The sequence below is a fragment of the Ceratocystis lukuohia genome (genome assembly GCF_044167205.1).
Source record: "Ceratocystis lukuohia strain C4212 chromosome Unknown Supercontig7_pilon, whole genome shotgun sequence".
Lineage (NCBI taxonomy): Eukaryota > Fungi > Ascomycota > Sordariomycetes > Microascales > Ceratocystidaceae > Ceratocystis > Ceratocystis lukuohia.
The window spans coordinates 882,070-1,092,131 of record NW_027263526.1 but is presented as its reverse complement, the minus strand read 5'-3'; the positions used below and the strand labels follow the sequence as shown (position 1 = coordinate 1,092,131).

Genomic DNA, 210,062 nt, shown 5'->3' with positions numbered 1-210,062 from the left:
CCATCTGAAACCCAAATATCAAGTTGTTGTACATATGTCTGCTCATCTGTCTGTCTATCTAGCTGGTCTAATCTCCAGCCTAGCACTACGCAATCCAATCTTCAAATGCCGCTGCCAAGACAAAGGGGGTCGCAGCAAGAACACCGGCGCGGCTCCATTCTATCCAGCACCAGGATGGAATAGAGAATCATCAGCCAGCAGAACAGCCACCAACACAGGTAAGTCAAGTCAAGTGACCTGGAATCAGCCCGACGAAAAGAGGCTCGCAAAGCCGAGAGAACGTCCGAAACACAAACGACAGGAGAACAAAAAGGACGCCAAAGCGTGAGACTTCTGTCATTTACTTTCAATGCCCATGTCCCTAGATCTTCAAGGTCACGTCACGGACAGGCGCTGGCTGTATGCACCGTACCATCCATTCACCTGAGCAACGCAAGGAGAGCGGAGCGACTATTTATTGCCGTATCATTTGCTCACAGTGATTTTCTGTTCCTGGTGTGCTAGGCATTGTCGTACTTTATCGCTTTTGCTTGTGACCCAGAAAGATCAAAAGCCATTCATTTGTGGTGGTGGTAGTGGTGGTGTTTTTTTTTTCTCTTTTTTTTTCCCCCTCTTTCTTGCCAGCCATAGCAGCTTGCCTCTCATTGGGCGCTAGGTAGCACCACCACTGCAATACCATACCTGAAGAGGCACATGTATACAACTGCTTGATTTGCAATACTATATCAGTGGCGTCCTATTGTACGCAGCTTCATGTCTGGAAGTGTGTCTCCTGTGCCTGTTGTGTCGCGTTATGATGTATGGATGCAATGTGCAACACAATGTGCTGGGGAGAGACGGATGGATAAAGAAACGAAACAGACCAGTAAATGGCACGCGCTATCTTCACAATGCCCAAACCAAACACTCGCTAACTGTCATTCTGCTGTTTATTGCCCTGCAGGTTTTCACCTGTCACTGGCTTTGCTGACCGCTGCTTATCTACCACCAAATCAACCAAACAAGAACACTAGGAAACTGAGAAACAAGACTGCATGTGCGAGTGTCGCATGCCACACGTAGGATAGAAAGAAAGGACATGTATGCACGCACACACGCACACACGCACACACACACACACATACACACACTACTGCCACTTCATGCCTATTAACATACTTATGCCCGCCTGCTCAGTATCGTCCAGCAGCCATATCCCATAGACCAATTGGCGGCTGGCCGGAAGCTGGTCCGCTCGGCATAAGGAAATGTGCATTTACAACATGCAGCACAGCACAGCACAGCACAGCACAGCACAGCACGGCACAAACCCACTTGACTCTAGCATACACATCAGCCGTATCGCAAGACACGAAGAGAAACAACCCGCCCTGCTGCATGTATAGTCTCCATCCTGGATTCTGTCAATACGCTATAATGCAAACCATGATATCAGCGTCCGTGCCTCGCAGTTGCGGTGGTAATAATATCAGCAAACAAGCACTAGTAATTAACTTATATGCACCCATCCCTATCTAACAGCTGCATACTTGCCTCACCCCCTATGCATGTGCACTTGCGCATGTACTATCACCGTGGGTGTTGCAGTGCCGCCAATCCACATATCCATCGTTCCCTATTCTCGCACCGACTGGCCTCTGCCGATACGTCGACCCCAACCAAGTGCTATCCCCCTTCCCTCCACAAGACACGAAAACCGCCCATCCTATGAAAAGCACAAATCAAATCCCTCTGCTCGTCCTAGTCCCATTAGCAGTCTCTCTGGTCGGTCCTCCATCCATTTCTGCATCCGTCCGCCTGCCTGTGAGACACAACAAGAAACGAGCATGGGCCAAGTCGCAAGAGCTCCAGTGACAGGGATATATTAGGCCATGTGCTAAGTAGGAGGCAGGAGGGGAAGAAAGCAGTAGCACTTGAAGAGAGGAGTGAGGAGAGAGGGAGGACGAGAGGCTTACAACTAGCATGGGAGATGAAAGACAAAGAGGAAATTTGCCCTGTGTCAAATCGCCGAAAGTCCGAAGGGCGAATGGCGCAATAGCCCATTTGGCTACCGCAAAGGCTGCACCCAATTTTCCTTAATCTGGATGACTTTCACACAGGTGACCTGACCTGAGAGGGCAACTAACACGGAGGCAAAAGAAGCAATAACCCCAGGCAAGAAAAAATGGAAGGAAATTAAAGAAAAAGGGAAAAAGAAAAAATGGATTCGTAGGAGGAAACAGAGTACGTTGCTTCGAACAGGAGCTTGTTCTTCCCCCCGACAGAAAAGCCAAACTCACGCTGAGCTCGTAAGCAAGACCATCCATCTGTTTCTGTTTTCTGTTTGCCAGCTTGTCTAAAAAGGGCAAATGACTTTCTCAGTTGGGCTTAATTGCTTCCAAGAATGTAAATCTGGCGATTCTTCTTCGCAACCAGCTTTTTCGGTAGTTTCCAGGGAAAAAATAATGCAAACAACCTAGCCCAACGCCAGCTCTCAGTAGTTGCTGCTTCTACAAATCCAGGTCAGGCCATTAACTCGCTGACTTGTCGCTCCGATAAAGACAGAGTGTCATTTTGCACAGTTCTTTCCTTCTTTATCCCACACTGGCCACCCACTGCCAACAGCAAGTTGATCTCGCATGGACTGGTCTAGAAGCGCGCAGCCCATTTCTGACCGAATCCCTTCTTGACCTGTCTAGCCCACGACTTCTTAGTCTGTCTTGATCAGTCTATCTGCTTTTCTGCTTTTCTGCTTTTCTCCTTTTCTCCTTTCTCTCTCTTTCTCTACTTCTTCTCAACTTTTCTCTCTTTCTTGTTTCGAATGCATGCGTCTTTTTTATTGGCCAATGCGTCTCAAGCCAGGAGGGGGAGACACATCGCAAAGGGTTTTTTTTTTGGGGGGGGGGGGGTTCTCGCACTTTTTTGCTTTCTGCACGTCTAGTGCATTCAACGCTGTGAGCTTGCGCACAAGCTTCGCATTCAGCGGGCTGCACCAAGGCCGCGATGTTGTTCTTGTCCACAAGAGGGTGGGATGGGATTTCCATGAGCCCTGGATCTAACCATGAACAGAAGAAGGAACCGCGTCAACACCAGATGGCCATGGATAGCACCAAGCTCTTCCCTCCCTAGCCTCGCCATCAATGGAGGGGGAGGAGGGGAGAGAAACTAGCAATGACCCGCTCTTATCCCATATCCCATCTCTTGTTTCCCCTACTCTCGCCTGTTCTTTCTCCTTCCCCTCGCTTCGACAAACTGATTGGCGTAACTAAGGGAGGGGCTGGACAGCCATGAAGGAGCAAAGGAAGGCAAACAAACACGAGTAAATGGAGGAAATGGGAAAGAGCACAGCGGCCATGCAAAGCAGGGCAAAGGTGGGTTCAGCTACGCATATGGACACAAGCCGCACTTGCCACTCGCTCACTTGCAAGCAAAAATTGAAGGACACTCATGGCCATGGTTAAGACGATGCAATTGCCAAGTTGACAGGTTTGTCCCTTGACAAAAGAAAAGAAAAAAAAGGTGCTACTATTACTGGCCGCTCGATCTTCACCACCCCCCAAAAAAAAAACTCTCACAGGCATTAATTGGTGGAAAAAAAGAACAATAATCAGCCTTAGATGGAAAGGAAAAAATGATATGCGCCCAACATCTCAACAAGGGTGGCCGCAACATGAAGAATCATCCATACGGATTTTTATTAGGGACGTGAGCTGTCTGTTTGGGACTGTTACTTCATCGCGTTTCCTTCTGCATCCTGGATCGTGGAGAAGGGAGCTTGCAACTGAAGGAACTGGCACACTTACTTGTTTATCCAAGTTAAACGTCTTCTTTCAGAGTGTTCCTCTTCTTTTCTCAATTAAGTAAATAACACCACGACACGATAGGCAAAAAGAGAAACAACCATGAAGAAAAAAGAGAAGTAAAAAGGAAAATCCCCGACTGACCCGTGCCATCAAGTCAAAAGGGAAAGAAAGAGCTGGAAGGGATTGAACGAGTCAGCGGTGCCATGCTAACTCCGTCCACCCACCCATCAGATCAAGAAAGGCAGGAGGACTGCTTCTTTGGGTAAATGTGCTGCCAGATTCTGGCTTCTCACTGGCTGGCTCAAGCCCATTGCGCAACGACACAACAAGATAAACGGATGTGTAGAGGGAAGGAGGCAGCTGCACAGGCAGAATCATAACCAGAAGAAGAGGCTGGACACCAAACAGACCTGATCCATTTAGTCATTTAGTAGCTAGGCAGAATGAGCAAGAGGGAAAGAGCCCGCAGCAAATAAAAAAAAAAAAAGAACCTAGGGACGGGGTACGAAGAAAGTTTGACAGCTTGTGGCTCCCCAGAACTGGCGGCCAACAAGTCAGTCATCAATCAATCAATCAATCAAAGCGTGTCTGTTCTGTTCTCTCCCATTAGGTCGCCACCCGACTCAGAACTGCGAGATTTTTTTCGCTCTTGCTCCCATCCAGCCCAACTCCAACCACTTCGGAGCCGAGTTTTCTTGCTTTCCTGCTCTCTGGCCATGCCTATGTTATCATGTCTTCCCCTTTTTTTTGCAGACTTGCGCTTGCAGTCCAAATGTCTCGCCCGTAGCAATTCCTTGCCTTCCTGGACATCTTATTGGCTGCCTTCAGTCAAAGCTGACTTGTCTTACTGGTCGCTCTTCCCTCTCCCCGTCGTTTTACGGGTTGATTCAATACCAAGACAAAACTAAACCCTTGCTGATCACCGGGTTATGGGGAGGCAGCAGGTTGCTCATCGCTTTGTCAGTGGACAAAAGAGGCCTGACGCAAAGACGAGGTGAGCGAATGTATGTTATAACACGGCCTCTTGCATATGTAGTGTGGTCCAGCCCACCCTGAGCTGCATGTCTCCCTGCCTGTATCAACAAACGGCAGGGGAGGGGGGGCCTGGAGCTGGGCATTTTGTTATCATTTCAGTTTCCTCACTCAGTTAGGGAAGGAAGTCGACAGCATGCGGTCTTCAACAATGCAAGTGTCTTAGAGGTCTTATCTAGCATGAAGAGCGTTTGGTTTTCGAGGTGGGCTGGAAACCCGGTATGGGTTGGCAAGAAGGAAAGGAAATATAAAAAGAAAACCCCCAAAAAATCGATAATTGCCCTCCATTCCTCCATGTCCCACCCCGCTTTTCCCCTCTCCTTCTCCTTCCCATATACCTGTTCCTTTGGTTCTCCTGATCCTTGAGAGTTTGACACAGGGTACATGGGGAATAAATGGGGCGAACTTCAGCAAACGAGTTCTGCGCTGCAATTGGTCTGCTGGCCTTCCTGCCCCAAGTTTGCAGGAAGAATGAACTTAACATAGGCAAGGGTGATTTCGGGAAGAAAAATAAGAAAAATACCCACTTTCTATTTGCTTTCGCCTCCATGCTCCACTAAAGATTTGGAGAGAAGAAAGGTCCAGCCAAGGTTGCTGGACAATGGGCGAGTTAAGCCACACAGCTCAGTAGCCAAGTGGCAATACCCTTGTCTGGGTTGTTTTACTCTCCTAAGAATTAAAGAGAAGGCAAAAGAAGGCTCCAACTCACTGACGACTTGGCCGTTGGAGAAACCTCTTCTCTACCTTATCGGGGACTTTTTGATTCGAAAAAAAAAAAATGTCCAGCTGATCAGGTCTGAAGCTGGTAAATTCGACATGATAAGCTTGTTTCAAGGCACTTGCGTTATTTCTTTTGCAACGGCCACTGCTGCCTGTCCCCAGGCGATGAGGTGTCGTTGATAAAGCCTTTGGCATCTTTCCTATTTAGGTTGCAACACAAGAGGCACAAGATTTAAAAGGGCAGCGCGGGTTTACCTTCCAAACGGAACCCCCAGGCTTGATTAGGAAAAGAAGGGATCACCAACTTTAACTGCTAGGGCTAGGAACTTGGAGGGGGTTTGTTTGTGGAAATTACTGGAACGGGAAGCAAAGCCATTTTGTTTGGGGCTGAGACGAATGTAGGTTCTGGTATTCTGATTACGTCCATGACTTGTGCGGTTTTCTTTAATAGGGCTGCGTCGAGGATGACATCTTCCAAGTATTTTTTTTCAAGACACGAGCGAACTGAGGATCTCGAAGGAGAGAAACTCGCGAAGGCGGCACGGAGGCTGATTATTGATGTGTGGGAGTTTCCACCAAGGGCGGTGATGGCTCGTCACAAGTGTATGTAGGCAGGCTAGCATCATTTTTGAACTTCGTATTCCACTCTACGTCATATACACATTGGTATTCGTCGAACTAGTCCTCGCTCTTGGAAGACAGCCACTGACTCATCCTGTAGTTACAGTTTCTCAAACTACCTCCTCGGTCGGAAAACTTCTCTTTGAGCCGTCTGCTGTGTAACCATCATTGCTGGCCAGAAGATATCAGAGATATTGGGCTGCAGTGCGGTATGAGACTATCTGCATAAGACATCTATCTATTTGCCGATATCGTGGTAGAGCAGCCTACAGTGGTCCTAGCCCTGGGGTGAATGCTCAGGCTCAAAAGTGGCGCACTTGGTGTATGCAGGAGGTTCCATAGTCTAGACTCATAAAACGATTCTTCGTCAAGGTGCATCGGGCTGTAAATACTGAGCTAGGCGGGACTGCGCTGGAACTAGCAAGCTAGGCTGCAGACGTGCATGGGCATGATGGGTGTACTGGCTTGTAGCCATGGCAGACGGGCTCCGAAGGATATCTATATGGTGCTGATGTCTGGATAGCGTTGATGGCAGGGAGAATAGAAGTAAAGTATCGCAGGTTAGGATACGAAACAACGAAAATTGTGTTACCAGAGCTGTTATCGCGGCAACATGCCTACCACGAATTGGATACTCGGACACCAAAAGCCTCGCTCTCAACTATCCAGAAGCTTGGGCGTAGTCAAAGACATGGATGGAGAGCAGCATATCAGATAGCCGTAGAAGATTAGACGCAAGCGGCTCATTGGCTGCGGTATACAACATGACCGTGTCATCGTGTCGTACACATATGGTGTTGGCTTGAGCACTTGGTCGTATCGCCTTGAGTTGCCTCTGAACTAGATCTGATCAAGAAAGCAATAAAAGGGATAGTAGCTGCTACAATGGTGAAATCAACCAATGGGCAGAACTATAGGGGATAATAAAAAAGTACGGGCCACGCATCTCTCTTATCATGGAGAATGCATGGGACCAGGACGGAGCCGGGCGATATTGTTGCGTAATCTGGGAATCGAACCCAGGGCTAATCGAAATCATTGCTTTGATGGCAACGATTAATGTTACCACTACACCAATTACGCGTCTTTCTTTGCTCGATGACGTTTTTTGTTTTAATAGAATATAATTAGAATAGTCAGTGGCGGCTTTGTGTAACCTGAGATTTGGTCCATGTCTGCGAGGTGGGAGGCGATAGAAAACATTATATGGCCGAAATTACCGACTAGGAATATGTGCAAGACTTCTAGTCACTGGGTTGGGGGAAATTGGTTAGTAGACCAACTTCCAGAAGCTGACTATGAAGGCGACAAGTCTCTGGGCCAGGGAGAGCTGCTGGACGGTATTAGCACGGCGCAGAAAGAAGAGTACGCTTAAACTAGATATGTAAAGCAGAATAGAAGCTTCCATCAGGGAATCAAGATATCCAGATAGAATATAATCTCATTAGATCTAATGGGGCATAGTTGTTCAAGGCTTGGTAGTCTGTCTGGAGCACCGCGACTCTGAGAAATATCATGAGGCTCTAAGCACGATAGCGTAGCAGTTCATTAGTAGCTACCAAGCTGCGGTCGCCTTAAGGAATGCCGCCATCCTTAGAGGCGCAAAGACAATGGCGTGATGCAGCCTGAGCCATTTATATGGAAAAGCCCTTTGAAGGCTACATGTGGCGAATGCTTCGCGGGTGGACTGGACGCTAGATGGAGGCCGTCCCGGGCTGTGACAAAAAGTGATGGTCATAGCTGTGCTGATAGTATTACTAGGCCTTAGCTCTCTCTATTTTCCATCTCCCTCTCCCCTCTTCCATTCTTCGTCCTTCGTCCATGAGGGACTACGGAACGGAGATGCATAGCAGGCTTGTGTGTTTCGCAGAGGTTTTAATCCTATCCGGCATTAAACCCGACGTCATTTGAGGCCATTCTATCAAGCGTTGTGTATAGGAGTGAAATAAGACTTTATACAAATGGATAAAGCTGGCTTTGTTCCCATCAAATATTAATCAATCTGCAAGATAAGAAAAGAAATTGCCTGGATTTCTCAAGAGAGGAAAAGTAAACGGATAGACCCCCGGATCAGACTATTTGACAGGGCTTAGACACCTGTCGGCAGGGAATGTGAGAGTATAAAATTGCAACTCCTAGCGGAATAAAGTTACACGATATAGCCTGTTCAGGTAAAGAGACCCAGGCGGCCCGAGCAAGGCGTACGTAAGTATGTAATTGCGCATTTATCGAGGGCCAAGCTCCGTGAAGCTGTCAGTACAAGCAACGTAAGCGCGTGGGAGTTGCAAAAAATAAATCCGCTGAAGGAGCAACAAAAGGGAAGGGGACCAAAGGAGAGAGTTTTTTTTTCTTCCCCTCCCCTTCTTCCTTCACTCCTAGGTGGTTGAATCTGAAACACGCTTTGCTCCAGGTGATGAACGGGGTTCAAACTACGGAAACGGGGATTTTTGTAGCGCATACGTTCATTCTCAGTCTAGAATTCCAACGAGGTCTTTTGGTTGCTGTGGTTAAAGTATATTGCCACGCTGCATGGGGGCATGAAAGGGGGATAAGACAGCCGTCTCGGCATGTGAATACCATATCACGGTGTGTATAAGGCGTGTGCCATGCATTCTGACAAATAACGCGCGACTAGGGGCTCTAAGGAAAGAAGACTCTATACGGTGTTTCGTCCGATATCCAGGACAAGGAACAGGCCTAAAAAAGAAGGAGAGAGCAAGGCAAAATATTGTCTTGGCAGCGCCCCCAAAAAAGAGGAGCGAACGGGGACGACGGACGTGAAGGCGAGCCTTGGGTAAAGAAAAAGTGACGACGGACTGCAATACCCCCAAAAAAAAATCGTTCTTCCCCCTATATCCCCCTTAGCTGTGCTTACTATACTTCCTTCCCGCCGAGGGACTAGAGACACATGGCCGGCTAGCCCTAGGGTCACACACTCTAGAAAATCAAGCGCCTTCTTTTTTTGGGCTAGTAAACCCTGCAACACAGACCGTGATTGGCTCCCAGGTCTGTATCATTCTATGCAGTAAAAAAGCTTTTATAGACTTGTAACAGGTTGCAGGTAGGTGCAAACAAGCGACCAGGAGGAGGGAAAGAGGGAAGAGGGATACTGCTTGTTCATACAAAGGAACTACTATGTTCTATTTGCTGGCCCCTGGTAGCTTTGGCAGTTGCTAAATCCTATCCTTGCGTCAGAGACCGGACGAAGTGGAAACCGCCGCATAACAGAAAAGAAAAACGAATGGTTCGGTTTTGTAGATATAATGTCGTCTCAGCCTGTTTTCTAGGCTTGGGGCTCTTGGCTTCTCTCGCTTGCTATTGCCTTGCTCTCTGAGGGACTTTGAGGTGCTCTGTTGCTACCTATGTAGGCCTACCTTCTCTTCGTTTCTTTCGTGCTTGTTATCTTCTTCTTTTCTGGTATATTCTTTTCTTTCCAAATCGTCGGCTTGGATCCGCGACTTCTCTTTTCTGCCCGCACTCTCCTACACCAACCGGAGTCCAACTTGTACAGACGCTGGCCGTCTTCCCGATCTATACACTACGACGACAGTCTTCGAATCTTACTACGACTTACTTCGTTAACATCCATTGTGAACTAAAGACAGCTACCTCTTGATCTCTCCAACTTTGGAAATCTTCGTGCTTGTTATTCGACACCGATTCGACAATATCTTCTTGCTACTACTCACTTGTTCTTTTCGTCACCCCCCCCCCCCCCCTTTCTCTTTCACAATGCCATCAGGCGTGCTTTTAACAACCATGGCGTTGGACTTTCTTTTTGCTGCTACGGGAGGTCTCATGGTTGGCTTCTCAGTTGTCGTTAAGGGCAACCTGAAAAAAACAGAGACCACAGGCGAGGAGCTTGCAAGGCATTTGATGTACCAGCGATGGCCATTTGATGGTAAGTTTGTGTCTTGTCTTGCCGTGTGGGAGTGTTCACGGAGATAGAACAAGGAAAGCTAACCCTTGCTTTACAGCTGCCATTGTCAACGGCGTGCTTATTCTGTTGACCTTTCTGCTCACGATCCCCGGCCTTTTAATACCAACTCGCATCTGGATCAAGCTGGGCGGCTTCTTTGTCATTATTAGCGGCCTATTCACGCTGTGCATTGGTGTGTTTTTATGGGTGATGACCCTAACAACCAAGGCGGATACATTCAAGATTTGGTCTGAACAGCCGGCCGAAGTTCAATCTGCAATGGAGATTTCCGTGAGTCCCTTCCCTCGTCCCTATTTCAACAGCTTGCGCTAACGCAAACCAGTTCAAATGCTGTGGCTACTTCAACTCGACTACCCCCGCCTTCGTCACCAACTCCATGTGCACATCGCCCGCTGCCGCCTCTCTACAAGTGGGTTGTGCCACTGCCGTGACATCGTTCATCAATATGTTCACTGATACCGTCTTCACTGGAGTGTTTGGCATGGTCGGACTCGATGCTGTGCTGATTGTGGCGTTTGCCTGTCTGCTTAAGGAGCGCCGTGAAAATGAGCGCTATCGCCACATTGACCAGAAGGCCGGCTATTCTGGTTTCTAATGCAAAACGTTCGCCAACACAGATTTGATGGGAACCTGAAACGCTGATGGGTTCAAGCTATGTTCCTAGTCTTTTTGAGACAAAGAATCACTACCGCCCCCCCTACCCCTTGTCGTGATCATCAGCAAGGGTTTGAACGCCTTGACACAGATCACGTGGCTCTACAGCAAAACCCCGCAGGTTAGGGTTATTAGAGCAGCATGACCTTGGCCAAACTCTTGCTCCCTTTTTATGAACCACAGGGCAACAAGATTCTCACGACGATGACTTCTCTTCTCTGTACTTTATTCTGTCAACTTACTCCTTTTTATTATAGCTATAATTGAAAAAAAGTCTTCCAGGTGAAGCAAACGGATATATTAGACGGCGAGCCTCAAGGAAAAAAAAAAACAAAAAGACAATGTGTGACGCACTGTGAAACACAAAGGTTGGCCATGATAGTAGGTTAAAACATCACATGGCGATCACAAGACTGTCGTAACAGACTGTGAAACGGTGGAAAAGTGAAAATTCCAGGTGGAGGACAGGGTAAAACAACATTTGGGGATGACCAAACCAAGCATAAGAGTAAAGCTTCAAAGCAGGATGTATTGAACGATAAGCTACTTGAAGACATGGAAGAATAAAAGGCACTACAGGATATATGATACAGTGCGACTGATACTGGATATGAGGTGAAGGAAGCAGAAGATAACAACATATGTGGATATATATCGAAAAAAAACTCAATGCAAAGACAAAAGAAACAATAGCAAACCCGTTAGACTGGCGGATGTGCTCCGCTGCCATAGGTTCCCGGTGGTGGTGGTGGTGGTGGTGGTGGGGGCGATGATGGTGATGGTGATGGTGAAGGCGCTGCATCTGGCAGTACTGGCCATGGAGCATTGGACTGCGATTCTCCATCATGCGGCCGTGTCTTAGAGTGCTCATTGGCCTCGCTCTTGGCTTTGTCCTTGCGTGAGAACCAGCGCATTTTGAACAGCCCACCAACGGCGTCTTGCAGCGGTTTTGGAGTGGGTCCTGAGCCGGCCACACCCGAGGCGCTGATATTGCTGCTCTTGCGCCTGGAGGCATGCGAATGGGAATGTGCATAGACCTGGTAATTGCCATACTGGGTCCCAGAGCCTGCTATGGACCTACGCTGCTTGCGGTTCTTTGCATGGCTGTTAGAAAGAAGGGATGTGCCTTCGTCAGCAATGGAGCTAAGAGAGCGGCGGTTAGGCGCCGAAGCGGTGATGGGCGATGTTGGATGTGAGTGCTGGTCATGAAGTTCGTCCCAAATCTCAGCATAGGATTCGACGCGGGGAGAAAATGTTTGATATGTAGCTAATTGGGGGGCACCCGGCCCAATGCCAGTCGAGGTGGGCGAGGCAAGGGGGCTTGGTATGAGTGAAGGAGACTCAGACTCAAGAAGCGACTCCTCTTCGGTATCTTCAACGAAGCCGATGGTGCTGGGGGACCGAGGCTGGGCGCCTTGGGCTTGTGCGCAGTCGTCAGACAGGCGCCATGAAAGAGCAAGCACTCCGCTAAGGAGAATAGCTGTGCCCAGCGCAATTAGGGAGGCATCAAGCGTAGAGATGCAGTCAGTCTGTTCAAAGTAAATAAGGCCATCAAGGATGGCAATGATGTTGTAGACACAGAAAACGAGCGGGTAAAACACCGATGTGGAAACCAGTTTCAGGCCACGATGCATGTATGAGAGCTGGATAATGGCCAAGGAAACAAGCGCAATGACGGCCATCCAGCTTTGCCAGTGCACGAACTGGTTATCCCCATCGATGACGGTCTTGATGATGAGTTCTACAGCGCTCTTGGCTACGAGCAGGAGATGCGCCGAGAGAACGCCGGAAATACAGCCATAGGCAAGGCCGCGGGCCAGTCGAAAACGTGGATTATGCTCAAAGCGACGCCTGCGCACGGCCCAGGCTGTGAAGACGTCTGTAGTAATGGCTACAATGATGACGATAGCAAGAGTGGTCGTCATCCAGGCAACAAACGGGCGGCGACGCATGAGGTCTAGTAGTTCAGGCAGATCATGGGTCGGGGCGGGAATAGCGCCAAAGACAGCAATGAGCAGCGCACCGAGACAGACAAGCACAGTGCCGATTAGAGAGAGACGTGTAAAGGGCTCGGCGAGGATGAGGGTAGCACAAAGGCCGTTGAAAACGAGGCCCGAGGCCTGGAGGGTGGACAGCACGGGCAGCGGGAGGGTGGATATTTGAACGGAGCTTCCAAGTAGGTTTGCTGTGATAAACATAGCCATTCCAATCTGCCAACGACGGCGCAGGTGGGGAGCTCGACGGGCGAGTGGAGACTTGATATCTTCGAGAATGTGGGACTTTCGCTGGAGGGTGAGGCCGATGCTCTGGATGGAGGTGGAGAGAATACCGACGAAGATTCCGATCTGGAGGGGAGAAGCAAGTTAGAGGATGCGGGAGGCCTGAGAACTGAGGGCAAGAGCGTAGAGGACTTACGACAATGGTGCTGCCAAGGAAGGCATCATCGCCATCGCCGTCCTGTGTCATGGTTGGTTGGGTTTGGGGTGATAGAGATGCGCCACGGCCGCGACGAGCGATGAGATATGAGGGAGACAGAGACGAAGAGAAAGGGAGTATGGATGGCGATTGTTTGGCGGGCACGCTTAGCGCATGACAAAGAGTAGCGGCTCAGAGCGATAATCCGAATGTGAGGCGAGACGGTTCGATCGATTGTCGAGAAGAACAAGTTCACAAGGGATTTGCGACTGGGTTGGATCAGTGCGGGCTAGGTAGGGCCAAGTGAAGTCAGGTCGGACCGGGCGATCAGATAGATGGACGCTTTGGCTGTTGGTGGTGTTGGAATGGCCAAGGGAGACAAAGATGGAATATTGAAGACTTAGTTGATGCTGGAGACGAGGAAGGGGAGGAATGGAGAAGAGGGAGGGAGAGAGAAACTAGGCGTTGAAGAGCCTTGTTTTTTTATCTCGTTCTTGGTCGGTAGAGGGTTTTGGTCCAGTGCGTCGTTGATGTTTATGTTTCAGCATGTGAATAGGCAGAAGCAAATCAGAAGCTCTCATACGGCAGAGATAACAGATTCGAAGCTTCACGAAAGAAAAGTATGCTGAAGAAAAGCGATATAGTGCAAAAAAGAGGTGTAGGCTAGAGAGACGACGGCAAGCTTCCGCGGTTAACGCTGTCGCTATGCAACCAGCTAGCCAGGCAGCGGGTTCTGTCGTTCAAAATAAGGCGTGGAAGCTTGGTATAGAAATAACAAAGCAGAGTAGAGCAGAGTAGAGCAGAGCAGGGCAAGGCGAAAAGGCAAAGAGAGGCGCAAAACGAAACCGGACGGAAAATAGCTGACTAGCAAGGCAAAGCAGGGCAAGGCGTGTCATGCGTTGTGGGTTCTCTCTTGGCTCGTATTCAACGCGGCAGTTCAAAGCCTAGACAAAAGATACAAAGAAACAAGAAAGACAGACAGACAGTCATAACAAGCCCATCGCTTGTTTCACTAACGAAAGACGAAGACTTTTGGATTAGTTTCGACTGTGAGGATAAGAAGGGGGGCTCTTTTGGATAGCTTTAGACCTTCTCTGTCTGAAGCAAGGATGGCCTTGTTGTTTCAGTAGCCGCATGCCTGGCTGCTTGTGACAGGTGCTGCCAGGTGCGCTCAAACAGCGTGGTTATGCAGACGCACGTCATCTGCCGGCTGGTAGCAGCTGTGGCCGAGCTGGCCGGGCAGTGCGCCTGCCTATACTTGGCCTTGTCCCCGCCGTATTCCCCTGTAAGCCACAATGCCCTTGAAGTTCCACTCGCTGTAGCCCCTGTACAGTACGCGCCTCTTAGGTCTTGCCCACTGTATAGCACTTCTAGTACAGTGCACAGCTTGCTCTAGTTTCTGCTTGAGTCCCCACAAAAAGCGGGCCTAATGATATCAGCCTTCCTCCCCTGTTAGTCCAAGCTTATCCAAGCCTCCTCGATCAAGAGCCCTGGCCTTTTTGAGCTGTTTAAACCGCAGCACTGCGTCTTCTTTGCAAGAGATAAATAAGAACAAGAGACACATTCTAATTCATTACTGGAAAACCATCGCCGCCTCATCCTCTTCTTTCATCCTCCGCCTGCCGACAGCCCCCAATTGCAACCAACAGCTCCCCTCCCCCAATAGTCACACCGCCCATCATGTCTGCTATTCACGGCCTCTCCGACGACCAGGTCGGCCAAGAGCTGCGCAAAATGACGGCCTTCATCAAGCAGGAAGCCGAGGAAAAAGCTCGCGAAATCACCATCAAGGCTGACGAGGAATTCAACATCGAGAAGGCCAAGCTTGTGCGCTCCGAGACCGATGCCATCGATACCGCCTACGAGAAGAAGTACAAGCAGGCCACCATGGCCCAGCAAATCACCCGCTCTACTGTTGCTAACAAGGCCCGCCTGACCGTGCTGTCGGCCCGCGAGACCCTGCTCGACGAAATCTTCGACGAGGCCGAGGCTGCCCTCAAGAAGAGTGTCATTGATGATAAGTCTCGCTATGAGGCTGCCCTGACCAAGCTGGTGCTTGAGGGCGCCTATGCCCTCGACGAGCCCGAGATGCTCGTGAGACTGCGCCCTTCCGACAAGAGCATTGCCGATGCGACGCTGAAGAGCGCCGCTGATGAGTTCAAGAAAGCAACTGGCCGTGAGGTGAAGTTGACGGTGGACGCCGAGAACCCGCTGGCTGAAGACAGGTATGTTGTGTTTGTTGTGTCTTTGTTTCTCTGCCCCTCCCTTAATAACATCTTCCTCACCCTTCTAGTGCTGGCGGTGCCATCGTGGTCGGTGGCAAAGGCAAGATCACCATTGACAACACTCTTGAGGCCCGTCTATCCATTCTGCGCGAGAATGCTCTGCCTGCGGTGCGCCAGTCGCTGTTTGGCTCCAACCCCAACCGCAAGTTCTACGACTAAATTACAGAAGGGAGCGAGCAAGCAGAAACACCTACGCTTGCCTCCCTCGCACACAATTGCCTGCTCTTCCCTCTTCTTTTCGCTCTCCTCTCCCTTTCGGCGTATTTCTCTTCATTTATATTCCCTTTTTCTATAAATCTCCAAGGAGGCTGGCCATGCACGCGCACACCTACGCGCACGCCCGTATGCTTGGGTAACAAAATAGCTAGCTTGGAGGCTGGGAGCCTGGTCGTGATAGGTTGATGATGTCTGGTGATAAGTCTGGCCAGAGGCGTTCCACCCTTCTTTTTTTTTTCTTTTTTTTTCTTTTTCCTCTTGGTTGTCCGTGCGTGTATACAGAGCGATGGAGACAGGACTGGGAGGATATCATCGAGTAGACCCGAAATTAACTCCCAAAACCCGAATTTTTGCTTTACTGTTGTTGTAGTCATTTCTCTTGTTTCTGTATCTGCGTTGCTTGTTCATCTTGCACAAATCCAGCGTGTTATATGACATGGTCTATCATCAAAAGTCTATCCTTGGGTATCTCAAATATAGCCTCCCCTGGTCTATGGCTAATATAAATCTCTGCCTTGTCAATTTTCATGTCTATTCCACGCTCCCCCCGCACTCTCCTGTCGAGCCCCTTAATGGACAGGCTGTTTCTCCACGGCTACTCTCAGCGGACCGTCCCGGGCTTTACTGGCCGACGCAAGAATGCGCACGCTTCGCCGCGGTGTTTGCTCCGCATTACGGACCGGGCTGCTTCCTAGCGCTGTGCTCTGGGACCGGGTTCGCCGCGATGTTGTTGGTGTTTGGGGCACAGCCGATCTTCTTCGCTGGCTCGCCTTTTTGCGCGGTGTAGACGGTACGTGATCCTGGGCATTGTTTTCTGTGATAGAAGCTAGGTTTTGCTCGCCAAAGACTGAATCCGGCTCCCGTGACTCAACTGAATCATGTATTGGTGACACGGGGCTGGGTTTGGCCACTGTCTTTGTAAATGCCGTGATGGCTGTCTGTCCCCTTTCCTTTGCCTGGCCACTCTTTACTAGCTTGCTCCACTGCTGTGGCTTTTTGCTGGCATCATCTAGAATCTTGTCGTAAATGCTCACTCGCAAGGCGCCACCGTATCGCACCGTATACCGCAGTCGGTTAATTAATATGTTGATGTGGTCCTTGGCATCCGTTGAGTGTATAGAGCCTAATCTAACATCGTTGATACTGCGCGCCAGGGCTTCAAGCTTGCCAACAACGGCATCAATATCAGAATTAAAGTCTTGGAGGAGCCCTTTGCCCGAGGTCTCATCATATTGTAGACTACCTGGAATTGGCGGGATACAGCCATCGTCAATGGCAATATCAAGCAAGGCAATGGTATTACAGAGGCGCAGATAGTCAGTGTCCTTATGGATTAGTAGGCTTGGGCTGTCGAGAAGCTTGCCCGCTTCTTCTAGACCAAAGAATGTATATGGAATACGCCCTGCAAAGGTCGCATCATCATGTAAAAATGCAATGGCCAATCGACGCCGGAGCTCCGCAAGATTCAAGTGCACATTAGGGATAGCACGCAGGATCCCATGACGGATAGAGATACTTTGAAAGTTCTTGATCAGTGTTGTAGCGATAGAGACAGCCTGGAAATGGGTGGGACATGGCAGGTTAGTATTGAAATATAAACACGACTTTATCACGTGCGACTCACAAACAAGTTTAGTTGTGTCTCATCAAGGTTCTCAAACACCGCCTTGATGGTAGCCATGTACGCCATCTGGACAGCCGTTGACGCCATCAAATCTGCATCAGCTGCCAACTTTAGCAGTATTGTGGCTGCACAGAGCCGGCATTCAGGGGTCATGTGGAGTGCCATCGCCGCTATTGAGTGTAGAATATGCACAAGCCGTCCCCAATTCAAGCCCTGATAATATGGTTTACTAGATCGTGCCTGGCCCTTAAGCTGCAATGGGCTGTCATCTGCAAAGGCCTCTTCCCTTGCTCCAAGAAGGCGCATGCAGTCACGAAGGGTGTCGGGCGTAAGCTTGGATACGATACAGGAAGAAAGGGTTAAGCATCTAAAAATCCGAGAAAACTCAACAGCTGACGATGTTAAGCAGGTGGTCTTTAACAGCCATTCAAGGATGGGATATGAAGAAATTGCCGGTTTAGCACACATTCCAATGAAGAGATGGTCGATGTTAAATGCGGTGCCTGGCTCATCTCGACCCGCCTCGTTGAAGCCTCGCAACGTATTTTCTACATCACGCGTGGGAAAAGATGGGGGCTCGAGGGTAGCTGACGCCTGCTGACATAGATGAGCATCGAAAAAGTGCCATACATGGAGGTTAGCTGATGAGTTGGCATTATGCACAGCCCTTACAACTTTATCTACATCCGGGGCGTCGTTCTCATTGTCTTGGGCAACGGTTCGAAGGGTCTCCTTTAGGTTTGAATTCCAGTCTCCGTTGCTGCATTCAGGATAATCAAGGCCGCCTCCCTCGCCAGAAGCCTCGGATAGTTGTGATTCTTCTCGCATTTTTTGCTGTCGTTCCTTCTTGGCGTAGTTTAGTGCAGACTCTCTAAGAAGAGCCCCGGTCGCGATGTCCTGGGCCGCATCAGCAAGCAGGGCCTCTACGGAAAACTCGGCGTTTTTTTGGGCACTCATCTGCGCTCTGGCAAACATAGCCTTAGTCAATTGTCTTTTTGCGCATGGTGCAGTATATGGGGTCTGTTTTGTGGGCACAGATGTCTTGGGCTGTGCTGGGGTCATGGCCGTCGTGCCTTTGTTGAGCAGTTCCGTCAAGGGCATAAAGCCGTCTGAATCATTTGAGCTGTCATCGCCCAAGTCTGAGTCCGAGTCCTGTATCTCGAGATCATGTCGGAACGGCTTGCGGACAGGAGAAGCCTCGGCAGAAGAGGCAAACGGATCCGGGCCTATATCTCGAGCCACGGCACAGACTGATGCCAAAGGCGGGGTTGCTGATGTAGACTCCTGAGCAGCTTGACTCAAGGTGGAGGATATTGGCGGGGTCGCAGAGCGCATACGAATATCGGGGTCAGTTGACAACAGGCTTGAGGACATGGCCGAGGCGCGCTTCCACAGTTTTGGACGGGAGACTTCCACCCCTCCAAAATCGGGACAACCCATGGGTTTTGAGCGCTGAACCTTTGGGCTAAGTATTATAGGGAGTGAGACACGCAAAGAAGCAACAGGGGAAGCAGAGAGCGACGATGCGCTATCGGTACGCCTGAGCGGTTGTCGTGAAGAATTTCGGGAAGGTGTTGATATAGACGAGATATTTGTAGAGTCGGGAGTCGCTGCTCTAGCCGTGGGAGGACATGTGGGCGCTGAGGTAGGTGCAGGCGCTGAGGTTGGAGTCGGAGCCTTTGAAGAAGCAGTGGGCCCGAAGTAGCTAGAGATAGTACCTGTGCCCTTTTTCGCAGAAGACGAGGTACTATTAGAGCCGCTAAAGCCCACTGGCTTTTTTCTCTGCTTGCCGCCTTGCGCCGTCGCGCTCCTAAGCTTTCCCATGCCGCAATATAGCGACCAAGACAAGCAAGTAATATCAGGGGGGCAAGAAAGCGATATAATGAGACCGAGGCACGCGGGGCGAAGTCGAGGGGTAGATCGGGTGGATAGTAGCCCGGATTGTGTACAGGCTCGTCTGTCCCTTGTCAAATCCAAGCCGGTATTGCAGACGCCAGTGTTACGGGCTGTTTGCGGAAAATAACGCAGAAAATAATGCTCGGTCCTTATACACAGGAAGTAGATAGTAAACGTTTATTCGAGTTCTCCCGTCTCGATGGCCAGTCCGTCGGTAAGGTGCAACAAGGGAAGAGAAAAAAGGATTCGGTGAGAATTGACGACCCCACAACGAGAAAACAAAACAAACAAAGTGAGCGAGTGGGTGAGACAAACAGAAAAATTGAATTACAAAGCAGATAGTTGTATATAAAAGGAGAAAAATGGCTATGCTCTGAATAGTGGTCAGTAATTCAAAAAAGGAAAAAAATCTTTTTCTTCCACGATATGGCCCAGTTCTTGCCTGACCAGAAATTCAGCCTTGCTTGCATGCAGCCTCGTTGTGCCTTCCAAACTTCTTGAAAAGCACTTAGAGTAAGAACGCGGCCTGTCGCCCAGCTTAACGCGCCACTTACTATGTAACTGCCAAAAGGGGATATATTGAGTGGGGCTGCTCTATAAGCAGCAAAGCACAGTGTTAGTTTAGTTCCCTTGGACAGTGGGAAGATACCAAGGAGGAGGAGAGTCTTAGCTACTAAATTGTATTACTCTTGCAGATATTGGCTGCTTTTCTTGCGGCAGCGAGGGATATGTGGCTAATGTGAAATCACCGCAGGTATTGTTGGGGAATTTGGATGTGGTGAGCTTATGCACAGCACAGGATAGAGACTGTGTAGTCACGTGACCATGATGTTACACGTAATATATACAAGAGGTAGAGGTCAATACATAACTTGATTGCATAGCTTCAGTCTCTGATTGCCACCAAAGTTTCCTATCCCTCAAACTCTGGGCCTTGTGGCTCTCATTGAAAATCTAATTTCGCAAGATGGACACCACGGAACTTTTAGCTATCAAGATGACAAGGGCGGCATATATCGTTCCTGACAAGTGGGTGGCATACGCTACAGTGCAAACAAACAGGGCCAACCCCCAACACCAATAGGAAAGCAATGCAGCAAGGTGGTGCTAACACGTCTGTTTATATTAACACGTACACGTACAGCCTCTGTACGCACTACTTCCAACCCATTCAAGCCATATAGGCCAAATTAGCCTCTGCGTCCAATGACAAACTTGCTACAGCAAAATCTGCCACATTTGCCCACAATCTGGACTGCCCTGGGAAGCGACTGCATAGAGATCGAGCTTCACCTAACTACTCTCTGTGCGGAAGATATTGCCAGTTAGGCCCAGGAGCGTAAACTCAATCTTATTCATGTTGAGACTTCAGAAGACAACTGTCTTAGCGGCCCAGCAGGGACTACATCGTGGACCTTGTTATAGGAGCATACCCATCTACTTCGCAGATCGTACTCCCCCAAAAAGCACTATCTACTAGAGGCCCAATCGGCAGCAGTCTACCAGCTCACCCCTAACACCAATAGAAAGTAGACAGCGAACCCTGGTCTCCCAATTGCAAAATCAACCCAGAGCAATATCCATATCACAATATCAGCCAACCCCTCCCCCCTTCTAAAGCCAAGACACAAGTCTGCTTGTATACACTCCAACATCGCCCAAGTCAACACTTAATTTAGATAGTTCTATCTTGCTTACGTCAACGACTTGTAGAAGTGCTGAAGAAAATATTCAAAAATGGAAGCACCCACCTGGCCCTAGATAGCCGCGAAGGCTCTAGCTGCCTCGACATGGATATCTTTGGCCTCTTTTATGCCTATATTTCGACAAGCCAGTCTACTATTTTGCTTTATGTCAGCTATAGAATGTCCCCATTGGGTTTATTTCTGCAAATATCGGAAAGAGATCGAGGGTCTCCCGTCTTTCCGCAAGAGATCTCCGCTGGTTCAAGATAGTAATATTGCCTGCAAAAGCCCTTAATAGGCCTCACCAGCAGAGGCCACCCCGATAAACCACCTCCATATATTGGCCCTAGCCGCTACAACACTACGCCCAACCTTTTTCTGTCAATGCCATTTCCGGACTCGGCCCGCTCTATTGTTGACTCCTACTTTAAAGCTCAACGCGATAGGTCTAACTCACCAAGTATTCTCATCAAACGCATTGCTTATCTCTTTCATCAGACGTTCGTTAGCAAGGGGGGCGAGTTGGTAGTGTGTGCGGCAATACGGCATCCCAGCTCTAAGCACTAGGAGTTTCTCCCGGTCAAATCCACGAGAATATGACATACACTGGCAAAAGCAATTATTCATGATGCCGATTGTATTTCGCCCGGGTCATATTATCCATTCTTCTTCTAGCTTCACATCTGTAAATAAAGGGGCAGTCATACCAAAATACCAATGCATAAATTCGTACGATGGTGATAGATCTGCAAAACTAGCACACTCACTGAGAAACTCGGTTTTAAGCACGCGGTAGAGACGAGGATCCTTTTCACCGAGAAGAGAGGATCTTAGCAGCCAAGAAGGCATGGATACGACGAAATATTTCCTGCTAGGCTAGTCAAGCACCAAGCCTAGCATGGAGAGTTCTCTTTTGTCCTTGTTTCCATCATATTGCCGGGGACTTCGTATTTCTTCTTTAGCTAAAAAGATGTGAGTCTATCTTTCCGGAAAGGCCAATCAGATGTGGACTAAACTATGCATTTGGCCTAGCTTGAGAAAGAAGGTCAAACTGTCTTCACAAGGTTCAATTTAGCAGTTTTGGACGTCTCTTTTAGCGGCATTAGGAGCAGAGAAGGATCGTCGTGTCACACCTTGCCCCCCCCCCAACGAATTAAATGCACATGTACTTGTAGTTTGGCTCTAGGGGGTCGCTTTAGGCATCCAGAGTCTTGTCTCTTCAGCAAGACAAGCCAGCCCGAAATGTCACCGAGACCTCGACATGTAACAACACATACTACTCGCTGTTGAAATACACGCATTTTTAGCGCAGCCAGGTACACTCCTAGCGGATGAGTTAGCCAAAGCAAAACGCGAACAAGGTCAAAAAGGACACAGGAAAAAGGAACAAGCCTATTTTTAGTAGAGCTCCTAGCTCATAGCTTTTCAGAGCCAAACTGCATCCTGTTTGTACCACCTCCCTCTCTTGTACCTCAGCTATCCTTTTTGCGGTGCCCAATAGGGTAATTACCTGGTGCAAACTAGTTTGTACGACGTTCAATTTGTGTAACGTAGGAGAGCCTCAATGAACCGTACATCGTGTAGTTCAAAGACAACCACAAAACAGCAACCACAGATCTGAACATGGACAAAGAGACATAAAATTGAGCAAAAGAAAAGGAATCATGAGTTTAATATAACATGAGTAATCAAGACAAGAAAGAAAAGGATGGGTGGAGAGAGAAAGGGAAGTACAAAGAATAGACAGGCGCGACTAATCATCTAAGAAAGGGCCAGAAGAGAAACATGACGAGCCAAAGGGGCGCACGAGTACATTTGCAAATGCTCCAAGCCAAAGAAACACACATACACACACACGCACAAACACACCCCGCATGTTCCTGTGTTACTTCGCCCCTTCTCAACCACCACGTCACCGGCTGAGTACTATTTGTTTGTGCTTTTGTTCTTTCGGTTTTCCTTTCTAGTTCTCTTGATGCATCTTGACCTGGACAGCCCTCGGGTAAAACAAGATGGATAGAAAAAGGAAGACAAAAAAGGATCATGGAGAGAAAGGCAGAGAAATACAAAGCAAATGAAATATGTCGGACGAAAAAAAAACAAGTAGAAAAATAGAAAGAAAGGAAACCTAAATCAAAAAAGGGAAACGCTTCACACAAAAAAAGATAGTTTCAAGAAAGGAGGAAGAAAACAAAAACAAAAAACACCCCGAGTCACGTCTATGACTGCCCCTTGTTCGACATCTCTCTCATCTCCTTCTGCTCAGCCATGGCCGCTGCCATGCGGACTCGCGCCGATTGCGTGCTCTCAATCCGAGTCAGACGTGCGGCCGTAGTCATGTCGTTGCTCGCCTCGAACGATGGCCTTACGCGATCCAATGACGCACGCATGCGATCGAAGGATGGCCGCGTGCGATCAATCGACGGCCGGCTGGTGTGATGCCCAACAGACGCAGAGTTAAAGTTCTGGTGGGCAGGCGGAGGACCTCCTCCACCTCCGCTGCCAACCTGGACATTGACAACCTGCTGGTGCAGAGGACTGGGGGTCGGGACCGCATCAGCCTCGGAAACAAGGCCAAAGTCGAGACTCTGGCGTTGGTGCTGGTGGCCTGTATAATTTGTGCCGTCAGAGCCAGTTTGTGAAGGATGGGCATGGTGCGTAGTAGTCTTGGTCATGACAGACGGCGGATAAATAGGCCGCTGGTCTTCGTCGACGCTACCATAGGGCACGTGCTTACCCTTGCGTGAGCTATCGCTCGATCCAAACGAATACGTGGGGTCCTGGACGGGAAGACCGCCCGCATTCTTCTTAGGATGTTCCAGATAGTCAAAGTGGCCCATGCGTGCCTGCTCGCGGATAATGTCGACGTCGTAGGGAAAGTATACCTTCTGGATCGCCTTGGACACAAAGCGCGGGAACAGGCAGATGATGGGCACAATGACAAAGACGGCCCAGAATGAAGGCTGGCCGTAGACTTGCTGGGCGGCCTCAAAGAAGACGCCCGAGGCGGTGAACTGCGTGTAGACGCCGGTCCAGAAAAAGACAAAGAGCGAACTGATAGCCACCACTAGGACGATAATCCAGTCCCAGCGATAAGTGTTGATGAGGATGTACATGTTGATAGTCAGCACAGCGGGAGCCGCAATGTAGGCTCCTATTCTGGTGCGGTCCTCAATGTTTTGACCGCTCTCCGAGGCAAAATGCGTGTACTTGAAGTATAGGAAGGGGATGAAAAAGACAACAGCAGATTGATACACACCGTCAACCATATGAATCCAGAACTTTGTCTGTGTCCACTCGAGTCTCTCAATGCCGCGGCGATAGAGCTGCGGCACAGCCAGAGACACCTTGTCCGACACATCCTGGTCAAAGACACCCATAAGACCAACAGGCAGCGAAGTGAAGAACAGGTTAAACATGATGATGTAGGAGAACTCGAAAATGTAAGTGATGTCGAAGTCGCAGAATATTTGGTACCAGAAGATAGAGAACGTCCACACCATGTTCTTGTAGAAGAAGTTGGAGATAGACTCAGCCAGACGACGGTACGACCAACGGCCGTGAACCAGAACCAGGCGCTGCAGGAAGCGGAACTGCGCAATGGCATAATCCGACGACATTACAGCCTGGCGACCTTCGACGCCAGCAATACCAACACCAACGTCAGCCTCCTGGATCATGGCCACGTCGTTGGCGCCGTCTCCAATAGAAAGCGTCATGACATCCAAGCCGTTCTTGACCATCGAGACAACAGCAGCCTTTTGGGCTGGCGAGACACGGCAGCACAGCACAGACTTGCACTGCTTGCATAGAAGCAGAAACTTTTGCTTGAGCTGTTCGTGGAGGACAAAACGCAGCGTGAATCCGTCAATGATAATGCCGTGAGTAGCTGAGGGCGCCTCGTGATTGAGCCGGGCCGCATCCAAGTCTTCTTGACTGCCTGTAAGACCGAACAACTTCAAGTGCTTGGTAAGTTCGGCATCCAAGTTGTTAATCATGGTCTCGTCCGACGTTCTGCCAGTGGGGTCCTCATCAACCTTGAGGTTGATCAGCTCCATGTCGTTGTTCAGCAGGTTGCAAGAGAAGCCAATGTTGATAGCCGTTTCAACCTTGTCACCAGTCAGGACCCAGAGTTTGATTCCAGCCTCACCAAGGAGCGCAATTGTGTCTGGTACACCATCCTGGAGGCGATCCTCAATTGCTGTGCCACCAAGAAGCGTCAGGTCCTGTTCGATGAGTTCGGCAACGGCTTCAAGCTTTTCCTCACGGTTATCAATCGATGCAGCAGCTTCGTCATGTTCACGTTTCCAGTTCATGTACTCGGACTCGGTTAGCTCGCGCTGGGCGATACACAAAGTCCGAAGACCTTCACGGGCAAACATTTCCAGGTGCTCAGCAGTGATTTGGCGAAGCTCCTGCTGCTCACCCTTCTTGAGGCGACCGTAAATGACGCTGTCGGCTCCTTTGCAGATAAGTATAATGCGACCATTGGGCATGCGGACAATAGAGCTCATCCGCTTACGCGTAGAGTTGAATTCGATAGTATTTAGAATCGGGTAGTGACGCTCCTCGCCCATCACGTTGAGAATGGTACCTTCTGTGTTTGAGCCCAGAACAGTGAAGCCCATATCACGAGCAGTAGCAACGAGCGCAGCCTCATCAGGACTCTGGGCCTTGAACACCATCTTGGGCGGGTTGCCGGGAACCTTTTCAGCAATGACAGTGTGGCACAAGGCAAGGCAGAGCATGAAGTGCTCAGTAGCGGCCTGTTGCTCGGCAGTAGACTCTCCGGCAAGATCAGCAACAAAGTCGGGCGCAATGAAAGTCAGGTCCTCGTCGTGGAGATACTGATTGTTGTCAATGCGGCGAAGACCCTCCAGAGCATGAACCTTGGCCTCGGCAATTTCAGCCCGCACGCGTTCGCCCTCGGCAACAACATCGATACCAAGACGCTTCTGCATGCCGGCCTGAGCCTCGGTGTAGGCTTCGCCGTATGGCTGGCCATTTATGGTCGCCTTCTTGAACTCCATGACGTTTTGAGTGAGCGTTCCAGTCTTGTCCGAGAAAATGTACTCGATCTGGCCGACGTCATCAGAAATGTTCCACGACTTGGGGATACACGGCTGATCAATGGGCTCGTAGTACATTTCTATATCGCTGTAAATGAAGATGGCCTGCAGCAAGCGCACAATTTCTAGAGTGATGTACAGCGAGATAGGCACCAAGTTCTGGAACAAGATCAGGGCTGCCCAAAAAGTGATGAAGCCGCTGAGCTCGGGAGTATCACCAATCATTCCAAAGTCAAAAAAGTGAGCCGAAGAGTCGGTTTTGGCCCAGAAAACGCCACTAGCAATGGCACAAATGAGGCACATGAACAGCAGGATCAAGAAGTTGCAGGCAACATTGAAGTTGAGCTCACGGGCGATACGGGGGCGCTTACTGGGCGTAATACCAGCGTTCATCATAATCTTGGTATCGTGGCCGGTGTAAACGACAACTCCCATAACCCATTCAGTGTTTCTGAGCGTGCAGCCACGCAACAGCATATTGTCAATGGTGATGGACTCAGTCATGAGCTCAGGCTCGCCAGTATCGTCGCCAGGGACATCCTGATACCATTTGAGGGCACCGTTAAACTTGTACAAGTTGGCATGCGGCTCCTCGCTCTGGATCCAGAACTGAGCACGCTCGCAGTCACGGGCATGGCGCATGTCGCGGCCGCAGTGCAGCGCCTGGCGGAACTTGAGGTTGGTCTCGCCGTCCAGATTTTTGGTTTCCACATAGCAAGCCCCGTCCTTTTCCGACGTAGACAGAATGATCACATCAGCAGGCAGCTCATCGTTGTTGTAAATACGAACGAAGTCACCGACACGGATGCTCTTCCACGTATCCTTGTGGAAGCGCGCACGGCCGGAAGCCTCCGCGTTGTGGTTCACAATATCGGTCTTCATGGTGCGGACGATCTGGGCACGCTGGCGAGCACGTTCCTCGGCATCAGCAGTAGGGGCGATGGGGGATGCAACAGGAGTCAGCGGGATTCCGCCCTGTGAAGCACGGTGGTGGGAGTCCATAGACTGGCGGAAATCAACCGACTTGCGAGCTTCTTCAATGGCAGCCTCCTTAAGAGCCTTACGCTCTGTGCGGGCCTTCTTGCTCCAAATCGACTTGATGAATCTCCACGCACCAATGCTGATGCGGGAAGTAGCCTTCTTGATACGGCGCCATAGAGAGACATTATCCTCCTCAACATTGACGTTCTCCCAGTGCCGAAGGCGATGGACAGGGGCGTTGTTCAGCTCAGAGTCAAGGCTAGTGCGGCGGGAGTCTTCGACGGCATCCTTGATGGCAGTAACGGCGACAATGAAGATCAGGGGGGCAGCGTTGAGACCGGGGTTTTCACCACCAAAAATGGGGAAAAACTAGACAAGGGGAGCAAACAGGGCAGAAAAGTCAGCGAGTGAAGGTGAAGACGGGAAGAGAGGGAGAGAGGGGATAATGAAGAGACAGGAGATGAGGGATAATATGACCATGAAAAAAACGGTACACATGAAGACTTACGACAAGGATGACCATGAAAAGGAAGAATATGTTGGCCACATTGTGGAACTGGAAGTACAAATTCTTGGGAATGAAGCTCAGCGGCGTATACTTTGCCGTCCGGACCTTGTTTCGAGGAAACTGTTGCGCAGGATGGCCCTCCTCGTCTTTGAGATCGTCAGGCAGAGGAAGGTTAAAGTACAGCCTACGACCAGAAGCCACTTCTTCTTCTTCGACCGACTCGTCGTCATCATGGTCGTGATCATGCTCATCACTTTCAGCAACACTCATGCGCTTCTTCTCGCCAATGAGCGACTTGCGATTAGCCAGCCGCCCGATGATGGAGGCGCGTTTGTTATTGCTGCTCTTGACTGTCATTTTGCGCGTGGCCCAGCGGGCCCGGTGGGTCTCGGAGGGCGACATTAGGTGGCCCTTAGAACGGGGAGCGTTCCGAGACCGGCCTTCGGGGGGGAATCGTGGCGTGGTTGGAGAGGTGGCATTTGGGTCGTCAGTGGTAATGGCCTGGCCTGGAACGGACATTTCCACGGTTGGGGTAATAGAGGGTGTGAAAGAGGCGTGACGCGGGTCTTGGAACTGCAGGCGCGGTGACACGGGAATGGCGGCATCGGTCGAGAGGCCGTGAGAATGGGAGGTATGGTTGGGGTCGTAGTAGTCGACCTGGGTTGTGCGGATGTTGTTTTCGTCTTCGATTTCTATTTGAGGCGGTGGTAGTTGATGCTGTTGGGATTGAGGATAGAGGACGGGGTCTCCTGGCGAGTCTATTGGGTATGGCGGTTGTTGTTGCTGTGAGGGCGGGTGTTGTGGTTGTGGTGAATGTTGTTCTTGCGGCCGTTGCTCTTGGCCGTGCCGGCTGTGTGGTTGTGATTGGTACTGGTGGGTTTGGCCAGGATTATTAGAGTCGTAGAGGCCGTAATCGTCAAGGCCGCTGGGCTGGGCGTACGCTACGTCTGCATGCCGCTGGGCTGTGGATGGCTGTTGTGAGTTTATTTGCGGGTGACGAGCATGAGAAGAGTCCTCGTCCACAGCATCCGCCTGGCCTTGAGACTGGTTAAACGACGACATTGTGGAAAAAAGAAATGCTTAAGCGGGCGATAGCCCGGATAGCCCCGGAATGGAGCGCCAGAACGGGAGGATTGTAGAAGGGAGAGCTGCGAGTAATGAGAGCAGCAAACGTCGAGCAAGTGAACCGGGCGACGAAGTGATTGGGGGCGTCGGACAGGCCTGGTTTGTTGGTTGGTTGTATTTGTTGTTGTTATGGCTCAGTATGGCTCTAGGGAGAGAACAGTGGAGGGAGGGCGAAAAGAGAGGGAGGACCAGAGAAAGGAAGAGGAGCAGAGACAGTGACACTCGCAGAGTCGACGACGGCCAATATGATATCGCTCTTTGGATAGTAATTCTCTTCTAGAGGACGGGCGATTACTTAGCAGACGGCCTAGAACAAGCCAGCCTAACAGCTTTGAAGTGTGTTTGTGTTAACGAGTGACGAAGGCTGTGAGAGAGCGTCGTGAAGATTGGCAATGCGAGAAGCAAAAAACACAAACAAAAGAAAGCAAAACGTGTTATAAGATTATTATTGGGAAGAAAGAAGAAAAACACAAGCAAAACGACGGCGACGAGGGAGACAAGAAAGAAGAAGAAGGGTAAAAAAAGAAGAAACACGCGGTACGAAGATTTCGGGTGGATAAAAGAAAAAAAAAAAGAATAAAAAAAGTAATAAAAAAGGACAGAAAAATATTGTGACGAATTGGACTCTCGGAGGTTTTCTTTTCGTGTCTCGCAGCTAAAAAAGCAGCACAAAAAAGGCAAAACGAAGCAGCAGAAAAGAAGATAACATAGAGCCCAGTCCAATAACAAACATTAACAGAATATATGCCCCCTCGCCCCGGGCCTCTAAGCCCAGCTTGGCTGAGGGCTTACTCGCCTTACTTACAGTGGAGACCCACCCCTTCCAAGTGCTGACAGGCCTGCAGTCTAGGCCCTGTTTCAGTGCATGCTACCCTATAGCTATTTGCAACTGACGGTGGGTCCGCTATCGCCCAGCTCTATTTAGCCCGTTTAGTAGCGCTGCCCTTCTATGCCTCAGTGGTACATGTCCGCCGGTGCCCCATAATGCAACAAACGATGGCTCTATAGCTGCGAGGAATGTGCTAACGTGCTTTCGCAGGTCAACTAGTCCACCCAAGTCCATACAAAACGACGGGCTTGTCTTCAATCCCGCGAGCGCCGCTGCCCGTCCAACTCGACGCTATCCTCCTCTTCCATCTCTCTCTTTCATTCAGGACTCAAAACGCCAGCCCCAAAAGAGCATCAATGCAATGCGCCAGCAATTCAAGCTTCATGCAGGAGACGTCTGCTCCATTCTCTTTGCCTCTGCCCTCTACCCTCTTTCTCTGCTTCTCGCCCCCCCCCCCCCCAGTTCAACTGAAAAACAATAAAAACGAGGCTCAGTATTTAGAACAACGGCAATCCAGACAGACCCAAGGCAGAAAAGCCCAAAAAAGAGATATCAAGCTCATCAGTAAATTCATCCAAATTTATCCATTCTGGGACCCAGACAACAGAGAACTGCGCTCTCTTGGCAACTTCTCTCTTTTTTTCTCTTTTTATCTCTTTCCTCTTTCTATCGCTGCCTTCCTTTCTCTTGTTCCCTTTCTTTCCCCCTTTCGTGCCTTTCTTGCGTTTGCCTTCTTGCTCCTCCCCCTTCCTCCTCCTTCCTTCCCCTCCTTCTTCGCTTCCTGCTTCTAAACTCGTAACTTCATGACTTGGGCGCGGCGGACTCATGTCATCAATAAGCAACATCATCGTAGAGCGGCCAGCGGATTCGTCGGCTCAACAGAGCAACAGCAGCAGCAGCAGCAGCCGTCCATCATCTCCTCCGCATCGTGGCTTTCAACATTCACGAGCCTACTGCCCCTTCCCCTTCCCCTCGTCTACCGCCTACCCTCCCCTGCTACTTGCCTTCCTTCCTTCTTTTCGTGTTGCTGCACATACCAATAACGCTCCCTAACCTATAAGACATACCCTAACCCTACTACATTCACAAAACTTCACCACCACCACATCAATTTTGCCGCTCGCGATGGCACCAGTGCTAAGACGGAGAAGCGTTTCTTCTTCTTCCGTCCCACTTCCTCTTTTCTGATTCATTTCTTCAGTGAGCAGGGGCCGGCAGCTACGGGCTACGGTCAATAAAATGAGCGCGCAAAACAAACCCCACGAGCCTGCCTGTCCCTGTCTTTTATCATCTCATCCCTTGCCTCGCCTCTCCTTCCCACCTCTCGCTGCCTACGACTCGCCCGCCTTCAAACAATTTTGTTAGTTGCTTCAGTTCCGAGAGGATAGCTTCTGGTGGCTCTGGCATCGCCCCCCTCTGCTTTAGTCGTTCTGACAGCGAACCTAAGAGCCCGCCCCGCCTCCTTCCCCCCACCCCCTCTCCCGCCTCGCATTCAAACAAGAGTGCGAGCTCTTCCCGGAAGACCCGGGTTTTATCTTGGAGCAGCGCTAGCCTGCCACACAAACAAGGTATTTTCTCTGTCATTCTGTATCCTGCTACTTAGTAATACGTACATTTCAAATCACAACCACCAAACACAAGTGCCCCCAAGCTTACATATGCGGCTAAAAAGACAACCTAGTCTGGATAATACCTTGCACCCGACCTACCAACTCAAACAAACAACAGGCCGGGGAGAAAAAGAAGAAACACTAACCAGGGGACTTCTTTGCGTTTCTCTTGATCCTCAGTATCGCCTCTTGTATAGCCCTAACACTATGACAGGAACACATGTAACCCACCAGATTGGCAGAATCAATAAAGCTTTGATAGCCGTTTTGTTATTGCTTGCCATAGCTGAGCTGTCCACCGCGTCTGTTAATAATGCAATGTAGCAGGTTAGCGCATATGTAATACATAGGCGTATTTGTCAGTTCCCCGCCCATTCCGCTCCTGCGATCCCGAACGAAAAAAGTCTCCTTGCTCTATTTTCCTCTTTTTGTTTTTTTCCTCTTTTGCTTCGCTCCAATCCATCTGCCTAGGCGTATGCTAGTTTCATATACTGGTCCTACATGTATTAGCCTTCTCAGTTAGCCACAACTCGATATCTAGCTTGTAATGAACTCTGGCAGGCCCCAGGCCCCAGGCCCCGTAGCATTCCACGCAGATGCCTCCTTGTGTAGGTGTAGGGAGGGGCCTAGCACATCCTCTATTGTCTACACATTGTGCAGCTAGCCATGCGTGCCATCCCCCATTGCATACCAGACGAAATGCCTATATGATGCGTTGTATGGATGCGCTGTTGAAACGGTATTTCGCTCCAACCCTAAGTACAGCATTCCCCGACTCTGACGTCAGGAGCAACAGTAGTATGCAAATGTACTAGCCTGGGAAACACAACACAACCATGAACGTCGCCTACCCTACGTACGAATGCGCGTTTTGGAAAAGGGGCTGAAGCTTGACAGCTGCTTCGGCTCAATGCTGAGACCAATGAAGAAAGTCTTGGAGGCGACTTTGCGCAGCTAAGTGTACTGATCTGATGTTTACGCCCATTCATGGGTATGGCAATACCATTGGGCAAAGATTCTGCGATGGTGAGCTCCCTTGTATTATTGTATTGCCTACAGCCAAAAGCGAGGCCTGCACATTGCAGATATTTGCAGCGCCATACATCCTCCGCTCCAAGTGCTTCACTTTTGTCTTGGATCCTCCTATAAGCAAGCTTGCTGTTGTCTCTCAGTACGGCGCGGCCCAGCATCCATCACCAGCACGAAACACTGCGCTCGCTGCCGTCTGCAGATCACAAGGCTTGAAAGACAGACTATGCTTATTCCTCCGCCCGAGGCAATTCGAGTCAATCCCGACTAAGCAAGCAGCGAGCGAGATGACAAAAGCTGCCGCCCGAAGGGGCCCATCCTGCTGGCTGTCTCAATATCGAGGCTGTGCAACTTCCATGCGGAGCGATGCAGAGCGAGACTGCACCACATCGGACGTTAAATAATAACGGCCAAAAAAGCAGCCCGACTAGAATAACACATGACACGGGGGATGCTGGCCAAGCCATTCACATTGGTTGCCTGTCCATCCCAACTTGTCACAATCGCCGTCAGCCAGAGGCAGCGGCCAAGAACTTCCAGGACACCCAAGGCCCGCCCATGTATGCCCGGCCACACGTACACACATATCCTTGGCTATTTTGGATAATAGTCTAGAAGCCTTCCAGATGAACGAAACAAGATGTGTGACAAAAAAGAGCCGATTAAAGCTACCGGCCACGATAAATACACCGGGTCAGAGCCTGTAGGTCTAAGCTTTCTAAAGTCCGGAGAGCCATGGGAGCTTGGCTGTTTTAGCGGCCATTGTTGGGGCTTATAGGATGTGGTAGCCTAGAGCTCTATTTCTTGGCTTTCCAATCCCCCTGTACTGCGCTATAGTTTCAGCGATCTTTAGTGGCAGGAAGCTGTCAGGCTTAATTTACGACATGGCCCCTGTAACACATTCAATCTAGCTTGCTGAAGCACCACCTACACCTACCAGACTCGAAAGGACCTTGTTTGTATTTCTGCCTGCTTTCCCCTGCGTCGGTAATATTGCTTTCGTTTCCTTCTCCCCTTCTCCCCTTCTTACATTACCTATGTTTCCTCCTCTATTCTCACATTTGTGCTTTGCTTGGCCTCTAATTTCAACAGACGTTCTGTCCCACCTATAATGTTAGCTGCATGATGTAAGTCAGGGGCGACGACGCCCGTTGTGGGAAATCACAAGTCTCGCTAAGACGTCACAAAAAGTAAGCCTAGAGTGAAGTGTGCAGTCGTGCCTGGAGGAACAAAGTCCCTTCGTGGATTAATCAGCTTGTTTGGAGCCTCCCGGGCTGCGGAAAAACTAGACATGCTCTCTCCTCAGCACCATGCAGCAAAGCAGATGCATAACGGGTAGATGGCTCAAGTTTTGGCATGTTGGCTGCTTGGCATACTTTTCCACCTCCTTTTCAGGGGAGAGCAGGGGGAAGGGGGAGGGGGAGGGGGAGGGGAGGTGAGGCAGGCAGAAGAACAACCACAAAATGCTGTCGCTGCATTAGCGATGACAAGACCGGACTTAGCTTAACCTAGAAATACACCATCGCCATCAGCTGGAGGACATTGCTTCGTGTCCCTTTATCCCGCCTTGATCCCTTTGGCATCCCGTATTTCTGGGGGAGGGAGCGTTGTTTTACGGCTCTACCTTGGCGCGTGAGCCTGCACGAAGCACCCTACGAACCCATGATCGAGACACACAATATCGTGGAGGCCTTGGTGTGTGGTCTTGTGCTCTGAGAGGCCGGTCGCGTATGGTTACAGCGGCCAAGCCAACAAGCTCAGCCCCTGTATGAACCTGTACCTGGCGCTACAGCCAGATGAAAAGTAGCACAGGCTGCGGTGCATATTGCCTGAGTTTATTTTCCAAGCCTTCATTTTCCCATGCATAACGTGTACATAAATGAGTGCCAATATCATCAACATCACATCATGTCCCCCCCCAACTCATCACCGTTTTGCCGGCCCGCATGCACATGCCCTCCCTTGCAACTAAACCACCCCCTGTTTTCTGCTGACAACTTCTCCTTTTTAGCTCACCGTCTGGCTGTCCTGACTGCTGAACTAAAACGTGGCTGAGTTACGAATCGTAAGAAACGCGGCGGCAAAGGCTTGCGTGTATTTAGGGTTGGTAACCCACATATAGCGCTATCCACAATGCGGGTTTTATTTAAATTTCTTGCCGAGCGGCTCGGTAGCTTAGATCTCTCCGTAAAGATACTTGTCCGGAGTCCGCGCTTTTTTAGTTTTCTCTTTTTTTAGAACGAGAGTAAGAAAGAAGGGACAAAGCTCAGCGGACGTGGCATGGGTTTTGGTGTGGTTGGGCGGCCCTCTCGGTTCCAGAAATAGGCTAAGCTTGGAGAGAAATACAACAGAAAAGCCCTCCCCCCCCCTTCCCTGAGCAGAAACTTGGCACGTCCAGTTTGATCCAACACCACCAAACTTGCTAGGCAAGTCTTAGATTCGTGGCCTGGAGATCGCCGCTAAGTCATCTCAGGCAACCTGATACCTGAAACGTCTTGAATCTGGACTGAAAAAAAAAAAAAAAGAAGACAAGAAGAACACAATGTAATGGCTGTCACTATAGCCTGTGTAGAAAATCGTTGCCTGACCTGTCCATCCCATGTCCCAAGCTTCCAACTTCGTCTGATGTCCTTTTTCTTTTTTTTTATGATTTTTTTCTTCTAGTCTGTTTAATGGCTTCTCACAACGTGGCCGCCTCAGTTTGCATTGACTAGAGTACTTTCATAAGGCCCAAGTTTGTAGGAGCTCTGATGAAGATAGTAATGTCCATCCCAGCACTCAGAAATGAAGCTTGCAGATCGTCGCAGACCATCTGGCAGCAGCTGTCAGCGGCTCATGACGGGCGCCACATTTCGCGCCACACCTAAGTAAGCAACTTGGCGTCGAAAACACGCGATACTAACTAAACAAGCTTCCTCCTCTTAAGCTAACAAGCACCGCTAGCACGTACTTGCCATTGTAGCTTATAACAACAACACCAGGGCCAATGCTTAAGCCCGTCTTTGTAGCATTTCAATTCAAGCTAGGTAGCTGCGCTCTATTTTCTTCCTTTTTTGCAAGATAGACATAACACCCAACTACGAGCTATGGACGCCGTCCCAGGCCCCGTCCTTGCGAACCCGGCGCGGGATTTCATCTTCGCCCTAGGCGAGGCTGTCCGGAATTGGCTTGAAACAAACTTTCCCGGAATTCGGTGAGTCTTCCTATGGCGAGGCCTTCCCAGGCTTCATAATAATCATTGGAATGATGCCATTACTTACATGTGGCTGCCCTTAGTTTCGAGCTCTTCTCCGCCATCACCGGCACCTTGTTCGCTCTAGTATGCATGTACTTGCTTGTATCTGGCGAAGAGGACCCGATTCGCTACCGGGTCCCGCCCCCCAAAATGCCGTCACAGGACCGCACAGTAGACGAAACAACTATTGTGGTATGTAGCCTGCTGCTAACATGATCCATGAACCACACATCTAGCTAATGCACTATCTGAAACAGGCACCTGGAAGCACTGCTATCCAATGCTATGCACCTGCTACCGCACAGTTTCTTGGTTTTATCAACCCCTCTACCTCTGCTTCCATTGATCGGGCTATCGAGTCTGCCACCAGTGCCCAAAAAGTCTGGGCTAAGACTACCTTTAGGCAGCGCCGCGCAGTCATGCGCACTCTTTTGCAGCACGTGCTTGACAATCAGGAGCAGATCTGCCGCATTGCCTGTCTTGACAGTGGCAAGACTATGCTGGACGCTCAGCTGGGCGAGATCATGGTGACAGCCGAGAAGCTTTCGTGGACGCTGAAGCACGGCGAAGCTGCTTTGACGTCGTCGAGACGCCCAACAAACCTGCTCCTTATGTATAAGCGCAATGAGGTGCGGTACGAGCCGCTAGGCGTCGTCTCGGCCTTGGTCTCCTGGAACTACCCGTTCCATAACTTCATTGGCCCTGTCATCTCCGCCCTGTTCGCTGGTAACTCCATTGTTGTCAAGGTCTCTGAGCAGACTGCCTGGAGCTCCATGTACTTCACCAACATTGTCCGTGGCGCGCTTGTCGCTCATGGCCACGATCCCGCTCTTGTGCAAACCGTTGCTTGCTGGCCTGCAGCCGCAGGGCACCTGACCTCGCACCCAGGCATCGCTCACCTGACCTTCATCGGCTCCAAGCCCGTGTGTCACCAAGTCGCTGCAGCAGCAGCCAAGTCATTGACGCCCCTCGTTGCTGAGCTTGGCGGCAAGGACCCCTTCATCGTCACGGCCTCGGCAAAGCGTGACCTTGACCGCATCGTTGAGATTGCCCTGCGAGGCACATTTCAGAGTGCTGGCCAGAACTGCATTGGCATTGAGCGCATTATTGTCGTGCCAGAGCTCATGGAAGCCTTTGTATCCAAGGTTACGCCTCGTGTTAAAGCCCTGCGTCTTGGCCCAGAGGCTGATATTGGCGCTATGATATCGGACGCATCGTTTACACGTTTGGAGGGCCTTGTGGCTGATGCTGTTCTTAAGGGTGCTACGTTGGTGACTGGTGGAAAACGACATGTCCACCCCGATTACCCCAAGGGCCACTACTTCCAGCCTACTCTCCTCGTCAATGTTACCCCGGACATGAAGATTGCAAATGAGGAATGCTTTGGTCCCATAATGACTGTTATGTCTACTCACGACTCCTCGGCCGAGTCCATTCTAGCCGTTGCCAATGCCCCGGCCTTTGGTCTCGGTGCTTCTGTCTTTGGAAAAGAATCTGATCCTGTGGTCCAGGCGGTAGTTGATGGCGTGCGATCTGGAAATGTTGCTGTCAACGACTTTGCTACGTTTTATGCCGTGCAGCTTCCCTTTGGTGGTGTTGGTGGCTCCGGGTACGGGCGGTTCGCTGGTGAGGAGGGACTACGTGGTCTTTGCAACGCCAAAAGCGTGTGCGTTGACCGTATGGCTTGGATGGGCGTTCGGACTAGTATTCCGCCCAAGGTGCAGTATCCCGTCGCTAATCAAGACAAGAGTTGGGCTTTTGTGAAGGGGATTGTTGAGATGGGATACAGCTTGACTGTAGGGCGGATGATGGGTGGTTTGGCTACTATTATTAAGAACATGTGAACATGCAGAATAGTTTAAAAAATAGGGCATGTTATTTATCTTCGTCTTATGTAATACTCTGGTCGTGGTGCCTTGTCTAACTGATCCTACCAAGTATCATCGCTGATATTGTTAGAATCGAACTCCAGCATCGGCGGATCCTGGAACTCGGGATTCCATAAGTTTTCCTTGGTCATGCCGTCAGGTAAATAGGTCATTAGAAAGTCTGGCACTTCTTGGTCTGTTTCCAAAAGTAGACGGGCTAGTTTGGGGGCAATATCAGTATCACGATCAGTGAACAGCGACGAGGCCACGCCGCGATGACCAATGCGTCCAGTACGTCCTGGAGATGGTGTTAGCAAAGGTCCTAGTATTCTGTATCTTTTTTTGGGGGGGGGGGGGGGGGTCTGGGAAGAAAGAGTTTGAGACTTGCCAATCCGATGAACATATTCCTCAATGCCTCCCTCAGTACCACGGGGGAGATCATAGTTGATAACGTGCATGACGTTCTTCACATCTAGACCACGGCCAGTTAGTGCAGTCGCGATCAAGACTGGCAAGCGGCCGCTGCGGAAACACCGAATTGCATGCTCTCGCTCCACCTGTGTGCGGTTCGCATGAATCGTAACGCACGGGACACCCAGTGAGAACAAGATGCCATCCAACTTGTTAGCTTCAGCCTTCGAGTTGACGAATATGATGGTTCGCACGGCGGGCATGCTCCGCAAAAGGTCAATCAGGGCCTGGTTCTTTTTGTGGCGCTCAGCTTGTATGACGACTTGACGAATATTCTGCACAGTGCTGCCTGTTCGGCCAACGCGAAAACGAATATGATCCATGGAAAGATGCCTGAGAGCAATATCCTCGATTTGAGGGGGAAACGTAGCTGAAAACATCAAATAGCTCACGTTGCCAGCATCCTGCTCTGTTGGCTATTGTTAGGGTTGGTCTTGATCTTGAGAAACAGTACGACACTTACCTCCACATACCATGACCTGACGTAGCTGGTCCTCCCAGCTTTCAAGTAGCATATCATCAGCTTCGTCAATGACCATGTACCTCACACGGGAAAATTTCAGTACATCACGCCGGTGCATGAAGTCAACCACGCGGCCGGGAGTTCCGACGAGAAGTTCACACCCACGGCCGAGGGAGTTGAGCTGTGACAGAACAGGAGCTCCACCATATACAGCAGCGGGGCGTATCCTAGTGCGGTAGCAGAATTTGCGAGCTTCATTGAAAATTTGAACGACCAACTCGCGGGTAGGAGCGAGGATGACAACTAGAGGCTCGGCTGTGACGTTCGTAGGGTCGTTGATAGCAGGGCGTGGGGCGGCCCAGCGACTGACTTTTCCCATCAACTTGTTGATGATGGGAATCAGAAAAGCAGCGGTCTTTCCGGAGCCTAGAGCCAAGTTAGGTAAAGTACATACATTAATGTGATGCATTCGAGCTAGGCAAATATGTAACTTACCAGTCTGAGCAATGCCCATGACGTCCCTATTAAGATGAACAGCAGGTAGAACAAACTTTTGAATGGGAGTAGGTATGGTGTAACCCATCATCTTGATGTTTTCAAGCATAGCAGGGTGAAGTCCTGCGTCCTCGAACTTTTCAATTGGTCTAATTGGGTTCTCACAGTCTTGGGAGACCTTGATATTGTTCAACCTACAAGAGCATACTTTTAGCTACATGATTTCCTCCCGCAAAGATCGGTTCTCGGAAGAGACTTACCAGTCAAAGTCATCACCCTGGGGGGCAACACGCTCCTCTGGGGCACCAAACAACTCTACCTCAATCTCTGGAAAAGCGGGTGCCAGGTCACCCACCTCTCCATCCCATTCGTAGACAGTTCCAGCATGACCCCATGTGCAGTCTTCATCATTCTGGGGTTCTTCTGTCTCCCAAGAGCTTCGTAGCTCCGGGTCATCTTTTATGTCAAGGCCCTTGAATACAAAATGGGAGAGTAAGCAAAAGCCTAGCAAGTTTTCAAGGTTCAAGGGTATATCTTTGAGGACTCACACTCAGATCAGGAGTCTCAGACCATCGGTTTTCCACATTAGGATCATCGACTCCCATATTAGCGACTTTAGAGATGAGATGTGATGGGGAATAAGTAAAAGGAAGTGGAAAATGGACAGTAGTCACAAATGCTAAATCTAGCTGTGAAATTGGGAGGGAAAAGAAGAAAGAGATTTCTCAAGAAAAGGGAGGGAGAGGGGAAAATGAAGAAGATGGGAGGTTTGAGGGTGGGGGTGTTCTTAACTAGCAATTGCCTACTTTACATGAGAGTGTACGTATTTGCTTTCCTGTAACTAATAGGCAACCTTCCTATTCTGGCTTTTCTATCTTAAGTCAATTGGGGGGTGACCAAAGTTTGTGTTTGTCGTTACCTTTATTGTAGTGCTTGTTGTGTTTGTGTAACGAATATAGTCTCAACTTCACTAGCTCGCCACTCTATCAACTGGGCCTGGGCCATCCGTACATAATACTTAGTACTTGACCTTTTAGCCACATTCAAATTCCAAAGCAACGCTGATATTCACAGTTTCCCATTAACGCCTACCACAGACTATCAAGATCTAAGCCCTCGCTACCGCCAGACATGTCAAAGCCCTTCATGCCATCCTCGATAGCCTTGTCCAGTTCTACAGCTGCCCTGCCCGGAGAACCGCCCTCCTTTAATGCCATGGAATTCCCAACCCCTATTAGCCCAAAAAACCTTCTCTTGTAAACCCGTTGCCTTGCCTCCCGGTCGGTATACATTTCACCGTCTTCATCTGTACGCTTGCCAAACATATTGAGGTAGGCAAATGGTTCTGGATCGCGGGGCACACTGTATAGTGTATCCCAGTAGCAGTTCTTTTCCTTTTCCTTTTGGGGCTTCTGGCCTAAGCCAACTTGCACAAACCTAGCCAGTGCTAAAATTTGCTTGGAGTATGACAGGTTATCTTTGGCTCTCATGGAAGATCGGCCTTGGGTCCAGCCACTATTGCCCGCAGTTGACCAGCCCATGATGGCACAGAAGCTGTTGAGCGTTTTGACCCAGCCGCCAGGGCAGCATACTACTTCGTCGGCAGCGACTTCAAGTAACCATGCTAAGATCTCGAGTGCGTCGTTGCTTACCTTGGCCGAGACGTGCGTCATGCCAGCGCGAACAAACATGATGGTCTTCTCTGCGTGATTGCGCACGTCAGATGCCGGAAGACAGCGCAATAGCTTGATCAGCTGGGTGCGCACGCCACTTGAAAGATCGCAAATGAGCGGAAGAATCTTGATTAATAGGGCGTAGGTGCCGATAGGGTTGTTCGGCGGCGTAGCAGATAATTGTGTAGTGAGATAAGACAGACACTCTTTTCGCTGTTTGTCAGATTTGGATGTTGTCGCTAGAGACAGTTGGTGCTTAAACTGTTTTACGGCGTCTGGGGCGGCTTCAGATATGGACTGGTGGCCCATTACAATAGCTAGGCGAAGTAGAACATGTTAGTGGTTTGGGCTTGGAACGCACTCATGACACAGTCTTGGTACTTACATTTGGACTTGAAGCCAGTGTTTGTGAAGTTGGCGGCCTTGGCTTTCTCCTTGCCGACCTTCAGCTTGGTTTTCTGTAAGATAGTTAGCAATCGAGTTAGATGCATCACAAGCACCAGAGAACCAACAAGCCCACCTGAAAGTCCTTCGCCTTTTCTCTCTTTTTCTTTGCGCTAGAGCCCATTTTTGCGGTAGTTCGATGAAGACTTAGATTTACGAATTGCAATCAATTAATATAGAGCAGCAAAACCCAAGTATGACACAGACCTGCTCTTTATTATAATCTAGACTGTCGCAAGCGCTGCCACAGGTTGGAGTCGTTGAGCTTTGCAGAAAAAAAAGGCGGTCTGAAGAGGCAGAATTCGGACCGCCACACTTTGCAAGGGTTGCGCCACAACCTTGGCCTGGCCTTGCGTCAACTGAGACTTTGATGGCACTGAAGTCAAGCCAATCCCACCTTGGTTAGACTTGGTACTGGCTTGTTTCTATATAACTTAGGCCTTTTTAACAACTGGCCAGCTATGGCGGAACCGATGCAGGTACGGAAATCACAGCTTATACCACACCCACTAGATTGATCGCAAGCCTAAGGCTAACTTTATTTACGATGCAGCAATCTTCTAGTAACGGCCATGACACTCTTGATGAGGCTCTGGCACGCCTTTCTAAGAAGCCTGGCGTCAAGGCCACCATTGCGCTAGATCGCGTGAGTGGGGCTATCTTGAAAACCAGCGGCAACACCGCCTCGCTGCGTCCGGCCTCGTTGCGTAGCCGGCCGCCCACCGATGGCTCTGAAGCATTACCGACAACACCGACGACAGAATCCGCAGCTAACGGCGCGTTTTCGATCCCGAGTGCACATGATATGGAGATGCGAGGCGTTGAGCACTATTCTGCGTTAGTATGGGCGTTTGTGAACACGGCAGGTGCCTTGGTGAATGACCTAGAAGCTGAGGTGAGTTGGGGTTTGTATTATTTCACGTGAATATGGTACCATCTTGAGTTCTTGATATTGACTGGACATGACTACGATATAGGATGAACTGAAGCTACTTCGATTGCGCACGAAAAAACAAGAGCTGGTCATTGTGCTACATCCAAAGTACCTCTTAATTCTTGTTCATGATACCCCCTAGGCCTAAGGTTTCCTCACTAGTGCTCGGTTAGATGGCTACAACTTTTTTTTCTCGTTAAAAACTCTATATCGCTACTTGGCTGCCAGACATCTACCACAATATTGATCAATGCGATGGAAATTATGAATATTTGCTACTATTCCAGCCACCATGGAATTGCCATACTGATACTGGTAGGTATGTATAAACCCTAAATATACGGCTAGTAAGGGTTATAATAGATCAGTTGAATGTCCAAGTAGAGATGAACGTTAAGGCATTTGAACTCGTGCCTAGATTTTCTTTCTTTCTTCTATTATCCTGCTACATTGTCAGTCGACTAAGAATGCTCAGACAAAGAAGAAAAGAATGAAATATGAAGGGGAAAGAGGAGCCCTACACAAGGAGGTTATTGGGCTTGTCTTTGTTGTCTTGGAGGAGCTTGGACCTTAATAACTGCCGCTATGATCATGTCAGAGACGAGCAGAGAAGGCATCATATAATGTAAATTACATAAGCGGCGGGCTTATGCAATTTCAATCAAACATATGACGCCAAAAAGTCTTCATTTGCTTGAGACGACTAGATCGATTTGCCAAAGGTAGATCATGTGGCAACGTGCAGGCGATAACCGAAAGATTGTGATAATATGAAGTGTCACAGCGAGACAACGCGTATTTGGTACAACTTGGCTGACCTCAACGAGCTTCCAATTTATTCTAAGTATGATGACCTCTAAATGAAAGTGAGATTGTCCCATCTTGTTCATATCACGACAAACCACACGACGGCTCGAGCTTCACTCGTGTTTTCCAGTGGCCTAGCCACAAGCATCGTAATAGAAAGGGAAATGGGCTTTATTTTACATGCACGTGCCGACGAAGCCCCCGAAAGGCTGTTTCACGGCGGATTGGGTTTGGCTCTATGCTTTTATGCTTCTGTGATTGCGATCAGCGCCGAGCCGTTTCCTTTTTTTTTTATCTATCACGCCTTGTCGGGCATAGAGGGGGAGACTGACTGACTAACTGGCTGATTTGAAGGGGCGGTCAGTACAATACGATACAATGGCCCCCAGTGAAGAGGCGAAAACTCTAGGTCGGTGCACTTGTTAGAGGGCTTGGGATCGCGACTGTTGGAGTATGTATCATCTCAGCTCATGTGTTGCCTTTTTGTTTTCTGTGATAGTAAATGACCTCACCTACTTGAGAATTTTAATGCAAACTGAGCATGTGCTGCTAGCCTGGGGGATAGACATCTTCTACTTCTTGAAACAATCGACGTCGTGTGGATGGATGCTTTAGGAGCACCAGAGGAAACAGCACCTAGGGGCGTTTCAGTGGCTAGTATAGTCACTTGACTTTAGGGCATCATTATACGCAAAAGAGGAAAGAGAGAAGATGAAAAGAAGAAGTTACCTTGCTAGTCAGAGTGGTTAGGGTTTTGTTTGTCTTGCACAAGAATTGCGAGATAACTAGCTAGGCATCAGTTTTGGTAGCTAGTTACATTGACCTTGTACATAAGAGGACTGGCAAAAAATGTCCTTTTTTTTCTTTTTTTTTTTTCCTCGAGAGGAGAGTAGCCAAATCCCCAAGACCACATGTGCGTATGTCTACACCCATAAAAGCCTTTTAGCCCTAGCTTGCGCATCTGTTCTGTAGGCTGTTTTTCTTCATGGTGCGTTGTTTTACGTTTTGACGTTATTAGCTTGTCGGCTTTTATTTCGCTTTATGCCTTCTGGAAAACTCCGTCGGCACATTTTGGACCCTGGCCTGCCCTGGTTTGGTTCTCTTGTCTGGGCCCTTCCTCTTTGCATAATTTCAGCCAAGATTTGCTGTAAATCAGACAAGCCGGCGAACGTTTCCTATCCTCTCAACTACATACACCCGCTCGGCTCGAGATTCGCCTCCTGGTACATTTCGCAAGCCCCTGCTTGCTGCGGCGAGCGATGCGGTGCCGTCATCTGTACTTTGTACTTGTGCTATAGTTGAGGGCTTATGCATTGGCAGTTAGGTTTATGCAGAGCTTTGCCTCTCTTTGATGAGTAGTTCAGGTCGTCCATAAATGAACGGACAAACCGCTCATTGCATGCATCCATACGCACACATACATGCAGCGCTATATGCGCCTGGGTGCGTAGCGTTTGGACCAATGGTCAAGCTAGGGTGCGTTGTAGGATTACGGCTGCATAGGACGGTTTACGAGCCGACGTAGCTTTCGAACGGACGAATGACACTCTATAGAGTCATTATGCGATTTTCGCAATCTTAATGTGCCGAATTTAGCACCCGCTGTGTAAAGAAATGCGCAGCCATTTGGCAATGCAACTCGCTCATTTTTGGTGTTTGTCCTCAGTGCACAAATGCTCGCTTCCTTCGAATTAGAAGCTTCCAAAGCTCGCCACTTAACTCGACCCTGCATTAGCTCAATGCTAGTTGTTCCTCCATAAATAGATTTATAACTTGAGCTGACTTCAGCAGATGCGAGTTAGTCCTAAATGCATTTGCGAGCAGACCTCTATAAACCTACCTGTGATTTTTTTTTTGGTGTCGGCGAGGAGTCACGCCTGCCTAATCACCGCGGCAGAGCCTATTGATTCCCATTCACGAAAACAGTTGCTGGCTCCAAGTTTCAAGTTTATCCAACGCCCGAGTCTTACTCTAGTTGTAGATCCTTGGCGTGCTGATCTTTTCATCGTGATTTGCGCGCGCAGAGGGCGAAAAGATCTTGTGTGTTGTCTATCTGCACCTGATCGCAGAAGTAGCTTGACCCTCTCTATAAACTGTCCTAGGATTGCAAAACACAAAACTGTCATCTTCCCCCGGCTTGGTGCTGTTTTGAAGAAACAGGCGTCTTGGGCTCAAATAAGAGTTCTTCAAATCACTAACGCGCTTATTGATAGGGTTTGCAGCCCTAAAACTTGAGGTAGCGTTTTAAAGAATACCAACAACACACAGACACTAAGGGACGAAAGAACCAAAATCAAGATCTGCTGGGATGAGGCAGCAGTATCAGATCTGGTTGTTGCGATTCTTGGCTATCAGGCTTGTAGGTAGACAACAAACATGTCGTGCCCAATCGTGCCCAAACTTAGGGTTCTGAATTCTAGCTGATCCTATTCCACACAGAGCAGCATAGAACAAACAGATTTCTTCGCATGTATAGCCTCGTCTTCTGGTCCAAGCAGAGCTCGGTCTTCTCATTTCACCAGAACTTATCCCCCTCTTCCTTCCCTGGGCCGTATCCACTTCTGGGCTGATAACAAAATTCTCTCTGTTTGTACATTTCAGTATTCTCTGGAGGAGGAGGAGGAGGAGGAGGAAGAGGGGGCTGGATGCCTGTTTGTGTTCGTTTGCATTCTGTTCCTGCCTCTCCCACATTTTGTGGTCTAATATAGCTTCTGGATGTAATGCGTTTGGAGTTTCAAGTTTCTTCCAAGTTTCTTCCAAGTTTCTCCTCCGTGTTCCTGTTTTCGCCCCTCCATACAAGCTTTTCCTAGGGCTTTTGTCTATTTTCTCTTTCTTTTTTCCCCTTTTGTCGAATTTTCCTTTTCTAATTTGTCTTCCTAGCTAACAACTAACAGCTTACAGGTCAGCAAAGCTGGCTGGGGTGCTCTGAGCACAGCAGGATATCTATGCACATTGACTTCGCTTAGTGCGACCACGGATCACCTTGGGATAGCTTCTCTCTTTCTTCCTTGCCATCTGCACGCACGTTCGATCTGGGTTTAAGTTTTCCTTTGGATTTTACCCTGAACCTTGCCTACTTGGCTTACCTTGTGTCTCACTTGGCTTATAATATTCTGAGTGCCGCCGTCCCTGGATATCTAGTTGATGATCTCTTGTCCATGAATCCTACCTTTCGCCTGCTTGAGTTCTATTCGAGATTCGCTTATTCGTTTTCTTTCTCTTGCTAGCCGTCTCGTATTATATCCTTGTGTTGCTTTTTTCTCTTTCTTTTTCTCTCTTTCCCCGAGTATACTTCAGAGGTACTATCTCGCCTTTCGACCTATTTTTCCTCTAAACAGGCTGTGCCTTTTCTCCTTTGCTTCATCGCTACACCATAGTCGTTCGTTGTATTCATCTTATTTGTCCGCCCCAATCGGATATCTTGCCACTATGGGATTCACACGAATGCCGCTTGACCAGTACCGGAAAAACTCCGATGTCGAAGACTGGATCAACAATAATACCATGACCTCTGCACAAGCTCGCCATGAGCTCAACTCTGAGCAGCACTATCGGCAAAGGCCAAGGCAAATGGAAAGTTGGGGAGCTCCGGGGCCCCCAAGCCCTCAAATTCGTCAGATGATGTCTGGAAGCGCCAATTCTAGCAGTGTCGGCCCCATGAACTACGTTAGCCCTTCAAGCTTCAGAGCCATTGCTCCGCCGCCCATAACAACTACAAACTTGATTTCTTCTCCTGCCTTGCAACAACAGGACGAACCCATTTCAAGTGCCTCGCCTTGGGGGGCCTTCACTTTTAATCATCGACGACAGTATGCAGGTTCTGACGAAAACCTCCGTGGCACTGCAAACTACTACAACAATGTTTCGACACCCTCAATAACCAGTCCTCTTTCTCAAATACGAACTAATGAGGAGAGAAGCCCATTTTCAGAGATAAGAGAAAACGACTACACCACTGAAATGAGCTATAGTCAGGAGAGCGGCTCGGCAAAAAGAAAAAGTGGCAGTAAGCGAACTGATTCTTTCTCTGCAACTCGGGGCCGTGAAATATTGTCCAGCATGTTTAGTAGCAAGCCTTCAGTATCATCGTTGTCATCGGCAGCGTCACGGGATAGGCAGAGTCAGTCAAGGCACCGTGGCCAGGCGGAAGACCAAGTTGACACCAATAATACAAAGACAGATATTGAAATCAACACCGCTGTGCCGAGCCCCAGGAATCCAGAGCACCGGAACACGATACCCACCATGTCTCAGCCCCAACAGTCTCACAGTGCGCCTCGTCCTGAGGCTATTGGTACCGCAGCACCTTCGCGGTCATCAATGCCTCATGGAATGCCAGGCTCCATCCTAACATCAAGGCACTCTGCTTCGTCAATGGCAGCGACGTTGGGCTCTCGCTCCAAAATTACCTCTGCGCCTGCTGCTATTCACCCACAGACAATACGAAGCTCTAGAACACCGATATCCCGGTGCCACACACCAACAGAGTACACAAGCAATCCGGGAATATCGCGCAAGACGTCTTTCCCAACCATGATGCCCCACATGTCGTCAAGGCCCATGCCTAGTCCTACTTCCATGCCGCCCATGGCTATGCCGGGATTTCAACACCCCAATGCACCAATAATGTCGCCTATGGCGGTTTCTACGCCCTTGACGCCTGGAATACCTTCACATATGGCTGCACGTCCGGATACGGCAACTTCGCAAGGGCCAACTATGTGGCTGGCATCACCCGACGCCCAGACACCTGGCGGAATTGGTCTGGTACCACTGAACCCGACATCAATGACAATGTGTACTGGGTCAGGGGTCCGCGACTACTTTTCACGGCCTGAGAGCACGGCGATTCCTCTGCAGACAGCATATACGCAAATGGTGAGTTAAGATACTGTTCCGCTGACCCTAGCTTTCCAAAAAAAATTCCCTAGAGTTTATTCGTAACTTGCATGGAGTTGAAATCGAGATTTAGGCCAAGTCCATTTTAGCTTGGCACCAAGTGGTGTCTTGTAAACAACACGATTGTTTCGTTAGTTCGATCTTTTAAGATCTGGAGTGTATGCTAGGCAGGCTAGGGCCACGCTTAAAAAGCTGCACAAGAAACGGTCTAGCCAATCCTTGGCGGCCTTGTGCATTCTTTCCCGATTCCGTCTGCGCTTATGGTTTTACTTACATGTGTGTGAATGGAATTCACAGCCCAAGTTTTGCAATGTACCCCAACCAAGCCCCAAACAGGTGCAAACAAGTGTAAAGCCAGGCCTTCCCTCCTCTCTCCCCCCATCATCTCCTCAATCAGCGATGCAAAAGGAAATTCAAGAAACCCTGGAACTCGCTTCTTTGTCTAACCCTCCCTCTATATGTTGTGCGCGTTGGGGCATTTGGAGGTGGCCGGTTTCTGGCTTCCCCTCATGCAATAAACGACCAACGGGCAGCAACTACCTTGTTTGTTTTTTTTTTTACTCCTGCCTTCCTTTCCGGCTTTGTGCCTGACAATAATCATGTGATCTTTTTTTTCCTCCTGTGACTGTCATGGCCTTATTTCCCCACGTCTTCTTTTTTTCTCTCCTCCCTAGTGCCCATTCATCCCTTGCCTTTTTGTTTCTTATTCCCAATTCCAACCCTTTTCTATCTTTTCTTGCTTCTCCCACGTAGCTCTATATTGCCTAGCGTTTGGGCTTGTCTTCTAGTTTCCTTTATTCATCCATTACCCTTGTAACTGTGCGAGCTAACACTAACTAACCTGTTCGGTTTCGTCATCAAGACTCCTTCTCCAAGCTCGTATTACGATTCTCCAGCTCCAGAATCTCCATCTTCACCCTTTCCCGGTGCTTCATCTAAAAGAAAACCACTTTTCGATTTTAATAAGCCTTTGCCGACTCCTCCGCGTTCCAATAGCGTTCGGAGCCAAGACGCCCGGCGGCTCAACATCCAACGAATCATGACGACTCTTGGCGAAGATGACGTCGAGAAGCTCTTTTCAGGTGCTCCGCAATTCTTTGCACGCAGTGAAGGCCACAATACCGGAGCCCCACACCCATCTGCGGCTTATCCATGGGACGAAGAGCTTGCTATCCGTGATATGAGCGATCATATGCGCATTGGTGATCCTGCCTGGAGCTGCATGACAGCATGGCCGCACATTCCTGTGCGTATTCGCTCTGAGCCCTCTAATGGGGGCCTAGGCATAGACTACAGGCTTGAGCGGACGCTCAGCAATGGCTCAGGAAACCGAGAAAGTGGCAGTGATTTTGCCAGCTTGGGCTCGCCTATCGATGACTACTCGCATCCTCTTTCTCGTACTTCGACATCTTCCTCTTCCATCAACCCGCTCTCGCCAGTGGTTTCCCATGCCCCGCCCCCCGAAAAGAAGCGCGGCCACTATTTCCCTCGATGTCGGGAGAAGCCAAGCATGCTGAACATGCAAGGTCTTGAAAAGGGCACCATGGGCTACCAGGGCGCTCTGGAGTTTGGTGTTGCTGATGCTCTGAGCCAGGATCAGGCTGGCTTTGATATCCATCGTCTACCTCGAGGCCCCGAAGTTCTTAATGCTCGTAAGCGACTTCTTGCCGCTCGCGATGGCCTACGCGCCCTCGATGAGCACGTGATTCTCAATCAGCTCTCCGTTGATTGCCAGCGCTACCGTAATCCTAAGTTTTGGGGCAGCAAACGCGGGCCATCTCCCACAGACAGCCAGCTTCCTAACAACAAAGTACTATACAACGAGCTTTACACCACCATCTTGAATCCTCCACTAAAATACGCTGATACGGCAGACAAGGGATCGCTCGCGCCGCAAATCCGGTCTCTAGTGCAGACGCTTGCCCTACCAAATGTATGGATCGACTTCTCGCGCGTAGAGTGGCGTCTGCAGATTGGACAAATTCTCTGGGGCCTGCATCGTGAAGATGCGGTTGACGAGGCCTCTGGATCAGATCCAGAAAGCACCTTCAATGCGCAACAGCCTATTCACGCCGAGGAAAGGACCTGGCTACTGGCGCAAATTCTCCTGGCATGCGAGCTACTCATCCGTCTAGATAGCATCACTGAAGACGAGGAACTAGGTCTGGAAAACATTCCAATTAACTCCGTGCGCCGTTTTGAGAAAGAAGCTACAACACCAGTCAAGTGGTCGCTCATGCTAGCGCGATCTTTCATGGAGAACGTTGACATTTCCATTGAGGAGCCTGCTGTTAATGGCCCAGCTACACCCAACAGCAATCATCACCATGAAGCTGAGCTGCACCTGACCGTCACTGATGGTACATCGACAAACGAGCGCAGCCTGGGTGGTTGGCTAGCAGGTCTCACTAAAAAAATGTCACTGCACCACCGCCATGACAGCTACTGTAAGGGGCCAGTGTATTCAATCAAGGGCCGCTTCGCAGACCGCCAGGTCTACGGACTGTTGCACTTTGCTAAAATCTTGCGCTGGCCTGGCATGGACGAGTACGAGAGGCGTATTATGGAAAACTGCTTTGCTGCTGACGACAACATTCCTGGTATCAGTTCTCACAGGAGCTCAACGGCCTCCGATGCTGTCACGGCTGTGCCTAAGCAACCAGTTGTTTCTGTTTCCCAGCCATCAACAGTAAAAAAGACCAACATACCATCCCGCCGGCGCCATGTATCGGCCACTTTGCATGAAGCTGGTTGGCTGTCTAAGATTTACATGTCGGGAATTATTCTTCCTGGTGAGAGTTTGGGCTACATTATCATGGCTACTCTTCTTGAAAACGATCCGAAGGCCCTAAGACAGATTGGCAACCGTGCTAATTTGTCTGGTGGCTTTGTGTGGAAAAATAAAAGTTTCTGGAATACCGCCAATGTTGTAGGCCGTGTGCTCGCAGCAGGAAAAGGCTCAGCACAATGCTTGAGCTGGATTTCTAGTGATGTTGTGCCAGTGGGCCACACAGCTGGCTGGATTGATGTGGTCAGCCACGAAGTTAAGGGTGAGTCAAATCTGAAACATAAAAATGAAAATTCAATGCATATGCATGCAAATGCAACGCCTACATGCATCATGACGACATTGCGGGGAACGACGTGGTGTGCCTGTAGCTAACTGAGCCATATAATAGACGATCTTGACAAGACCGGCAAAAAGGCCCGCTTGTGGCAGAAGCACGATATCGAGAAGGCATCCAATGTTATTGGCAATGCCGACGAGAAATCGGTGCTCCCTGGTGATTTTATTATCCCCTACGAGGATGTTTACATGCTGCCACCTGACCATGTCAACACAACACTACATTCTATTGAGGCGCCTCAAATCAGGCCCCATTTCAATGGAGACAACTTCCAAGATAGCCACTTGGCCCCAGATCACGTGCAGCTATCATCCGGAGTCACAACCTCCTCGCCATCGCCGTCTGAATCAAAGCAGGAGATTATAAGCATGCCTGCTTGTATGCGCTTTGCTGTCAACCTTGGCAATGACGTGCAAAGAGAGGTCAAGGTGACTCTAGAATATGACATTAACTTTGTTACAGCCCACCCTTGCGCGCCATCACAGAATGTACGCTTTGTAAGGTCGTCAACAAACACATCGATTCAGCAGATTGATGTTTCGGGCTTTGGCATCCCAGGCAAAGTGACGACACCAGCAGTGGTTGCTGGTCATCCACTACACCGTTCGTTCACTTACACCATCATGCATATTTCTGATCTTCTACGCCGGCCACGTGACAACAATTTAGACGACCTGTTGCTTGCCGCAAGCACGTCCCAAAACCGCAAGCCATCTCAGATGCCTCCAAGTAGCCAGGACGGAACAGCACCACGGGTCCTCATCATCGACTGCATCACAAACCAAAATCGTAACCAGCATCTATTCTCCTCATCAGCATCTCAAAACTCAGCAGACTTCGCCCCTTCATCGCCCACGTCGCCAGTTATGAGTCGCAAGGGCGAGTTGCCAATGATGCATGCAGAGTCACGTGGACGTCAGTTTGGCAGCGACCTTGAGGTTCTGGCACGAGCTATTTGTGCGCAGAAGGGATGGAATGCACTGGTGAGCCGCAAGCGCAGAGGTTGCCTTTCGTGTGCTATTCGAGAGGCCGAGGCTTTGGCGTGGAAGGTGGTTATTCGAGTGGATTAGGATACGAAATGAAGGTCTGAAGAGGAGAAAGGCAAGTTGTCCAGGGATATGGAATAAAAGCCCAGGAATGCTATTTGGGACTTAGAATAATGTGTAGTATTGATGTATGTAGGTGTACGGCGTTTTGAACAAAGGTTGAAGCGCCGTATTGCGTGTGCGTGTTTTATTTTCGGCTTTATTTTTTCTTGCTTTCTGTTTTACGTTAATTTAAGACTTTTGCACTCAACTTTATAACGTCCTTATATTCTTATACACATCAATATTCCGCATAATTCATTTCTTCAACACCAACTTACTCTCAGTCTAGGGATGTCCTAAAGTCTCCTTTCACGATCCTTTCCGGTGAAGCAATGAGAAAGGAAAGAAAGCCCCAAACCATACATAGCCGTCTTCAGCCGAGGACAAAGCTGAGTACGATTGCGGTAATCTGGCTAGTATATTGAAAGTAGATCAGCCATTAGAGATTCAAGATGGCCTTTACCGGAATGAAAGGGCTATAATAACAAGCCAACTCATCTTATGCACTGCCAGCAACCAACGAACTCGGCCTTAGTGGGATTTGGGGCTTAGGGAACAAGGGTAACTATGAGCCAAGGGACTCAAGCAGTAAGCCATCAGGTTAGTCAAGCTCCGCCTAGATGTCGTCATTGGATCGTAAAGGTAGAGCTTCAGTTAGAACAAATATAGCATGAGGAATCCAGCTCGAGATACTGCTTGATAGGATTTTCTGCAATAGGCTTGCTGTTGTGGAGCCCTGCCTGGTGCCTGTACCAGTACCTGCCACTAGCCGCATTAGCACGACTCATTTAGCGGCACGATAAGCTCTTACAAAGTATCTATACTACTAACAGCAGTGACTTGCCCATAATGGATTTCCCCTGCAGCTGCCTTGAGATAAAAAGGCCAGTGCCTTGCCATTAACTTGGCTCTTGCTCTGCTCATGTCCCGCTATGGGTTCTAGCCCTCTTTAAACAGTGTGTTTTTATGTTACCTCATTTTTGGCCTCTGTAGATTAAGAAAAATACCAAAAGTTGGAAGGCAAATAATAGAAAGAACTCGCCTCAATCTTGTCGTCACTGCCTAACCTGTATGTTTTCCCAATCACTCATCTGCCAGAACAGCTTCCACTTTAGGCTGATCAAACAAATCTTCAGGCAAGATCAAGCGCAGATTCAATAACCAACCCTTCCCTGTTCCGGCTTCAGTTACTGCCTAGTTATTTTTTTTCTCCCGGTTCAAAGATAGAGCAAGAGCTTTGTCTAAATAGGTTATTTCCAATCTCTCTTGCTCTTTCCTACTTGGCTTCTTGACAACATTTTTCCTTGTTGTTTTTCTTTCCCACTTTATTTCCATTATTTTTTCCCTCCTCCTCTTCTTCTTCGTTTCAAACTATCTCCAGTTCTCCATCAAGGCTTCATTTTTCTTTCATTATCCCGCTGTATTTTTTCCCCACCCCCCATTATTCTCTCATCATTGGCTTCAGCATTGCAACTAGCAGCTGCACATTTTTCATATATATGTATTTTTTTTCTTTAATGCTTGCGCATCCTTTTTTTTCTGCGCCCTTGCTGTTTGCTTTGCCATCCTACAAAATCAATACTATCCCAAGTATCATCAAATATTAGCACGACTCCATAGTCGTGCTTCTAATCTATATCATCGTCATTACGTATAGGTGCAACCTTTCAACTTGACTAGGGTTTGTATCTTGCCATCGTCATCCCTCTCATTCATCTTGTAAGGTAGGGAGCTTGCTTTCTGGCATTTGTTGCTCGATATTTGCACCCTTGCCTTCTTGCTCATCCTTTTTCTTCTTTTCTTGTCTTCACTTTTCTCTTTTATTCTCATTCCTTTTTTTCTATCAAACAGCCCTGCATTCCTTTCCCCAGTTATATCGCTTTTTTCTTTTTCTTTTTTTCTTTGTTGCCTCCTGGCTCTAGCCGTCCAATCAATTCTTCTTCAGCTCTGTGCTGTTCAAGGAAGTCCCAGTAAGCAGAAGCCTTACCGATGCTGTGTGTGCGTGCCACAGCCCCCCAAGACTCGACTTTGCATTGAGCTCCTGAGACTGACATGATTTCTAGTAGCCCGCTATTTGTCAAATAGGATATTCACAAATTCGTGGCCACCCCCTCATAGGCTATGACCCTTGCCCTGGGATCAATTCGTACCCGTATACCAAACAATGTTGAGCCGTACCAAGTCCAGGACCCTCCGGGCCGCTCCCCCTCGTCAACCTCAAAACCAGCAGAGGCCCCAGTCCTCCGACCATCAAATTACCGCCAATGCCAACGTTGCTGCCGTCAACGCATTTAATAGCCATCAGAAGAACGCTGCAACTTCGCCCATAAGCCTCTCAGCAGCCGCTGCCACTGCTGCCTTGCGCGCTAACCCGACTCCCAAAACGAACGTTGCCCAAGTCCAGACTAAGCGAAACCTGCGTCGCCGTAGCTCTTCTCTGTCATCCACCTCCAGTACAAAACGCGCGTTTGGTCGCCTATCTCCACCTTCTATCATCGCAAATCAGGGTAGTCCGGCTTCCGCCCGTCGTTCGCCATCTGTTTCCTCAATGACCGAACGAACCTTTCGAGCACAGTCACCCGCAATGCTGCAGCGAGAAACCTCTACCCCCAGTGGGTCAGGGCCTCTCCATTCCGCTTCATCTCGCAATACGACTCGGCCATTGTTAACTTCCAATGGTCGTGACCACCAAAGATCATCTAGCGCAAGTGACCGCAACATTGGAAGTCATAAGCGTTCTTCTAGCGAGAACGCACCTAGAGGTTTTGCCTCTTCACAAAACAATGATTCTCGACTAGCTACTGCTGTCAAGACTAGCCAACCTGTGCGCCCACGAGCCCAATCCTTCAATGCAAGGCCAACTAGCCCGAACTTGTCCATCAACTTCTCTTACCCTCGGCCAACTAAGAGCACTAGCTCGGATGCAATCACTGAAGAGCCCGAAGAGACAATGGTCTATGACGCGAACTCTCGCAGACTTGTACCCAAATCACAGCTAGATGCGCTTAATCGAGACCTGCAGATGGCAGGGGCCCTCCCTTCTGGCCAAGTAGCAAAAAGCGCCATCAAGCGTTCTTCTACCAATGGAATCAACAGCTCGCTTAGTCAATCTGGCAAAACTTCTCGCTCTTTAAAAAATGCTTCATCGGGTAGTCGGAGCGGCCCAAGCACACGGGCTCGTCCAAAATCCAGTTCATCTCTCCTAAGTACTCCTGCAGACTTGATCACAACTCCTTCTGGCCCTATGTCTTCAGCTCATCGTGGTGCTGTGACAGCGCAGAATCAAAGTTTGCCGCATACGTTGCCAGCAAAAAAGGAAGCGATGCAACCAACACAGCCTAACAGCCTGCATAATCCTTCTCGACAAAAGGCACCAAGTACTGTGCCTCGCCAATCTTCACACAGTGGACTACAATCTCAGTTGATGGATTCAGCTTCACACGTTTCACAGTCTTCGTTGCATTTTAATGTTGTCAAGTCGTCAACTGTGCGTCCTGTTAGCACCGGCTCTGCTGTGGCCTTGGGCGCAGTTGGTAGCTCACAGGGGCTCAAAGCCTCTTCTACTCACTCATCTACTTTAGAAGAAAAGTCTGTCGTTATTGACGCTTGGCATGCCGATTCTGTTCGCTTTATGCACACCGCTCCATCTCATACGACTCCCTTGCCTTCAAGACCTGCTTCTTCGCATTTCCCCACTGCCTCTCAATCAACAGCCACAATATCTTCCGAGCAGCTGCCTGTTTTTTCTTCCTCGTCTTCAGACAGCCAAAACTCTGAAATGCAAGCCCGCCATATTCCCCCGTCACGATCTCTATCGCCACGCAAATCTGCACTAAAGGCTTCTCGCCCACAATCTGCATCCAACATAATGTCTAGCAAGCCTAGATCTATGTCTGAGGATGTAAACTTTGAAAGTGCTGGCAAGAAGGTTAGTTTCGATCAAGCCACTGTGATGCACCCCGACGATTTTTTTTATGCTAGTGACGGCGGCGGTGCACCACAGAAAAAAGGGCTTCGGTGGCTAAGCAGCCTCGGGAGGTCCCGGAGAAAGGAAAAAACAACGACTACCGGGTCCGAGTTCGATATACAAAATGAGAATACCAGCTCTACTAGTCACTCTAACCCCACGGATTCTACCCCAGCCTTGCAAGAATTGACTGCTGAAGATTCCCATGACTTCACGAGCATGGGCCTTCTTCCTCCGCTTCCTTCTTTCAAGAGCATCCGAGGAAAACAGCCTGATGTATTTACTCAGGATAGCAGCCGTCTTTCTGGCCCCCAGTCAACATTGCCACCTGATACCACGCTCTACGAACCCCGTCAGCTTCCAACTATCCGGAGCGGGACTGAACTCAACACAGACTATATGGAAGCTGATTCACATTATGGACTTGATCAGATTTTGTCTGACGAAAACACAAAAGCTATCAAGGATCAAGACAATACGTCTCGCTTCTGTGAACCCCTTCCTCCCATTGTTACCTCAGTTGACGGAACAGGATATGGTGGTACTCCCAGTCCTATTAGTGACGATAGTGAAGATGCTTTTGGCTCTGTATCGGGCCTAGGCTCTGTTGATGATTACCATCATCCGGTGTCACCTATTGATGAGGAGGTGCCTCCTGTTGCACCCGATCCTCCGTGTTCCCAAGTTGCTACCCCGCAGTCCAGCCAATATTTCGCCCAATCGACTTCAGACTTTCTTCATTCCCCTCACGATGTGGTAAATGCTTATGATCAAAGTATCTCTGGTAGTGATGGAGAAATGTTCCCTGGGGATTTCCCTCATGCGCTGGATGGAACTGGTAGCCAAGCCGATGTAGACGAGATGTCTTATGTTAAACCTCGACAGCAGCTAGCGGCTGCATCTAGTCGGCTAGTTAGATTCGCTGAAGATCTTCCTACACGCCCTGCCGAGGAGCAATCAAACTCGGATTCGGACTCAGAAGGTTCTAGTGTTTATACTGATGCCTATGAAGATTTTGACGGCGATGGTTTTCAGTCCTTGAACGCTATCATAACGACAAACCTCATTACACAAAGCTCACCCTCGGAACTATCATCTTCTACCACTGGCGTACAGGGCTCTAAGCTGTCTACCGTCTCCGAAACCCTCTTGGAGGGGACTGGAAGTACCTTGGGTATGGAGCAGTCCACTCCCACTCTCTCATCTGTGGCCTCCCCCAACTCTAATGACGAGACTCCTTCTCAGTCTCCTATGTCCAAAAGCACGGTCTCTCCCCAAACCTCTATCATATACAATTCCGCTGTATCGCGCAATATTATGGCGCAAGACAACAATGAGATGGATTGGGAGAAAGCAAAGGCTTATTGGAAGAGCCTTAGCCCGGAGAAGCGCCGTCAATTAGAATTTGAGGCTCAGGATAACCACACCAGTACTACTCAACAAACATCATCACAAGCACCCATGTCTCCGCAAAGTCTCTTTAGTTTCCAAGGGTCAACAAACGACGAGCTTGGCCATATTTATGAAGCCAATGCACAAGCTCAGATAGTTTCTACGATTAGTGCTCAAGCACATATTGTTTCTACTTTTGGTGCCCAGACTCAACGCAATTCCCAAGTTGTATCTGATGGAGATGTTTTGGTGCTAAAAACCAATGAGCCCATGGCTCAAGCCGATAGCCCTGGGCAGGAGGCCGTTCGAAAAGAGCGCAAAATTAAGAAATCCCTTCGTGGTCATGATTCGGAGAATGATAATGATTCGGTTGTTGGCTCAGTAAGACGATCTAATCTTCAGAAGAAACTGCGTCCTTTCAGCTACTCCGCTTCTTCTACTCAACCCACACTGGCTGCTTCTCATGATACCCAGCGGCATGCATCTCTTGACATCCCTCCTGTGATCAGCCAGGATTCTAGCTCCTCAGGGCATACTCTTCAGCGCCAAGATTCCGAATCTAGCTTCCGCCGTAGCAAAAGCAAAGCTGATGGTGTTTTTGGTTCCTTCCGCAATAGCACGATGCGTGACTCCCCTATGGCGAGCACTGAGCGTATTGAGCCTGCGAAGCATGGAAAGTTCAGACTCAGATCATTTTCTCCAGCTGGTTTCCGTCGTGGCTCATCTCCACCTGCTCTAGGGCCATCTACTTCGGAAAGCACCCTCCGCAAGAGTATGCGTGATCCTATTTCTAGCGGCAGAAAGAGTATCTTCTCCAAGACCATCAAGGCCCCCGGCTCAAGGGGAAGTGCTAGGCTAAGCAGTCGATTTGATCAATCAAGTGACGAGGAGAGTGGTTTTGGTGTTTCCGCTTTCCAGAGTCGGTATGCGGACTCTAGTGACGACGAAACTCCTTCTCGGCCTGTGACTGGAGATCTAACAGGTTCACATTCTGAGTCATTCCCACCCATTAATCAGAGCTTGCTTGAGCTAGCTCGCAAGTCTTTGGCTGCGTCTAATCAAATTCAAACCAACAACCCGAACGATTCATTACACACGCTGAATGCTGTGCCCGGCAACGAATCTGCAAGCAAATTTCAAAGCAGTATGACTGACAGCGATCTCAAGGCTGCAATTGCCCCTAAGTCGAAAAAGTCGCGCGATGGAAAGGGTATCATGGGGGCTTTGCGCCGTCGCAAGGATACATCCAAGAAGATCCAACGTGCCCCTCCTTCAGAAAGCGCAGCACGTCGTGATACTCCCCTTGAGCGTAGTGCTAGTGAGATCTCCGCTTTGCGCACGGATCGTACTGCCCCAAAGGGAACGTATGCCACTGAATTAGGCGAAGACATTGAGCCAACCCCTTCTTCGGCAACATTTCCCTCTTCTGGCCCACGGCGTGCTGACAAGGCCGCAGCTCCATGGCCTCTTGCACAAGACACCGAAGAACTCCATGAACTAGAGCGCGTCTCATCGATGCACTCTGTCTCAAAAGCCGCTCTAGGTACCAGTAGCGTCAACCGTGCTTGTGCCAGCGACCTTGGTGGGTACAAAGGCTTGGGTGTCTCAGCTTTAGCAACAAAGTCGAGCTCGAATACGGCACTTCCGTCATTTACATCGGCGTCAATCATGGGCTGTCGTCAGCCAGAAGTTGGCATGGGCATAAGCCACGAGAGTCACGGTACAGAAGAAAGGCTTCCTGGGGCTGGACCAGCAGGTAAACGAAAGTTTGGAAAGCTGCGAAAAATTTTGCGCATTGCAGACTAATTTGAGCGGGATATAGAATCAATTCCTGACTCGTCCTCCTTCTTTTTTTACAAGAGAGAGGACTGCAAAGCAAGCTGTTTTGGCCAAGTTTCATGTAGAGGTTTCGCCTCCATTTGTACTTGGCTATTCCTATTTCCTTTGTTATATTCTTTTTTGTTTTTACGATTCACACACCCATTATTCCCCTGTTTATTTCTTGGTTTTTCTTCGTCTTATATCATTAGTCAAGCGTTTTCATCATTATATTTACTTGGGGGTCGCTTCAAGCACACAGTCGAAACATTAGAAAGAGGGAAAATACTGCCATGAACATGGCTTACTTGGTCCTTTGTGTATTGTTTTTTTGGCCTAGTGTTATATTACAGCAATTTGTATAGAATAAAGAAGATTCGAGCTGCGCCTGCTTAGCTTGTCATCACTTTACATCCTGCCTCAACCACGGTATATATCCTGTCACTGATTTCATTGACATGGCATGCGAATGCTTATCAGAACTTAGTCCGCTGCCCTAGAAGAAATATCGCAGTTACTACATGTGGTTATACCGCTTGGAGACGTGGCTTCGAGCCAAAACAACAAATCATTCTGGGGAATGGGGAAGGTACATGGGACGATCCTTCTTCTAGGTAGTTGCTACTTGGAGGAGTAAGCTGACGTTGTGTTGTGATTTTCACGAGACTTTAGGCTATGGCCACAGTATGGTAGCTAGATTAAAATACAAGGAGGCAGCGTAAGTATATGTGTATAAGTAGAGGGGGACTACCCGTTATATAGTTCTCTTGTTTGTTGATGTTTGGCTTTGCGACCAACACGGTTTACTCCAAATTTATTAGAGAACTAACTGCTTGCGTACTGCCGGTCCCTTCTTTTCGTGGCTTCATTCTTCCCTACCCTTAGGGTTATACAAGTCTTGCTGTATTGTTTCTTTTTGTTTTCTCCTTACCTTCTTCCTTGCCTCGCGACCGTCCCCCCCCCCTCGCTTCTCTTAAAATGGACTCTATTAGTGAAGCTCCTCCAACACTATCAAGCTTCACGCTAGCCAATCGTGCCGTCATTGTGACGGGAGGTGCAAGCGGCCTAGGTGCTGTGATGGCTCGTGCTATTGTAGCTTCAGGTAGCTCTCTCGCCATTGCAGATCTCAACATCACTGCTGCCGAAACTGTTGCCAGCTCTATCCGGGCCGATTTTCCTACAGCTAAAATATCAACACACCATGTCGATGTATCTAGCAAAGAATCCACCAGCAAGTGCGTGGCCGACGTGGTTGCACATCACGGCAAGGTCGACGGACTGGTCACTAGTGCGGGCTTTGTAGAGAATTTTCCAGCCGAGGAGTATCCTGTCAATCGCATGCGCAAGCTGTGGGATGTTAACGTCGATGGCACGTATCTATTTGCCACTGAGGTTGCCCGCTGGATGATCGGGGCGGGTGTCAAGGGCAGCATGGTATTTATTGGGAGCATGTCAGGGGCCATTGTTAATGTGCCACAGCCGCAGACGCAAGTGTTGTTCATTTTATTGCATAAAACCCTCTTTTTATTTGATGTGTGTGAGTGAGCTAACATAAAAGTTCTGGGCTAGTCCATACAACGTTTCCAAAGCGGCCGTACGTCATATGGCAGCATCCCTAGCAGTAGAATGGTCATCCAAAGGCATCCGTGTGAACTGCATTTCCCCTGGATATATGCGCACGGCTCTCACGGAAAAGATTATCCAGGAAAGCCCAGAGCTGACGAAACCATGGGTTGAAATGACCCCCATGAAGCGGATGGGAGACCCGGCTGACTTAGAAGGCCCTGTGACCTTTCTGTTGTCGGATGCGGCACGGTATATCACGGGCTCAGACTTGCGTGTTGATGGCGGGTACACTTTGCTGTAAGGTCAGGCAAGGGCTGGCTGGCATGAGCCTTATCTGTGGCTGGTGTCGTGATGAAGAGGAAGAAGGATGTGTTATTAAGGGGGGGGGGGGGATGTTGGTGTTTCCGGAAGGTCTGGATTGCTCTTGTGCGACCTCGACGTAGGTCTATTCAATTTTACTTGGATATGATCTTGCACGGGATCCTACCGCCACTGGGAAGAAGGAAACAGCGGGTATGTATGTGTGTATGTACGTATGTGTTTGCACACAGGTCTGTACACATGTATACATACACCTACATGCATGTTTGTATGCGCGTTTATATGCCAGTACACGTTAACTCATAGCACTACTATTTGTTTACACAAGCGAAACTGCCCTATCTCTCCGCGCAACTCAGAACCCCCCTCCCACTCTCCCTATTCGTATTGTGATAGTGACATGGGAGACCAAGAAGAGGGCGGTAGAAGGGCGTTGAAGGACACGAGGAGGGAACAGAAACTTACGAATTTTGCTCTCAGGACTTTTGCGTTACGGTTACACAGATGGAAGACCAAGCTTGGCAGCGCATATGCCATCTATCCGTCCACTCATCCACTTTACGACGGGCATGAAGGGGGGGGAGGGGGGGAGGGGTGAACAAGAACGAACTTCGCATGGATGATTACGTGATCAATGCAAATGGAGAGAAAAAAAGGTGAGTTTGAGCTTTGGTTGCTGGCTGGGCTGGGGCTGAAAGTTTGATGGTCTGCCACCGGGGTAGACCCTGCTGTTTTTCTTTTGCAAGTGGAAGTGAGCCAGCCCAGCCAGGCCTGTTCCCCTATTTCGTGGGCCTCATTTTGGGTGATTAATGTGAGTTCCTTTTTTGCAGTGGGCTTTCGTTGTTGAAGTCAAAGCCAAGAAGGAAGTAAAACCCGAGCGCTTGGGAGGAGTAGGGGGAGATGGTATGTTATAGGTGAAGTAAGGCCGTGACATTCGGAACAAGCCAAGGACAGCAGGACAAATAAATAAATAAACAACGACGACGACGACAACAGTAACAAAAACAACGACGACAACAACAACAACAACAACAACAATATCGCTACGGCTCGGCGGCCATGGCGAGGGCTGGGCGAGCCAGATAAAGGGAAGGCCAGTCAGTAATTAGTTGGGGAAGGGTGTCAGTCGGCGGTCAGCTATGATGAGTCAGGGGAGGAGAGCAAGCCAAGCGAGGATAAGAGCAGCCATGAAGAAAAAAGAAAGGGTTCAGTAAAAAAGGAAAAAAAAAATAAGAAGGAGGAAGAATGGGGAAGTCTAACAAGAAGATGTGCGCGGAAGGAAGACAGACGGCCTGACCGCGATCGACTCTGGGGGAGAGGGGCTTTGGCTCATGGGGCCTGGACCAGGTTTATTTTTTCCACGTTCTTTTTTATATTGGTCCCTTTTTAGTCTGTAGCACAAGCACAAGCACAAACACAAGCACAAGTTTGTGACTCGGGGCTTTTGGACAACAAGGCTGCATTTACCACGTATTGGCTCTATTGGACCGGATGCCTGGTATGTAGGAGGCCTTTCTTGGTAGCATAGCCGCCGGATAGTATAGGCATTAATAGATAAGGCAGGGGGCTCTATAGCGAGGAGAGTCGCCGGCTATGAGTTGATCTGCAAGGAAGAGCAGAAAAAAGAAAGTCGAAGAAAAACCAAGTATACCAACATGTGATCAATCCTGGCGAGACAAGACAAATGAAAGTTGTGCCCAACGAGCGAGGGGCAGAGAAACAGAGGAAGGGGGGGGGGGGGGGGAGAGGAGAGGAAGAGAAGAAGACAAACGCTGTGCTGTGGGTGCGTGAGGTAAAAGACGAGGTCGGCGTAGGTAGAACGTAAAATAACGTCTGCGCTCCAATATCAACCCTTACCAGGTGGTGCTGGTGGTCTGGCCATGGCATGGCTGCTGGTGCATGACCCTGGGGATCTCCTCAGCCGATCCTACAACGTCACTTGAGTGGGTTGAGTTTTTGGTCTCTCTGGCTGGCGCATGAGAAGATACGATGCGATACGCCCGTGATGTGATGGTGGCTTTAGCCCATCCCTTTTCATTGCTCTGTGTTATTGCTGTGGTGGTTAGTTATGTGGCGTAGTGTTTTGCATGTTTTCTGCTAAACCTCACTTGGTGTTAGTGCTGGTCACTATAGAGATTAGGAGAACTATAGCACGAGCACGTTCCTTTATTGTTGAAGTCTATTGTAAGTCGGGTCTTGTTTGTTTTATGTTTTTTGTATGTTTTTGTATGTTTTTGTATGTTTTTGTATGTTTTTGTATGTTTTTTTATGTTTTTATTTTTTATTTTTTATTATTTTTCTACTGCTCTATTCTATGTCCGTCTCCTTAGCTAGAGGGATTGCATTGATATTTGTATTCCTTATTCTATTTTTCATCTCTGCCGTGTCTCCTGACCTTGATGAACTATAATGGGCCCCTCTGCTCCTCTAGAGCAGCTCAACCTCCACCTCAGGGTTTTCTTTTTTTTTTTTTAATTTTTTTTTTTTTTCGTGTGCGTCATGGTGAGAGTGGGCTACCAGAAGTGGATGTCTTGTACATGAAAAACCAGCACACAAGTATGCACACCCAATAATTTCTGGTGAGATCCTCGCTCTTCTTGGGCTTCCTACCCTACCCTCTTCACCAGCCTCCTTCGTTCTCACCGATTTTTGCTGGAGAAGATAGCCCCCCCCCCCCCCCGGACGCTCAATGGGCGAGGTAACAAGCGGGAGCATGGGAAAAGAAGAGAAAAAAAAAGGCCTTCGGGCCATCCTTGCCTAGAGGCTTTCGAGAAAGCGTCCGCCAAGTCTATCTAGCTCATTGTGTCGTTCTAGTTTTTTGTTGGTCCCTTCTTCTGCTGGGGAGGGGGCTTCTGGCTTTTCTTCCCGCGTCCAATAAAGGAGGCACTCCATCTTTGAGTTTTGTCTAGTCTACTTTCTCGTCTTCTTGTGTGTCTCCTCCTCTCTCCTTCGTCAGCGTGCATGCTTTTTTGACCGCCTTTGTTTTCCGAGGGCTATTTGCTTTGCTTTGCTTTACTTTGCTTTGCTTTGCTTCCGCCGCCTTTTCACCTTCGCTCTCGTTCACTCTCTCTGTCTGTCTTATTTTAACAAGTCATCAAATCCAACCAATAACCAGCCTGGTCTCAGCTACATTTCCGTGTGGCATAGAACAAGGCCAAGCCTAATGAGAGGCAACGCAAAGTCGTGCTGTGCTTGTGCTGTGCTTGTCTTCATGCTTGGTGCCAATTCCTGTTGCTGTTAAGCTGAGGTCCTCTCACGTCTTGGGCAACTGCCCTCTCTATCCTGCAGCTCTTGCAGCCTGACATCACCGCTTCTGGCGGCTCACGGCAGGCAGATCTCGAGCTCTTTCTAAATGGGGTATTACCCACTATCCATATAACATCTTGTCCCTGTCTTCTTTTGCTCCTGCCTCCTTTTCTCTTCTACTGGCCGGCTCGATATCCGCTCCGCTCCTGTGATTGATTGGCTGATTGCCTGGTTGTTTGCTTGTGTGTCTACAAGCGATTGCCTTTTCATTCCCCTTCCCCCATTCTTCTGCACACACAAGAGAAAGAAAAGGAAAAAAAAAAAAAATATATATCTCGTGTGGGACTTGCTTTAGTTTAGCTAAGAGCCCGTCCATCCCATCCCATCCCATCCCATCCTATCCCATCCATCCAATTCAACAACACCCTAAAACGGCAAGTTCAAAACTAGGCGGAAAGGAAAGGAAAGGAAAGATCCTGGAATCAGAAGCAACTACCGGCCTACACATGGCTTGCTCTTGCATCAAGTCGCCTCAGCTTTGTACGCAGCTTCCCTTTCCTTCTTTTGCTCTTGCTTAGTTTTCGGCGGTGAAAATTCTTCACTGTTCTTGCTTGTTCTGTTTGCACCTTCCTCCCAGGCGTCTTTTTCTGTTTCCTCCCGTCCAATTTTCCCACGATATTTTTCGCTTTGGCCTTCTTTGTCTTGTTCTTTTCTGTCCACCTGCTTGTCTCGCTGCCAGCTCTTCTGTGTTGGGCTTTCCTTTCTTGCCCTTGCCCTTGGCTATTTGTATTCTTTTGGATGCTTTCGGCGCTTGCTTTTCTCGTTGTGCCTGTCTGCATTCTTCTCCCTTTGCTCCCTTCAGGAACTCCCAAGTCGTCATGCCCCAGACACCCTTTGTCATTTCAATGGCTGCCTTCGCTTCTACTTCCTTCAGCTTCTTTCGTAATTGACGAAAACAACCGCTCTCCTCCAGTACGCGAGAGAAAAGCACCATTAACACCGCAGCGTCATAATCTGGAACCTGTGCTTCCAAACAAGCCCGCCTGCGTGAGATACGATACTCCTGGTGCCTTGTTTCGGCTCTATTCTCTTGCAACCTAGTCTGATTCGCTCGTCTGTTGAAATCGCCCACACCAGCTTCCAACTTCAACGTCTGTCTCATCATCTTTCCAGTCAGCTGGCCTGCATCTTACAGCTTTGTCCAACCAACCCCCTCCCTCCCCCCCAAAAGTCTCCCGCATCTTTGTCCTCCGCCAAACCTTCTGCTGTGTTCTCTCTAGTATTTTCCTCTTTCTTCTCTGCTTCCTGCCTGCCCTGCTCCTTGTCAACTCAGCAGCGCCGTGCCGAACATCAATAACAGTCCAATCCGCCGGCTTCATAGCGCACTGCATTCCTCAATCCATCCTCATTGTTTCCATAACCCCCCTTCTCGCTTTTCTGCGTCCTATTTGGCCCGGGGCCGGAACCCCTCCCCCGGAGCCGCTCATCACCCCCCCCCTTGAATCTGCAATGGACGGTCTTCTGCTTCTTCCACCAGGCATCGTAGTAAACCAGCCCGGTGTGTACCAAGAAGTTGCCAAGTTCGATACGCTTCCTGATGATAAGATACGCGCCTGTTGGCATGGTGAGTGCAAAATTTCTCGGCTAGAGGTCCTTTTGAACTAATATAAGAACGGACTTTCCCCCCCACATTTTCTTCCACTTCTCCCTTTATATACTAACTTCTCCGGAACCTAGCTTATACTGTCACCAATAAGAAACTTGGCGATCCCACTGCGCGCCGTCTTGAAAACTTCTGGTGGCATGTTTGGGGCAGTGATCGCCGATATCTTAGTGGCCGTGTACTAGCTAAGCTCTATAAAGACATTTCTACTGGACCAACGGCTGTTCCTATCCGCGGCCTATCCCAGAACTGGATGTCCCCTATAACAGTACGTGCAAAGAAGAAGAATAAGGAGAAGAAGCTCGTCGGGCGAAGGAAGGGAGGAGGGGAGTGAGGACTTGCCTACTGTTCTTTCTCTTCCTCTGTCCCCGTTTTCGGCTATCCTTGCTAACCCCCATCTGTTATTTTGCTAACTATTTACTGCAATCTAGCTCGCGCATGGCATTCAGCATTCCGACAAAAACGCGTTGCCGCAGCTTGATGTTCCTTTGATTTCCAACCAGTCTAATCCCTCCCCGGAGCCTGCTTCCAGCATTCCAACAACCGAGTTTGCGTCTCATGCCGCTTCTGTTGTTTCTCCTGTCCCTTCCACAGCTATTACAACCTGTCACCCTTTCCCACCCACCAATACGGATAGCCCAGCCAGCTCATATGACTCGCATTTCCTCTCAAATTCGACGACGTGTCTCGCATTGACTACCAAACCAGAGTCAAGTGCTGCTTTTGCCCAATCCCCACCACTTGCTATAATTGGGCCTGCGTCTACTTCTACCTCTGTCTTGCCTCAACAAGCACACGCTCCAACTTCAACACTCATTGCCACCGATTTTGCAGAGCCTGCGCACCTCCAACAACCACAACCACAGCCACAATCACTTGCACTTTCTGCCAAGCCGTCTTCGGGTATTCCAAACCCGGGCGACCCCGACTGGCCTAGTGACTCTACCCAAGCCGATACTCGTTCTTCTTCTGTATTAAGGCAGGAAACATCAGCACTGCCTGCTGTACCACCGCCGCCACCGCCATCTCCACCAACATCCACTTCAGTCTCGCCTTCAGCATCTGCTACAATGTCATCTGCTGTCGCTTTTCTTCCACAAGTGAGCGCTATGTCGGTATCGCCCGCTGCTCTGCTCCAATCGTCTCTTAATCACAACAAGGGCCCTATGTCTCTAGCACCTATACTTGTTGCTGCGAAAGATGAAAGTAGTAGCTACATTAGTGAGGAGGGCGGTAGCTTTTACGTACCGATTAAGCTCCCCCCGCCCTCCTCTAGACGGCCAGCTCCCAGGCAGTCAATCCTCAAGAAGGATAAAAGCTCGACTGCTCCGGGTACTACCCGTCCCACTGCTCGGTTTGCTTCTCCTGATGATTCAGAGAAGCGACGTACTAGTACCCCAAGCATCGTCCAGACCCAATCATCCCAGCCGACTCCTACCACACGAGGTAGCACTGAAGGCTCAAAAAACGCCGGTACTAGCGGACTAGCTCCTTCTCGCATGTCAAAGAAGAAACCTGCTTCTACCGGAAAACAGACGAAAAAGTTTGTTGCCTCCACCGCTGTCAAGAGACGACCGGGACTTGGTAGACGGTCAAACTCTAACGTCACTACTGTCTACTATGACTCACAAGAGACTTCGTCTCGCCTTCCTTTGCCTACAAATAGCGAAGCCCCGCAGCTAAAAATGTCGCAAAGGCCGTCGAACCGACCACCACCAACACCGGTAGTAGTACATAACACACGTCCTAGTCTAGTTTCGAGCCTGTCCTCCCAGAAAATGACAGCGGCCTCGCCTCCGTTTCCTTCCCCTGCTCCTTTAGCCCCTACTCCAGAGGAAGAAGAAGAAGATAATGATGGATTTATTCTGCGTGAACGGGGGTTAAAAGAAAAGCCCCTAGTTAATCTGTCCTCTACTGCTACAGTTTATGGCTTCAGACCCGAGGCCACCAACGAGACCTCGTCTTTTAGCAAAAAAATGGCTGGAAAGCAACCTGAGCTCCGGCCTGCGCCGCTAATCCACAGGGCCTCCAGCGGATCCTATTTTGACCCTGGCAAGCTGTACAAAACACCGTCTGAGCAGACTACGCCTATGTTTGCCTTGAATGTGCCTGGTACAGTTACTAGAAGACCAAGCCAGATATCACCCGTCCGGCCACGGCCTACAAGAGCTCAGAGTCAGATTGATCTCCCTACCGCCTCTGTACAGGCAACTAAGCGTCGCCTGGAGCGCAGCTACGCAGCCAACTCATCCAATATGTCAGCCCCCAGAGTACTAGCTCCGAGTAATGGCTTTCCTCCTCGGCGCCGCGACTCCGCCAGCACGGAGCATAACGTTCCGCCCCCGGGTTCTGTTGAGGATACAAAGCATCTTCCGCCCCTCCGGCGTAGTCATAGCACGCAGTCAAGAGCACATGTAGGTATGTATGGGCTCGGGACGCAGGCGCAACCGCCGTTGCTTGATAATAATCATATGGCGTATGTTTCTCGTCCGTTATGTGAAGAGCATGTTGATCCTAAGGAGCCTACAACACCCGACAATAAGGATCGCAGCAAGAGTAGATCATCTAGAGCCTATTCGACCCCCCGCAACCAGCGCCTCTTTGCGTCGCCCATCAAACGCAATGAGCGTCGTGGTCTAGTCAGCCCCCCCTCTGTGTCTACTTATGTCGATGAAATTAGGGGAACTGTCTATGATTTTGGGAATGTGGACGTTCAGCTTACCATGTCGCATAGCCGAGTCGAGCCGCTCATGGAAACCGACTACGGAATTGCTCCGTTTGAGCCTGTTCGTGGACCACTAGATCCTATGTTCAAGCCATCCAAGCCTAGCACAGTACCGCCTGTTCATCTGGGCCGTACCCGCAGCCAGCTTGCCCTTATTATGGATCGCGATGCGGCTGCACGAGGGGGCATGCAAGCTGAAGGCCGCACATTCTTTTCGGGCATTTTGCCCTGGTTGAAGGAAAGATGCGGACCTGGCGAATGAAGTCTTAGAGGGATCACCACTTACATTGGTCTTTTGTCTTTTCATCTCTTTCTTTCTCTGCATTTCATCCTTTTTTTTTTTACCCTGTTCCTTCGCTTTTGTCTTTCCTTTGTTATTTGCATTTCTTTGCCTAAAGTCTCATTGAGACATGTACTTTTACATTTCCGAACTGCGTTTGGTGTCGTTGGAGTTGTTCTATAAGCGTTGGGAATTTCTTTTTCTTCTTTTTGAATCTGCGAGTGGTTTTTCTATATTTGCCTTGTTTTGCTCCCTATCTATCGATACGGCCCATTTGTTTTATCGCTTTGTTTCCTTTGTCTTTGCTTAGGGTAGTCTTCGGTTCTCGGGCTGAGGCCGGGGCAAGGGAAACTTGATATCTGGCGTTTACTATTTAGCTTTGTTGTTTTTTTTTTTTTTGTCATTGCGGGCTATCGCACCGAAGCTTGGCATTACACTGGATATTGTTTTTTCCGACAGTCTATTTTGTCCTCCATTGTTGGTCGGCTTAGACGTTTGTCTTGTTATACTTTTTTATACATACATATATCCTAATTAAATCGTCACATGATTTGGGACTACGGTAGCGTTCGATTTAGCCCAAACACGAAAACTTGGATGTGGCTATACAACAACAGTTCGAAGGGAAAAGTTGACCTCAGCATTACACTTGCTTAATGCATCGTTTGATCTCATCGATTCCCGAAAACCAGTAGATATGTTCGAGTCTAAGCACTTGCCTGATAATCTCGACTCCCCCCCGCTCTTATTCCTGGTCAGTCAGTCACTTCCTTACTTCTTCCTTTCGGATAAAAAAAAACCCCTCTCCGGTGGGTGGGTGGGCGGGGCTGTAAAGTGTGGGGCTCATCCAACAACTGCCCCCCCCAAGCAAGTACGGGAATGGACAAAGAGTAGCGAAGGCCAAAGAAGGCCCAGCGCCAGCGGCAAGCACAGCACTACGGTACACTTACAGTACAGGGTACAAGCTCAGTAGTCCAGCGGCAGGAGGAAGCAAATCTGAGCTGGTATGTACGAGCTAATTGGTTATCTAGTTAGCTAGCTAGCTATCTAGCTGTCTAGTCTAGCTGCCCCTCTATTTTGAAGCTAGCGTCTTGAAAGGTTTCCTTTGTCTTGGACCTGTCGCCATATTTCCTTTTCTTCTGCTACCAAAACGCAAGCAAGTACCCTTTTTTTTTTATCTATTTATTTACTGCTCTGCTCTGCTCTTCTTTTCTTTTATGTAGCTCATCCTTCGACCTTCTCGCATCTTGATTCCTCAACTTTTTCCTCATTTTCCTTTCTTCTTCTTTCGCCTTTACAAGCCCAAACCCGGATCTTCATTGGCTCTTTTCCGTCGATTTTTTTTTCTTCTCCTCGCTTCGGACTCTCGATTTTCCTTGGTCTATACAAATCTTTGGCACCCGCCATCTCGAAGCTAAAAAAACGCCCTAGCTATGAGTGCTATGCCTGCTACCCACGGCCACAGTGCCGCCTGTTGCAATATCCCTCCCGTTGTCGAGACGGGATACAAGGAGATTGGCAGCTACGAGCAGCTGGGTGGTTTCAATACTTGTACGTGATGGCCCTTTCTTTCAAATGAGAACGCTCTCTAGGGCTTTGACTTGCCTTCAGTTCCTCCTTGCCCTACACCAACTCATCCACTACAGGTTAGCTAACTCTACTCCCTCTTTCTATTTCCACAGACACAACTGGTTCCTCTAACGCTACCAAGGGCCTCCTTTTCATTTTCGACATCTTCGGCTTCTACCCTCAAACCTTACAGGGCGCTGATATCTTGGGTCAAAAGTACCGTGTGCTAATGCCCGACTGGTTCGAGGGCAAGCCGGCCGACATTTCTGTCTTCCCGCCTGACACACCGGAGAAGAAGGAAACCTTGACGGCCTTCCTGAGCAAGAACCACCCAGCTATCGTCGGCCCCAAGGTCAAGGCCTACGTCGCTGCCGCTAGCGCCAAATACCCCGCTGTGACTAGCTGGGCCATTGTTGGCTTCTGCTGGGGTGGCAAAGTCGTGAGCAATGTGACTAGCACTGATGATACACCCTTCAAGGTTGGTGCTGAAGTGCATCCTGCCATGGTTGATGCCGAGGATGCTAAGGGGATCAAAGTGCCTCTTATCCTTTTGGCTAGCAAGGATGAGGACGCCGAAGAGGTCAAGAAATTCGAGGCGAATCTAAAAGGCCCCAAGTACGTAGAGACCTATGGCGACCAGATCCACGGATGGATGGCAGCTCGCTCAAACCTCTCAGACCCCCGAAACAAGGAAGAGTACGCTCGTGGCTACAAGAAGCTGCTAGAATTCTTTGGCGAGCATCTGTAAACAAGGAAAGGGGGGATGAATGCGAAGGAAATAGCGCAGAGTAATAAGAATAAAATTAATCATCTTCAAAAGTACTTGTATTGACACACTAGCATATATGGCATGCATGATGTCGTCAGTTGCTTCTTCCTCGCTTACACTTACATACGGAATACTCCGAACTTGGTCTCATTGGCCTTTATCGTGTTGCGGCCACTCACCGCTATACTGAGAGCCATGCCGAGATAGTGACGAGTGTGTTCAGGCATGATAATGCCGTCGTCCCACAGTCTGGCCGATGAGTAGACTGCCTCACTCTCATTGTCAATGCGCTTTTTCAGGTTAGGGTCAACGGCCTTGCCAACAGTTTCCATGACTGATGTCAACTGCTCGCTGCCCATCACTCCGATACGAGCGTTGGGCCACATCCATAAAAAGCGAGGGGAGTATGCGCGGCCGCACATACCGTAGTTTCCAGCGCCATAGCTTCCACCAATCACGACAGTGAATTTAGGCACCTCGGAGCAGGCGACAGCAGCCACAAGCTTAGCCCCGTGCTTAGCAATGCCCTCACGCTCAGCATCTACACCGACCATGAAGCCCGAAATATTCTGCAAAAAGACAAGAGGTATGCCACGTTGTGAGCAGAGCTCGACGAAATGGGCGCCTTTTACCGCAGAAGAGGCAAACAGAATACCGTTGTTCGCGACAATTCCCACACGGTGGCCTTCAATACGAGCAAAGCCGGTGACGAGAGACGTACCAAAGTCGCTCTTGAACTCACTGAAGCGAGACCCATCGACGATACGGGCAATAACCTCATGGACGGGAAGAGGAGTGCGCAGGTTTGTACTGGCGATGCCACGGAGGTCTTCGGCTTGGTAAATTGGCTTTTCGGGTGTTTGGGAAGGCTGGATGGAGGCATCAGTGTAAGCTGGCCAGTTCAGATTAGAAATACAGCGTCTGATCAAAACTAGAGCATGGGCGTCGTTTAAAGCTAGATAATCTGAGACGCCAGAGACTGAAGTGTGCATTGCGCCGCCGCCTAGCTCTTCTGGGGTAACCTCTTCGCCGGTGGCAGCCTTGACTAAGGGCGGGCCAGCAAGAAAGATGTGGCCCTGGTTTTGTACAATGATGTTTTCATCAGACATGGCGGGGACGTAGGCGCCTCCAGCAGTGCACGGACCCATGACAGCGGAGATCTGAGGGATGCCGGCGGCCGAAAGACGAGCCTGGTTGTAGAAGATGCGGCCAAAGTGATTGCGGTCGGGGAAAACATCAGCTTGATGGGGTAGATTGGCTCCGCCAGAGTCAACAAGATAAATACAACTAAAATTGACAGAGGCTGGGAGGTTAGAATGAGGATATAAGCGAGCGTTTTTAGAGGGCGGGTGGGCTGATGAACAGGAAGGAAGAGAACGAGGCGGAACGGGGCTGATCAGTTTAGCAATGACGGTGGCCACTACAGTAGCGATACTACTCACGGCAACTTATTTTCCAGTGCAATTTCCTGCGCACGAAGGTGCTTTTTGACGGTAATAGGAAAGTATGTGCCGCCCTTGACTGTGCTGTCGTTGGCCACAATCATGCAACGCACGCCCTCGACAATACCAATGCCTGTGATGATGCCGCCGGACGGCACTTCGGCTTCCGGGTAAAGCTCGTGGCCAGCGAGAGGTGACAGCTCCATGAAGGTAGTATTGGGATCGAGGATTCCGGTGATTCTGTCGCGGGGCAGAATCTTACGTCGACTCTCGTGCTTCTGGCGTGCAGTGGCGGGGCCGCCCTGTTGTGCCTTGAGTGTGAGTGAACCAACCTTGTGGATGACATCGGCCATGTCTTTGTAGTTTTGCCGGAACTGTTTTGATGATTCGTCAACGTCGCTCTTGATTATAGACACCTTTGCAGCTTGAGATGGATGGGTATATATAGCTGCAGTGCGGGATTGGGTGTGATTCCAAAGGACCGGTAGCAAAGCGAGCGGGAGATGGCGCGTCTTGGACGGGCGGATGCCATTTAAGCCAGCTTGAGGGCGAAGCAGCAGCATTTTTGGGCTATCGACGGCGAATGGTGGGCTGTAAGTGGATAAGCGAGGCAAACGGCACGCACGAAGTGAAACGGCAGGCAGCGATCAATAGATAGCAGATGGTGGAATTAGAGACGCAGATAGGTGAATTAATAAAGACAAAGGTAACTGAGTTTGAGATGAGATGGTATGAATGGGACGACGGGTGGGGTGACAAGCGTGGGCGGCTTTGGAACAGAATATGTACAAGAGGGAAGGGGAAAATCCTAGGGCTACGATTCTTTTCTTCTCCAGCCAACAGGGTGGCCAGGATTTTGTTGGCCTTGTTGCTCTTTCCCTTTTAAATGCCTGTGTTTGAATAGCTGGAAAATTTGTATTTCGCTCTGCATGTATGCGCATGTGCCTGCCGCTGTTGGTTCTGCTGCTGCTGCTTTGCTGCTCTTTTCTGCTACTCCTGCCTATTTGGCTTCCTAGCCGATTTCCCTGTGAGCTCCTGTGAGCTGTTTCCCTAGCCGGGGATGCGCAGTTGCCTTGTCCTGCCAGTGTCGCGCAAGCCGCAGAACCAATCAGCCGAGGGCACACATAGCAATGGTAACGACAATACTTGGCATTGATTGCGTATCCCCCAGCTCAGCAACAGATACAGGGCAGTTGCCATTATCCCATCCCTTCTTTCTTCTCCAACAAACCTGCGCTTCAAGTGCATCAGGTGCGCAGTCTAGCAAAGCGTTTGCCCAGACGCATCCCCCTCCGAGACAAGCATCAGTCAAGGCCTGTGCCTCGTGACGTAGTATGCACAGCTGCAATACCGCTAAAAGCCGTCGTCAGCCGGGCAGTCAGTGCCTGTTCGTGTTAGACTAAGACGCTGGTTAGCTGTGGGGCCCCCTGATTATTGACCTGTTCTAGCCTAAGAAAGCCTATCTAAGTCTTTTCCATTCCTCTCTAAGTTACCCCAAATAGACAGAATCTCCAAGCGAATAAAAATAACCGCGCAAAAATACTGCTCATTGACATTAAGTCAAGTATCAGATTGAGGTCACAAGATTGGGGTCATGGATCACGCAGATGCAAACGTTTAGCCTTAACAACTCAGCGGCATTACGGCTTAACGGCTCAGCGCTTTACACAAACGGCATAGCAGGAATGCCGGCCCAAAAAAGAGGGAGGAAACAGGTCTACAGAAAAGGCAGGCTGGCTGGGCTGTCACATGCGGGAGGGTGAAGAGGCTGACAATGTGGCTTTGTCAGCCATGTTTCTTTGGCTTTCATTTCAGTCTTGCCTGGCCCGCCAGGTGGCTGCTCAGCTAGCAACACCAGACAAGATAGTATTTGTATTCATCGGCTTTCCGCATACAAGCTTCGTCGCTTTTTGCCATATTGCCACTGCTGCTCTTTTTACTTTTGTTCCCATTTGGCTCCTCCCTGTCATCCGCATCCACCATGTCTCTCCGCACGCTACGGCCTACCCACATGGCCTTCCTCTCCCACATACGGACAAGGACAGCCTCCAGGCTACCGTCGCTCTCCGCCTCTATCCGACACCATTCGTCCAAGCACCCCGAAGGCTTCACGCCTCCCACGGCTGCCGATCTCTCTGAGCTTCGTGACCGTGTGCAGGACTTCACCCGCCGCGAAATCCCTCCCAGTCTTGCCGCCTCCACTGACCAAACCAATGCTTTTCCCTCTGACCTATGGCAAAAGCTTGGCAGCGCTGGCCTGCTGGGAATCACGGCCCCCGAATCTCTGGGCGGCCTATCCATGGGGTACCAGGCTCACTGTATCGTAATGGAAGAGCTCTCGCGAGCCAGCGGGTCTATTGCGCTCAGCTATGCTGCTCATTCACAGCTGTGCATCAACCAGATCGCTCTAAACGGCACTGCCGCCCAACAAGAAAAGTTCCTTCCGGGGCTCATTGAAGGCACGCACGTCGGGGCCCTGGCCATGAGCGAATCTGGTGCTGGCAGCGACGTGGTCAGCATGCGCATGACTGCGCAGGCAGTAGACGGTGGCTTCTTGTTAAACGGCACCAAGATGTGGATCACCAACGGGCCTGACGCCGATGTGATAGTAGTATATGCCAAAACAGACCCGTCTGCTGGCCCCAAGGGAATCACCGCCTTTCTAGTCGATACTGCCCAAGCATCTGGCTTCAACTGTCTCCGTAAACTCGACAAAATGGGTATGCGCGGAAGCAACACTGGCGAGCTGGCCTTCGACGATGTCTTTGTCCCCACAGAGAACATCCTGGGTGCTGTCAATGGTGGCGTCCGGGTTCTCATGGAGGGCTTGGATCTTGAAAGGCTTGTTCTGTCTGCAGGCCCACTAGGCCTGATGCAGGCTGCCATGGACGTCGTGCTACCATTCACCCACCAAAGAACGCAGTTTGGCCAGCCGATCGCCAAAAATCAGCTGGTACAAGGCAAGCTGGCTGATATGTACACGAAGATGCAAGCGGCCAAGGCATATACTTATGCCACAGCCAAGACCGTGGATCAGGAGGGGCTCATCAGAACCCAAGACTGTGCTGGCGCGATTTTGTATGCTGCTGAAAGAGCTACAGAATGTGCATTGGACTGCATTCAGCTTCTTGGCGGCATGGGCTATACCGAGGAAATGCCTGCGTCGAGGATACTTCGAGAGTGAGTCTTGCTTTTATCTACCTCTAGGACCCGAGCCTTTCTTGTAGCAACATAAGCCGCGTATCTCGAGTATAAAGCGCCAAATATCTGCTAACCTAGCTTCGCTATAGTGCAAAACTCTACGAAATTGGTGCCGGGACATCCGAAGTTCGTCGTATGGTCATTGGCCGCGCCTTCAACAAGGAATACATCCATTTTTCACAGTGAGCAGGCAACATGTGAACAAACACCCCTCCCACCATTGATCATGGTCAAGGCTTGTTCTTTTCAATCGTACAACAGAAATACACATAAGCATACATTTCAATAAACAGACGTCAGCAATTGGTAGATACTCTAGATATCTCATCTCTCCCTCCCCAACAGTGGCAAAAATGCTGTAGATCCAGACAGCTAGAATTCTGCCCCCCCCCCCCCTTCCTCATAATAAACAGACATATTCCAAGCAGCAAGCAAGCAGAAACAAGGACAGTGAAGGTCCATACTAATCGAATATTGCCAAATAACCAGAGCCACCTATACAAAGGGAAAAAGAAAAAAACAACAAAATGAGCGAATCAAGAAGCTCAAACAAAAACAAGGCGTTGTGCTGAAGCAAGCACCCGCGAGAGACCACCCGAATTGGACTAACAAGTCAAAATCAGCCCAGTTGATTCGAAGAACACTAGATGGGACAACCCCCTGGCCCAAGGATAAAATGTTATAAAGTAAGACAGGAACACATCAGGGGAGAATAAAGGCTCCCTGCAAAACACTGGCTTTTAGAAAACAAAAAAATAATGAAAAAAAAAGAAGCGAGAAAAAGCCCTCCCAGCCTTTTTGAACTGGAAGGTCGCAGACGGGCACATTCTTGTGATGTCATGTCGCTAGAACAAGTTCGCTGGTGGGATAGCTAACAGGATTCCAGCAATAGCCCCTGATACTAGCATCGCCATGCCTGCGGACTGGAGCACAATCGTGTCGTAAACACGAATCAGCCCCTTCTCTTGGATTGGTACACTCTTATCAAATATCTTCTGCCATAGGTTGCGCGACTTGCTCCGCTCGACCCATACCTCGTCGTCGAAAGCGTTGGCCGGCCCAAAGTGCGTAGTCGAAAGCTTATTCTTGGTCTGTGCCATTTCTTCGTCAAGAAACTGCTCCCATGGCCGCACATGACGTAGTCGTGCAACATACAAGAAGACGCATACATCGCGGAAAGCACACAAAATGATCATGGAGCCAAGGAAAAGGCCTGGGACCGCCAGCAGCCGCCACTCGCGATGTACATGGCTTAAAGTCAAAAGCAGTGCGATAGCGATAGACGATAGCATGACCAAAACTGCCATTATCTTGAGTGCATGTAATCGTATGGGATCGCAGTTGGGCCTAGACCAGCGCACAAATGCAGGATAGGAGTTTTTCCTCAATGCCTGGTCGGCATTAATGAAGGTGCTTTTGAAAATATCGGGGTGTGCCGAATCATCAGTGATAATACTCTTTCGGTCTTGTGAGGAAATGTCCAGCTGTCTCCGACTGTCAGCGATGATGTATGTCGCCACGGCACGAGATTTCTCTTCGCTAAAGGGACGAAGATCTTTTTTTTTTTCAGTTAGTGATTGCTAGTCCAGCGTGTTATGAGGCAATGCCACGTACCGTCATGTTCTGGATCTGACAGTGTTTGTGCCTCGGCCGGGGTAAGAGACCTCAAACTAGTTTTGGGTATGATTTGGTGGTATGGTATTGAGGGCGGATTCTTGGTAGCATCAAATTCTTTGATGCCCGGTGTGCAGGGCGGAGTAGCAAACGGATCCGAGGAATTAGATACCACCGAGACAATGGCCTTTCTAGTATCTTGTACTCGGAGTTCCATGCCGTCTTCACTTGTGTGGCCTGAGCAGCCGTCGTCAGACACAAGCTCCGGAGTGTTGGAGATGCTTGTAGTACCGCTATACACGGAGTTGAGGCCAAGATGCAGCTGACTGTACGCGACATTAAACCTGGCTTCGTAGTCGCTAAACCATGTCCAGAACTGAAAGTTTTCGGCTGAGCCTTCTATGTAGATGAGGTAGTCTAGAAACTCGCGCTTCGTGAATGGCTGTCATTGCAACGGATTAGCTTTTTCAACAATTGTACAAAGGAGGAAACACCGCGCAGTCAAAGCGAGCAAAGGCTTACTTACATATTGCAACTCGCCATTCACCATGCGGTCGAAGCTAAGCGATTCTTGGCATGGGCTGGACATGCTAGCAATGTCTGGGTATTTTCTTTCGCCGCGCTCTCCCAGCTTCCGGAGAGACTCTTGCTGCATCTTCGTCGCTCGAATTAAAGGGTTGGAAGAACCGAGTGGATCTGGCATTGGAAATACTATTGGTATATTTCGTTCTGGACTGAAGAAGTCGGTGGTGTGTTGTCCGAGCTGAGATTGGATTCGACGATGGGCTGATGGATGCAGGATTTCTTAGTGTAAGTCGGGACAGAGCAGAAAAGCTTGTAGTTGGCACCGCACACAAATAATTAGCTGGGCAGATCGAGCAAAGTCTGTCACCAGGGACTAAAAAGTCAAAGAGGGATGTTGGAAGGGTGTTGAACAGAGGCAAGATTTTTCTCGAAGCAAAAGAGAGGGTTGACTAGTTTGTCATTAATTGGGCGGAGCGCAGGTCGATATATGGGATTCTGAGGGAGCAACCAAACAGCCAGATCAAACAGAATGGACCCTTCTTTGGAATGTAGAATTTGGGCAGCCAAGGTAAACAAAAACAAGATTGGGACAAGCAAGAAGGGAGAAAACAAACAATAAACGAACGAACGAAACAACAAACAAGAACAGAGAGGGCCGAGGGGGAAGAGAAATAAGAGCAGTAGAGGGCGGGGAGAAGAATAAATGAAGCCTCTGGCCATCACAGCCCGGGAAGAAATCACAGGGATGGCGCTGTGCTGCAAGGAGGTAGCCGCAGATTTAGAACAATGAGCCAAGTCTATTCAGGGCCTAGGCTTAGTGCTGGAGTTTTGGACTCATCGCAAAACGTGATGCAAGGCAAACGAAGTGGAGTATCTAGAGGCCTAGAGGCCTGTCTCCGTGTATGTGTAGCGTATACCTCTGTCTCATCATCTCTGATCCTGTTTCTTGCTTTCTTTTTCCCGCTCCCCTCTTGCTTTGCTGCCTCCATTGCCCCATTGCTTTGCTTCCCTTGCTCCGCCCACTTGTTTGCGTGTGTATGTGTGTCTCTCTAGACTGGATTGGATTGCAAGGGCACTATCAGCAAGCCACCAAAAAGCCATGGTGCTATTCTTTGGACAGCTTTCTCCCCGTGTGTCTTGCTGATCCAATTGAAGATGCAGGTTCTAAGCCTGATGGAAGCAGGACTACGCAACGCAATGCAGCATTTTGGCCAACCCGAAATTCCCGTATAGGCCAGATCCTCTAGCTTGTGATTCAGTGATGGCCGGCCACAGAGCCTGGGCTAGGAATGGGGAGGATATGAGACCTTTCCACAGGGGCTTGACGATGGGTGATTAGACTCTGGAGGGATAGCTGCAGCTGGAGAAACCCAGGCATCCTCCAAGACAGGCTCTAGATGATAGCAAGTGCAGAGATTAGCACCGACAGCGGCAACAAAGTCAACAAGCCTGCTTGCTTGAAGAGGAACATCCAGCGTAAGAGGTAAGAGGAAAGATACAGTGTTTCCTTTCCTCTTTGTCTTGCGCATGCGTTCATAGGCCTGCGGGTCAAACTTAGCCGTGGATAAGACAAAACCTCGAGAAATAAGCGGCTTCTGTCGATCAGTCAGGGACATTGTTGCGCTGTCGCTGTCGCTGTCTGTGCGTTCCGCAAGTCGGCATGGCATGGCTCTGCTTTGCTATTGTTTTTTTCAGCGTCATCTCAACAGACATGGAATGAGGAACTTTGCAACGGTTCTCATTGATTCTTGGTGCAAAACCCAATATCCAACTTCTGCGATCAATCATGGATTTCAGGCTATTAGGCGCGAAAATCCAGCGCTGACATCATTAGCTTGATGAGACAGAGACTTTTGTGTTTTGCTTTTCAGTGGCAGAGGTTTCGATAGATTCCGGTTGTAGCCCCGGAAATGCAAAATATGAAGAAGAGCCTGCTCATGATCCACAAAAAGAGAAAACTTGGAGTTGAACTGTGAGCCATAGCAGCAGCACACTGCCAACCCTAATTGGGAATGAAGACACCGCTAAGCAGCAGCGAAGCTGACTGCTAGCATTATCACAGGCACTTTCCCTATCCCCCTATCGCTCTAACTACTTCAAACGGCAGGTGCACGTACGCTCTCCTCGCTCTTGCACTCGCCTTTGCAAAAAAAAAGAAAAAAAGGAAAAGGAAAAAAAAAAACAGGCAGGCAGGAGTCCTAGCATAGTGGTGATCATACATGTCAGCACCTGCCAAGCTCAGGCTTGCCATGCATCTGGCATGAGCAGTTGAGGGAGCAAACAGAACTACAAACAGAGAACCCCCTAAAATTTATGCTCATTGGTCATCGCCCGCTTCTGCGGTGGTATTGCGTGCCGAAATACATGGTCGTCTCCCAAGCCGAGTAGTTGCCTACTTTCTTCTTGCTCAGCTACTCTTTCTTTTTTCCACGATTATGACCAGTCACACATGCGACGAAGAAAAAAAAGAAAAAAAAAAGGCCTGCGCTCTGTTCCCTGGAGAGATTAGGCCTCTGTTCCTCATCCCTATTTTGCTAGAAGCCAACTTTCTATGTGCAAGCAGCTGGCTGCGCACAGCCGCTAACGGCAACATTTCTCGTTGTTTGTGTGCATTTCCTTGGTATGTATCCTGATAACCCAGCGTGCATCCCATCCCGCCCTGGGTCTACTTAGCCCTGTTCTCAATGCAAGGGACTTGAAGTGCAGGGGCTTGGCTCGCTCAAACAAGACAAAACACAGCAACATAGACGAAAAAAAACTGGATTTTCTCTACCTCCCTTTTTTGAGAAGAATAAACCCCCTCACACATGCAGGAACGAAAACGCCTCAGGTAAAGCACAGAAAAAACAAGAAAAGGCAGTGAGACGAGACAACAGGATAAATGAGAGGGGTCAAGTAGTCCCTATGAAACGCTACGGTGGGAGAATCAAGCCACAGAAATATCATTGGTCATCAAGCAAGTTGAGGGACTCCTGCTTAGCTATGGAAAGACACGATGATGAACTAAGACAATGTAGCCCGAAAACTCCCATGAGGAGCCGTTCCTGCTTTTCTTGCTTACCTCCTTTTTCCTCATCGTCATCCTCGTTTCATAAATGTGTCACAGAACACTATGCTTAGCTTGTTGCCAACATCACATGTAAGTCGTAGCCTAGTAGTCGGCCTGGCAACCCTAATCTCACATTGGATATGGACCCTATCTTTGTCTAACCCTAGTGATGGCGTTCGTCTCGCTCGAATGAGGCTTGGGCATATGCAACACGCTCCCGATCATAATCACTCAAAGCGGTAGCAATGAGGACTTGAATGACAAAACTTAATGCCACCCATAGCTTCGCGGAATCTGTGATTGTGATTAGGATGCTGTATCTCCGGTCGTAACAGCGGTTAGAGGCTCGGAGAACAACGTCACATGGGCTGATTGATAACTAGAATTAGTATGGGGAATCACTGCTCGGATTTGAGCTAAGGTTATTTTTACTTGTTTTTCTTGAGTAGCGTGCCGAGAACCGACAGGTACGTGTGGTGTGTGGGTGTGGGGTCTTGATAAGGTACGAGTGTAAATTGGAATAGATATTCTACATTTATTAGCGTGTCTTATCAGATCTAGACGGCAGCTCACATGCATGTCTGTATGTACAGTATCGGATCTCATCACCCATTCTAGTCATCTCACCTAAGCTTCAGCTCCAAAAAGAGTATTTGCCAAATATTACGAACGACAAACCTCGCAGTAGTTGAGGCATTGGTAAGCCGGAAATTGGAGCACTATGTAAAATTTTAATTCAAAGCTCCTAAGCTTTAGCGCCGTGCATAAATATATGTGCCGCTGAGAGTAGAGCGGTCACGGCAACATCCCAACATGAAGCAACTTTACCTGATACGCAAAGAATGTGGGTGGTATCAACTGGCTATTTTTCTTACGCAACGCAGCACCTTGCCTGCGGTGACAAATCGGATAGCTTCCAGCGCAATTTCCATACGGTTTCAAGACCTGCAAACAAAACATTCCGTAGATCGGAACTTGGGTCACTCGGCTCTCTAAGCTCTCTAGTCTTAGCCAAAGTGCTGGGGCAATTGAAGTGGGGTGGACTGAGTTCGGACTACAATTCGGCTTTGCTCCTTGCGTCTAGCAGCGTCGTAGTGCCAGTAATTTTACCTGTATGGTAGTAGATATTTGGAATTGAGCACAATATGGCAATACAACCATGACATTGCTACTAGGAAGGAGGGAGTTATGGAATAGCAGAACCTCAGGCACCATTTTCTTTTTACTCTCAGGGAACCACGCCCTAGACTTCAGGCTTGGGAGGGCTCGGAATCTTTGGTAGAGCTTTCTAGGGTGAATAGACTGATTGCGTCGTCTTGCGCTTTGTTTTTCAATGTTCGCTCTGGTCTCTAATTTATGCAAGGCCGATTAATGGAGCCTCCATTGACACATGAACAAGGTGGCTTTTCCAATTTGTGGTCAGACGCGCGCGAGGCAAGCAGCAGGCTAGTAAGTGCTAATGCTTAAGATGTGTGTGATGTGCAGTCTAGTCCACAGGAATCTTTTTTCTCGGCTCTACTTCCGACAAGAGATTCCTGAATGTGGGTATTTGCTGGCTGTGCCTTGGTTGACTTGACAAATTACCTAATCCGTTTTCTTGTTTCTAGAGCCAGGCTATGGTGAAGACGAGGGGGTTCCCCTCATTTGAACTGGACTATTTATGCATCCTATCCTTATCTTTGTTATCGAAGCTACCTGTCAGGAATAACGGTGAGGCGTAGCGTAGCGTAGTAGCAAAAGAAAGCATGGCAGTAAAAGAAAGCTGTCCCCTTTTGCGATAATACCAAATGCCTCTTGGCTCTTGTCCCCATGAGTCTAGAAAGTGTCTAGCCATTCTCTCGGCGAAGTTTGCAATTACGTCCGAGGCTGTTGCTGATTGTGGAGGATCCATCCCATATTGCATATTTCCGGTAGCTTCCTTCAGATGATCAAGAGGGGGACAGACAAAAACAGCCCAGGAGAGCCAGGAGGGTTCCGGGCGTGCCTTCCCATGCTGTATAAAGGTACATGTGTACTTCCTGGTATGTGATCCAAGAACCCCACTTATCTATCAGTAGCTCAGATCAACAGATACAAAGCTCCGCGTCCCTCCAGCATCAACTCCTTTTTCCTGGTTCCTCTCTTCTCCTTCTTTCTGTTCTTCTTTTCCTACTCGCGTCTTTATTCTGCACTTCTCAGCTATACCTTCCGTTTTTCTTCAACTCAACCACCCATCCCCTTCTTTACATCAATTCACAATGTCTGAGCTTCAGGTTGGCCAGGACTTCCCCGAAGGCGTTGTCTTCGGCTGGATTCCTCCTGCTGAGGAGTCCTCCTCCATCCGTGTCTGCGGCTTCCCCATCAAGTACGATCTGTCAAAGGGTAAGTATCACCTCTTTCAAGCCATGGACTAGGCATTGTCATGGCATTGTCTCTGCAGCTCTTGGTACTAACGTTTCTGCCTTCCATAGACTGCAAGGACAAGAAGATTGTCATCGTTGCCATTCCCGGTGCCTTTACTCCTACCTGCTCCGCTAACCACCTCCCCTCTTACATCGAAAAGATCAAGGAGATCAAGGCCAAGGGTGTCGATAAGGTCATCTTCATCGCCTACAACGACGAGTTTGTGATGTCTGGCTGGGGCAAGGCCAACGGTATCACTGACGACTCTATCGTATGTTCACCACTCCCCCCCTCCCTGCATGCTCCCCGCTCGGACCCCCCATGCTAACTCATGACCTCGACATAGCTTTTCATGTCCGACCTGGACGCCAAGTGGAGCCAAACCATTGGCTGGGCTTCTCCTCCCCGTACCGGCCGTTTTGCCGTCATCATTGACAATGGAAAGGTTGCCTACGCTGCCCAGGACCTTGGCAAGACCTCAATTGCCAACTCCGGCGCCGATGGTGTTCTGGCCCAGCTGTAAGCTAGCTATTGATCTTACTAGAAGCCCAGAAAAATCAAGATATAGCATAGCAACAGTGATATGAATTAATGATGAAATACCTTGGGGATGTGTTTACCCCGTTGCGACTGATCATAAGAACCACAGTGCACAATTAAGCCTGGATTTTAACGTAGGGTTTCTTTGAGTGTGTTGTGACCTACAAAGTCACCAATAAATAACTCAGAGGTAGCTTGACGATATAATGGTAGAATTCGAGGAAACAAAAACCCCTCGGTGCTTAAAAAGCTCCGAGATTATGAGAATGGCCATGGCCCTAAACAAACATAAAAACATACAAGCATGTATCAAAAAGGGGAAGTCAGACATGAACCAAAACAGTAGTGAGAATAAATCTCGTAAGCAGGGTGCAAAGGCTATCAGTTGACATCTAGACTGGGTCTAGTTACCATGCCTTCCTCCAACTAAGACTCTCTTCTCTCTCCATGAACCATATGTTGCAGTAGTTATAAGTGAATGCTTAGGTAAGACGGGAATATAAAGAGAAAAAGACGTGAGAACTTCTTAGTTCATTCTAATTTTTTTTTCATTCAATTCCAAGTGCGCTGTGTGTTGGTCCCCCAGAATTAACTTAGTAACGAGCCTTGGCGGCGCCCTTGGCGGGAGCGCCCTTGGCACCCTGCTTGCTCTGAATGCGGCCAGCGGAGTTCTTGGCCTTCTCAGCCTTCTTGGCGGCAGAGGCGGCGTTCTTCTTGTCCTTGGACTCCTTAATGGCAGCAGCACGAGCGGCCTGGCGGGCCTCGGGGCGCATGGAGCGGCGCTCCTTGATCACATCAAGGGAAGCACCAACGATAGCACGCTGGGCCTTGACAGTGCGGCGCGAGCGCTTCTTGGCGACCTCCTGTAGAATTGGTCAGTATTGACGTCGGGTAAATTGGCTGTACGCCCACTTTCGGCTGCTTTCGCTGCGATGGAGATACAAATCCGACATGTGATCATTGTGCATGGAAACTTCGTGTTGCAACTTATATTGGCGATGAGGTGCATTCGATTATTGAGTCGAAGACTAGGCAAGGCCGAGGTACCAAAAGATCGATGATCGAATTCATTATGAAAAGCATGCCGGAGATATTCTGTCGCAGCGAGAGGTGCAGCAAATCAATATGGAGGGAGAGCATGGTTAACGTACCTCAGAGATACCCTTGCGGTGATGTCTCCGGTACAGGACAGTCCACGAGATGCGGCGGGGGTTCTTGCGCTGCAGGAACAGAGACTCGGACTTGCTGTTCTGGAAACGGAAGATCTTGGAGTCACCACGGACGTAGAGCTTACCCTACACATAAAGTCTTATTAGTTATATGGCCATACTGAACAGGCCAGTTATTCATCAAGATGTCTCGGTATCCTCAGCTTGTCTCCGTCTTGCTAAGCCATGGGGCTAAACCCAAAAAGCCGCAGGGTCAACATTTATCTTCAGATGGACAGCCCTTTGGTGTGAAATTGAGAAAATAGCCCCACGGTTTCATAGCAATATAGCCCCCTTCAACCAAGGTTCAAATGCAGTATTCATAAGACGGTCCGCGAGATATTCCGGTGTAAACGGTTGAAGAGGGTGGCGACAAGACTGAGGTAGACGATGATTCTTGGTAACTCGTAACTGAAGGAAGGAATATGAGCGAACCTTGCCGGGGTAAATTCTCTGGCCGGAGAAAGCGTCGTCGTAGGTCCGCATTTTGGCGATGTTTTGATATGAACCCGGAATCTATTCAATAGGTTTGGCGATAGTATCAAAGGAGGAGGACTGGGAATGTGATGTAGTGATTCAATAGCCCATTTCCCACAAGTGGTTCTTGCATGAATTCTGTGCGTAGGATTACTCAGCAGCCATGAAAATTTTAGGGCCTGCAGGATCCAACTCCCACATTTCTTGCGTCTTAAAACAAGTAGTCACGTGATTTTGATCATGGCCCAGCAAGGACCCACAGATATTTCACTTTACTGGCCAAGGGCCAGAAGATGTCTTGTGTGACCCAAAAGTGTAGTTAACTACGGCTCTTCCTAGCGGATAGGTCATTTAAGTTGTTTAACGACGCCTTTAGCTGAATCTATTATCCCCATGGTTGCAACTTGGTACTCATGGTCACATTTGCTAATCAAAACTGGCGCTTAAAATGGAAGCTTCACTTGGTGACAGGATTGCTGAGTGTGTGTTAAACCAATTCCAAAAATTACCAACATCCCGCAAGCCCATTCTCAAGTCTAACGGAATTCACGAATGGGTGCCATGCAGTGGCGTTGTTGCTGAGATTCGTGGGGAATTTAAATGCATTTGCCTAGGGTTTGGCTTTACTATTTATCTAATATCTTAATACGAGAGCCTTGGCTGACGGCTTCGTAGAACGGGCATGAAATGCCTCCCAGCTTCCAAGCTGCCAAAAGCTAGTGGAAATGCACTTCATGACTGGCATGCCGAAATAGTCACTATAAGAGCACTCAACTTGCACCTCCTCTCGGAATGCCAACGGCTGCAGCAGGGGGTAGCTGAATCTGAGGTCATTGAACGCTCCAATAATGAAACCTACCCCTTCCAAATCAAGTCCGGTGTGACCTTTCACATGTATTGTTCGGAAGCTCCGTGTTGGTAGCCCTCCTCCTGATCATTAATCCAGTTACTAACTTTGTCAATCAGGCGGAGACGCAAGTATGGAACTGGTTATGGCGGCTCAAGACGATTCTACGCCATGGAATGAGCATTCAAGTTCTACAGACTTGTCCAACTCAACAAACCTTTCTGGTCGAAGAGGGTTCGCAAATTTGGGGGTTGTGAGAAGAAAGCCAGCCCGCAGTGATGCTCCAATCTCGCTATCAAAGTCCTGTTCTGATAAGATTGCTCTTCGACAATGTACTTCTTTTCTGTCGTGGGCTACGTCTCTTTTCATATTGCCTGAAAGAGCGTATTTCAAAAGCCTTGTCCTACCGCAAGCACAGTTCTCTGAATCCGGGTTGAATAGGTGCTTCTCACCTACAGGCCGGCTGTCTCCTCTGCGTGATGTAAACTGGCCGGAAGGCTACGCGTTTCATGAGCTACAATTTCACGCAACGTCGCTCGAGTTCCCTTACTCTCGCAGGACGCTAGAAGCAAAATCATACAAGATCTCGCCATGCAACTTAAGCGTAGCCTGGACTGTATCGGGCTTCGAGGAGCGAACACTAGGAGGTTTTGTACTTGGCAAAAAGCCCTTTGATATCAAAGCAGCTTCAGCTCTTTCACGACGAAGAATTTGGGAAAGGGCAATAAATCTGCTTAATGCAGCAACCCCCAACCATCAGGATATAGGTGCATTGCTTTCAGCCAAGACATATCTCGAGGCCAAATCTAATGAGTTATTGAGCTCAAGAAAGGCTGTCCAAACGCTAGTCAAAGATCATTGTCTACGAGGATGGATTCGCAATGAAGGAGATGACAAGTTCAGTTCCCAATAAGTCGGGAACGAAAAATTCAAAATCCAAACTAAAGGAAAGAATCGCTTGTACCCGTCCTTTTACCTTTCTAATTCACACATACTATACAACTGTAAACAGTACTGTATGTAGATATTCAAAGATGCTGTAATAATGTACACGGTTTTTTTCGCTTATGCTTTTTTGTATACAGACAAACAGGCAAAGACGGCAAGGAACAGGGGACAGAATTTTGAGTATGCCTTTTATATTTTTTTCATGTTTATCCAGTCAACTGGACGGCTTACTCGACCTTAGACTCGAAGTTTTCACCCTCGACCAGCTCAGGGATCTTATCGTCCTCCTCATCCTCACCCTCGGCCTCACCCTCACCCTTGGCACGCTGCATCTGCTGGTAGCTCTCGGCGAGCTTGCGCAGAGAAGCCAGGGAATCGGGGCCTAGCTGGTTCAGGATACCGGGAACCAGGTCAGTGAGCTCCTTCTCCTGGCCGGCACCGTAGATGGCGAAGGTGTTGGAGGGGACAGCGGCGTGAACTAAAATGAATTATTTGTCAGTACCAAAGCCCCAAGTAGAAATAAGAGCATATAGACAGAAGACCCAAGAGCTTAATTTTCTACCAGTAGAAATAGCAAGGGTCGAAAATTATGAAGCGGGGCAAGACGCTTCGTTTGCCTCGTCAAGGCTAACAGCCTAATGAAAATAGGATATCACATACCGCGGGCCTGGTTGAAGTGAATGACGTTGCCATCAGACTTGAACATGTTAACCTCCTCAATGTTGGCGATGGGCTGAGTGTTAAGCTTCTTCAGGGTGGCCTGGAGCTTGTGGTCATCAGCGCTGGAGCGCTGAGGAGTACGCTTCGCCTTTCTCCGGGGAGTTCCCTTGCCACTACACAAGAACAATTAATGTCAGAACAGATCCAAAAATAAAAGTCCCGACACAATAACCCAGTGGCATATTGAGTCGGAATTGGGGTATTTCAAAATAATGCCACTAAACAAAATGTTTGGTAACGGCCACTCCATTGATGGTTCACACAGTTGAATGCGAGAGGGGAGAAAAGGTTCAAAACGAGGTCGTCGTCAGTCGACTAAGGCAAGGTGAAGGGCGTTGCAGGACGAGTAACATACCCTACAGGAAGCGATAGTTAATACAAAGGCATATACATATACATATTGCAACAGCTTTAATGGATAGCAAAAGTGTCATGAAAACGACATCTCCATGGTTCTGGAGAACGACGATAGAGGGGGAGTAGAGACTTACCCAGACGGGCGGTGGCACCGAGCTTCTTGAGACGCTCCTGAACGTCGGCCATGATGGGCAGTATGTGATATTGCGAGGGAAAGGGAGGAAAAGAAAAAGGCTACAAGTTCCAAGAGGAAGAAAATCGACGTCAGTATACACAGGACCGAAGAAATCAGAAACCGCAAAGTGAAAAGAAATGGAGCACACCAGCACGAAAAAGAGACGCACCAAAAAAGATGGATAAACGAGGGGTATAGAGTAAGCAAGGGGAAGGAAAGGCTGGATGGGAAGAAAAAACTTACCAAGGCTGCTTCTGGCGAGAGACGGGGCGAGAGTTAAGCGGAGAAAGAATCAAACTAGTCGTATAGCAGCAACGGGCTTCGACTCAGAGCTCAAACGACGATGGAGCAAAATTGGCGGGGTGACTTTCTAAGCAAACCTTGGTTCCCTCTAGGTTAAACATTTGTGCGCAACAAGCAAAACTTTTGGTAGGCCAAAGTGCTATTCGGGCTGTAAATGGCCATAAGTCTACATACAGTCCTATCAATTGTCACGTGTTTATTTTACCGACAATAATCCGTTAAACCACCATGATAACCCTCAAGGCTACAGACCCTTAAACAGTGCAACACTTGGTAATAAGTGAGTAGTATGACAAGTAGCAATGTGAATCATCATCACTATTATACATCCATAGATAGGTACTCGTATTTGATTAATACCCCAAGAGAGAAACAGAAAAACCCTAAACTCCGGAGCGTGGCAGATTAGTCCAGCGCCCATATCTCCCAAAAAAGTGCTACTTAATCATACAATGTGGCTGTATAAATCCCGAACCACTCCCGCGTGTACAGCTAACTTGACCTGACCTACTACTTTGAAAGACCTGATTCTTTCCGCATTGCATCCTTTTGGGCCTGGGCTCGGGCCTCAGCTTCCTTTGCGTTCTTTAGGATGTTTGCCTTCCGAATCTTCTCTTCCTCGTCCATGACAGCCCAGACTATACAGTACGTTAGCACTTAATCACTGCATTTGGTATCTAGCACGATGTAGCTACGGTTGTAGGAGCTCATACTGGGCTTATCTGATTTTGAATACGCCTTGAGACGCATCACGAAGTCGTCAAACTCTTGTTCCCGAGTGTGGCGTTCGGCCAAACTTCGTTTTTGGAGGTCGGGGTTGTAGCGTTTGAAAATTTCTTCTTCGCTGGGAGTCAAGTACATTGTAAGCATCGGACCTCCAATGCTGATAGTAGCGCCGCTATTGCAAAACTCTAGTCAGTATTGTGCCTGTGTAATTGTACATGTCTAGAGCAACGAGGCCTAGGCGGCTGAGTAGAATTTCTTACGCAGTCAGGACCTTGCCCCAAAGCATCCAGTTGACCGATTTCTTGGCCATGTTTGAGATATATCAGGCTTCTCGGAATGAATTGGGCGCAAAAAAAGACAAAGTGTCAGTGTTAATAACCCTTGAAAAGTAAGGAATCTGATCTTGTGAAGTTTATTGCCAAAGCGATCTAAAGTTTGCTTGACGTCTTTCCAATCCAGCAAACATGATTTGCGACGCTAGAAATAGAAGGCGGTGAGTATTCTGCCAGCTGCATACCCCAAAAACCTTTGTGAAACACCAGTTGAGTTTTGATTGGCCATTCACGTTTATTGTTGAGCATAAGAGGCACTTGCTGCTTGAGAACGCGTGAAATCATTAGCTATGAGAAGCGCAATTTCTAGAGAGCCCGACTAAGCAGCTAGTAACACATCCACATCCGAATAAAGGGACAGGCTGGCCCTTGCTGTGAACTAATGAGGAAACTGAAAACCAAATACTAGCTTGAAGATAAATAAGACGGTGTGGTATACAAGGGAAAATGCAGGTGGTGCGTTATGTATCATGAATTCACCATAAGATGGGACGAAACGTCGACGTCTAGCAAGTACTATAGGTAGGATATGTAGAATTGATTTTTTTTTGGTAACGCTATTTAACTCGTACGGATGTATGTACACATGGATATACCTTAGAGTTAAACACCGAGATGCGGACCAAGAATTCAATTGGACGACTTTGTGTCGCTCAGAGCTAAGCCAATAAGATCTAAGAAAGGACCACACACAAGCAATAAGATCAAAGCGCTTGGCTGCCTAAAAATGCGCAGAACATGATGTGAAACAAAGTGACAATGTTAGTGAAATGGGCCCCTGGCGGCATTTTGGCTTCATGTTGGTACAATTAATGTAAGGTCAGAACTTTGTTGGGAGGGAGCCCGGCTTCACTAGATGTAACAAGGGGGTGGGTAGGTGGTTATTGGGTGGCAGTCGTAGTGCTGTAAGGTTACGAGACAACTAAAAATCTTGGTTATGATGATAATGAGAGCCTTGCTAGGGCATATAGCTGGCCAAAGAGCCGGCAGGTTGGCGGCAATTTCATTGCGTAAGATGGGCATATTACGTACAGTGAATTGTCACCTATAGCTGCTTTACCTGTCTTGCACTTATCGACTGGGTAAAAACAGGAAAGAAAGATTGGAGCTGGCAAGGGAAATTGTACCCTGGAACTTTCCGTTCTGGATACCGAAGCAAGAAGCTAGGAGACAAAATGCAAAAAGTAATTTTCCATTACCGTTACTCTTTTGATGGCTATTTCCCGTATGGAATTCCTTCCTTTGCTTCCTTCTTCTACTAAAGAACTTCTCCCCCAGATAATCAATCCATCTATTCGTCATTTTTTGCTCCTGCTCCATTTTCCCAAGCCAAGCAACAAGTTGCAACTACTCTGTCTGTCTTTTGAGTCTAGGGCTGCTCTGTGGTTGTCTCCCCTAAGGAGCCCTGCGTGTCCCTTCTTTTTGCGCCTTTGAGAAACAGCAACAGCTTCATTTGCGTTGGAGCCTGTTTTTGTTTGATCTATGCAGATTACGACACTTCTTTCCTCTATTGCTTCCATCTCCTGCCTTACTTTGCTTTGTATCAAGTGGGACCTTTGTTCCGAACTTTTCCCCGCTAGCTTCTGCTTCTAGCTTTCTCTTCTTTCTTGTTCCTAATTTTCCTGACTCTTTTCTGCTTTCCTTTGTCTTTCGTTTCTTTTTTATTGCTGATCACAAGCCGGGCTTTAGCGTTTATTCTTTTATTTTATTTAGTCCCCCGTGGCACTTGCCCATCAGAGGCTTTTTCTTTTTTCTTTTCTCCCTCTCTCTTTTGTCGTCAACCCTTTTTGGTCTTGTTCATATGCCGCTTTGAACCGATTTTGTTGGACCAAATCTCGTGCCATTTATCCGATCACATACTATCTGCTAAGCTCTCGACATCTCTTCTTTTTTGCTATCGTACCTCAAATCTTCTCGAGTTATCCTATTCGTCTTGGCGAAATAGAGCCAGCGTCATCCCACTCAAGGCGACGATACCTTCTTTAGCGTCCCACCGCCAAGTCAATCCGGATTTTGGCGTGAATTTGTTTTATTTTTATTCCTTGCCAGCAACTCAAACTGTGCCGCATTGTGATTCTCTTTTTCAGTCATCGTCCTTGGGATACCTCGATTGTCGCTCTGTTATCTTTTTTAATCTTGTCATCGTCTCCAAAAAAACTCCGCACGTACCATCTGCCTGTTTAGGGAAAAGGAGCTTCCCTCGAAAGGTCGTCTGTACCTAGCAACGCACCAATCCCTTCCCCATAAGAACCACAGTTGTCCGGCACGACAGACAGCGATACTCTCTTCCTCTATCAGCTTCTCCCTTTTGACTGAGCGGCCGAGATCGAATTATTGATTGGCCAGTTTTCGCGCCCTAGATAGATATTATAGGCCCAGTAATTACTTGTCCTGCAATATCTTCAAAAAAACAAGAGAAAAAACACTACCGTCTAGTCGTTATCTCACACACAAAGTCTTGGATCCTTGTTCGGGCTCGCGAGGCTCACATGGCATACAACGGTGGTTATCCTGGTGCTCCGGGCCCTACCCCTGGCCCCCCGGATATTGTCCCTACGGGCATAATGCGAGCAAACACCATGCAACAGGGAATGCCCCCTCAAGCACAATACTATAACAATAATCCGAATGCTGGCAGTTATGGCCAGGGCTCATACCCCCAACAAGGTGGCCGTGGTGGTCCTCCTGGGCCTGGAGGAATGATGCAACGTCCTAGTCCCCCTAATGCTCAATACGGGGCCGGAAGGGGTAGTCCCGGTGGCTACGGCGGTCCAGACGATGCCCCACGGCCACTTCAAAGATCCGCTACCGCAGGTCCCTACAGTAAGTTGGTTCATATTTCTCCAGGATGATAAGACCAGATACTAAAACCTGTTTGATTTCGCTTAGTTCAAGATTCTAGTAATAGCCCGCCTCTCAATGGTGGCTTTGGTGGTGCCTTTCCGACTCTTCCTGGCCAATCTCGACGAACCGATATGGACACTGAAACTCAAATTCTCGCTCAAATGACCAACATGGCTTTAGGTGACAATAACAGTCGCCAAAAGAAGGCTGGCGGCTTCGGCCGTGGTCCTCACCAATCTGGAGGTGGACGGGACAGCTCTGGATTCATGGACGATGGTATCGATATTAATGATGGTCTAGGCCTTTCAAGCGAGCTTGGGAAGGGGCCATATGACTTCAACGGGCCTACAAGGACTATGACAATGCCTATAAATGATGGAATCCAACAACAAAGGCTACCACCTCAACGGGGCATGCCCCCTCCCCAGCAACGAATGAACGGCATGGGAAGGGGTGATGGCGGTGTTGGCCGGATGGGCTCTATGGGAGGAGGGCCCATGAACGGTCCTATGAATGGTCCTATGAATGGCCCTATGAACGGTCCTATGAATGGTCCTATGAATGGTCCTATGAATGGTCCTATGAATGGTTCTATGAATGGTCCTATGGGCCACATGGGGCCTCCAAGGCCTTCTACAGCACAAGGCCATAGACCGCCTCCACAACGAATGTATCCTGGGCAAGGGCCGCCTCAGGGCCTACCAAACGGGGGCTATGAACACCAGAGCGCAGGCTATGGCCAATTTGATGATGCTATTGATAGCTATTATGGCTCTGTCCGTATGAGCAACCCAGAATTCGGCACTCAGATGAATAATATGGGACATAATGACGGAAGAAGCATGACCATGGGTGGGATGGGCCCGGGTCCAATACAAGGCAGACCGGCTCCTGGAGGCCATATGAACAGACCACCACAAGGGCCTTATGGAAGCGGCCCGCCTCTCAATGGATACGGAAACGGCCCCACTCCCCTAATGCAAGCTCCGCAGAATCTCAACCGTACAAAGTCTCAGCCAAACCTACGAAATCCTGCTGAAATGCCTGGTGAAGTACCGCCAATGCCTCAAAACTTTCAAAGCTTCACACACTCCCCTGGCCCACCCCCTCCTGGTCCTTCAGGGCAGTCTCAAAATGGCCCTAGTGGCTATCCTGCAAACACCATGCCGAACCGACAGTCGGGAGGTGCGGTGCAGAACTCCCATCCTGTCCCCATGCGCCCTGGTCTTATGAATGGGTCCATGGTCAATGTGGATAGCAAACCGGTCCCGGTAAGGAATTATGGCGGCGGCCCGATACCTGGAGTTGTACAACCAGCTCCTCAAACCAATCTCCAACAGCACATGCAAAAGCAGTTAACCCCTGCTCCTCCTTCCACTTCGGGAGTTCCTGTAAAAGAGCCTGTTGTTCCTGTAACGGCTGAGGAACTTGAGAGACTACGAGCAACGGTAAAGGCGGACCCAAATGACCAAGCAACCGCCCTCAAGTTTGCGAGGCGTCTTGTAGAAGCATCTGACGTGCTAGTTGCTCCAATTCCTGACATCAAAGCCAAAGCGCGAACACGCGACCGCTTTCTCACAGATGCACACAAGGTACTTAAAAAGCTGGCTAATAGTGGTCAAAACGCGGAAGCCATGTTCTTCCTAGCAGACTGCCATGGCCGCGGGCTTTGGGGCGGTGAACCAGATAACAAAGAAGCCTTTACTCTATATCAGTCTGCTGCTAAGCTTGGGCACGGTGCAGCTGCATATCGTACTGCTGTGTGCTGCGAAATTGGTCATGAAGATGGTGGAGGTACCCGCAAAGACCCTCTCAAAGCTATTCAATGGTATAAGAGAGCTGCCACTCTTGGTGATACTCCTGCCATGTACAAGGTTGGTATGATCATGCTCAAAGGTCTACTAGGCCAAACCAAAGACCCACGAGAGGCTGTCAATTGGCTCAAGCGTGCGGCTGAGCGTGCGGATGCCGAAAACCCCCATGCTCTTCATGAACTAGGCTTGCTTTACGAGAATCCGGGGCCTAATGACTCTATTATTCGTGATGAGGCATATGCTGCTACCCTTTTCAAACAAGCAGCCAACCTGGGCTACAAATTTTCGCAGTTCCGCTTAGGCTGTGCGTATGAGTATGGCTTTTTAAATTGCCCTATTGATCCGCGCCAAAGTATCATGTGGTATTCCAAAGCTGCACAACAGGAAGAACACCAGTCTGAGTTAGCCCTTAGTGGTTGGTATTTAACTGGCTCTGATGGTGTTCTTGGCCAGAGCGACACTGAAGCATATCTATGGGCACGCAAGGCAGCAATGGCAGGTCTTGCGAAAGCAGAATATGCCATGGGTTATTTTACTGAAGTTGGCATTGGTGTCCCAGCCAACATGGAAGATGCCAAGCGATGGTACTGGCGTGCAGCAGGTAAACTTTCTCACGTGCTGTTTAGAGTGTTTCTGAGTCGTACTTTTTTTCTCATGAGTTATATGATTTGCTAACGACTGTCTATTTCCGCTATCAGCCCAGGACTTCCCGAAGGCCCGCGAACGCCTTGAAGACCTTAAGCGCGCTGGCAAATCAGGTCCCCGCCAGCGCGAGCGTATTTCTCGGTCAAATATGGGCAACCAGCAAGCAACCGAAGGCGAGTGTAGTCTCATGTAGAACGTGAACAACAGCACCACTTCGCTTAAACAAACGCTATCCAAAACTTTTTCGCTCTCCATCGCGCGTAGTCGTCTAAAGCTTGCCCCTTCTTCATCTTCACTTCGCAGCATTTCTTTCGCTACTATCGCAAGCACAACTAGTTCTGAAGAGACCTCACCATTGAGTTCACCCTTTCACTGCTCTCTTAGTTCAAGCAAGAAAAGCCCTCGCAGCAGTCCCGGTAGCAAATTGATCAAAAGCATAGGCAGCAGCCTGGGTGGCAGTATCAGCATAGGGAACCTTTCATCAACAATCTCACAGCGAAGATCTAGTTTAGGTAGGCTCAACATTCTCAACCGAGTTGGATCCAAGGGCCCTGGTGACCGCCACAATCTGCGCATGGAGATTGTCCGCAAACGCGAGATGACACAAGGTATGGAGCTAGAGCTCGATCTAGAGCGCAAGCTAGCCGCTGAAAGCGCAGCACAGCAGCATCAGCATCAGCAAGAGGAAGACTGGGAGCAACACGGCCGTGCTCTGGCTGATATAGATGCATTTGCACCTGTGGTTGAATTGGCAGATGATGAAGGTGACGATGATACGGTTCTATCTTTTATTGAACTAGGGGACGGCGGTATGGAGGGGGGCATGATTGCAGATAAAGCAGCACAACGAGACGAAATTAGCCGGTGTCTATGGAGGCGAGGGACGCTGTGTAGGGGATCTCTGACACCATCATTGTTGCGCAAACAGGGGATAGATGACACCCAAGTATGAAGTCAATCCGGCCGTTGATAAGGAAGGGAACGTGAAGAACTAGATGCTATGTATAGATACCACAAAGGACAATAAATAAAGGCTACATGACGGTTTTATTGAGTGCTACGTTTCTCTATATTCTATAAGAACGGGGGAATCCCCATCTCTATGCACCTCACGAGATATTATCTACAGAAACAAAGGCACGCTAGGAGGAGAAGAATGAATTCACATTTACAGACATTGCAAGCAGAACTAGTTCAATAAAATACTTGAAACAGAAAAGCAAGACAAAAGGGGAAGAAAGTAAAAAAAAAGGTCGTTGGCAAGAGTCGTCAGAACAGTGCAGGAAAGAGGTTAAGGGGTCATTTGGTGTCGTAGGTCGTTGATTTGGGACAAAAGCGAATGAACGATAAAAAAGGGGAAAACGGGCGAAAAAAAAAAAAGCAAAACGAGGGAGGGAGGGAGGGAGGTATCTGAGTCGAGGTAGGAGATAACGGGAAAGGAAGCAATAACACAGAGGAGCAGCAGTAGCAGTATCAGTAGTAGCAAGTTTATCTTGCCCTGCTTTACTTGGAGACGACAACAGACACAACAATAATGGCAATCAGAATCGCGATTCCGACACCAATCCATATGCGCATCTTCATGTTCTTCCACCACATCTGCTTGCGAACTCTGTTGGCACCACGACGGAAGCTGTGTGTGGAGTGTGCCAGATTGTCGGTCTTATCCTGCAAGGAGTCCATGCGCTCACCACGCTGGGTGGCCAGGTGAATGTTCTGCTTCATGACATTGACGGTGTCGTCGATTTGCTAGCAAAAGACATGTATGTTAGCAGGCATCCAAATAGGAGCATTTGCGGGGCAAGGCAAGGTCGGGTTTGAGTTGAGCAGAGGACAGAAGGACAGGGAAAAAGTAGAGGGGCTACAGCAACGAGCAAAAGCTGAGACAAAAGGAGCACAACTCAATACAAACAGAGAGAGACAAACAGAGACGCTGGTCGAGTCAAGTTGGTGACAAGTATTGCGGAACGAGCGGAATATAAGCTACACCAACCAATCTGTTGCCCCGCACATATAAATGAGCGCGAGCAAGCATGAGCCAAGAAATGGTTACAAGAGCAGAAGCAACTAGTAATACCGACGCAAATTCGCTCGACTTGGCTTGTTTATTACCTGGCCGCAAGAATTACCGTTGACGTTACCAGACGATGGTCTTGGTTGCTGTTCATCGCCAGCAGTCGGCATTTGCCCCGTTTGTTCCAGGACATTAATCAACCAAATGAGGCGTTTTTATTGTCTGTCTCTCTTCGCATCATCGGTTGGGGGAGGGGACAAACAAAATGGGGTGATCGAGAAGGCTCCGTGTTCTTTGTATCAAGGGGAGGACTGTAGGACTTACGGCTTGAAGGGCTTGCGTGCGAGGGTCGCCGTTGTTGGCATTCTGAGTGTTGGACCCCGCGGCCGCCTTTCCACCACTGGGAATGTAAGGGTCGTAGGGCGCATCCTGATGCTCAGGCATGATGGGCGGGTTTGGGCTGTGAAGAGATGGAGGGATGGTTTTGTTGTTTGGAGATAGTGTGGCTAGCTCCCGAAGACTGAGGCTCAGGCTGTGAGGAGCGGAGAAGAGGAGAGAAGAGAAGCCGTTTGGTGGTTAGACGCAAAGTTTGGTTTTAGCTTTGTCCTCGAAAGAAAGAAAAAGCACAAGGTTAAAGAAGTTAGGGCCTAGGAATAGCTCTAGAGCATAGGCGAGTGCAAGTCGTCGGCTAAGAGAAACAAAACAAAGGCGGGCGATAAATGATGTGTGTAGGGCTTTTAATCGAACGTTGAGGGCGTCTTTGGGATGACCGGGGGACTCTGGAGCCAAAGAGGAAAAGAAAGAAAAAGACTGGCGATGATTTTGATGAAAAATAAAAGCGAAAAAAAATAAAGAAGAAAGATGAATAGAGGAAGAAGAAGAAAAGAAACGTCAAGCTACGAAATTTCGGGGGGAAGACTTCAAGTTTGTCTTAAGTCCTAAAGGCAAGGTAAGCGTTTTGCTTCGCCCCCTCGTAGAGGTGCTTTGTGGTTATGGGACGCCTGTAGGGCTGCTAAGGCATTAGCAGGTTCCACTATGAACCCCCGCAAAAACCGTAAACACCACTATAAACGTAAACACCAACAAGGGAGCAGCGAGCCAAGAATGGAAGGCTGGGAACAAAAAAAAAAAAGCCAGGGTACACTGTGTGCATTACGACAGATCAGCGAGGCCTTGCACTGTTACAGTACTATGCTTTTCACATATCTTCACAGTGCCAGAGCAGCAAGGTCTGTGGCAAAGCTCGAGACAGGCATCCACAATCACGTGCCGGGACGGCGCAGGCTCTAATACGGCTTTGTCTCTTTTCTAAGTTTGTATTTTTGTACCCATTTGTATTCTTGCTGGACTTTCTTTTTTTGTTTGGTTTTTTATTCTGGTGTGGCGATCTGCTTTCACTGCATTTTTATTTATCTTCGTTCCCTGCTGTTCCGTATCAATTACATCGACTGAGTGATGCGTGCCTCTCACGCCATAAGCCCTATGGTGCATTTTTTCCCCAACTCCCAGCAGTGTTTTACTCGGGAAAAGAAGGGGAAAAAGACAGGCTCTGGATGTTTCTTTCAACTAAACAAGCCTGTAGAACTGGCTGATAACCACTTCTATGATGCTGAAACACTTATTGGCGTCTAGAACACCAAACAAGTCTGATGCTCATCTGAGGCACGACCTCAAACAACAGTGTTCGGTGATGTGAAGACTTGTGCATGGTTATCAATAACTGAACTGAATTAGCCCCAGGAAACCAGGAAGCCTGCGCAATCAACTGGCCAAGGCAGCGATATTATCAGCAATCACATAAGCAAGACCACACTGCCCCGCCACAAATGCGTGTAGAACACGAGGCCAGAGGGGCTGAGTCCTTCTAGCCCGCGAGGTTCCTGATCTTTACCCTAGTCCCTTAAGTGAACACTTCACGTTCACGCCTAGTAAAAGCTTCTGCAGAGAATTTTCAGCATCGAACCCATAACGCCGAGGCGTAGGGGAAAAGAACAAAAAAAATAAAAATAAAAAAATAAAAATAAAACTCCGTCGTCTTGGCTGTTGTTAGGGTTAAATATATACTCGGGTTCTTTTGATAACCCTGCTTCTCGCCCAACCGCTCAGTTCATCCAATCGCCAACGCCGCTCTTTGTCCAGTCAATCAGCTTAATTCTCCCAGAAGTAAAAGAAGATGAAATGCTGATGGCCATGATAGCTCTTCTCTCTTCATTTCCTCGCCCATCTAGACCCGTTTTTTTTCTTTCGCGACTGTGCCATGGGCATGAAGCTGCGTTCGCGCTTAAATCGTTTATCGGAAACGACGACAGCATGCTTTGCCATGTCCCGTCATGTCCTGTGGCGCCTAGTCAATGCGAGCCTTCAGTGCCTGGATATGCATGTCTGTATTTTTAAATGAATCCTTAAAACATCTGTCAGACGCCTCTTGGTTGTTTGTTTCTTCACCCTAAAAACACTAAAAAGGCGTATTTGGAGCCTTGCTATAGTCCCAAGCTCTTAAAACGAAAAGCAACAAAAATACGTGACGTGACATACATTAATTATGCTGTGGATAGGACATGAACGGGACGCAAGCAAGGCTCGAGGGAGGCGGCTCTGCTTGTTTTGTCTTGCCAAGCCCTTGATGACTGGGGCTAAAGCAACCAAACCGAGAGCGGCCGATAAGTTTCTTTCGACGTCAGGGAGAGAGAGAGAGAGAGAAACCACAACTACTGGTGATGCTTTTATTTGTTGAGTAGACAGGTGCAAGCGTGTCTATCGGCTGGTCGAAATCTACGGTGACGTAAGCGCGCATGTGCTTGCTTGCTGCATATATTGTATCCAGGCCTCGTACACACACAGCACTTGCAACCTGAACAGTGCATCGAAAGCACATGGACATTATGCAAGTCCTATGGGAGCCCCATTGGGTATACCTGGCTTCATGCACTTCACGCTTGTTCTCCTTCCGGACAGGCCTGTCTATAGTCTTGGCTCTTCACTTTTATTGGCATGGCTCATACTGGTGTCTGTTCATACAGGCTTGCCCTGAAGGACGGACGTAGAATAGCCAACGCGAGAAGCTGACTTGCTTGCATTCCAGCTCAGTCATGCCAAGGTATTGTATCGCAATCTCCCTGCAGGGGGATTCGACTGTGATATCATTGTATCGGCAAAATAGCGAGCTGGGACTTCCTAGGAACGACGGGAAACGACGAAACAAAGTGCTGCAGCACCGCACCGGCCTCTGATCTGCACATGCTGGACCCACAAAGCTGCGGGCCTTTTTTGCTGATTTTAAACCGGCCCACGTACATCAGAGACGGACAATGGTAATGACATCATGAATGATGGTTTGGCCAGCCAAGGCGGTAAATAACAGAGACATTGCCTTGTATTCTACTTTATAGCCTTACAGGCCTCCACTGCCAGATTTTGGCCACCTCCTGCCTATTCAAGTTTTCTTGCCCTTGCCATGTTTGCTTACTTGTGATGTTGGGGCTCCTACCTCCCTTTGAGCCGTGCTCTTGCCTTCCTTGGTCCTGCTGGGCTCTCAAGGTTCTCGGCTCTCCCACCCACCCAGCAGCATAGCATCGACCCAGCTTTTTAGCCTCGCTCCACACCTTTCCCTTCCCTACCCAGAACAGAACAGAATCGGCGCCCGGAAGCGGGCCATGCCATAGATAAAAAAGGCAACTGCGAGATTATGGAGATCGTTACCTGTGAATAAAAACATCCCGTTAGATGCATTTGCTTCTTTTTTCCTTCTTCGTATTTTTTTTCAGTTCGTGCATCTCATTCTTCCCTCCCTCTTTCTCCTCTTCTTGTTGTTAGCCTTTTTGTGCTAGAATTCATCCGCTATCCATCTAAATTTGCGGCTGAAGCTGGCTGTCGGTCCACTCACTCACCCGCTCGCCTTTTCCTTTTTTTCCCTTCATCTTCTTCATTTTTTATGCAGTTTTATTTCCTAGTATTACTATCTTCATTATCCTTTATTAATTTGTGCACCTTTGCCATCTCAAATTCGTTTCTTAGTTTGGTCGTGTTCTCCGCGACCTGAAGCCTTCCTGACTCTTGATATTTGGAGTTTTGCACCCCAGTGCCACATCTGAATCCCGTTGCAAACTATAACTGTGGTCTTTCTTTAGTCCTTATTCCTTCGTCATCGGCTGCTATATCCCGATACACCCATTTCTGCACTGATTGGGATCGCCCAACATTCCCGAACGAACCTACGAGAGCACGCCTTTAATTACCAGTTCTCCAAGTCATGTCCAGCGGCAAATACATATAGACTCCGTTGACCCTACCGTTACTTCCCCCTTCTTTCTATCTCAATAGCGTCTTTCACGCTGTTTAATTCCACCTCCTCGCCCTCCCACGACCTTGCCCTCTTCCGCAACGTCGCCAGCGCCAAAAAAAAAGACTGGAAAAGAAAGTCGCCATCGGCGCTACAAGATACCTTTGCCCCGCTGTCTCACTCTTATGCTGTCGTATTCATAATAAGACCTTGCTGAATAGCTGATGGCGTAGACAGACTTTTAGAAATCACGCATCGGTCCTTGGATCTTTGGTACTATCTTTTGCCTTTTTTTTTATTCTCTACAGCATATTTAATTCTTTTCTTCTTTTTTTTTTTCTTCCTACCCTCTATTCATTCTTTTCCTTTGTGCACACATCCAATCTCCAAATTTACTACCTACTGCTTCTTCTCTCTAGCCCTAGGCTCCTTCTCGGTTCTACTTTGCCGTTTAAGGCCTCCACCCCAGATTTCTACCAACAAAATCACAATGCTATCATCACAACGTCGGCCGGGACTATTCCAGTCAATACTTGCTTTTTTTGCTGCTTCTTCCATATTAGGCATTAACGCCAGCTACGATCTCCAACCAGATGACTCCTGTAAGCTGTTCCCGAACCCCAACCTTGCCTATATGCATGCTCATGCCATGTCATGTCATGCTCAATGTTTCTATTGTTTTGCCGGAAACATCCTTGTCTGAGCAGTTTGGGGAAACCTAGCAGCCCCCCTGTAACATTGCAACACAACGTCTTAGGCTAGCCGTTTTCTAACACACAACAGCAAACGTCAAGAGTATAGCCAAAGACATGGCGGCCGACATGATGCAATTCTATGCTGAAGTCATGAACCCTGGTGTTCCAGGTGATTTAAAACCGCCATACTACTGTAAGCAAAATCACGACTCTTTCAATCTCGTTAGTAAAACCTTAATTAACAACGCCACTGTCATTGCTACATTTTAGGGTGGGAAGCTGGTGCCCTCATGGGTATTTTGATTGACTACTGGAAGTTGACAGGCGACGAAACATACAACCAGAATGCCACCGACGGCCTAGTGCACCAAACCGGAAAATACAACGATTACATGCCCGACAACCAAACTCTCACTGAGGGAAATGACGACCAAGGCTTCTGGGGCATGTCTGTCCTATCAGCAGCGGAGCTCGAGTTTGCACCTGCCCCAAACAAGCCTGGCTGGCTGGCTCTTGCCCAGGCAATTTTCAACACCCAAGCTGCCCGGTGGGACACCGAACACTGCAATGGCGGTCTAAGGTGGCAGATTTTCACATGGAATAATGGCTATGACTACAAAAACACCATCTCACAAGGCACTTTTTTCAACATGGCCGCTCGGTTAGCTCTTTACACAGGGAACACCTCGTACTCTGACTGGGCAGAAAAAACCTACGAGTGGGTGGTTGAGAAAAACTACATCGACAACGACTACAACGTTTACGATGGTGCGTATATCAGCGATGGATGTACAGCCCTTACCCCATATCAATGGACCTACAACAACGGGGTTTTCATGCACGGTGCTGCAGCCATGTACAACCTTACTGGATCTGATGTGTGGAAGTCGCGACTAGACGGCCTGATTAAAGGCGCTGAGGTTTTCTTCCGCGGCGATGACAACAACATCATGACTGAAGTTGCCTGTGAAACTGTGGACCGCTGCAACTACGACCAACAGTCTTTCAAGGCATATCTTACTCGCTGGATGGCATCAGTCACCAAATGGGCTCCATATACCGCCAGCACCATCAAGCCCTATCTTCGTGCCACCTCTCTTGCAGCAGCAAAGCAGTGTCTTGGCGGTTCTAGTGGGCGTCTTTGTGGTCTCAAATGGTACACTGGAGCCTATGACAACACATCCGGCCTAGGAATGCAGATGGCTGCATTGGAGGCAGTTATGACAAACTTGATTGATGAACAGCCTGATTTCCTTACCGCAAAGACGGGAGGAACTAGTCAGGGGGATGCCAGTGCTGGTGGTGAAGACATCAACAGCGATGGCAAAACCCATAAGAAAGCTTCCTTGGGTTCAAAGGTTGGGGCCGGCGTCTTAACAGCCTTTGTCTTGGGCTGTCTTTTAGCTGGTATTGTGTGGATGCTCAAGGAAGAATCTACCAACTTAATGGATGTCATAACGGGCTCGGCAATTGGCAATGCGGCTGGTGGTGCTAGCCTTGGGTCCCTTTTCAAGAAGGGTGACAGCAAAACTGCTATGCAAGAGGTTTACACGATGGAAACCAAAGTGCCAAGTCCCCAGCCGTCCATGAATCCAGTGATAACAGCGCAACAACCGCTGAGACCAGAGGCCACTGCCATACCGGCCCATAGGACCGCGCACCCATCAGGACAGGAGAGCGTTTAGTGGCGTAATCATCCCGGTAATGTTGAGACACATGGTGTCGCCTCCAGCTCTCAAGGTCCCAAATATTATGGATAGTTAATGGGCTTGTTGATGAATCAGGCCACCATTCCAAAGTAAGACGCAGCGCAATACTACGCCAAAAGGAGAGGAAATGCAAGGCGGCAAATATCATTCCTTGTTCAACAGCCGCAACCTATTATTTTCGCACTCGCTGCTGTGCGTGTTCATTTTCACTTGTCCGTCTGTTCCCGCAACTATTAATCTCTTTTTTTTTTTTTTGGTTATTTTTCCTTTTTTTTACTTTCCGCGGTAGTGGAGTTTATTTGTTTTTTTGGATGTTATACGCTTTACTTCGGAATGAACAGCGGAAGCAATAGGCGTCGAAAATCCATAGAGCGCTGGTGCCCCTTATTGGACATTTTATCTATAGCATGACAGGACGACAGGACTCCCCTTTTTTTTTTGGGTCCGAGTCACCCCGTGTCACACAATCGGAAAAGAACAGTACGTATGTGGCATTTACACCCAGGTTTTCAGGACTGAATAGCATAGCATGGCTATGTCTTGATTTTTGGTTAGGGGAAACAATAAAATAAAATATTAATTGGCGATGCAACCCAAAATCCAAGTGAGGTGAGTGTGACATTAAGCAAAGGCATGTACTACTAGACACTAGGCAAGTGACTTGTCGATCAAATTCCACACCGACGGCTCTGTCTGCTCTAGCTTTCTTTTCTCGAAGATAACCCGAGAAGTAAGGCTCGGCTGCGGCCACTCACACTCTAAAAGCTGAAGTCGAGGAACGGAACTTGCTAGCACAAACCATGACAACGGCTATTGGCGGCCCCACTCCGGAGTGGATATTTGGTGGAGTGAATATGCCAAGGACGGCTATATTTCCGTCTGGCCGGTGCAAAGCTAGTGGTGGGTAAGGATAAAAAATTCAAAGGAAATATAGACCGTAGCGTCCTCCGCTCTGTTGCGGCTCAGAACTTCCCTGTCTGTCCATGGCAACTTTATGATGTCAAGTTCATAATTCCTTTAACAAGAGTTTCTTTTCGTAAACCGAGGCTCCTCACTATGCCAAACGAGAGAAGGAAGTGGTTGAATCAAATGTGGGGCAGACGGCATTTTATTCCTCCGTGCCGTGAGGCCTGGGAGTCGCAATTTTATATTGAGCCAACCAAGTCAAAGCCCTTTAGCCCACACGATTCCCACAATGCCTTTCGGCTCTTATCAGTAGGTTTAGTGGGCTGAGGTAGTTTCCGCCATGGTCACCAGGAAGAAGAGAGTGAAGGCGAAAGGGGGGGGGGGGGGGGACGCGGCTAAAGAAAGAGAAGTTACCCTACCTGGGTTTTTCTTAGCTTCCTTCCTTCCTTCCTATGCCTTGTCATTCCGCACTTTCCTTGCTCACTTTGGCCTCATTTTCGTAATAACATGATGCGTTGTATGTGTACATGAACAAGGCAAGGTCATGCAAAGCCCTGCGACGCAAAAAAAGCAGGGCGCTGGATGCTTATACGGCGCCCTTTTTTTTTCTGTCTCCATGTTCCTCCCGCCTTTCTTACATTTCTCTCTGTTTAACATCTATATAAGGCAGTGTTCCTTGCCTCTGCTCTCTTCTTCTTACCTACTTGAGCCTTAACCGCCTTAGTGTCATACCTTACCATGCCTACATTTACCTCCATTCCTTCTCCAAATAACGCCATGACTATCTCTCCATTAAGCAACGATATCCTTCTCTTGCTTATACCAGCATCCCTCCCAGCGGGGTGGGTTGAAAACCTACAGGCTAAATATCCCGGCTTCGAGGTTCGCTTTGAGTGTACCCAGAATGCCGACTTAACACTCCGGCCAATGAGCGATGTCCCTATTCACAAGTGGGATGGTGTGACCATGCTAGTAACCTACACACCACCGCCGCCTGAGCTTGTCCCCAACGTTCGCTATGTGCAGTTGCTTTGTGTCGGGTCAGATGAATGGAGGGGCCACCCGCTCTATGAAAACAAGAACGTGCTGTTTTGCAACGCTAGCGGCGTGCAGCCGGCACAGATCGCGGAGTGGGTTATTGGCTCGTTGCTCTCGGCACAACGCCGGTTCCCGCGCTACCAGGCGTATATGAAAGATGGCTACTGGGAGCGCAACTTTGATATTGACGTTGATGACTGCTACGGGTACAGAATGTAAGTTCACAGAAGGGAGAAGGGAGCCTTGGAGCAAGTCAAGGTGGGCCGCAAGCTAACTTCTTCTCCTTTACTTTTACATAGTGGTATCCTCGGCTATGGTGCCATCGGTCGACAAGTTGCCCGCCTCTCTCAGGCCCTTGGCATGGAAGTCTACGCCTTTACGCATCGCGAACGCACGACACCGGAGTCACGCAAAGATGCCACCTGGTCACAGCCTGGCCAGGGCGACCCAGCCGGGCTCATACCCACCCGCTGGTTCCATGGCTCCACCAAGGACGCCATCAACAACTTTCTTAGGCAGGATCTTGACGTGTTAGTAGTCAGCCTACCACTAACAGACAAGACTCGGAAGTTACTGAGCCACGAACAGTTTGACATCCTGGCCCGCAGACATGCATTTGTCTCCAATGTCTCTCGTGGTGGCATCGTAGACCAGGACGCGCTGATCGAGGCTCTGGAGACAAATAAGATTCGTGGTGCGGCTTTGGATGTCACAGAGCCAGAGCCGCTACCGAAGAATCACCCTCTTTGGACGACGAAGAATATATTTATTTCTCCACATGTTTCGTGGAAGTCAAGGAAGTACTGGAGTCGTGTATTAGAGTTGACGGTTATGAATTTAGATGCACACGCAAAGGGGAAGAAGTTGTTTAACCAGGTATCTCGCTAAGAGGAATGCAGAGATGAGCCGCCGAAGTTACAACAAAAAAAGACCGAATTCTTTTTCTGCTTACTGTTATTTGAAGTTATAATGGGAGCTATTTGCACATTACTAGCCTTTGTCTATTATCTCTTATTCGTGTTTGTGCAACAATGTTGTTGTTATAAGACAGTAAAAAATAGTAATCTGGCGTTGAATCGAACCCATGCCTTGCACACAGGTAGTATAGTATAACTACTAAGCCATTATCCACAAAAACAAAGCATTGTCGAGGACGGCAACAATGACGGCGACGATTCCGAGGCCGAGGCGGAATCCCGAGCGGTAGAACGAAGCACGCTCTTAATATACCTTGTGACCGTGATGCGAGTATGCAGAGCAAAAAAAGGGAAAAAAAAATCCAGTCATAAAGAGAAGTCTGGGAAACCCAGAGCACAAAGGATCCTTCAAGGAACGTACCGCTACTTCTCTGAAAAACTGTTATTGTAAATGGTTTATAAAGGAAAGATCAAAGCCCGCTTTTGTGGGTCTGTTGTGGCTTTGTGGCGTACCCCGGATGGTGCCTCGAAAATAATTGTGGGGAGAATCTGCACAGGGATCTAGGGGTAAAAAAAACAAAGCTTCACAGTTGCAATACTAGGTACAGCTAACCAGGCCAGGTCGCAGAACAACAGCACCAAATCCATCGAGTTACAGTTAGGCGGCTTGATTGTTTCGTTTCAATAACAGGGAACGAAAACGAAAAAAAAGTGGCGATTGCAGAACGAGTCCGTGTTTTATCTCCGAGGGCTGCCTATAGGCGAGTTTTTTTACTAGTCTTCTTATAAGCCACCCACTGTTAGAGGCCATGCACGCCACTGGTGTTTGTGAGGAGGCGAGGAAGGCGAGGACGACGAGGAATTCAGGTGGGAAAAGTTGCAAAATCGGCTGCGTTTGCTTGTATCATTGTGCATTAAGACCCCGTAGAAGGGCAAGAGGCTATGCTTGGCAAGTTTGCAGTTATGCTGCATAGGGTGGTCGAACTTAATTGGCCTGGTAGACAATAGGATGATGATGATGTCATAATCTTTTTCTATGGCCTTCTCACCTCTACTCTGCTGCTTCTAGATAGATACTGTCCTCTCCCGTTGTATTCTTTTTCTTTCTCCCGAGTCTAGCTTTTATAGATGATAGATAAAGGTAGAAAGACACTATATATGGTAGACTTAGCGAAACACTAATGTTTCCGCTTAGCTCAGGGGGAATGGCTGGAGTAGCATTAGGGTCTACGGGAATCTAGTAGGGTCAACGCATTGTAGACTCTGATGATATTATCACGTTTATCAGTCTTCTTAGGATTGTGTGCTAGACTAGGTGTTATGCATGGGTTGATTTTTTTCTTTTTTTTTTTTCCCATTTAATAAAAATTTACAATTGTCTGTATGACAGGCGCATCAAATGAAGCCCAAAGGGGGCCGGTGTTGCATGGTATACTCATACTTTATAGCACGCAGGCTTGCACATGCATATATGCATATGCAGGCACCAAATTACACATATGCGAGCGAATCCGACCCTTTTTCTTCAAGTTTGTTGGGCGTAAATATTCTCCGTTGCGTTCTTCATTCATTATCGTTTGCGGTGAACATGGCACCTCCACAACAATGTAGCATTGGTCGGATATTGCGATGCAGAGTCGGGGGCTATCCAGCTTCTGTCACTTTTCAACTGGTGTATAATTTGTGAACACAAATAAGCAGCTTTGTTCACCTGAGAACTCATCTCCTCTTTCCTCTTCCCGACCCTTGAAGCTGTCGCCTGTCTATCAATCTGCTGACAAGGGAAGCCCCATAAGAAGAGGAGAGCCCTGTAGAAAATCCACTTCAGCCCACCCACACAGGCAACTCACTTGAAGAAGATGAAGGCATGAAGAAGTCAGGTCGGAGTCTTCTCCCATAACGAGTAACCAGCTGTCAATCAAGCAGGGAATACATTTCTAGGCTAAAAGGAGACGAGGTAGGGAAAATAAGAACGAAAAAAAAAAAAAGACAGCATAGACGGGGTGGTCCTGGGAGCTGGATCCAATAGTGCAGCTGTGGCGCACACTAACTAACTATGGGGAGGCGAGAACAAGATCCACGATGTGAATGAACCAATATGCCTTTATTTATTCCTATGTAGTGTGCGCAGCTAGCGGGCTGGGGCGAGATGAATTGGGAGGGTTGAGGCGCAACAAGAAGGGTTTTCGGCTTGTTGTGGGCTTTGCTCTTTTTCTTTTCTTTTGATTATTGTTGTCCGTTATTTTAGCTGCCATTATTCTCTTGCGTGTTTGTTTTACAGTCTTTGACCACATCTTCCATCTTATTTGCGCTGTAAGTGGTGCGGTCCATTTGTTGCAAGCTTAGACTCCTCCAGGCTCCCATCACCAAACGAAAAGAGAGCACGTCCATTTTCAACAAACATACTTCTCGCCATAGCTCCCAAGGGAACAACTACATCAACGATAACAACGTCAACAACGGGCGGATAATACAGGTCTACCAATATCCTTTGCAATAACACTCTCCTTTAGCGTGCATATCGTCACAACATCACCAACTCTCAGCGCCCATATTAGCCTCGCTACCAAACTTTTGCGCAGGTTTGATTCCCAGGTATATTCAACCTGGTTTTATTGCTTTGTCACCTGTCAACTAACAAGATCATATTCACACACACAAAGTACTGCTCACGACGGAAACCCCTCTTTGTCCCTCTTCATCTCCGCGAGTGTCGAGCCGCCCGTCCTTTCGCATGCGACACTGCGTCTCAATTCCCAGCGGCTCCTCTCTTCCGTCGCATCTACTGCTTCTTTTATGAGAAGTAGTCTGACGAATCTTGGCCAGTTCGTCCTGAAACAAAGGCGTGGCTCTCTGATCTTGCGACCAAACTTGCGGGTTTTGCGTCTCAGAATACAAGGGCAAAGTCTCAAGATTGGCAGAATATTTCGCTGTGGAGACAAGCCACAGTAGAGAACACAGGACAGAGGGAATAGCACCAATCATCGAGAGACGCAGCGAACAAGTGGCTAGACGAGGGATAAGAAGACGACAGAAAGACAGAAGACAGTAGACAGCAGACAGTAGGCAGCAGACACACAGCCGACAAGACACAAGCTGGCAGAACTGCTGTTGGATAGGTAACGGTCTGAAGTTAGGGTTTATCGCGGAGCTTATTTATGGTAAGTCGCACACGGTCCCCCTCATGTTGCATGTCCCCAGAAACTAGTGACGGACTCGGGGCTGGGTTCTTTCCTATCCTGCTTTAGCCTGACTCTTGGGGTTCCTTCCTCTTGCCATTTTCTGATAAACGATCTTGGCTCATTGTTGGCTAAGAGGGTCTGAGTCTGGCGCTGGCTCATGGCTATGACACTGAACTCGGTCTTTTCCAGTCTAGAAGTTGGGAGAAGCTCTCGCCTTCTTCGTTTTTCAGTGTTTGCCATGGCTTTGACCCAACCTGGGCCAGCGTAGTGCTTCCTCTACCTGCTGGCTCAGCCCCTCGTTTCGCACTTCTTTCTCTGCTTTTTTATCTCTTTTTTTTTCTGTGCTTGTCACATCCCAGACCAGACGAAACACGAAACACCAGGAGAATCAGCAGAAGAGGTAAAAGAAAGAAGAAAAAAAAAAGGGTGGCCAGTCGTGGCTATTTTTTATTTTTGCCTCTTGCCTCCCTTGTTTCTTCTTTCCTTTTTCACACCTGCGGAAAAGCTTCAGCAACTGCTCTGTTTGCATCCCCCCCCCCCCATGGTGCTACCTGCCACGCCCCACAAGAGCAGCAAGAAGGGCCCCCTTGACCCCTTGAAGTGCAAGGGTTTTTTCTGGGCGCTCGCTGCACCATATTGAACAAGAAAAGAAAACATAAAAGTTTTGAGTCGAGCGGCCACCCTGATCTTTCCTTTTTGGGTGCTTCTTGGCTAGTATCAGAAGCTGCGATTGGCGCAGCCGTCTTGGTCATTTTAGCTCCGTTTTATCGATGTATCCATGTGACTGACCAATTGTGCCTTGGCGAGTAGAAGCCACAAGAAATAACAAGCGAACCAAGTTGAAGCAACTGCTCTTCATCGCCGTTTGAGGATCTTTCTATATCTCGCAACTGCCTCTGTTCATCGATGTCCGCTTTCCTTTTTTGCTGAGCCTTTTCTGGATAGCTGCTTTGCTCTCGCCCAGTGGAAAATTATCCGTCCTTCTCATACTTCTTTTTATATTTTCCCACGATCTTTTTCCCAGCTTCACTTGGTCATCTCCCTTTCAGCATTTTTAATTCTTTTTTTTCAATTCTTTTTTTCTGCTGTGTTCAAGCCGGCGGCCTTTCGCTTTTGTAAATTGCGCCGGCTGCCTAAATCCCGCCCATACTACACTACCACTTTATCACGACTTTTCTTTTTCTTGCCCTAGGCTTCCACTTTGTACGTTCCATGTTTCTCAATGGTGTATAGGCTTCGTTTTCGATTCTTTGCCGGCGAAATTACGACATTATAATCCCTTTTATCAAGCTTGCAAAATAAACTAAAGCAACCTGAACGCCTATTTTGCTGCTCATCTCAGCTTGCTGTCCCTCGCATGTTGCCCTGCAGAAGACTGTCTTAGACACCAATTTGGACCTGACCTGTGACGCCACACCACCGTCCAAGTTTAGTCGCAAACTCTCTCCATCTCCGAGTCGCCTTATATCCTCCTCTGCTGTCGATTTCATGAACAATCACCAATATGGGTCACTCGCCATGGACCAACAACCCCAGAAATCAAAGCCCGGATCGGCACTTACAACTGATGGCCATGCCTTTGTTCCCATGGCAGGCAGACCTACTGACATGTCTCGTATCCCGAGACCAGCTCCTGCTTCACAATCAAAATTACACCAACAACCAGTAGCACAAAGCCCGAACGCCTATGTTGCACAGCAGCCGCCAGTGCGCCCGCGTATTGATCCAGCAAGTGCTATAGGAGTAGCAATCTCCCGCCCTGTTCTTTTGCAAAAACCTATCCAGCAGCAACAATGGCCACTGCCACAGGCCTCTGCTGCCACCTCTTATCAACCCCCTCCCGGAAAATCACAGCCTCCACCACGGCCTCCGCGTACTAGCAAGATCATTTCCATGGTGGACAATAACCAGCCGCAACTACAAGTACCGCCTTCGGCATATGCTTCATCACCAAAACAACTTCAACCACAGGACGCCGCCACACTTCAGGAGCTCGACGATATCAACGCTGTTTATACCCCCTCCTCAAGGCCCTCTATCTCCTCAGTAGGGTCCATCCCGGAGTTCCCAGTCCCAGCACCACAAACACCATCAGATCCTCAGCCGATTTTCTCTAAGCGTGCTACTCTTGGCCCTCCCCCATCGTCAAGAAGAGGCGCCTCTTCGTTTTACTCCACACTCTCCTACGTAGAACCTATCCCTGAAGAGACTTCCCAACAGACTTTACGGTCCCGCTCTTCGTTCGCCTCAAGTGCTGCCATTCCCGACGATTTCGACTCGGATGCAATGCAGAGCTCAGGTTTCATGACTGACGATGGTGACTGTTCTCCATTCGACCAGCAGGTTTTCGATGACAGACCTAGCTTTATGCGTACTCGGCCAAACACGGGAAACTCCAACGACGATTATCCTGGTATACTGCGGCCGCCACCCATGGCAAACGCTTTCAAAGGGATCGAAATCTCTCCAAAGCCAACTCCAATTTCAAACCCCTTCCTTGGAATTGACGAGTTTGAGGGTGATCTTACAGAATCGGTATCGCCTCGAAGACCAATAGCCCACTCCCCTGGCCCTTCCCCAAGCAGCGGGACTTGGAGCCAACGGAGCGTCCAGCCAGTGACTCCTGACCGTATCCGTCGCTCCGTCAAGGCTGCTACTAGCATAAATTCAAGTTCCCCGAGAAGTGACCGTCATTACACGAGGCTCTCTGCTATCCGACGTCCGCCTAATCTCAATATCGATGCTGCAAATAGCAGAACTAGCACAACAAGTCTTCCTGAGATGATTCGTCGGGCTACGCGCCTGGCATATATGATTGATAGAGGCAAGAGACCCGCTAGCAAGGTTGAAGGGGCCGAGTTTGACTTTGGCCAAGACGGGCTGATGAAGTCTAACAACAATGGCCGTCAGTCTGGTCTTTCTGATATGCTAGCCGCTTTTCCACCACCTGCACATCCTGGATCTACGCCTACTTCAGCCCGGTCTGGAAGAATGCGAAGCTTTCTGCGTTCCCCAAACTCTTGGCCGTTTCCTCCGGGCCGTTCACCAGGGATGCAACGGATTCAGTCTCCTCTTGCTACTGGCATGTCTGAGAAATCTTACTCTAATGCAAGGGCTCGCCGTTTCTGTGGTCTTCCCTTGTGGGGTTTCATATTGATGATACTTGTCATTTTAGCTGCGTCTGCTGCTGCTATTGTGATCCCATTGCAGCTTCTTGTGCTCAATGATAAAACAAAAACCTCAACGCCTGCGTCCGAGTCTAACAGCGAACAATGCTCGACTCGTCTCCCTTGCCTAAACGGGGGCACAAGCGTGATTCTTAATGGCCAATGCTCGTGCATTTGCGTCAACGGCTTCACTGGTGACAACTGTGGCGTTGACGGAGCCACTGGCTGTACGACTACGGACCTGGTAGGCACCGACAGAATCAACAATGTTACACTTGGTCTTGCTATCCCGCGCTTGATCGCCAATGCTCAAGACAACTACTCTGTCTCCCTTTCAGGCTCCGAGATATTGACTCGCTTCAACTCTGCCAATCTCTCTTGTGTTGCTCAGAACTCGCTCGTGACATTTGACGGCTCAGCTACACGTTTGAGCGATGCTTCTACCAATAGAGTTACCGAAAATGCCGTTGAGAACTCTAGCAGCGGAACTACGACAACTGCAGCCCCTTCCAGGAGCACGACTCCCAGTACGACCACCGTATTCATCACATCTACAGTCACTGTTGACCCCCCTACTTCTACAGCCACCTATGACGCTAGCGAGGATGCAATCGATTTTGCAAGAGTCGCTGTGCTGTTTGTTCTGCAAGAAACCAACCTCGACCAGGCCTCTGAGGCCCAATCAGCATTGAATAGTTTCTTTACGCGTGAAACAAAACAGACTGAAGAACAAGCCAAGAATCTCGATCTTGGAAACTCAAACTTTATTGATCTCGTCAACTTCCGCGTCCAGGCGGGCAGCTCTATCGCGGGCAATAGTGAAACCAAGGCAGCGGCCAATAGCGGTTCTAGTAAACGCGACTTCGGCCGCAAGTACCATATACAGAGAGAGGCAGAGCCTCTTGCGAAAAGGGCATTGCGCCGAGAAGTGCATCTACGAAGCCACAATGCACGATTTTGAGATCTTGGGAGACATGCATGTGCTCGATACCCACACTCTACAACCTCACCACCCACACGCGCATAACCCCGACAGTCCCTTTTCTCCCATGTTCTCTTCCACCCATCACCATTTGTTTCTACTACATACATGTTCTTGATTTATTTTCCTCTCATTTACTATGAAAGCACGGCGTTGTTTGGACTTCTGGAAGCCTTCTTGTTTCTCTTGTTGTTTTCCTTCTATTTCCCTCCCTTTCTTTTCACATTGTCTGCCATTTATACATGTACGTTTACGTATATCTTGGCTCGGCTTGGTTTCTTCATGTACATACACATCGTCCTTTTTTTTTCGGCGTAATCTTCTCCTTGTCTATATAAGCTCGTTTGTTTTGGTGTTTGGCACCACTGACATGTCATTCTGAGTCCTCCCTTTCTGCTAGATACCATTATTTATTATATTCGTCATCTAATGAAACATTTTTACCACCATCTACTAGATGGTCTAAACTTGAGATGACATTATGTCGTATATTGATGACTGTCTATTCCATTCTCCCTTGCGCATATATAAAGAAGAAAAAAGACAAACTCTTGAAATGAGGGAAAGAAAAAAGAAAATTGAGCGCGTTTCTTCTGCTTTTAACAACGCCAAAGCAAAGTGTAAAGAAAAGAGGGCACATGGTAAGCATAGGAAATACCGAGTCAAAAAAGGAGCTTAACAAGAAGTTCAGGACATCGCGAACATTAAGCTAGAAAAGGTTCCCTTTTGGTTGATATATTTATCTGCTCTTCTCCTTACATGGTGGGAATGCCCTCGTATTCAGCGTAACCCAGAGCCAGGTTCATGTTTTCTGTATGGAAAAAAAATAATTGTGTTAGAAAAGACAGACTTGTTACTCCAAAGATGAAATGGGGGAAAATAAGCGAAGAAAAACTTACGTAGGCATTGTGTTGCTGCGCCCTTGTTCAGGTTGTCAATAGTCGCGCACACCACAACATGCGAGCCACTGCTATGGACAGCAAAGCCACCGATCTCGACGCCGTGCTTGCCCATGATGTTCTTCACTACGGGCGCTTCACCAACCACCTTAACTAGCTTCTCACCAGCGTAGCGGTCCTGGTAGATCTGGCGGATGTCACGCGACGTCATAGGCGCCTTGAGCGGAATGTGGATGGTGGCCTGAATGCCGCGGAACCACGAAGCGACATGGGGCGAGAAGGCCACCGATGCGCCAATGTGTGCGCTAATTTCGCGCTCGTGGATGTGATCCGTCAGGCTGTAGGGAAGCATGTTGTCATGCAGGTTTTCGGTGTCGTTCTTGGGCGAAGGCTTAGTGCCAGCACCCGAATAACCTGAGACGCCAAATACAGAGGGGGCTCCTGAAAGATAAGGAACCATGGGGGCAATGGCCAGCTGGGCAGCAGTTGAATAGCAGCCGGGGTTGCTGATGCGCGTGGCAGTGTAGATTTTCTGACGGGGGGTCAGCTCAGGCAGACCATAGGCCCAGGTGTTGTTGAACCTGTAGTCGGCAGAAAGATCGACGATTAGGCTGCGATGGTCAGGCTTAGAAGAAGAAACCTCGGCAGTAGCAGCATCAATGGCCTCAACAAAAGGCTTGCAGACACCATTGGGAAGGGCCATGACCCAGCAGTCAACCTGGCCAGCCTTCTCTAGAGCATAAACATCTTCAGCTGACAGGTTTTCGTAGATAACTTTCTTTTTAGTGTATCCGGCTAGTTCTTGGCCCTTGAGCTCACGAGATGAGACATGACGGAGGTCTAAATTGGGATGGGTGTTGATCAAGTCAACTAATTGCTGGCCAGTGTAGCCACGAGCACCAATAAGAGCAACGCGCGAGGGAAGATCATTTGAAGCGTTCTTCTTGCCCATTGGGGGATTAGGGTTGGTGTTAGTGACATAGGTGCGGACACCACTATTAAATGGGCGAGAAGATAGTTAGTTTAAGGGATACCTGGGATATATCTATTTGACTGGATGTAATAGGGAGGCACTTACATTTGAGTGGCATTGTAGATGGGTTTGCGGGAAAAGGTGCTATAAGAACGGGCCTGGCGGGGTCTGGCCATCCGCAAGTTGCTGTTCATGGTATTCACACGCGCGGCATCTCTGACACCAGGGGCGGACAGAGAAGCACCAGTAAGTGACGAGCCAGTAGCCTTAAAGTTGTCCAGAGTAGCCTTGAGGCTAGAGTCAGACTCTAGACCATACCAGAAGAGCAGAGTATCATTCTGGTTGAAGTGGCCGTCGGCCTTCTCAAAGAACCAGGTCAGGTTCTCATCTTCAGAGCTGACAGTCCAAGCCAAGTTGGGGTTGGCCTTCTTGATGGCAGAAAAGACGTTGTCAGAGACGTTGCTGAGCCATGCCGACTTAGTCATAGTCAGAGTGGAAAGAGTGGCGCCCGAGCCCTCGGTGGCTGGCGGGATGACGATGGCTAGGCAGTTGAGAGCCTCGTCAAAATAGGCACTGAAGGGGTTCTCGCGCAAGTATGAAATGTAGCGGTCAACCGAGGCCTCGGCGTCTAAAGCGAGACGATCGCGTACAAGTGCACTCTTGAGCTTCTCAAGACCGCCGAACTGAGTTTCGAACTGCTCAATGGTGGTGGCGACGTGGACCTTGTCGCCACGGCGAATCAGAGTACCAGCGCCAGAGTCAGTGAATAGCTCCTTTTGTAGATCCTGAGGGTGAATGATGGCAACGGAGGAAGTGCGGGGCAAGGTGTCTAGAAGTTCCTTGATTTCCTTGATCTTGAGACGGGTACCGTAACGGCACCAGGGTTGGGCCATGAGATGATCATATTCCTCGTCCAAGTTGATGGCAGAGATCTTTTTGTTGGTTTCGCCGTTATACAGACCGCCCTTTTCGGATAGGTAGACAACCTTGAGAGGCTCTAGAGCCCGAGCTAACTCAGCAGCGGCTACATCAGCATTGACATTGAGAATTTGGCCGTCAGTAGTCTCAGCCATGGAAGTGATGATAGGGAGGTAGCCTTGCTCGATGGCAAGCTCGATAGGGTTCTTGTCAACAGCAGTGATCTTGCCGACGAATTTCCATTTTTCCTTGTCGAGATAGTCGGCAGTCAAAGCAGTGGTGATGGGTCTGGCTTGCACACCGTGTCTCTCTAGAGCCTGAGTGAGGCGCAAAGACTCGGTCAAGAATAGCTTGCGCGCCACACCGAGTGTCTTGCCGTCAGTAACACGAATGCCCTCCTCAAATTGAGGCTCGACGCCGGCCTCCTCTAGAAGACGGTTCAATTGGGGTCCGGCGCCATGCACAACTACAGGGTAAAGGCCTAGCTTATATAGTAGCCATAGAGCAGCGCAGAGGTCGTCAAGATACTCGGTAAGTATAGCGCCACCAACCTTGATGACAGCAAACTTTTGCGAGCTGACCGAAGTAAAGTACTCGAGGTATTGCTGGCCCTCCCGGCGGTTGCCAATTCCGCGCAGGGTTTGAGCCACAATGTCCCGCATGTTGTCCTGAGCAGGCGATGTTAAGCGCGCAGCAGAAGTAGAGAGCTGACGTAGCATAGTAGCGGAGGGCGATGCGAACGACGGGGAAGCACGAGCCGGCGAGCGCCGAGCTAGGGACGCCTGGGCAGCACGAGCTAAGCGAGTAGAGCCCCTCAGCAGCATGGCCCGAGAGGCGGAGCCAGAAGCCGAAGCAGCGGTAGAAGAGAGCATTGTAGAAGTAAAGTGGATTGAATATGAATATGGAATGGATGCGGGCCTTCTGTGAACACTGACGAGAAAGGCCGAGGAGGGAGTCGACGGGGCGAAAGGTTTCGCTCGGGAGTGATCAAATAGAAGAAGGGTCGAGAAGAGACTTGGGGGAAGATGGCCGCTAAAAGGAAATTTGGCAAGTAGGATGGGAAATGGAATTGCCAGCGGAGCGATGGATTGGTGATTGGTGGGTGGAGATGGCGATCGGATAAGATTGGCAAAGATGCAGAGAAGACAGGAAAAAAAAGAAGGAAAAAAAAGGCAAGGTCTAAAAGGCAATGACCAAGAGGAGAATCAACAGGAAGAAAAAAGGCAGAAATAAATGAGGGAAAATAAATAAAAAGGGAAGAAAAAACACAGGCCGCCAATGACTCCAGAAGAAAAGCAATTGAAGGAGGAGAAGAGGACAAGAAGAATGACGAAGGGAAGAAAAATTAGAGGAAATGGAAAATAACGAGAAGTAGGTGGCAAGCAAAAAAGAGTCACTTAAGCCAGCAAGGTGCGGGTACGCAAGTTCCTGCTGTATTTTGCAGCTCTTTCCAGCCAAAATTTGGCTATTGCTTCCTATTATCACTGCCGTAACTGTCAGATGGCGCTCAAATCTAGCAGGTCGTTGCCATTTGTCTGGATTGGAGGTATACTTGGATTCGGTCTTTTGATTGGCTTGCGTTGCTGCAGAGTGGGGGGAGGGGCAACCAAAGCTTTCAAGCTGTAGGGGCATTGATGAGTCAATAGGTTAGACTGGAGCTTACAGGGGCACACATAGACGCTAAATACACTAGACACATAGGCGGTCCTCGCTGATGGTGATGGACCTCTGGCTTTCCCATGATTCCAGCATCCCTTACCCCCTCACAGTCATGCTGACGCACCGGGAGGATCCACCTACTTGAAAGTATGCTTGCAGTCATCCCTATTCTCAATTTGGCATTGTTTGCAGCAAGTAGCTAGCTGCCCGCCCAGCTTTCTTGCCTTGGTGACCCTTAAAAGGGTTTCTATGTATATTCTGTTCTATTCTATTCTATATCTCTTCCGTATCTCTTGTCTCTTTGCCTGAGGAAACCGCCCTTAAAAGTCGCAGTTGAAAACAGCATGCCACTCAATCACGGCACACGATAGCGGGCTTCAGCCTCCGCGCGCCAATACCGGAAAGAGCCCTGATTGGTCTAGTCCGTGACTCAAACTTGCGCTACTTTCTTTTCATTTCTTCCCTATCAAAACAAGATGTGTCAAGTCCTGTGTCTGTGCTACTCATACTCGGGGCCTTTATGGGCGCCTGCCGCGCGGAAAATTGAAGTCTGAATTTTGCTTGATTAAACGGTCCGGTACGGCGTTGAGAGTTTTAACAGTCTAGCGACTTACACAGAAGGCCGTGTAACATAACTAGAACTAACGACCAACCGGAATGAATCATGAACGCTTGGATCAATCGGCCAAGTTAATGTGAGAGGGAAAAAAAAAAAAAAAAAAAGAAACATGAATTCGCCAGACCATGCTTAACGCCTTCTTGCCTAATAAATTGAAGGAAGGAAGTGCGCACAAAAAACAACGCACGGCGTGGAGTGTCTCCGATACGGGGAATCGAACCCCGGCCTTCTCGGTGAGAGCGAGATATCCTAGCCCCTAGACCATATCGGATGTGAGCTTTTGAAATCTGCTACTTGACAGAGATCAAGTAGTCTTTGCAGATGAAGTCGGCGAATATACCCGGACAACTCTCCCTCTTACAACCCTCGGGGGGGTACCTTTGAGGTCTGGTGCCTCCCCTTCTTCCGGGCTGCTGGAGGACGACGTCTATGACACTGATAAGCGTCTTTCATTCTTTTCTTCTTCTTTGACTCTGTCATGGATCTTGACAATGAGCTGTGGAGCCTTGAGGCCGCACTTACCCAACTTTGAGGATAACCTCGTCGTCGACTCGCCCCCTTTTTCACGACAACTTTCGCGATCGCCAACTCCTCATCGCCGCAACACCACTCCAACTCAAGGAGTTCACCTTCACGCTCAGGACTGAATTTTGAGAGTTCACACAGTCCGCACCTTTTTTTTTTCTTTTGTTTTGTTTTCTTTCTTGCGCTCCTCTGTCCTCGGATAGACTGGTGACTGTGGCATGTCACTAGAAAGGGGGCTGTCTGGCGCCTCATCCACACGCGCAAGGCAGCGGCCACCAGAAAAGTGGAAGGATATATCACGAGCCCTCGGATGCTCACACAGTTTGGTTTTTTCTCTCTTTGGGGGGTTTTCCCAGGCTGCACTGGACGTCGCCGTCTTGCTCTCGTGATTTTCACGACTTCAGGAAGCGTGGCAGGTTTTTCAGAGGAACGAATGTTTGTGGGGAAGTTGGGGGTTAGCCCCACTACTTCTGCGCTTAGGGTATATCTGGGGATTTCCTTTTTTTTTTTTTTTTTTTTTTTGTCTCTGACGACTACAGGTGGAAGACGAGTAACAAGCTTGCTTGGGAGCATACGAGCTTCTCTCGCCCAAAACCTGTGGTCAGCCCTGCAGAGGGTTAATTCTGTCCGGTAACCAATCCGGCGTCGTTTGATCTTAGTGATTCCAGTAGACGTTAAATAAATTCAAATTCAAATTCAAATTCGAATATACCCGGAGACTAGAGACAATAGATGGCACTATAGACAAGGCAAAGGTAATGCTCCCTTTCCCGATCAGAGATACAAGCTCCTGCTAGAGAGGGAAGGACCGACCGACCTACTCGCAGAGAAACCAACCAAGGAAGAAGCGGCCAAGGCCCATTTCAACCTACTCGAAGAGGAATCTCAGGACACAATCTGGGTGTATTCGCATGGCTCGCGCAACAGCGACAGGGACACTGGAGCTGGCTGGGCTGTATACCATGGAGGTAAGGTCCTGGCGCAAGACTTCGGGACATGTGGGAGACACAGGGAAGTGGCAGATGCGGGAGCAATCGCAACCATTAGAGCAGCCAATATCACAGCTGAGACAGCTGCCCAAACACCGATCACCCTGGAGGGACGCTGGGACTCCCAAGGCCATTCAAGGCGAACTGGATGAAAGGCCTGGGCCGAGGCTCCGCCGCTATAATCCTGGCGGCGCACCCCAGACATGGCGACTTCGAGCAGTACCACTCTAGGGACGGACTAGCACGGAGAGTAGTAGACGTTGAAGAATACAAAAAAAGTAAACCTAATAAAAACCATGTCGTACGAGTTGAGAATAGTACGAAGCACACAACACGGGTGATTCCTACATGGCCACCTATTGCCGTATCAGTCCGGAGTTTTGAAGGGCTATGAGGTCTGGTGCTTCTAATAGACCACGCCTTCTAGCTGGACGAGGCAAAAAGATACGGGTGCTGACATACAACACTGGGGATTCTCATGTGGTCACCCACCATAATACTAGTCCAGCGCTTTGTAGGTTAACTAGGGGAGAGCGGACGGGATCCCGTGCTTTCTACAAGCTATGGTCGTATGTTGGGTGAACCAGGAGGTAACACGAATTGTAAGGCACTCCAAAAAAGTACGTGGGAGCAAAAAGTATCGCGACATACAACACCGAGGATTCGCATGTGGTCACCCACCATACTACTGGTTCGGCGCTCTGTGGCTTGACTAAGGGGGAGCAGACGGGACCCCGTATTTTCCACAGGCTATGGTCGTATGTTGGGGAATTATGCCTTTATCGGACATTATATCTTAATTTACCGGTGCCGACAGAGAAGATGCGGAGAGGCAGGTGACTGCTACGGCAGACTACAGGGGAGCGATCACAACAAGGGCAGCCTAGGATGACGCAACCAACCCGAGACAAGAAGGGCAGCAACGAAGAAGGGGACGAAGAGGGCGAAGATGAGGGAGAACGGAAGGGGAAGAGAGAAGGGGTGGGAGGAGGAAACGTTTCCAGGATAGGAAGGAGATGTCGAAGCGGGCTCCATGAGAAGGTGTTGACGATGATAACAATAGAAATAGAAAACAAAAGCGTTCTTCTCAGGACGTCATTCACAACACGAAACGGATCCTAAGCCTCCAGAAGGACGAGAGACCAGGGAGAGAAGTATGTACAAGTGCTGTGGGTCCCAGGCCATGTAGGCCTAGCCGGACCGCGGAGATGGGAGAGAAGCCGGCTCCGTACAGAGTACGAAGAATGGTGGAAAGAGCAAGAAGGATGCTGCTCGCTCAATGATATCCCTCCGACTGCGTGGAACAATAATGACCCCTGCCCGATATTTGTCGAGTCAAAGGCTTTGCACTTCTAGTGGTGCAATGACACTGCTCTCGCAGAGATGGATCTAGCCGATACTCCAGATCCCAAAAGCCGCGGGGCTGTCCGAGATGAGAGCAGCTCTAAAGCTCTGTCGCCAGTGCAGCGGCGTCCTGCCCGTCCGCCTATCTGCCTAGCTGCCGACGCCAACAATGGCGGAAACACTGGTTGAAATCGACCGTGCACCCGCTCTATACGGCGAATTCAACACCGCTACATCGCCTGACTGCCGTATGACTAGCTACAAGTTCATCTGCGATGGAGCCATTGATGCTTGCACTACCGCCCTAAAGCACCCCTACGAATCGGGCGAGGCCGCTGGCGATCCCGTCTAGACCGCCATATAAGAAAGCCCATATATAAAAAACACGCAACAGTTATACAAAGCAAGTAACCAAATATAATGAAGTCGAGTTAACTTTATTATTTAACATTATGCAATAAAGGAAATTCTGTGCGTCTCGAAACCACGCAAGCAAAAGTGAGATTCTATAATACGCTGAAGAAAATGCCGAGGGAAGATGCTGGGTGAGGTGTGACTTATGAAATGATTTAACTAATCATACATATGATAGGCATACATTGCGCATCATTTTTGATTGTTGTGACAGCTGCGATCCTAAAAGAGGCAGTACTCATGCTTATATGCCTCCGCAAGCTTGGACTTCATGCTGTTCTTTGTCATACGCTGTTTTCCACCCACTCAGTTTGTTGGAGCCACTGTTGCCGCCAACCTCGGAGTTTATTTCACCGTTACCTTCGGTGTTTACTTCGCCGTTCATCTCAGCAACCCTTGCTGTTTTCTGACAAATTCCGTCCTAGTCCTCCCCTGGATTTTATTAGTCTATCGGCTGACACCATACCCTAGATACCCTGGCTTGTCCTCAAAAGACTCAACCAAGTTGGGTAACAGTATCCGTGAGAAGGGCCATAGGGTTCCTGACCTGATTGATGGCTAGACAGGCAAAAGGTAAAGCAGGCGGCGGCGGCTAGTGGGGGATAGTGAGCTTTGCAAAATTGGCGACGTTTGATGTTTGTGATTCCCATAGACGTCAGATACAGATATATTCAAGTGAACTTGCATAGGGCTAACTCTGTGCGGCAGCCAATCCACCGTCGAATGTCTGCGATTTCCGTTTTTTTTGTTAGTTTGTTTGTTTGTTCTATTTAACGTCTACCTTACTGTTGTCAGAAGCTTCATGGAGGGAAGAGAGGCGAGCATCCACGCCGAAGACACAACTACAACCCTCGTGGGAGGCTCTTTCCCTACATATGCTCTTCATGGCACCGCTCTACAAACACACCCCCCCCGCTACTGGGATACGCAGACGACGGGGCCTTAGTGGTCAGTGGACGAGGCTTCGCAGAAAATAGCAGCTCAATCGAAGTCATCATGAAGGAAGTGGTAGAGTGTATTACACCCAAAGAACTAGAAATAGACCAGGGAAAGCCAGCGCTCCTGCACATCAAGGGCAGAAGGGGGGTTGCAGGAAACCCATTTGTGACTGTGAAAGGCCTAGACATGTACGAGCCTACCCTGGAAAAGACATCAATGAGGTGGCTAGGTCTGCGCCGAGACCCTGAACTTCTCTTTGACGAGTACATAGGTCCGGTCTAGAGAAAACGAAAGAGGAAACGGACAAGCTGGGGATTTCGGCTAGGAAGTGCCTACGTGAAGCACTTCCCATGTACTGTACGATGCCAAGGGAGTGCTAGACCACGCAGTTTGGGTGTTACGCCTGCGTCTATGATACAGCAGTTGTAACCCTGCAGCCATTGACCACAGTAAACAAACGCTATAATCACTCACATAGATGCATATAGATACGTGAATCTCGTACGTATAGCGATCCTAAAAATGAATGTCGATTCTTCTGATTCTTAATGCTTGATGATCAAGGAAGGAAACTCTGTGACTTATCTGACGCTGCGTAAGTCTATCTCAGAGTGGGGTCAGGGTCAGATTGTCATGTGACCCTGGACCCTAAAACCCCCAGCAGTAAGGGCCCTTCCATTAGAACTGCTCCTCGAGGTTAGAGAAAGGAGGGAAGCCATACAGCGGTACACGTTAAATGACTGTCACATTCTAAGATGGCGATAATTCAATGCAGTCGTGGAAAGACTATGTACGCTCCTGCTAGCACAAATGGAAAAACACGCCAGACTGAGTCGAATCTTGGATGGACCTGACATGCCGCCCAGAACATGGCTTAGCAAGGAGAAAGAAACAAAGAGAGACTAGGCAGAGGTAGAGAATGTCATAGACAAGACACTCTTTGCATCCTACGAGAGATTAAAAGATGTAAACGACAACACGAGGGCAGGGCGGGCTATCATTGGGGTGGAGCTACCTAGGGAGTAGATCACACAGCCCTGGAAACGTGAATGGGTGTGGCAGATGCGGAGGTTTGGCGCTCATGGGGCAACCAAGCGAACGATAGCTCGTGAAGAAGTCAGGGAAGTCTGGCTGTGCCTGAACAACAGAGGAATCGTGGTCCAGCTATGCAACGCATCCACTCAAAACAGAACGTCACAGGAAACAGTGGACAAGACAAGACGAATCCTAATAGCCTGGGCAGATGAGACACCTGGAAGGCTTGCCCGAGTGCTGTGGGTCCTAGGACATATGGGAGTAAGAGGCAACGATCTAGTTGATGCTGAAGCAAAGTTATGGTGTTAGGAATCAGCAAAAGAAAAACGTATCAGGCTTGCAGGTGCACGGGGATAGAGGAGAGGCCGATCACGCCTCGATGATGAGGGTACACTATGAAAACAGATTGCGTATTGAAATAAATATTAGTATTGGGCAACTGATGCACTAGAACTGGTAACAATATCTACCTAAGTGATAAAAATATCAACGACACGGTACAAAACCCGTCGCTTCCTCTCCTTCGATCATGGAAGAAACTCCGACTGGAATGTCAAGTATTGACGTGCATCCTTGTTCTCTTCAAGAACCATCTTGTTCACCTCAGATACGAATGACTGCAAAGCTTGCAAGACTTGTTGATTCCCCTGACTGCCATTGCGAGTCCGTGAGTCCACGAATATCGGATACTGTTCTGAGTCAAGGCCAACAGACAGGATGATACCAAGATTGGTCTTGTTGTTGCCTGATGGAGGGCGAACTGCAGTGCCAGTTGATTTACCCTGCAAACACATTGTCAAGCCAACCGTGGGCACTTCATCAAACCCGAGCTGCTTACATCCAGTATCTATGTAATCATAAGCCGAATTCTTCATGGAATCATCAAAGTCATCATAGGCCTGATTTTTGACCTGTACAAGGATACAGCCAAAGTATGCTTCTCGATTTTGTGTCTTGGGGATGAAAACTGGAATGAGAATACTAACCCCATACAAGCTGGTAGGGAGATAGCAAGCAGTGCAGGTCCTGTACATCTTGTAGAGGTCACTCATTGTCGGTTTAGTAATGCGCCTATAAAACCGATTGAAAAACACCTGACCGTGTGAAAACATTTCCTTGGCCTCATCAGACAAATGTTTCCGACAAACAGCAGCAAAATCTGTCACAGCTTGCTTTCCAAGCAGGGACTGGACAAAGCTTTTCAGAGGGATGGGCTTAGGAGATTCCCCTACATTGGCATCAAATGCAAGGAGGAGGACGAGGCCTGCAACAAACTCCCCAATATCTCCAACATTGACACTTTGCCAGTAAAGAAAGTGATCCAGTACCGCGAGTACTTCTACAAGTTGCTCTCCCATGGTCACACCATGCCTATAGGCAGCTATGGCGAGAATGGGGTCAGTAGGTTGTACAACCATGAGTTTTTCACGGTCTTCTGAAACATCCACTAAACAATGCATCCAACCAGAAACAAGTCTCTCTGCTAGGGTGAAGGAGCAGAAATTGAAAGGAATCCGGTAGGAAAGAAGTGCAAGGAGTCCGGTTCTCCTCTCATCATTGAAGGCATCATTACATAGATAAGGCTCACACTTTTGCATGCAAAGTTCCATGATGCGACCTTCAGGGCCTCCTTGAAGGGCTAGTGCTCCCCATAAAGGATGGCCAAATGTCAACAGTGTTGCAAGGGATGTACTTGGTGCCACAGGCTGATCTGGCGTTGGCTCAGCATAGAGGTGTTTGGTAAAAAAGCGAAAATGGGGAGGGAAAATCTTTCGACCTGGCCGATCATGTAGAGCGACTTTTTGGCTGGGATCTTTAATAGCAGGGGGAGTAAAGTTCGATATCGTAGATGCTGTATCCAAGAAAACAGCAAAGAATGATTTTTCTTGGTGCTCTTGGGAAATGAACCATAACGCACTTCGGAGGGAACGGAATGGCAGTGAGATTCTTTCTATTCTGTCGAACAAAAGATTTCGAGCCTCATCAACGCAAATGACAAATTGGAGATCAGATTGCGAATCCTGACCACTGATCTGATGTTGAGAATCATCATACATGTCACAGTCTTCAGCATTAGCCTTGCAGTTATCCTCACTGGTGTACTCGTTTCTCAGGTCACTGGTGTCCTGGATATTGTCCTCATTGCCGTCTTCGTCACTGTTCTCGGCATCACTGTCACTTCTATCATCTCTAAAGACACTTTGAAAATGACGACTAAAAGGTGCAAAATCAGGCAATGACGTAGAATGTTCACCTTTTGGGCAAGATGACTCTGTAGCCTCGATAACGAAAATAAGGGCAGAATTGATCTTCTTCTGTACAGGAGCATATTGCTTCTCAGTTTGATAACGGAAGAAATCTTCAGGGCTGATTCCAGAAGCACGAGCTGCCCTAGCCAAACACAATAATGTCTTCATGATGAGAGCCCACTTCCATTCCATCATGTTGCGCCTTGCAAGGAAAGACGCCCCAGAATTGACCTCATCCAGGGTTTGCAGAATCAATGGCGTATAGGGTGATCTACCAGGGTAGCCTGCATGCCCAGGTGGAGCAAAGTTCAAGTAAATCACATACTTGTTGTGCTTGACAGCTAGCTGCGAGACAGTATATGATTTTCCCGTACCTGATGGCGCAACAATCGATGTGTAAGGGGATAAATACTCCCTGGCGGATTGTTTGAATGCTTGGTGATATTCTGTAAGATCATCACAAAGATTCTGACTGGGGTATCCATATGCAGGATGGGCCTTTTCAGGAATTTTGAATGCTCGTTCTATGTTCTCTTCCATTTCAAGAAAAGCATTGGGACGGCGTTTCTTCACCTGTTTTTGGGCTTCATGAATGATTTGCTTGACCTCAGGAATCATGACATTGTTGACAATATCATCTGAAATAGCATTCTCATTAACCCACACATCGAAGCCACTTTTCAAGGAAAGGTGCACTTTGAAGTTGTCTAGATTGACACCATCGGGATATCCACTGAGTTCCTTAAGTTGCTTTCCCAATTTTGGGAACTTTTCAGCAATTGACTGAATAAGGACAAGAGACATGCCCCGAATATTTGATTTGACTATATCTTGGGGTACTCGAGCGAAAAACTGTGGAGCTTGGACATCCTCAGGCCAGTTTGCATATCGGCGGACGTCTTCGAATGAAGTGAGGTTTGCAACCCCACCAAAAGAAAGGTCTCTAGCTACCTGAGGAGCCATGTTCAAAAGCTTAAGCTGCTTGCAACTCAGTTCTACTGCAATGATGAAGTCAGTATAAACATGTGTGTGCAGCATGACAGTTTCAAGACAACTCACAGGGATGCAAAAAGCAGGATTCCAATGGTATATAATAGTAAACAGGGGTAATAGAACAAAGCAAGGTAGAAAAGTAAAGTTGTGAAGCCCTATCTCTTGAAGACTAATGAGTTGATGAAATTATGATAGTGCACACTGGGTGACAGCACCTAACTGACAAGATCTAGATGGACATTTGAAGTGGGATAAAATTCCTTTTTTTTTTCATGAGAAAAGGTGTCAAATTATTGCTGATTTACTTGCTGAAGATACACATGTCCTTGTGGCTTTTTGTGGCGTCATAACCCTAATTAGCATTTAGAGGAGCCGGACTTGTCCTTGGAGCTAGAAAGTGTCGTATGCAGCTACAGACCCCACCACTGCTCGAGGAGGCAGTTAGCTTTCCCTACTGGTTTTCTACAGCAGTTTGTTTGTTTGTTTGTACTATTTAACGTCTACCTACTGTTATTTCGCAGCAATACGACGGCATGTTCTGGACGGAAGGGGAGTTGGAAGATGTCGTCTTCCGACCCCTCTTCTGGGCAGTTAGCAGTTGCAGGTACTCGTCTTCATTAGAATACTCCTATGAGTTTTTAGGGTCCAGCCATGCGGCCAAGAGTCTTCTCAGCTAGACGTTGCCCAAGGGCTTCCCTGCTGGTTGGGTGGTTGTGTTTCCAGGGTTGGTTACCTGGTATTTTGGCTTGCAGCGCCCTACCTATATAATAGTCTAGTCTAAGAGGCCAATGGCTATCTGCTTCAGGTGTATGCCCTGGCAGGGTACATCGGTTTTGTCCTCCGTTTGGCGAAGTGGTTGTCACATTTTTAACAATAGACCATGGGCCTCCGGAGAAAGGGCCCTTCCGAATCTCTTCAGCGTCCTTTCGACATCTCCTTCTGCTATACGCTTCTGCGTCTGCAACCTCCACCCATTTGCCTAGAGCCCTGTGTCCTGTTTCCAGGGTAGCTCCGTCCATAGTGGTGACCCATCCTGCTCCTGTGTTTCCCTTTGCATCTTTCGAGCCATCAGAGTATGCTATGAGTGTTCCTACAGGGGCCATGTCCACCTCCTCTCTGTGTTTCTCAGCCTCTTTCTCTTTGCTGAGCCACTTTCGAGGGGGCATGCTTGGTCCAGTGACTGTCGGCCTCAGTGTCTTGTGTGTTTCCATTCCCACCAGGAGCAGTCTTCGTAGCCTCCACACAACTGGGTTGTGCTGAGCTCCTCGTAGAGTGTGTTCTTTGTCCAGTGTATGCCAGCGTATGGCTTCCCTTCTCCTTTCGTCCTCCCACAGGAGTTCGATCAGCGGGAGGCTTGCTGCGTGGTGCAGGCACTCTTTTGGTGTCGTGCAGTACATGGGCAGGGCTGCCCTCAGGCAGTTTCTGATTGCGACGTTAACTTTTTCCGTTGCCGTTTTTGTCGTCTCAGTTCCCATCCATGCACTCGATGCAAATAGGGCTTTGCTCAGTGCACACGCTCAGGCTGCGTTCAGCATGCATGTTGTGTCTGCTCCCTTGTAGCATCCGGCCAGGTATCTTAGGCCGTTGGCTACTCGGTTGATGCTTGCTGTCGTTCTTTCTACATGCCCCTTGAAGAGCAGGTTAGAGTCGATGTGAAGCCCCAACCATCTCATTGATTTCTTTGCTGGTGTGGGCTTCACCTCTCCCATTCCTTCGATGGTGACAGATGGGTTCTCTGTGATCCTCCTCCTGCCTTTAATGTGCAGGAGTGTTGACTTTCCTGGGCCAAGGTCTAGCCCGTTCTGTGCTGTCCATTCTATCACTGTTTCCATCAGTGTTTTAATTTCCTGGCAGTTGTCCTCGAAAGATTGGCCTCTAACCACCAGTGCTCCATCGTCTGCGTATCCCAGGAGGTTTGGTGTCCTCCTGTAGATGTCAGCCATGAAAAGCATGTATAGGATGGGTGAGACTGGAGAGCCTTGTGGGAGGGAGCCTCCTACTCGCTTCGTCGTCCAGCCTTCTTCCGTTCTCATGCGTGCGGTCCTTCCCTCCATGAAACTTCTGACCCAGCGGCACAGTTTGGTCGGCCATCGGCTCTCAGACATAAGATAGTTGGTTTCTCTTAGACAGATTCTCGGGAACACCTCTCAATGCAAAGCCAGGTCTGATTGTGTTGTATCGAGGCATCGGCTAGTCCTAGCTATATCGTCGACTTTGTAGCAACGAGGGAGGGGTTGGTGCTGCCACAGTTGAATCCTTCAAGGATTCTCATCGTGTAGTTGCTTTGACCTGGTAGGGCACTCAAAGGGAGCCCCTCCGCCCTGGTAATTTGACATGGCAGAGCAATGAAGACACTAGAGAGAAAAGACGAAGCCCTCCTAGGCAAACATGTCTAGACAATAGAAGAACGAGTGGAAATGAAAGAGGAAGCTAGTATGGAGACCAGGCACCTGGGCAAGCCGATCTAAAACCCGAGGAATCAGAAATGCAATATTATATGATTGACACATTGTGGTTAGAGTAGATGACGTACTAAATACATCCTGGGCGCTGGCATAGGCAGCTTTCGAGAAGTATAAAGCCAAATATTTAGACCTTCTCGATGAGAGATATCACCCAGTGATCTTTGAGCCTGTGGCAATTGTGGAAACCTAAAAGCAACGGTAAGACGCTAGAAGGGCGATAACTAAGAACAGATTTCAAGGGCCAGATGAGGAGGAATTGCCTAATTATTGGACACATTGGGGGCCTGCGTAGACCTCTGAAGCTATTCAACATGGGCTCCAACTACCGAGTGACCAAGATTTGCCTAGCCATGTCTAGCTACCCTAACTGCACAAATATGAGACCGTTGAAATTTCTCAAAGGAAACGTACTACAAAACCAAACTCCGGGCTCAAAAGACACTCATGTAACTTGGCTTTACCGGTCATAAACACGCATATATGTGCATATGCGTACGCAAACAGTAGGCCGTAAATAGGGGAAAACTAGCAGCCCATGGCTCAACATTACCACTTGAGCACAGCAGAAACAGTATAGCATGAAGACAGCATAGACGTAATACAACTAGGGCGTATTAATCTCTTCGAGCACTGTTGAACTTTAGAGAACCGGCCGCTGTATGGGCATAATCTGTAGCACATCTTGGCAAGACGGCTCCTCGCTCCACAGACATCAACGAACTAGACCTACCGTTGCACTAAGCATACACCCAGTACAAACGGTCTAGATAAATAGGAGACTATGCTGAGAGACTCACTAACGAGTGCATCGAGGGCTGAGCAATGATATCAAGCGACCGACTTATGGAAATGATATTGGAAAAAAAAGGCCTGCTGCAGGAGCCTGCCTACATACAGTAGGAGTGTTTTGTATACAGACGAGTTTGTGAGAACATGCATGGCCGAGGCACCTTGTTTAGACATGGGGTTCAGCAGCAGATTATACTTAAGCTCCCTATTTCTCCCTCAGCAAAAGCGTGGCGGCTAGGATATGGACGCGCTATCGCTAAAGATGTGGTAGCACAACAGCCGCAGTCTTGCATAGTATTTAGACACAATCCCAGGACGATGCTAGACGGTCACATAGCTATTTAGGCCGGCTTTGTGCTTTTCCATTTTTCTAGACAGTTTTGTTTCAAGAAGCCACAAGATGGGACATACAGCAGCACGCGTGAGTCCGGCCTGTGACTTTGGAAGAACATCGCGGATAAATATTGATAGACCGCCTTGGTTATGATGTAGCACGAGGATCCATAACCCATTTTGACGCGCCGTCGGCTCGAAAGTAGCATGGCTTCACGTACAAAAGCCCATATGCTGTGCATACTAGCTGTCATGAATCCTGGACATATCTGCCTGACACCGAGTTCAACGAGGCAATAAGCTTTATACATAGTCCCTCTACGTAAGCTCGCAATCAGTCTCCTACAAAAAGAAAAAAGGCCCAGAATCCCCCGAACTTCATTTCATCCTCTTACAGACTTAGACAACCTATGTGCTCGGGGCGGACTCAACCCAGCCACGTCTCACAGCCCAGATCGGCTTACTCCAGGTTCTTCTGTGATCATAGATTTATCCCTCCCTTTTCCTTGAGCTTGTAGGTTCTGAGTACCCTTGTCTCACTCTGGGATTGGACGTGCAGAATCGAGAAAGGATGTTCCCCCATCAAGAGGAATAAGCGGCCGGCGTGATATTCATGAGTGTTTCGCTAAGTCGTGGATTCTTTGTGTTACACAAGGCAAAACATTTCATCTTGCTGCCGTTTTGTCGCCTTCCATGGCCTGCTGCTCCAGGCCTTTAAAGCCAACCGGAAGCCACAAGCTGACTTGATAGTAGCGTCCAAGGCGTTTTGCATAAGAAATTCGCGTGGTGTTTGTAGACTCTCTTTGCCTCATGCTCCTCTATATTTTCTTACTTCTGCGGCTTGTCATCTGATCTCCACGCGCAAACTGGGCAGTTGCCTTATCAGTAGCTCAAGTTGAAAGAGATTTGCGCTCCTACCTTTTTTCCTCGCTTTTACTCATCACGACACAGTTGAGCCCCTAGCCAAGCCAGCCTTGATCTCCCTACTCTTTCTCCTCCTCTCCTCTCTCCTATCGGCAGTCTACAAACCTTCAATACGACGGACCGGAAACATTTCTCGTATCCTAAAATTCTCCATACATTCCCTCTCAATCTGCTACAAAAGCGGCCCTTGGTATGTACAGAAGACGCCTATTTCGTCCCCTGTTCTTTGCAGCCCCCTCTTTTACTAACTATGTGCTTTTTAGGCTGCCTTCCTGACACTAGACCACCAAGCTGTTGAAGAGTTTTCAAGGTGCAATACACCACTAGGCCTTTTACACGATGTCCATAATCGCCGCAAGAGCACCAGAAGAGTCCTCGTCCTCATCCAACCAAGACAACAGTGGCGCCAATCCTGCTATTCACGGAGCTGGGGGAGATCCAAAGGCTGCACTGGGTGCTGGTCCGGACCCCGTCGCCGTATCGCCGGTCGAGATTGGGATTATTGTAGCAACGGTTGTCGTATTTATACTAGGTATGCTTCTTGTATTGTGGTGTCACCAACGCAAGAAGACTAGCGCTACCCATACTGCCAGCACCGACAGATGTGGAACCGTCGGCGAGCAATCTGAGCTTGGTATAGGAGGAGTCCCATTGCAGCAACAGGACACAAAAATGGAAATATATTCGCTTTCTCCAATCCAGAGCAAGGAGACTGGACTGGACATTAGGGAGGACGGAAAGCAACCGGCAATGTTTGCTATCAAAGACACCCCATGTGTCAAGCCCAGGCCGGAGAGCTCGATGGAAGAGCATAAAGATCACTATGATCCAACCAAGGACAACAACTAAGCGCCATAAGAAGAGGCCTGGCTGGGTAGTGTGTGAGTAGCTTTTTGAGCTTTATAGAGTTTAGGGATTATTCCTGACATAAGAGACAAGCTAGTCGCATAGCATACCAATCGAGATTATGACAAGCAAGGCAAAGTTTCTGAGATGCATGGGACTAGGGAAAAGGTAAACCAAAAAGACCTCAGCACTGACGCGTGCCAAAGGAGAAGTCTGGAATTTGGAGACAAATATTTGTCTGTTCATAATATACACGTGCATAGCCACTGCTTAAAACAGCCCCAAACAACAACAAACACAAAGCAATAGTACAGTATCTCTTTACCAAGAAGCCTGCTTGACACCTGGCAGGTCCCCGGCAAGAGCCTGCATACGGAAGTTGAACTACAAGTTGCATATTAGTTTAGTTATTCATCAATACAAGCTCGCCCGGCAAATAAAAAAAAAACACATCGCCATAGGAACTCGGGGAAAAGGAGTACGCACTCTGGTCATCTTAAAGTCACGGAACACACCACGCGATTTGCCACCTAGAATACAACGGTTGCGGATCATCGTAGGACGAGTGTAGGAGTGCATCTGCGCCAGCTGCAGCTGAGCCTCGGTACGGATGCGTGGGTGCAGCGTGGTATTGCGGATGATGTAGCGGAGTGCTTGTCTAGAACAAATAGAGTAGAATAAGAGTATCATCCGTTAGTCCTATCTGTTGTCGGTCGTCATCGTTGCCGTCTGTCTATGCTTACCTTTCGGGCTCAAACTGCTCAAACACCTTACGCTTGGTGTGATCGCGGATTGTACGAATGTTAACAAAGCATCCTAAATCGAGCTTCTTCGCACGCTGGAACATCGACATCTTGGCTGAGCTTGTGGCTGGAGTTCGATATTCGAGGGATTCGTCTTGTCGTTCGTCGCTACATTCAAATGCTATGATCAAGAAGCCCGCAAAAATTGCCCATGGCCAATGGTCAAGCAGACACGGTCTAAAGTGGGGCAAATGACAGCATATGATTGGCAAATTTGGGCTAGGCTCTATCAGCCTTGCGCAGCCATCACGAAATATTGCGTAGTTTTATAGATACAGTTAACCACCACTTTTTTTTAATGTTATATAACATAGTCGTACGCCGTCGAGAAAAAAAGAGTCTTGGGAAAAATTATTGCAGTCAACAACCCGAATGCCCACGAAAATGCATCAAAATATTCAATATCTATATTCCTCTAATTTTTTAGTGGGGGGAGACTCAGCCCTTGCTACTAGGCCTTGCCACCACCACGACCACCAATAGCCGCTAAAGAAACCCTTTGCTGCTCACTCAACTCGCAAACAGGAAGTTTCTTCGCACCAGCCTTAGTGGGTGCAGGCAAGAAACCAGTTTCAACCAAGTAAGCAAGATATATGCCCATTATCTCCTCTGTAACTGCACCGCCTGCGGACAAGTCCTGGCCGGTGATCGCAGCATCAGCCTTGAGAGACGCAGCAGCGTTTCTATCGTCTAGCTCAGGAGCAATGGTGTTTCCGGGTAGATCTCCTGTAACAAAATGGAATAGGGGCAGTAGAGCATGCTCTTCTTTGGCACCGCCAGTTGAACTTGCAACGTCGTCTTCCATCTTGGTGCGCCACTCGTCATAGGGAATTTCTGGCACTTCGTAGCCATAGGTCTCCAGCGATCCAAGGTACTGGTCGAAGCGCAGGCGCGGGTGGGCTGTAACCTGAGTCACGGCCATGGGTGATACAGCAGGGTGTAGAGTTGAGGCAGTCACAAGACGAGCGACATGAGTGACAGGCACCTGGTTGACAGTGTTGGGGATATAAGGGCGGGACTGAAGCTGTAGGCATCCCTTAAGCATACGAACCAGGAAGTCATCAGTGATGGTGGCACCACTGATGGGGTCGCCAGTAACGTAACCAGAGCGAATGATAGAGCCAGCAAGTCCTCTCTTGCCAGCAGCACGCAGAATGTACTCGGAAGTCCACTTGCTTTGGCCATATCCAGTACCCAGACCCTTGCTACTCCCCTCCATATCATCAGACTCCAAAACACCCGTGCCACCAGCAGCAATGCTCTCCTTGGACAGTTTGACAAAGTAGTCACTGTCCAAGGTAGATGTCGATGAAACAAAACCAAACATCTTGGGGCGGCCAACAGCAGCAAGTTCAATCAACGCCAGTGTACTAAGGACGTTAGCAGGGCGCATACTAGAATAGGGCTGCATCCAGTTCACCATGGCACCATTGTGCACAATAATGTCAACCTCATTGGCCAGCTTCTCCCATTCACCCTCGCTAATTCCAATTCTGGGCTTGGCCAAGTCACCTGTGACAATGCTAATCTGTTCCTTCCAGGCATCGTTCCAGATGCCGTAAGCCTTGGCAGTTGATTCGACACGGGCAAAGCCGGAAGCAGCGTCCTTGGCACGGACATGAGCAAAAACCTTCATATTACGCTCCATTAGATCCTTGAGCAGATAAGAGCCCAAGAATCCAGTAGCACCAGTTAATAAGACAGTCTTGGGAGTCGAAAGGTCTAGATTAGCAGTCTGGAACGAAGCAGGTAGCTTCTCAGCCAGCTCACGTGCATCAATAGAGTAGGCCTCGTCAACAGTAGGAACTGAGTCGGTGGTACCTAGGGTCAGGCCGGTAGGGTCCAGGGCACGGCTGATTTCAGCAGCAAAGGCAGCAACGGTCTGATGCTGGAAAATGACACTCATAGGCAGATCAATCCCGTTCCATGTCTTCTTGACCTTAAGACGCATTTGCTGGGCCAAAATGGAATGACCACCAACCTCGAAGAAGTTAGATGAAGGGCCAAGAGACTCGGCATTAACAGCCTCCAGAAGCTCTCCCCAGATTTGGGCAACTTTCTGCTGGATCTCGGACATTTGAGACTGATCAACAGTCCGACTCATGCCAGTAGCAGCACGCAGCTCAGAAGCCTCAGGGAAAGGCAATGCAGGCTTGTCAATTTTGCCATTGGGGTTGAGAGGCATGCGAGCCAGAGGCACAAAGACGGAGGGGATAGCATATGAGGGGACCTTGGTCTTAAGCAGCTCGCGGCAGTCATCTGACAGAGGTCTGAATTTAGTGAGCATAGTCACCATAGACTCATCAGTAGTGGGATCGTTAGGCAGGCCCTTGTCCTGCAACCACCCATGCCAACGCTTCATCTCAGGAACAATGTAGCTGACCAAAGTAGGCTCCTCGTCCTTGTTTCTGCGCACTAGAGTCACATTTTCGCGAATTAGAGGGTGGCGAGACAAATGGGTGTCAATCTCGCCCAATTCAATGCGGAAACCGCGGATCTTGACCTGGTTATCAATTCTGCCCGTTACCTCAGCATTGCCGTCAGGCATGTAACGAGCCAGATCGCCAGTACGGTACAGTCTATCGCGGGGCCCTTGAAGAGAGGCCTCCAGGACTCATTGTAGTTGCCGCTAGCGATTTTGGCAGCATACTCCTTTTCCCATCTTCCAGGTTCAACGAACCAGTTATTCAGGAATTTGGTCTTATTCAATTCTTTGATCTTTTCATCGTCGCCTAGGTAGCATTCAGACAAGCCGCCAGCACGGACGAAAAGTTCACCCTGCTCGCCAATGCCGCACATACGGCTGTGGTTGTCCCGGTCAACAACAATCAGCTGTACGTCCACCATACCTGAGCCGGCAGGGATGATGTCGCCTAGGGTGTCGAGGAAATCAGGCTGTTGAGCTCGGCTGGGGACCTCGTAGTCTAACGAAATGGGAAAAGAATTAGAACACAAAAGTACACATGACCAAGTACAAAGTTACTTACAAGAGACGGCACGCGAGGTCTCGGTGGTACCATACATGTTGATGATGCAGACATTTTCGGCCAGCTCCTGCAATCTTCTACAGTCGCGCTTAATGAGAATGTCACCAACAAAGAAGGCATTCTTCAGCATGGGAAACTGGGAAGTAGCGCCACCAACCAGAATTTGACCCATGGCAGGAGTCAAGTGCGTCACGGTGGCTCCATAGGTCTTCATCCACTCAGCCAACAGCTCATGAGCAATATCATCGCGGCTAGGAACTAGAAGTTGAGCGCCCAAAAAGAGGGGTGTAAATATATCACGCTGAATGGGATCATGGGCGATACCAGACAACATAGTGAACTTGGAGGTCTCATTCAGGCCGAAGCGCTGGGCCATCCACGGGAAGTAATAGGTCAGGTTAAAGTGACGCGACCGCACGCCCTTGGGCCTGCCTTCGGTTCCACTCGTGAAGCTGAGTGTCGGTACATTATCGGGCCCAACTTGAACACCGGGGTTCTTGCTCTTGCTTGCCTGGAAAACATCTAGGCAGTCCGAGCCATCAACCATACCACCAGCAATGCTACCTCCATCTAGAAGAGCTAGGCCTGGGACCTCAGCCTTGAGTGATAAGGACTTGTCAATATATTCGCGGACCTTTTCGGAAAGTTGGCCAGCATCCTCCGTAGCACGAGCAATTTGCACTAAGAACTTAGGCTGGGCAACTTCAAGGTAGATGATTTGGCGGTCGGCGGGGTAAAGAGGGTCAAGGACGGTGACGGTTAAGCCGGCCTAAATAGAGAAATGTTAGGTATTAATTCTATGGTTTGAGTTGTAGCACAGTCAACTAGTCAACTGCAGGTTGTGGCAGTGGTGTGACATGTGACAGTCAGTAGGTTATCTTTCAAGGGTTAAACATACCCTAAGGGCACCCATGTATGCAACCACCAAATCCACACTATAATAATATGTTGTAAGTACTTGTTTGTCCATCAAGTGTTGGCGATATTTTCAAGAGGATAACGCACCATCTGTGGGCATAGACCATGACGACATCTTCGACTTGGCTACCATTGGCCACAAAGTAGTGTGCTAAGACATTAGCAGCTTCATTGATCTGCTTGTATGTAAATGTGCGCTCTGGCGTGGTCGCAGTCTTGGTCTCAATGACACAAGGTCTTTCAGGGTGCTTCAGAGCATTGGATTCGAAGATGTCGTGGATAGCTATGCAAAGAAAATGAACTCGTTATTAGTTTGATCACCAGAAAGAATACAGACAAGACTTACCACCCTTGAAGTCATCCCAATGAAGGTCGATCGTGGGGTCGGGAATAGGCGAGGCCATTATGGCTGCAGAAATTTGTGGTTCGTCGTTTATGGCTATTATTGTGTGGCTGCAAGTGACGAGAGCAACAAGGCGAGGCGTTTTTCAGCTAATGGCCGCAGATCAGGACTGGAGAACCTGAAAGCAAACGACTAACGAGCAACAAAACAAGAAGCAGTCCGAAAACCGATAAACAAAAGCCGGCTATACGCTATTTAAATTCCTTCAAAGCTCAGGCTTGCAACAATGATATGACTACTTTAATGTGGGTCCCGTCATCCGTCATGCAGTCAAAATGTATGGTGTAGTCATCAGCGGAAGACAAGATTTTAGTGCCAAGTGAACGCCGACTACGGAGTGGGGCTGACACATGTACCCTAAGGATAAGCATAGGGTTTTGGTGAGTGCCGCGCCACACCTGGGTGCCACATCGAGAGGGGCTCAGAAGGAGTCATTCCTCCTTCGCCTTTGTAGATAAAAATGTGGGTCTTCAAACATGCGTTGTGTTTGCTTGTAGCCTCGTCACCTTTGGAAGCCTGACATAAGGTGAAGGCCCTGTAATTATAGGCCAAACAATACTAGCCCAGAGTGATGAAGCTCCCCCAAATTCATCGTTACTAAAGCGATCAACTTCGCAAGCTACGATACCAAAACATTGACAAACGATAACCACTTTATCCAACGAATCTGCCTTTTTTACCACTTTTTTTTTTCTTTCGTTTCCTTCGCTGTAACATACCTGCCTTGTTTTCCTTTAATTCGAATTACATAATCACATAACGCTTCATCATGGCGGACGCAGCTTTCAAGCCTGAGAAGGACTACAGCAAACAGGTTGATGATGCTCTTCCTGAGGCTAAGAAGCTTGCAGAGGTTTGTGTCTTGCTAGAACTTGGAATAACTTGCACTGAACATCTGCTTACTTTTTGTTTTACTATAGACCGATCTATCGGGTGCTATTGAGAAGCTTTCCATTCTCGAGAAACAGACTCGTCAGGTATAATGCCTTCAGTCTCTGTATGCCACGATACGCAGAGCTTCCTCCTTGCTAACCACTCCCATTAGGCTTCTGACCTTGCTTCTATCTCCCGCATATTAATCGCTATTGTGACGCTCTGCAAAGATGCAAACGATTGGGGCTTGATGAACGAGCAGACGCTCATCCTCTCCAAGAAGCATGGCCAACTTAAGCTTGCCATTACTAAGATGGTGCAGAAAGTCATGGAATTCATTCCCGAAACCCCTAATCTCGACACCAAACTAACCGTTATCGAAACTCTGCGAACCGTTACTGATGGCAAGATCTTCGTTGAGGTCGAACGAGCCCGCGTCACCAAAGAGCTATCTGATATCAAGAAGTCGCAGGGCGATGTCAAGAAGGCTACCGAGATTTTGTGTGAGCTGCAAGTCGAGACCTTTGGCTCGATGGAGCGCCGCGAAAAGACTGAGTTTATCCTGGCGCAGGTTGCGCTATGCATTGAGATTGGCGACTGGATCCAGGCTGGAATTCTCAGCCGCAAAATCAGCACCAAGTACCTAGCTCGTCCTGCTAAACCTACCCCCGAGCAAATCAAACGTGAGGAGGAAGAAAACAGGCTGAAGAAGGCCAAGGGCGAGAAAGTCGTCGTTAAAAAGGTTGACGATGTTACCGATCTCAAGCTCAAATACTACGAACAGCAAATTATCCTAGCTAAGCAGGATAGCAAGTACCTGGAAGTGTGCAAGCATTTCAGGCAAGTACTAGACACTGATGTGGTGGAGGAAGATGCAAACAAGCTAAAGCCTGTAAGTTATATCATCGCAATTGTTTTGTTTGTTCCCATGTGCCTTTATGTCGGCTACTAACCTATAATTTCCCTCTCGCCGTAGGTTCTTCAACGAATTATCTACTTCATCATTCTTGCTCCCCACGACAACGAGCAACATGATCTCCTCCAGCGCATTTTCCGCGACACTCGGAACACCCAAATACCCGTTGAAGCCCAGCTATTGAAGCTCTTCACTGTGCAGGAGCTCATGTGCTGGCCCCAGGTTGTGCGTCAGTTCGGTAGCCATCTTTGCGAAACAGATGTTTTCGACGCCAATGAGGGCGATTCCGAAGACGAAAAGTCCCACCAGAGATGGCTGGACTTGAAGAAGCGTGTTATTGAACACAATGTTCGTGTTGTTGCCAAGTACTACACTCGCATTCGAACCACCCGTCTTACTCAGTTGCTGGACCTGACCGAAACTGAGACCGAAAAGTACATAAGCGAACTGGTTACCTCTAAAACCGTGTATGCCAAGATTGACCGCCCTGCTGGCATTGTCGACTTCTCTAAGCCACGTGATGCCAATGACGTCCTAAACGAGTGGAGCTATAACATGAAGAGCCTCCTGGGCCACCTGGAGCGTATTGATCACCTCATCACTAAAGAAGAAATGATGGCTCGCATTTCTAAACCTAAGGCGGGCAAAGTGGCAACCAAGGGCAAGGCAAAGGCATGAATGAAGTCAGAGAGAGTGAGGCGAGACAGTTCGACGGATTTATTTTTAGAGGTTCATACTGGATAGGTTTCCGGCGTATTACTGTACATGTACATCTTCTCACATCCATCACATCCTGTGTTTTGCTGCATCAATGAATGAATGCATGGCTGATTTCGAGTCAATATTTCGCTTTCTATCTTTAATCACTGTCCGTAGTTGCCTCTTTCTTAGGCTGTAAGTCATCATAGAGGTACTTCTTGAAGTATCCAGCAACGGCGTTTAGCCACTCTCTACCAACAGGAACGTAGTGGCTTCCGGGATGTACATATACCTGTGGATCCTCACATCTTTCGATCAAAGCCGTTGACCGTTCTTCACTAACGATGGTGTCCAAGCCTCCGACAATATGCACTGAGGGTGTTTTCAGTTTAGGCTCATAGAGCCACATCAGATTCGACGCTTTGGAAATGAACCCCGAGTACACCACCGCGAACTTGACTGGATTCCCCTGGTTTGCCTCGCGTAGCTCGTTGACCCATGTCTTCTGCTCTAGGTCCTGTGGCGTGCGATACGGCGTCTCGAGAATGGCTGCTAGCGCTGCCGCCACAAAGGCGCCCTGACTGAAGCCCAGAACAATATCAACGCCACCGGCAGCGCGGATCTCAGCTGACAATGTGGCCGCGCCGTTTTCAATGCCCTTGTAGGTCAGCGAGTTTTCCTCAAAACGAAACCAGCCAAATGCATCAATCTCGTCATCGCCAGTGTCGCTGGTGTCTTTAGGTTGCCATCCGGGGATGTCCCGTGGGCATAGCCTTATAGGTGCTGTAGGATATAGAAAGGCCAGGGTGATGCCGAGAGGATTGAGCGTCTTGAGCAATGCTTTCTCAACAGCACGTACTTTAGACCGAAAGAGAGATCCGGACTGAGTATAACCTAGGGCTTCATATTAGAATGGTCCATTCATAAGGAATTATGTTGCGGGGTTTGACATACCATGAATCATGAGCACCTTATATTCCTTCATAGGCGGCTTCTCGGCTACCTTCTTGGGCTGACGTGGTGGCCGGGGGGCCTTGTTGCCCTTATTATCATTGTTGGCGGTGGTGATAGCGGCATCTGTAGCACTATTGGTGGTAGGGGTATGAACGGCCGGGCTTGCAGCGGCGGTAGCTGAGGAAGTCTGATCAGACATAGCTGGTGTGAGCGTAGAGAGCATGCAACGGCGAGACGAAAATAAGATAGCCAATGAGCGAGGTGATGGCGCAAATCTTGGCCCCGGCCTATAGAAAGTGAGCATGAAGGGTTGTATAAATCGACGTCTAAGTGGGTGTCATTGTGCTTTTTGTTGTTCTTGCCAGAGAGTTTGCTAATCGGTGCGCTGGATTTATTATGGGGTCGTCGGCGTGCCATATTGGGAATACAATACCTACCTGTATGTACTGTTAACTTATTCCGGGCAATGCTTTGCCATGGCCTCGGCGATGGATAGGCCTTGAAGGAAAAATTGCGGTGTACATATTGAATATGATATTGATTAAATTTCTATAATTCTAGCAATCTAATAAATCAAAAGCAATTGGTCGTAGAACTTCGTGAGATATGTAATCACGTGACATTTGATAAAAAACCTCACAGATGGCCAATAACGCCATCCCTCATTTGTTAGAGACTCTAGGTACAAATCATGGAGAATGGGAACTACGTAAACTGTTGCTGGTCGCGCTTAACTTTTGGATCGCCTTTTGTGACTCCTTCTTGGTAGAATCCAGCATTTTTTCACTCTCTTTTCATCATGCCTCTCTCATGCTTGATATAGCGCTTTCATGTCCTCTATGACATTCAGTTCAGGTCCATTGGCTCACACGACCAGCGGTCAAGTCAAGTCAAGCAGAATATCCGGTTCTACGCCATTACTCTCAATTGAACGTGGGGACATTATGGGCTGATATGTGAACTGTTATTCATACTTTACACACCGAGGCGAGCAGCCAAGGCCTCTAGTCGTGCACAACCTTCACTTTCCCAAGACTCATTCGATTTGTCAACGTATCGTCGTACATGCTTCCCCGAATTCGAGTCGCTTAGTGAGCAGCGGAAGCGCCGCCCTTGTTGTAAGGGTTTCTGGGGTCGTTCTTCCACTCGGCGCCTGTTTGATAGTAGTCATCATAGTCAGTCGACTGGCTAAGCAGCAAATAAGAATCGGAAACTGTGAGGGATACTAACCCTGCATCATGGAGTTCTGCATGGAGTTAACGCCCAGCATGACGATGACAGCTATTCACAGAACAAAGTTAGCAAATCTGTGAGCCTCGTAGCATGCGCAATAATATGCATTAGTCGTTGGCGTGTGCTATATCACAAGCCGACCAGCCTGGTGTTAAACAGGTTCACGTACCAGCGGCACCAAAGGGAGCCATCGGCTTGGCTAAAGAAAAGAAAGGAAGAAATAAAATGTTAGCAAAGGCCCTATTGGTTCACAGTTTCAAATTCAATTGCAGTCTAATGTATCGCAAAGAGAAAAAACAAAGCAAAAGTATTGCCAAGAGGGGTTCTGCTAACGGATTCAAACATACCAAAAGCGCCGGGGAACTTCTTGAAGGGGGCAAGGCCGAACCAGGACATTTTGGTGAAGGAATTGAGGGGGGTAGGTGGGTTGCGATGGAGGTGAAGGGTCGATGTGGTGGTTCTGATGATGGCTTCACTTTTGGCCGACAAGGCGTTTTCGACTCTTCCCCGGCCTGAGCCGACAAAGCCTTGTTTTCGCCTGCGAATCAAGGCCACCAAAAGTTTGCTGGTGCGCCACAGTGTCACAGTTTTGTTTATTTATTTGCACTGTTGCAGTGTGGCGTAAGCTTCCTTTTATCCTGGTCCCCCCTGTTCTGGTCTGGTTGCTCACGTCTAGCCTCGTCAAAGCATTAATCCATACATATTCCCCAAATACCTTAAAGAGGAGGAATATTGTTTACTTCATAATTGTCATGCATCATTAGCTACCCCAACAATAGCTTCATGTTCACCTGCGTCTGCAACTTGTAACAGACAGTGATATTGCGGGTTTTCCGAAAATTTCCAGGAAAAAATGAAGTAGAATTTTAGGTGGTATAGCTTTTCTACAGCGTATAAGCTTACTACTGCCACTTTACTTATTTATTGTACTGTCTGTTATTTCATTGCACAAAAGCAACCCTGGCCTCCAAGTAGACACCCTCTAACCAAGTCTTGCATGTTGTATACACTTTGCAAAGGCGTCAAGTCATATCATTGTTTCTATTTCATAGACAAAGCCAGTCTAGTCTAGACTAGACTAATTATGCTGCCCACCAGGTAACCAAACCCGTGATGTCAATGCAAGAAAGCTATAAAATGTAGAAAGTACATAATTGCATAATGCATACTCTTGGTATCTCCCTCCTAGATTTCTCCCTGTGACTTTATCCGTCATTTGTCCGTGTGTACATTCCATTTCCAGTCTTCTTTTCCCTTTGCAGTTTCGAAGGCCTGCTCTTGCTGTGCTTCCTCATAGCCATTGCCTCGGCTGATTTATGTTGGAGAATAACGTACCCCATCTCCTTCGATTTATCCCATCTACATATCGCCGGTTGGCTCCCTTTGTAAAGTCTTCCCATCTCTGATAACTTGTAGTTGTTGCTATGAATCCTTTAATCAACATGATTTCAATTTCCGCCTCTCGTCCCTATTTACCTGCCTTGCGCCATCTTGCAGCAGCTACACCAGTGGTCCGCACGTTCACATCCTCTGCTCGCCTCACCAAGCATACCCCCGCTATTGGCGACATCAACCCATCGAAATCGAGTGTATCCGATTTTGATGCTAAACAGTCTGCCTTCCGCCAACAACTTGCTGAGACTAGCAAAACTCGCAATACAGAATTGGCCAATGAGTTGAAGAACGCCCCTTCTGATGAGGTATATGTGCCTCCAGGACTCACCCAGGGCCATGGCCTAGGCTCGCTGAGCACAGCGACAGACAAGGAAAAAAAGGGCATCTTGGACGATACTGGTAAGAAACAGGGCAAACTCTCAAGCTTGATCTATGGTACCAAAGAAGGCCGCGAGATGGATGCTCAAATCGAGGCTAGCTTCAGTGCTATTCTGGCCCGAGGAAAATACGTTCATTCTATCGTCTTGCACGACGTCAAACCCGACAAGGTTGATGAGTACAGTGAACTAGTAGGCGAGTTCTATCCACGCATGGCACAGCTGTCCGAGAACAAAGTCAATCTTGTTGGAAGCTGGCGCACAGAAATTGGCGACTCAGATACATTTGGTAAGCACCGCAAGATAAACTACCAATCCCCCCCCCCCCCCCATGATGACCCTCACTAACCTATTGTCTCCCGGCAACAGTACACATCTGGGAATACCACCGCTATCACGGATACCACGAGTCTCGATACGCTATTACCCACCACCCAGACTACGTGGAGTTCAACAAGAAGCTCCGTACCCTGATATATTCCAAGAAAATATCACTCATGCAGGAGTTCTCATTCTGGCCTACCTCTCCTCCGCGTGAGTTAGGGGGCATTTTTGAACTGCGTTCATACACGCTACACCCTGGAAATCTGCTTGAGTGGGAACACCACTGGCGCCGTGGCCTTGAAGCTCGACGAGAGGTCATGGAGGGTGTTGGGGCATGGTTCACCCAAATAGGGGAACTCAACACAGTTCATCACCTATGGCAATTCCCCAATCTAGAAGAACGCAAGTTGCGTCGTGATCGTAGCTGGGGTGTCAAGGGTTGGAGTGAAACTGTCCACAAGACAGTTCCGCTGATCCAAAGCATGAAGTCGCGAATCCTAATCCCCATGCCGTGGTCCCCTGTACGGTAGTAAGTTAGCGTATTTTAGGGGCTAGAAAGTGATAACCCACTTAAGTGCGCAACGAGCTTCACTAAATAAATATCAGCCCTTAGTTTACTTGCGCGTCAGTATGTTGTGTAAACTTTTATTAATTATTATCTGGCCGGCGTCTTTTTCTTGTTCAGATTTGCGCATTATCTAAGTCACGGTCTGCAGTTGGTTCACATCCCTTCGTCATCGCATTCCGCCCCCATAACAACAGAAAGGTTCTGTCTAAGCTCTATGATAGTATGATGTAGTGATGAAAGCTTGGCCTGCAATGACATCAAATTCGGGTCGGCGCTTTCCACACGCACTTTCTCTCGCACGAACACATCAACGGGCTTGGTACCACTAAGCGGTGCTGCATGTCTACGCCCTAGAAGCGCAGTCTGCTGAATTGCTGATTCGTCGCGGTTGAATGTGTACTTGAAAGGCTTATCCATTTCGTCATGCTCAAGTCTACGTACTGTCCCAATCGCTAGACCGATTTTAGTACCAAAGAACACCGGTGCGTCCACAGGTTCAAGGGCTCGAAGCCAAAGTATTATGCATGAGTCTTGGAGAGTAATGTGAACGCTCAGAGACGAATTTATATGGGGATTAAAAGCGTTTGAGGCTACAGACATAGTGGTCCAGGTAGTATCGCATGGTGGCGTAGCAGAAGCTGAGCCTGGTGTAGGCGGGCGACTATGCATCTCGTTTCCTTTGAGATTTGCGGAGGCATCAAACATGAGCTGCGTGAGTACACGCAGCTGCGCAAAGAGTGTTTCAGGGGTCGACTCATTATCAAGAGTTATTTCGAGAAGTTTCACTGCGTCACTGAGCGATTGTTGAATTTCCATAAGAGGCCGTATACAGATTGGTTTAGAGGTGTTTATAGCCAGCACCTGGGCTTGTTGCGTGCTCAGCTGCAGGTGGAGAGTCTACGAAAAGCATTAGTAGTGCATCTAGATAACCCGTGCTAGCCACAGAGTCTACTTACTCCTTTTACAATCTGTGACCCTATTCGCGTTACCGTGCCTTTCACCTTTTCGTTACGCGGGGTACTCATGGCAAGCGTGCTCCCCGGTTCTATAGGCGCAAGCAGGGCATAGCAATCTTCGAGACCAGACTTAAGTTCCTGCAGCGATTCGCGTATCTCGCCGATTATCCATTTAAGTTCTCGTTGCTGATGAGGCTGCTATTAGTATCGTACATCTACTTGGCTTAGCAAGCTGTAGCCTAACCTAACACAAATAATCGTACTCACATGTGACTCGCGTTGTGTTTGTTTTAAGTGATGCGGCGAGGAAAATGGATATATCGTAAGAGACATAGCTCGTGACTCGCCAGATAGATTACCTAGGGGTATTAGCTAGCACGGTGATATGTAGTCGCGGTAAGGTACAGCACTTGAAGTTTATAAATACAATAAACAACTTGTGATTAAGAACGTCATAAGCTTGCATTCATCCATGCATTTGTTTGAGCTATATACGCCACACTATGCGCCACACTTATAAGTGGAGCACTTCATTCATCATGAACGTGAAAAGACCTTGACTTTCATCACATCGCGAAGGACGAGAAATAACTATTACTAACACACTACACATAACCACTACAAAATGCACTCATCAGCACGACATACTAAACTTTTACGTTTAGAGAAAGGTTTGTCTCCATACCCACAAGTAACAAATCTTGTCATATTTCATACTAACTCTTGACTACAGGTACTAAGGTACACAAACGGCCGCTCGTGCGCCAACAACAGTCTTCGTCCAGAAAGACGAAAATCATCTACGTCTCTGGCAAAACTCCCTTCATGTCAGTTATCAGTCGTGTCCGCAAAGAACTGGACAAGTCATGCGGCAGTAATCGTCTCACGTCCAAAAACATGGGCCTTAGCGCAAAAATCAGCGCATTAAAGCAGGCTGGTGGAACGCAAGGAGACAGCAAAGTTGTTACTGTGATGGGCACTGGAAAGGCAATCGAGAAGACACTAAGCGTTGCATCTTGGTTCTCGCAGCAAAATGATTGCGATGTTGCTGTTGAGACGAAAACGATTTCTACCATTGATGATGTCGTGCCAAAGGAAGACAATGACGGTCTTGGTGACGAGGAAACTCGACGTCGGAATCTTAGTTGTTTGGTAGTGTCAGTGACTCTAAGATGAGCCTATTGCAAATAAGTAGATACAGGCAAGGGTTGTAGAATGGGCGAAGAAATGGTCATGATACCCAGATAAACATCCGTTTTAGCGCAAAGTGCACATTAACACTCAGTAAAGACTCCTAATATAAAATCTCTAAGCTCATTAATTGGTTAGGGTGATGGTTTTTTACAAGAGCTATCCAGTATTCTGTGTAACCTATTTGTCTAGTAAAACAACCGAACAGGTTCTAGAAAAAGCTTGACAAATAGTAATAACATAGTATCTGCCTGGAGGTACAAACCATGTTGGTGATTCTAATGACCTGGATAAACACACGCACATGCCAACTATGCAAATATCCTTCTGAAGCAGGTGACCTGCGTTGGGGATCAGCAGCAGCTATCCGATGATACTTATTTGTAAGCTTAGTCCTACCAGTAAACTTGGAAGCAGCCCCTCATAATACTGTGATCTCTTTATTACTTTGTGCTTCTATAGTTGACTACACCTCGGCCTACGCAATATAACATAATATTCTGCTGTGTATCCCCCCCAGAAAATGGGTTGCTCTTTCTTGGCCGCCTGCGGTATTCTGAACAGCACATGTCTCGGCCGCCTACCGGGAAATATCTATACGATTTCGAGAGTTTTCACTGCCACGATTAGCCAATGAATCTATCTCATTACACGCGGCGCTCCAAAGTTGTCAAGTATGCTTCCCCCATCTGGTTGCTGTCATTATACCCAAAACACTTGGGCTCTTTCATCTCTAATAGGAAGGGACCTTTTGAAGACTTTGTTTGCTTTTGCCGCAACAGGCCTCCGTGTTACTTCCTCGTACGACAGGCCTTCTGTTTTAGGCACTTCCCATTCTTGATCTTAACTTCCCCTCTTGGTAGAGTCATAATCTTTTGTTGTCCTCCCGGTTCTCTCAAATTCTACGTCTCAAAGGAGAAATTATCCTATGCCCAACCCCGCTTCCTTGCCCACTTGGCAAGCACAACACGCACAGCACGTTTATCCAAGGCGATATCTAGCCTGTTTACATTTTATTGCTTCATTTTCTGCGACATTTTGGTTGCTGAGACTCTTTGGTCTCGCTCTGAAGCCATGGACATGTCTTCAGATAGGCTGACCAAAATGGTGGCAACAGTCTCACCAGTTTCACCACCCATCGTCTCACCTCCAACACCCACACCATCATCAGCCGACGATGCTGCTGCCATTCGCAGAGTCCAGACTAACAATCATCTTCGAGCTTCACAATCAAATCCAACCTCCCGAAAGGTTTCGGTCGCGTCTGCCGTCACGAACTCATCCGTTGAAACGGCATTCCGAGGCAGCGTAAACTCAGGGAAGCCTTCATTCTGGTCGGTCCCAGAATCTGTTAGATCGCTAGTAGGATCGTCTGCACATATTTCAGAGGCGCCGCCTACAGCTGCATCTGCAACAGCTGTTAATGGCCATTCCCGATCTGAGGCTGCACGTAAAAAAGTTGGTGTTGATGCTGAAACCAGCAACCTCGCTAATGCCTCCCCCAAGTCCCCTTCACCTACCCGCCGGAAAGCTACACCTCTAGGATGGAAACCTTTGCAGTTAGATGGCTGTGAGATGGAGACCTCTGAGCACTCGCAAAGGCCACTTCTTCCTAAACGCAGAAAGCTTAAGAAGCAACAAAAGATTTCCCCCGAGTCCACCAGCTCTGACGCAGAATTTCAACCCCCATCTGAGCCAGGAATTACTAGATCCAAAAGAGGTGATAGTCGAGAATGTTGCTTTCAACTTGTTGTGCTTGTTGTAAGTCACGCCCATCTTCGCCCATCCTTTTTAAGTGATTCTAACAAAATAAAGCGCCTCATCTACGAAATCTCATTGTATCACCGCTTTCTACTGTGTTTGGGAGTTGTTACAGCTATTGGGGCTGGATGCACTCTTCCCATTGTCAATATTATTTTAGGTTAGGGCCGCCTTGGCTCCAATTCAAACGTCGCTGAATACTAACTCATATATTTCTCAGGCCAACTTGTCTACGATATCACCAAGTTTTATACCATTTCTACTCCCAATGACCCAGTACGACGAGAACTTGTGTCCACTATCCATGCAGCTGTGTAAGGAACATAATACAACGAGTAGATAGAAAAGCCAACTAACAATGACATAACAGTTTCCATTTTATTTACCTTGGGGCAGCCCGTTTTGTCTTAGGATACGGCACCAGCGTAGGTTTTCTAACACAGGCCTCCAAGATTACTACACATAAGGGCTAACACTATGTCCAGATCCTCTTTCAGAAGATCAGTCTTCAAATTACCGCAGCCTTTCGTGAACGTCATTTGGAATCGCTTCTTTCTCATCCGCTGTCTATTCACGATGCCCTTCCTCCGGGATGGACGAATAATGCTCTCACAATAACTACCGAGTATCTTCAAGTTGGTTTCGAAAGCCATTTGCCTCTATTACTCACAACTTCGTCCATGATCATATCAGCCATGGTTGTCGCGTTTGTATATAACTGGAAACTGGCCTCTATCGTCTTTGCGGCTCTTGTCCCTATGGCGGTGATTTATGCTTTGAGTTCATCCCCAATCGATCGTGTAATGTCCACGATCAAGCACATCAATTCAAGAGCATGCGAAATTGTTCTAGAAGGGGTTTCAATAGCAGCAACGATAATTGCTTTTGAAGCTCAAAAGAAAGTAACGTCGAAATACACAAATTGCCTTCAACAATCTTCCCCGTTTGGCAACAAGATTACAAGGCTCATTTCAATGCAGCAAGCCACTTGTAAGTCACGATTGCACCCCGTCCTCGATTTCTCAGTTTCTAACATCGATATTTAGTTGCCCTCATTGTGTTTTCGTAAGCACTTTAAAGCCGGTGTACTACCTTTACCATGTCTAACCGCCTTTCTACCGCAGCACAAATTCACTTGCAGTCTACTATGGCATGCGCCTATACGTTAATCATGAAATGTCCGATATAGGCACTCTAGTAACGTAGGTAGCTCACCCAGTCGGTTATACAGGTTTGAACTAACAAGTCAGTGTTTTTGGCTCCATGATCGTCGTCGTCACATCCATCAGCCTATTTAACCAGCCCATCCAATCTTTAGCATTAGCTATGGATTATGCCAGCTTTCTTTTCGACTTTATCGATATACCGTCACCAAAGCTCGATGGTAGCGAGAGATCTAATGTCTTTGATTTTGGGGACATTGTCTTCAAAGATGTTAGCCTATCGTATGCATCTCGTCCAAATGTCAAAGCCCTTGACAACGTGAATATCACGATTCCCCAAGGAAAAACTACTGCTATTGTGGGGCCACAGGGCTCAGGAAAAAGCAGCATCGTGGCTCTCATTCAGCGGTGGTACGAACTAGATGCACGGCCACTTCATAGTCCTTTCTTGTGTAATGGCAAAATATTCTGTGGGGTATCATCCCTCACAGACCTAGATGTGAGATACTGGCGTTCTCAAATCGGCCTAGTGGCCCGAGACTCTCATTTCTTTGACGGCACAATTCAGGAAAACATCGAGTATGGGCTAGTAGGCTCTGGCCTAGAACATGCGTCTGCAGAAATCAAAAGAGAACTCGTCGAAAAAGCTTGTGCAGATGCCCTAGCGCTAGACTTCATTTCTGAACTGCCAAATGGCTTGCAGACAAAGTTCAAGGACTGCGAGCCAACCCTCACCATTGGCCAAAAGCAGCTAATTGCCATCGCTCGAGCAATAATCAGAAGCCCAAAACTTTTGATTCTTGACGATGTTACCAGTGGTCTTGGGGGTAGAGAAGAAACAGATGTACTCAGAGCCATGGCAAGAGCAGCCAAGAATCAAACAACACTCAAGCTTGCCCAGCATCTGAAGGCCGCTTTTGACGCAGATAAAACCATAGTTCTCGCTGGTGGGTCTGTAGTACAGACAGGGTCATCATTTGTTGAGCTTATCCAAGCTACTGATGGACCTTATGCGAAGCTATTTTTTGCTCAGCGTTTGGACCCCGAAAACCAAATCACAATAGAAAGACCATCAACTTGGTGGAGGCGAAAGTCAGGGCTGGTGCCTCTCATGCTAGAGGGATTTGAATTCACAGAGAACCGGGAGTGGGAATTGAACATGCGGCGGGGCCTAGATCTCATGTCAAGCTATGCCGACAGAAGCTCTGCAACAGATACTAACCAACCAAGCGGGCTGACTGGATTTTGCTCTCTATTTTTCAAAGATAAAGGCGAATTATGGCCTTGGTATTATCTCCTTGGTGTTGGAGCAATGGTCATTGGAGGTCTGTATCCATCCAGGCCGTGTTTCTGTGGTGAGGGTTATAGACTAACAGAAACTTTGTTAACAGCTGCCTCGGCTCTTCAGTCGTACCTCTTTGCCCAGCAAATTGTCAACTTCTTTCTAGAGCCGCAGATACTTCAAGAGCGCGTTGGATTTTGGTGTTTGATGCTCCTTGCAACAGCCGGTGCTTCCAGTTTGGGATACCTATGCTCAACTTGGGCCACTACACATCTGTCTTTTGTAAGATCAATACCTTTGCTTTCATTTGTCCTACATCAATTAACACTTGATAGAAACTCTTTGAAGCTCTTCGACGCGAATGCTTTTCAGATTGCATTAATCAACCAGTTCCTTTCTTCGACGAAGTCTCCAACAACAGCGAGATACTCACGGCAGCTATCACAACGGACTCTGACTATTTACAGCGCCTCTTGAGTTCTACTGTTGGCACTCTAATGGTTTTGATTTTCAATGCTCTTGGAAACATAGCAATTTGCCTGTATTTTGGATGGGAACTAACATCTATCGCAATCGGCACCGCACTCCCTCTTGTTGCGTTATCTACCTTCCTAAGGATTCGAGACAACATCCATACAAAGCAGTTTAATACTCGAGGTCGTGACGAAGCGACAAGATTTGCAACGGAAACTCTGGCGGCAAGTCGGACAATCATTTCTCTGACGATTGAGAAGATAATCATAAGGAAGTACCACTCATTTCTCCAGGCTCATAACCGTCGGTCTTGCCACAGGCGCATGATAGCATATATGCTCCTCTGTTTAGGCGACAGTTTGCCATTATTCTGGATAGCATTTGTCCTATGGTATGGAATCAGACTTATTGAAACCCATAGGTACCAAATGCTAGAATTTTGTAGGTTATCCCGAGTTTTGATGCATCTTTCTGCCATTCAATTACTAAGTTTTGCAGTGGTCATTCTATTTTCCACCATTCAGCAGGGTATGGCTATAATCCAATGTCTCAATACCTCGTCCAGCATTGCAGATGCTATGACTGCGGCCAAGCGCATGATATCGCGGAAACCAAAATCCTCGGGCGGCGCCTCATTTGAGGGAGATTCAAACGGCATAGGTCGGCTAGACTCTGAAAAAGGAAAGGGGAAATTTGATGTTGAGCTGCTCAATGTTTGGCTCAAATATCCCAAGCGAGAAGTCTCGGTACTGACTGGTCTCAATATTAAGGTAAGTATCGGCACGATGTTGAGAAAAACTGATAAAACTATCTGGAGAAGCTAAAATCAAGTATATATAGATCAACCAAGGCGAGGTCATTGCAATCATTGGTGCTACCGGATCTGGAAAAACGAGCGTATTGTCGCTCCTGGAGCGCTTCTATGAGCCAACCAGAGGCATGATCACAGCCAATGGAGTTAATATCAAGCACCAAAAGCCTGAGGATTACAGACGGTCAGTTTCAATTATCTCCCAAGAGCCACAGCTCATGTCGGATACACTACGGAACAACATTGTATTAGGGATGCCAGCAGACACAAGCGAAGAAAAGGTGTATGAAGCCGGCCGTGCTGCTGGCATTCATGATCTTGCATCGTCCCTTCCCGAAGGGTATGACACATTACTTGGCTGTCACGGCACTATATTGTCAACCTCTCAAAAAGTCAGAGTTGCGTTAGCAAGAGCAATCATCCGAAACCCAAAGCTACTATTACTCGATGAAGTTACGTGTGGCTTAACTAATGAAGAAGCGAGTGCGTTGAAAGATACAATTGATCAGTTGCGGGAGAATCGGTCAGTGGTTATGGCTACTTCTCGCGTTGATGTAGCACAGCCAGCCAATATGATCTACGTGATTCAGGAAGGTGTCGTGGTGGAGGTGGGAAGCCACAATCAGCTAATGGAGAAGAAGAACGTGTACTATTACATGGTAAGTTATGATGATTTTAGGCATGAACAAGGACATGTTATGTGCTAACCAGAAGCTCACAGAGTGTGGCTCAAGCATTGGGTTAATAAATTGATTGACTCAACCCAAGGTTGGATAGGGTAGGGACCCGGAAAAACGAAAGGGATGGAATATTAATACAGAATACGGGCTATCATGAGCAATGCTCAAGAGTCAATCTAATTGTATAGTTTAGAGAGGGGTGACGTTTTTTGCTGCATAAGCACTTTTATAATATGGTTAATTGGATTGGTTACTATTAGTCCGGGCTGGTATGGCGATTCTGTGAGTACAAAAACACGAGTCGTTTTGTTGGGTGCTATGCAGATGATGAGTGTACTACAACTCGGGAAAACCTGGTTAAGTCAAGCGGAAATATTCTAATTATATGGATTATAGTGATGTACCTCGTGATACGACTTGGAGTGTAGCAGCAGATATATATATATATATAATATTTAGCGGTCATGTAGGACTTATTTCTACAACATGACGACAGGGCACAAATATTGAAAGGCGTGCGAACCGAGATGACGAGCCGGATATAGTGAAGTAGAAGAGAAATTTACAGTGGTGAAGAGAAAGCACCATGAGAATAGAGATCAACTAGCACCACGGGGGTTGTTTGGTTGTTGTTTTTTTTGGAACCGTTGTTGATGGTGCCGTGAAACTTGGTTAGGTAGTTAGTTCATAGGCTCGCCTATTCTAAGGTCCATCTATGAGAAAGGAGTGTCAGCTTGCCCCCGACGCAGGGAATGGGAGCTTCTCAAGCTGTCAGGTGACCTATGCTCTCTCATTCTTCCACCTTTGGTTGGCTAACTAATATCTATTATATCTCGTTTTTGGGTGCTCGCTTACACGGCAGCATTATGTGGGGGGGGAGGGGGGAAAGGAAAGGCCAGGCGACTAAAAAGGCAAGAGAAAAGATACAACTCTAAATTTATGAATTGGCCCTTGCGCATTTTTAAACTCCACACCACGAGGAATAAATCCAAAGAGGAAAGAAGACGAAAAAGTACATTTATAGACGATCCGCATAATGATGATATTAATTGAGGACTTTGTTTTATTCTCGATTAGGAGTTAAGGAGAAACTATACTTTAATCCGAGTCTACCTAAAGCGGGCAGGAGGAAGGGAAGGGGACAAATCAAGGGGAACAATAAACAGAAAAAAAAAAAAAAGAAAACAAACACACAAGAACACGAAGAGTAGCTCGCATGAATCAAGAACAAATAGAAACAAGCGAAGGAAGAGAAGCGGGAAAAGAAGACAGGAAAGAGACAAATGAGACGAGTGAGACAAACGAGTAAGTAAATGTAGATCTGTGAAGAAGATGGGTGGGTGGGTGGGTGGTTTGGTTGGTAGGGTAGATCTCTCTTTTGGCGCCAGGATAGGACAGGACAATACAAGGATGGCCTCTGTGAGTCCGAGTCTGACCAAAGAAAGCGAGAAAAGATATAAGGAAAGAGAAAACAAGGAAGACGAGAAAAAGAAAAGAGACAACAGTCCCTGGATTTAACTTGAAACGTGAGGCGAGTGGCCAAGGGCGCATTAGCTTTGGTCAGTGCATACCTGTGGCGGGCAGGTCAGACCAGGGACCTCCCTCTTCTCTTGCCAGTCTTCAACTTCGTGGTCTATTCTTTGCAGGCAATCACAATATCACACACAATGACACACAAAGACTTGTTTTTTTCTGAAAACCTTGTTTTTTGGCTAAGATAGAAACGAAAAGTAGATAACCCATCAGAACTGATACAAAAAATGACATAGAAATTTGATTTGCGGGAAGAAGAAGACTTCTTCCCTAAATAAAAGTGTAAGAAGACCGAAAAGAGGAAAAATAATCAGGAGAAGTGAAAAGAATCGAACAAACATTTGGCAGAAGAGCCACAAACGTAAAGATGCGCCAAAGTAGTGGGAAAAAAATCAACAAAAGAGGGACCCCGGAAACACACCCATTTGTTGGAATCAACGCCGGCCTCTCGAACGAAAGTTCCCAATGGGGGGAGAAGAGAAGCAATGAGGCGTAAGAGAAGAGAATCATATCTGCAATGCGCATCAGAGTGTGAGTTTAATATGAACAAAAGGTCACCGTCTTTCTACCGCTTTAAATGACAATCTCCGACTTGCTCATGCCAGCGGGAGGAGAGACATTCTCAGCATATTGGCCACCAAAGTTGCCAGGGGGCGAGTAGTTGCAGACAGTGTACCACGAGGCCATCTCGGCCATAGTGCCAGCGGCGCACTTGAACGAGGCGCAGCCAACCTTCTGAGTGTCCTTCCAGACAATCTGACTGAAGTGACCCCAAGCCTTGAAGTTGGACATGTCAGGCTCGCCTCCGTAGCTGGGGAACAGCTCAAGCTCGCTGTTGTACCACATGTTGGTAACGGCCTGCGCGATGGCGGTGCCAGCGTCGGGCATGTTATCGGTCGTGCCGAACATGGCGATGTTCTGGCCGTAGCCGCCGCCACCGGGAGTCAGATCGTGTTCAAACACGCAGTTCTTGGCAGCAGTCAGAGCATAGGATGCAAGGTTCTCATCCCAAGCAAGAGCAGAAGCGGAGTGGTTCTGGCGGTGGATGTTGTGGGATGACAGCGAAGCCTGCGACTCGCTAGAGCCACCAGAGTTGTTATCGGTAGAAGCAGGAGTGCTAGCGACGGGGGCGGCAGGGGTCTTCACCGGGGCGTAGACAGGCTCGGGCTCCTGGGTAGGGGCGTAAACGGGTTCGGGCTCCTGGGTAGGGACGTAAACGGGTTCGGGGGCCTGTGTGGGGACGTATACGGGTTCGGCCTCCGACTGCGCAGGCTCATAGACTGGGGCGGGGGCCGGTGTTTCGTAGACGACAGGGTAGGCAGTGGTCCAAGTAGTAGTGGTGGTGGAGGTAGAGGTGTAGTCGACCTTGGGCTTCTTGCGGTTCATGAAGTACGAGTCGCCGTAATCAGCAGCCTTGACCTTACCGCCCGAGGTGGGGGCAGGAGCAGGGTCGCCGTTAGGGTAGACATAGGCGGTGACAGTCTCAACTTCGAACAGAGTAACAAGCTTGCGGATCTGAAGAGGGCCGGCGAGACCAAGAGCGGCCGAGGCCACAGCCATAGCAATAGAAGCCTTCATTTTGGTAAGTTTTGAGGTGGAGGTTTTGAAGACTATGTAAATGTGTTAGTAACAATGCGCAAAAGACAATAGAAGTGGAGAGCAGAGAGTGGAGAGCAGAGAGTGGAAAGACAAGAAATAAGAGTCCGCGATGGCTCTTTATAGAGACCACACGTGGTTGATTGGTATTCCCATTTACACCTCCAGACTTGGAAGCAAGTTTAAGAGACCAAGAAAATAGGTGTGCGCACATATGACCACCAATCTCATGATGTCATTGCATATTGAGCACAGGTGACCATGGGCAAAGGGGGAGCGGAGGCAAAGTGAAGTGTGGTATGTGAGGATGGGGCAGGATAGGCGATTCTTTCTCTCCGGTCTGGCGATAGAATAACCGATCTGGACCATGGGCTTACAAAGTTGTTGATTTGTGGGCGGCGTTTTTCTTGACGTATGAAACTCAGATCCAGCTGGGTAAGAAATCAGACAGCACAGCTGATGAGATTTCGGGGATAAAAGGAAGTTTGTTGTAAGGTCTAGAGGAATATTGTGTAAGCAGATGCGATGGTTTTGTAGTCCAGATCCGGTCGGCGCATAAAGAGAAAGAAAACTATAAGAAATAAGGAAGACAGAGCTCAATCTGTGAGATGCCGTAAACAAGAGAAAATCGGGAAGGAGAAAAGAGCACGAGTCGTCCTGATGACTTGCGAGTTCTGGATGATGGCTCCTGGTAGTCTGGACCAAGTGGGCAGCGTATCGCTTAAGTAGCCGGCGGTTCCAAGACACCGCAAGAGCACACCGCAGAAAACGACAATATCAAAGGAGAAGCGAGGCTCAGGAGAAGGTTGGTGGACGGTCGGCTGGTGTTGGACTGATCGTCAAAGGCTCAAGGGGGGGGGATATGGGAGAGTGGCGGGTTCACCCCAGCCAGCAGCGTAAAGCACACGAAGTGCAATATACACCGACTTGGCAGCGAGAGAGACAAGCCACAGAACAGGCGGGCCATGGGGCTAGAGAGCATCGGCAAGACAGGCAGGCGCAGGGCAATAAGACAGGGACATGGACAGAGGCAAGAAACACAGATACACACTTACAGATTGAAGGCTAAGGAATGACAGTGTCTAAAAGACGGTTGGACGTTGTGAAAGGAAAGTCGAAGGGTAAGAAACAGAAAGAAGTGAAAGAAGTGAAAGATAAAAAAAAATATACTTCAGTGAACCAAAGGAATGGAGGCCAGCTGAGCAAAGTAGAAGTGAAGAACCAAAAATGAGTGGTGAGGAGGGAAAGGAAAGAGTAGGTGAGTGTTGAGGCGGGGGAAAGGTCGGTACATATAAGCTAAAAGTCCAAGCAGAGCGAGGGTCAAGGCCAGGCAGGCAGGCCGGTGCTGAAGAAGGAGCAGTAAGGGCTGTAAGCTCTCACTCTCTTTCTCCATCCCTCCTCACTCAAGGGAGGGCCCCCTGCCTTGGCTCTTTCTTGGCCCATCTAGCTCTTGCTAGGCCAGGCTTGGGACTGGGCTAGTAAGAATGAAGGGCCAAGTATCACAGTCCAAAAAAGAAATGGTCGTAAAATAAAAATAAAATAATAGACTTTCAAGAGAAAACAAAGGAATGAAAGGGGAAAGAGAGAAAAGAGCCTAGCCGGAGAATTAGACATCAGGGACATTCAATAAAATGCCCCCAATTGATTAACCACGGCATGAGAGGGACAAGAAAAAGCATAGTTCTTCTCAACCTGGACCCCCATCACCGGTACTCCGCTCCGTGCCATTAACGCCAGCTTGGATAGTCCAGCAATCTATTTCAAGGCTCCTCTTCATTTCCTCTGCTTATTGCATCCCTCGCCCCGGCGGTGCATTGAGCCAGGCAACGTCAAGCCAAGGAAGGAGATACCAGCCATCCCGCCGACAGCAAGGCCAGCAGCACCCGACATCAAACACAGTACCAATCAATGCCAACAGCAACAAAGACATGGACACAAACAGACCGAAAGCCAGGGAAATTAGCAATACCAGAACCCTCCACAGTCCAGGGCGTTTCTTGAGGTGGCTTCAAGGCGCTGTTTGATGTTGATGCAGGCTGGAGGCCAGACCCGTTGTGCTACTTACAGCTTGCTGCGTATGCCGTGTCATTTCTGCAGTTGGGTGGGTTGAGTTATACAGCCGAGGACAGATAGCTGGAGGCTGTCTGCCCGCACTGGACAGCAAACCCTAGCGTACCTTGATGTATACCTGCTCGTGTATTGCATGTGCTTATACCCGAATGTACAACTGCTGCCCCTCCCCTTGTCGAGCCTTGTCTCTGGCCCATCTTGCGTCGTCTTTCTCTTCTTTCTGGCTTGTTCCTTCCCTTTCTTTTTTGTTTGGTTGTGTAATTACTTGGTTTCGTGGCTTGTTCATGCCTTCCTTGACTTTGCCTCTTTCCTTCTGTTCTTTTTTTTTTTTTTTTTTTGCTTCTCTTTCTGTGCCTCTCTTGTCGCTCTTTCCTGTTCCTATTTTTTAGCTCTTGACGCTTCTTTGGGTTCCTGTCTGTGCCACTTTCCTCTTTCTTTTTCTTCTTTATTTATTTATTTAATTTTATTTTATTTTATATTTATATTTATATACATGTGTGCCTTTTTTCTTTACCACCTTTCTTAACATACTCTTGATTAGTCTCCCCTGCTCTCTCGCCCCTGCCCGCCTTGTTTTTTTTTCCTCCTCTCCGCCTCTTTCCCTTTTCCCTCTGTAATCTATGCTCAGTCTGTCTCAGCTCCATGACGGATTCATCCTGTAGGGCACCCGCAAAGCAACCTACGTACTAGTAGAAAAACAAAAGAAGACGGCTTCTCCGCTCAACGTGCAATAGCATTCCTCGTCTTGTGGCAGAGCACAAGGAAGGAAGGAATCAATATAATCTGGCCCCGAAAAAGTACATGACAAGAGACAAATGGTTGAAGAATCGGGAAGTGTACAGCACAAAAGCCGGCAACAGAGACAAAAGAGACAACTTGCAGTCTGGTCTGCCCATGCTTCACTACTGAGCGTTCATCACCACGGGTTCTTGGCATTAGCCGCAACAGCAGACTTATTGGCTTGCTGGATTCCAGAGTCCGGATCAGATAGTGTTGTATCGAACCCAACACAACACAGACATCGCTCGCACCCAGACAAGCCTAACAAAGCACTAGGCACTTCAAATCGAAACAATAACATGTCAAGTGACCCATTCATTTGCAAGCACACAAAAGAAGCTCCAACAGAAAATGGAATGGCATAATCATGGCATCCGCTGCTGCCCCCCTGTTCTTCCTCTTCTTGTTGCTCCTACTGGAATTAGAAGACGAGATACGAGATGAGGGTGAGTTTATTTTGATGAAGGTGTCTTAGGATTGGGTGCAGGAATCAGGAAAGAACAAGAACAGGAGGGAGAGAACAATGCGGCTTCTACCCACTGCTCTGTCCCTCGTTTTGCTGTGTTTTCCTGTCGTCCTGCGAGTTTGAATTACACATTACATACATACACGGGTCTTACTTGTTGGTGTCTCCAACAGCAGATGCAGGAACCAACTAATCGACCGTCTTCACTGTTTGTCTCCCTCACCGGGCCCCTGCATCTGTTGCGAGCAGCTACAACTTTGCTTGTGCCCTCCATACAGCATTCAATATGCTACACCAATATATGCAATATATGTATGCAGTTGTATTATGTCTCTGATGCGCAGAATATGCGTAGTGCTAGGGGCCGTATATGCTGATCTGACTTACCGCTCCCCAGTGGAACAGTCAGCTGCAGGTTGCATTATCAGCAGCTTCCTCTCCCTCTCCCCAGTCCATCTTCATTTTCCTTGTGCTTGGCACCTCCTGCAGTGTGTATGCGGCTCTCTAGGTCTACAGCACAGCAGCGCCTAGCCAATTCTGAAACACATATTAGACCCACACCTGTCATCTTCAACCCCATTTGTGTCTGTCGCACACGTATAACCCCCTCCCCTTCCCCCGGTTGTCTCTTTTTTTTTTTCTTTTTTTTTCCCCCTTCCCCCTTCCCATCCTATCAGAGCTGCTCTCAACCCAGCCTTTTTTTTCTTCCTGACTAAGCGGCCAGCTAATCCTCGGCAACAAAGCCTTAACCCCAGCAAAGAGGCCCTGGGCCTGGGACCCAGGGTGGTCTTCAACTCCCTTCGCTTTCTCTTACTTTCAATTTTGTGTCAAGGGCTAATGCTAGCCTCGTTCTTGGCATATGCCTCCTCAGCCTATAAGGCTTCTATAGGCTGAAAGTGGACAAAGTCTGGCTTGGTATGTGGTACTTGGCTGAGACCGGGGCCTAGACCCTAGACCGGACCTAGGCTGGCTGGGCACCCCTCGACGTGCGTGCTGATTGGCCTCAGACTTTCTATGATGATATTACGTTGGCCTACAAACAAGAAGTAGGGAGGCAAAAGATGGGACTTGGCTTGGGTGAGCAGCCGGCTAGCGTGAGATCACAATCACAAGCGAGGATTTCGCCAACACCACACAATTAGAGAGTATATGGCCCTTAATTTCGTTTCTACTGCAAACAGGAAAGAGTGCAGAAGAAGGGGCGACAAAAGCGAACAGACACACAGGACAAGTGACATACAACAAGGAGAACAAAGAATGAGAGAACCAGGCCCGGACTTAGACTTTTTCAGCGAGAGGTGAGCCTTGTCTCTTCTTCATCGATCATTTCAGGGGGGGGGGGGGAATCTTCAATATTATAACGACTTAACATATTTTGGCTACTCACCAGGATGCAATGCATATACATGATAGCAAGCAAAAGAAGAAAAAGTGCAATGCTAACGGAAAGAGAACATGAGACATCAATCCAGATCCCAGGCAAGCAAGCAATCAATACTTGTAGTATTACATTCCTCTTCGTCCTCAACAAGTTCTCACGTGATAGATACTATAACGTGTATCCCAAACATCGGGTGCTCCAAAGGAATGGAGAACGAGAATCGGAACAAACAAAACAAACACATGAGAAACCCCCGATCCTCAATGCCGCAAACTCGGCGTCCTCATGGAAGAGAAGGGAAAAAAAAAAAACAAGTAGGAAGACAAAGACCTTCGACCGTCCACGTTCGATCCATGCTTTCTTGTCATGCATTCCTTAGGGTCCTTAGGGTTATTGCTCTGCTGTGGCAGTGGCGGCAGGGTGGCAAGTCGGAGATTATTTCTCGTGGCGCTCTTCTACAATTGCCATTTTGTCTTGATCTTCTTTCTTTTTTTTTTTTTTGCAACTACCGTTTAGCTCTTCCCTCGGAGACGATCTGATTGATCTACAGCGGTGACGATAGGACGGCAATGAAAAACAGTCGTGAAGGTCTTTTGCGAGGACTTTTTTTGCTATACCAAGGCTGCAGTGGCTTTTCCCCCTTATTTTTACGTCACTTTTGGTCAATAAAGGGTTGTGATCAGCCTGGGGGCCAACGGGAAGAAGGCAAAAAGAGAAAGATGATCGTCGCGCCAGAACTTCGGGAGAGCTGTCAGGCAGAAAGTAGGATAGACCACGATTGTATTCAGTTTGTTAATGCTGCTGGCTGAGTTGATTGATCTGCTCCTGCCACCTTTTTCTCTCCCCTTTTTTTTTTGTTTTTCTTCTTTTCCCATCTTTCCCTTGGATCTCTTGCCGTAAATGTATCAGAATAGAGAGGACAAGGCCCTTTTATTTACATTGTCTACCCGTTTGCATGTAGAACACAATTCAACACGTCAATCAACCTTGGTATTGATTGAACTATTATTTGCTTGCCTGGCAACGAAGCTACCGACCCAGATGGGTGTCTATTCATACGTGCAACACGCTTAAACTCGCCAAAGTGTCGACCCTGATGTAATCTGCGATCAAAGCTCGCCTCTTGTTGTTCCTGTTTGCTCTAGGCTACTGGCTAGCCTCTGCCAGCGCAGCTTTGACCTCTCTTATCTTTGGGCATTGGCGTGCTGCTGCGTGCTATGCTTCTTTCCGATTCCGACATGGCGTTGAAGCTTTCTCTTTGACATGTGCACAGAGGTCCTCATACTATCTTCCCTATATACCTCCTGCTTTCCTTTCACGTACGTGGTTGAGCGGTTTTACAGGCGCCAAGTCCCCTGTAGGCTGGCATCCTTACAGGGCTATGCCCAGGCGCGCGAACGACTACGCCGAACCGCAGCTTTTTTACACTTTCTGGATGAGTCGGAGTCGTCATTTGCGCTATCCCAGGGTACATACAAGGAAGGGCTAGCACGCCTGGAATTTAAACATCAGGCCTTGCTGCGACAGTGTAATCAGGTTTTTTCCCTTCTTTTTTCGTCTATTTTCCCGCTCTGACTTTGAGGGGCTAGGGTTCACGGGCAGCGAGCTAGGGTCTGAGACCGGTTGAGAAGCATGTGGTCAAGGGGCGCTCTCCTGCCCTGATTGGGTCTAGTCAGGAACCAAAAACGTGAGATTTCCGGTTGTCAAGTTTGATTCTTGGACTACACACACATAGGCATAGGCATAGACGTAGACAGTGCATGCGTGACCGTCAGCAAGAGCTGCGAGGTCATTAATCTCGCTGCAAACCTTGTTGGAGGTTGGCTTTGTTATTGGTGGAGTCTCTCGTACTATTAATGCGGTTGGGGTTTGCTGTCCCCTGAAAAGCTGCCTTGTAGCTCCAACTCTAGCCCCTGTTCTCAAGCGGCATCTGCTGATCTGCTGTAAGCCTGCGCCGTTATAGCCTAGGTATAGTGGAGAGGCTCTATAGTACAGCGCCACTTTAGTGGGCTTAGTGGCCAGCTACTATTGCAGCAGCGTCTTTAGTAAAAGAGGGAAAAAAGAAAGAACAAAGCATCCCCGCATTCCTAGCCATGTCGCGTGGTTCTTCTTGCATGTATGTGGCCATGACATGCGCATTTCCATTCATTGATTCACCCATTCACCCATTCACCCATTCATTCATTTTCTTTTTGCTTGTTGCACTTGTCCTTGTTGCTACGCATGTTGCTGTTTTCCCGTCCATCAGGGAATCCCCCCTCAAAGCAGTCCGGCCCACTATGAAACCGGTCTAATAAACCGTCGGCGCCAAAGGGGAAGGAAGGAAAGAAGGAGGGAAGGCGACATGGCCTAGAACTAGAATCTAGGCAGGGAGGGGAGGGGAATGACGGTGAAAAGGAAGGCGCGGGAAGCCGGGAAGGTGCTATGTAATCTGTACCAAGACTTTTGGTCTACTAATCGACAACTCCTCCTCTCATGATCAAGAGCCCTTCTCCCTGGGCATCTGCTTGGTTCCTTTTCATGATGTGTTTGGTCATGATAAACATAACCCATAGCATTTGCCCTAGCCGGACTCAGAATAACGTCACATTACTTTCCTCTTCATTTCGCCCCTTCAAAGCCAACTTATTTATCGTGATACGGCTCCCCCCCCCCCCCCCCCTTCATACCCCTTCCCATCAACTCCTCCTGGAGTCAGACCAGCCTAGATTCAGTCAGAAGTCAAGCTGTTTCGTTCTGTGTCCGGAGATTTGCTCTTGTTTGAAATTAATGGACCAGACCCGGAGGAGGAGGAGGAGGGGGAGGAGGGAATATACAAACTTTCTCTTGCCGGCCCCCAAACAACAGTAACTTTAATATCTTGCTCAGGTCCTCTTTCTCTTGCTTGATGCAGGCTAAAGTAGAAGAACCTGACTTGCCTGCCGGGTAGGATTTCCGTATCTGAGACACGCATGACAGAGTCTAATTTTCTAGCTTGTAGGGTTATTAAAGAAAGCAAAGGAGGACAAACAGACAGCAACAGATGTAGCTGAATGAACGAGGTTGTTTTTGCTGGGGGGAGGGAAGGAGAGAGAAAGACAAAGATTCTCTTCTCTCTTCTCTTTTCCTGCCTGGGCTCGGGGCCTTGTTTCTTGTGTGCGTGTCTTACTCTTCCCCAGCAAACTTGGCCTCTTTCTTTGGCTGCTGCGCTCTTTCCACCACGCCCGCTGCTCTCCATTCGCTCTCATTCCGCCGTCGTGCCATGCCTTTTGTTTGCCCGCAACTGCATATCAAATGACCTCAGCTTGCGACTAGCCGCTCGCTTAGTATTCCGCCAGTCGGCGCTGGCTTTTTTTTTTTCTGTATTCTTCGTTAGGCCCCGATGGATGGAGCTGACCCTAGCACACTCGGCATCCCCCTTCTTATGGGAGGAGCTGACAAGTCTAGCTCTAGTTCTTAAAAAACTAGGCCTCCTTCTTTTCCTTCCATCTTGGCTGAGAGGAGTGAGTGCTATACTGGTTTCAAGGGTTTGTCCTTGAGCATATGAAGCAAGTTTTGTCTAGCCATGCTGTCCTTATCTTCCCTCCTCCTCCTCCTCCTCCTCCTCCTGTTTTCTCCTCTGCTCTTCCTCGTGCGCTTTTCTTTTTTCCTTTTTTGCCACAAGCTGTGCTACCTAGACCTTTTGGTATTAATAACATGCATGGAGCACAAGAATTTACTCCATGAGTACGTGACTTTATAACTCCTACACCAATTCCTTGGCCCATCTAGCTGATGTTAGAGACCCGGACTGTGATACTCTGATGGCGCAATGCGTGCTACACTACAACGGACATGGAGACGGGGGAGGTGGACAAGGTGTAGAAGGAAGAGGGGGAGGAAGAGAGTAGGAAGAGGGAAACAGGACTCGAGGTTTGTCATTCACTTGACTTACACGAATCCTCTAAACTGCTGTGCGTCTGTTGATGCTTGTACATCCTAGGCAGCATAGTCTCCGAGTGCTAAAAAGTGTAAAGCCGAGCCGGATGTATTGATTCCGCTTAGTTAGACGACCAGCTATCTAGGCAGTCAATTGGCTAGCTGCAACTCTCCCCATCCTCACACAGGAAGAATAAAACGCCCAAATGACGGTGGCGTATGTTTCTATCTGCTACTTGAACACACGCGCACGCAAGCACATAAACATTACAACGCCTCTTTTCCTTTCCTCCTCCTTTTCTTCTCTGCTATTGGCGTTGTCAATGTCCGTGGGACCAACCCCGAACGAAGTGTTACATCGAAACGGCCGGCCTCAATGGTGACACAGGCTCTTTGGCGGTAAGGTTACACGGGTGAACGACGAAGACATTAGAGAGCACACAAACACACATACAGAGAGAGAGACAAAGAAAGAGAAAAGAGAGAGAAATAATAGAGGAAAGACAGAAGATGTAGGTAAATGGAAAATGCGGCTAGGAGAGAGACAAAAGAAAGACAAAGGCTGGCTGATGTGAGGGGACAAGAAGAGTTGTGTTGGGTTGCAAGTGCCGCTGGGTGACTTGGGTATTTTAACTGGCTGTAGCTGGAACTTGACCGCACATTCTGTGTTCCAAGGTTTCAACAAGATTCAAACACTAGCGATGGTTGCAGACACCCAAGGCTAAGTGAGAAAAAAAACGTGAGCCTGATTCTTTATACGCTTACGTTTATTGCCTCCCAAGTTACACATTGACATCAACAACGTCCTCGTCAGTAACCCTAACCAACCCTACAACCGGGTGGATGACTGACCGCGGGAAATATGTAGCACAAGGATGCATCGCCACGACGTCAGCGAGCTATATGTGGCGTTCAATATTATCGCAGCATCATGGGCTACGGCTACTGTGTGCTGTTTATATGGCAGGCTCACTTCATATACCTCCTGGATCTCAGAAAAGGGCTATCACCCCTGGTTCATCTTCACACACTTTTCGCCTGGCTGGAAGGTCTGGAAAATTTTTGCTTCGCTATGAGCACAGGACTGGCATATGATACACAATATGCGGTGCTTGCCGTGGCTGCGGGGGCCCAAGTTTGGTTATCAAGGCGGCTTTAATGTGCTGGCAATGTGGTGCTGCCTAGAGCCGCCACGCACCTATGCCAGGCATGGAACTTCGAGTCCCTAGTCCGTATCTGCAGTATGGCTTACTTTTGAATAGGACCCGGGAATATTTTCCCCATGTAGGGTTAATTGAATCCTACTGTCGAGCCATCACTGGATTCCAACTCGGCATCTGCGTCCCTTCCTTTATGCTTCCTAGTGCTCGCACATCTTAGCACTAGCTCTTCGTCTACCCTTTCCCTCTTCTCCAACACTATGCCAGCCTTGCACGCCTCGCCCTCCATCCCGCTCTGGCTCGCCGCTTTTGACAGCCCCGCTTCCGGTACATTACTGTCGCTGCCACACGTTGATTTCAACGCTTTTGTATTTGGCTCGTGGATCTCAGCTCTACTGTTGCTGGTCCTTCGCCTGGGGCTTGTAAGTGCTATCAGCAGGGCTCTGTCAGACTGTGCATTGAATAGTGATACAAAGGCCTCCTTTGATTGGATGCGAGAAATTGCGCTTGTCGTCGGGGGCTGCGGAGAGATGAGCGGAAAAAAACTGCGCAAAAGCTGGCACAGAAGGGCACGAGGTGATGGTTGACGTAATGCAATTGGCTTATGAGAAGCACGAGTGGGATGGGATATCTCGGACATATTCTTGCTTATCTAGACATTGCGGTTTGCTAACGTGGCCGTCGCACATAGAATCAAAACCTGTACTACTATCGGTGTGATGTTTTGAAGTATGAAGGACTGCGAAAAAGCCGCAGCCAAAATTAGTAAGTGAGTGTCTGTCTGCTCGATGTGCCACTGCGTATTAATAAATAAATAGGCTGGCAAACCTCAGGGAAAATGGGACGGCCCGCAATATTAACCGCCAGTGCGGGCATACATCGAGGAAAGACTTGGCTTAAAGCGCAAAAGAATAGCATCAGAGCATAGGGCCAATCTAACCTACACCGCTCTGACGAATGGTAGAATGCCCGGTGTCTGCACTTTGGGCTTAATCTGGACTATCAATGTCCCTCTGCCTATCTTTTGCTTAAAGCTACAGACGTCTGTCTCCACGTCATGGCTTCATAAATGGCATACCACACCCCGGCGGGCGCTACCGACTACTCTGCGCCCAAGGCAGCACCTACTGCCAAATTTTGTGATGGGCTTTACGCAGAGCTGAGAAACTCGTATAACGCTCGTACCGTGGGACTGTCGGTGCTGAAGTCTAGCGATACGCAGACTGACAATCTTTCTAGGGTACGGCAAGTGTGACGGCAAACTACATGGAGAGTGGAGTTATCAACGTCTTGCATACATGGGATAGATAGATAGCCAGGATAGATTTGTGCTGGCTGGCGATGATAGAATTTGCGTTATGACTGAGGATGTTCCTAGGATGGCTGCGAGCCGCTCTGTAAGATATGACGTCGATAGCCTTGGACGGCCTGAGAGCGCATGACCCGATAAGAAAATGGACATGGGATAGTTGGGTGCTGTGTTGCGAGTTGAATCTTGTACTCAACGTCTGGGTGACGTGACAGCGTCTATTATTCCCGTCTCAAAAACGGTTCTTTGACTGACGTCAGTTTGCCCTGGACTAGGCGCTGAAATTGACAATAAGCAGATAGCTGAATACCGTCTTTAGCACTAGAAAGCCAATCACATGTCTGGGAAGCGGGCAATACATACAGGTGCCAAGAACAGCATTTTTCACCCAACGCCCATAGGCAAATAGAGAGATAGTAGTAACCGCCGGCCTGTAATGTGACATTACCATTGCTTTTGAAAGCCCACGTCATGCCCCCTGTTTGCATGTTGGTGCACGAGAAAAGGCAGCACAGCGGGGTAGAAAAAATCCAGCAGTGGATCGGTTGCGCTGGAAGGTCATGGGGAGAGGATTAAATGAGAGTATGAGTTTGGAGCTTCCTCTATCTAAATATCCTTAGCCAGTTGGGCTTGGGTGTGGTGCTCGTGCTTGCGGCTCTCCCGGTAGCTCCCCGCGGCTGTCTTGGCCGGTCTCTCTTCCCCCATCTGTGTTTGTCTCTATATGCGCACATTATTGCTTTGTCAAATCAAATGCACAGGGCAACAATGACCATGGGATGCAGCATGTATTGCCCTCATGTAATCCGATAATACAGTAGGGAAGGGGCTGTCCACTCGGCCAAGGTCGTATTCTTCCACTTTTTTATGATCTGTGCTCGTCATGTGAGCAATATGAGTGCTCATTATTCCGCAGACAGGTCTAGTTTCCCGAGATTAGAGACGTGCAACTGCAAAAGTCCTATTGAACCGAGGGAATACCTTTAACTTGACTACATTCTCTACTGAGCTCGCTTTGCTTCCCCCTCGAACCACTCGCGAATTCAAGCAGCATCGCATCTCGACCTGACCGCATCTAATGACACACTTGGAAGAATCCGCCGATGCGTACAATGTGCAGCAAGAGGCACAGCGCTTCTTTATTGAGAGGTTGATCGGTGACAAAAAGCTAAACCTCCACTCTGACATCATTAAAGCTGCCTCGTATGTTCGCTTTTCGGGCGACGATAGCCAGCCTTTTATCCCATCGCCGTGTAAGATGACAGAGAGCATGTCGGCCTTGTTTGCTCTCGTGGCTAGCTCGGCTAATGCTGTTGCTTCTAGTCGCTACGGCATCCCGTTGCAAAACACCGGTGTAAACACGTACGTGGTAATCACTGCTAACTTAGCCCTGGGAGATAACCAACACCCGACTGACAATACCTTCTGTAGTGACCTGGCTTCGCTATTCGCTCTTTCGATTGTCCTCCCCTTCATCAACGGCGTACACTTTGTTCAACACAAAGCCCTTATGGACGAGCTTGCTAAGGGGGAGATATACGACATGGCCAAGCCTATTCACAGAGCATCCACTGGATTATACAAGACCTTGGATGACCGTTGGTACTTTTTGCACGGCTCCATGAATGCTGGCCCTACAATGCGCATGGTGGAGGTGCCGGAGCAGGATGGCCTGACTTACGACGAGGCCATGCGAGTCTATGCGGATAAGGTTGCTCAGCGCACTGCTGCGTCTCTTGAAGAACAAGCCAACAACGATTTTAAACAGGCAGGGGTAACATGTCTGACGCCTGAAGAGTTCTTTGCTAGCGAGCACGGCAAAATAATGGCAACTGAGCCGCTATGGAATCGCAATGAAGTGCCCATTCCTGCGCCTGTGCCGTGGCCCGAACAAGCTAGCGCTGAGGCCGGCGGCAGTGAGGGTGGGTTCAGGCCTTTGGCAGGGATTAAGGTTATTGACTTTTCCCGTGTGGTGGCTGCACCCGTGATATCCAAGATCCTAGCTGTACTAGGAGCCGACGTGCTAAAGATTGGCAACCTGCAGCTACCCGATGTAACTGTCCTGCTGCCGGACCTTAGCACAGGCAAGCGCGATGCTAGCGTTGATATGAAGACAGCAGAGGGCAAGGCCATCTTCGAGAAGCTGGTTCAAGAAGCTGACGTGATTGTTGATGGATACAGACCGGGTGTGCTTGATAGACTGGGATTTAGCACCGAGAGGCTTCGAGAGATTAATCCATCGATTGTAGTTGCCAGAGAGAATTGCTATGGCTGGAAGGGGCCGCTGAAGGACCGGTCAGGATGGCAGCAGATTAGTGACTGCATGGTGGGTATCTCGTGGCTCCAAGGCCAGTTCCTGGGCTTGGATGAGCCTGTCCTGCCGCTGTTGCGTAAGTTGTCGCCATTCGAGTTTTAATTAGCGCCGGATTTGTGAGACAGTGATTGTTTTTTACTGACAATTTGTTTTTTTTTTAGCAAACTCGGACTACCAAACTGGGCTGATCGGAGCCGCTGCGATCCTTGAGGCATTGCTTATCCGCTCTCGTGAGCCAGTGACCTTCGACATCAAAGTGTCTTTGACTCAGTACAACATCTGGTACTACCGTCTTGGCCAATATAACGAGTTGCAGCAGAAGGCGCTTCTTTCTCGTAACGAAGGTTTCATGGCGCGTTATAACGAAGACATGGTTACCCTCCTGTTTAAAGTATATGCGCAGCTGAAGAAAGTTCGCCCGGAGCTATTTACTCTCCCAGAGAACTTTGTACACATGTCCGGAAAGGAATGGGGGCTCGAGGAGGGCGAAGACTTTCAGATTCTCGTGCCTCCATTCTCAATGGAGGTGTCGGAGCTGGGCTATGCAGTGCCATCTGGATGCCGTGGCCGGTCGAGGCCTGAGTGGTGAAAATAGGAAAGGAAGGGGTAAATATTGTTGTACAAGACCACATGTTTTTGGCTCTTGGCCATTCGCAATTTTGCGTGATTGGGGTTTCTGATAAAAGCATAGTAGAGAATGAAGTAGCGTGACAAGACTGAATGAATCTTCGCCAATTCTACCTACATTAGGGCAAGATCTTACCGTTCATTTGACTGATTTAGCAGTCTCATCTCGTTGCTTATTTGGTTTGACTTTGGCCTGAAGTAGTCGTTGAGGCATAGGTTCACATGTTGATCTTCTGATTTCACATATAAAAAATTGCAAGCAGAGGCTTTCATAGAGCTGTTGTCATCATCAATTCATCGGCGAGCAGCCCGACTTCTGTTAAATAAGATCCTGGTCTGTAGAATAGCTTCCGCTGCGCGCAATTGGTCCGCTCTTGCGCTTGCATTGTCATGATGAGAAGGAAATGCTTCAACATGCTAATAAAGCCAAACAGGGGCGGCCTAGTGAGGCACCGTAGAGATTGATCCAAAGTCATGAAGCCCTTGACTGTAGATGCATGTATAAAGGGAAATTGATAAACGCCAGTAGTAGAGGGTGCCCTGGTGTTTGTTCACCTGCACTTGTGGCCGTTCAATCCATGGATAGTGCTAATTGCTTAGGCCGACTCCTTGCTCGACGTGGCAGCAATAAACGGCTTCGAGCCAGGCGAAACAGGATGGTCCGCAAATATCTGGGACTGGCGTAGGTGCACAGGAGTGCTGGTTTTGGGCTGATCGGGGATATGCTTTTCAAGTTTCTATTTGGGCAAGTTAGTCTCAGCTATATCCTGGGGTAGAGCAATGAGGCACATACCAGGTTTTCATAAACACACTTGTTTAGCTTCCACTCCTCACCACGGCATTGCCAAAGCTGATGGTTGCCATTGTCCAGACACTGCCAGTGCTTGCGGAACTCGGCCAGACAGTGGGTGTTGATGTCCTTGATCCTATGAGCTTATTAGTACGACAAAAAGCTAGCTAGGCTTTCGGTAGCCCGCCCGTCCGCAAGCATTATAACGCCATAGATGCGCGCGCCTGCGTGGCAGCGTAGGAGTCCTTACACACTAGAAGCACACCGGGTTACTCGTCGGCCTTCCTTCATACAGTCAAACTCTCCTCGGCCATTGGCTTCCGATTTGCACTGCATGAAATCGTCGTTGTAAGGACGGCATCTCGCGCCGATAAAAAAAGCAGCCGATAGCAACGGCGCCGAAGAAGCTCCAAGTTCCTCAACCTTGGGGATATGATCCGGCATAGGTGCTAGATCATAGAGAAAGCTTTGATCGAACCTATGATGCAAGGAAAAGCATGATGCAGGATGGTTAGCATGGTCAATTCTACGCGAAGTTCCCTAGATATTCTGCTAGTTTAATCCATAGGAGGCTCTATAGAGTGAATTCTAGTCATAGAATGAGCCGGTGGATAGAGGCAGGCCTCTAGGCTGAGGAGAACGGATCGGAGCGGCTTTATTGGGCAGAGTAAAGTTGGACAAGCCCTAACTTACTTGGGTGTTCTGGTCGACATGGTGGGCGATCGCTGTTAGGCTGGCGGTATCGAGGGATGTAGTCGGGGTCGAATCGGAATTGGATGGGCCTAATGGGAGGATTGATAGCAGTCTATCACCTTCTGTTGAAAATAGAAGCTTGGGAATCCCGAAGTTGACTTGCCGCAATTGGTGGATGTTGATTGGCCGCCATTGTACGCTCATTTCATAGTCACGTGTAATGTGGATTCGTGGGTTAAAATGATGCTATACGCTAGGGTTACACTCGGTGAAGGCCTGTCTCAGTGGAAGAAGAAGTCTCACCGAGACAACGGCTCGTGCTTGCGTCGCGTTCCCTGTATTTTTTACCCTGAAAAATAAACTTCACAAGAAGCTATTTGCAAAAAAGACTAAAATCAATTCTTGGTTCAATCTTGTTAGCTATTGAGCGTTGCATTCTCATTTTTGATTGTCTTTTCCTTCTCTTGCTTTATAAGACGTGTACCGCAAGCATTTTTGGTTTGCCTTTGAGCTTAGTCATCGTTGTTTGTTGCTGTTTCTTTTTAAGGCTTCCAAAGCTTTATGATAGATAACTCTTGTACATCTTCCATTTGACGGGCTTTTACCAACGCGGTAAAAATACAAACGGTGCATATTAATTTGTGTCTACTCCGTCGCTGGACTGCCCCCAAAGCCGCGTCACTACATATTGCTACTCGAGTTTTGCTAGAATGAGCTTTGGACTTGGGTCGACAGTGGCCAACACCGGCACTGGCTCGGTCTTTGGCAAACCTCTGTTCAATGCCTCCGCCACAACTGCTCAGCAAACGCAGCAACAACCTCAGCAAATGGGCGCCAGTATATTTGGGAATACAATGGCTCAGCCACAGCAAGCCCAAGCCCAACAACCAGGCCTGCCATCTCTATCGCAGTCTCAGGCGCAGCTCACCAACTCGTTGTGGCAGCCATCGCGCGAGGCACCTCGTACGCTTTTCCTCCCTACTCCTTGAAGCCAGACCGGGGCAATACTCTCTCTAACGCTACTCTTTCTTTATCCTACAGACCAGCGCCCTGTGCAAGACCAGATCATGCAAGTTCTCGAGAAATGGGACATGACAAATCCTAACTGCGTGTTCCAACACTACTTTTACAACCGTGTTGAAGAAGCGAATGTCCCATTTTACAAGCCCGGCCCCCATGAGAACCCCCGCGAATGGGAAGAGGCGCTCCAGAAGAAGCCCGCCCCTGGTTTTATTCCTGTTCTATGCACTGGCTTCCAGGGCATCTCAGAGCGTCTAAAGACCCAGCGCCGTGCCGTCGCCGACCTCAACACCCGCATCCATCAGATTAATAGCAGCCTGGATGCAATCCTGTCACGGCACGATTTGGCTACAAGTGTGCGCGCAGCCGCCGCGCGCCGTCGACATGTGGTTCTACAGGAGCGCTGCATGAGCTTTGCTGCCAAAGTGCAGGTGTTGCGTAACCGTGGCTATGCGCTCAGTGGCGAAGAAGATGATATGCGACTCAAGTTGCACGCTCTAGAGACAGCGGTCAATGACCCGGCTATGAGTGCTAAAGAGGAAGAGCTTTGGAGTAGACTGATTGTGTTAAGAGGATACGCTACTTCTCTTTCACAGGAGCTCAACAAGCCGATGTCACAAGTGGATGAAAGCCTAGACGAGGAAACAGAGCTAAAGCTGAAGAAGGTGAGGTTTGAAACCGCATTTATGGTGTCGTGAAGACGGTATTTGCTAACTTTAGTGACTATAGGTTCTGGAAGACTACGACAAGCAGCTGCAACATCTCAAAAAGGAAGTCGAGTCAATCAAAGCGCAGTACGAGGTCATGCAAAGGGGAGTGGAATAGGTGTTTATCCTGTATCGTCGATATGGAGGTCCATTCAGTGGTAGTAATGATTTCATGGGGATGTTTTCTTTTCTTTTCCTTTTTGTTAAAGCCTGAAAAAGAGCTCATGGTGTATCCTATGATGTCATGTAGCCATGTAAAGTCTCAGTGAGTGGCCTAAGAGAACCTTCTGGCGTGATTTATGAGGGTGATGGTTGCAAATAGGAGCACTTAAAACAAAACCACAGAGGCCATGGGGTGTTAAAGATTTTGTCTTGAAATCATAACTAATGTACACACTCTATTGCGAGTTTGATATTGTGAATGGAAAAGCCTTGGGCCACGCATACAAGCAGTATTCTGCTTAGAATATCATTTTAACAGCATCAATGGCAAAGGGGGCTGTAGCTTAGAGGTTAGTAACTAGGCGACTGGAAAGGTCAGGCATACCAGCACAACGTACACAGGTATAGGAGAACAGCTGCAACGACGGAGCGTTGGATGGCGAAAGACGCATCGGCTTCCTGCTGACGGATCTCCTCCTCGGAGGGGGGGGGCGGCTGAACTGTCGGATATTATTAGCGGTGTGAAGGGGTTTTGCAAACTGAGCAAGAGAGGCGACTTACAGAACATTATGGGGTATGGTTATAGGGTGAAGATGAATTGTGCAAGGCTGAAAAGCTGTTTACTTCGTCGTGATGTAGCAAGAAATTCTTTGATAGTGGAGACGCCTTTTCGGCTGATCTATGGCTGAATATGATAAGATAAGGCGGCCTCAATTCTAGAATTAGACATCATTGTTAGTACTACTAGACTAGTATGTTGGCTGTAAGTGTTTTTCGCAGGTAGGTCTTCAAGGGTAATAGATGTGAGAAAACCTCTTTTATGCTAGCCGCCGTATGCTAGAAGTTGAATGAAGCCATAGTGTAGCTGGTAAGATATAAGACACTTCACCGCTTTACTATCAAGATACTATTGAAAATGCTCTAGCTGGATTTCACATGTTAGACTCAAGGCTTATTGCTCTACCTTTTTTGTGGATACAATGAGAAAAGAAAACTAAGCGAGTTTCCCGGTGGGAACTGGTTGAGGAGACAAACTCAGTAGAGCCTCAAATTAGGGCAGCACATAAGTATTTACATACACGTGTAATGTGTGCCAAACTGGTACCGAGCAGTCTAACCAACACACAGATTGATTATCACGAAGGAGGGGAAGCAAGAAAATCAAATATAAAGAAACGAAAAGGCACTCCAGCGACCCTTGAAAAATTAAAAAGCTCGAGAATTTCTGACTTTGATAATCTATTAGCCTAGCCGGTTGTCCGCGGGAATCTCTGTAAGCCAAGGAAGCTTTACAGACAGCTCGGCAAATCACAAGCAGCCTGGAGCCTCGGAGACACGGTAGGAGTGGTTCCTTGCGAAGTACAGAGGCTAATGCTGGTACAAGGATGAAAGGATTGTTAGATATCAAAATGTATACTTATCGAGAGAGTGAGACTTGTAGATGTGTGCTGTTATTTACTGTACATGTGGGCGCATTTTCTGAGAATACGCTGTATGTGAATATGGGGATAGATGTTGTGTAGATTAGCTATTAGACACAGCATGTCTTTATGCTACATAGCAGTTAGTATTCACGTAATTTGACTTGGATATAGTAGTTGCAACATCGTCGATTCACGCACAAACACAAGGAAGTAACCAGCGCAAACTTACCTATCTAAGCAAGTACTTGCCTACCCCATTTAGTTGTCGTCCATTGTCAACCACTGGATTTCGTTCCATTATCGGCGCCTTTTCCCGCAATTTCCTCTTCTTGCCCTTTTTGCTCTTTCTATCTTTGTCTGGAGCAAGCCCTATTTTTTTTCATCTTGTTTGTGCCCCTCCAATCTTTTTCTCTTCTTGATTTTTCCCCTCTTAATTTCTGTCTTCGTTGTATTGCCTCTCTATTTATCTTCCGCTTTGCCCTCATCCCATCCCCCCCCTTCCTCCTCCCCTCTCCCCTCTCCTCTTTGGTTCCTCAAAGTCCGCTCTTTACTTCTGCTCGGGGAAGCACTCTTTTTCTTGTCCCCAATTTCTTTCCGTATCGAGCGAGTAAAAATGTTTGCTAGGAAGGCCGCTGCGGGCCGCTTGGTTCGGCCTTTTGTCCAGACGCAATTCCGATCGGGCATCTCTCGCTATGACTCTGCGGCTTACATCGGCTCTGCCGCGCTGGAATCGCGGCATCTCACTTCTTCCGCGCCCTTGGCTTCGCCTGCAGAATTCCCTGATGCTTCGGCTAGAGATAAGCTGTACCCACTACTGGTACCTCCATCTAACACCTTTTCACGTCGTCATGTTGGCCCCACCAGCGACGATGTTACTAAGATGATTAGCAAGCTGTCTCCCCCCGCCAAGTCCATAGACGATTTCATTGCTCAGGTCGTCCCCCCCTGAGGTCCTCATGGCTTCTCGTGAGCTGCTGATTAAGTCTGCATCCGCAGATGGCCAGAAGACGGCGTCTCTACGTGAGCTGGATGTGGCAGCAAATGCTGCTGCCATGGCTGCTCGCAATAAAACCCCCACCTCTTTCATTGGTGCGGGCTACCATGCTACCACTACTCCAGCTCCTATTGCTCGTGATGTACTGCAGAATCCCGCTTGGTATACCTCATACACTCCGTACCAACCTGAAATCTCGCAGGGCCGCCTCCAGTCGCTGTTGAACTACCAGACCATGGTATCTGATCTGACTGGCCTTCCTATTTCTAATGCTAGCTTGCTTGATGAAGGCACGGCTGCCGCCGAGGCCATGACCCTTTCAGTCAACGTCCTGCCTGGATCACGTTCTAGGCGTCCTAACAAAACCTTTGTTGTTTCTGATCTTGTGCATCCCCAGACAATTTCCGTACTCAAGAGCCGCGCTCAGGGTCAAGGCATCAACCTCAAGATTGTTGATCTGGCCGCAGAAACTGCTATTTCTGACATCAAGGCCCTTGACAAAGATCTTCTTGGTGTCCTTGTGCAGTACCCTGATACCAAGGGTGGTGTTTGCGATTTCCGCGCTCTTTCTGAGGCTGTGCATGCTACTGGTGGTCTGGTAGCTGCTGCTACGGATCTCTTAGCTCTTACTGTCTTGACTCCCCCTGGTGAGTGGGGTGCTGACGTTGTGTTTGGCACTGCCCAGCGCTTTGGTGTTCCGCTCGGTAACGGTGGCCCCCATGCCGCGTTCTTTGCCGTGACTGAAGCACATAAGCGCCGCATGCCCGGCCGTCTGGTCGGCGTGTCACGTGACCGTCTCGGTAATCGTGCGCTGAGACTTGCTCTGCAAACTAGAGAACAACACATCCGCCGTGAAAAGGCAACTAGTAATGTTTGCACTGCTCAGGCTTTGCTGGCCAACATGGCTGCCTTTTACGCCATATACCACGGTCCCCAAGGTCTCAAGACCCAGGCTGAGACTACCATAGGCCTAGCTCGTCTAGTTCAGTTTGTTGCTGATCATTACGGCCTCAATTCTATTAAGAACACGAGCGACCCTGAAGGTCGCGTGTTTTTTGACACTGTTGTTCTCAACTGTGGTGACAAAGCTGCAAAGGTTCTCGATACTGCTGTTGAATATGGTTGTAACCTGAGAGACTTTGGAAATGGCCAGGTTGGTATTAGCATGCACGATTCTCTTGGCACTGAAACCCTGTACAATCTATTGTCTGCCCTTAAAGCAAATGCCTCGAGGAATAGTGACTCCGCTGTTGGTGATCTTATCGCGAAGTACTCTTCCCAGTATGGTCGTTTCTCCGCAGACTCTCTGCCTCCGCAATTCAAGCGAAACTCAGCTTACTTAACTCATGCTACCTTTAACTCTTATCATAGTGAGATGGAGTTTGTGCGTTACATGCATCATCTACAGTCTAAAGATTTGTCTTTGGTTCACTCTATGATTCCTCTAGGGTCTTGCACGATGAAACTCAATGCTGCTACTGAAATGTCTCTCATCTCACTCCCTGGATTTTCACAACTGCATCCTTATGCCAAAGAAGACCAAAAGGAGGGCTTCAAAGTCTTTGTCAGGGAGCTGGAAGAGCAGTTGACAACTATTACTAGCATGGATGGTGTTTCGCTACAGCCTAACTCTGGTGCCCAAGGCGAGTTTGCTGGTCTTCGTGCTATCCACCGCTATCATGAGGAAAATGGAGGCAAGAACCGTGATATCTGTTTGATTCCTGTCTCTGCCCATGGAACCAACCCTGCCTCAGCTGCCATGGCAGGTATGCGTGTTGTTCCTATCAAGTGTGATACCACTACTGGAAACTTGGATATCGCTGATCTGGAGGCCAAGTGCAAAAAGCATGCCGATGAACTTGGCTGCATCATGATCACTTACCCTAGTACTTTTGGTATCTTTGAACCTGACGTCCGAAAGGCCTGTGATCTTGTGCATGCTTACGGTGGCCAGGTGTACATGGACGGCGCCAACATGAATGCCCAGATTGGTCTTACCTCTCCTGGTGAGATTGGCGCTGATGTGTGCCACTTGAACCTACATAAGACATTCTGCATTCCTCATGGCGGTGGTGGCCCTGGTGTCGGTCCTATCTGTGTCAAGAAACATCTCATTCCTTACCTGCCAGGCATGAGCCCCGAAGCCGCCGAACCCATGGTATCCAGTGCTCCTTATGGCAGTGCCAGCATTCTTCCAATCACATGGTCGTATAATCACATGATGGGTATGTTTCTTTTGTACTTTGAACTTCATTCTAATTGTTGCTAGACCTGCAATAATAACTAACTTAATCACCTTAGGCACTGAGGGTTTGCAGCGGGCTACGCAGGTTTCTCTGCTCAATGCAAACTACCTTCTCTCACAGCTATCACCTCACTACCCAATCGTATACACTAACAAGAACGGGCGCTGTGCTCATGAGTTTATCATTGATGCCCGGCCGTTTGAAAAGACGGCTGGAATCGCTGCCATTGACATTGCCAAACGTCTCCAGGACTATGGTTTCCACGCGCCAACAATGAGCTGGCCTGTACCTAACACTCTGATGATCGAGCCCACTGAGAGTGAGAGTAAGGAGGAACTAGACCGCTTCATCGAAGCCATGATCTCTATACGCGGCGAGATCCGCGAGATTGAGGAGGGCCACCAGCCACGCGAGGCTAACGTCATGCGTAATGCACCTCACCCACAATGTGATATTATTAATGGCGATGGTGATGGCAAGTGGGAACGGTCGTACTCGAGAGAGAAGGCTGCTTACCCGCTGCCGTGGTTGCGCGAGAAGAAGTTCTGGCCCAGCGTTGGCCGTCTGGATGACAGTGAGTTGTATTCCCGCCTTTTCTTCTTATTGTGTACTCTCACTAACCTTTGTTTTTAGCTTATGGTGACCTGAACCTGTTCTGCACCTGTCCCCCGGTTGTCGACACCACTAGCGAAGCTGTATAAACAATAGTCGCCCGAGTACTTACAGCTACTGTGCCCCTAGATCTAGTGGGCATTTATTTCCTGACTTCTGTTTTCCTAAAATGGCGTTTCTTGTTTTTTTCGTTCGTCCTCTGCATTAAATCCCGGTGGGCATTTCAACAGCGCCGTCTGAGGACTATATATGATACCTGTTTTACTCCCTCCCTTGTTTTCTTTTTCTTTTTTTCCGCAAGTCCTTTTTTGCCATTTTTTCTGGGGGGGGGGGGGAGCTCTCTTGAGGCTCTTATTTTTGGTTGTCTCTTCAACTTCATTACATCTCAACATTGTTAGTTATCTTTTTCTCTTTAAACAAGAGTAAAGGAGGTGGTTATCTCTCGACTTTTTCAACAGCATATGCTCAACCACACTAGTTTTTTCTTCCTCTCATTCTTTTTTTCGTTTTTGCAATGTAACAGAAAACTAGAGCGAGAAAACTTCATATTGATTTACAAAAACTTTGTTTCTACTATGGTTGTTATTGGTAGTGTATCGATCGATTGCTAAGCAATTTGAGTCTGATCTTGTCTCATTTGATCTTACTATCGTCATTATTTCTTAAGATGGAAAGGTAATTTACTTTTTTATTTTATTCTATCCTGTGATCTCCCAAACATCCATCAAATCATAAATAAATAAAGCAACGTATCGTGACGAGAAGGCAATTATAGCTGGCTGTTCTAGGCATCAAACACAAGAACCAAACCATCATCGCCCGCTGAAATAACCCGTTCACCCGACTCACCCTGTACAAATCCTAGCACACCACCACCTTCTCCATCGCCGCGATGGCCCTTCCACTCCTTGACTAGACACTGGTCAGCTGCAGCTCGCAAATCCCAGCGACGGATGACACCGTCCATGCCACATGAGGTGACCATCCATGTGCCAGGCACGAAGTCAAGCTTAACAACAGAGAAGTCTTCATGAGCCCCAGGCAGCGTGCGACGTAAGGCAAAACGCCGCGATGCATCAAAAACGGCAATAGTGCCGTCAACGCAACCTGCAGCTAGCAACGTGATCTGTGACTGGCCAGCGCCAACAACGGGCGACGAGAACGAGAGTGCCTCAGCCGTATCATTGAGTGTCTGTAGTGATGCCAGAATCTGGCCACCAGGAGATACTTCGCTAGGTGTAGAGCCTAGACGTGGTAGGGAGATGATGCGGATGCCACCGCCAGCACCTCCAACTGCAACAAAGGCCCCATTGGGGTCGACAGCAAGCGAGTACAGCCCGCCGTCAACAGCGAAACGCTGGTCATTGGCATTTAGAGATACTACGCTCATGCCATTCTCGGCAGTGATTCCATGAGCCGCAGCTTCGCCAAAAACATCCCATACATACAGGGATGAGTCTTCAGCAACAGTAGCTAATAGCTTGCCATCAGGGGTCCAGGAGCCAGCTGTGCAAGAGCCAGTGTGTAGGTAGTATGTGTTGACAACTTGTAGCGGGGTGGCCTTGTCCTTAGGTGAGATGGTATATACCCACACGGAGCCGTCAGACGCTCCAACAGCAAAAGTGTGCGGGTGTGCCGGGTTAGGACAGGGCGAGATCCAGTTGACCTCAGGAACTTCAGCAGCCTCAGCCATCCACTTAAACTTCACAGGCTGGTCAGGCATGACACCAACAGCATACAGGCGAACATGGCCGTCCATGCCTCCAGACACCAAGAACTGGCCCTTGGGGAGGGTGAATGCTAGGGCAGAGATGGAGTCGCTGTGGCCGTCGATAGAAAATAGCGCTTTCAAGGCCACACTTTCTGGTCGCGAGTTAGGATCCGACGAGAAGCTAGCGGGGAGCACAGGGCGATTAGGCGCGGCCGAGGTATCAATCAGGTAACCCTTGCCTGGGGCATCTTCGTCTTCCCCTTCACTGCCACCAGTGGCAATCAGCGAGGGATGTATGGGGTGCTGAGCAATACAGAAGACGCTATCGCGATGTTGGTCGAAGTAGGCAACGCTGTCGTTTTGCAGAAGAATCTCTTCGTTATCTTGGTTGTTCTCGTTGTTGTCGTCGTCGCTGTCTACTTCCATATCATTATCATCGGGAATGAATTCCTCGGCAGCCTCGTCTTCGTGGAGAAATTCGCCCTCCATTGGCTCTTCTTTATCGCGGTGGTTATCGGACATTGTGTTTATGTATGTACGGATGTACGAATGTGTGTGTGTGTTTGTTGTATTTTGTCTAGAGAGAAAATAAAGAGAAGGGAAGAGGGAGGGTGTGATGGAGAAAGGCGAAGAAGGGGGTGAGCGCAGAGGAAGTAAGTAAATGGGATGATTATAAATCAAAATACTGTACTGAGCAGTAATTGCTTGATTTCAAACTTGATGACAATAAATTGCTGTTTCCTCGCTTTACACTTTTTTTCTCTTTGCTAGTGAGTAGTTGTATTTTTTTTTTCATCGCCAAACTTGGAAGGAGCGGGGCTTATAAAAAGACTTGACCTAGTTGATGCCGCGGGGCTTTTTTCTCCAACTGTTATTACAGTCCCCATATTTTTAACAAAGCCCCCACCTTTTATTTTAGCAACTGAATTGACATCATCACTCATCATATCATATCACCCAATTACTAGATAGAGTAGCAAATACTCGTTCTAATCAGTTTTGTCCTAATTCGACAAGATCATAATGTACAGTAGTTTACAAGCAGAAACTGGCCGCGTCTTTAGATGTCACGGTCATCTCTCCCAACCAAGACTTAAACCAGGGCACTTCACCACCAGCCCCATTTCTTCTTGCGGCCAGCAGCCAGCTTCTGCAGATTCATCATGCGCAACTTTTCCCTGCTGCGAGGGTCCAGCAAGGCTTCCTCTCTAATCCAGCGCTGTGTTCGTGAAAGATCATTGCGCTCATCAACCATCATCTTGACACGCTGGATTTTGCGTAGTTTGACGAGGCCATACCAGCATACCGCCACAGAGCATAATATCGATGCACCTGTAACAGCAGCAAATCCCCAGTCAGACTCCTCGATGAAGTTTTCCAAGTTCATTCCGTAGAGGCCAGCCATGAAGGTACCCATAGCAAGACCCAATGTACCTACGCTGAACTTGAGATCAAGTAGCATGAGGGAATTACGGTTCGCGTCTAGGATGGCGCGAATTCTAGATGGAGAAGTAGTTAGTACTTTGAAAGTAGCTGCTGCAAAACAGACTAGACTTACATTTCTTCAGTATTACGGATGCTGGATACCAAGTTGCCAGCTTCCTGTACAATTTCATCGCATAATTTATGGTACGACTCAAGCAGCAACTCGATTTCCGTATGATCATCATCACCACGGAACAAATCATGGGTTTTCTCCGTTAGATACATAGCCGACAGATCATCGTCAGCCTCTAGCAACTCCTCAATGGCGTCTCTAACGAGCTTGGCCTTTTGCTCAAATGTAGTCACCTTCTTAGAAAGAATAAGAAGTAGACGTAGCTTATGTCTATCAATGTCATCCTCAAGCTCGCTTAAAATGTGAATGATAGGCTCCCGAACAGACTCGAAGTCGGCTTCTAATTCTGATGTAACTGACGTCAGTACTGCTTCAAGGGCCCTGAACTCGTACGGCAAGCCGGCACCGATGGTAGGATTCTTCTGTTTGAGCTTTCCCTGAAGATCGTACATGAAGGCTGACTGTGAGTGGGAAGTTTGAGACCCGTACACGTCAAATAGAAGCACCCGGTCGTGCTTAATGAGTACCTTGAGGTGTAAAAGGTTGATTAGTATAGCCGATGGTCGCACAAGAATATGGGGCAGATTCGATGAGTCAATCTTGCGCAGATCGCGAGGCAATAGGCCATACTGGAAGGGAATAAGACTTGTCAGCATGCGGAAGAGATAGACACAAACATAGAGCCTTGGATTCGACCTACCTTTGCAATCAACTCGGTCTTTTTAAACTCACTGTCAGTCAAACTGACCTCGCCGTTCTCATCTACTTCAGTACAACGCAGTCGTGGCTCTAATGCAGCTTTTGCTGTCAGTGTGCGTCGTGGATTGAACATATAGCGCTCTTCCATAGCCTGGGTCTCGGCGTCTTTGTTCATAGAGCTAATGCGCATATTGAATATACGTTCACGCCATGACAATATCCGCTCTTCCTCGCCACTTCCACAGTTTGGACCTGATGCCTGTGTCCGTCCGGAGCCAGAGAAGCCACGCGCTGGGCCAAGAGAATGTGTCCGCTTGAGGACAGGTAATGTCAAAATTGAGGAAACAGTGACGGGAGTCGCGGGAGTTATCCGTGCAAGCGGGTTAGCCGCATTGGGGGGAGGTATTGGGCTAGTTGTTGCGTTATAGCTTCCATTGCTGCTATGACTGCTGTAGACCCTGATTCCCCGCAACTCATTCCCGAGAACCCTGCATCGTGGACTGAAGAATGGACGGTTCTCAGACTGGGCACGTAGAAAGCGAAGCAAAGCCCGGGATGGTACTGGCGTTGTAGATCGCAGGGATGAAGACATGCTTGCTCGGGCGTATGTCGACATGTAAAGTATCGAGAAGTCGGCGGAGTTGTATTATGGAAACAGAGAAGCAGGCCAAAGACTTGGGTCGCCTAGCCAAACAAGAGGTATCTCTACTTCTTCTTCAAGGATAAAAACGGTGGAAGAGAAAAGGAAGAGCCCGCCAGCCTTAGGACATCTCTAGCGAAGAAAAATAAGAAAAGGTACATCTAGTAGCCTACTGCTTGGCCCGTGATCCTCGACGGAAATTTTGAACATTGGCACAGCAAGGCTAAGAAAAAAAAAAGGCTAGCGTTAGGCTAAGATAAGACTACAGGACAACTTGTAATGACTAAGCGATAAAGCTAAATGGCAACTACATGCCCCTTTAAAGCGTTGTGACTGTCAACCTTTGTCCTACATGAATCCTCCCTGTTTCTTCGCCGCTTTTAAAATCATGCCTTTTTCAATCTGAACAACGACTCTATCCATACAGCGGATACAAAGAACACAACGATATGCAAATCTAAAAATATCAAGTTGCATTTAGCCATATCGCCTCTTCTTCGTCTTCTGGCTGCTTTGGATGCAGCTAACCTGGGCTATATAAATGAATGAAAGACTTTTTACCAAGTTGCCCCTACACAGCTAACCAGATCTCGGGACTCTTTTATCATCCACAGCCTGCTGATAGACTGAGCAGTTCTACAGCGAAAAAGTGGCCTATATTTCTGATTCCCCTTGTTTTATCTACGAAGATATGTCTTTGACGCCCGTCAAGGTACGGGGCTCGTATCGCCGGAGAAAAAGGTCTTTCGGCTCAATCACCCCTCGCAATGAGACACATGACGACCCCACGCATAACACGGCGAAGTCTGTAGAGCTCATTTCACGCGCTATAAAAACTCACGCCGGATCATATATACCGCAAAGGCACGGCTTAGACTTGTCTTGGAAGTCTGACTCAAGAGTACCAACAAAGTCATCGGCTAACCGCCCAGCCCAGGCTCGGCTTGTGGCAGCCAGGAGTCGTCTCTTGGAGACATTGCCTGTTGAGATTTTGGAGATAATTTTCATGTACGCTGATAGTGTCTATTTCCCACGGGCATCTCCATTGCTTGGTCGCGCCTTATCAAGCCGTAGTCTATTGATTGCCTTCACAATGTACCGCTTTGAGTATACATGGGACTTCTACCACGGTCTATCTACATATCGCGATGTTGACTTTGCTCAGCAAGACCTAGAGCGTCTAGACTCTATGGATGTAAACGGGGATCTTGAAGTGAGTTTGCGCTTTCATCTTCCGTTCTTTTCTGTTTTCTCATTGGCCTGCTTTCTTGTTCATATGACTTGTTCCTCTACCCTGAAAGCGCTCCAGGTCTACTTCTTCCTCGTTTCCTTTTCCACTGTTTGCCCGCTACTATGGGCCTGCGACTTTTCCCGTTTTCGTGTCCCCCATTTTTCCGATTTTCCTAATTTTTCTACATTTCTTTTTCATATCTAGCTAACCCGTTCTTGTCACGCATAGATGGAAGTCATCACACAACCATGGCTCAACTACGACATTTTTGTGGGGGCTCTAGAAATGTGGCATAAAAAGCGCAACATGAAGCACTGGTTTGCATGTCCCAAGTCAAGAGCCGAGGTGTATTTTGACATGCAGGACCCCATAGAAGAAGGGTCTACCGGTGTGCACGCATTAGGCACAGGCCCATACACAATGGAAACTCTGGATAATTCGCCTATCCATGCGCCTTCAGTTTCGGTACCCGCCTCCTCTTCTTCTTCCTCAGTATCCTCCCCTCCTCCGGCTACCCACCCACAAGTGCCCCCCACATGCATTTGTACATCCCCAATGAACATAGAAGCATGCATCGAAAAGTACTGGGCTATGTACCGCGAAAGCACCACATTTAGAGATATTCTTTCAGCCGAATTCTCGGTACATGAGAGATACCCTCTCTGCTACATGAACTCAACGCCACCTTTTATCAAATATAGCCCCAGGCCAGAAGCCGAATTGCAGGCTTGCAATAACCATATAGGCTTTCGGGCCCTTTCCGACATTCCAACTAGCAACAACGAGCTACCACGGATCAAGGGCATCACCGGCTTCCGGTGCCCAACATCATACAACAAAGTGGTTCTGCCAAAGCACGTGGTTTTAGGGAAGTGGTTTGAAAAAAGCGCGTTTGAGTGCAGCCAGGGAACTAACCTGACAGAAAGCAATGACATAGAAACGTGTCATGAGATAGCCAAGCGGATAAAGTTGGTTTTTCTCCTCACGCACCACGAACATGATGACCCATACCGTACCCAGCTTCCAGCTTCCAAAGACTGGGAAACGGACGCACAAGCTTTTCAGTGGATGTTTGAGTACTTGGAACAATATGCACAGCAACCATCGGAAGCACATATCCGCAACTTGGGCATACCGCCAATCGAAGTAGTGGCATTAGTCCTGATTTCAGCGAGAGCCAGATTCTGGCCAGGGAATGTGTGTGTGCGGTACTATCAATTGTGTAATATTCTATCTACTCAGGTGAAGCAAAAGGCGGCCGATGTGCAAATGGCACAGGACTATCAAAGTCAGTGCTGGGCAGCAAGATATGAGGAGATCGCACTCTTGGTTTCATTTATACAGTCTCACTTGGGCCAATGCATCACGGAACAGTGAAGGCCTAAAGCCACCAAGCAAAAACTGGAGGCACAGAAAGAAATCCCAAGACTTATGGGAAGAAAGAGAGAATAAGCAATAGGGAAACTCAAGCTTATGAATTTACAAAACTTATATCATGTAGACTTTGTGTATGAAAGTTTGAGGTCCATCTGTTCGGCTACCTCCTCAAAAGCCCTCGACGTAGACACTTCTATCCAGATAATCATCAACGCCCGCTCCCTGTCAGAACTGAGGACCGACTGCGGAATGCCAAATCACAAAACTATATATTTTCAATGGAGCCACTTATCTGCTGGAGCCTTTTGAGCAGAGACGTCCATGTCAAGAGATAGATGGGTGACATGGGTGACTGTTAGACATGTACATTAGCAAGAGGCAGGTGCATTTATGCTTTCCTATTCTTCTTACTTTATGCACATCTGCACATTAATCTCGCATTTCTCTTATCTTAGCCTTATCGCCCTTCTTTCGATACTGTTTACTCAGGATAACTCGCCTTCTTGCTTTTCTTTCTTTTCTAATAGGAAGGTGAAGGCGCAAGTAGTGGGGCTGGAACTTCCCTTTTTGTGGTTCCCAAAACAAACACAAAGGCCCCTGCACAACCCACATTTCTTTGCTTCTGCTCTACCTCCTTCCTGTCTTGTCGTTTGGCAACGTGCTTCAAATTGTTCCTTCCTCCCTTGTTCCCTGCATCCTGTTGCTCTTTTTTTTGGTCTCAGCTCTGCTTCGCCCGCCGCCTGGTGAAATAGTAGGTTCTTTACTTTTTTTTTTTCTTATCAAAACTTGCTTGCATAATCTAGGAAACAACTTCATATCATCATCTCAACATTCCAAAGTCAAATCGAACGACAACCGCGCATCAAACCACTTCTCAGGTCGGCGAGAACTCCAAACTCCCCTTGTCAGAATATCCAAGCAGCTTCTCCATTCGGTCCGGACCAGTGAACGGACTTATTTCAGGGATTGCAGAATGAAGAAAAAAAAATGTGACGTGAGGGTAAAAAAGTAAGAAGGTATGAGGTAACAAAACTCGACGCGAATGCGACACGAGAGTGTTTTAAGAGCATCACATAATCGCCCTTATCATTAGATTCAACGCTAGCCGTACAACTGAATCATCTTTTCTAACAAGTTGTCAGGCTGCTTGCTGATTCAAGAACTGATAAGTGAGAAAAAATAGCGGGACTTTACTTGGTGGTGAATGGGACCAAAAGCCTCAATTTGAACCCCAATTTTTGGCCGTGGTATTAGAAAGCGGGGCTCTACAAGCTTACTAGACAAGAGCGCCAGCGACGGGCTGAAGGTAACAAACTAGAAAAAAAAGAGACATGCAGTTGCAGTTCCAGTTGATACAATGATGCGAGTATGCATGCATGCATGCATATCGTTGAGTATGCAAGTGCAATATATATGTGTACAGTTATACATGGAGAAGGGAAGATGCTCCCTACTATTCCAATTTACGTTTACGCCTTCCCCAAATTTTGCTTTTCTTCTGTTTGTCGTTTCGTTCGCGTGCGAAATGAGCATGACATGACAATCAAGCGGAGTAGGGAACCAAAAAGTAGCGCTTGTATTTTTCTTTTCCCCTTCCCTTGGAAAGGATTAGAGCAATAATCTACTCATCCAAAAACATAATAGAGGCGGTTTTAGGCTAGGGAAAGGAAAGTGAAACGTTTGTAGTTGCCATTTTTCAAGCCTCGCATAGGCTGATTTACTGTTGTTGTTATGGCTACTCCGGCTGCCACTTTGTTTGATAGTTTGTTAGCTGTTGCACCTTCCCATTCTGAAGCAAGCAATTGTCCTGCTACGTAAGAATTTTTCCTCTTTCTTCACCGTAGCTTCCAGTTTCAAACACCATGGCATGAGCCAAGCCAGACCAGACCACGTCAGGTCATACTACCTATAGAAGAACCGGGCAGGGCAGTTGCCTGTGCCAACACTATACCTTAACTTAGCGAAATCTACTGCCTGCTGCGGTAACAAAACGAAGGCATGAAATCGAGGTTGCTCTTGCTCCCATATCTCATGTTCCCCTCTTGTTTTTCTCTTTTCTGGACGCACTTCGGCCATTATTCGCTCAGATCAGTCTAAGTGTCGCCCCAAAACTGGACCCCGACCAGGATAATACTAGACAAGACACCCCCACCCCTCCTTCCGTACCCCGCTACTAAGAAGCAAGTAAAAAGAAAAGGCAGCTGCTAAAAACAAGAAGAGCGGCTCTAGTAGCTATAACCGTTGTAAACCAGAGAATTTAAGTGCAGAGAAAAACATTATTAGTACATAATCCGCTCTTTCTTGTTGGCCGCCCGCTTTCTTGCCTTTTCTAGTTCCAGTATATTTTTCCTCTTTCTTTTACCTTTCTCTCCTTCCTATTTTTCTCCTCCTACAAACCTTCTTTCCTTCCTCGCCTTCTCCTTCTTCTCTTCAATCTCACTTTCAACCCACCTCTCTCTATCAGTCTCCCTTCCTCCCATACAACCCACCGCCCAAAAATTCTCAAGATGGCTTCTGTTCAGCAACACCTTGATGCCCAGGGCAAGGTAGGCAAATCTTCTGTTGTGCCCCCCATTCCCTTCCTCTATCTCTTCATCTTGCCCTACTACTACTAGCCTGCCCATCCCCTACAACAAACCAAAAGCCGCCCGCTAACCTCGGCCTTTCCCTCCTCTCGCAGATTGCCTGGTTAGCCGGTCTTGACACCGCCTACGCTCCCGAGCGCAACTACCGTCGCTCATCCATTATCTGCACCATTGGCCCCAAGACCAACTCGGTTGAGGCTATCAACAACCTGCGTAAGGCTGGTCTCAATGTGGTCCGCATGAACTTCTCGTAAGTAATCCTCTCTGGTCGTTGTTTGCCCTACAATCCCTTGGCTAACAGTTTATCTCTCTTTTTTCTACCTACAGTCACGGCTCATACGAGTACCACCAGTCCGTCATCGACAACACCCGCGCCGCCGAGAAGGCCTACGCTGGCCGCCAGGTTGCCATTGCCCTAGACACCAAGGGCCCTGAGATCCGTACCGGTAACACTGCTGGTGATGCTGATATGTAAGTTTTAGGCCCATTCCTCACTAGGGACTCTTGTGTGGCAATTGGAACGGCCATAACAAGTCCATTCCCGCCTTTTATGTCGGATATTAGCTCCGAAGGCTTCCGAACAGCCCGCTAACCACCCTCTACAGCCCCATTTCTGGTGGTACTATCATGAACATCACCACCGACGACAAGTACGCCACTGCTTGCGACGCCTCCAACATGTAAGTACCTACTTCTCCTAATACACGCAGTATCCTTCCCCATATCTCTAACTTTACCCCTTTAGGTACGTTGACTACAAGAACATCACCAAGGTCATCCAGCCCGGCCGGGTCATCTACGTGGATGACGGTGTCCTCGCTTTCGAGGTTCTTGAGATTGTCGATGACAAGACCGTCAAGGTCAAGGCCCGCAACAACGGCTTCATCTCCTCCAAGAAGGGTGTCAACCTGCCCAACACTGACGTCGATCTTCCCGCTCTATCCGAGAAGGATAAGTCTGATCTGCGCTTTGGTGTCAAGAACAATGTCGACATGGTCTTTGCCTCATTTATCCGCCGTGCTCAGGATGTCAGAGATATCCGCGCTGTTCTAGGCGAAGAGGGCAAGCACATTCAGATTGTCTCCAAGATTGAAAATCGCCAGGGTCGTAAGTAAAGCCATATTCAGCCAACCAACCACTAATGGCAGAGACCAAAACAAGATCCAAGCTAACACTTGCGCTGTATAGTCAACAACTTTGCCGAGATTCTCGAGGAGACCGATGCCGTCATGGTTGCCCGTGGTGGTAAGTACAGACTTACATGATATCTTCCCTTCTCTATTCCCCCAAAACATTAACATTTCGCTTCTTTAGACCTCGGTATCGAAATCCCCGCCGCCGAAGTGTTCGCTGCTCAGAAGAAGCTGATTGCCATGTGCAACATCGCCGGCAAGCCCGTCATCTGTGCTACCCAGATGCTCGAATCCATGATCAAGAACCCCCGCCCCACTCGTGCCGAGATCAGCGATGTCGGTAACGCCATCGCCGATGGCGCTGACTGTGTTATGCTGTCTGGTGAGACTGCCAAGGGTGCCTACCCCAACGAGGCTGTCAGCGAGATGTCCCAGGCTTGCCTCATGTCCGAGAACTCTATTCCCTACGTCGCCCACTTCGAGGAGCTGGCCAGCCTGATCCAGCGCCCCATTTCCGTCACCGAGTCCTGCGCCATGGCTGCTGTCCGTGCCTCGCTAGACCTGGGTGCTGGTGGTATTATTGTCCTGTCCACTTCGGGTGACTCTGCCCGCATGCTGTCCAAGTACCGCCCCGTGTGCCCTATCTTCATGGTCACCCGCAACGCCTCTGCATCTCGCTACAGCCACCTGTACCGTGGCGTCTACCCCTTCCTATTCCCCGAGGCCAAGCCTGATTTTGCCAAGGTTAACTGGCAGGAGGATGTCGACCGCCGCATCAAGTGGGCCGTCCAAGAGGCTCTAGCTCTCAAAGTCCTCAAGAACGGTGACCGCGTCGTTGTTGTCCAGGGCTGGAAGGGTGGCATGGGCAACACCAACACCCTGCGTATTGTGACTGCCGACCCTGAGAACCTAGGCATTGGCCAGCAAGCTTAAATATATTGTAACAGGTCACAGATCTGGGAGCTAAATAAGGAAGAGGAGGCTATATTTTTTGTTGAAAAGGAAGTTTGAAGCGGTCAAGATGTGGAGATATTCTTACCTACTGCATTGCGTTAATGAATGAAACAAAAAAAATTCGGAAATATTCTGTGTCTGAGTGAAGAACTAGGGACTAATTAATACTGAAAGGACAAGACAAAGGAGATGATGGAAAACCATAAAAGTCATCCATAAGTAGTAGTAGATTCAAAGAGCCTTAATTTGCTCCTCTCATCGCTACATTATGCGCCTCTTTTTTTCCCACTCATGCTCTCGTGCCTTTTCTACATACCTATACTAGCATCTCCATATGCATGTGCTGTTGTCACTCACTTTCCCGGTCGAATTTAGCCGCTGAGGACAATACGCACAATGTCCCCGCCCTCGTTGTCCACCATAGCACAAGCATATGCACTACGCCCAAGACCACAGCGCCGCTAAATGTCCATGTAAACAAAGGAACTTCGTTTTGGCTCTCACCTTGGCCCGCAGCTATACGTCTGCCCCTCCGGTGTCGTCCCAATCGGGCTGGTGGGGAAGACGAAAGCCCAGCCCCGAGAGAATTCGAAGCCACATCCGAAGGCAGTGGCAGAAGTAAATCCAGCCCCGCAAGCCCAATTAATGGCAATGCAGCGCTAATGCTAGGGATATATGGTGCACACGGCTGGACAATGGACGCGGCTTTAGCGAGAAACAAAAACCAGCGCAGGGTAAGTAGTAGTGGGGCACTAAGAGAATCAATGTAATAGTCAAGCACAAGGATAGCAAGCCGGAGACCATGTAAGACTGCAAAAGCGGGTCGCGCAGAGATGCTCATAGTTGTTGGGGGGCCATAAGGAGCGGGAGAGAGTTGGTATGAGGCGGTGTGGAAGAATCCGAGGCAAGGAGCGAGTGATGTGTAGGCGAGCGCTGTAGGGCAGTGCTGGTGGATATAGCCTCAGATACATTCTCAGAATCAGCATGCTGACGATTGTTAGGGATTTCATGGACACTGCCTCGATGATGGGTGAGCTCCTGGCCCTGGCCATGGGAAATAGCAGCTGTTTGCAACCTAAGACGAGGGTTTTCAATCTCCCCATGGTCCAAGCCAGATGCCTGTGCAGGAGAGCGTGACGACCGATGGGAGCCAGCAGCAAAGGGGTTAGGGCCAGTAGCGGGTAGTGTAGTATTGCTTTGGGGGGTAGACCGCCCGTCTGTAACTGGATTTAGTAAAGAATATGCTTCGGTCTTATATTGTGTATGTAACATACCCGGGGTAGGCGTTGCTGATGGAGATGGTGTGTCTACCGGCTGTACCCGTCTAATACCCAATGGAGCAACACCACCTGTCCCTCTCATGCCTGGTTCGAATGGCGATTCGTTGCGAATTGCAGCCAAGACCTCGGCAGCACTCGGTCGGTTTGTTGGGTCTACTGCCAGTAGAGTCTTAATTAGCTGGTATAATTTAGGCGGCAGATCTGGTCTTTCGCGCCGCTCTTCGTGAAAGCCCTCCCAACATAAAATTTCCTCGCGCAAGAGATCAATGTCCTCTTGCTCCTCATCCGTAGCGTTGGAGTTCCGATATGGGAGCCGTCCAAAGCACATAAAGTACAAAATCATCCCAAGTGAAAAGATGTCTGACTTGGTGGTGAAATTCCCGTATCGGCCGGCTGCATCCTTCCGAAGGACTTCTGGTGCACAGTAAGAGATAGTGCCCGTTGAGCCAGTAGACTTCCTAGCGGCGTTCTCTACTTGAACTTCACCAAAGTCGCTGATAAGGCAGGTTGTAGCCACAGTGCTATTATCGTCATGATGCAACAGACAATTGCTTGGTTTCAAGTCTCGGTGTATGTAGCTATTTGCGTGCAAATAGACAAGACCAGAAGTGACATCTTTGAATAATGAGTATATTTCCTCTAGTGGCAGCCGCCGTCTTGGAATCGAAGGGGCGTCTCGCTGACTTCGGGATCGACGACGGCGTAGTTGAGCCTTGAGGTCTTCTTTAGTGATAGCAGCTGGCGCTGAGCCGGCGACGTAATTCAGCAGGTCACCGCCATTACAATACTGTTGCAGAATAAAAGCACAAGCGACGCTGGGCCCAAACATACTAAGTTGGACATCCTCAAGCCACACGTGGCGGTATGAGACAAGATTTGGATGAGACAGCTTAGCCAGCAACTCAACCTCAACAAGTACTGGGCATATCGGTCATATATTAGTAGATTCCTTCCCCTTTATAGAGACACGGTGGTAAAGGGCTCACCTTTTTCAAGCCACGCGTGATCATTTCCAACGGGCACTCGTTTGCACGCAAAATGTCCTAGTTCAATATGGTATTAGCAACGCCATCTGGCATCAGCAACACACCGCACCCCAACTCACCTAGCGTGCATCCGTCAATCTGGTGACGGACAAGCAGCACTACCCCCTTCCCGCCTTTACCCAAAACCTTCTCTTCAACAAAAAATGTACGAAAATAGTGCGGACTAAAAGCCTCTCTTTTAATCCCACTACTGGGCTGCTGTCTCTGCCCCGGCCGCGGCGACGACTGTTGAGACCGGGATGGGGACTCTTCATCTTCAGGGTTCTCCACAAACACATTAGATGGTGCAGAGACTGACCCAGGCAAAATAGGCTGTACATATCGTCTTAGCGGGCTCCTAGAGGTAGCCAATGGCGGAGACCCAGCGCCTCCCTGCCCTGGGCGCATCTCTGATTCTGGTCTCGCGCCAGAATTAGCAATGCGGTGGCTGTATGCCCCGGCGCGCAGCATGCGGAAGTACTCTGGGTTAACGTAGGACTCGTGTCGGCCTCCAGCTTGACCGCCCTCGAAGCCATTTTGATCTGACGGTGGGACTGATGGCTGTAAAGACCTATGGCATGTCGGGCACTCCGTAAGAAGCCGTATGTCCAGTTGTTGAGACGTGGGATCGCGGACAACAATCGCATTGCGATGGCGTCTAGTTGGTTGATGGATTACAAACATCAGCAGCTCGATCCAAAAGTGGAGGAAGCAGCACTCGAACTTACAGCACGATCTCCCGGCCTTCGGCCGATGAATACGGGATCAATGATAATGATGACATAACAGTCTAAGCCCAGTGATAGTAGTCATGAAGCTAATCCCGCCAATGGCTAGTGATGACAATTTTGAGAAAGTTCGTCTTGCGAGAATTTCAAGCCGAGTATCCAAAGGCTCCAAGCTACAATAAAGAATTTTTTCCGTTGTCTAAAACTCAAGGAAAGAAAAGATAAAGACACTGTTTTATTTCTGATGAAAAGGGAAGTTGCTTTGTCAAATAGTAATCTCTCCTTCAAAGCTGTGGCGCTAGATATTGATCATGGGATAGCAGAATACTTGGCGCACTGTATGCACACTGATGTTTTCACACTTGTCTACAGTGTTTTATAGAGTGATAAAGACTGTGTGATTTGCGCTTTTAACCCTAGACCACCCTAACTGATATGTGGCGCCATCAACAGGACACTGCATGCTATCATTTGTTCGTCCATTTCGTAGCCACTGATCACGATCACACTTGCTTAGTATTCAAGCTCTTCATACTAACCTAAAATCATACTTTTAACATGCTATAGTAACAATATATGCAGCTATGAGCAAATACTACGTTGCTAATAGAACTAAGTTCCCTAAAATTACATTCATAGACTGATCTATTCTCAAAATATCAGCCTAGCTTCAAGCTAGTTCCTGGTGTTAAATGAATGACTAGCCAAACGCCTGTCTGTCGGCCATAGCTTGCCATGTAGAGTAAACGACGTGTTCTTGTAAATACGATTATCAACAAGGTAAGTGTAAGTATATAGCTATCACTTACCGTTAGTTTAGACCCAACCAGCCAGGTTTTCAAAACATTGCTGTCACCAACACCCACAATATTGGTAAGACTAGTCTTGTAAAGGTATTATTCAGGTTGAGAGTCTACTATAGGTGCAGAAAGATGTGAAAACCTTGGGGCCTGCTCAAATAGCCACTGCTAGCTTCTAATTCTTGATGGGAATAAAACTCATTGCTCAACCGGAAGTTGTATTATCATGCTCTGTATGACAACCCAACTTCCTAGGTTTTTGTTTCGATGCTACGTGCCACTTCAAAAAAACACATTATAGAGACATCATAGATTTGATATTATGTGATCATCTATTTTTCCACAACTGCATTTTCCCTCAAGAACAGACTAGCTCTCCCAGCCCTTGAATTTACAGACACTAATGACGATATTAGAGAGCTAGCCATCAGCCTTGATATATCTGACGAAGATACTATAGCTGACCAGCCCTTACTCTTGAGGGATTCGATTCATATTCGATGAAAGTAAAATTAAGGTTACACTAGCTGCCACACGTCAAATCTAAGGATGGAACCTTGAAATGTAAACTAAGTCAACAGCTGCAATATCTGTATAAGCGTATAATGAATTATTCTAACTAGCCTCGCCTCTTATTATACCGTTACTTGACATCCTATCCTCAAGACCAAGAAAAACGCAGTAATTACACCTCGAGTGTGTTCGTTACATACAATATTTATAGAAATTAGAAATGGTAGTTATAGATACTAAGTGGCCATACTATCGAAATGTCAATACTAGGAAAAGACAAACTTACGACAAAGGAAAAGAAGCCTCTACGCAGAAGATGTAGAGACAAGAAAAAAAGCAAACAATCCTCCCTTATAAGGCGACGACCGCTTGTAAGTACAGTAGGAAACAATAGAAAGAAGACGGAAAAAAGGGCAAAGCACACAAGAAAAGAATTTGGTGCACCACAAACACCAGAGAAACAAAAAACTCCTACCTTTGCATCATGGAATGGCCCTTAGCAAAGTCTGCTCCAGTCATTCCTCTCCGCATCAAGTTACCCGTCTGACCCCCAGCTTTGATCGGGTAGCCGCCGGTGATACTACCCGGTCCAAAACTTGGTTGTCCACCAAGCGAGCCCCAGATGTCCCCAATATAGTTGGTTGGTGAGAGCCCCTTCTCATACGTGCAGTTCCAATTCTTTACAATTCCCTGCACAATCCTGATGCCGGCGTTGTACAGGTTGTTAATTGCAATAGAGAAGCCGTTTTGATCAAGAGTTAGGAGATGTTCGTAGGCGGTGATGCCATCTGGGGGACGGTCAAAGTTAGAGCCTGTCACAACGGTCATGATATGGCCAGTTAGCAAGTATGCAATGATTTTGGATCGCATAGGCTCCTTTTAGTTGATGCTTGTGTGCAAAACTCACCTGATCGCATTACCATCACCCGTCCAAAGTCTACCAGCCCCTCGATGGCCAGCCGCATAAGCACCTCCAAAATTGCGCTGTCCTCAGATGCTGTCATGCAGTACTGCGCGCTACCATTGGTCCAAACCTGGCTGACCTTTTCAAAGCCCTCACTCAACATTTTCCCACTGTAATACACGTCGCTAGTAGCCGTGTCGCATTTGACCACTGCCGGAGATGACGTTGCCGCTTGTGTGACGTCGCCCATAGTGCTGTATTTGGCGCGATAAAGGCCAGCTGCTTCTGAATCAGCGAGCGTGGCGTTGGATGCCATTAGAAATGCCGCATCTCGCAAGGCTTCGTTCAGTTCAAACACCTCGGTGCCATACAGGATGCTAGGGTATTGCAGTGGCTTCTTGGTGCCATAAGCAACGTACCCCATGGCCCAGTCACTCGGGATCTCGCGGCTGTCTATCTCGTACTGCAACGCCACCTGCACGGCATACTTGGCGAGACCTACGCTACCAAGAGTACCTCGCAGGGGGTTGACACCAGCAATTCCGCTGATCAGGAAGTACGTTGAGGTCAAGTCGAATTTAGGCGAAAGTCCAAGGGCCATAGCAGTAGCGGCCGCGTTTATTTCACCCATGCCTGTTGTAACCTGGCACACTGAGTGGTCAGGAGTACAGTGCACATGCGGGTATAACATGCAAAGGCCCGGAGCCGAGGTCTGGACAGCATTGAGATTGTCAAAGCCGGAGTCGCTCCAACGCTGGTACCAGATGTCCGCTTCTGAAGGAAACTATAGTGTGTCGGTTAGCTAAAAAGGAGCAAGAAACATCGACTTGGAAAGGAAGACTTACAAGACTAAAGATGAGCACTTTGGGCGCTATCTTGGGCTCTGCAAGGGCATGTGCATATGTTCCATTGCTGCAACTTTCTGTAGCCTGGCTTACTGGAACACGAGCACCAGATGCAGTACTCGGGGCATGTCTAGAGCGCCCAGCACGACCATCACTAAAGCCAGTCTTAGTGGTCTGATTGCGCACAACATTCGCGCCGCTAACAGGCACTGATAAAAACACAGCGCTGGTCAACAGCAGGGCATGTTTCATGAAGCCCAGATGCATTGTTGCTGTGCTTGCTGAAATAAAAACAAAATAGGGTGAAGAGCAGTTGTGCAGAGGAAATCGCAGCCACCTGACAACTTATCCAGGCTAGGCTGATCGGAAGAAGATTTAGGATACCAAATGGCGACTGGGCAGAGCCTTTATATCAACGTACGGTATTATGATACGAATAGCTCGTGGGATAGAGACAAAGCAATAGAGATGAGACTAGCAGTAGTCGCTTCCCGAGATGAATGACTCAGATTTAGCTTTATCACTAACTCTCTCGCCGCAATATAATAACGGGGAAGGGCTCTCGAATTAGGGTAGGGGGGGGGGGGGCAAGAGCAGCACAAATTCAAGTCTCTGATCGGGTCTGGGCTCAGGTCTGATATGGGTATGATGTGCCGCCTGGGTCTCGGTCTCCAGAAGCCAGAAATCGAAGATTCCAGGCTAATCTTCTTCTTCAAGACTTGTTATTGCCAAGGCGCCGTCCGTTGTCAGTCTTTTGTCCCTTTTGTTGAGTTTCTTCAATGCCTGTCACACAAAGCCGCGGCTAATTAGCAATACTGATGTATGAGACATGAGAAAGCCGTGGATCAGTGTTGACGAGCTTTCTATTCATTTACGTCTATAGAATACATCAAAAGCCACGTACCAAGATGAAATGAGAGTCAAAGGAAATCAAGATAGGAGAGCGGACTGGGAATATAGGAAGCCAGGAGACAAACTCAAATCTAAGAGATTTAGAGATGCAAGAACCCAAAGACGCAAGGGATAAATAGATGCAGAAATATATGTGCATCCAGAGCTGGCGGTTGAAAAAGCAGTGCAGAAAGGAAAAGGCAATAGCGCTGAAAACAAACAAAGAAAGACATGGACGTAAGTGCAAAAATGAAGAGACCAGGGAAAAGAAACTGCTTCACCGAGAGTAGTACGCGGCAAGCCATACCCGGGCTAAGAAAGCTGCCCAACTAAGCTTGGTACATTTACATCGCGGTCAAACGAAGAAGCAATTGCCCCAATCACAGCAAATTCTGCAGTTCTTGCCCTTTCTGACATCTCCATCTCGAGTAAAGGCTCCCTCCACCGGATGCCTGCATGCAGCCCCTCCAGGCTGACCCCTCCACATCAGCACTCCTGCTCACGTCGTACAGTTTGTGTTCGGACAGATCAAAGATGATCAAGAAAATTAAAGGAGTCCAGCATATAGGCGAGCAGGGCAATTAAGAGCCGATAAATGGAAGACACATGCATTTTGAACGGGAGACAGCATGCGAGACGGTGAGCTACAGTGCAAGTGCAACATGAAGCAGATGTCTTGCCTTTTTGATATTATATCATATCCCAGAGCTCGATAACGCTATATACACAGTGTTATCTACGTACAGTATACACTATAACTCCCTCCAGTCTTCACAGCTTTCCTCCTTAGAAAAGGGCTGTGATGGTGATGGGCCCATTATTTCTCGCACTAGCTGTTTTTTTTCCTTCTCTTTCTTTTCACGTGACAGCCTTGTCATTACTTTGTCTTCCCCAATTTCCTCCGGCCTGCACTTCAAACTCTCGCCTCAAAACTATTTGCCCCCAAGACATTTTTAATCCATCTTTTCAAACTACCGTTTAGTATTGTGTAACATTACATTCCCCTCCCTTCCCTTCCCTTCCCTTCCCTGCCCTGCCCTGCCCTGTCCTGTCCTTCTCTCTGCCCCTCTCTTCCTCTATGATGGAACCTTTAGACACAGAGCCCTGCGGTATTCTCATGCAGCCCAACTTCATTACCGCAGACCATGAGGCCGAGCTCATTGACATATTCCGCACACAGCTCTCATGGCCTGAGAGAAGGGGTCGACTGTCTCTGCATTACGGTTACACCTTTAGCTACCAGACATTTGGCATTGACCCGAAAATCCCCTTCATTCCCTTTCCAGCCTGGCTCCTCCCCCTGCTTCCTACCACCGAGGGTCGCCCACCCGACCAAGTCTGCCTTCAGCACTATTCCCCAGGAACAGGCATTCCACCACATGTTGACACGCATAGCGCCTTCGATCAACTCTACGCACTATCGCTTGGCGCACCAGTTATAATGCAGTTCAAGAACGGGTCCACAGGAGTCGTCGTAGACATAGATTTGTCACCACGTAGCTTGATCCAGATGAGCGGAGACTCACGTTTGCATTGGACCCATGGCATAAGAGCGCGCAAAACTGACGTGCTTGGAGATGGTGAAATCCGGAAAAGAGGCGATCGCTGGAGCTTGACATATCGCTGGTTGCGACCTGGTGCTACATGCTCATGCGGTGATCTAAAGCTTTGTGATACGGCCCAAAGAGAAGCTGGCATTGAAAAGGAGTATCGCTGGCAAGTGGTAAAAGAGGGAGCGAATGATACACAAGAAAGCAATGGGAAGATAGAGTAACCGCAGCGAATGCGCCATACGAAAAGTCGATTGATAAATACCATATAGTAACGCGTTTTCATATCGGCCACAATACAGCTTACATATAAATATTTATGATGTAGCTATCCATAGTAGGAAAAGCTGATAGTATATCAATATCCGGGATATTAAGTGCTCCATGTTGTTTGGGAGCATGAGAAGCAATATTTCTCGAATTTAATTTGAGCACATTTAATGTCAGTTAATATCACGAAGATCAAACAACGCCTGACAAGCTGCCGGACAGAACTAAGCCTCTGCAAGGCTAGCCACAGAATTTTGATGAGAGAACCGCGTATGTTTCCAAGCAAGCTTGACCGCCTCCACTATGAAGAAAAAAAAGGATGCAAAGAAAGAAAGGTAAAAAACTGAGCAGCCCACGTCTCTCTACGTTAGCCGTCCCCTTTGATGTATCTACTGCCTGTTCAGCAGTCTGGTTTAAGAAGCCAACGGCTATTAGTTTTTCAGTAGCTTACCCACAAACCTTTGGCTCCACGGTCGTGACAGAGTCTTACACATCTGCGTGGACACCTGTGGTTAAAGAAGTCATAGTACTAAGCGAAGTCTCCATAACCCGTACCATCTGCCAGGATGTGACCCAGCTCTGTCCCATTAAGGCCTTTGTAGTTAGACACGCGAAAGAGCCGCAGGTGATGCCTTTAAGTGAGCTATATCCTTCCCGCTCTTTCCTATATTCTTTGTACTCCGTACGCAGTAGGTTTCTCCTCCACTCTTGTGCCCCAGCTAGGCTGATGCGAGATTCTATGTTGACTCCGTAGCATCCAAACTTTGCTTGTTTCCATTACTTAACGTCTATCTACTGAATATCAAGCTGCGCATGGCTCTGGGCTATTAGTTTATTCTTATTGTTATTGCTATTATATTATGTTACGTCTACCTACTGTTATTTCGCAGCAATACGACGGAGCGCTCCGGACAGGAGCTGCTAGCTGAGGTCATCTTCCAGTAACTCCTAGGCGGTCATCAGCTGCAGGTAAGTCCTTTGGCTTACCATAGCTCGGCGCTTGTCACTTTGTCTCGGCGCTTTTATGGCTGAATCGGGAGTGGTACTGCTCAAAGTCGCCGTGTTTGGAGCGTGCTGCCAAAGCTCTATCAACGGAACCCTGGTCTATCCCTTTTATCCAGTTCATCTTAAACGGCTTTGAGAGTCCCAGTGTCCCTCCAGGGTGATCACTGTTTTGGGAGTCGCCCCTCATCCAGTGCTTGAAACCGGCCATGGATGTGTCGTTCTTCCAGCGCCTCGCCGCCAGAGACATCGTCCTCTCGGGAACTGGAAAATCCACGCTCTTGCAGCGCGCTTTGGCCAGCTGGTCTACTTCCTCATTTCCCAGGACTTAGCAGTGCCATGGGACCCAGTAGACCCTGCCGGTTGGTTTGTCTGGTGCTAGGCTTTCCGGGCCGCCTTCGCTTCCCATGTGGTTTTGGGTTATTGTTATTATATTATTTAAAGTCTACCTACCATTATTTCGCAGACGGCCGTGTATTGTATTGTATTGTATTATTTTACGTCTACCTACCAATTATTTCGCGGTAATACGACGGCATATTCCGGACAGGAGCCGTTGGCTGATGTCAGCTTCCCGTGACTCCTCCTGGGCGGTCAGCAATTGCAGGTTTGCTTGGATTTCGGGCGCCTCCTATGACTTTTTAGGGTCCGGCGCTTGGGCCAGGATGGCTCTCTGTCCAGCATTGCCCTAGGGCGTGCCTGCGGGGTTCCAGGTATTTTTGGTCTGCGACGACCGCGTGTAATCTAGTCTAAAAGGCCGCCGGCTATCGGCACGGGGGGTAGGCCCCGGCAGAGTACAGCGGTTTTGTCCTTCCGTATGCATGGCTGCTGCCGCATCATTTTTAATATTTTTCCCGTTCTGCTGGTGGTTGGTAGCAGAGCTCCCTCCACACCTTCTCACGGAGCCCTCCTCGACATCTCCTTCCTGTCCTGCAAACGTTTACTCCTCCTATCTCTTCTCTCTTCCCCTTCCATTCTCCCTCAACTTCGCAAAGCAGACGGCCGTGGTTTTGGGTTTGGCAATCATATTTATTCCCAAATATTTCCGAACTTTCAGCCAATGATTACGGCTTAATAGTCTAGTTGGTTAGGACGTCGGATTCTGATTCCGTAAGCCCAGGTTCGAATCCTGGTTAGGCCTGTGTAACCATGAGAGAGCGCTAGAGTGCCTCGTGATTTCCCTTTTTGCATCACAACTATAACCCTATAATCCACTTTATCTAAGTTCAGGTAATCAGCAATAGAAATACCGCATCAGAAACCACGCTTCAGTAACGGCAACTCAATACCTTACGGTCAAAATCGTATATTTAAATTCCTAATTTTCGGCCATTCCTACCTAACAAGTTATGAATAGATAGATGTATTACCAGGTAGACTAGGCTTTTGTGCCTCAAACCCGTTATTTTCTCGTCCCTTTTCATATCATTTTCTCCGGCATTGCTTTATATTCAATCGATATCTCTTCCACTTCCTCTTTTTTAAACTAGCTTTACTCAGCCAACTTTCGGTGCTCTACAATTATATATTCAATCAACAGGTGATATAAAACAAATAGCAAATAGTGACATGTTGCATGCTATAAACTTGCTCCATTCAATAAAACTGCAGCGTTGAAGCAATCGTCCCAAGTAGATCATTTGCCTACCCGCCAAATATGGCCGCCCTCGCAATATATTTTTGTAAAATGCGGAATTTTAATGGGCCTTTGAAGATTGAAACGTTCTAATACAGTTTGTTAGTCAGTGATGAGTTGAATACTTTTGGCAGCCCTTTCAACCTGTCTTTCATTTATAGAGTGCAAATGATGTAGATCATATATATTTTCGTGGTTTTCGGGCTGATTTTAACTTGGATTCTCGTTGATGATTTCTCTACACTTCTCGTAATACTCGCAATATTGCCTAAAATGACTGCCTGTTGATAGAGGTGTGTGTATTGCTTTCTTCTTTTTTTTTTGTTTTTTTTTTGGCTTTTGAGGCTAGCTCTGCAACTTTAATGCGTTGTCGTAATTTCACGTATTATTACAGCAGTGTCTGATCCGACTTTTTCTACTTCCCTTCCATGCAGATTCCCCCCTTGCCCTTTCGTACCTTGTTCAAGTTTAGTTGACGATCTCTGAGCACCCTTTATTTTCAGGGTTTCTAGAGGAAGCAACAGGAGAAAATAGAAGTCCTTGAATTTGTCACAGAAATTCCACCTGGTTTATTCTTGCTACCTCTGGTTACGACATGTGAATCTCTTCATTCCTCGCCGTCTCCTTATAGATCCACATCTGCACCAACCATCCACTCACTCCAGCCCGGCTTTTCCCCCGGCAGCGTAATGGCTTCCCACTCCGCTACCGATACCTTGTTCCAATCCTCAACGGGAATCCAACCAATATATGCACGATCGCCAAAACCACCAACCCAGTAGACATGTGTGACGACCAGCCGTGCCCAACTAGAGCGGTGAATTGGGTTGCCTGGCAGCCAGTACTTAGCGTCCGGGTGTCTTTCGACGAAGCACTTGGCCAACTTCGCAGGACCGACCTGCTCAGGGGTGATGGGCTCGATGTATCCCATAAGAGAAACACGGGGCAGGTTTGCAGCCGAGTAAGGAACGGTGTCGGGGGTAGCTGAGGAAAAAGCCTCACTAGAGAAATCGACCTTGTTGTTCACCTTGTACTCTCCAAAGCCAAGCCATGACATCAGGCTCTCTACGAGCGACATCCGTTTTGCAGGCGGATATGGGGGAATCCAACGCAACGAAAGTGTCACATTGGAGCCTTGGGCAGCGTTGCGGAAGGTAGTTGCGATAGAAATGGCGAGCAGGGTGGGGTTTCCACTGTCCTCACAGTCAGCCAGATAATCCATCATAGTTATGGGAAGGCCAGCGACAGCAGGAGGAGCGGAGGTAGCACCGGCTATAGAGCCAGACAGGCCGTAAGAGCTCTCGGGTGTAGATGATGTGGGGAAGACGGTGGCAATGTCACCGAGCTTGGCTAGACCTAAGATGCGCCTGCCCATGACAGCAGATTCATAGGCAGTAGGGATTCGATGGGGCCAAATCTGTGGCGCGATGGGGTCCTGCACAAAGGCAGCAGATACCACGCTAGCAGCAGCGACGAGGGGAAATGAGATGTCGGGTCTCATGGTAGTCTGACAAAGAGAGGTAGCTTTGAATGTTGAAAATAGCTGTGGGCTAGGTTAGCAAGAGGGATAAGCGATCAATACAGCAGGTTGATGATGAAAAATATCAGATACTTTGTGATGGGAAAAACGGATAAGGGGGGGTTTTGTTATGAAATAGTTAAACGCTCGTGATACTTCCGGCTGGACCACTGCAAAGTTCTGATAAGATAAGGTATTGGAGAAGATTTGGGGTACTTGCTTAGTGCTAAGAATTACAGGTAAGAGATTAGATTGATAAGATAAGGCGCCAGCTTACATCATTTATAGTTGGCCACTTCATAGACTTCATAGTCGCACGAACTTGTTGTACGAACAAACTTCAGAGCTGGCAGGGCGAAAGCATTAGAAATTACGTACATGTGTAGGATGATCGAATCTCAGGTACATGATACTTAAGTATTGCTGCACTGTAAGTATGCAGGCATTCTTTCCTTCTACAACTCACGACATACCCCTACGCGGTAAAAGATTTTCGCCTAGATGCAAATATTCCTCTCCTTCCTATTCTTTACGTCACTTCGAGCTCTGCAGACGAATATTTTCCCAGACTTACTCTTCTCAAAGTGATGTTTTACTATGCTTTTCCACACTATGGTATCTACGAAATAAAGTGGATAGCCTTTCACATTGTAACTAACAACGATATTACCCACCAGCCTGACCAAATGTAGTACTATCCAAGACCAGGTCTAATTGGCTTCATGTCAGTCTCCAATCAAGTTATGTTTTAGCCGCCAAGGCTATAGTGCCAAGGCAACCAACCGGCTGACACGGAACGAACCATAGCCAGAGTCAATCAAACATTTTAATACCTTGAGCAAATCACATCACGTCAATTGAGGAACAAATTGTTAAGCCAACACACTCAAGTTGGGTATTATTACAATAAAAACTCTATGTACTGGAAAAAAAAATCAAAAGGCACAGGCCAATCTCTTCAAATGAAACAGAACATCGTCGGTGAGCTGATTGAAATTCACCCACAGAAGCCCTATATCGAACAACAAGACCTCCAGTGAAGCCGAAAAATCCGGATGCCCGGCTTCAAGCATTGAAATATCCACCCACAACAAATGGCTGCTTTGTCTATTGGCTTGTCTAAAACCAATCAGAGAAATAACCTAGGAAAAGAAATATGATCGAAGACCATTGCGTGATTCCAATTTCATCACAAGAGGCTTCCTAATCACGTCTGTGACATCACTCTGCACAGCCTCTCCCGTCCGTACTGGGACCAGGAAGTCGGGAAGAGGGCGTTCTCGTGCGTGGGAGCGACTCAACAGGCGGCAAAACGCGGGCACTGAATTTACAGAGCAAGGGCGGCAGCCAGGAGACCGGCCAGAGGAGCGGCGATCTGGGCAGCACCGGCGGTAGGGACCGAGGTGGCGGTGACAGCGCCAGTGCCAGAGGCGTAGCCAGTGCCGGTAGCAGCAACAGTGGTGTTGGTGTGGGAGTGACCCTCGTGGGCAACAGCCAGAGCGGCGAAGATGATGGCGACGGCGGAGAACTGCATTTTGAAAGTTTTGGGGTGAGAGGAAGATATTAAAGTGTAGAAATGGTGAAAGATTTAAGAGTAAATAGAGAAAAAGAAAGTAAAGGTGATTGTAGTTGAACTTGAACGAGAGGCTGTGTGTTGGTTGTTGTGAGAGAGGAGAGAAGATGGAGACTGGAGGGGGAGGGACGGTGCCCTTTTAAACTTGATGGATCACGCGGGTGACTGGCTCTGCTCTCTCTTCCTCATTCTCACCTCTGTTTTCCCTGGTTCCCCTCCCTCTTCCCCGTGGCACTGGCCCTCTTGGCCATGACCCTTCCTTGGCTTGTCTTGCCCATGGCAACAAGCTCTAACAGCTAGAAAAGAATTGTGAACAAAGCACCCCTTGGGCGCACCCCTTTACACCCCCCTTTTTGAGCTCACGCCCCCTACATGCTTCAAGCCAAGAGAGGCTCTTTTAGTGACAGGACATGAACAAGATGAGCGTGATCTGCTGGATGTGGTATTTTTACAATGTGAATGTTAGTTTGTTACGCGTTGACCTCCGGAACAGTAGAAAGAGCCAAACTAGCAAGAAACATCCTGCGCTATACCATAACTACACACACCCTATCTACCTCACTAACTACTAAACCCTTCATACCGCTTTCACCCCTCTTTGCCCCCCTTTTTGGACACTATCTACTCAGTTTTTTTGGCGATGTCGCGTTCTTTTTCTCCTTGCTGACGCCACTCTCAAATCTAGGCTAGGCCTAGCCAGCCAGCCCCCAGGACTTTTTTCATCGGTTTTTTTTTTATTTAGTAAAGATCACCAGAGGAAGGCAGGGCAAAGCAAATGCACAGCCTTAACCCTAAAAGGAAAGATTGCGCTGACCTACTGATCAACAACAACGTTACAAACGACTGATAGACAGAAACGACAATTCCTGGCAATGCAAGGCAGGGCATCACTTGGGAAACAGCTCAAGAACAAAGAACACACACAGAAAATTTGCTCTGCTGCAATGGCATGGCTTGGCATTGGTTCGGATTATCTTTCTCTTACTTGCGCGGACTCGCTCGCTTCTCCTCTCGTTTCTCAATGGATGAATCATGAGTCCAAAACTGGGAAGGAGACAAGACTGCATGCTTAAAACTGTAGAGGCGAAAGAATGCAAGAGATAAGGGCCATAACTATGTTGACGCCTATGTGAGCAACTTGACAGGGACTCACAATGCAATATTGGGTGGGGGCTGTGAAAATTCAAAGTTCAGCCAGAAGGCCCAAAGCCAGGCTTGCACGAGAAAGGAGGGAGGGGCTAGGTGCAAATGCACAAGATACAAGATACAAGATACAAGGAAAACGTCCCGCTTGTGATCAAGGGTGTGCGTATCACTCCAACACCCCTGTGTCTTTTTTTCTTTCTTTTTTTTTTCCTGAGGCGTGTTTTAAGTGGGGTCAAAGTGAGGTACGAAGTGTTGTTTACTTGGAATGCCTAGAGAAAAGAAAAGAGAGGATAGTATGAAGCTGGTGTTCTCTAACCCTTACTGTTTGGACATCCAGCTTTGTACTTTGATGACGATATGCGATCTGAATGCATAATATTTCGTCAAAGTGGTGTTTTTCTCTGGCGACATTATGGTAGATTTAACACCATGAAATCAGCATTATCACTTGGTTATTGCAAAAATATTGACATAAATATTGAAATTTTAATTCGAATTTGGCACTCTCCTTTTTAAATAGACCGTTTGGACTGTATGCACACATTCGACACTTGACAAGCTGTACAGCGGCACCCATTTCTATTTTCATAGGGGATGGGTGGGATAATCAAGCTAAGAAAGGGGGACTGGCAAAAAAGGAAAAAAAAGCCTCGCCTTTCTACGTTATTATACTGTTGCATGTGTTGTGTGGCTTGGCTTGGCTCGGATTTCGGGATAATTCCCTGTGTAATTCCATCCGCGTTTTTGTCCTTCTCCCTCTTTTTGACTGATCGGTCTTTGTGCATGCTGTTGACCTGCAATTGGCTTTGAACCGTTGTTCAGGCGTGATAACTTTGCAAGACTGCCGAGTATATCCTGGGAACAGGAAACTTTGATAAAAAGGCTGGCGATAATTATACAGTGTCTTGTTAATACCCACTTGATTACTCTGTGGCCCTGGCTGACGCCAAAGAGAACTGAAGAAAAAAGCGCTGGTCCTGTAGTGAGCCCTATGGCCAAGCAAGCTGCCAACCGAAGAAAGCATTGGGAGCAATCGGGGATTAATTTTAAAGGACAGCGGCCAGCTGGAAGCCCTAGAGAGTATAGACATCAATCAAATGACATTGGCATACTGGCGGGCGACCGTGCAAACGCCCCCCCCCCTCCCCATAAAAAAGCAAGCCAAGCTCTTATTGTTTAGACGAACATCTGAATATGTAGCTGAAATGCTGAACTACATTGCTGTGCGTGTTGATTGTAAAATGAGTGTCTGTTATTTGCAGTCCAAGCAGGTTCTAGGCCCGCATAGCCGAATGAGCCATGCCATTCCACATGTTTGCACTCCCTACTTTCCTACTCCCTATTCGCCTTGTTTTTTCTTCCCTTGTCTGGACAGCCAGTTAGCAAAGACAAGGCGAGACGAGACAAAGCGGAGACAGGGTTGGGGGTGGATTTGAGGACGGGAAAGTTGATATTGAAGAGTGAGACAGCAATTTACCTGCGGACAAGCCAAGCCGACGTAGCGCTGTTTGATTTTGCTTACTTTCTACTCTTTTTCTTTTCCCACTGATCTTCATTTGCTTGCTGTCTGCGCAGATTCAGCTTTCTTGGGGGCAATCAGGGAGAAATGGCTATTCCCTTGGGCCACACCATCAAACAATGCCAATGAACATCAACGCTCAGCATATCGCTATCGGCCGGCAAATTATGTTCACAGCCTTCGCATGTATGTGCAGTTTCAAAGGGACAAAATATATCTATACATGGCTAGAGGATACGACATAATCTGAAGAGCCTCAATATTGGCCTTATCCTGCTCTTGCTCTGCCTTCGGGGATTGTCCCGATTTCGTTTAGTCACAGAAAAAAGTGAGGCTTTTTGTGTCCTCCACAAAGGCTTTCGCTTCTACTCTGCTTCCTTTCCAGCTCTTCTTCCTTTTAGCTTCTTGTTCTCTCCCTCTCCTAGTACTTATCGGCTCTCACCGTTCTTCTTTGTCTTCCCCCTTCGCCCACTAGGGATGATTCTTTCTCCCTTTAGGCTAGTCTGAGGCTCTAGGGCTGCTTTGCTTTAGAAGCTCGATGCACTGTAGGTAGCATGTTCTGGTGCTAGCGCGTAGCCGGTGCATATGGCCTTATCGCCCCTCCTTGTCCTCCTTCTTCCTTCATACCTTAGGTCCCCTTTGTTATGCTGCTGTTTTTGCATGCTGCAATGCGGAATGCTTGCATCTTGTTGTTCCATCCGCCATTTTGCGTGCATATACGTTGCTGCTTAATATTCACGGTTGACAGCCTCTTTATTTTTTATTATTCTTTTGCCACTTCTACTATAAGTGCAGTCATGCATTCCAGCCTCTGGCTTTACAGGGGGTATTCAGGGCCGATTACTGAAAGATCCTACTATAAAAAGGCTAAACTAGTGGGTAGAAGTCGCGCTGCACTAGAGGACAAAAGGTAGCAAGCACCCGGATTCAATCCAAGTGCTGTTGAGATAACGCCACCTCATTGTCGCAGCAAGCCCCTTTAGCCGCTACATTGCCACAGTTATCATATCCAACCCTTGGCCTCGTACAGGTGTAGATGAGGCGTGGTGCATGGCCCTGAAAATAAATACTCTGCTTTTTTGTTTGTTCTTCTTGTCGTCGCCCGTAGAGCACAGGGCTTTCCCTTCATCACCAATCTCGCTGCTCTCCGCTCTTTGTCACCCAACCTCATAACTAATCTCTCATATTTAACTTCATGCATGCGCAGGACAGAATATGCACTATTGTGCACAGATTATGAACAAAGCAAACAAGCACACCCAGTGACAAGTAGTGCTAAGATGCTTAAAAGGCCCCGCCTCGTAGAGTTAGTTGGCCATCAAGAAAATAAGGTGGACATTGAATGGGTGGGTGTGAGGGGCTTGGCCGGCAGTCTGGAGTCTGAGCTTAGTAGGATAAGAAGGAGGCTGACCAAAGACTGGTTCGGGGCCGGGTATAGCATTCTAAGCTTCCTGGTTGTCTATGCCTCTATATTTTATGCATCGTCATGGTCGAACCAAAAGATAAATCACATTCACTGGTGACAACCAGTTACTGCTGTTCTGGCGCTAAGCTGATAAGCCTTAGGTGATAGCCCCGCCCCGCCCCCACCCACAGTATTAAATCGCAAATTCTTGAAAAAAGAGCTAATCCGG

General features: G+C 48.4%; 51 protein-coding genes across 51 annotated transcripts; 26 read left to right on the top strand and 25 right to left on the bottom strand.

The window, feature by feature from the left end:
* Nucleotides 1-9,887: 9,887 nt before the first annotated feature.
* Nucleotides 9,888-10,690, top strand: HOO65_070218 (Tetraspanin family protein; the record flags this gene model as incomplete). Its single annotated transcript, XM_071005155.1, has 3 exons — nt 9,888-10,056; nt 10,133-10,365; nt 10,418-10,690. 3 exons carry the CDS (start codon nt 9,888-9,890, stop codon nt 10,688-10,690), a joined length of 675 nt encoding a protein of 224 aa, XP_070856936.1.
* Nucleotides 10,691-11,450: 760 nt separating this feature from the next.
* Nucleotides 11,451-13,215, bottom strand: HOO65_070217 (uncharacterized protein; the record flags this gene model as incomplete). The annotated part of the gene is made up of 2 exons (XM_071004986.1): nt 11,451-13,094; nt 13,165-13,215. 2 exons carry the CDS (start codon nt 13,213-13,215, stop codon nt 11,451-11,453), a joined length of 1,695 nt encoding a protein of 564 aa, XP_070856935.1.
* Nucleotides 13,216-14,844: 1,629 nt separating this feature from the next.
* On the top strand, nt 14,845-15,608 carry HOO65_070216 (V-type proton ATPase subunit E; the record flags this gene model as incomplete). The annotated part of the gene is made up of 2 exons (XM_071005161.1): nt 14,845-15,389; nt 15,458-15,608. 2 exons carry the CDS (start codon nt 14,845-14,847, stop codon nt 15,606-15,608), a joined length of 696 nt encoding a protein of 231 aa, XP_070856934.1.
* Nucleotides 15,609-16,234: 626 nt separating this feature from the next.
* Nucleotides 16,235-19,113, bottom strand: HOO65_070215 (uncharacterized protein; the record flags this gene model as incomplete). Its single annotated transcript, XM_071004882.1, has 2 exons — nt 16,235-17,221; nt 17,290-19,113. The coding sequence occupies 2 exons, from the start codon at nt 19,111-19,113 to the stop codon at nt 16,235-16,237; spliced, it is 2,811 nt and encodes a 936-aa protein (XP_070856933.1).
* Nucleotides 19,114-23,089: 3,976 nt separating this feature from the next.
* HOO65_070214 (phospholipid-translocating P-type ATPase) lies at nt 23,090-28,490 on the bottom strand (the record flags this gene model as incomplete). The annotated part of the gene is made up of 2 exons (XM_071004777.1): nt 23,090-27,289; nt 27,429-28,490. The coding sequence occupies 2 exons, from the start codon at nt 28,488-28,490 to the stop codon at nt 23,090-23,092; spliced, it is 5,262 nt and encodes a 1,753-aa protein (XP_070856932.1).
* Nucleotides 28,491-35,107: 6,617 nt separating this feature from the next.
* On the top strand, nt 35,108-37,100 carry HOO65_070213 (putative aldehyde dehydrogenase-like protein; the record flags this gene model as incomplete). The annotated part of the gene is made up of 3 exons (XM_071004951.1): nt 35,108-35,214; nt 35,298-35,448; nt 35,514-37,100. 3 exons carry the CDS (start codon nt 35,108-35,110, stop codon nt 37,098-37,100), a joined length of 1,845 nt encoding a protein of 614 aa, XP_070856931.1.
* Nucleotides 37,101-37,186: 86 nt separating this feature from the next.
* On the bottom strand, nt 37,187-39,158 carry HOO65_070212 (ATP-dependent RNA helicase ded1; the record flags this gene model as incomplete). The annotated part of the gene is made up of 6 exons (XM_071004954.1): nt 37,187-37,422; nt 37,552-38,004; nt 38,059-38,484; nt 38,554-38,747; nt 38,814-39,025; nt 39,102-39,158. The coding sequence occupies 6 exons, from the start codon at nt 39,156-39,158 to the stop codon at nt 37,187-37,189; spliced, it is 1,578 nt and encodes a 525-aa protein (XP_070856930.1).
* Nucleotides 39,159-39,641: 483 nt separating this feature from the next.
* Nucleotides 39,642-40,794, bottom strand: HOO65_070211 (Pre-rRNA-processing protein IPI1; the record flags this gene model as incomplete). The annotated part of the gene is made up of 3 exons (XM_071005080.1): nt 39,642-40,543; nt 40,612-40,684; nt 40,747-40,794. The coding sequence occupies 3 exons, from the start codon at nt 40,792-40,794 to the stop codon at nt 39,642-39,644; spliced, it is 1,023 nt and encodes a 340-aa protein (XP_070856929.1).
* A 423-nt stretch (nt 40,795-41,217) lies between these two features.
* Nucleotides 41,218-41,746, top strand: HOO65_070210 (Roadblock/LC7 domain protein; the record flags this gene model as incomplete). Its single annotated transcript, XM_071005188.1, has 2 exons — nt 41,218-41,565; nt 41,648-41,746. 2 exons carry the CDS (start codon nt 41,218-41,220, stop codon nt 41,744-41,746), a joined length of 447 nt encoding a protein of 148 aa, XP_070856928.1.
* A 4,094-nt stretch (nt 41,747-45,840) lies between these two features.
* HOO65_070209 (uncharacterized protein) lies at nt 45,841-47,298 on the top strand (the record flags this gene model as incomplete). The annotated part of the gene is made up of 1 exon (XM_071001277.1): nt 45,841-47,298. The coding sequence occupies one exon, from the start codon at nt 45,841-45,843 to the stop codon at nt 47,296-47,298; it is 1,458 nt and encodes a 485-aa protein (XP_070856927.1).
* Nucleotides 47,299-48,349: 1,051 nt separating this feature from the next.
* Nucleotides 48,350-51,508, top strand: HOO65_070208 (uncharacterized protein; the record flags this gene model as incomplete). The annotated part of the gene is made up of 2 exons (XM_071004863.1): nt 48,350-50,360; nt 50,490-51,508. The coding sequence occupies 2 exons, from the start codon at nt 48,350-48,352 to the stop codon at nt 51,506-51,508; spliced, it is 3,030 nt and encodes a 1,009-aa protein (XP_070856926.1).
* A 2,182-nt stretch (nt 51,509-53,690) lies between these two features.
* HOO65_070207 (uncharacterized protein) lies at nt 53,691-58,691 on the top strand (the record flags this gene model as incomplete). The annotated part of the gene is made up of 1 exon (XM_071001276.1): nt 53,691-58,691. One exon carries the CDS (start codon nt 53,691-53,693, stop codon nt 58,689-58,691), a length of 5,001 nt encoding a protein of 1,666 aa, XP_070856925.1.
* Nucleotides 58,692-59,681: 990 nt separating this feature from the next.
* Nucleotides 59,682-60,570, top strand: HOO65_070206 (D-arabinitol 2-dehydrogenase; the record flags this gene model as incomplete). The annotated part of the gene is made up of 2 exons (XM_071005141.1): nt 59,682-60,137; nt 60,262-60,570. The coding sequence occupies 2 exons, from the start codon at nt 59,682-59,684 to the stop codon at nt 60,568-60,570; spliced, it is 765 nt and encodes a 254-aa protein (XP_070856924.1).
* A 4,775-nt stretch (nt 60,571-65,345) lies between these two features.
* HOO65_070205 (uncharacterized protein) lies at nt 65,346-68,486 on the top strand (the record flags this gene model as incomplete). Its single annotated transcript, XM_071004865.1, has 3 exons — nt 65,346-65,460; nt 65,574-65,767; nt 65,931-68,486. The coding sequence occupies 3 exons, from the start codon at nt 65,346-65,348 to the stop codon at nt 68,484-68,486; spliced, it is 2,865 nt and encodes a 954-aa protein (XP_070856923.1).
* A 1,451-nt stretch (nt 68,487-69,937) lies between these two features.
* On the top strand, nt 69,938-70,821 carry HOO65_070204 (putative AIM2 family protein C30D10.14; the record flags this gene model as incomplete). The annotated part of the gene is made up of 2 exons (XM_071005143.1): nt 69,938-70,055; nt 70,187-70,821. The coding sequence occupies 2 exons, from the start codon at nt 69,938-69,940 to the stop codon at nt 70,819-70,821; spliced, it is 753 nt and encodes a 250-aa protein (XP_070856922.1).
* A 140-nt stretch (nt 70,822-70,961) lies between these two features.
* Nucleotides 70,962-72,847, bottom strand: HOO65_070203 (putative methylcrotonoyl- carboxylase beta chainprotein; the record flags this gene model as incomplete). Its single annotated transcript, XM_071004968.1, has 2 exons — nt 70,962-72,129; nt 72,285-72,847. 2 exons carry the CDS (start codon nt 72,845-72,847, stop codon nt 70,962-70,964), a joined length of 1,731 nt encoding a protein of 576 aa, XP_070856921.1.
* Nucleotides 72,848-74,265: 1,418 nt separating this feature from the next.
* Nucleotides 74,266-75,468, top strand: HOO65_070202 (Isovaleryl-CoA dehydrogenase mitochondrial; the record flags this gene model as incomplete). Its single annotated transcript, XM_071001275.1, has 1 exon — nt 74,266-75,468. The coding sequence occupies one exon, from the start codon at nt 74,266-74,268 to the stop codon at nt 75,466-75,468; it is 1,203 nt and encodes a 400-aa protein (XP_070856920.1).
* An 862-nt stretch (nt 75,469-76,330) lies between these two features.
* On the bottom strand, nt 76,331-77,754 carry HOO65_070201 (uncharacterized protein; the record flags this gene model as incomplete). Its single annotated transcript, XM_071005035.1, has 3 exons — nt 76,331-77,040; nt 77,100-77,541; nt 77,626-77,754. The coding sequence occupies 3 exons, from the start codon at nt 77,752-77,754 to the stop codon at nt 76,331-76,333; spliced, it is 1,281 nt and encodes a 426-aa protein (XP_070856919.1).
* Nucleotides 77,755-82,910: 5,156 nt separating this feature from the next.
* On the top strand, nt 82,911-83,578 carry HOO65_070200 (putative peroxiredoxin pmp20; the record flags this gene model as incomplete). The annotated part of the gene is made up of 3 exons (XM_071005174.1): nt 82,911-83,034; nt 83,124-83,326; nt 83,402-83,578. 3 exons carry the CDS (start codon nt 82,911-82,913, stop codon nt 83,576-83,578), a joined length of 504 nt encoding a protein of 167 aa, XP_070856918.1.
* Nucleotides 83,579-84,188: 610 nt separating this feature from the next.
* On the bottom strand, nt 84,189-85,289 carry HOO65_070199 (60S ribosomal protein eL24; the record flags this gene model as incomplete). Its single annotated transcript, XM_071005091.1, has 3 exons — nt 84,189-84,458; nt 84,747-84,890; nt 85,239-85,289. 3 exons carry the CDS (start codon nt 85,287-85,289, stop codon nt 84,189-84,191), a joined length of 465 nt encoding a protein of 154 aa, XP_070856917.1.
* Nucleotides 85,290-87,302: 2,013 nt separating this feature from the next.
* HOO65_070198 (Nascent polypeptide-associated complex subunit beta) lies at nt 87,303-88,338 on the bottom strand (the record flags this gene model as incomplete). Its single annotated transcript, XM_071005107.1, has 4 exons — nt 87,303-87,553; nt 87,736-87,908; nt 88,112-88,151; nt 88,287-88,338. The coding sequence occupies 4 exons, from the start codon at nt 88,336-88,338 to the stop codon at nt 87,303-87,305; spliced, it is 516 nt and encodes a 171-aa protein (XP_070856916.1).
* An 802-nt stretch (nt 88,339-89,140) lies between these two features.
* HOO65_070197 (Assembly factor cbp-4) lies at nt 89,141-89,666 on the bottom strand (the record flags this gene model as incomplete). The annotated part of the gene is made up of 3 exons (XM_071005190.1): nt 89,141-89,268; nt 89,344-89,528; nt 89,617-89,666. 3 exons carry the CDS (start codon nt 89,664-89,666, stop codon nt 89,141-89,143), a joined length of 363 nt encoding a protein of 120 aa, XP_070856915.1.
* Nucleotides 89,667-92,177: 2,511 nt separating this feature from the next.
* Nucleotides 92,178-95,896, top strand: HOO65_070196 (Chitin synthase regulatory factor 3; the record flags this gene model as incomplete). The annotated part of the gene is made up of 5 exons (XM_071004823.1): nt 92,178-92,511; nt 92,578-94,947; nt 95,045-95,180; nt 95,508-95,800; nt 95,853-95,896. 5 exons carry the CDS (start codon nt 92,178-92,180, stop codon nt 95,894-95,896), a joined length of 3,177 nt encoding a protein of 1,058 aa, XP_070856914.1.
* A 598-nt stretch (nt 95,897-96,494) lies between these two features.
* Nucleotides 96,495-97,449, bottom strand: HOO65_070195 (putative Synaptobrevin; the record flags this gene model as incomplete). Its single annotated transcript, XM_071005126.1, has 2 exons — nt 96,495-96,740; nt 97,330-97,449. The coding sequence occupies 2 exons, from the start codon at nt 97,447-97,449 to the stop codon at nt 96,495-96,497; spliced, it is 366 nt and encodes a 121-aa protein (XP_070856913.1).
* Nucleotides 97,450-101,774: 4,325 nt separating this feature from the next.
* On the top strand, nt 101,775-103,664 carry HOO65_070194 (Mannan endo-1,6-alpha-mannosidase DCW1; the record flags this gene model as incomplete). Its single annotated transcript, XM_071004966.1, has 3 exons — nt 101,775-101,886; nt 102,068-102,172; nt 102,250-103,664. 3 exons carry the CDS (start codon nt 101,775-101,777, stop codon nt 103,662-103,664), a joined length of 1,632 nt encoding a protein of 543 aa, XP_070856912.1.
* Nucleotides 103,665-105,332: 1,668 nt separating this feature from the next.
* HOO65_070193 (D-2-hydroxyacid dehydrogenase) lies at nt 105,333-106,520 on the top strand (the record flags this gene model as incomplete). The annotated part of the gene is made up of 2 exons (XM_071005070.1): nt 105,333-105,847; nt 105,932-106,520. The coding sequence occupies 2 exons, from the start codon at nt 105,333-105,335 to the stop codon at nt 106,518-106,520; spliced, it is 1,104 nt and encodes a 367-aa protein (XP_070856911.1).
* A 4,729-nt stretch (nt 106,521-111,249) lies between these two features.
* Nucleotides 111,250-113,859, top strand: HOO65_070192 (uncharacterized protein; the record flags this gene model as incomplete). Its single annotated transcript, XM_071001274.1, has 1 exon — nt 111,250-113,859. One exon carries the CDS (start codon nt 111,250-111,252, stop codon nt 113,857-113,859), a length of 2,610 nt encoding a protein of 869 aa, XP_070856910.1.
* A 776-nt stretch (nt 113,860-114,635) lies between these two features.
* On the bottom strand, nt 114,636-117,542 carry HOO65_070191 (Protein arg-6, mitochondrial; the record flags this gene model as incomplete). The annotated part of the gene is made up of 3 exons (XM_071004881.1): nt 114,636-114,691; nt 114,780-115,774; nt 115,858-117,542. The coding sequence occupies 3 exons, from the start codon at nt 117,540-117,542 to the stop codon at nt 114,636-114,638; spliced, it is 2,736 nt and encodes a 911-aa protein (XP_070856909.1).
* Nucleotides 117,543-124,721: 7,179 nt separating this feature from the next.
* HOO65_070190 (uncharacterized protein) lies at nt 124,722-127,406 on the bottom strand (the record flags this gene model as incomplete). The annotated part of the gene is made up of 1 exon (XM_071001273.1): nt 124,722-127,406. The coding sequence occupies one exon, from the start codon at nt 127,404-127,406 to the stop codon at nt 124,722-124,724; it is 2,685 nt and encodes an 894-aa protein (XP_070856908.1).
* A 668-nt stretch (nt 127,407-128,074) lies between these two features.
* Nucleotides 128,075-128,833, bottom strand: HOO65_070189 (putative double-stranded RNA/RNA-DNA hybrid binding protein; the record flags this gene model as incomplete). Its single annotated transcript, XM_071001272.1, has 1 exon — nt 128,075-128,833. The coding sequence occupies one exon, from the start codon at nt 128,831-128,833 to the stop codon at nt 128,075-128,077; it is 759 nt and encodes a 252-aa protein (XP_070856907.1).
* A 3,453-nt stretch (nt 128,834-132,286) lies between these two features.
* On the top strand, nt 132,287-132,796 carry HOO65_070188 (uncharacterized protein; the record flags this gene model as incomplete). Its single annotated transcript, XM_071001271.1, has 1 exon — nt 132,287-132,796. The coding sequence occupies one exon, from the start codon at nt 132,287-132,289 to the stop codon at nt 132,794-132,796; it is 510 nt and encodes a 169-aa protein (XP_070856906.1).
* Nucleotides 132,797-133,114: 318 nt separating this feature from the next.
* Nucleotides 133,115-133,646, bottom strand: HOO65_070187 (mitochondrial 37S ribosomal protein uS14m; the record flags this gene model as incomplete). Its single annotated transcript, XM_071005187.1, has 3 exons — nt 133,115-133,177; nt 133,280-133,451; nt 133,537-133,646. The coding sequence occupies 3 exons, from the start codon at nt 133,644-133,646 to the stop codon at nt 133,115-133,117; spliced, it is 345 nt and encodes a 114-aa protein (XP_070856905.1).
* Nucleotides 133,647-134,047: 401 nt separating this feature from the next.
* Nucleotides 134,048-137,905, bottom strand: HOO65_070186 (L-aminoadipate-semialdehyde dehydrogenase large subunit; the record flags this gene model as incomplete). Its single annotated transcript, XM_071004817.1, has 6 exons — nt 134,048-136,175; nt 136,247-136,520; nt 136,584-137,352; nt 137,482-137,518; nt 137,589-137,784; nt 137,848-137,905. The coding sequence occupies 6 exons, from the start codon at nt 137,903-137,905 to the stop codon at nt 134,048-134,050; spliced, it is 3,462 nt and encodes a 1,153-aa protein (XP_070856904.1).
* Nucleotides 137,906-138,673: 768 nt separating this feature from the next.
* HOO65_070185 (putative 26S proteasome non-ATPase regulatory subunit 12) lies at nt 138,674-140,371 on the top strand (the record flags this gene model as incomplete). Its single annotated transcript, XM_071004997.1, has 4 exons — nt 138,674-138,757; nt 138,825-138,881; nt 138,950-139,669; nt 139,754-140,371. The coding sequence occupies 4 exons, from the start codon at nt 138,674-138,676 to the stop codon at nt 140,369-140,371; spliced, it is 1,479 nt and encodes a 492-aa protein (XP_070856903.1).
* Nucleotides 140,372-140,552: 181 nt separating this feature from the next.
* Nucleotides 140,553-141,545, bottom strand: HOO65_070184 (Dihydrofolate reductase; the record flags this gene model as incomplete). Its single annotated transcript, XM_071005117.1, has 2 exons — nt 140,553-141,286; nt 141,347-141,545. 2 exons carry the CDS (start codon nt 141,543-141,545, stop codon nt 140,553-140,555), a joined length of 933 nt encoding a protein of 310 aa, XP_070856902.1.
* Nucleotides 141,546-144,021: 2,476 nt separating this feature from the next.
* HOO65_070183 (Protein NipSnap -like protein 1) lies at nt 144,022-145,205 on the top strand (the record flags this gene model as incomplete). The annotated part of the gene is made up of 2 exons (XM_071005071.1): nt 144,022-144,640; nt 144,721-145,205. The coding sequence occupies 2 exons, from the start codon at nt 144,022-144,024 to the stop codon at nt 145,203-145,205; spliced, it is 1,104 nt and encodes a 367-aa protein (XP_070856901.1).
* A 191-nt stretch (nt 145,206-145,396) lies between these two features.
* On the bottom strand, nt 145,397-146,268 carry HOO65_070182 (37s ribosomal protein rsm22; the record flags this gene model as incomplete). Its single annotated transcript, XM_071005145.1, has 2 exons — nt 145,397-146,140; nt 146,200-146,268. 2 exons carry the CDS (start codon nt 146,266-146,268, stop codon nt 145,397-145,399), a joined length of 813 nt encoding a protein of 270 aa, XP_070856900.1.
* Nucleotides 146,269-146,824: 556 nt separating this feature from the next.
* Nucleotides 146,825-147,375, top strand: HOO65_070181 (uncharacterized protein; the record flags this gene model as incomplete). The annotated part of the gene is made up of 2 exons (XM_071005183.1): nt 146,825-146,870; nt 146,933-147,375. 2 exons carry the CDS (start codon nt 146,825-146,827, stop codon nt 147,373-147,375), a joined length of 489 nt encoding a protein of 162 aa, XP_070856899.1.
* A 1,119-nt stretch (nt 147,376-148,494) lies between these two features.
* On the top strand, nt 148,495-153,626 carry HOO65_070180 (ABC transporter B family member 4; the record flags this gene model as incomplete). The annotated part of the gene is made up of 11 exons (XM_071004781.1): nt 148,495-149,110; nt 149,372-149,465; nt 149,522-149,576; nt 149,637-150,141; nt 150,198-150,216; nt 150,492-151,639; nt 151,706-151,878; nt 151,932-152,461; nt 152,516-152,840; nt 152,911-153,540; nt 153,603-153,626. 11 exons carry the CDS (start codon nt 148,495-148,497, stop codon nt 153,624-153,626), a joined length of 4,119 nt encoding a protein of 1,372 aa, XP_070856898.1.
* Nucleotides 153,627-155,667: 2,041 nt separating this feature from the next.
* HOO65_070179 (putative effector 14) lies at nt 155,668-156,672 on the bottom strand (the record flags this gene model as incomplete). The annotated part of the gene is made up of 1 exon (XM_071001270.1): nt 155,668-156,672. The coding sequence occupies one exon, from the start codon at nt 156,670-156,672 to the stop codon at nt 155,668-155,670; it is 1,005 nt and encodes a 334-aa protein (XP_070856897.1).
* A 12,156-nt stretch (nt 156,673-168,828) lies between these two features.
* On the top strand, nt 168,829-170,653 carry HOO65_070178 (Acetyl-CoA oxalate CoA-transferase; the record flags this gene model as incomplete). The annotated part of the gene is made up of 3 exons (XM_071004980.1): nt 168,829-169,112; nt 169,182-170,140; nt 170,226-170,653. The coding sequence occupies 3 exons, from the start codon at nt 168,829-168,831 to the stop codon at nt 170,651-170,653; spliced, it is 1,671 nt and encodes a 556-aa protein (XP_070856896.1).
* A 634-nt stretch (nt 170,654-171,287) lies between these two features.
* On the bottom strand, nt 171,288-172,194 carry HOO65_070177 (NADH-ubiquinone oxidoreductase 20.8 kDa subunit; the record flags this gene model as incomplete). Its single annotated transcript, XM_071005138.1, has 4 exons — nt 171,288-171,428; nt 171,485-171,617; nt 171,732-171,959; nt 172,175-172,194. 4 exons carry the CDS (start codon nt 172,192-172,194, stop codon nt 171,288-171,290), a joined length of 522 nt encoding a protein of 173 aa, XP_070856895.1.
* A 690-nt stretch (nt 172,195-172,884) lies between these two features.
* Nucleotides 172,885-174,019, top strand: HOO65_070176 (putative nuclear pore protein NUP57; the record flags this gene model as incomplete). The annotated part of the gene is made up of 3 exons (XM_071005085.1): nt 172,885-173,137; nt 173,216-173,859; nt 173,924-174,019. The coding sequence occupies 3 exons, from the start codon at nt 172,885-172,887 to the stop codon at nt 174,017-174,019; spliced, it is 993 nt and encodes a 330-aa protein (XP_070856894.1).
* A 2,081-nt stretch (nt 174,020-176,100) lies between these two features.
* Nucleotides 176,101-179,428, top strand: HOO65_070175 (putative glycine dehydrogenase decarboxylating, mitochondrial; the record flags this gene model as incomplete). Its single annotated transcript, XM_071004856.1, has 4 exons — nt 176,101-176,291; nt 176,422-178,706; nt 178,783-179,301; nt 179,361-179,428. 4 exons carry the CDS (start codon nt 176,101-176,103, stop codon nt 179,426-179,428), a joined length of 3,063 nt encoding a protein of 1,020 aa, XP_070856893.1.
* Nucleotides 179,429-180,123: 695 nt separating this feature from the next.
* On the bottom strand, nt 180,124-181,572 carry HOO65_070174 (putative WD repeat-containing protein C25H1.08c; the record flags this gene model as incomplete). Its single annotated transcript, XM_071001269.1, has 1 exon — nt 180,124-181,572. The coding sequence occupies one exon, from the start codon at nt 181,570-181,572 to the stop codon at nt 180,124-180,126; it is 1,449 nt and encodes a 482-aa protein (XP_070856892.1).
* Nucleotides 181,573-182,158: 586 nt separating this feature from the next.
* On the bottom strand, nt 182,159-183,497 carry HOO65_070173 (Mitochondrial inner membrane magnesium transporter MRS2; the record flags this gene model as incomplete). The annotated part of the gene is made up of 3 exons (XM_071005047.1): nt 182,159-182,549; nt 182,609-183,237; nt 183,309-183,497. The coding sequence occupies 3 exons, from the start codon at nt 183,495-183,497 to the stop codon at nt 182,159-182,161; spliced, it is 1,209 nt and encodes a 402-aa protein (XP_070856891.1).
* A 5,565-nt stretch (nt 183,498-189,062) lies between these two features.
* HOO65_070172 (Pyruvate kinase) lies at nt 189,063-191,206 on the top strand (the record flags this gene model as incomplete). Its single annotated transcript, XM_071004932.1, has 7 exons — nt 189,063-189,101; nt 189,200-189,390; nt 189,468-189,611; nt 189,746-189,820; nt 189,886-190,247; nt 190,329-190,385; nt 190,455-191,206. The coding sequence occupies 7 exons, from the start codon at nt 189,063-189,065 to the stop codon at nt 191,204-191,206; spliced, it is 1,620 nt and encodes a 539-aa protein (XP_070856890.1).
* An 858-nt stretch (nt 191,207-192,064) lies between these two features.
* Nucleotides 192,065-197,589, bottom strand: HOO65_070171 (eIF-2-alpha kinase GCN2; the record flags this gene model as incomplete). The annotated part of the gene is made up of 10 exons (XM_071004774.1): nt 192,065-192,444; nt 192,502-193,425; nt 193,494-193,550; nt 193,613-194,093; nt 194,261-194,322; nt 194,800-194,821; nt 195,070-195,139; nt 196,049-196,385; nt 196,481-197,261; nt 197,323-197,589. The coding sequence occupies 10 exons, from the start codon at nt 197,587-197,589 to the stop codon at nt 192,065-192,067; spliced, it is 3,381 nt and encodes a 1,126-aa protein (XP_070856889.1).
* A 1,702-nt stretch (nt 197,590-199,291) lies between these two features.
* Nucleotides 199,292-199,987, top strand: HOO65_070170 (Alkylated DNA repair protein alkB -like protein 8; the record flags this gene model as incomplete). Its single annotated transcript, XM_071001268.1, has 1 exon — nt 199,292-199,987. The coding sequence occupies one exon, from the start codon at nt 199,292-199,294 to the stop codon at nt 199,985-199,987; it is 696 nt and encodes a 231-aa protein (XP_070856888.1).
* A 3,309-nt stretch (nt 199,988-203,296) lies between these two features.
* Nucleotides 203,297-204,172, bottom strand: HOO65_070169 (uncharacterized protein; the record flags this gene model as incomplete). The annotated part of the gene is made up of 1 exon (XM_071001267.1): nt 203,297-204,172. The coding sequence occupies one exon, from the start codon at nt 204,170-204,172 to the stop codon at nt 203,297-203,299; it is 876 nt and encodes a 291-aa protein (XP_070856887.1).
* Nucleotides 204,173-205,517: 1,345 nt separating this feature from the next.
* On the bottom strand, nt 205,518-205,724 carry HOO65_070168 (uncharacterized protein; the record flags this gene model as incomplete). Its single annotated transcript, XM_071001266.1, has 1 exon — nt 205,518-205,724. The coding sequence occupies one exon, from the start codon at nt 205,722-205,724 to the stop codon at nt 205,518-205,520; it is 207 nt and encodes a 68-aa protein (XP_070856886.1).
* Between the last annotated feature and the right edge of the window lie 4,338 nt (nt 205,725-210,062).